This window comes from Maylandia zebra, linkage group LG8, assembly GCF_041146795.1.
Source record: "Maylandia zebra isolate NMK-2024a linkage group LG8, Mzebra_GT3a, whole genome shotgun sequence".
NCBI lineage: Eukaryota > Metazoa > Chordata > Actinopteri > Cichliformes > Cichlidae > Maylandia > Maylandia zebra.
Window position 1 is genome coordinate 9459189 of NC_135174.1, and position 286302 is coordinate 9745490.

The 286302-nt window shown below is 41.0% G+C and overlaps 15 protein-coding genes across 23 annotated transcripts; 6 read left to right on the plus strand and 9 right to left on the minus strand.

The window, feature by feature from the left end:
• Positions 1-17265: 17265 nt before the first annotated feature.
• On the minus strand, positions 17266-18540 carry LOC143419954 (insertion element IS630 uncharacterized 39 kDa protein-like). The gene is made up of 2 exons (XM_076887826.1): positions 18149-18540; positions 17266-17967 (listed from the first exon to the last, which is right to left on the minus strand). Exons 1-2 carry the CDS (start codon positions 18449-18451, stop codon positions 17323-17325), a joined length of 948 nt encoding a protein of 315 aa, XP_076743941.1. The 5' UTR covers positions 18452-18540; the 3' UTR covers positions 17266-17322.
• Positions 18541-23929: 5389 nt separating this feature from the next.
• shisa8b (shisa family member 8b) lies at positions 23930-62327 on the plus strand. The gene is made up of 5 exons (XM_004557597.2): positions 23930-24399; positions 25409-26073; positions 40580-40704; positions 52054-52167; positions 57624-62327. Exons 2-5 carry the CDS (start codon positions 25442-25444, stop codon positions 58169-58171), a joined length of 1419 nt encoding a protein of 472 aa, XP_004557654.2. The 5' UTR covers positions 23930-24399; positions 25409-25441; the 3' UTR covers positions 58172-62327.
• Positions 62328-64479: 2152 nt separating this feature from the next.
• On the minus strand, positions 64480-69480 carry LOC101470829 (desumoylating isopeptidase 1). 2 transcript variants are annotated; one of them, XR_001341880.4, is made up of 7 exons: positions 69098-69480; positions 68963-68984; positions 68779-68851; positions 68539-68648; positions 68037-68159; positions 67312-67444; positions 64480-65910 (listed from the first exon to the last, which is right to left on the minus strand). XR_001341880.4 is itself a non-coding variant. In XM_014409724.4 (6 exons), the coding sequence occupies exons 1-6, from the start codon at positions 69183-69185 to the stop codon at positions 67366-67368; spliced, it is 495 nt and encodes a 164-aa protein (XP_014265210.1). In that variant the 5' UTR covers positions 69186-69480; the 3' UTR covers positions 64480-67365. The 2 variants fall into 2 exon arrangements, 1 of the variants encoding a protein (XP_014265210.1); XM_014409724.4 differs by having other exon boundaries at positions 64480-67444.
• A 43-nt stretch (positions 69481-69523) lies between these two features.
• On the plus strand, positions 69524-75036 carry xrcc6 (X-ray repair complementing defective repair in Chinese hamster cells 6). The gene is made up of 13 exons (XM_004557599.3): positions 69524-69672; positions 70087-70191; positions 71082-71194; positions 71308-71449; positions 71698-71949; positions 72161-72347; positions 72441-72627; positions 72760-72928; positions 73292-73453; positions 73670-73799; positions 73977-74077; positions 74164-74280; positions 74464-75036. Exons 2-13 carry the CDS (start codon positions 70119-70121, stop codon positions 74661-74663), a joined length of 1833 nt encoding a protein of 610 aa, XP_004557656.1. The 5' UTR covers positions 69524-69672; positions 70087-70118; the 3' UTR covers positions 74664-75036.
• A 183-nt stretch (positions 75037-75219) lies between these two features.
• On the plus strand, positions 75220-79870 carry LOC101471396 (uncharacterized). Of its 2 annotated transcripts, none has more exons than XM_004557600.2 (8): positions 75220-75344; positions 75571-75681; positions 76047-76124; positions 77346-77396; positions 77506-77556; positions 77644-77694; positions 77937-77987; positions 78700-79870. In XM_004557600.2, exons 2-8 carry the CDS (start codon positions 75642-75644, stop codon positions 79476-79478), a joined length of 1101 nt encoding a protein of 366 aa, XP_004557657.1. In that variant the 5' UTR covers positions 75220-75344; positions 75571-75641; the 3' UTR covers positions 79479-79870. The 2 variants fall into 2 exon arrangements, with proteins under 2 accessions (XP_004557657.1, XP_004557658.1); XM_004557601.2 differs by having other exon boundaries at positions 75246-75344; positions 75581-75681.
• Positions 79871-81119: 1249 nt separating this feature from the next.
• get4 (guided entry of tail-anchored proteins factor 4) lies at positions 81120-90513 on the plus strand. Of its 4 annotated transcripts, none has more exons than XM_004557603.6 (9): positions 81120-81346; positions 82284-82362; positions 82540-82621; positions 82960-83109; positions 84668-84806; positions 85961-86101; positions 86216-86291; positions 86522-86594; positions 86696-87036. In XM_004557603.6, exons 1-9 carry the CDS (start codon positions 81207-81209, stop codon positions 86782-86784), a joined length of 969 nt encoding a protein of 322 aa, XP_004557660.1. In that variant the 5' UTR covers positions 81120-81206; the 3' UTR covers positions 86785-87036. The 4 variants fall into 4 exon arrangements, with proteins under 4 accessions (XP_004557660.1, XP_004557661.1, XP_023009141.1 ...); XM_004557604.2 differs by lacking the exon at positions 86696-87036 and adding an exon at positions 87063-88023 and having other exon boundaries at positions 81123-81346; XM_023153373.2 differs by lacking the exon at positions 86696-87036 and adding an exon at positions 87066-88023 and having other exon boundaries at positions 81123-81346.
• A 386-nt stretch (positions 90514-90899) lies between these two features.
• Positions 90900-101541, minus strand: vps35l (VPS35 endosomal protein sorting factor like). 3 transcript variants are annotated; one of them, XM_012920851.4, is made up of 30 exons: positions 101404-101541; positions 99267-99366; positions 98968-99150; positions 98771-98890; positions 98549-98573; positions 98194-98270; positions 97972-98100; positions 97806-97890; positions 97673-97729; positions 97439-97535; positions 97029-97076; positions 96756-96849; positions 96235-96435; positions 96082-96128; positions 95808-95919; positions 94953-95069; positions 94807-94860; positions 94636-94716; positions 94478-94540; positions 94296-94381; positions 94122-94202; positions 93939-94002; positions 93702-93800; positions 93544-93621; positions 93195-93309; positions 92907-93046; positions 92619-92784; positions 91554-91672; positions 91172-91321; positions 90900-91070 (listed from the first exon to the last, which is right to left on the minus strand). In XM_012920851.4, exons 2-30 carry the CDS (start codon positions 99267-99269, stop codon positions 90972-90974), a joined length of 2790 nt encoding a protein of 929 aa, XP_012776305.1. In that variant the 5' UTR covers positions 99270-99366; positions 101404-101541; the 3' UTR covers positions 90900-90971. The 3 variants fall into 3 exon arrangements, with proteins under 3 accessions (XP_012776305.1, XP_004557667.1, XP_004557666.1); XM_004557610.2 differs by lacking the exon at positions 101404-101541 and adding an exon at positions 101048-101203 and having other exon boundaries at positions 91172-91318; XM_004557609.2 differs by lacking the exon at positions 101404-101541 and adding an exon at positions 101048-101203.
• Positions 101542-101543: 2 nt separating this feature from the next.
• On the plus strand, positions 101544-109542 carry zdhhc16b (zDHHC palmitoyltransferase 16b). The gene is made up of 10 exons (XM_004557606.3): positions 101544-101680; positions 103609-103919; positions 104001-104195; positions 106594-106682; positions 106774-106802; positions 106917-107050; positions 107402-107487; positions 107576-107699; positions 107863-107933; positions 108305-109542. The coding sequence occupies exons 2-10, from the start codon at positions 103650-103652 to the stop codon at positions 108405-108407; spliced, it is 1101 nt and encodes a 366-aa protein (XP_004557663.1). The 5' UTR covers positions 101544-101680; positions 103609-103649; the 3' UTR covers positions 108408-109542.
• Positions 109543-109601: 59 nt separating this feature from the next.
• mms19 (MMS19 homolog, cytosolic iron-sulfur assembly component) lies at positions 109602-128063 on the minus strand. The gene is made up of 31 exons (XM_004557605.5): positions 127932-128063; positions 127399-127447; positions 127184-127284; positions 126925-127010; positions 126693-126767; positions 125986-126055; positions 124456-124584; positions 124263-124324; positions 122829-122915; positions 122629-122703; positions 122337-122414; positions 121881-122019; positions 120840-120994; positions 120555-120633; positions 119973-120098; positions 119798-119879; positions 119606-119703; positions 119362-119520; positions 118990-119145; positions 118666-118765; positions 118260-118362; positions 115822-115899; positions 115579-115705; positions 115385-115491; positions 115205-115261; positions 114918-115107; positions 112419-112501; positions 112166-112330; positions 111935-111994; positions 111074-111174; positions 109602-110867 (listed from the first exon to the last, which is right to left on the minus strand). The coding sequence occupies exons 1-31, from the start codon at positions 128017-128019 to the stop codon at positions 110837-110839; spliced, it is 3096 nt and encodes a 1031-aa protein (XP_004557662.2). The 5' UTR covers positions 128020-128063; the 3' UTR covers positions 109602-110836.
• Positions 128064-128471: 408 nt separating this feature from the next.
• Positions 128472-142875, plus strand: ubtd1b (ubiquitin domain containing 1b). Its single transcript, XM_004557612.6, has 4 exons — positions 128472-129263; positions 137079-137306; positions 137429-137586; positions 139569-142875. The coding sequence occupies exons 1-4, from the start codon at positions 129182-129184 to the stop codon at positions 139839-139841; spliced, it is 741 nt and encodes a 246-aa protein (XP_004557669.1). The 5' UTR covers positions 128472-129181; the 3' UTR covers positions 139842-142875.
• A 37061-nt stretch (positions 142876-179936) lies between these two features.
• Positions 179937-218625, minus strand: antxr1c (ANTXR cell adhesion molecule 1c). The gene is made up of 18 exons (XM_012920834.3): positions 217944-218625; positions 207155-207226; positions 205838-205909; positions 204132-204213; positions 203978-204008; positions 203817-203890; positions 203598-203666; positions 203086-203166; positions 200505-200565; positions 199142-199240; positions 198879-198948; positions 195445-195523; positions 193458-193553; positions 193327-193365; positions 193107-193208; positions 192833-193000; positions 191587-191667; positions 179937-182915 (listed from the first exon to the last, which is right to left on the minus strand). The coding sequence occupies exons 1-18, from the start codon at positions 218099-218101 to the stop codon at positions 182652-182654; spliced, it is 1698 nt and encodes a 565-aa protein (XP_012776288.1). The 5' UTR covers positions 218102-218625; the 3' UTR covers positions 179937-182651.
• Positions 218626-220976: 2351 nt separating this feature from the next.
• rbp3 (retinol binding protein 3) lies at positions 220977-224435 on the minus strand. Its single transcript, XM_012920836.4, has 4 exons — positions 223136-224435; positions 222791-222981; positions 222376-222518; positions 220977-221793 (listed from the first exon to the last, which is right to left on the minus strand). Exons 1-4 carry the CDS (start codon positions 224327-224329, stop codon positions 221459-221461), a joined length of 1863 nt encoding a protein of 620 aa, XP_012776290.3. The 5' UTR covers positions 224330-224435; the 3' UTR covers positions 220977-221458.
• Positions 224436-224827: 392 nt separating this feature from the next.
• On the minus strand, positions 224828-229517 carry irbpl (interphotoreceptor retinoid-binding protein like). Its single transcript, XM_076887281.1, has one exon. The coding sequence runs from the start codon at positions 229420-229422 to the stop codon at positions 226642-226644; it is 2781 nt and encodes a 926-aa protein (XP_076743396.1). The 5' UTR covers positions 229423-229517; the 3' UTR covers positions 224828-226641.
• A 2185-nt stretch (positions 229518-231702) lies between these two features.
• Positions 231703-235179, minus strand: gdf2 (growth differentiation factor 2). 2 transcript variants are annotated; one of them, XM_076887282.1, is made up of 3 exons: positions 235087-235179; positions 234709-235024; positions 231703-233960 (listed from the first exon to the last, which is right to left on the minus strand). In XM_076887282.1, the coding sequence occupies exons 1-3, from the start codon at positions 235177-235179 to the stop codon at positions 233041-233043; spliced, it is 1329 nt and encodes a 442-aa protein (XP_076743397.1). In that variant the 3' UTR covers positions 231703-233040. The 2 variants fall into 2 exon arrangements, with proteins under 2 accessions (XP_076743397.1, XP_004557671.3); XM_004557614.4 differs by lacking the exon at positions 235087-235179 and having other exon boundaries at positions 234709-235067.
• Positions 235180-237883: 2704 nt separating this feature from the next.
• gdf10b (growth differentiation factor 10b) lies at positions 237884-242172 on the minus strand. The gene is made up of 3 exons (XM_004557615.3): positions 241665-242172; positions 239446-240356; positions 237884-239237 (listed from the first exon to the last, which is right to left on the minus strand). Exons 1-3 carry the CDS (start codon positions 241918-241920, stop codon positions 239046-239048), a joined length of 1359 nt encoding a protein of 452 aa, XP_004557672.3. The 5' UTR covers positions 241921-242172; the 3' UTR covers positions 237884-239045.
• Positions 242173-286302: the final 44130 nt, after the last annotated feature.

Here is a 286302-nt window from a genome sequence, read left to right on the forward strand (position 1 = left end):
ACAGACCTGGAGCACATGGAGTCTCTTTTTTGGATCAAAGTAGTGACGATTGATTAAACAAATACTGTAAAACCAACTAACTAATTACCAGCTACGAATGTGTGTAAAATCTAATTCTAAATCCAGCTTTTCAAAAGAAACTGTTCTGTGTATTGGTGGCCTGGGAGTGATACATGCAGCGCAATGACATTCAACCTGAACATCCCAGAGAGGCTCCGGGTGATTAACTGAGAAAAGTGTGTGTGTGTGGGGAAACAGAGCGAAGTGTGAGATGTAAATGAGAAGGATGTGCAGATATAGATCTAAATAAAAACAAGGAGCTGCAGTGAGGAGAAAAAGAGAGCAGAGCCAGAAAAAATAATAAGGGAAGAGCCAGTGGTGACCCCAGAGAGGAGAGAGGAGCTACAGTGCTGTTGTTCAGTGTGATTAACTCCAGAGAAAGCAGCCTGCTGGAGGACTTACTGAAATAGCGAGTCCTTATTAGAGTCAACTACGGCAGCTGCCACTCACCTGCTGCAGTTTAGCATTGCAGATCCACATGACATGACAGTAGCTCACAGCGCCTATGGGAAGCCTGGTGCACTGATTGAACACAGGTAAATGGAAAGGTGACCATGTTTATGTTTAGAATATTGATCTGTCTAAATTCATCTTCTTTTACATCATTGCTGAGAAAAAAACAACAACACTTTTCTGACAAGCCTGTTTTGCCATTTAAGCTGCACTGCACATGGTGAACCACCAAACATGCAGAAAGATGGCCTTTTTTTTTTTTTAGCAGAGTCTACGGCTACGTTCACACTGAAGGTCTTAATGCTCAATTCCGATTTTTTGATCAAATCCGATTTTTTTGTCTGCTCGCTCACACTACAGAAAAAATGCGACAGCAAACGCGCTCTAGTGTGAACGCTCAAAGCGGCCCGCATGAGCAAAAGAAGCAAACAGTATTGTTTGACTGATGGCCCTTAATATAAAGACTTCGGACTTTACGTTTCCCAATTTTTGCTTTATTTTGTTATTTACACAATAATGTAGATAACCTAATAATTATCCTTATTGCTGTTTTAGAGAGGAGCGGTCAAACAGCAGTCGCTTTCAGAAACATCGGATATGTATCGGATTCAGTACCACATACGAAAGTGACCCAGATCGGATTTGAAAATATCGGATTTGTGCCGTTCACACTGTCACACCATGATCGGATATGGGTCGCATAGGGTCAAAAAAAATGGGATTTGATGCGCTTTCGCCTGCAGTGTGAACGTAGCCTAATTGCAGCAGGTAGTGTGTGAAGTGTGAATACAAAAAGTGTTCCCTGTTTTACTTTGATGGTCCCTCAGCTTGCGTGTGTTGTGTTCAGTTTTGCTTCCCTTGGTTCATTTGTTGGATTTTGTTCAGCTGTGTTCCTCAGATGTGTCTCCACTATTTAAGTCCTCAGCTTCCCTCTGTTCTTTTTCATGTTGTTGTCAATTCTTCTGTCAATGTTGTGTTTTCTTTTGCCCTGTGTGTTTAGTGTTTCCTGGTTCCATCTGTGACATTATACCATCTAATACAGTAAAAAGACATTTAATTTTTTTCCCCACGCATTTAGTGGTGGACAGTTCCATCAGTGTTACAAATTTGGTGACCGATAAGTTAAATTTGGGCAACACACGTGGAACGTAAGATGAAACAAACAGAGAGAATAACACAACATTCACAGGTGATGATGATTCTTTTGAAATATATAAATGTTAATACGTGTGATGATGGTCTTGCAAAGTTTTTAGTTTGGCACACCCATTAAAGAGAACATAGAGGTGATTGCTTATACCTTAATGGCAGAGAAAATACATAGTATTAGTTCCAAACCATGAACTATTTTGTGACCAGTAATTCATTTGCGAAGTTTAAAAAGGATATTATGGGTTTTTTTTTCTATCGATCCTGCAAACACAGTGTGTAAATTATTTATTTACTACAATATTGCATCCACAGTCTGGTGATAATCACATTTGTCTGACAAACAAAACGTCTTCGGTAAGCTCAACCTTAAGGATCACAAGCCAGTGGGAATAAAGTAGCATTTACTCACTACAGCGTGACATCACTGTGTCTGTGTATCATATTTATCAAATTTTAATAATATACACATCTGAATAATTATTTCCGATCAGCTTTTTATCTGCCATTTCCCACTTTATATTTCTTCATAGCTGCAAACTGATTAACTTGCATTAATTTCATGCTCATTCATGATGCAGTTACTCTGAAAAGTCAAATTAGAGTGCAGGATTAGTTTAGATCTGCTGTGTTCAAAAACTGTGTAAAAATAATGTTGTTATCAATGTATTAGTAATCCTTCTGCAAGAGGAAGCCACGTTATTTCACGTATTCTGATATTTTCTTTCACCGTATGTCTCTAAAAGTCCAAGTCTAAAAGTCAAAAAGCCTTCAATGTGCCAGTAACCTCAGTTATAATGATGTCACGTTCTCCTGGAGCATACATATGCATTAATACTTGCTATAAGAAAAAGGGATTTCAGGGCTTTTTAAGTTATTCTTGTGTTTAGGAGGTAGCACACCAAAATAACCACTGTGGTGTGTATATGCATGAATCTGACTGGATGCTTCCACTAAGCTAAAAAGTGGCCTCGTATAGTCTTTGACTAAAAAAATGTGTTTTTACCAACTATTGCTGAGTGGTGTTACGTGGACAGTTTTTAACAGTTTATCTGCAATGATTTAAAACTACTGATCACTCTCGTGGCACATTAAGTGTTCTCAGATTCAGACAAAATAAACTTGACGACTGTCACATGAAACAGTTTAAGGCAGAGGCAGCAAATCTCTGCTGAAGTGTGTGGCGTTTTTAAGGCTCCTGCCTCTTTTTCATCACAATGTACTCTGTCACACATATATAGGCTTTGCACTCATCCACTAAGCCATCCCTCATTCTTCTGCTGCATTTTCTCTCATACACAGATTACAGATTTTCTCACATCCCTGCCCCGAGTCTCAGTCGGTCGTGCATTTCTGTTCCATTTACGTGAGAACATGATTAGATAGTCAGTTTAAGATTGTCATTGGGTTAAGTGATTTAGATGAGTGATGGAGATTAACCCCTGATATTCCCCACACTAAAGAATTTGTACACGCTAGGCAGCAGTTTCATGTCAATTTTTTAAATATGTATTTATTAAACTCTCGAGATTAAAACTCTCTACTGCAACTTAGCTTCCACTTCAAATCAGTTCAGATGACAGAAACTGTGTCTTTTCGACAGACTGACACATGATGCCTGAAGCAAAAAAACAGTTCTAAGCTTGGCTGATGTAATGGGAAGTGCTGACACCTTGACCTTTTCCAGCTACAGCCCAGAAAAGTCCTTAGCTGAGTAGAAATCAATGACTTGACACAATTAATGGACTTTATGTCTCATGCGTTGAGTTGTTTATTGAATTGTAAAATTAAACTCCAGAAAATGTTTGAAAGAGAGTGGGCTCTCTTTTACTTCTAAGATTTTAGACATGATGAAAATTATTTGGCCCATCAATCTATGAAGGGTTAGGTCTTCATTATACTCTGCTGTGATAAAGGTGGTTTTACAAAGTCCTTAGTATTTCACACTGCCTCTGTATTTCGGATTAAGTTTGGGGAAAAAAGATAACACAATAAATAATTTTAGAATCTGGTAATGACGAGGTGATTTTATTTTAAAATTACATTTGACACATAAAACCTTAGATTTCAAAGATGTGCACTTTTTTCACATGTTGTTATATTGTGTCTAGTTTAGAAAACAACAGAAAATCAGCATATAGATCATTTTTAAATTATTACAGTCTATGATAAATGTAGTTAATAAATGTTGCACTGTAACAAATATTACTGCAAAAATTCAGTGGAACATTAATAGGTGCTACATATACTCATCCATGGTTTGAGAGTTGCCTCCTGAGCTGTTAACAGTTACTGAACTATAAATACAGCATTCTGTTATATAATGGGGTTTTACAGTAAAATGCAAGGGATTGTGTTGTCCTACATTTTATACTGTTTTTATATTATGATCTTTACAAGACAACACAGCTACAAGCTAGTTTAAAAAAAAGTTTCCTACAATAGAAATGACCCTGATAATAAACATTGCACGAAAAGTAAGGAAATTTGTATTTGGTTGATTATTTCTTTGTTCTTTGTAACAATGCTTCTTGGCAATAAATATCACACGGTTGGTAAGTTGGTTTATTTCCCCTTAAATGGTGCTACATTTGTAAGGAAAATGAATGTGGCAACCATGAAAAACTTTCCAAATCTTCCTTCCAAACCTTTTTTTGGTGTTGTTTTTTTGATTGGATGATCAAAGTCTGAAGAAGCAAGCTATCTATATTTAATAGGGGTGCAACGATATTCGTATCGATATTGAACCGTTCGATACAGTGCTTTCGGTTCGGTACGCATGTGTATCGAACAATACAACATTTGTAATTTATTTTATCAATTTTCCTTCTGACGATGCTGTCTGTGTTGAGCGCTCAGTGAATCTGCGTTCGACTACTCCGCCTAGGCTGCACTGTCCAGCGCAGATCCACTGAGCGCTCAACACAGACAGCATCGTCAGAAGGAAGAGCGCAGGGCAAGCTAGCGAGACAGAAGTTAAGCTCTGCTTGCAACAAGCAAATTGAACCTCATTCAGATCTGGCGTTTGGAATTATTTTGGTTTTCATGTGACGTATGACCCTGAAGGTAAGCGAGTCATGGACTAAAGTAAAACAGTATGTTGGATGTGCCATGCAATGCTCAATTACATGGGTGGGAGCTAGTGTGTTAGCGCAGTTAGCTCGTTAACGTGTTGGCCGTCTAGCCCCATGCACGGAGCGATCGGTGGTAGCTCGTTAACGGAGATTTGCCGTGTTGTGGCGTTAAGGTCATTTCAACGAGATTAACCTGAAAGCACTAGTGGGAACACAACGAATATGACTGCACATTTACGCCGACATCATCCTAGTGCAAAGACAAAAACAACAAGCATGCTACTAACTTTAGCCGAGTCATTTAGACAGCTGTTAGCACATGATTCTCCTTATGCTGCTGAGAATATAGCCCAGAAGAAGCGGATAGTATAGCTTTTATTTTGGAAAGAGACATTTCTCTGTAATAAACTCTCTTTTCCAAAGATGAGTGATTCCTCAATCAGATACAGGGCTTGCAATATCGCTAGCCCGACGTCCCGGAGCTAGCAATTTTTTCAGTCGGGCTACCAAAATCTTTCTCTTCCCTGCCCGTCGGGCTATTGTAAGAAGGAAAAATATATGTCAATGCTTTTGCATTCTTTCAGAAATGTAGCTGGGTAATTATGTCATTGGCATCGATGAGCCACTGTCAATATGTGACATATTGAAGTCGCGTTTGAATTTGCGCTTGTTTTTTTGCTTTCACTTTGCAATCGTGCGAACGGTGTATAGAGAGCGACAGCACTGATCTGTGAGTGATGATAATTTGTGCACCAATTCCTCTGACATCGTCTTATTAATCGTTAGCTTACTATGCAAACATGACAAGTGAAATCTCCCGCAGCAAGCTTAAACATGTGAGAGGTTGATCGCGCAGAGAATCGCTGAGCTTATGTGAGTGAGTGTGTAAAAGCATTTCAGTTCTGCTGAGCCAAATAAGACAGGTCAGGGTGAAGAAGTGACAGCCAAAGAAAAGCTTACCACAAAACGGAGAAGTTATGACAAATCAGACTATAAGGCAAAAAGAAAGTGCAGCTTTATGGTTTCATGGACAAAAGAATTTCTGTGGCTGCAATATGATGAGCTAAATAACCAGGGCTGCACATAAGTGGTCCGCAGGTGCGCATTCGCTGTCAAAATAAAAAACACGCACAAGGGTTAGGGTTAAATTTAAAAACTGTACTTTTGAGTTAAAATATATATTTATAATTTTAATAAATGACAAATTAAAAATGCATGAACATTTTTTTGTATCGAAAAAATATCGAACCGTGACACCAAAGTATCGAACCGAACCGAACCGTGAATTTTGTGTATCGTTGCACCCCTAATATTTAACAATTTGTTCATTTACCAAACAGGGTCCTTAGTAGCATGTGGAAGAAGAGCCATACACAGCCACAATAGCTTGGCACATCCTCCTCATGCTGTTCACCGGCATCGTCACACACTGCTAAGGGATGGTATCCCTCGTCCATCGTCTCCACTTCCAAATTCTGGAGGTAGTCTGAGATGGAATAGAACAGGATAGCCCTTTATTGTCATTGTACAAGTACAAAGAAATTAACAACAAAAAGGTGATTTTATTTACACAAACTTTCTTAAAATGTGATCTCTGGAAGGAATCATCGTCACCTTGTTTTTCCAGTGAGCAACATCAACACATTGCCTCCACGAAAAGCTATTCCAGCAATCAGCCTCTCTGAATCTTCTCCACACCGTGACCCTATTGTCATGGTCCTGGGTCGGTGACCCAGCGCTTTTAGTTTGTTATCATTTTCTAGATGATTGTTTAGGTTCTGTGTTATATTCGGTCTGCCTCTGAGTCTGCGTCTGTATCTGTCTGTCTATGGTGTCTCCCCATCTGTTTGTGAATCTGTCTGTTTAGTTCAATGTCTTGTCTGGTTCCATGTGTCTGAGTTTCCTGTTTTATTGTGAAGGTCCGTGTCGTATGTGAGTGTGATCAGTTTACGTTTCCCCTGTCCCGTCAGCCCAGATTCCTCCCAGCTGTGTTGCCCTCTTGTCTCTCATCCCCTGATTACTGGTGTGTGTATTTAAGCCCTGTGTGTTTTCCTGCCTGTTGCCGGTTCGTCTGTATTACTCAGTGTCAGTCTGTGTATCCACCATGTCTTCGCCCTGCTGTTCATCGTCATCCTCCTCTGCTCGTTTTCATTCAGGTTTGTGCTCTGTAGTTTAGTTGTTTCCCAGTTTAGTTTAGTTCGAGCCCCGTTTGCTGTTTGTCCACATTCTTTTTGTGTTCAATAAATCACCTTCACTTCTCTACGACTGCCTGCAATTGGATCCTCATTTATTCCACACGGCTCGCCTCGGCAGCCGTGACACCTATAATCCATCTGCTGTAAGGCAGAATCCGGACTCCTCATTGAACATGACTTTCCTCTGCATGTTCACGTTCTAGTGCACATGTTGCCAATACCGGCGCATATGGAGCTGAGGGTGAATGACAGTCATGCCAGGCTTCTTGGCAGCCCTATGACACTGTAAAGTGGCAAATATGTTAAAGAAACAGGAGTCACAAAGATTTCTAAGTGCTGACAGTATAAGACAACTTACTGTGGTGTCTTCTTTGGGTGTTCAGTTCGTGCCAGAAGCTCAGGGTTATGAAAAAATGTGTTTCATAAGTTTGAAAGGGCATTTGCATTATCTATGGTTCATTTTTACAAGTATCCTGTTTTATTGTGAAAAGTTTTGTAAGAGGAAGTGAGTGGTGTTTTGATCGGAACCCTGAGAGAAGTTGTGATGGAAAATACAAGAAGTTTGTGTTTGTATTGTATTAGTACAAGAAGCATGTATGAATTGGACTCTCTGCTTAACAGTCTTTGTCGATTAGCACATTTTGCAAACCATCTGTGAGAAGCTGGGGGCATTTCTGTTTGAAATCCATGGTGCAGCTGCTCACTTTTGTTTTAGCATCAAGAGCCCGTGCCATCCTGGAGATGGCAGAAACATACCCTCCACTCCCTAAAAACATGAGATTACAGAGCCTACATGTGTAGAAGCATTATAAAAACGATATCTAAAATGAGTCAAACTTTGACTTTGAAAGACATCCCCAACAACCACATTTGATAAATGGAATGATTCTTCTTTAGCACTTTTCTACTCTCCCAGAGCAATCTATACAACATGCCACACTCACTTTCTTCTATGCTTTAAGTGCTTTCTACATAAGCATTTACACACATTCATACTTGGGATTAGTATCTTGCCCAAGGATACTTGGCATGCAGATTGGGATAGCCAGGGCTCAAACCACCAACCTTCCAAATAGCAAGTAGTCTGCATTCCCTCCTGAGCCACAGCCAGCTATTTATTTGGACTATACACAGCCCATACACGGAGGTCCTACCAACGTCAATCCAAGACGTTTAGCAGACGTTGAAAAAAAGACATCCCCTGGCATTACAAACCAACACCTTCTTCCATCCATCATCTTCCTCTTATCCTTGTCAGGGTCTCAGGGGGACTGGAGCCTATCCCAGCTACCATACAGCGAGAGGCAGGGTGTACCCTGGACAGGTTGCCAGTCTTGCCAGTAGGACTAACACAGAGAGACAGACAGACATGCACTCAACTCACATCTAAAGGCAATTTAGAATGACCAATTAACCTAACCCCACAAACGGCATGTCTTTGGACTGTGGGAGGAAGCTGGAGTACCCGGAGAGAACCCACGCAAACACAGCAAGAACATGCAAATTCCACATAAAAAGCCCCTGGCCAGGTGGTGGAACTGAACTTGGGATCTTCTTGCTGTGAGGCAACAGTGGTAACTTGAGTTACAAAACAACCCCTTCAGTAAACCAAAACTGGGGGTCCAAAAATGACTTATAAAAGATGTCACTCCAGCATCACTTTTCACAGTGAAAAAATACAGTTTATAAGGTTCTCTATCTATATATCGAAAGCCTTGTTCTTGGTGTTTTGTGTAGTTATTTTGATTGTCAAGAATCCTGCTTGCCCTGACTAGAGGTTATGCTACACTTACATGTTATTGCGGCCTGTTGGTGGCCTCTGACAGCCCCATTAGTCTTTGAGCTCTGCATTGCAGAACTAGAAGAATCTGAAAAGCAAACCTTATTTTGTAACTACAGTATTTGAACCCTTATTGTAAAAATGCCTCAACATTTCTGTCTTTATGTGTACTGTGTGAAGTAGACGGACTGGTAAGTATGGCTTAAATATTGTGTTAGTAACATTGCAGAGCATTTACAGTATTTACCCTATTTAAGAAGAATGGCAGCAATTTACTAAACTTTATTTCATGCCCTTCCTTCCAGGAACCTGGGCATTTGCTGATCTATTGCATCCATTTTTTCACCCACCTATCTATTCAGTTTTATCAGCTTTTGTCCATTTGTCTGTGACATGACTGATATTCTGCATCAAAGGTGCATGCCACCCACAAATTAAATGCACTTTGTTGGATATACAAACTTAAACAGAATGAACACAGATGTTTATGAATGTGTAAAGTAAAAATGTAGCAAATAATCCAACACTGGTGTTAAAACTATATGAGAGGAAAGAGAAGCAGCGGAGAGAGACGTGAATGCTGTGGGGAAATGAGATTCATTACAATTCTCTCCAGAAATGATGCCAGTAATGGGCGCGGCAGCGTCAGGGCTGATTTGTGTCTGTTGAGGAGAGTCGAGGGCTGGGGGCCGAGGCCCTTCAAATTGCTAATCAAAGCAGGCCGTGAAGACTGACAGCTATTCTCACAGGGCGTCTGCACAGAGCTCATTCACTTCTATACGTTTCTGTATGTGCAGTTGTAATAGGCCCAAATGAAGCTGGATATTAGCATCTCCTTTGATTTAGTAAAGGTCACTGCTGACAGGGAGGTCCAGGGGGGTACTGAGGAGAGAGATGTACACAGTAGCCTGATTGGACCCAACACTCTCACTCTCTTTGCTGCCCCTGCTTTGTGTCTAAATCATCCAAAAGGAGCCACTGCATCGTTTTCTTTTTCTTTTGGACACCTTGTGCCTTTCCTTTTCAATTAGCATACAGTCTCTTTAAACTGCACGCACTTATCTTTTACATATTTAGTACTTATTTAGCCTCAAGTCTTCCTTTTTACCTTTTGTGAAATTGTGTTCATTCCAGACAGCTTTTTACATCTCATCCTTTCTGCATCCCAAAACACAAAAATCTCCATAACCATCATTTTTTATTATTTTAAAGTCAATAAATAGACAAATCTAATAATAATAATAATAATAATAATAATAATAATAATAATAATAATAATAAGCAATAAAATTCAGAAAAAATTAAAATTTAGAGTTGTTTTAAAATTTTTGTTAATATATCTTAGTGAGGGGAGGCCGCAAAGTCTGTTTACAATAACTAAAGTCATTTGTGTGCGTATTGGGGATGTTGTGGTCATGCGGGCCGATTCAGGCCCTGTGGGCTCTGCTGCCCTCTTTGTCTTTGCTTTTTCTAATTGGCCGACTGTGTGGAGCTGAACATTCAGAGAAATGTCACTAATCATTCACCTAGTTGACTCTAATAACTTGGCTCTCTTGCTCTCTCTCTCACTCACTGTCCCTCAATAAACACCCTTTTCTGTCTCTTCTGGGATGCTGTTATTTCCATGCTGGAAAACCAGACTTCTGTCTTATCAGAACATAAAATTTCTGAAGATGATGTGGCTGAAAAAGACCTTCTGAAATACTGTGACAATCAGAGAATGGTCCATGACCTTAAGGACTGCTGGCTAGATCTGATTAAGTACAAGTCTTTATTTAGATCACTTTGGTTTTCTGAATAATCCCTGCCAAAAATATACTTTATTAGCATGTGACTAACAAACCTCTAACTTTACTCTCAGCGAACATAAAAAAAACAACTTTGACATTCGGACCTTTTTAAATCCATTGAGAAGTGTTTCAGTCTAATTTCAAAAGAGTTTACTCTGCATTTAAACTACCAGTCAAAAGTTTGTACACACATAACTTTCTACACTGTAGTGTCTACATACTGAAGACATCAAATATATGAAGCAAGATATGTGGAATTATGTAATAAAGAAAAAAATTGATAAATATCAGAATCAGAAGACTTTATTTATCCCCAAGAGGCAATTAACAAACAACCAAGCAGCATACGTTGAAGATAAGGACAATAAGAACAGGCAATGGGAGTGAAATAATAAATACACAGAATATACAGTATATACAGTTTTAAAATTAAAGTGACTGAAAGTGAATAAATAACTGCAAATGTCTTAAAGTGAATAAAGTGTCAGTGGTGTAGGAAGAGTGTAGTTTATGTTTATGGGTGTGGGAAATGTTCTTATCGGCTGGAGTTAAAAAGCAGAGTGGCTTTGAGGACAAAGGTGGCGCTCCTCCTCTCAGTCCTGCAGGAAATGCAGCGGAGGCGTCGCCCAGAGGGGAGCCATTGAAATGCGGAGTGAAGAATGTGAGTGGGGTCGTTGATGATTTTGGCTGCCTGTCTAAGGGCCTGTTGGCTGAAAACCTGTGCAAGAGATCTGACAGGCAGGCCAATGACTTTAGAGCACACTGATGCAGTGTGCTGCAGTCTGTTCCTGTTCTGAAGGCTGAGGGAGTGGAGCCAGCAGGTGATGGAGAAGGTCATGATGCTTTCCAGGAAGGCATAGTAGAAAGTCATCATGATGGGTTTGCTGACTCCAAAGGAGTAGAGTTTCCTAAGGAGGTGTAGCCGTTGGTGGCACCTCCTGAGAATCTCCTCGGTGTTGACAGAGAATTTCAGGAGGTTGTCAAAGATGGTTCCCAGGTATCTGTACTCCTCAACTACCTCCACTGGCTTCCCGTGGATGGTGGTGGTGACTGAAGCAGCCAGATCTCTCTGCTTACTGGAGAAGGTCACCACCATCTCCTTGGTTTTGCTCACGTTCAGTTCAAGTTTGGAGCTGTCACACCACTCTACAAACTCCTGAAGAGCGGGTCCGTGGTGTTGTGAGGGGTCTGACAGCAGTGACAGGGGAACTGTGTCGTCAGCATATTGAACCAGGTGACAGTTGGGCTGTGTGGATCTGCAGTCATCAGTGTAGAGGATGAAGAGGAGGGGGGAGAGCACACAGCCCTGGGAGGAGCCAGTGGAGGTGGAATGGAGACTTGTTGACCCAAACTTTCTGAGTCCTGTTGGTCAAAAAGTCCAATATTCACAGGATTAGCTGATCATCCAGGTGAAATCAGGAGGAAAGTTTAGTGGCCAGGATATGAGGCTGCAGAGTGTTGAATGCTGATGAGAAATCAGCAAACAGAAGTCTGGTGGAGGAGTCAGGGAGCTCCAGATGTTTGTGGATGGAGTCTAAGATTAAGATTTTTGCATCATCAACACCTCTGCGTGCACGGTAAGCAAACTGGAGAGGGTCCATCAGGGGGTCAGTTACTCTTACGATGTGCTGTTTTATGATCTTCTCCATGGCCTTCATCACCAGGGAGGTGAGGGCCACAGGACGAAGATCATTCAGAGACTTTGGGTTGTTTCTTTTGGGGATGGCGATGACTGGAGTGTTTCCACAGCTGGGGGGGACGGTGTGACTGTCAATTGAGTGTTGAAATAGAGTCCAGAACACACGTCCTAGTTGCCCTGCACAGTGCCTCAGAACTCGACTGCTGATGTTGTCAGGGCTGGGTGAAATCCTCTCCCTGGCCCTCCTGAGGGCTCTCACCACGTCCTCAGTCCTGAAGGTGAGCGCAGAGCTGACAGGTTTGAGTGAGGATCTGGACTCCTCAAGCTGGGTGATATTGTCCGTCTCAAACCTGGTGTAGAAAGCGTTGAGGTCGTCGGGGAGGGAGGAGGGGTTGCTGCCCTCCACCTGGATGGTTCTGGGTTTGGTGACCACAGTATTCACAGAGGCCATGGTTTTGAGGCCCTGCCAGGCTGAGTGGAGGTCCCCTGTGGTAGATGGCGAAATACAACAATGAAAAGAGCATTAAAGTATTAAAAGAAGCATCAAAGAAGCCACCCTTTGCTTTGTTGACAGCGCTGCAAACCCTTGGCCTTCTTTTAATGAGCTTCATGATGTAGTCACCTGAAATGGTTTTCACTTCACAGGTGTGCCTTGTCAGGGTTCATTTGTGGAATTTCCTGCTCCTTTGTCAGCCTTTGTCTATGAGCCAGAGAGGTGCAGGTCCATGACACCATGTAAAACTAATTTGAATTTCTAATTTATTTTCCGATATATTTTGAAAATTTACAATTTGAGCATATTTGTTTTGTCTCTCATAAAATGAACCTGACACAGTCAGATTTAAATACCCCAGCGGCATTACCAGAAGAAGGCGATTTGTCCTATCTGAATCCATTCAGGCTACTACCGTATAAGGTGCACCGTAGAGCAGTATGATAAGTCAAACTTTACTCAACTCATTCTTCTTGCTTCCTCCACTTCCGTACCATTAATGTTGAATTCTCTCGCAGCTGCTCTGTTCCCATGTTGTTGCAGTATATTAATGACTAACCTCGTATTGTGGATGGATTATCTCAGTTGTTCTCCTGACTGACGTTTGGTCCGTTTACAGCATCCTGCCATGCGACTGCATTTGTCCCTAACCGGCCCTCCCATTAACATTTATTGAGTGGAAAAAAAGTTAGCATTCATCCAGGTTCCAAGTATTGCTTCAACATGCAACAAGAAGAAATGAGAGTTGCAAACATGAACTCAGTAATGAGTAGCTCCACCGTTATTGTTGATCACTTCAAAAATTTGTTGCGGCGTTCTTAATGCCATTGTTTCTATGAGGTGAACGATGTCAGGTGGGAGTTCCTGGCAGTGAACCCCATAAGGCTGCTGGTCAGACAGAGTACCTGGCAAGGTGCTAAGAGTGAGTGCACACCAGCTCACCCTCAACTTCACCAGAATCTTCAACCTCTCACTACATCAGGCAGCCATCCCATCCGGTCTACAATCAGCTACAATCATCCCAGTGCTGAAGAAGTCTCCCATCACTAGCATGAATGAATATCCCCCAGACCTCGACCCCTACCAGTTTGCATATCGTGCGAACAGATACACAGAAGACACCATCGCCATAGCTCTCCACTCTGTGCTGCGCCTCCTGGAGTAGTGGCCAAGTTACATCAGAATACTTTTTGTGGATTACAGCTCAGCTTTCAATATAATCATCCCGGATATCCTCATCACCAAACTGGCCACTCTTGTCCTCCCCCTCTCACATGTGCCTGGATAAAGGACTTTCTCAGTCACCGCCTCTTGCCTATTTGGTGCATAACGAATGAAACATGCAGCAATGTGTCATCTTAAGTTCTCCTATTAAAGTGCCAGACAAAGAATGACCTTATATGGTCTCTGCTGCGTTAATGTATCAGATGCATCAAAACAAACTGCAACAGATTGACACATTTAAATTATTCTCCAGGCAAACACTATAGAGCCAGAACACTTCCTCACATTACATCCCATGCAAACAAAGCCCAGCACCCTGAGGAGGACTGTGAGGTCTGCAGTGTTTACTCCAGTCAAAACATGCGGAGTGCTAAATGTCTGACAGAGTCTCTGCTGGGTCGTGCAGTTCTACGGCGAAACACGGGTTCAGTCCTGCAGCATCAGAAACATCATACTCACTTATTAGCTTTGTGCTATGAACTCACAGTGTAGGCTGTCAGGTTCACGCACACACAGACACAAATATGTATGCAAATGCAGACTGACTAAGGAGATAAGACAGGAAAGACAGACAGCTGATGCCTGAGTATTTGTGCAAAAGTGAGAGACGATATGAGAATAAATTGCACATGAGAAGTAAACATCACAATGAAGCAGCATCTTCTACAGAGTGGAAGTAATACTATTTCATTTTCTGTATGTTCAGTATGTTTGTCTAAGGATGTGTGCATTTAGGAGCGCACACACTCAGTGCAGTACCTACTGCCCTCACAAGGTGATGTTGATTTTTAATTCCCCTTTTCAGCTCCCTGGAGTTTAAAATCTTTCTAATATAATGTGGACAAATGAGACGTGAACAAATGACATACACACACACACAGTATCCTCAGCTCCAGCATGTGCTCATGACCATATGAATGTAGATAAAGCAATGCCTGAATTAACATATGTAATTCGTATTCATGTAAAGGCCCTCGCGTGAGAGTTTATCTAGCTGAGCTCATTAGAATTGTAAAGCTGTAGCTGTGCTGTTTTACCAAACAGTGATGCGAGCCTTCCGATGCTAAGTTGTTCTGGATTATTTTATAAATACTTTCAGATTTTTTTTATATCCCATGAATGAACAGTTTTTTACACTTTCATAATTTAAGAGCTTCAGGTCAATCATATTATTTTAATTGTGATTTATTTCATTTTTGTTTATGTTATTCTTATATGTGCAATACTATCATTCAGTGTATGTACTGTAAAAATATGTCAATGTATCATTCAGGACTTTCACACAAGCCCTGGTGTGGTTGCATGCACTCTATTAGCCAAGATCAATAAGCTTATGTTTGTGATCAATCACCTTCCTGTTTTAAGTTTTTAGTCAGTCTGTTCGCACTAAAGGAGGTGACCTTATAATTGCCTGACCCAAACCCCTTGGAAGTTGAGAATTAGATCTGACTTTTACAACCCAAATCCAAAAAAGTTTGAACTTTGTGTAAAATTAAATGTTTTAAAAATCCAGCAATTTGAAAGTCGCACACACCTATATTTAATTCATAATAGAACACATAAAACATAGCAAATTGTTAAACTGTTAATTGCTAATAATACACATCTCAAAAATGTTGGGACCGGTATAACAAAAGTGGTGCAAAATAGAAACAACTTGAGGAAAATTTTGCAACTAATTGCAACTTAGAGAGGCAGAGTTTCTCAGAAGTAAGGACGAGCAGAGCTTGACCACTCTCTCGAAGCTGAGGAACAATTTCAAAATGAATGTCCCTCAACATGAAGTTGAGAAGACTTTGAATATATCATCATTTACAGTACATAAATATCATCAAAATAATCTTAAAAACCGTGAGAAATCTCTGTGTGGAAGGGATATATCTGATAATAAATATTAGATATCTGTGATCTTCAAGGCCTTAGGCAGCACTGCATTATAAACAGGTATGATTCTGCCGTGGAAATCTGTGCATGGGTTCAGGAACGTTTTCAGAGGACGTGTCTCTGAACACAGTTCACTGTGCCACCCAATGCCGGTTAAAGCTAATAAAGAAAACCGATATGTGACCATGATCCAAAAACAATTGTATTTTTTTTGGAAAGATGGACTGAGACAGAGTGAGAAACTGTTCTTTTGTCAGACAAAGGAAATTTGAAATTGTTCTTCAAGGTAGGCCTTGCATATTTCAGCAACATATTGCTAAATTGCATACTAGATCTATTACAACAGCATGGCTCATAGTGGAAGCGTTTGGGTGCTCAAGTGGCCTGCCTGGAGTTCAGACCTTTCACTGTTGAAAACATTTGGCACATCAAAAAGCCAGGATATCTGAGCAGCTGGAATGCTATATCTCTATATAACTATATATATGTAATGCATATACATTTCTATGATAAAACATTAGCGAAACTAATGTTTGCTTTAGCTCCACAACAGCTAAACCCTGTAAAGGTTACCTAACCTTTAAAAACATCTTGAAAATGGACTCTCAGATATTATGTATGGAATACTGCTGTGCTGTTTATGGAGCCACACTGTAGAAAAAGCCAACTTGTCACAGACCTTTACAAAATCTTAATGTAACAGCGCATGAAATAAAATTTGATGGCTTGAAAAATCAATGATTGTGGCACAATTCTGGCTAACTCTCTGAATAACCTTTACTCTTAAGGCTGTGTTGATGCACACACATTTAGATTCAGTTGTTTTACTCAAACATCAAGATGCACAATCATTTCTCATGCAATTAAAGCTGGAAAGCTGGAAACAAGTACTGGTCACAGAGACACACACACACACACACACACGGACTGACCTATCGCCTGAAACAGAAGACAACAGAAGCACTCTGAGGCTTTGATATGTGCAGACAGACGAGATCGACACAATCAGGGTTGTGGCGACATTGGGGTAGCGGGCAACTCACAGTAGTACTGGCAGTAGTACTCTTTTCAAAGTGCATTCACTGCATATTACAGTTTTTGCCCACTGCTTGAACACATTTTGCAAAACTCCGCTCTCTGTGCCAAAACTGTACACACAAGTACACATGACACAACACTGGGAAATATACCATTCACATCTGTGCCAAATTGAAACTCCACTCCCAAAACCTAAACTCTGCTGTCAAAACCTAACATTTCTTTGTCAAAATGTAACTCTGTTGACAAAATGACACATACTTGCATCATATGCAAACACTTACAGATCAGGGGGAACACACTAGTCTTCTTTACATAAAACACTGCAGTCCTTGATTTCCATTGTTTATTCAGAAGGCACATTTACAGGAGACACATTTCCAAACAACCAAAAACGCAAATAGACCTACTCAATATTGTACATTGCAGTACCATGAATTCAGATAAAGCAAAAAAAAAAACAACAACAACACAATAGTACTGCAATAGAAAAAACACTATACTGTAAACACAAAAAACCATGACAATTGTGCATAAGTGGGCTCATGGATCCCGCCGTCTGTTGGGGTCTGGCCACAGGACCTCATCAACATCGCAAGCAATGTCCTCTCCCGCTAGGCACCGGGGAAAATATCCTCTTGCATGTCGAAACCATCCATGGATTGCTGTCACCTGAATGTCGCCGCAGGCCTGTTCCATTGCCTGCAGAAGAGGCATGCGGGCATGTGGTTGGCGGTCATATACACGCCATCTCCAAGCCGAAAAAAATTCCTCTATAGGGTTTAAAAATGGTGAGTAAGGGGGCAAGTATACCACTTCAAATTGATTGTGGTTGGAGAACCAGGCCTGGACCAGAGCAGCCCGATGGAAACTGACATTATCCCATATCACCACAAACCTGGGCTGATCTGGTCTGTTCTGTACAACTATATCATGGAGAGCATCTAGAAATGTGAGTATGTGTTGGCTATTGTATGGACCTAGTATTGCATGATGGTGCAGAAGCCCTCGAAGGCATATGGCGGCACATAATGTGATGTTTCCCCCGCGCTGCCCTGGGACGTGCACAATTGCCCTTTGGCCAATTACATTACGACCCCGTCGTCTTGTTTTGCTCAGGTCGAATCCAGCTTCATCAATGAAAATGTATTCATGAGGCTGTGCAGCTCCATCCATGGCCAAGATTCTCTGAAAAAAAGGGGAACATATCACTGTACTAAAGTGCTACACATACAGCACCCTCACCCCATCACACAGGTACCTGTGTAGCTCTCAGAATAGATCCATGTGGTACTGATATGGTACATATTCAGCTGCTACTGGACTTCACCAATACTCTATTGTAAATGTAAGGGACAGTTACACGTACCCGTACATATTCAGCTCGAAGTCCTTTGACCGTGTCACTGTTCCTCTCGAATGGGACTCTGTAGAGCTGCTTCATGGTGATGCTGAGTTTACCCAAGATGCGTCTGATGGTGGTGATGCTCACATGGTTTATGTTGCTGAACACTCGCCTGTCTGCAAGTATTTTCCGTCGTAGCTGGTGGAGACGGATGGCATTGTCTGCCCTCACTAGGTCCACAACGGCAAGTTCCTGCTGTTGTGTGAACAGGCGTTGCCGTCCTCCCCCAGAAGGTCTTCGGGTCATTCTGGAGGAATACAACCACATATTGTCATCGGTTTGCTTATTTTTCTTACAGTACTTTACTGTATGTACTGTGTCATCCACTGTACAACACTGTACTTCAATATAAGGAATCAGCCACGTTGGCTGCAAAAGGAGCATTAGCACCCCGTACACTTGATATGGTAATGTGATATACTGTAGAACAGTGCTATGAAACCATCTGAGTAGAGCAGAAGGTATGGAGGTGCAGACATACCTGTTTTCTAGTCGGAATGTTCGTATTACAGATGCCACTGTGAAGCGGCTTAGATGTGGGTGGACTCTCTGCCCAGCTTCCCTCATAGTCAGGCCATGGTTGATGATATGGTCCACCAAAGTTGCTCTTATTTCATCAGAAATATGGGTCTGTGCATGGCCTCTTCGGCCTCCTCCTCCTCTTCCTCCTCCTCCTCCTCTTCCTCTTCCTCTTGCTCTCCCTCCATCCATGCTTGCAAAGTTCTTGAAATGGCTACGCTGAGGGCTTTTTGTAGTTGGCTAATTGGTGTTCGGTTTTGCAAGTAAGTGCCTTCAGGTGTGTATTTGAGTGGTTGCAATTACCCAATGTGTTTTGTATTTTGGATACATGTGTTTTCCGAATGGCACCCTGAAATTTCATTTTGTGAGCGAAGTGTCTTATGTATGAAATAGAGTGTAGCATGCAGGACCATGTGTGTTGCATAAAGGAGTAGGTGTGTTGCATAATTGGAACTGGGGTGCAAAGCAGCGCTTTTGTTTAAGGTAGGGGTACATGTGTTTGAGGTATGGTAACAAAAGCTTCAAGTTGTGTTACTTTAGTCTAGGCATGGGTTCATGGTGTTCAAGCAACGGGCAAAAACTGTAACGGTGCCTAGAACACATATGCGGCACACACATACTACACATTTACAGCATCTAGCAAAGACAGGCACAATGATGACAATAATTGAAGTAAAAAACACACAATCAGAAATATCAGGGTGGCTAAATATACAGTATGTGTGTGTTTTACAGTGTTGGAAATGTAGAAAAGGGGAGAGGCCAAAGGGTTACCTAATATTTATAGGCTTGCACCAAAGAAGAAGAAGAAGAATGAGGAGGTGCTCTAACTGATAATGAACATAACTACAGGCCTGGAAGTCCTAAAAGTCAGGTATGAAAGGAACAGTTTGGGGTCTAGAACACATTTTGTGTAAGTATAACAATATGTGATTTGTGACTCTACACTTGCCGTGTTGTTGCTTCTTCTCATCTCTTCCCTACATGGAGCTTCAGCGCCAGTTCATTCATTTTTTTCTGTCCAAGTGATAAAAACTGACATCAAACAGTAAAGACAACACTAAAAAATGTGATCCAGAGAATGTTTGCCTTCAAAGTGGTGGATTTACAGTCAGTGTACAAACTACAGACAGCTATAGTAGTGATCAAAGCTATTGAAAGGAGGGTACTGGTGCAGCACTGTATACGTCTGTGTGACTGATTTCTCCTAGCGACTGCCTGAGATCTCAAACAAGCATTTTCCACACATTTTTCTATAGTGACTGGTGATTATCAATCGGTCTCTAGGTGTATGTCATTGGGGTATAGAATATTGTATAGTAGTATGGATGTGAATTAAGAGTAACACTTGTCAGTAGAGGCACATAGAGCTAAAATACAAATATTCATAGATTCTGGGAAGTCATCACATTAAATATTCAATACATCTGGGCAATGTTGCTGCATTAAATGAGAGACCTGCAGCCACTCTGCACATCTCTAAATGAACTTTAATTAAACAAGATTATTTAGTATTCAACAACAGCCCTTCTGTGTTTTAACTGTATGACACACACACACACACACACACGCACGAGCACACACACACACACACACACACACACACACACACACACACTTTTATATTTCCATTCACTGCTTAACAAAAGCTAAGAGAGTTCTCATTTTGACCTCAATTTTCCTAAAAGGTTTTACGATAGTAGAAACACCAACTGGGATGCGAGCTGCTTTTGCACTTTTGCACTCAGGATGAAAATGCAGTTGGCACGTATAAGCTATAAACATCTGCAAAGTAGTGATTTTCTGTAACTATATATACATCACTCAGAGAGACATCTGAGCTGTGTTATCGGTGCATGTGTGAGTTCAGGGTGGTTATGGCCTTTGGGAAACTGTTTTTGAGTCTGTGGGTTTTGTGCTGATGCACCTGTAGCGCTTCCCTGAGGGAAGCAGGCTGAACATGTTGAAACCAGGGTGGGAACTGTCCTTGATGATGTTTGCTGCTCTGCTGAGGCAGCGGGAGGAATAAATGTCTATCAGGGAGGGGAGAGGGCAGCCGATGATCTTTTGTGCTGTCTTGACTACACTCTGAAGCCTCGCTCTATCCGCCTTAGTGCAGCTGCCGTACCATACCGTGACGCAATAAGTTAGCAGGCTCTCAATGGACGAGCGGTAGAAGGTTAGGAGCAGGTTGGAGTTCCTGAGGACTCTCTGCCTCGTCTCCCTTTGAGATAAGTCCCACTACCGCAGTGTCATCAGCAAACTTGATGATGATATTGTTGTTGTGGGTCGAACTGCAGTCGTGGGTGTAGAGAGAATACAGGAGGGAGCTCAGCACACAGCCCTGTGGGGAGCCGGTGCTCAGTGTGCGAGTGGAGGAGAGATGAGGGCCGAGTCTTACAGTCAGGGGCCGGTTTGTGAGAAAGTCCTTTATCCAGGCACATTTGGTTTGGGAAAACCCGAATGGTTTTGTCCACAGTCACATTTCCAATATAGAACTTGATATAGTCCAGTACTGATCCTGTGAAAGTTTCTGGTCCTGGTGTTCAAATATGTCCCAGTCTGTCTGTGTGAAGCAGTTCTGTAGTTTGGAGAGAGCATTTTCAGGCCAGGTTATTGTTTTGATCACTCTTTAAGATCAAAACAATAATGAATAACAATCCAAAAACACAAAACACTGGGTCAAAGACCCAGAATCACGACACTACTGCCTTGTCAAAATTCACTATTTAGTGTAAAAGCGTGCCAGGATTATGCAGAAAGATTAAGGCGGCGCTAGTTCGTCACCTGGGTGTATAGTCTGGTATTTTAAGAGTCACCCAGCTTTAACATCACATAGTGATTGATAGTCATCCACAAAGTCTGATGTTATTTTTTGATTACTCGTGTTGGGAATGTCTGTCATGAAGCAGCTGTGTGCACGCAGGAAAAGGAACCAAAAGCAGACTTCACGGAGTCGGAAATGTAAACTCAAAAACATGTTTATTGTTGGCAGGGAAAACTACAACAAACTACACTGGGAAAATATGAACTAAACACACAGAGAGGCACACAAAGAAACACACAGCCATGGAAGAGGGACAACAAGTAGGGGACAATAGAGGACTAAAATACATGACGGAGTAATCAGGAAACTGGAGACAGAAGGGAAACACAGCTGGTACTAATGACACAAACGAGACGGGGAACAGGGGCTGAACATAGGGCAGAACTGTCAAAATAAAACAGGAAGCAAGAGACAATTAACAAAGATGCACACTAGACACAAAGACGTGGAAACATGACAGACCTAAGAAAGCTGGATCAAAGTAACCCAGAACCATGAAAATGATATTCTGAGGATGATGCAAATTTGCAAACAGAGAAATAAAGAAATAATGCCAAATACAACACTCTTTATCATCAGTGTGAACATGAACAAACTGAACAGTAAATATAGCAAAAAATGATTTAAATTAAAACTCATATATGCAAATTATTATTTAGTTCCTTTAAAAAAATTGTCACATGGTTCAATAAAGACTCCAGTTTAAAAAATGAAAAGGAAAATCTGATAATTATTTCATGGTTTGGGCTTTATGGGGTTAATTTATTGCATTTTTATGACATAATAAAGGGATGAGAGAGTTTAACACAGTTCCAGTGCAGAGCATGAAACTGATGATGTTGCAGAGAGTTTATAGCCACTGCCAGTTTCCAACACTTGTCCCTGGTTGGGCTTTTACATCCCCAGCACACAAATTAAACTTTACAGTATTCAAAGGTTTTCTTTTCCATCCTGGTTCTCTTTTAAAGCTTCTTGCTTTAAAAGTTTGCTGTTCCCAGCTCGATGACCTGCAAATCACTGTCCCATCGGCGCTATAGTCCTATTCTCACATAACAGGCATCTGAGTTTGTCAGCATCATGAGTCTGAAAATGATGAAGAAATGGACTTCATCCAGAAAAGAAAGTCCTTAATTTCATTTGCTTTCTAATCCTCCCCCCTCTCAGTCCTGCATCCTGTACCTGTCACCTCTCTACTCCCTTCATCCTGTTCTCAAAACTCTCACCTCTACACCCCCCACCCAACTCCTTACTCTAAAACCTTCTCTCGCTTCCTTTTCTCAGTGTTTCGCCTCTCATCTTCCCCGCTCCGCTACTCCACCTCTCCATCCCCTCTTTCTTTCCTTCCTTTCTCTCTCTTTTTTTTCTTTTCAATCAGCCTCCTCTCCACTGCCCTACATTGACTCTCTTCTTTTCATTCCCTCTGTTACACTTTCTCTCCCCTCTCTCTTTCTCTCTCTCGCACTCTCCCTCTGATATCCAGCACACAATACAGTGAGAATCGGAGGAAAATGAGGGAAGCAGTGAGTCTGGAATGACAGGACATAAAGAAGGGGATTTTTGGGACAGGCGATTAGCGGGAAGCAAAACAAAAAGCCCCTTGTCAATCTGGCTTATAATTCCATTAAAATTTGTAAATGTGGTAGTTTACTTTGAGAAAAGCTCCTATAATTGGCCTCAGTGGAGGCATATGAATATGTGTGTGAGTGCATGTGTGTGTGTGTGTGTGTGTGTGTGTGTGTGTGTGTGTGTGTGTGTGTGTGTGTGTGTGTGTGTGTGTTAGTCTTCAGCGGTGTGTGCCAGTCTCGGCTCCCAGTTTCGGTATTTCCTGCGCAGGTTGGTACTGAAACACAGGAGTAGGAAAAGCTAGAGTTGGACCCTCCTGACTCCTGAATCTGACACAAACAGATGCTTACAAGACACACACGCACACACCTACATGCACACACTCGACACAGAAATCCACAAACAAGTGTGTTACCTAAGCCTGCGGCAGGAGAGGAGGGCGGGGAAGAGACATGACAAGACGGATAAGGGATAAGGATGGGGAGGCAGGGTGGGTGGACGACGAGGTGGGGCTTCTGTGTGTGTGTGTGTGTGTGTGTGTGTGTGTGTGTGTGTGTGTGTGGTATGATAGGGGCCAAGATTTCAACATATAGTAAACACACACACACACACACACACACACACACAAACATTTGAGTTTTTTTCTTTTTTATATTTTCCCCATCTCTCTCCTTCCAGTCCTTTTCCCCTCTGGGAATGATGGGAAATGCAGCTGGATATAGCGCCCCTCTGCCCCCCCCCCCCCCCCCCCCCCCCCCACACACACACACACACGCTCTCTCCTATCTCTCCTCTCTCACTGTCTGGCACTGAGTGGAAGTAAACAGAGGCGGAGATCGCATTTGGTTCCTGAACTGTTTCAGGGCTTGGTGCAACCACCACACACACTCTTTTGATTTCTCTCTCACACATATGGACAAATACATACACACACACACACACACACACACAGCGCAAAGGGGATCTTGGCAGTAGAGGAGCCTAAAAGTCATTGACCGAACTCACATCAGCCGCCTTTGTCTGCACAGCGTTTGAAGAAGAGAAGAAGAGCAAGAGGTGATAGAGAGGACTGTAAAGACGAGTGTAAAGAGGGTCAAAGGAGTGCATCGCTTTGGGTTTGTTTAAGTCGTTCAATTAAATCAACGGCTGAAAATGGAGAACACGTGAGGGGAAAGAGGAGCGAGGGTAAACTTGGGGCAAAAATGCTGCTGGCTAAAGTTTGTGGATATTTCTAGAGGGATTTCATTTTATTGCCCTTGAACTTTGAGGAAGAAACGCACAGGGTCGACAGAGGACTGCGAAGAAGGTGAGAACCCAGTCAATGATTTTCAAGCATGAAATGACTTGCCTATTTAGCTCTTTCAAAACTAAACAAAATTGAACTGTCACTTGCTTTTCTGCATTTTTTTAATATCTTTGAAAAGTAAGTTGAGAAGTCTCCTTAGACTGATTCTCCCAGCTGATTATCGAATCGAATAGAAACGAATCGAATAGAATAGAATAGCCCTTTATTGTCATTGTACATGTACAACAAAATTGTGAGTGCTCTACACCAACTGTGCTGGAATAAAATATTAAATAGTAAGACAGCATGAGTAAATAACAAACATGAAAAATATTAATAATCACGAGGAACATAGGAGGAAGAAACACAAAAGAAGAACAGGTTGCAAAGTGTTTGGAAGTAGTGTAATGCACTTGGTCTGAGTGGAGTCGGTGTGTGATTAGGACAGGATATTGTATGTTAACGGTGGCAATGGCCCAGGGGAAGATGCTGTTTGTGAGTCTGCAGGTGTGGAACCTGATTGACCTGAGGCGACATCGGGAATGGCAGCGGGTCAAACAGGTGGTGAGCGGGGTGCAAGAGGTCACCTGTGATGGCCCTGGTTTTACTGAGACAGGATCTGGTGATGGGCTCAAGGGATAGCAGAGGGCAGCCAATGGTTTTTTGGGGGTAGTGTTAATTAGCCTTTGCGTAGCCTTCCTGTTGTTTCCCCTGCATACCAAACACCCAGGGAGTAGGAGAGAGCAGCGAGTGTGTATCACATCGCCTTTTATGACAAAAGTCTCCGATAGTGACCTATTTAAAAATGTACTCTGCCCTCTTTTCATTATTGATTTCATAAATGTGTCAGATCAATAGATAAGTCATGTGTTTTAACAGGAACATGCTTTGAGATACTTCTGGGAATTTTTTTTAGACTGTGGGGATTTTTTGGTTTGCTTTTCTCAGTAAAACTACTTTTACCTTGTTTGATGTCTGTGCTGTTTCTCTGTTGCTAACACTCTTCCACCTGCTTCCCTCCTATTCAAAGCCTGTAGGTGGAACATTGGGTTCTCCAGGAAACATGGCAGCCACCAACCCTTTCTCCTGCCCCTTTTTTCTCTCCTTCCTCTTTTTATTCTTGGTGATCCGGCCAGCCTTCGCCCAGGGTCCATCAGTTACAGCTGTGGGAGTAACTGAGGATTCACCTACCACACTGACTAACCAGACAACTACCAGCTATACAGAGACCACCCAAAACACTCCTCCAGAGACAGGGCTTTCCACTCCCAACAGTGGTGGAGATACAGATGATGAGGATCTCCCTCCTGCTGGTGGGACACGTTGCCAGGGTTACTATGATGTCATGGGTCAGTGGGACCCACCTTTCAACTGTAACGCCGGTGTCTTCCTGTACTGCTGCGGTACCTGCTTCTACCGTTTCTGCTGCCAGTTCCGTCAGCAGCGCTTGGACCAGAACATCTGCTCCAACTATGACACTCCCATCTGGGCAAACACTGGCAAACCAGTTTCCACCATTACTGAGGGACAGGGAGACCTGGACCGGGACCGCACGCAACTTATCGTGTACATCATCTGTGGGGTGGTGGCCATCATGGTACTGGTTGGCATCTTTACTAAACTGGGCCTGGAGAAGAGCCGTGGGGGAAGCGGAGGAGGAGTAGGAGGGGCAGCACAGGCCGACCTCAACTCCAGGTGAAGAAGCGTGTGTGTGTGTGTGTGTGTGTGTGTGTGTGTGTGTGTGTGTGTGTGTGTGTGCCCGCGCGCATGTGTGAGAGAGATGCATGGGTTTCCAAATTTCTAGAAAACGCTCATTTATCCCCTAATTAAAACATACGACAAAAGACATGTTTATTCTTTATCGATGGGTCTTTTTTTCTTGTTGTATATGAATGTAGATCGTTTGTTGTATTGGAGTAAGCCCAACCACAGACACAGGAGAGGTACTCCTCTCCTTTGGCACTCTGTGCACACCAGCAGGTTAATAACCAAGCAGTAGTCATGAGGGAAAAGGAGGAGGAAGGTTATTCGTGAGGATTCATTTTTCCAGCTTACAGAGGTTATTGTTAGATTGCTAATAAATGAAGACAATGTTCCCAGCCCTTATACTTTATACCTAAAAGTCACCTCAAAACACAGACATGTGCAAAAACCATTCTGAAATACAAAACAGTTACAGTCAAGGGTTAACAAATGCACATTTTGAATTTGAGACTGGTCTGTGACCCCCTTGTAATTACTGGTCTCCAGGCAAAAATATTGGACTCCCCAATTGCTTTGGTTGCTATCAAATTGTTATGGTCACCTGTACTTTGCATGGAACATGTCTGTCTGCAAACACTAGCCAGGTATTCTTCAAGCAGCATAAAACTGAAAAGTGCAACTAAAACCTGCCTTTAAAGGAAACATTGGGATATATATTAGTATAATACCCCTTTGCCACTGATTTCATCTACAGACAGCCAGAAACTTCTATGAACCCAACCATTGGTTGCATAATGTCCAATATGGTGGACGTGAGTCAAGCAATGTGTGTATCACATGATGCGCAAAATCGCTATACTAGGCTAGGCGCTGCTGAAGAAAGTCCATCAGACCATTTGAAACTGAGTCTGACTTATTTATTAGGAGAGTAATATTAGCTATTTGGCAATTTACTGGTATCAACATTTATCATGTTATGATGAAAAATGAAAATTTAAAAGTAAAGAAATGGAGAAATGCCCTCCAACTACAAACTTGGGTCATCTGTCCACCAGAGGGCACCCCACAACTTCCCCACAAGCATCACAACCAGCTGATCTGAGCAGACTCAGGCAGAGGGTAAGAGAGTCGAGAAATAGAACAAATGCACTTGATAAGTTTTAAGAAAATGTGTTTATCTTTTTTTTTTAAAGTAACTAAGTACTGTATTTTTAAATCACCAAATATTTTTTCCTCAAACATCCAATAGACAATGAAGCTTTAACCTGAAGTTGAGTTTTATGAGTGCAAATTTGAACAAATTCAGTAAAAACTTGATCTTCTCAGTCCAAACATCAGGCACATTATTGACATGTCTGAAAAGTTATAATGAGTATGGCATGTCCTGGGAAATATCTGCACATGAATGAAGATCACTTGCAAATATTACCAAAGCTCAATGACATAAGCGAACATCAACAAAAGTTCCCAAAGAACATTTTAACATTCGTTAACTCATCAGTTTTGAATCTGAATCTACTTAATGACGCATCTCATTATTTAAGTGATTACATTTTGTGCAGTAAAAGCACTTTTTATTTCTTGGTTTTTGGAGATGCTGATGTATGATCCTACAGAGGTTTACAGGGATGTGTTTAGATTAGAATTGGCACTGAATGGGGCCTTCGTGGATGGCACTACTGAAAATGACAGTTCTGCTGAAAGAGAATAGCACAGGAAGACGCTTGCAATTGCACAAATACAATGTCAGTATTATTTGAGAGGTGAAATAGCGTAAACAACATCACAACAACACACAGTGTTAAACTTATCTCGGCTTTGAGGCAACCACCAATGGGAGTGAAGCGAATTGTTGATTGACATAACTGGGGGTTGGTAAACAAACATGAGGGTGGAATGTCAAAAATAGTGACCAGCTGTCAGCTACAAAGTAATGTGCTGTGAGCAAATTGCTTTATATGTGGGTGAGGCTTAATTTTCAGTTTAAAGTCTAAAGTGTCAGCTATGGATGTGAACTAGTTTATCTTCACCTGTGTTAACTAAGCTTTGAGCTAGTGCTTCATCGGTGTACACACCTAAAACTTTACATATTTATTCTTGTTTATTCTCTTGTCTATTCTTAGGGTTCATTTATTTGTTTCTTTTTCAGTTTTTCTTTTATATTTCAGCTCTTTGCGTACTGTTTGCTTTTCTTGTAAGCATGAAACAGAGAAAACCAACTTTCTAGTTTTTGAGGGTTTGTTTTTTGCAGCTAGGCACTTTTAACTTGTGCGTCTGTGTTAGAATGTCTCATGTGTACAAATGTGTCAGGGTTTCAGAAAGAGCACATGAAGTCACATTTTACACTGTGAATCTGATGCTTTTAAACTGAGTTACTGAAACACAACCTTGAGAAGAAAAAAGATTTGTAGTTTGAGTTTTAGCCTTTCTCCTGATACAAATGCAATTGTGCATACACTCCAGCTGCAGTATAGAGTTAAATACATGGTTCAAAGTTCAGTCTATTCGCCTCAGGAAATCATTACAGCGCAGCATGGGCTCACATCTCTCTGCTTTCATCCTGAACCAACTCTCTAGCTGCCTCTTCTTTCTTTTCTCCATAGAGTTTGTTCTTCTTATCTCTCCAGGCTTATTGTTTTTGATCTCATTTTCTTGCTTGAAAATCTGTTTCATCACGCGCTATTTGTCCCTCTCATCCTGAATTTCTTCACCACAAATCACTTTGTTTTGGTTCGTAAGAGTCCTCTCCTTCAGCCTTCTTCCACGTCTCCTTTGTTCCTTCTTTACCAGGTCAAATGTCCTTCTATCAACCTCTCTTGCTTTTTATCCCCCCTTTCACTCGCAAGGATAAGAAGTGAAACCAGCAGCTACTTTCAGTCACTCTGATCTTCATGCATTCCTCCCTCCTTTTCCATTTCACTTTGCAAACATCCCATCTCTCCCACATCATTTTTCTCACTTGAATTTTAATTGAGAAGCTAAACATGAGGACAGCTGCACTGGTGCCACCAAAACCTCCATTGACCATCATTTGTCTTTGAGTGTCTCCCATTAACTCAAACTGCAAAACTCATTCTGCAGATACCAAACCACTAGGATTAACATTTTCTGCAGGGTAGCACCTAAGCTGAAATAGAAACACTGTGGCGGCATAAACATCCTCCCTCCGTGAGCCCATCTTGACAGATTACTGCTCCCCTTTGAGATTAAACAAATTTCACTGAGATTACAGCTTTACCATTTTTGGGTTGCTCTGCCTGCTTGCTTGTTTAGTTATTAGCCTGCTGACATAAATCCCTGCTATAAAAGTGTACGTGCAATCCAGGACTTCATATACAGCACACACACTTCATGAGGTGAGATGCACAAATTCTGCATGCGCTTTAGAGACGGATGTTAGAGCGGCCAAGCACAAAGCAAGACTTTTGCAATCTGCACGTGTGCTGTTGCAGCTCTCAAACTCGTGCTGTGCACCTGCTTCCCACCACAGGTTTCTCGTTCTCTTAACATCCTGCAAGCAGAGGGTGATTAGCGGGCTAAAATCCTAACAGTTTTCCCAAATCAGCTTTGAAAGTTAAAATCCAGAGTGATCCTCCTCGCAGACCTCCTTCCCCTCTCCTTCCATGCACACACACACTAAAACCACATTTTGAGTTTGAAAAATGCCTTCAAACTTGTGGGGACCGGGATTTTGTCCCCATAGCATCGTAAACTTCCAATTTTCGGTTCCCACAAAGATATATAAACAAGGACATACACACACACACCTTCTAATAGCCCTCGACTCGTTCCAGCCGCACAAGGTTCGGGGTATTTGCAAGCCGCACTAATCCCCAGCCAACAATGGAGAGCACCTTAGGTCACGCGTGTCGTGTTTAATGAAAGGCTTCAACTGGAGCGGGGCCGGTTGTACACCGTAAACAAACAAAAATGACCTTTAATGATTTTACGTGTACACGCACACATACACTCACACTCATCTTGATTTATAGTTCAATTAACAACAAGAATAATAGCGGTGGCATTTGGGTTACATGTGCATGGGTCAGATCACCACAGTGAGAGGTCAGAACAGCCATGAGGCGAGATGTGTTGCAACATAGCGTCCAGCTAGCAAAGCGGGAGAAACCTGGAAACAACATGGTGGAGGTCACATGGTTGGGATGGAGGGCTGTGTTTTTGCGCAAGTAAGTACATTAATGAGTGTGTGTGACACAGCGCTCCAGGTGCTCTCAGAAAAGAGAGGAAAAGATTGGGTGGATAGAAGAAGCCTCGCTTCCGAAATCTATTTATATTTTACTAATTTCTAGCAGCTAGCATGTTTCGAAGACAAGACAGCTGTGACAACTGTTAATTAATCTATGTGTCAAGGCACAACAATAATGACAGGAATTTTTAATTTAATGTATGAGTGACTTTTTGTTGCCAAAGTGATTATAAAATATTCATTTAGTCTTAAATAATAGCAGCGGCCAAAAATGCTAGTTTCGTGATGTCCCTCTGGCGTCACTGATCAGAGATAATGTGTCAAATACAGCACTGCACCTACTCTTGTCCTCAACACACTGCCAAGACTGAAACAATCAGGGGAACAGTCACAAGAGACAAGCATACACAGAGTTGTTCATTTAAAGATCCATTCATCAGAGACCCATTTATTCATTCATGTATTTTTGAACTGCTTGTCCAGTTCAGGGTCACAGGGACTGGAACCTTGCCCATCTGACTTCAGGCAAGCGGCTGTGTACACCCTGGACAGACTGCCGCTGCAGGGCTAATACAGAGTGACTGACAGCCATTCATGCTCTCATTCACAATTGTGACCAGTTTATAATCGCTGATTAATGCTAACAAGTGTGCGTGAACTCAGAGTGAACCCATGCGGGGACAATTGTGCCCCTAAAAGATTGAAAACTTTTTCTGGTGAAGAAACCTCAAACAAAAACCCTTCCTACATCAAAGGACGCTTCTGTTGGAATTCTTTTTCACAACATTATCCTTTCTGTTCTTGAGGTTTCCATCCAGCATCAAAGCTACATCTTTGACTGCTCTGGCATGTCATCTTCATCCGGTGTGTTTTTAAGCCAGCTGCTTTTTTAGTCCTTGCATTACATAACGAAGGACGCCATTGCTTAAATGGTTTGACTGCTCTGCCCTGTATTAAGGTCCGCAAATAAGTGATACTCAATATAGCATGGGCATATATATGGGTCCATCACCACTCACACAAAGCACATAGAATCACTTTGCTATTAACCCTTTCTTTCGCTTCCAAATAGAAAATATTGAGTCACATTTTGTAGCTCAAGGGCACTAGTGACACGTTGATGTAAACTTTTTAAAAATGAAATGTACAGTGGCCCTGAGAGGTCAAACACACGATCTGAGAAAACATAGGAAATGCAAAAAGCAGAGAGAAGAAAAACGGAATTTAAAAAAGAAGCAAACAACAAAAGAAAAAAACTACGCAACGGAAGTGATTTAGGGGATGACTCGCCTCCTCTTTCAATTCCCTTTTCATATAAATTAATATATTTTTATTAATATGTAAGTATACATATTTGTTACTAATTTCAGACTGAGTTTCTGTTATTATTGTGACCAACCTGCAGTACTTCAACAGGGGGCTCCAGCTCTCGCTACATGTTCACTATTCAATGCTTCTGTTAAATCATGTTATTGACTCACTAAATTACTTCTGCTGTGATTTGTGTGGTTTTGCAGTATTTTCATTCTATTTGCTAGTGTTTTTTTTAAGTTACAGTGTGTTTGACCTCTTAGGTCAAGCAGAGGAGCGAGAGAAGAGCTGTACCTCAAGCTATTTTAAAGCCTTGAGATAAGCATTTTGGACACTTCTTTGTTGTTGTTTTTAGTTTTTTAAGCCAGATGTCATAAGGGAGGTGAAGATGTTACTGATAAACTGCTAACAGGAGACTGTGATTGACAAGTTGCTACCTCAGGAACATGCAAAATACCCACACCTTAAAGCATGCCCTGCTTTATCATGGATTCAACTCTAAATGGGATAAAAGTGTACAAAATGAACATTAAGGCATATTAATGACGACTTGAAATTAGCAACTGAGAACATCTGTTCATCACAATGTTTTTAATGAGATCATACAATGAGGGAGAACTATGGTAAAACTTTTTAATAGATTTCTATACAATCTCTGCTCTTTTTACAACCAGAGTTATTGCTCTCTGCTGGCCATTACAAAGAACGCAGGTACCTCGTGATTTCACTTTTCAGACCCAGTTGCTCCTTATCTTTTATTTGAAATATTTTGGATTAGCAGAAGAAAAATGATGGAAGTACAAAAGAGGGGGATGAGATGTGTCTCATACTTTTTAACTGAATCCAGTCAATAGATATTGGCATTTGAAAGTTCCAAACCAAGGAGCATCAGACAGTCTGCATCCACAATGCTGTGCACACCTAAACCAGACCAAACTTGAGGAGATGCCCTTGATTATTAACAGCTCAGCATTAACTGCGAGGTCTCACCAGTGATAATTTCACATAACTGGACAGAGAAGGGCCAAAGAAAAAGATCAAGGATGAACAGAGACTTAAGGTCATCAGAGTACAACAACCACACCAAATGAAGTTAAATCCCCACTGTGTGCCGTTCTCTTTGCTCTGTGGCTCAGAGTAATGGGAGGTGACAGACAGCGACCTCAACAAACTTTCAACCTTTCACACCAAAAGCCTTTGGAGAATCCTGGCCATCGTTTGGCTGAAAGCGATCTCTAACAGAGCCCTGCTAACCCAGTGTTATAAATAACTCCATCACAAACACGGCTCTACGCTCAATGGTCAAAAGACACAAGAGAGTGACCCAACAGTACTTTAGCTCACATTTTTGGGCTCCAAATCAAGAAACTAGTAATAACGTTACAGCTATCTGCAGTTTTATAATGTAAATAACAATTTAAACAAGCTTGTCCTCTGAGGGGCTCAACGATATAAGGGATCTCTCTCTTAATTAGCTTTTAATAAAAGGATCTTGATTGGATTCTCTGGAACTGATACTGGAGGTGCTTAATCTGTGAAGGAAAAGCACCATGAAACCTGCATGAACAGCATCATGGTTCACAGCTTAACAGGTATACTAGAAAAGATAGATGTGAAGTTATCCCTGCAGCCTGCCCCGTACACGGACTGCAGACAGGAAGCAAGTGAAGCCACTACAAGCTGTAAATATCTACTACTACTGAGTTTCCTCCGCTCTCTCCTACACTTCCATAACCCCACCTTCCAAAATTTCTCCTACTTTTTCAGTACCTCCAGGGTTGAGCTGTCACTCTCTATCACCTCTCACCTGTCGCCACTGTTTGTGTGAGCATGTCTGCATGCATGCATACTTGCAAACAAATGTGATAAAGTGTGCATATGCATGTGCCTGCATCATCACTCGTCGCAGTTCCTCCCAAAGTGAAAGAACATATAAGCTGACAGATTCCTGGCTCCATCAGAAGTGACAATTTTCACCCTGCAGCTACTTTACCTTCCTCTCTCCTCCTCCTCCTCACCACTCCCGGGCTTCACTGGGCCCACACACACTTAAATGTGGGTCAACGCACACTGACTTAAGGGTTTGGCACTGTGTTGTTTCTGTGTTTGTGGTCGCCCCCCCCTTTTTGAGTAAAGGTGCTGGGAATTGAAAATATCAAAGATAGCCATCCTTACATCTCTCATGTCTCGAACAAGGCATTTCAAAAAAAATTGAGTCGTAACAATTAGAGTTTTGTCTGTTTGTCTGTTAAAGTTTTATTCTACTACATTTGGATCATTTTTTGAAAAATTTGAACTGAAAAGGGTTATGAAGCAGAAATGCTGTCTGTCCATTAGTAATACTTCCGCAGGTTTAATGTTGATAAAAGAACATGTTGAATTTCCTAAATTGAAAGGTGTTCTTGTCCTTATGCATAAGTTGACTGACAGGTAACAGGCCAAAAAGGAGAAGCAGTCAAAAACAATACTGCATGAAGTGTGCTTGTCTAGACACTGGCACAGCTTCTTGTAAGTTTTCCTTTGCTTGTTCAATTTCAATAAAAATTTGTTACGCTGTGTAAAATGCAACAAAAAATAGAAAGCAATGATATCCAAATCACATAATCTCCTATTTTATTCACAGTAGAACATAGAAAAAGTATCAATGTCATGAAAAATATTGCAACAGGTCAGTAACATGATTGGGTATAAAAGAATATCTTAGACAGGCAGCGTGTCAAAGAAAAAACTTACAAACACTCCCACAGTTTGCAGTGCCATCCACTAATGCAGGTTAAAGCTCTATCATGCAGAAAGGAAGCAAAATGTCCAAATGGACTGAGGCAAAGTGGAAAACTGCTCTGTGGTCAGACAAATCGGAATTTGAAATTCTTTGCAGAAAACACAGACATTGCATTCTCCAGACTAAAGCGATGATGATGACACTCCAGCTTGTTATCAGTGCTCAGTGCAAAAGCCTGCATGGAGGTGGGTAAGTCCTGTTGAATCGCTCAGTGTATTGGTCATTACACACAAAAGCTTAAAGCGCTCTCATGACTTTCTGATATTCACTTCTAAATGACTGATGTTGCTGTTGGAAAAATATGCTGCCAGAATGGCAACAGAAGGGAACATTCACTTGTAGGAAGCCTGAATGAAGAGTTTTTTTGCAGAAAGTCTTAAGTATTCAAGCGGTTCTGTGCCTTCTGTAAAAATCTGTGCTCCTGCATTGAAATATTGTAGAGATGTCTGCAGATACTGACCTGCTTATTGTGCCCTCAGCTTCTCTGATTTGCATATGCACCAGCCCAAGTGGCAGGGGTGCGACCAGATACACTGACAAAAGAAAAACTGACACATCTCCACAGAGCAGTGCTTAATTGTTTTAAAAGTAGTAGGTGGAAAAAAGCAACCAAAAAAAGAAGGTCCTCTTGCCTGAAAGGAAAAAAAAAATCATAGACAGCGTAAAGATGGATGTAGCGTTCAGCTTTGGATGTAGGTTTGAAAAGTGCAGAAAGCATGGTAGTGCTGTAAACTTGCATTCTTTTTAATGGGAATGTTGGGGTGACAGCTAAGGTTGCGAGAAGAGCTCTGGTCCGATGTTATAGGTATTTTGTTGCACTGCATGCAGAAGTCCAGACTTTAGAAAGTGGTTTTGAACAGAAGACGGGTGTTGAACATATGCAGAAAAATGAGAGGAAGAAAGACTCAGAGTGGAATGACATCTGTTACAATGTGGTTACCATTTGCATGAAGCTTAACCGCTTTCAGGAAAAGGTCAGAGACAAACACTACTCATCAACGGCTAACCTGGTTGGAAGGAATTTTTATCTGTCATTATGTTTATCACTCAGACTCCACAGTTTGATGTTTTAGGGAAAGCCGTAAAACCAAAATCACCAAGAGCTTATAAAAATGTTTACATAGTAGATATTTACTGCTTGTAGGCGCAGTGTACAGAAATGGTGTAATGTACTCACTGAGAACATCTTACATTCAATCAGTGCAGTCATACAGCAGAGAGGATTTCACATTTCGAGAGTTACTGTTAATATTTGTTGGAACGACTCACTGTGCACGCTCTAATCTGGGTGACCTGAGAGGACTAATTGATTGTTACAGGACATTAGTGAAGTCTCATTTCACTGTGGCTCTAATGTGATGAGATAGGATGGAAGAACTGATGAGCTCTCTGATCTCAGGCACAATACTTTTATATAATATGTCAAAGGATAATAAGCGCAGTGAGGGCAGAAGCTTACAGAATATATAAGTATAATACACATATAGGTTCCATAAGGTTTCTCCAAGAGTACAGAGCAGAAACAATAATTTTCACAGGGAACACTGTTGAGGGAACTTTAGGGCAATCCAGTGAAAGTAAAAGCTACTCTTCTGAGCTTTGGCCTGCCCTTTCATATCATAGAGGCATTTACATTGGGAGTCTGGATACTTTTGCATGTTTTTTTATTAGCTTTCTAGATGTGAGTTTGTTGGGTAAATACAAAAAGTAGTGTAACAAAGGTGGTTGCCAATCTTCCCAGGAGGGAACAGATCAGAAAGTTTAACCTAAGGTCAGATCCTGCAAAATACAAACTACAAAACCTCTGGAACAATGGCTAAAGTGGGGCGATCGTAGCTCAATCGGAAGGTTGCCGGTTCGAGCCCCGGCTCCGACAGTCTCGGTCGTTGTGTCCATGGGCAAGACACTTCACCCGTTGCCTACTGGTGGTAGTCAGAGGGCCAGATTCTATGAAAAGATGTAAACTCAAAACACTGTTCACCCGACAGCATGTACATGGACATGCAAGTGCTGAAAGATAGACATCTCATGGATTCCGAAACTGCAGGTTTCGTCACTCTCCGACCAAAATTCACTGAACCAAAAGCAAAAGGACAAAACTACGCATCATGTTTGAATAACATTGTAATGAATTCCATTCAAATCCCACTTCCTGCACAGTTCTCTCATCAGTGAGCTTTGAGACCAGTTTTCCATCAAAAATCTTTATTTTTGGGTTATTCGCTTGCCATTGTTTACAGTGTTGTCAGCCGCTGGTTCTCCCCGCCAAAAAAAATTACCTCTGACAAGAAAGCGTAGTTTCTGCTATTCAATACCGAAGAAATTTCAACTTTCACAAATTATGCCAAAATTCCAAAATGCTTAGCTACGTCCCTAATAGAACCTCTGTAACTGTTTTTGTAATTATAATTTTACACATTTATTTCTTAAGATTTAAGTCGAAAGAGTCGTGCTGACAGATTTATGTCTTTGTCACAGGAGCTTTTTCTTTATCGTGTAGAAAAACAGCTAAATATGTAACTTCTTTACACTGGTAGAAAGGGGAGTTTCACTGGTCTGGCCTGGTTTCAGTGGGCTGTATGTGGCCCGGGATGTAAAATGAATTTGACACTCCCGTTGTAAACCAATAAACAAACATGAAGTCCAAGAGTAGTCACTAGCTGGACTTCAACTGATTCTGGTTCATTAATGAATGTGTTCCTCTTAATGTTCACATCTGGGTTGTTTTTGCAGATACTACAGACTTTTCTTGTCAATCTAGCCCACACTCCAGTATTAACCTCTTAACCAGCGACAAAGACGTCTTCATTATTTAAAGGCACCCACAGAAACTCTCATGAAGCTCAGCCAACGCTCCATAAACACCACACAGCCTGAAGACAGGTGCAGTTTTTGTTGCAGATTAAAAGTCCAAATCAGCAAGTTGTTTGAGCAGCGAGCCAAGAGAAGCGTGCGCAGAGGCCCGAGGCACTGTGTGGTGGTGAGTCACAGAAGGGATGAGGAGCAGAGAGAGGGTGAGGGAGGAAGACAAACAGTATGGTTTGAAGTGGAGGGAAAAGACAAAGAGTCAGATTTAGAACTGAGTTTAGGAAAGGAGGGGGATGAGAGAGAAAGAACGAGACTCAAAGAAAAACAGACTAAAGAAATGAAAGAAAATGATTCAAGACGTTTGGGGTTTTTTCCTCGTGTGTCAAATGTTGAGAAATGTTGAATGAGTTCAGAGTGAGAAACCAAGAATGGAAGACTCATTAATGAGAAAGGGTCTTATTAATGTTGGAACTAGTGTGTTTAGTCTTAACCATTGGCTTACTTTTATATAAGTGAATTAGACTCAACATGAAGAACTGAAGATGAGTCGTGTCTGGATTCCAGTGCAAGCATTTACAGTACTGTGCAAAAGCCATGGATCATCCCTCATATCTTTATATTTCACTATGAAGAACTGAAGGAAATAGGTCGAGCGTTTTACAGCGTGGTATGATCACCTTTATTCTTCAACACAGCCAAAATATAATCTAAAATTGGTTCTTTGCTAAGTAGACACAACACTGGTATATTCCATATACTGTCTGGAATCATTATCATGCTAAAATGAAACCAATCATATGCTTTTGGGTAGTTGTGGAAGGTGGATCAACATCAGCTTTGACAGGATCCTCATCACCACTGGCTGAAATTCAGCCCCAAACCATGACACAGCCTCCACCATGTTTTACAGATGGCTGTAGATGCTCATTGTTGTAGCTCTCAGGTGACAGTTTTTTTAAGGCCTGCCATTTGTTTTGTCCTCATTGTCCAATGTTCTCAAACTATTTAAGACACACTGCACATCCCAAGTTTTCAGCTCTGAGAATCCACTTGCTGATACAAAATTCTTTTAAAAAAGGGATGAAAAATGCAAACAAAGAGAAAAAAGTCCATCTGAAAATGGTCGTGTACAGGTCTGGACTGAAAATGAAATTGGAAAAGCATTTCAGGAAGCCTGGAGAACTATTGCTTAAGACCTCTTTCAAAACAACAGGAAGGTCTGGCTTCTTGGAAGCCAATTATAAAGAAATAAGGGGTGACTCAAGACTTTTGCACAGTACTGTAGTTCCAGTCATTCAGTGAAATTATTGTTAAATCATTGTCCACGTGTTTCATCCATATATATTTTGTAGTGGCTTTATCATTCAGCACCATTTCGAGTGCTGGGAGTCAAATGTGGGTCACAAAGACAAGCAAACATGCACTATTTGGGCGATCGTGGCTCAAGAGTTGGGAGTTCGCCTTGTAATCAGAAGGTTGCCAGTTCAAGCCCCAGCTTGGACAGTCTTGGTCGTTGTGTCCTTGGGCAAGACGCTTCACCCGTTGCCTGGTGGTGGTCAGAGGGCCCGGTGGCGCCAGTGTCCGGCAGCCTCGCAGCACTGTGTCTGTCACGGTTCTGGGTCAGTTTGACCCAGTTTCATCCGTGTGTTCCCTGCCGCCATCATCATGTACCATCGTCTTCCTTCGTTCTTGTTCGTGCTCAGTAGTTTAGTTGTCCCAGTATAGTTTAGTTCTCCGTTTTGCCGTTTGCCTCTCTATTTTTTGTGTTCAATAAATCACCTTCACGCCTTCACGACTGCCTGCGTTTGGATCCTCCTTTTCCTTTTCCACACGGCTCTTCTCACTCGCCGTGACAGTGTCTTGTATACCTGTGCATTTGTGTGTATGTGTGTGTATGAGTGGTGCTGTGGACTTCCTTTTGTAAAGCTTAACTACAAGTGTTTTGAGTCAATAGTGTTTTTGGGGGGAAATACACAGGCAGCAGATATGTGTTGGATGAAGGGTAAGTCCCCCAAACTGTGCATAAACATACATCTGTGTGTAAAGTGTGTGTGTATGTGTAAAGTGTACATGTTTAGACATCTTTCTGAGGACAGAAAATTGGCACGACACTTTACTTTTGGAGACAAACAGTCACTCATAGGGACAAAATGCCTGTCCCCACGAGTTTGAAGGCCTTTATGTCAATTAGATGTCCTCACTAAGATATGAAAATGTGTGTGTGTGTGCGTGTGTGTGTGCACATGAACACTTGCACTCACACTTGTTTGGAAGCATTTCTTGCACTCAAACTCTTCTAGAGCCAAGTCTCAATGTGAACATATTGCAAACACGACAAGCAGCAAAAAGGCCGCCAGTCAATACAGCTGGCTGAGATTTAGCCTGAAAATAAAAATATGTTGCTCAGGCTCAATTATATAAGCATATTTCCTACAGTAAATGTAACAAGATGCAAACAGTTAACTTTGTCAGAATACAGGCAGCGGCATCTAATGTCTTCCAATCTGACACAAATCTTTTGCTTTATAATGTACATGCAGAGAGACCTGACACAAAGTGGTAAAAATGTTTTTTCCATGGTCATTTGTGCACACATGTACTTAACACTATGTTTGTGGCTTGGTTCAAATTGTTTGTTGGTCATAATACAGCCCACAACCAAGTGTGTAATTCCTCTGTAATTAAATGGAATTTCAGTGTATTTTAAATTAAATTACCATGAAATTATATTTACCTATAAATACTGCATATGTAATTTTAAGGTGGTGTACCATTGCATGGTCATTTAGCAGAAAAACATTATTATATTATATTTCAAAATATTTTTCCACTCACTTCGCACATTAAATATTACCATGAAATTACACAATGCTTACAATTACTCATAGTATAATTTGTGTCTCCTTTGCTGTATAATTTCCATAATTTAGGCACCACTTACAATATCATTATTCTTTTCGGTAAAATACATGAAGTTGTGCAATACACACATTTATTTATGCATGACCCACAATTACTTAAACTTTCCTTTAAATTACTTACCCAGTACTTAAATTTTCTTACAGTATTGCTTGTCTTTGTTTCCTGTCAATATATTTTATTGAGAATTCTGTTATGATTTCATCAGGGTAATTGACTGGATGAGGAGTCAAATTAAAAAAAAAAAAAAAAGCATTTCATTAATAAAATATAACAAAAAGAAGTCACATACATTTAATATCTATTGTACTCTAACTTGGTTTATCAAATAAAATAAGTTGAGCACCGTTTTTAACCTGTGTGTGTGTGTGTGTGTGTGTGTGTGTGTGTGTGTGTGTGTGTGTGTGTGTGTGTGTGTGTGTGTGTGTGTGTGTGTGTGTGTGTGTGTGTGTGTGTGTCTTGGTCTCCAGGACGCTGACAGACCTGCTGAAACAGCAGGGGAATGAGGTGAGCTCGGTGGAAAATGCCACGGCCAGTCCGCCCAGTGCAGGGAGAGTCAACGGCGTCTCAGCCAGGATGCTGCGCAGCAGGAGTGGTAAGTGCAAAGAAAGATTGTGCACATACAAAAACACATGTAAACACACGTGCACATGTAAAAGGTAATGCAGTAAAAGATTAGTTTACTGCTGTCAAAGACTGCAAGACTATAGGCTCACCAACTAACAGTACTGTCCCTGTACTATGAAGCAAGATTTCATCTTACCCTGGTAATTTCAGGGTTAAGCCTGAGTTTCCTGTACTATGAAGATAGTTCACTTGTTACGGACCATATTGCCATGGTAACTTATGAGTGAGTATTTTAATGCTAGACTCCTGTACAATGTTTTTCCTCTCACACACACTCATGCCACTGATTTGCTTGCAGCAGCTGTGTTGTTTTTCATCTCTATTTTGTGTTTAATCACTTCAGATTTTTCTAATAGCAAAGTCTCACGTGTCATGTGAACGTACAGGAAATATCCTGCGTTAACTTATTGAATTGATAACTAGTTTCATTCTCTCTGAAGTCTGTCTCTAGTGTCATAGGGTGAGAGGCAGCGTATACTCTGGACCGCTTGTCAATCTATTGCAGGCCTATCACAGAGAGACAGACAACAATTCACACTAAATCCCATGAATAATTTAGAATCACCAGTTAACCCAAAAAGCACGTTTGGACTGTGTGAGGAGATATCACAGGCATGTTCAAGGAAAACATGGAGACTACACAGAAAAGCCCCAACAAGCCAGCTGGTTTGAACCAATGACTGCAGAAAAGTAGTAGTTTTCTACAGTCATTGGTTTGAACCTGGAAACCTCTTGTTCAACAACCCAGTTGCTTTGAACTTCATGTTATATTCATAACATGAAGCAGGCCTGAACCCTGAAGGCAGCATGTGCCTTTTTCCTACATTTCCATCAGCAGATACAGCAACGTGGAATTTAAACACCTATTTTAACCATGTTTTACTCAGAGCAAACCACCTCTTGTGTGCTTGGATTGTTTCGGTTTGTGCATACCAGTAACTGATGGTGCACGTACATTGATTAGCGATGTGATGGTGTGTACTCTGCATCTGATGGTGTGGAAGGGTGGGAGAGGGCGTCTCGTATGAGAGACCCTGCAGCTTCTATCTCGCATTTCTCACTGTGTGGAATTTCACACCCCGCTAATGACATGATGCCACATGCAGTATGTGGCAGACACTTTAATCCAGTCATTGATCATATGCACTTGAAAAGGGCAACAAATATGCTGGCTGGAACTAAATCTAAGAGGACGATTGTTGCAGTGTGACTTTTCTCTCTCTCTTTCTGAACGTCTGCTATGAAGCCTTGAGTTGAGCATTTTTACCGTTGACATTTAGTATTTTGAAAGTGAAAGTAACCAGGGAGGTTTTTATAAACTTTGTTGGATTAGGGCGTAAGTGCAAAATGCAGGATTCTGAGACAGGTAGATGAACTAGAAGCGTTTTATTACAGCTGATAAAAAAATCCACAGAGTCCAAAGGTCCACAAGCAAAGAAAAAAAAAGAATCCAAAATAGGAAAACACCAAGAGGGAAATAGATGCTCTGACAAAGGACAAGGGCATTAGACACAGCTGAGGAATGAAGCACAGGTGAAGCCAGTTAGGATAACGATGCAGCCAAGTAAAACACAGGAGACGATGAAGATAAACTGACAGGAAAACAAGGAAGACAGCAGTAAGAAAACTATTAGTTTTATACAAACAGTAACTGCAAGTAAGATTACTAAAGAAAAGCACAGATGATGATAATATAATCATGTGAAGAGTCAAAGTCAAGCAGAGAACATTCATCATAAACAGAATTTACAGGTTAACCCCCCTATTGTTTGAGAATATACTTAAGAACAAAATATATTTGTCATTGAATGCTGTTACATTCTATATCTTTATTGTCATTATAAATACATGAAATATAGGGAGATTAGGTGCCTTCCTTACGGAGGCGGTAACACAATTGCATGGGAACACCATCACATGTGTGCCAATATTGCACGTCTTTTACACATGGTGCAAGGTGGTGTCTAATGCCCTGATGGCTACTTGCTTTAATGCTCCTGTTATGACTCCTGTTCAGCCAAGTACATTTTTTAATGTTCTTGGCTTTCCTACGGCAGTGGGACCTGTACAGTTCTTCAAGAGAGGGTAGAGGACAGTCAATGGTTTCCTGGGCAGTCTTAATGATTCACTGGAGTGTTTTTCTCTGTGCTGCTGTGGAGCTGAAAACCACACACAGAAGCAGTAGTAAAGGATGCTCTCAATAGAGTATTGGTAGAAGGACACCCACAGTTTTTGAGAGATGTTATTTTTCCTGATGACACTCAGGAAATAGAGTCTCTGCTGGGTCTTCTTTGCCTGCTCTGCCATGTTCCTGAAATCCACAGTGAGCGATCAGGTAGTCTGTGCACCATGCTGTCAGTCGCTCTACTTCATCCCTGTAGGAAGACTCACCCCCCCCCCCCCGAGATGAGCCCCAGCAGAGTTGTGTCATCTGCAAATTACATTGCTAAAAGTATGACTCAGTACAGCTTTTTTAAACAACTCCAAATCCAGCACACCCACATCTCACATTTTAGTTTTAACATGTAGGGAACAAAAAAGAATGGTTATGTTTTAACAAGTTCTAGGCCCACTCTTTACCCCCTCAGGAACTCGAAATGCCCATTAGCATGGCCCGACCATCAACCCAACACCCACTTCTATGATGCAGGACCGAAAACAAAGAGAATAGTCCACCTAAAATTATTTTACATAATGCTGTATCAATATATCAACTTTGTGTCCGGTTTGCTAGTCAAGTTTGTCTGAGTGCAGCTCAATGGATGTTGGGTTTTTATATTTTCAGTGAGTTAATGGAAGTATAAGAATTGGACAGTGTGGACAGAAACAGGGTAAAAGTGAAAATGCAAATTAATTTAGATTTAAAGAAAGGGGAAGATAGACAAAAAGTTGTTCATTATTCCGTTGATTTTGTACAAAAAACATCTGTATTGATAAAAGTAGTCACTCAACTATCCCAGTCATTGAATTCAGGTGCTCCAGTCACTTCCATGGTCAAAGGTGGATAAACTCAAGCACCATGCAGACTGCATGTGAAAATATTTGTGAAAGAATGGATCATGGTAAAGCGATAGGATGAAACTTGTGCCAGTCCACTGGTGAAATTTCATCACTACTAAATCACGCTTCTCTGTCTAGAAGTCCAATAGATGAGTCTGGGTTTGCTGGTTGCTGGGGGAACGGTTCCAACATGACTACCGGTCTACAAAGCACGGTCTATAAAGGCAGGTGAATAAGAGTGGAGACTGTAAACCAGGCCTTCTCATCCAACATCAGTGTCTCACTTTACAAATGTGCTTGTGGAAGAATGGCCCCAAACTCCCACACACACTCCTAAACATCACTAACCTTTGTGGAAAGCCACCTTGAAAGAGTTGAAGCTGTTAAAGCTGCAAAGGGTGAACCAACATAATATTAAATCCTATTGATTAATAATGGGATGTCAGTCGAGTTCATATAAGTGTGAAGGCAGATGAATGAATACTTTTAGAAATATAATGTGGATCTCCAAGGTGTTCAGACCTCTTGTGTTCAGATTTTGTTGCTCTTTATTTTACTTCAATTAGACAGTCAGAGGGCATTTCAGGGGCCCATACTGTCCAGGTGTGGGGTTCTTTGTTGTCTCATGTGCTTGAAAAGAAGGCAACTGGACTTCTTTACGTTCATGAAAACATTTCTAGTCTCCATTCAAGAGTCTTTGTCAGTTGTAAAACAACTGATGGAGAGTCTTAAGTAGGCATTTATCCTCAAGTGGCAACTGCCCCCTTGCAGGCGATCCTGAAAGTCATTGACCTACTATTAATCATTTGAGTCTTCACATTAGCCAAGTTGTGACAAAAAGTGCAGGTGGTTACTATCGCCTGGGCCAAGGTGTGAAACTTCTGTAAGACAGTGCCCCATTCCACCTCTGGCAAGGTGTGAGTGAGGAGTGTGTTTCATATTTATGTACATAGTAGTCATTTTTTCCCACAGGGAGAAAATGTCCAGTGGCTGTTACTGATCAATAACCAGAAAACAAACATCCAAACATAACTATCAACTTAGAAGGAAAAATAAGTGTTTGCCTTAAGACTGCCTTGTCTACCATCTACTATATATATATATGTGTGTGTGTGTGTGTGTGTATATATATGTGTGTGTGTGTGTGTGTGTGTGTGTGTGTGTGTGTATATATATATATGTATGTATATATATATTTGGTTATGAAATGGTTTTAAGCAACTCACAGCATGACATTTAAGGGTCAGTGCACCATGAATCACCTCCCTCTGTCCCAGATATTCATTTGCTCTTCGCTCGTTTCTGAGCTCTTCATCTGCATCTGTTTCAAGGATTTATTTTTTTATTTTTTTATTTTTTTTACTTTTCAGGCTATTTGTACTGAATCTAAACTGACAGACAATGTATGTACATGTATTCACCATCCAAACTGTTCCGTTTTTGAGCCACAGGACAAAGTGGAGCACTGCATAGATTGCTGGGGTAGGAAACAGATGAACATTATTGGTTTTTCCACTGTAGACAAGAAAGCAGAGGTGGCTTTGGAAAAAAGTAAAACTCATTACACACAGAGTAATTGAACACATTTGAACTAATTGCAGGGTTGTTGAGAGGACTGCTGCCATTTTCTCTTGTGCTGACATTCACTTAAAAAAGATTGTGGACTTTATCCTTTTATGCGAGAGTGCAGATAGATCCTAAACTATAGCTTATTAGGTAACATGAAAACTAATCTAAATATAGGTTACACAGCACTCTTTTGCTGTGTAACCTATACCAGGCAGAAAATACCTTTGGGATTGTTGCTGCTGTTGGACCTGGCCTATAGGACGCTGTTAAAAAAGTTTGAAGTATCCACTTGGTTCCACTGAGCACCATAACGAGATGTTCTGCAGATCTGTGGTTTTGTGCTCCTTCTTCTTTACAGCCTGTTGCTGTAGTACACAAGCCACAGATTCTATCTAAAACAGCGGTCCCCAGCCTTTTTCCCCCATAGACAGGTTTATGTCCGACAATATTTTCATGGACCGGCCTTTGAGGTGTTACGGATAAATAGAACAAAATAAAACCACCACCAGTACCAAAAAAAAAGATGATTTATTCATAACACACGGGAAAAGACCCAGGGTAACCGATTTAACGATAAAAACGATTAAAAAAAATAACGCTAAAAACCGATAAAAACCATGAATTTAACACCCGAGTCTCAAATCTCGTGGCCCGTTACCAAACGACTCATGGACCGGTACCGGTCTGTGGCCGGGTTGGGGACCACTGATGTAAGAGTCACATATTACCACCCTGATGTCAGTCATTGAATTTTGGATTCCCACATAAAAAGCCTTAAGTTTGTTATCCTGGCTGTTGCCATCTGTCCATTGTCTCTAAAATATCTTATCCATCGTTTACTGACTCCATCATTTATTCCAACTTCTTTGCACCATTGCAAAGATGTCCGGAGCCCAATTCCATACGTGTGTCCACATACTTTGCCAATCAAGCTGATTCTGATTGTGGTAAAAGTGCACTTGGCCATTAAGCTCTTGGGTAGCAAGCAAACCAATAACTTTCAGCAAGCATATTTTAATATATAAATATTTTTAAATGTGGTTCTGGCAGCGTAACCAGTATGTGTTAGCTTTTGTCGTCAGACCTGTGTTTAAATCCATGCGCCCACGTTACATTTCATCTGGAAATATGTCACACTACAGAAGCTCTGAATCCTGCTTCACTCTGACTTTATAGGTTAGAAACGTCAAGAAGTCACAAGCCTTTAAAGTCACATACTTTGAGATGTACATGAACCATCCGTGATGTTAACTGGAGACAGGAGGCAAATATTTGGTCTCTAACAAATATGAGTCATTGCAGATAGAAAGCTTGAAGCAAAAAGCGATGACCTATTTATCAAAGTCGACTGCAGAAGTAGGGTGACCCAGTAACAAATCACTCCAAACACAAATTTCACCTCTTCTCCTCCCACATCTCTTTTTTCCCTGTTACCCCAGCTGTCAGAAGAGTGACTCTGAGTGCTTGTGTCATCCAAAATGTTTTCCTGCCCTCTCAACTCTTCCCTGGGGTCAATTAGAGGCAAACTACTTAATGATCTTAGTACGAATCTGTACTCCCGTGTTTTTGTCATGTTTATTATTCTCACAAAAGGCACGTGTACGCCTGACTCAGCCAGTCGCACAGAGCGAGGGTTATAAAGTAAGTGGATGTGGGAGAAGGTTGTGTTTGTTCACACTGCCTCTACTACACTCAGTGATGATGCACACGGACTTTCACGTTGGATCGTACCGTTATTAGACATTGTACCCACCCTCCTTACTCGCTTTATTCCCAGCACTTATGTCTCCTTATTCTTGCCACTGCAGTTTTGTTGTTCACGGACACACAAAGATGCTCCTGTGTTATCTTGGAGATGAGAGACGCCATGCAGTGCACTCTCTCCTTTATCTCTTTCCCCACGGCACATAAGACTCCTTTTATGTATCATTTGTATCATGCCAACGCACACTCAGAGATGCACAAACACGCTCAATGCACACAAACAATGTTTCATGGTCTCGAGCACTCACAATTGCAGGCTGGTGCAAACAGCAGGAAGATGATTGGTGCGTGTGAATGTGTGTGTGGAAGTTATTGAGGGAGGGAGAGTGAGAGAAACTGAAGAAGTGTGAATCCCTTTGCATTAAAAAGCACTTAAACTTCTTGAAAACTCTAACTGCTTTTAAGTTTGTGACCTGAAAATGAATTTGAAGCTCCTGTTGCTGCATCATTAGCCTTCTAAAACTCTGCTAAATAGCTAGACACTCTGGAAAGTGAAGATATCTGGCAAACTATGAGCCCTTGCTTGTTAATTTATTGATAACCTAGTATTTTTCATGTTGCGAGAAAAACATATCGTCCTTTTCATCATAAAAAGCTGCAAATCAGAAAAAGTCTGTGTTATTAATAATCAATGTCTCGGTTATTTAAATCAGACGAGACGTCATCTGAACCTAAAATGATGGCCAATTACCAGCACCAGTTATTTTACCATTTAAATCAATGTGCTGTTCTCCTCAGCACAGTTTACTGAAGTTACTCTCAAATGCTCCAAAGGTTGTTTTTTTTTAAAAAAGATTAGCTGAAACCCCTCAAATCTAAATCTCCAATAGGTTGGGAAAAATCTAACAAACCACCAACGCTATGTTTTTTGCCCTCTAGGTTTTTTGGGTTCTAAAATGTTCCAAATTGCAAATCTCTGTAAGCAAAAATACAGACAACAGTTAACATAATGCCTCTAAAGTCATGTGTAAAAGACAATTTTCACAAGGTTCTATGTAGTCCTGTGTAGAAATAAGTAAACCCCTTAAACCAATAGGAATTAACAGGGTAAGTAGAACTGAGGTGCTGCTCTGTAGAAGCAGAGGTAGTAGTTCATGCTAAATAACAAAACAATAATCTTTATTTAAGACATCTTGGATGTGCTACCACACAGCAGGCTTATTATTTGACAGATCATTTCATTAAATGGCACCAATACTACAAATGTGGACTGTAGAGAAGTCCAGTACAGAGACACACTGCTGGCTACAGTTGCCTGTCTTGGCACTATTGTGTGTCAAAGTGACCCCGGCCCTAAAGTTAAACCTTCACAAAACCCAGCGGGTAAGTTAAAAAAAATCCACCAACTCGAGTTGTTGTGAAAGAGAGCATCAGTTCTTAGAGCAGTGTTGTTCTGTTATGGCAAGCAAGGCAAACAGCACTGCTTGCCCAGTGTAATCTAAATACAGACATCAATTAAAACAAACATGAAGTAATCTCTCTCCTTGCATCTCAAACAGCCATGTGTCTCATGAGCTTCTCTCACTGCCTGCGAGACAAGTTTCCCATCTTCTTGCCATCGTTGGCTATTGCCTCTGGAAGCAGGCTTGACTAAACTTATAATGTTTATCATTCAAGACAAGCTGCAGAGACAAGCTCTGTTTTCACTGAGATTATTTACGAGCTGTGTTGTGTGGAAATAAAGCTTTCATTAACAAGTAAACAAGCCCTCCGTCATCCTAACATACACATTTTCTTTTAATAACCACCTTGGCAATGTGTGATGTAGAGCTATTAGAGCGTAGTCTGAAAACGTTTTTTAATAACCTCTTAGGCATGTTAGTGAGGAAAGTCTGGATAATGGAGCGGTATACATCTCTACTTTCATAAAACAGGCAAGCTGAGAAGTTTCAAATGAGTTCCTGCTTGCCTTTCTATAAACTCACCCTATGCCACTGCTTTAAAGACAAAAAAAATTGTGCCAGGCTGTACACATGTTCATTTCTACTGTTAAGTTGGCATGGGGATGGACTTGGTTTCAGAGCCATGGCCACACCAGGAACTACAGTCTCACATCTGACTCTTTACACATTTACCATCGATTTGTAACACAATAATGTTACTTCCCTTCTCTAAACCGATTCATTAGGTTTAGATCGAAATGAATCAAACCTGTGGAAGCATATCTGGAAATCATGGCAAACAGAAGCCATTTCTACACAAGAACTATGCACAATGTTTGGAGAATCAGGTCGAGACATTGTCTAAAGTTGCCTGTTCTCACATGTAGCACACAACAGAAGGCAATTTTATCCGTGCCAGATGCATTCTTTTACTGGAAATACTTCTGCTTTTGGGATAAATGTTCACTGGATGATCATTGGCTAGTCTCACATCTGTACAACACATCACAGGTCCATCACAGTGACTTGGAATAAGGAAGCTAGCATTGCACACATTTAGTGGATCCTATAAATAGGCTCACCGTTGGAGGTTGGGTGGCTGTCTGATCAAAACCATTTTACAACCAAATGTTAATCAAGTGTTGAATTAATAGCCAGTGTGTTGTGATCGCTTGGTTATTTATTGGTCCAATAGCTTCATGACAGGAAGATGGAGGTATTGATAATGATGATAAGGACGATGATGGCATAAAAAGGACTTTTCCCCCCACTAATCTGGCAAATGCTGGAACATCAGTACCACTAGGTTATTTACTTGTGTGTGTGTGTGTAGTCTCAGAGTTGTGTTAATGTTGTTACCATAATGGCTAACTCTTGACATTTCTCCATCCCGCTGTTTCTGAAAAATGTTCTAATTTATTCGACTAGTACATCCTACCATTTTCTGTAATACTCTCTGTCTCTCTCACTAGTGAATAACATTTAAAAGGTATACAGTGTACACATCTGTACCTCTCTCACATGTTTTCTGCTTCCAACACTGTGACACTATACAAGCACTATATTCCACCAATTTTGTCTTTCTCTTTCAGATGACCTCATGAAGGATGTTTAGGTATGTGTGTGTCAGAGTGAACATTCGTGTGTATCCATCCATCCCTGGGGCTCACATCAAGTGCACTGGCTGCATCAGTGGACTTCATTATTGCTAATAGCCAGGGATTTACTCTTTTACTCCTAGTTTGTTCCATTGTTCATTAACCTCGGTTCATTTAGCTTTGGACCGACTGCCTGTCAGGGATGGAACTGTTTCACCCAAAGTTACCAGTCTCAAAGTAAAAGGGCATATTTTTTTGTTTGTTTTTTAAACTCATGTTAATCCTGCACTTACAGTTCTCCTCTGAAGTTTACATACACTCATCATGAGAATAAATCACTTATCATTTTGGTGATTTTTTTAAACTGTTCTTTTTCCAGGCTGGTACATCTTAAATATAAAGCTCAATAAGTTTTAAATTTATTTTGGATTCTGGGTCCAAAGTATGCACGCAGACTCAAATATATACATACCCTAACATTTGATTAAATGTCCCTTAAGAAGTTACACCTTGACCAGCTGCTTTTGGTAAAAAAAAAAAAAAAAGAAAGAAGCTTGTGGCATAAATATTAGACCACTCTTTTATGGTTTTCAGGGTTTTTAATCGCTTTTTATCGTTATTTTTTAATCGTTAACTCGGTTTCCTGTGCGTTATGAATAAATCTTTTTTTGGGAGGGTACTGGTACTGGTTTTATTTTGTTGTATTTATCTGCGACACCTTAAAGGCCGGTCCTTTAAAATATTGTCGGACATAAACCGGTCCGTGGCGCAAAAAAGGTTGGGGACCGCTGGCTTAGGAACACCATGGAAATGGAGATGCTGGTCTGGACATTGCTGCTTAGACTGTTGCCCCATAACATAGAACCAAAAAAATGGATGGATGGATGCGTGGATGGATGGATGCATGGATATCTAACATTAAATACAACAATGGATAAGGAAAAATGCTTTTTATAACAAGGAAAAAAGCAATTACTTGGAAATCTATTGCATGTGTTAAAAGTGAGAAAAGCTGGAGGCTAAAACAATAATAAACTCCTCTAAATGAGCGAAATCTCTCCATTATGAAGTTACATTCATCAGCGATTAATGACAGCCCAGCAGCATGCTGTGGCCTGTTGCTTTGGCTGGGTGTGTCATAACCCTTAGGCTGCAGTATCATCCAGCGAGGCCCTCCGTTGGTCAATCAAATGAGTTCATCCAAAGACAGATTCCTTTGCAGTGTACACAAAGAGCTATTTCTCCTTTCTACCCTGCAACTCTCATGATCAAAGATTTTAAAATACAGTAACTTTCCAGAGCTTGAAAATGCTGTTTTGGCATCTGATGAGGTTTTAAATTCACAAATCAACAAATTAAATTTTATGGATTTTATTTCATTTTTCACAATTATGTAGCTTTCTGTGTTCTGAATGTACATTTATGGTGTAACATCTTTAATGAAGTGCTTACTGGATGAACATGCAGTGGGTCTGTACAGTGTCTTTTATGGAATATTGCCTCTGGTGAGGCAAAGGTATATACTGCTGCAGACCACAGAGCGTCCCTATAGCCACAATTCATTATGTTGGTTTAGAAATATTAGTATAATCTGAACTGAAACTGTAAAAACCTTCAGGCAACACACGCAGACCTTTATTATTTCACTTTATATTACTATTAAACAAATCTGTGGGGAAATAATAAAGAAGTTGCCGCATGTACTGTGCTACAGTACAGGCACTTTGCACTGGCAGTGCTTCAAGTTGTAAGGATGCGTTGGCCATTCTTGCTCCCGGCAAATTTGTACTTCACAGTTAAAAAAAAGTCACATGGCCCAAAGCCATAACTCATAAATGTATTTAGTGCCTGCATTTGGTAACTGCACCACAGTTACAATCAATTTAAAACACTAAAAAGCTGAAGTTACAGTTGTCCGAACGAGACAGGAATATGTTGTGAGACTGTTTTTAAAGGTAAAGCATGCATGTACTTACAACTGACTCTTTGTCTATCTCTTACCAGAACAGTACCAGCTGAATAACTCTGCTTATGGACCATTTGGACAAGGGCTTCCACAGCCTCACAGCAACCACAGCGCAGTGGGACTGAACAAATACACCTCCCTCAAAGCTGTGGGTAAGTCTGACACAAATACATGCTAAATGATGCTTATTTCAACTGACATTTCAACCTTTACAGTACAAGTTAAGAGTACAGGAGCTGTCAGATGATGAAGGGTCCCTTTACTTCGTGGAAAGCAGATTTAATCTTAAAGAGAGGCCCCCCACCATGATCCCATTTAAGTAACATTAATCATCTAAATGTTACTAAGTGATTGACGTAAACTGGACTTCACAGGAGATTTACTTCCCCATGGTACCACGTCATGCAGACAAGCATGAGCTATTGCAGTAAGGCCTTTGTGTGATTTGATTCAAAGAAACCTCACTGTACAGGAATATTTTAGGAAGATCTGACCCCACAGACCTAGTCATTGCTAAGGACAGAGCTCTATGATATATGGCGTGCAGGTAATACAGATATGATTATTTTTATTTCAACATAAAATGTGTAGCTAGCTTACTTGCATGTACACTAAAAAGTTGCACAGTACTTTACATCTTTTTATTCCATGATTCACTTTATAATCATATAAAGTCTTCCATGCAAATCATTGAATTCAGGTCTTCCAATGACTTGAATGGGCACAGGTGTATAAAATCAATCACCTAGGCATGCTGACTGCTTCTACGAACAAGTAATCGATCGCTCCCAGGAGGTCAGTGAGTTCCAGCATGGTACCATGATAGGATTTCAGCTAATAATATTCAGTCATGACATTTCTTTGCTACTAAATATTCCACAGTAAATCGTTATTGGTATTATAATAAAGTGGAAGCAAATGGGAATGACAGCAATTCAGTCATAAAGTGACAGGCCATGTAAAATCACAGAGCAGTGTCAGCGAATGCTGAGGAGTATAGTGGGCAGAAGTCACCAACTTTCTTCATAGTCAGTCGCCAAGGTCCTCCAAACTTCATGTGGCCAAGCTCAAGAACAGTTTGTTGAGAGCTTCATGGAAGAGGTTTTTGTGGCCGAGCAACTTACGTCACCAAGTGCAATGCCAAGTATTGGATGCAGTGGTGTAAAGCACGCCATTACTGGACTCAGGAGCAGTGCAGACATGGTGGAGGAGGGATTACGGTGTGGGGTTTTCAGGAGGAAAGACATTTTGGACGAGTTAGGCTCGGGTCAGCATACCAAGACAGAACACCTTTGGGATGAATTAGAGCGGAGACTGCAAGCCAGACCTTCTCGTCTGACATCAGTTTCTCATCGTACAAATGTGTTTCTGGATGAATGATCAAAAATTCCCATAAACACACTGCTAAACCTTGCTGGAAACATTCCCAGAAGAGTTGCAGCTGTTGTAGCTGCAAAGAGTGTGCATACATCATATTAAACCCTATGGATTACGAATGGAATGTCACTCAAATTCATATGCGTGTTAAGGCAGACAAGTGAATACTTTGGCAATATAGCGCACATACAGTTTCTTAACTTACTGTATAATGTCTAAATTTTATATTGACCTCAAATACAAAATCAAAACAGGTAAAATCTGAAGCCTATATTTGTAAAAGATAGGTTGAAAGTAGTCTGAAGCTAAAGTGTACTACCTCCCTGTGAGTCAAAATAGTTTTCAGTATCACAAATGGGCACATTAATCAACTAAGACTGTTTGCAGAGCGTCTGGTGGCTGGGCCTCAGTCCATGGGGCCTTGCCGGGCACAGCCCGAAAAAGGGACATCGGCCCATCTTCCTGCAGGCCCACCACCCGCAGGAGGCACCGTAGGGGTCGGCTGCATTGTGAGCCGGGCGGCGGCCAGGAGCAGAGGTCCTGGCGGACTGATCCCTGGTTACCAAGACTTGCACAAAATGTTTTCAGTTAAAAAATGAGATATTCTCATCCAATAGATTCCTTCATATCAGACTAAGAACACAGTGCTTTAATGATAGACTCTTTTTTTTAGTTGCACCACCTTACCTCACTTTTTTCCACATCTGCAAATCTCTGATTACAAAACTGCAGCTGAATTCTAGCTGCCATCTGGTTATATTATTGTTCTATTCCTACATAAAAGCAAGGTTGCTGAGTTCCTATATCATCTGCAGTTAAATTGCCGTGCCGCAGCAACTACAACACTAGCTGTGTTGGAACCTCAGATCTGTGAAGTTATTGCTGGACTCTGAATGCAAGTAACTGAATGTGATTTTTCTCTGATCTAAGTTAATCACAGTTAATCGCACCATTTTCAGAAAAATAAATTGGACATAATCGCCCACTTGACCCCATTTAATCAGAAACTCATAGCAGACTGACTCTGACTTATTGCTTTTCTATCACCATTTTGACACCAAAGTCACTTTGAAGACCGCAAATGGTTGCAGACCTGCTCCTCATCTTCAAAGCAATTGCGTTCTGCAGCAACATTTGAATGGTACTGTCAGAATTTTTTAGAAACAACATCAAAGGATGGCTCCATCCTGCCTTATTTCAGCAGTTCAAACTTCTGCTGGCTGCAAATTGTGTGGGTGATACCATGGTGCTTAATCTTCGCATCATTAAAACAAGAAAGCCTATCCGAGTATTGTTGCTGACTACTCCATCCCTTAATGACCGCAGAGTGTCCATCTTCTCATGGCTGCTTCCAATAGGATAACACATGATGTCACAAAGCTCAAGTCATTTCAAATGGTCTCTTGAACATGACAGTAAGCTCACAAATGGCCTCCATAGCCACCAGATTAGGGATGCAGTGGAACATGAACTGTATGGTGGTACTATCACCAGACCAAAACCTCTGAACAATGTTTTCAGCACCTTGTTGAATTCAGGCTGTTCTGAAGGCAAAACAGAGACCACATTTATTCATAGTAGAAGACATCAAACATTACAATTTTTAAACTGAGAAAATATGTCATTTTAAGATAAATATTAGCACATTTTAGAATTTAATGACAGCAACAGTTCTCAAAGAAGTTGGGACAGGGCCGTATTTATTTTAGGGCCGTTATATGCTTGTTGTACATGCTTGTTCATTTGTTACTTATGCATGTAGCACAACCTTTATAGTGGCTGACTAAGTCTGTTAACGCATTTATCTAAATAACTTGCTCTCTCTTCTATGATAACTACTGATATATCACAAGCACAAAACATGTATTTGTCACCTGTCTCGTGTGCTCTTGGAGGCCCCTCCTGGTATAAGGCCCCCAAGCGGCACCTTAGTCTCCTTATGCCTCAGCTGGCTCTGAAGCTAGTTGCCAGGATATGCTAACATTCGCAGTTAAGATTAAAGGCAAATGTAGTTACATTTTTACTTGTGCTTGTTTTCCATTACAGAAGCAGGAAACTGTTACCATCTGCTCAACAAACTATCAGACTGAATCATGATAGGAGTTCACTTGTTCTCAAAGTTTTTTTATGCTTTTCTATGAAATAATACAATAAAATGACATTGCTGAGATTAAATACATTTGCTTTTGAAAAGAGCGGATGCAACCTTTGTCGGTGTACTCTGATTTTCCAGCAAAAACAATGAAAGCACACTCAGAGACAAGGTTACTGTTCATGTAACCAGGAAGCTAGCGGCGATAACCTCAGTGTTTAGTTTATGCAGTGTGTGCTGATGACACGCGCACACACATGCACAAGCAGAGTCAGACTCAGGGCGAGGGTGTTTATAAACCTCCATCGCTGTGTCCCCTCTTCCTGACACACATACCTTTACCTCCAACATCTCCATTGCACTCTTCAGTTTCTCCTGCTCCTCCTGCCCTCCAGTATCTCAAGAGAAGATTAACACCACTAATATTCACTCACCTCAAGGGCATGCCAGTTGGAAATACATAAACAACCAGCCTGCCCTTTGATCTTTTTCAGATCCTCTCTTCACCTTCCTCTGACTCCCTCCTTTCCGCTCCTTTAAATGTACTTTTTAAAAACTTTTACGCATATAAAAAAGGGCATTTTCATGCTAACACGGTCCATTTGTGAGAAGATCATTTTTTTCAATTCTGCCTACAGGAGTTGCATAAAAGCTTTCTGATATATTCAAACAATAGTGACATTGCTGACAGTTTGGAGCCAGGAGGCCAGAAATGCATCATGGATTAACCGTGATTCAGACTTGAGCCCTCCTCCTATGATGACAGATCATGTGTTTGTGAATTGACAGTTAATTTCTTAGCCTGCTTCTGCATGTGACTCAGAACTGCATCAGACTGTGATAAATTGAAAATGATTTCAAAGTGTAAACAAGTTTAAAGAGGCCAAATATAGCATGTTTGCGCTACCGACCCAACTTTTTAACTTCTACTGTAACACTGCACTGTGACAGAGCAAGAAGTGAGCAGAAAGCTATATTTATTAACACTATGAATGAGTGTACCCATATTTGGTACATAAATCCCACAGTCTACACACACGTTGCCATTGGTTAAAGGAATAAAATAGAATTAAAAAGAGTAGAGTAATAATAGCCATTTGTGCTTATTTTTTCCTCTTTGGCAACTTTAAATTTGGGACAAATTCTATAAAGACTAAGATTTGAGGAAAGGTCATTTACTACTTTTATTGTCACATTGCATGTGCAGGTACACTGGTGCAGCAGATGCAAAAAGGATATACAGAGGTCAGCAGTTGGATATTGCGCAAAACAAGTGGCATTTATGTACAGTATGGAGTGGATAATGTTGAAGTTCTGGTAAGTGACGGTGAGGTGTCTACGAAGTGTTCAGCAGTCTGATGGCCTGATGGAAAACGCTGTCTCTCAGTCTGCTGGTTCGGGACTGGATACTGCAGAACCTCCTGCCTGATGGAAGTAGTCTGAACAGTTTATGCTGAACAGTTTATAGAAAATAACAACACTAACAGTCATGTGAAAAGGACTGGAAGGAAAAAAATTAATACAACCTCACTGCTTCCATAGAAATTAAGAGGGTCAGAAGCAGCCAGGTGCTGGTCTTGAGCATTCAGGTGTGTGTTAATATAGTATCCCTCATGCCCTGCATCAATTTAGTAATCCAATTAGAAAAAGACTGAACAAGCATGGCTTGTTTGGTCAGAAACTAAGCCTCTTGTCTCTACACAGAACAAAGCAGCACGACTTAGGTTTGCCAAGTTGCGTCTAAACAAACCACAAGACGTCTGGAACAGTGTCCTTTGGACAGACAAGACTAAACTGGAAATACTTGGGCAAAATGCACAGCGCCATGATTAGTGACAACCTAGCACAGCATATCAGCCAAACATCAGCCAAACCTTGTCAAGCACGGTGGTGGAGAAATGTATTACTACAACAGAAAACCGTAAGTTTAAAAATAGAACTAGACCTTTGTTCATGGTCACATCTGTCTGAAAATAAAAAACAGATTCGACAAGATTAATGTTGGGCTAAAGCTCCAATCTTTCTCGATGCTCATCAAACTGAAAGCCTGGAGGGTGGGGAGACTTCTCGGGTATTTAAAGGTTTTACGGCGATGGTTGTCTTTGTCTCACAGACTGTCTCCACCCTGTCTCTCTGCAGCTGAAACTGCATCTCGGAGCTACTACAAGAGCTTCCCTCTCATGGATTTCTCCCACTACCAGCCTGTAGCCCCGCCTGCCTTCCAGCCTGTGCCCATTCCACCTAAAGAGAAATCATACATCCATCACCAACCCCTGCCAGCACACCACGATATCCACTCCCCTCTTTCAATCTCCATCCCCCCCAGCCACCTCGAGCAATCACGCCTCTCTAAGACAACCACACACCCGTTTCTCTCCAACTCGGCCTTCAAAGCATGGGAGCCAAACGCCCGCCATGTCCACAGGCAGACCTCCGCCCCAGCGCATGCTTCCACCTCTCTGCACAGCTCCACCCGGAGACACAACTACTCAACCCGGAGGCAGCAGAGCACAGAGAATGTCCCAGATCTCTATACTCAACCCTATGGAGGGATGTATGGAGGAACTGGAGGGGGAGCAGGACAGGGGCCACATGTCCAGGGGCAACATCCATCTCAACCCACTTATTACCACCACACCAGACAGAAGAGCTACTCCACCCACAGTGCAAATGAGGTGACTGTCTGAGCGGCAGCAACTCAGAGTGCGGCCTTCCACCATATTTAACACAAAAACGAAAACGCTTTAGCGTAAGACAAAAGGGCCAGAGTTTGGGACAGCATGTCCAACATGTGGTTAATTAAACAAGGAGTTTTTTTAAGACACGAAAAAATGAAAAGGGGTGTTTTCATAAGAGGAAACAGTCAGGTTCAGGAGGAAAACAGTGCAGAACCACCACTTTGTAGAAAATGGACTGTGCTGGTAAAGGTTATTACCGCACTTGACCAAATGTCTCGTATAATAAATGTTTAGATTTCACCCAAGGATATCTCAAATCCACTCTCAGGCTTCAATAGGCTGCAAAGCTATAAAAATGTCCAACTACTAAAGATTTTCCACTACAGTGTGCTTCAATTGCGGTTGTACAGGCCATATGGTACGGAGCCTCGCAAGGGACATGTTAGAAAAAAAAATAAAGATGAACATTTGCGAGATCTCGCAAATGTTTTAGTCGCATCCTTCAGAGGCCGCCAGCTCGTAGCCGACCGGGAGGTCGAGGCACGATGTGCCGGGAGTGCGGTGTTCCCCCCGGCTGTAGTGCACCTCAACCTCCCTTTAGCTTCAAGCTGGTGGGTAACAGACGTCTCCGAAAACGCCGGAGCACTTTTGCAAATATGTGATCTCTTGATAAACCGGGCAGATATTTGAAGTTTACACAGCTACATTCACGCCTAAAAATATCTTAAAAGTTTATTTTGTGACCCAGAAAGAGTAATATTAAAACTAACTAGCTGTCGCCATTGTTGGAAACGAATTGGCTGGGCCATGCTATGAATTCTGGGGGAGGTTGGGTCACAAAAGATACACTTTTGCGAGATCTTGCAAAAGTTCATCTTAATTTTTTCTCCCATGTCCCTTGCGGGGCTCCATAATATAGAAACATGGGCAGAACAAAAGAACAACAAAATACTACTGCCGGCCACTCTAGAGGGGAGGGCTTGATACTTCGAGTCAAATTAAGCAAAAAGAAACAGTCAGATTGTATTATTCAAAATAATTCTACCTGAGCACAGGTGAAGCAGGTGATCAGTACATGTGGCTACCAATTTAGCTAGAAAAAAAAAATCTAATTCCATTCCAAAGAAATAGTCACAGCTAGCATGCAGCTATTTTGACTCAAGTGTAGCTTTCTGTGTACTCTTTTTTTTTGTCAGTCACCTGCAAATGTTAGACCTCAGGAACATTGGAAGTGTTCATGTCATTTAATGGGAACTCTGTCTGTGTTCTCCTACTCACTACCTCCTCCACTTTAAAGGAACTCATTGTAAATGATAATAGTTTGAAAACTTTTTTGAAATTAATGTTATCAAAAGAAACCCAAGAGCTGTTTTACTTTGAGGTGACAGTGCTAGCTACTGCACCTTGCTCCTTCTCCTGAGAAGCACAGGTATGAAGCACACTAACGCAGACAGTTAGCCTAGTTTAGCAATAACAACAATTTCTTGCTGGGAAATTATCAAACTGATGTTTTTCATCTACACTAAAGTATTTATCTGGATTAAACAAATGTATAAAATCTCTGTGGCTAATGGTGTGTTCCATTTGAAGTCAAAAGTTGGAATTTAGGAGTTCATAATTGGAATTTTCACCCACCCAAGTTAAATTTCCACCTTAGAAAGATGGAATAGCATCACCAACCTCAACTTCATAATCCAAGATGGTTTCAGAGCATGTAAATGTATAAAATCTATATTATGATGCTAATGCTAATGCTAATGATACATGAATAGCTCTGCCTCTTGCTTGCTTTTGCTTTTATAGCTTTTCTTAATTTACTACAGGGACGTGCTCTACTCGGGAGATCTCTAATAACTCTGACATCTGAGGCAAATGGAACGCAGCATTAATAATGAAGCCCATGAGGAAGTTTTGGAAACTGCAGTTCCTCAAATGGCCACTTGAGGTTGGCTCTTAAAAGAGAGTTAATCATTGGCATTCATGTTTAAAAAAAAACCCCAACTTGGGCTGGTGTACAAATGAATTAAAAATAAGTTCTTTTGATGGTGAGCCAATTGGAGCTGGCTTAGTTTAAGAGTTTTCTCATTGTGATCTATATAGATATCATCAACCATTCAGTGCAATCGTCGAGGTAAAAGTTCAGGTAATTTTCAGGCCCCACAAGCTTTTGTGTGCATCAAGTTACCTCCTGTTTATCTTGTAAAAACACCTCTTCTATTTTGCAGCTCTCAGTCTACCTCCATGCACAGCTGTTTTCTCCTTGTCCCTTTTTCTCCCACCAATTTTCTGAGATGAAGCGCTTTGCATTCTTCGCCATCAGGCCAAGCATACGGGGACAGCATCCCCGTGGGTCACATTAACTGACGGTGAGGACAATGGCACCATCATGTCAGGTCCCATCAGCCTCCATCCTAGCTAGAGAAAAGAAGAGAAGGAAAGAGAGGAAGCGCGTAAGAGCCAGAGGCTCAAACTCTTTAGAAAGGAGAGAAAAGGAGGAAAGAGAACAGGAAAATAAAAAACAAACACACTGCTGCATGTTTTCCTTCCTTGGGGGAAGGAGTCAGTGTGGATCTGGTCTCCTACTATTGAACTGTCTGAGGCATAATTCAGAGTGTGCAGATGCCTGTATGTAATTTCTAACCTACAGGCGCCATTGCGGGAAAGTTTTCTGAGGCGTTTCCAGCCCTGGAGCGTTAGACATTTCTCATTTCATCTCTGAATCCCGGACAGCAAAGGACACTGTGCAGAGTTGCAGCTGTTGATTTAAACATTCAACAGTTTTTGCATTGCTTCCACTGCACTTGTTGGTGAAGATGTACAGCTGGAACACCCTCAGGAGATGTACAATGTACGACACATGTGTCCAGAAATGGTTCCATGAGGTTCGTGAATTGAATTTGTGCCGAAAGAGCTGAGGGGGGAACTTTCCTTCGATTATGTAGCAGCTGAATTAAGAGGCAGGAAAAAAGGTTGCTGTAGGTTAAATTGAGTCAAGACATTGGGCAACGCATGCAAAACAACACAGCTGCTAAATAAAGACCAAATATAGCTCTACAGCAACACATAGATGCACTGTTGGTCAAATGCAATTCTGCAGTACGGTATTTTAAACATGAAATCAAGATACTAAACAATAAGAATGTTATATGGTTAATATTTTCCTAAATGAAGGGTCCGTATATGAGTCCTTAACAATATGTCATAAGAAGACAGGTGAACAAAACAATCTGACCTATTCTGCCCTTTTGAGCAGACCAAAATTTTAACAACTCTTCCAAATGATCGAGAGGAACATTTTATTTTGGTCTCTACCCAAATTAAAGTTTAACACTTTCTCTCCTCTCACCTATATTTGTCTGTCTGCTAAGTTTTGGAGTTGTTTTCCACTGGAACAGCTGCCTGATGGAACAAGCTTGAATTTTTTTAAGACACCAAAATGTTCTGTTAAGCTGGACATTTGCATCATAATTCATTTTTGGTTCATCTCTCCATATGGACCTATTCATATTCCACCTGAACTTCTTAATAAAACAAAATACACGAGGTTTAAAATCTTGCCACCAGGCTTACAGTAGTTATCATTTATCCCTGGAGAAATGAGCAAGAAAAGCAGCAACTTTGAAAATTTTCAATTTTAAAGGGATTTGATAATCTGTGACTAGCACTGTTGTCAGCTGCTGTCATGGAGGCATTCGTAACAGGGGTTTTAAACTGTTCATTTGAACCATGTGGAGAAATGTCAGAAGTTTTGATAATAGGTAAAAGTACAGTAAATGTATATTTGGTGTCTTTTGTCAGCCAAAATCTGTCATTAATGGGGATCTAGTATCATATTTTAATTTTGGACTTAATCGCACAGCAACCCATAGCTTGAAGCAATCCTCACATGTTTTATAATGAGCCTTAGTGCAGCCCCTTGATCCACTGTTCTAACGCCTCTCCCTTTAACCCATCCTCCCAACTTTGTTCTGATTGGTTGCCCCTTGCAAACAGAAGGTTGAGCTTCTTTATCCATAGCTGGAGCTATGTGCCTGAAATGACCATAACAGAGACATGTTTAACATAAGTAGCCACCACTGTAACAGTACATGAGTGACAGAAAATAATAAAAAACACACCGCAGGTCTCATTTAACACTGTTTCTAATACTCAGTCTGGTACATAAGCTAAGTGCAAGTCTAACCTGGTATTTATGAAGGCTCGAGCCACATTCACCTACTCTAAGCACTTCAAATCGCTTAACCTGTCATATCCTCCTGAGATCCAGCCTGTTCATTTATGTCTCCTGTAATGGACATTTGTTTTTGGTCTATATCTTTTTACTTATTTGAGCTAACTTAATAAGTCATGATGTGCTCAATAGAAGATATCCTGGCCTTTCCGATGATATCTCATGTGTTTGGGTGAAAACGTTAAACTGGAAGATACTTTTTTCCTCTGTTTGCAGGAGGGTATAGTCACACCTACTGCCCGCACACTGACATCACCCGTTAACATGCATGTCTTCGGACTGCAGAAGGAAACTGAAGTAAACCCAAATCTAATAGGAGCAGCAGAGATCAGCGAGACAAACACCTGCATCATTCACAATGATGTCACATTAAGTGAATGGCATTTAGAGCTCTGTGGCTCCTGCTGTGTCAAGAAAACAAAAAAAACAGGCAACTCTTTCACCGCACCCTCTCTTGTCTTCATTCCCTTGTATGTAAACACAAGAAGGACACGTCTGTAATTATGCGATTCCCCTCTTCAACAGCGCAGTGTCCTGGGCAGGCATCCGTTTCCCCTCCAAACGGTCGGTGTTGTGGGTTTAAAATGTTGAGAGCTGCTGCTTTTTTCCCCTTAAACAATAGCAGTTTAGTTCTTTGCAGTGAACAAGTGCTTCCAATGCTTTTCCCCTGTGGTATGGAAAACTGCATTTTTCTCCACCTGATCTTCTAGTCTTGATGAAACAAACCGCTTTTTCACGTCTTTGTGATAAATTCTTGACACATTTTGTACATTATTACTCCGCCTTTTGTTGATTTTTGTTTTATGTAGTGCAACCACCATCTGGGAATCATTTTGATTTGATTTATGACTATTGTGTAAATATTTTTATTTATTGGATTTCCTATATATTTTATTTATATAAGGGCTGTATGAACAGAGAGTATTTATTATTAGTAGTAGTATTACTGCTGTCAGGTTTTAACAGAATATTTGACTTTTTGTTGGCAGAGTTGGGCAATAGACAGGCCTTTTCACATAAGTGGCAAAACACAGTGGCACAAACGAACTGCAGTACCTCTGTCTAAGCCACTGGTGAGGTCTATATGGCCAGAAGTGGTGAGAAGGAACTAGATGTGCTTTGGAACATTTGTCCGCATGTTTAAAACTGGAAGAATTATTTTTTGCTGGGTAAAGACTGCTGAGTTTACACCACTTTGGCTCCCTCAGTTACTGCAAGTAATAAAATATAATAGATACAGATGAAGTCAGAGTGTATTGGAGAGAAATACAGTATGTAGTGTTTATGCTGTATGTATCCATACTTCTTACTACAACAGAACAGCTACTTTATACCCAAAATATTCTAGAGATGTTGTTTCTAACAGACTGTTTAGAAGACACTTTTAATGATGAACTATTAAATATTGATATTAAAGAAAATTTTGAGTTTGGTTTGATTGGTTTTCATATGAAATTAATATTAGACTTCTGATCCTCATGGGCATACCACTTCAGACCACTGATAAATTGGCAGCTCTCATTTCATCAGACAAATATTGTCATTTAGTGAACTTTCTGGAAACTTTTTCTTGGAGCAGCTGGAGTAAAATGTGTTTACTTCAGAGGTAGCAGGTTCAGTACATGCTGAATATTTGAAGCAGCGTCACTCACACAAATATTTGGTCATTTAAAAACATTTAATAGTCGACCTGCCTGACTGACAAATACAGCTGATGCTGCAGGACTGATCCTGTAGTGCCACCTTGTGGCTGCTCTTTATATTACATGGAACGAGAGCAGTAGCAGTTTTGAGTCCTGGAAACTTGATTTCTGAAGCGAATCAGGGATTGCTACTAATGACATACAGTGCAAAAGTCTGGCGCTGCCTCTCTTTCCTTTATATTTTGCCAGGAAAATGGAAATAGGTGCAGAAAAACTGTGTTTGTACAATTTTACCGAGGTTTGAAAGTTAGTACTTGGTATAAACACCTTTATTCTTTAACACAAAAGAAGCAAAACATGAAGAATTTAGAAGTGGGTTAAGATGCTTGATGAATACTATAGAACTGAAGAGAAAACATTTTAATAAAGTCAACAGAAAAGTCTTCAGAGAATAACAATTTTAATGGAAGATAGTATTTGAAAATGTCACACATTTAATAAAGTGCAGAGTTAAACATTTGCCTTGTGAGGTCTAGATCATCATCAATGATCACCCCAGTTTAAACAGCCCAGGATACCACCTATGATGGTTTAGATGTCAGACGAACATATATATTAATCGTTTTAAGACAAACATTTGTCTAAACCACGTGTGACCCTCTGCTTGTAAGCAAACATCTTTTTTTTTTTTTTTTTAAAGTACATTTTCCCCCCTCAACAAATTCAGGTTCAATTCAGTGATTTTAGATTCACAATCTGAATAAACTAAAGACCTATTTATATTTGAATATAAGCAAAACGATGGCCTTTTTGAGACTTGTGCATTAATGATCTACGCAGGATCAGGATGGTGAAGGAGCAACAGGTTAAACAATATTTAGAGTAAACATGTCCCAAACACAACAATTAAACACAGTTTGCCAAAACAGTGATGGAGGTAAGTGGTTGATACGCATAGTTTTCCTATGCCTGGTTTAATCATGCAAATATAAACAGTCAAATATGCATAGTGTATATGAAACAGTGCGTCTTTATAAACTGAGAAAACTCTAAACCCGACAAAGCAAATGAAAGCTGTAAAGCTGAGTGGTCCTGAATTTAAAAAAAATATAATTCCCTGTGTTCATCAGATGTTCCTGGACGTGGCATTCTGAAGATAAAACTTTGGTCAAACGATACTTTTAAAGCCTGACGAGCCGGCAGAACGGGTTTAACTGAGCTGGCCTTGAAATGCATCCTGTTCTAATAACTACAGGAATACAAACAGTAAAAATAAACAAATAAAAAGAATTAAGGCACCAGATTACATTTTTTCTCCCTCTCCACCAAGTTCCATGAAATTCAAGTTAGTAGTTTTTACATTATTGGGATGACGGACAGAAAAAGTGGAAACGATTTCACACCCACACTGAAGAAAAGGCAGAACACAGCATGGCACGTTAAATAAACAAACTGACCGAAATGTGACAATAGACTAAGGAACAAATACCTCATTTTTGGCATTGGACTCAAATTCAGATTTGGATTTCTGCCAAAACAACTGAACTTAAAGTATCCTGTTACATCCTGGCACTTTGTGCATTTTGATAGCAATTTGTTACCAGCGTAACACAATCAGAGTCTTTACACCACCATTTTCAACATGAATATTTTTTGTAATAAAGTCTTAGAGCAAGAAGTATAAGCCTTGCCAGTGATCTTTAAATGCCACTAGGCACTTATTTGAGTAGTTCCTAAACTAATTTTATTTTAAAAAGTCACTATAAAAACTTCACATATAGATAAATATCAAAGAAAAGGTTTCCTTTAATTCCATAAATGTCAGATTTTAAATTGGGAGTCCTTACATGCCATCTCTCTGCCTCACAAGATCTCTGGAGAAAGACACAAAAAGATCTGCTGTCCATGAAAACTATTACAAATTCTCATTATCTGTGTGAATGATTAAAACAGAGACATCCTTTAGACACATTAAAACAGAAGGATTGGAAGACAAGGCCAGTGCTGGTTATGTGATGATAGTACGATTCATGGATTCTTCATCATTCGATTTTTTTGAGCAGTCATCTAACTATAATAAACTTTGTGACAGACTGCCACAATGACAGAGAGACATACTGGAGCACCTCGTGAGAGGATGACAATACCTGTTGAAAACGCCTCTCGTAAGTAGCAGTGCATGAGAGGATGAATCCTGCCTCTAAAATGACAACTTTGAATACTAATCCAGAGGATATGCATGTATAGTGATCCTGCTGACTAGTGGTGCAACGGATCACGGTTGATCCGTAATCCGAACCGATCCCACTCCACGGTTCAGCACGGACGTGATCCAAAGATTCGAAAAAAAAAAAAAAAAAGTATGTGTATGGTCCGCGTGGTGGGTCTGTCAAGCGATAGTTATGGCCAGCGCTAGCGGTCAAAGTGGAGAAGCAGAGGAGTTTGCGGTATTTGCTGCCCAGTCCGACCGGGCTAAAGCTATTACAAAAGCTACTGGGGTGTTTAGCTGCAGACGGGAGGGCGTATTCCGTTGTGCAAAACAAGGGGTTTAAACTATGATCAACGTGCTTGAGCCACGCTATGATATCCTGTTCGCGTCAACTTTAGTGGCAAGATCGTTCCAAGCATGTATGAGCAGGAAAAGTTTAAAGTTACGGCTGAACTGTCCCAGGCATCTTCTGTTGCCCTAACTACTACAAATGGGTGGAGCTCCAGGGCAACGGAAAGCCACGTGACCGTGACAGCTCATTATATCACAGCGGAGTGCGATATAATGTATTATTGTAGGGTCTACCTTACAATATAAAGCACCTTGAGGCGACTGTTGTTGTGATTTGGCGCTTTATAAATACAACTGAATTAAATGGTAGATACAAAGACTGTACTGCCCTATATTGTACCAGAATTTTTTTTAAATAATTGCGTGGAATGAGTCTTGAGTTGAATGTTTTTAACCGGCAAAAAATACTTCAATAAGTAAATGTTAAATTTTTGTCTTTTTTCGCCGATCCAAAAATTGATCCGATCCGTGACTTAAAACCATGATCCGATCCGAACCGTGAGATTTTTGATCCGTTGCACCACTACTGCTGACCCAAGAAAACGTAATCTTAAACACGTTAATGTACACAAACAAGTATAAGACCCATTTTTAGTCCCCTGTCCACAGAGTTTAGCACACCTTCACCCCTCGCATACACCTCAGAGTATGTTGAACAACACCATAAAAGTCAATAACAATAAGTGATGGCTGATTAAATATAGAAGTGACTTGCCAGCCACATGCAGGGATGTTATCAGTTATCTTCTAAAATCCACGACTCGGTCTATCATTGCCCAGCCAGGTTGTTGCCTCCAGGATTTATGACCATGGAATCCAGGAAGGGACGGAGAGCCTGGCCAAATGGTCTGTGAGGAAATACAGCAGAGAGTACAGTTACATTACAAACCAAAGTATTAGTCAGTTATATCATACAAGAACAGCAAACACTTAATACCACAAGAGTAATCGTTCAAAAGAGACGCAGGATGAAATGATTGTACAGCATACATCTTTAATGTCTTTAAATAACAAGAATTGGGCACTTAAGTTTCCATTTATTTCGGATTTTTCTACAAACGACACCGGGTCAAAATTAAATCACTCACTTAAATCTTTAATAAGTGGAGCTGAAAGTTCTACGTGTGAAAAAGGCCAATAAATGTCTGAAAGTGATCACAGCTGACCAAAATTAGTAGTTTATTTTGGGCAGTGTAAAAATAGTTTTCTCATTCTCAGTGTTTTGAGTGTTTCTCAACCCAGGTCTCTAATTTTTGACAACTGTACATTCATATTGTAATGGTGTATTTAATACAACATTCAGGGTGCATATAATTTCAAATGCATTTTTCCATTTATATTTATTATCTATAATATAATTGATATTATTATGCATTTTTAGTATTTTGCCATCAGTATCAGCAGAGACTCAATTTGACTGCACAGAATTAAGAAGCTTACGTGGCGAGGATGTCAGATGGAAGGTCTGTGATGTACGATGGGATCTTTCTGCCTGTCAGGAATTGAGCCACTTCACTGCTGAAAGTGTTGCAGTTGTTCTCAAACAAGTTGTAATTGGCACCTCTGCAACAAATGAAGGAGGAAGTCAGAGGAGGGAAGAAGAAGGAGTTCAAAGCGCAGAGAGAGGGAGAGAGAGGTGCACCACAGGGTGGAGAAAAGCAGGTGAGTAGCAGGAAGTGATGAGACAGAAACATTTTAAATGCAAAATAATGAGGGGGAAGAACACTATATGTACATTTTAGCTCATTCCTAAAAACTATTATTTAGACTCAAACAGGGCAGTAACGCATGAGGCTTGTTCTGTGCATTCAAGCTATGCACTTAATTCTACTGGTGCTACTTAAAAACAAATCATTTGTAACTGTTTGGTTCAGTTGTATTTTTCCAAAACAACAACAATAATAACAATTATAATAATAAAGATCTCATCATCTTCTTTTACCTGTACTTGGACTCTCCCAGTGAAGTTAAATACTCCTTAAAAAGGTCTTCAGGCACTTCAGTGGAGCCCATATCTACTACAGAATCAGGCGGCCCCAACAAGGTGCCTCCCTAGGAGACAAACAGATGCACACTTCAGTGACTTGTCACTGAGATTCTGACACAAGTTTCTTGATTTTGTGTCTAGATCAAACGGCTTTAAAGTGCACTGTTTATATGAGAGGATGGTGCTGATTCTTACAGGTGGACAATTGGTGATGCCTGTTGATCCACCAAAGTAGTGCTCTTTCCCGTGGACCACAACACCCGTGTGCCTGTTAGACGCCAATGCATTTGTTTTTTAAACAGTGGTATTAAAGTACTTAACTGCAGCTCAGGTGCTCAGTAAGAATACTTTTTATAGAACTTTCTTTATGTAAACTCACCATATCCCATCAATATGTCTCCCTGTAAAGATAAAATAATTTAAATTACGATCAACTTTTTCCGCCCTTAGAAATCAACAACTTTCACTTCCGAAGCATCCCACTGAGTCATGACAGAGTTTGTCAGAAACTCACCCAGCATGGAAGCACTCAGCTGACGGGCCATCCCTCTGGACAGGTCATAAACGTAAAGTTTTACTGGATAAGAATCAGTTTGGTCCATGATAACGCAAAACGATTTATTCGAAACGACAATGCAGCTAACCTTCTAGAAAGTTACTTAGTCACTACAGAGTTCCCAGCTAGCTAGCTTCCCGGTGGCAAAGAAAAGTTTAATAAACCTTCTGGTGGTGGAACTGTGAGAAATAATAAATTCAGGCTACAGGCTGTTTAAAATGCTAGTAATAACTGTAAAATAAAAAAGTAAATGTAAAACCTAGCTCGAAGTTGCCAGGAGTCAATTCCAGTGCTGTGTCACTGTCTATCAACGATAACGCTACTGTCCTATCACGTGAACAGCAGGCTTCCGGCTTTAGGGTAAATAAACCCCGCGTTTTTAAACGGGATTGGCCAATACCTTAGATTGGCAGATAAACTGCCAATAGACGATAAGACATCCAGTAGGCGTTTGAACTGTGCTTGTTCACGTATCTGAACGCGCCAGTGATTAAAACTAGCCTGGACTTGTGTGCAGAAAGGAGAAGCACACGGTAAGTGACGGAATTCTCTGACGAAAACTGTGTATGTATTTCATTTATGTTGTAAGTTTAGGCTATCAATTTTCGTGCCTCATTAGACCCATAACATTGTTACATAGTTGGCTCCTAAATGGAAATGGCACGAAAAGTGGCTAATTACAAGCTAAGCTAGCTAACATTTGCTAGCTAAAGTTAAAAACAGTTAATTAAACATTAGTAATGCGTTAACGAGACATTAAAACTGTTTTGAAATGCCTTGTCGTGTGCATAATAATTATTACCTGGTGAAAGTTGCACCATATGTTTATTTGTAGGAGTACATAGGATGCACTTTTTAAATACGCCACAGAAAAGCCTTCTGCCATTGATACTTTGTTTGAATCTAGTGTTGTAAATGCGGCAGTCTTTTATCCCTGGTTTTCACAGTAAATCCTGAGACGGGACTGAAGGCAGCACCAATGGCAGAGTGGAACGCCTACTACCAAAACGAGGATGAGGAGGGAGAGCAAGAAGAAGGGGAGCAGTCAGGGGGTAAAAGGAAAAACCGCTACTCAACGCTTATTTACACCGCTGTGCAAAAGTCTTGAGCCACCACTTATTTGTTTATATTTAGCTTCCTAAGAGCCCCACTTTGTTGTGTTTTGTGTAATAGCTTTCCAGGTTTTATGAAGGTCTTTCAAAGTTTTTCTTTAAACATTGGCTGCTTTCCCCCCTTTATTAACTCCAGTTCTTGAACCTGGCAATTTTCAGAGGAATGCTTTTAATTCTTAATTCACTTAACACTGACTTATAAATCATTCAGGTGTAGAAAGGCAACTAACAATAAAAGTTCAGCTGCAGAGTTAGGTGAGGCATCATCAATATGGAAGAACGGTCGTAAATCACAGCGGCATAGCTCCATATATTAAACGTCAGGGCTGATATAAGAGCATAAAATATAATACAACGTAGGCAGGTAGAAGTCAAGCCGAGCAATTGCGCCATCTTCCTGTCACAGTCAGGAAGTTTGAATGTTCTTCAAGAAGCCTGGAGAACTACTCCTAAAGACTACTTAATGAAATGACAAGAAACTTACCTTAGAGAGTTAGGGTTGTGTTGATGAATAAAAGTTGGCATACCAAATATTGACTTTCAAGTTTGTAAAATAGTATAAACTGACCTTTGTGAGAATACTTGCTTTATATACTGTATTTCCTTGTATCTTTGCACATGTTTCAATAAATGCTGCACCTGGCAAAAAGTCAAGAATTGAGGGGTGGCTCAGGATTTCTTAAATGATACTTTTGCTGTTATCACATTTTATTATCACATTTTAGTTATTAAAATCTACTTCAGCACAAGTAAAATGTTGGCATGTAGCATTGATACAAAAAGTGATACTGAAGTGACAACAGAATAAACCAGGTCTCCATCTTCAATAGGAGACTACAAAATTACAGGGAGAGACAGCTTGGTGTTCTTGGTTGATGCCTCCAAGGAGATGTTCATCAAAGGGGAAGACGGGGAACCCTCCAACTTTGATATGACCATGCAGGTGAGATGGCTGGTTATCTTTTTCTTTTGCTAGTTTTAATTTTATAGTAGTTATTTCGCTCTGCTTCGTATAGCAACCTTGTAACAATGATGGTTTGTGTGCTGCTCTTGTAGGTTGTGCGCACTGTGTACACCAGTAAGATCATCAGTAGCGACAGGGACCTGGTGGCTCTGGTTTTCTACGGCACAGAGCAGAGCAAGAACCCCAGAAACTCATTTAAGCATGTCTATGTGTACCATGATCTCAATGAGCCTGGTAAGATGCAGCTCTTTGAAACAAACACATAATTACACTTTATTTTGTTATTGTTTTGTTTCAAACACAAATGTAGGCAATCTTCTTATCTGCAGTTCTTTTTCCTCTTTTTTTTTTCTTTATTTCAGACCAAAACTTCAAAAGAGCAGAGCAAAGCTGCAGTCAATATTGGCTCATACTTCCTCAGTAGTTTGTAAACTGCTGAACATATCTTTCTTATACCCTTGTCTGTCTCTTGCTTTGGACAGGTGCAAAGCGAGTCCAGGAGGTGGATGCTCTGCGGGGGGAAAAAGGTGCCAAGCTGGCGGCAGAGACCATAGGCAGTGGAGAGACATCATTAGGAGATGCTCTGTGGTGCTGTGCCAACCTCTACAGTGACATCAAGCTCCGCCTCTCCCACAAGCGGCTTATGATTTTCACGTGCAGGGATGAACCACACGGAGGCGACAGCGTGAAAGATCGACAGGCTCGCACCAAGGCCAGTGATCTCAAGGAGACTGGTGGGTCTAAAAGAAGCTATTCACGCAAGCCCTTTTAACTGTAAATTTTATCACTGCCGCTCTGCTTTTATAATTGATTAACTTTACCAGCCTTTCGGGTTTCTATCTTCTGCTAATTCTGCAAGTTCACATTATTTTACTGAAGTGTGATGATTTGTTATCGTTGGTAATTGTGTATGTGGGCTGTCTTCCCTCGACCTTCTTCTTTTAGGCGTCGTTATTGATTTAATGCACCTGATGAAACCGGGGGGCTTCAACATCTCGCTCTTCTTTTGTGACATTGTAAGTCCACCAGAGGATGAGAGTGAGATGGGGCTGCAGCTGCAGCCTTCTGACAAGCTGGAGGACCTCCAGAAACGGGTGCGGGCCAAAGAGCTGAAGAAAAGAACCTTGGCAAGGCAAGCAATGGCTTTCTTTGTCTCCATAGCGTATTTATTTACCTTTTCCTCTTGGCTGTTCTTTACACTGTCTATTCTTTCTGCTGTCTTTAGGTTAAACCTGTGCCTCGGGGAGGGCATAAATGTAGCCGTGGGAATTTATGCAACTGCTGTGGCAGCTCGCAAACCAGGTTCCATCAAACTTTACAGGGAAACCAACGAGCCAGTCCGCAGCAAAACTCGAACCTTCCACACCCAAACTGGCAGTCTGCTGCTGCCCAGTGAGATAAAGAAAGCCCAGGTAATGAAAATCTCGTGATCCCAATCGAAAGCAGTGCTATGTTTATTCCATTATTTGAGTGCTTTTGATTTTTATTTTTTTAAGATTTAACTTACACATGAAAACTCCACTTTATCTGTGTGTGTTGTGTAGTATTATGGTGGTAAAGAGATTGTGATGGAGAGGGACGAGGTGGATGCCATTAAGAAGTTTGATGACCCTGGATTGTTTCTGATTGGATTCAAACCGATGGAAAAGCTCAAACTGCTTCACCATATCCGGCCTGCTGTCTTCCTCTATCCTGAGGAGGATGAGGTGAAAGGTAGAACTGTGTGTGCAGTCTGATTTAATTCTAGGAAGGAAGAATAAAACCACCACAGTGTTGACTCTGGATATTTCTAAATATTTTTTCAAATAAAGGTCATAGTCAACTTAACTTAACTTAAGTTTCACTCATCTACACCCTGCATGCAAAGACTCTTTGTTCCAAGAACGCTGAGTTAAAGCTGAGTTATTTGATAAAATAAAATAGAATTGATGATGGGTTTAAAGTAAAAGCTTTAATTAAATTGTAAGCAGCTATAAAAATTGTCTGTTCAGTCATAGTAAATGTGGATCTCATTGATACTGAATCAGATATCCTGTGATTTTTATTTATTTATTTATTTATTTATTTTTACTCAAGGCAGTTCATGTCTGTTCTCCGCCTTGCTGAAGAAGTGCAGCGAGAGGAACGTGTTCGCTCTGTGCCGTTTCATCTCCCGCAGAAACTATCCACCTCGGTTTGTTGCCCTATTGCCTCAGAATGAGGAGCTCGGCGAGGGGAAAGTACAGATTACACCACCAGGTAATGTGGTGCTGGGGTCAAGATGGCTAATTACATTTAATTATTTTAGCTTCTTTAAGTGCAACTTCAGAGTCTTTACAGCTTTTAGCAAAAATAACTAAATTTTACAGTAATACAGAGAACTCGCAAATACATAAATATTACTTAAACATTTGAACTTAGTTGTGTGTAATTAACTGCAGTGTGACGCGTCTTGTCTGCTCATGACTTTACCAGGTTTTAACGTCATCTACCTGCCGTTTGCCGATGATTTGCGGACTCTGGACCCTCCGCAGTTTCCCTCGGCCTCACAAACACAGGTGGACAAGATGAAAGAGATTGTCTCCAAACTCAGGTTCAAATACAGGTAACTCTAGAGCCCTTTTTTTTTTTTTTTTTTTAACAGGGAAAACTGAGGAGTTATATCAAATTTCATAAAACTAACAACAAGAAGTACTCTGGTTTATAGCAGAGTCATGCATTTCCTTTTTTTGTTTTTTGCGTAACCACTAATATTATTTTCACACTCTGTAATGTCATGCAGGAGTGAAGGTTTTGAGAACCCAGTCATCCAGCAGCATTTTAGGAACCTGGAGGCCTTGGCTCTGGATATGATGGCTCCAGAGGAAATTGAGGATCTCATCAGTAAGATGCAGACCTAAACACAGATCCCAGTTTCCTTTTGTGACTGCTAGAGTAATTCTGCTCATCGCGCTCTTTCTCTTCCTCAGTGCCAAAGGTTGACCAAATAGACCAGCGTCTGGGTCCTCTGGTCCAGGAGTTCAAAGATCTGGTCTACCCTGCCTACTACAATCCAGAGAGCAAGCCACCTGCCAAACGCAAAACAGGTCAGAGCATGAACCATCAGTGAAACTACGTAAAGTTATGTGCTAGTATGTGTTGTGAATTACATCCCAAGCAAAATGTTTCCAGGTAGTCAGATTGACTTATTAATAACTTGCATCATTCAGTAGTTTGGGAATTCTGTGATTTGATAAATCTGATTATTCTTTTACTCCATGAACTCGCAGCTGATACTGGAGGTGGAGCTGAGAAGAAGCCCAAAGTAGAGCTGACAGAAGATGAGTTGAAGGCCCACGTGCAGAACGGCACTCTGGCAAAGCTGACCGTGCCCGTTCTAAAGGACGCCTGTAAGCAATTTGGGGTTCGAACCACTGGGACCAAGAAGCAGGAGCTGATAGATGCTTTGATTGCCCGTTTAGGCTCATGAGGAGTCTACACCAGTCTTAATCCACAACAGCTTTGCACAAAGTTCTGGTTAATTTTTGAATCTGTTTGAGCAGTCATCATGTATGGTTCCTGTGCTTGTTTTAAACTCGCTACACGGCCCTCACATGGACCAGACGCTGTGTTTTCCCGTTGGGCTTGATTAGATAAGAATAGCGTGACAGCCCCATTATGTATAAATACTGTTTGAATGTTTTAAAAAAACTGTCATTCTGTTGTGATCAAGCACTCACTCCAGTGGTGTTTGAAATGATAAAGAAGTCTAGAAGCATTGGAATACACTGATCTTATAAATACTGTAACTAGTGGTGACACTTGATGGCGTTGCATTTGCATTAATAAACTGTTTTATACTACTCACCTGATTCCTTTTATTTACATAATCACACAGGTTAGTTCACCGTAAGCTGCATTTCTAGTTCATGTTGCACAAAAAAAGGTGTGTCCCAGGTCAAACTGCATGATCAGCATTCCTGGGCCTCGTCATTGATTTGTTTTGCTGCATAACAAAAAGGAAGTACTGTTCCTGAGGAGGGCAGGCCTGCGCAGGCTAATACTTGCGCAAAAGCAGGAAGAAGAAATTAGAGTTTAAACCCCATGTGAGTTGTACTGACAGTCTCAAAGCTGATGTCACTTGGAGGGCGATTATCTGGCTACACATCAGGTAAAAGCTGTTCATGAGCATTTTGCTGTCGATAAAGCTCAAAAAGGACTTACCGGTAACAACATTATGTTGTTTGGTTTTTCAGCTCTGTCTTGTAGTCTAGACACCTATTAATCAGAACCCTTTCCTTTTATATCAGATGAGTTTTTATTGTTATAACTGAACACTTAGGAAAATTACATAAACATTGCAGCGTTTTTCAAGCAGTTTGTTTAACCTGTGTTAGCTCTGAGCAGAAGTGGTGCTGCCTGTTCTTCTTACCTTCACACCAACTACAGCGTTCCCATCTGCTGAGACATGGAGTGTCAGTGTGAGAAAGACACCCCTGAGGATGCAGGTAGGCAAAATATACATAAAAAAATAAAAATTTACACACAAAAAATATGATATTGACTTTTTTTTTAAATTTATTGGTCTTTTTTTAGTATCATATTCTGATGCATCTTTATTTCTGCAAAATGTATGTTACATGTAAAGTGTTGAGTTCAGGCATTGTAGTTTGCGGTCTTTACAGCCAAGTTAAGTCTTAAAAATAAGTGTAAACAATCAAAAACCATGAGACACAGCTTTCTTGGGATCCTTCAGGGGATTTCATTTCTATTTTTTTTTTCTAAATGTGGGTGAAAGGCTAAACTGATGCTAAGTTGTGAACAGCTCTGCACCGCTAATGTCATGTTTGCCTCCCTGCCTTCTCCTTGATAGGCTGGTGGATGAACACCAACAGTGTCCAGATGGGACTTTTTACCGTGGTGGGGTATCTTCTCTACAGGTTCTCACAGAGTCAGTCACACAGCAACACCCACACGTGTTCTGTTTAATGACTTTTACTGATTCTAGAAAATAAATAATGAATCTGTAATAGGGAACTATTTTCAGGTAGTAAACAGATGTTTTTAAATCTTACTAGTCTTTTTTTCCATTTCTTTTTCTTTTAAACTTCTCCTGCCTCAACTCTCGCGGCCCGGTACCAAAGGACTCACGGACCGGTACCGGTCCGAGGCCCGGGGGTTGGGGACTGCTGCTGTAGACAGTCTATAGGCTCCTCTTGTTAGCTGTTTTCTTTTATTTATTTATTTTTTATATCTTTTATTTTAGATCTCACATTATTATCTGAGTGGTTGTCATGCCAGACCTGACAGGGTGTGAGGGCCAAGTTATCGAAAGACAGGAGATAAGGGGGGTGGAGGGGGTAATTGTGAGTAACATACCGCAAACATACGACACACTAGTCTAAATCTTTAAACCGAATCAATAACCTGTCATCTGAACACTTAAATGATTCAAAATGGGACAGAGACTAGAAAGAGAGAGCGTATTTCTCCTATACTGGCTTCTCTTTACTGGCTGCCAGTTAAATGCATAATCAAATTTAAAATCCTTCTCTTGGCATGAAGATCATAAATAATCAGGCCCTGTTCAATTTAATTCAATTCAGTTAAATTCAACTCAACTCAGTTTTATTTATATATCACCAAATCACAACAGTAATCTCAGGCATTTTCTGACAATAATAGAGAAAACCTCAACAATCAGAACAACCCCTTATGAGCGAGCATTTGGCAACATCGGGGAGGAAAAACTCCCTTTTAACAGGAAGCAACCTCCATCAGAACCAGGCTCAGAGAGGGAGACAGGACAAAAGATACACTGAATCATCTCTTAGTTATGCAGCAATATGCTTAGGATGCTGCAGACTTCCCATGATTCAATGAGTGTTTCGTCTTTAATCAGCTGTTTTCTCTCTGTGTGTTCATACACCACTCAGCATTTCATTATTAGTCACTATTCATCTCTTGCTCATGTCTACAGTGTCTTTTGTCCTGTATCAGCTGATTGAATGTGGAGTTTGATCATAGTAAATCCAAAAGAGACAAATAAAAGAGGGCAGTATGGATCCTACAGTTATGGCATATGAATAAATCCATGTTCATTATAGAAAATTATTATCACACTATTATTATCACACTCTGCGATACTCATTCTAGCCACACTTCCCTGCAGCTCTCCCAGCTCTGATTCGATGGCCGATTCGTCTCTTTTGTTCTTTAACTGGTGAGTTTATCTAAGCTAATACTTCACTTTGACTTCCAAGTTTCAGGACAAAACCAGCAAAATGAAACTGAGTTAATTCATGCACACTGATTATTTCTTTTCCCTTCAGGTCTGTCAGCTCTTTGGGGGTGGATAAGTCGGCTTGTGGGAACCCTCCGAGGTATAAAGCACATCCCCCATTTTACCATTTAAAACAAAATCTGTTAAACAGGAGCTGACTTTTTCCACTCCATGTCTCGTGTCTCAGTAATCCAGACCTTGTTTAAGTGGCTGTCTCGGATTTGGCGCTTTTTAGCCAGTAAGTATTTCTCGTATCTTTGTTGGATTTTGTTTTCTCTTCACTGCGTGTTGCAAATAGGCTTTTTCGGAGAGAGCGTAAAAGAAAACGTTTAGAATCTGAGTGGCTATCAGAGGACGTGACCCAGCAGTGCAAGGAGACATGTGACAGCAGTTTAAAATGTGAAGGCATCACAGCTGTTTCTGTGATACATGCGAGTAATTACAACACTAATGTAAATTTCTGTCTGCTTGCTTCCTCAGCATTTTCCTCAAGGTTCAAGTGGATCGCTGCTGTCATCAAAGCCATCAACAGTCAGTTTGTTGTCTTTTTTATTAGCTATATTTAGCTATATACTCTATATATCAATATGTATTTGTTCATTTTTTGTAGTTTGTTTTTGTGCTTTTATGGGATTTGTCTCACAAAACGATCAATGGTCTCAGAAGCTAGTGGTTTTACAGAATCAACCTTATGAGAGGTTTTCTGGTATGTTTAAGAACTCTCATTCAAAACTCCTTCAGTTTCAGGATATTTCAGGTTCTTGCGTCCTTATAATGCCCATTTTGCATTATAAGGATTATGGAGTGATTCATTTTTCTGAGATATATTTCTTGTTGTACTTGCAAATCTGTTCAGGATCATTATCCTGAGCACAAGATCCACTTTCAGCTCAGCCTCGGGTTTCAGACAAATGGTCTTACACTATCTCTCAAACTGGCCTAAAGCGTTCACTGATGTGACACAAAATTCATTCTTATGTCACTGACTGTATGTAAGTGAGGCAGCGATGTGCCCTCTTTTCCTGAATCACCATCTTTGGCATGTATTGTATTGTTTTCGGCAGCAAATATTGTTATTCCACACAAGTTCTTAAGGCTCTTCTTATAAATTTCCCAACTGAGAAAATGAAAAAAAAATGAAATTTTAGATCATCAGATTGAGCTCTTTTTGATTTAGAATCACAGCTTTACCCCATAAGGCTTTTTTTTTAAATTCTAAAATAATATTGTATTATCTCTGTAGATTCATCCAGAGACGGGTCTTTGAACTCACAGAATGATCAAGTCATTAGCAGCTTACTGAACCAAATGCTTGATCCCTCTGGTGGCAGCATTCCCAAGAAACCAGGTCTCAGGCTGGTCCTCCTGGGGCTTCCTGGTGGAGGACGGACTTCCTTAGCAGATACTTTAATGAACAACAGTGAGAGAAGCACCAAAAGGGTTCCTCTAAAGGAGAGTACTGTGCAAAGGGACTTTATAGATGGTAGAGAACTTATAGTAATTCAGACCCCAGATCTTTTGGGGACGTCACTAGGGAACAAAGAGAGAGCACTGGAAGTTCTGAGGAGTGTCCAGCTCGCCAGTCCCGGACCACATGCCTTTCTACTGGTGATGCGTGCTCCAGGCTTCACCAAGGGGGCTGAGCAGGATGCTGCCCAAGCAGTCCAAGCCACAATGGAACTGTTCGGTGTGGAAGTCAAGAGGTACATTATCCCAGTGCTCACTCGTGCAGACCGTCTGGGTCGAAGGAACACTTTAGATCAGCTGCTTGATGCAGATGCTGGAAATCTGAAAAGGGCTGTGGCACTGTGTGGCCAGAGGCCTGAGCTGGTGGATAACAGTCCCGACCGCCCTGCAGAGGAAAGAAGTGTTACACGCAGGCAGCTGGTGGAGCGTGTGATGGAGGTAATGGAGCTGAAGGGGCATTTTGTCCACGAGCTACAGAGAAGAGAAGACCACATGAGGGAGGTGCTGCTGGCTGATATGACCTCTGCACTGGCTAAAAGACTGGGATATATGTAGAGAGAGAAGAGAAGAAGAAAGGGCATTATGTGCAACAAGTTGGAAAGATGGTGGAGGTGGAGGTGTTTGCCACTGTTCAGTAGTGGACAGTGGTATGTATTATAGTTTCCAACATACCCTAGATTGTTTAAAAATATATTTCATATCAATTTTTATATTCTTAATTAGATTAATCCATCAATTTTTCATCACTTTGTGTTCTCCAGACGGCTGTTTACAGCTACTAAATGCTTAAATGTTTACTGTTTACTTTTCTCAGCAAAGTACTAATTGCTGATTATGTGGCCCAAATATTTAGCTGTAGCTGTAGATGATAATTTGTCTACCTGTGATGCATAAAAGTCACTGTTTGGAGAATTAGCATTTTAGAAATGAATATTTTATCAAATTTACTTCTGTTGTTCATTCTTCTTCCATAATTTAAGTGGGGGAAAAAACTACAAAACCTACAAAAATATATAAAAATTTTAAAGAACTAACTTGTCTGTCACTTATAGATAGATAACAAATAATTGTACGCCTAAATATGATAACATGATAATATGATAACAAATAAATGTACTCTTAAATATACTCATGAAACAACAATTACTTAAATTTTTCAAATGTATGGCTGTCAGTCAACTGTGGTTACCTAGCTTTGATAAGTAAAATTTTCCACAGACTTCTCTTGATAATGTAGCTAAAATGATGATAATGAATATAAGAATAGTGAAGCAGAGTTAGTTACATCAAATATTCAATACACTATGTGCTCTTATACTTTCACTCCCAAAAACTACAGTCAGAGTCACCAAGTATGCCAAATGTCATCTGGCTAAATAAATCCCATTAATACTAATATATTGCTATAGACTCAAAACCACAACAAGAAAAAGTTGTAATAGGATATAAGGACATAGGATTAAAGCCCATAAAATGTTTAAGTATTTTGTAGTTTACATGGTCTGAGAGGCACCTGGACCCCTACACCTCGTCTATTTTCAGGTTCCAGATTTATTCCAGATTCAAGTGTATTAAGACGCGTTTTTGACTGTTAAAAAAGTTGAGTGACAGATACAAGTAACTTAAGCTGTTCGGAAATATGAAATGATCCTCCTGTTGTTGTAATTACAGCAAATATCTATAGAAATGTTCTATCTGTTAAGTCTTTCTCTCTGATCTTTCCTGATTAGTAATGTTTCTCATATAACTTTCTACAGACACTAGAAGAACAGTAACAGTACAGTCTGTAAGCATAACACATATCAGAGAGCTGGCAGAGAGATGGGACACATATTGAGCATCTCTGCCACTCTACAAAACTATGATTTATTTATTCTTCACTATAAATCCCGTTTTCAAGTTTTTCTCCAAATCTAAATAACTCAATCTGTTATAGTAATTAACAGTAATTAATCAATTAAAGTCCGGCATCGGGATGCAAATATGTTACTTACTATCCAGGCATTTAATAATATATGCCAAAAAAAAAAAACGGTGAATCTCTTTTTTTAAAATAATGTTTTTATTTTTATTTTCCCTACAATTAACCTCGTTACCGTGTTGCCTCAAGCATCCTCTGCTGGTTACAAAAAGGTTTCAAAAGTTTTCATGCTTCCATAATATTTACACCTACTGCGATACACCAGCTACGGCAAGCGACGAGGGTCCATTAAGTTTAAAGCTTTCCGGGTTCACCCTGTCAACGGTCGCTGGGTGTGCTGCTGCTGCTACGGAGGAGCAACGATGTCGGAGCAGGAGTCTCTGAGGTGCTCCAGTGCCAGAAACCGTGGAGGCGTACAGAGGGTGGAAGGAAAACTGCGAGCCAGCGTAGAAAAGGGGGATTATTATGAAGCACATCAGATGTACAGGACTTTATTTTTTAGGTGAGACTTCGTTTTTACGCTTGTTCATTCGGTTATAATTGCCGTTTGGCTTCGAGGCCTGCCTGTTCCAGATCATTCTGCTGTCAACCTTGCTTCTACACCTGACTGTCTGTGATTGGTCTGCTTTCACAGCGGGCCCACCCACTCTTCGTGATCCTTGTGTTTGTTTGGACGGTCGCGTTTTCCATCTAGTCTCAAAACGGGACTGCTAACTAATGCTAGTTAGCCAGCTATGTGTTTGCTTTTGATGGCTGAAGTGTAGTTAGCTACCCGGACAATGCCTACCACAGATATTCTGCTTTTATGTGTAACTTGAAAGTCTCTTTATTCGTACATAACCGAATCTAGCGGCTAACTATTTTAGTAACTGCTGAGGTTGCAAAAACTTGTTAGTTGAAGATGTCCGGCTGAGTTAGCCAGTTAGCAACATTCTGCACTGTCGCGGTCTGGACCGAGATGGCTGGACGTGTTAACGCTAGCAAACGTGTCTTCATTCACAGCCTGTCCATTTAGAGACCTGAATAAGCCTAAGCGTTTGTTGAGTGTTCCAGTTTTTGTCATAAAAGCTCAGTCTTAACTCCCTGCTCCAACACTATGAAATCTGAGCTCTATTTAGTGCAATAACATTATTAGTCAAGGTGCAATACTGCTTAGCTCCGTATCACCAGCTTTTAATTAAAAAAAAAAAAAGGTTCTATAAACCTATTTGAATCCAATTTGAAAACGTTCTTTCTCTCACAGTGGGTGAGTGTTGGCCTGCTCATTCACTGGTTTTCATGATTGAAGTGTTAACACCTGGAAATAAAGGGAGTCTAAAATATTGTTTTCCTTCATTGATACCTGCTGTGAAAAAGAAGGGAAGCAGGACTGAGCTAGTGTGCCTTGGAAACGGATAGTGTCATCTCTTGTGTAATACTGATACTCTGTCTTGCATCAGGTACATGTCACAGGGGAAACATGCGGAGGCCAGGGAGCTGATGTATAACGGAGCATTGCTCTTCTTCAGCTACAACCAGGTACATGCAGCACTGAGTTTGTTAGAAAGCAAATAATTTTGGCTGTAATAATTGACTTGTTTTGTGTAATTATAATATTTTATAGTAGATCATTAACCCAAGTTCCAGACAGTTCCTGACGGTGTAGATTTAAAAAAAATAAATAAAAAATTACACTTGCTGTGTTTTGGTTTGCAGCAAAACAGCGCAGCAGATCTGTCCATGCTGGTGCTGGAGGTTTTGGAGAAATCTGAGACAAAAGTTGAAGATGAAATATTAGGTGGGTGCAAGACTTTGTGTTTTAAAGTTCATCTACAAGACTTCTTGTAAATAGTGGTAAATACATTTTTTCTATTGAAATAAATATTACCAAACTAAAATCACATATAGAATATGTGCAGCTTATCAAACATATCCTGATCATTAACTGCTGCAATAGCTGAACTGTGGATTTGTGCTTCATATAATAAATAATTGATCAGCTAAATCTCACTTCTCTATCTGTGTGTATAACTGATCGCAAATGATGTAGCAATAAATCCTCATGATAGTCAAAGAAGTCTGCACAACAGGGCATTTCATTTATATTTCTCTGATTTATTTATTTATTTTTTTAAGAATGTCTGGCTAACCTGTTCAGCCAGATGGACCAGAACTCTCCAGAGAGAGTAGCATTTGTTTCCAGAGCCTTGAAATGGTCCACAGGAGGGTCTGGCAAGTTGGGTCATCCAAAACTACACCAGCTGCTTGCTGTCACTTTGTGGAAAGGTAAAAGTTGATCATGTTGATTATGTAGCGCAGAGAGTAGAAGGTTTTTAAATGTACGTATTAAGATATCAGTAGACACCATCGGTTTACTGATAGTCTGTGAGATATATTGATTAGTAACAGTGAACCCATGACTGCAAAGTAATAATTAATGCCAGATTGCACACTTTGTCAATGGCTGATTGGCTTGATCAATAAAAAACATACAAAATGTTTCGATGCACATACACACTAGATTTAATTGTGGGTGTGTATGATGTCTAGACTACTCAGAGAAGACACACAACACCCTATTCCAAAAAAATTGGGGCTCTGTGTGAAATGTAAATAAAATCAGAATGCAATGATTCACAAATCACACAAGTACATATGTTATTTACAATAGAACATAGAAAACATATCAAGTGTTTAAACTGAGAAGAACTATTTTAAGAAAAATATTAGCTCATTTTGAATTTGACGGCAGCAACACATCTCCAACAAGTCTCCTCGAGCTGAGGAGAGCAGTTCTTTGACTCTTGGGAGAATGTTAGCAAAAGGGTCCCATTCTTGTCTTATAGAGATTCCAGCTGCTTTATAGTCCTGACTGTTGCTGAAGTTTTGCTTCATGAAGCACTAAATGTTTTCAGTTGGTGAGAGTGTAATGTACTGCAGGCAGGACAGTTCACCACCTACATCTTCTTCTAGTAAGGAGCCATGCTGTTGTAGTAGTAGTAGCTGCAGTTTGGCATTGTCTCACTGAGATATGCAAGGCCTTCGATGTAAAAGACATCCAGATGGGAGCATATGTTGCTCTAAAATCTGTACAGATAGATGAGATATTCAAAGTGTTCACAGCTTTACACTTAAGAACATTATTTTGACATTGTTACACAAGTTGTAGACTGTTTTTTGCAGATTGGTGAAACTCTGCCAATCTTTACATACTTTACTCTGCTTCTCTAAGATGCCCTTTTTAAAACCCAATCATGTTACTGACCGCTTTCCAGTTAGTTTAGAAAATATTCCTCTCACTGTTTCTTTTTGTGCCACTTGCATTTCCAGCCTTTTGTTGCACCCTTTCCAACATTTTTGTTGAAAAGGGTGCAACATCCAATGTCTTTAAAACACCTTTGAGACATTTTAACTGCCATCAAATTCAAAATGAACTAATCTTTTAAAACAATGGTGCATTTTTTTTTTCATTTCAAACAATGGATATTCTATTTTAAATAAAAGGAGTTTGTGGGTTTATGAAATCCCTGCATTTTGTTTTTATTTATATTATACACAACTTTTTTGAAACTGGGTTTAAAATTCAATAGCTTTGTATGTGTTAAAACATAGTGTCATATCACAAGGTCAGAGTGTGTCCTTATTCTAGAAACACGGGGCATTTGCTCCTTGTATCAGTCCGTCTTGACTAATTATGCTCGCATGACATCTTCTGTGTATAATGACATCCTGTTTGGTGTCTTTCCTGGTAACGTTGTTTTGTTTTGCTTGCTACATCATTACTGTCCTGATGTTGCCATCTTGGAAATTAAGATGTTGTTGTATTTTTCTTTTAAATCGTCAGAGCAAAACTACAGTGAGTCTCGTTATCACTTCCTGCATTCCTCTGACGGGGAGGGCTGTGCACACATGTTGGTGGAGTATTCAGCATCACGAGGCTTCCGCAGTGAGGTTGACATGTTTGTGGCGCAGGCCGTCCTACAGTAAGTGAACTGTCACCTTGTCACATTCTCAGATGCAAAATTAGGAAACGGGGAGGGAGCTAAATTTAAGTCTGTGAAGGTTCTCAGTCATCCAGGTCATCGAGCTAAATTTAACAGTGGGGTTTTTTTTGTTTTGTTTTGTTTTTTGGAAAGCTGAGTTTGATTTCATTAGCTAAACCCCAGATCTGTTTGATCAAGACATCAGAGAGAGCTCCAAGGAGGCCAAATACAACACAAAGTCTCACATTTTCAAAAAAAAACAAACATCTTGATGATCCCCAAGACTTTTGGGAAATATTCTGTGGTAAAACTAAGACAGCATTTCATAAAAAGTTCATACCAACAGTCACGCATGGTGGTGGTAGTGTGATGGTCTGGAGCTGCTTTGGCGCCTGCATGACTTGCTGTAACTGATGGCACCATGAATTCTGCTTTCTCCTGAAGGAGAATGTTCGACCATCAGTTCATGACTTGAAGCTCAAGTACACTTATGCATCCCATCTCTGAATGATTAAACATAAATGAATAAATAACTCAATAAGTCACGGTTTTGGAGTGTCCTAGTCAAAGTTCAGACTAAAATCTGATTGAGATGTTGGGCATGACACTAAACAGGCAGTTATGACAAATGCTTGATTGCAGGTCTTGCAGCCAAAGATAACACAACCAGTTATTAGGTTAGAGGGCAATTCATCTGTGGTTTTCTAATGTTTCTGATTGGAGTAGGTGGCACTCATAGGAATCCTTTTGTGCAGAAGAGTCACATGACATGCATTTTTATGTGAGTGACCAAGCGCAGAGTCTGAAACAGAAATTCCACCTTAACAGAGAAATTTGATGACAGTGCTAGTGATTCCTGTTATAAACGGGGGATTTAGGTTTTGTTGAACCAGCTAAATGCAAAAAAGCCTAGCTGTGTGGAGCTTGGTTTGCAGTTTACCCCTCAGGAGTATTGAGTATAGTGTCGGTGTTCAGAAGCGGTAGAAATGGAGAAAATGGTACTGACGCATCCATCTCCAACATGTCGACCAGCAGCTGCATCTATTTTTAGTCTGTCAGCCATTTCTTCAAAGAGGCTTTGAGCATCATTTACCTTTATTATCATGCCAGCTCCATAACTCTCCCTTTCTTCTCTCAACTCTCAAACCCTCCAGGTTCCTCTGCTTAAAGAACAAAAACAGCGCTTCCGTGGTGTTCAGCACGTACACAGAGAAACACCCGTCCATAGAGAGGGGCCCTCCTTTCGTGCAGCCTCTACTAAACTTTATCTGGTTTCTGCTGCTGGCAGTGGACGGGTGAGGACAGATGTTGGGATTGTTGAGTTTGCTTATCATGCCTGACAGAAGTAAGCTTAAAAATATCAGTGAATTGTTTTCATCATTTAGATGCTTTTTGTTTGTTTTCTTTAGGGGTAAATTAACAGTTTTCACAGTGTTATGTGAGCAATATCAGCCTTCCCTGAAGAGGGATCCCATGTATAATGAGGTGAGTGTTGAGCTGCAGCTTCTACTGTTTGTCTTTGCCCAGAATGTATGTAACAAATGACTACGCCATGTGCACTAGGCTAACTTAACCTTTGAATTCATTTGGTTAAAGATGTTGGAGAAAGTCTGTCATTGAAGTCGCATCATGGGGTTAAACTGCCTGTAAACACAGACTCTACTCAGGTGTAATCCTCTCTTCCTCTCTCTCTTGACATTTTTGTGACTCCTCAGTATCTCGACAGAATAGGACAGCTTTTCTTTGGCGTTCCACCCAAACAGTCCCCATCGTATGGCGGACTACTAGGTGAGTTGGCAAACACAACTGATGTGTATATACACACACACGTTAATAGACTTACCAGCAAGATGAAGAGAAAATCTGATAGCGATGTTTTTCATCACCAGCTACTTTTGAATGTGATGCTACCAAGAAACTACCTGAAGCGTCTGCATCATTTATGAAGGTGCTTCAAAAGCTATTAGACAAGATGTAAAATAACAGGCAGCTTAATTAAAGGAACTGTTTGTAGTCGTGACTCTTACCCATGTAGAATGTAGGCTGTCTGACCTGGTTTTAACCCCCAGGAACTTGTATGTTTAAAAAAAAAAAAAAATGAGGGGAATATCATCACTGTAGTTTCAGTGGCCACATGGACATAAACACTTTGTGTCACCAGACCACCAAAACAGTTTAAAAAGCTGGATATTAACCTTATCCGTTTCTATTTGAGATTTCTATTTCTCTTTTTTACGTCTCTGTTGGAATTTGAAGTAGGAGACTAATAAGGTGGCAGATGCTCTGACAGAAGGAGGCTTGTGGCCAAATACGAAAGAGCAGAAATGGAGACCGTGATGGATGGCTCAGCTTACCGCTGGAAATGTTTAATCCAAATCTTTTAAATTATTAAAGTTTAAATGTTTTCCTGCAGTTGTTTTTTGTGTTCCTTGTCAGTAAAATAAAGATATATTTCACCTTAGGGCTGTTCGATATAACGATATATATCGGATGATGTTATAAAAACACCTATCGTTTCATTTTACGCTATAGTTTGTTTCGTGGTGTCGCAAAATAAACTGTTTACGGCAATATTTTTTTCATCGTTTTGATGGTCACTGTAGCGGCTATATTAATTTCTTAAAGTTCTCTCTTTCTCTTATATTTAATATAACCACACTACGGAGGGACAAGCGCCTGTTTTTATGCGTTGTTGTTAGCAACAATGACAGTAAAACCATTGCGTGTCTGCTTGTTTCCACATAAACCTTTCACAATAAAGCTCAAGATTCTGTTGAGACTTTTCAAAATAAACTGAGTCACGTAAAAGTATGCAGAGTACTTACGGATGAGAAGCAAAAAGCCGTCAGGTGCTAAAAAATAAATGTTAGACTCAAACGTTAGAACAGGCTTTTTCCCGCAGCACGCCGTGTAATAAATACTCTCAAAGAAACGGCGGCTGTTACAACTTATGTCTAAAAATGTATAGTTTGATGCATCAGTTAAAACACTCGACTCCAGCTACACGACACCCAGCTGGAAACACTTTACACAAGTCGAGCTGCCTGCGATTCACAGAATTTACAGAAAATGTTACATTTCTGTGATTTATATCGTTATCGGGACGATAGATGTCTTATGACCAAAATCTCATATCCCGATATATCGCACAGCCCTATTTCACCTCAGTTGGCTTTGCAGCAGCCTTTGAAAGAATGATGATTGCTGTTTTGCACCTTGCAGGCAATCTGCTGAACAGCCTGATGGGTTCGGGTGAGGAGGATGACGGAACTGAAGAACCTCCAGAGGACAGCCCCATAGAATTAGACTGAGCACGCAGCCTGGGACGAGGGAATCAAGAACAAACACACGAAAAATAATGAATAAGACCACCCAGCCTCCTTCCTTCAGGTCCACCGCGGGGTCAGGGCACGGTGGTGGTCTGTGATTTCAGAGGTGTGCTGTTTAACAGAAACATCATCTCTCAAATCATCCAGTCAAAAAAAAGCAAGAAAGAAAAACTATTGGACCGGCAAAACAAACAAATACAAAAAAACACCCCCGTCAGCACTGCCTGGACTGACAACGCCAAACTGCAAACTGTTTTTGTGTTGAACTGTTATATACAATTATTTTAATCATCATTTTTGTTCTTTAAGGGTGTAAGATTTTTAAACAAGACATCACAACTGTCCTCTCTGCTTGTGAAAACCTGCTCCTAGGAGGTAGTTGGAGTCTCAGTGGAGAGGACAGCATCACAAGTCTGTCTCCATGACATAATGTCGCAGATAAGAGGGTTTAGTTGACTCACAGCAAGTCTCCAACTTGCCACGGTATAGCTGCTGTTGGCGTTTTTCAACTTATTCCGTTACAGGTTTCTTCTTCATCTTCTTCTCTCAGTAGGATATTAAATTATGCTTTTTAGTTGAGGTCAGGTTTCAGCATCTCATCTGCGGTTTAATGGACATTTAAAAAAAAAAAAACAAACCCCATCAGAGCTCTGAAGTTATTATCAGAGGTCACGTTGCACCTTAAACATCCACCAAACAAACCATTCTGCAGTGTCATTTCTGTTGTGTAACACTACTGCAAACACACAGCTGTCTGTATCAAACGGCTCCGTTGTTGTGTGGTTCAACTTTTTGCCCTATGCTGGCTGAACTGCTGCTGAGTTGCTTTAAATCTCCAAGATGAATTCTGCCCCCCCCCAAAAAAAAGAGAATAAAAAACCCTCGGATTTGACTTTTTGTTCCAACTGCAAGACATCAAATTTTAAAGCACTTACACAGCTGCAAAAGTGACCTTTTTTTATGAAAGGAGCGAAATCGGACACTGTGAAACGAACGTTTGTTAGACTTAAACTTGCATCGCATGTTGTAAATTGCTAATATTTAAACCAGCTGCTTCACTCTCGTTCTCGCGCCTCTGTTTTAGGTCCAAACCAGGTTTTTCTTGGAGGCGGTGAAACATCAGTTCAGCCGGTGCGAAATAAGAAGCATGATTCATTCAGTAGCTGCTGCTTATCAGTGTTAAAGTCATCGGCCCTCGGAGAGCACAGCGTTCTTGTCTTTTACTCACATTGAGAACTTCTCATTGTGACTTGTGATAACTTCAGGTCTTGTCAGTCTGTTTTTCGAAGTCCCAATTGTGCTCCATGTTATCTGAAAACACCTTTTTCAGCCCTGATTATTTGAAAAAGGTGTGCAACACTTTTCCTTCAATAAATGGCAGAAAAATTGGAATGTCTACAGGTCTTCCAGTGTAAAGTAATCTTTATTTGGTTAAACATTTTTCTTCCCATCAGCAAAGAAACAGATTTTAATCCACATCTCCGTCGCTTTTTTTAAAACTGCAAAAAAATAAAGCGTCTCTGCTCTCTGAGGGCTGTTCTAGTTTACTTTTATGTAGTTAGGTGTTGGGCTGTGGAAGTCCTAAAAGGCCAATATTAATAATAAAATAAAAAGAACAGCAAATAACCAATGAAATACATTAAAAAAAACAAACATTAAATGGTCTGATAATTCAATACATTAATTTCTGGGGAACTTCAGTTTTTGTGTTTTTTGCATTTAAGTATATTAAATAAAATGAAGACAGTAGGTATGCTAATAAATAGCAGTCAGAATAATTTATTGAAACACATAATTACTGACATTCCCCACAGAATCGGGCAGCTGCAGAGGGACAGACTGAATAGTGTAGACGCTCCGTGTCGTCAGTGTTTATCTCGTGTTGGAGAGAGACCATTTCTTTCTGCAGTTGTCGTCAGAAATCCTCCTATTTAAACGGCTGTTGTTAGTCATGAAACATTCAGAACTAGGTTCATCCTGCTGGCTTCTGTTACCCCACAGATCCGGGTCCACCTTCCAAAAGGGAAATTCAGGCCAAAATGACTTTCAGGCGAGTACATCCAAGCACGTGTTACCGTGTTGTCACATTTTTATTCAGTGTTAATTTTTCACAGCATCCTTTGAGTTTTGTAAGCAAAGGGAAAAAAATAATTTTGTTTTCTTAACCTGAAAGTCAGTTTAGTCAGATGTGTCCTGTTGTTACCAGGAAGAAGTGTGTGACCAAAGGCCTGCAGTGTGTGTCGGTGAGCGTCATCACGACTGTTTGCTGCTGTTTCTGATCATTTTGTCCTTTGAGAGCTAAAGCGAAGTGTTTGACTTTTCAGCTGTCACTAAATAAGAAAATAAACTACAACTGAGAAGAGTGTGAGAATGTGAAACGGCTTCCTTGTTGTTATTTATTTGCAAGCACTGGGAACTACAAAAATTATAAGCTGGTAAAACAGCTAGCACCAGCGAGACAGAGGAGTTTCTCTGTGAAACCATTTAAACTTGTGTCATTAACTTGGGCTGTGAGGCTGCAGCTTATCAGAGGTTTAAAGGTGGTGGTTCAGCTCCTGATAAAAGTATGTGGGGTCCTTTATCCCCTAGCAAGGCCTATTTTAGTTTGGTGGGAGGCTGTTTGTGTCATTTGCAGAATAAATCACTCAGCTGGAGGCCACCGTCTTGCAGTCTTGGACAGTCAACACACTAAAGGTGTCAAGGTGATCTGATTCAAGTACTCAGACTATATAAAAGTCTACACAAGACACAGAAAACAGGCATATAAAATTCCTTTGTTAGGTTTTATTTACACAAATTTAAATTGAGCAGTGTAACACGTCATTGAGTGTGGAGCTCAGGTGCGAGACTGCAGCGTGAGCCTCTGGACCATATCTGACAGATGAGTCATGTCCGGCTGCTGAGTCTGATGTTTGATGAACTCCAGAGTCCGAACCTGCAGCAGACAAAGATGAGAAGTCAGTGAGGCTGCATTCACAAATACAGCAGATTTAAAGTGTACAGAGTGGGCCTCGGAGCTCTGAAACATGAACTCACGGAGGTGCGGGTCTCGCAGCATCCATGTTTGTGGCTGAGGTTCCAAAGGTTGACTGCCAGCTGGCTCAGCTTGTTGTTCCTCAGATCACCGTGAGCCAGCAGGACACCAAACAGGGAGAAGGCCAGAGCGCCCTGGCGGCGTGTGCTCTGCTGCAAGAGAGTGGGAAATGCATGTCAGCGTGGTTTTCCAGTTTTTGGTTTTCATTCCCACATGTACATGAAGGCAGCATAACTTTGGTTACACAGCATCCAGATTTTGGCAAGCTTGAAATCTGGATTTTCACTAAAACCAGATTATTTTTCTTTAAAATAATTCCTTCAGCCATGGAAGCAGTTGCTTTTTGTTTTTGAATTTAGACACATCTAAGCACCGCATCCTCACCTCATCACGACCGAGTGTCTTCAGGTGGTCGAGGATCTGTCCAATCAGAGTCTCACACAGCTTGTTGATCTCTGATAGGAATTTGGGATCTCCGCCATAGAGCGTGTCATTAGAATCCACTGAGCCAGGAAACAGAATAATTAGATTAACGGGGAAAACTCCTCACTGTCTTACTACAGATGAAGACAGAATTATTACCCCCCTGTGGAATTTGCAGAACAAGGGACTTTAATTTTTTCATTTCCTTAGCATTTCTAAACATACTACTAGTATGTTTATACTATACTACTACTACATACTACTGCTTTTTATTTGTGGGGTATTTACATGTCTATCTAAAACATTGTAATATGTAATAGTAATACATTAGCTAATACATAATATTAAATAAATTATATATATCTCTATATATAAATAAAATAAATTATATATCTATCTATCTATCTATCTATCTATCTATCTATCTATCTATACACACACACACACACATGTATCTAATATCTAATAACCATGTTAATAAAAAATCTTAATAAGATTGAGGACGATCAGTTACGATACACAACAGTAAGTTGTAAGTTTGTGTGTTTGTGGAGATGTGCTTGGTTTCAGCCCCTGGCGTCTGATCCAAACCGAGATAAGTCAGAAGCATGTAGCAGATGTCATTAAATGAAGATATATTATTTCTGTGGTAATACATTATTCTCTCTAAAGTCACGTATTCTGTAATAAGACTGATCCAGTGGTTCGGGAGTAGTGATCTTTTGGATTTCCAATTTCAAAATATAGCTTTCTTGGCAATAGAGAGATAAAGAAGAGCTTGAGAGTTTCCTTAAAAAAAAAAAGAATGGACTGGAATCCCTCTGGAGACGTGTGAGAGACTTGTTGAAAACAGCACTGTCCTCAACTGTACATGTGACAAGAACAGGAAACGTCACAAGTAAAAGCTCAACGCGTGAAACTCTTAACTTTTAGGGCTTACAGAAATTAGCCTGGAGAAAATCTGTAAAAGTCTGTCTTTGTTAGAGCTCTCTGATGTAAATTCAGTGTTTACGTGTGTGCCGTTACCTTTGGGGATAGAGTACAGATAGGTTTCCTGGCTCATGGCTGCCAGCAGGGGCAGAGCACTGATGTAAACCCGCACCTTTGCATCGCTGTTGTCTTCCCAGGTATAATCCTGGACCATGTTGAGCAGACCCCGGACTAAGTAGAGCACCCCATGCTCTGGATGGTCCTGTTAAAAGACAACAACAACAAAAATCAAAACATTTGTCAAGCTGAACTGAGACAAAAATGGGCGATTACAGGTGTGGTCCGTCTCCTGTAAACCCACCTCTGAACCGTAATGAACCTTACCGGGATAACCAGCAGCGTTGCCAAGAAGCTGTTGATAAAGTCCACGAGGAAGCTTTCAGAAGAGCGAAGTTTTCCCTCCACGCTGATGGAGCGAGGAACCTCCGGAAGAATGCTTACGGCTGCCTTTAGGAAAGCATCGGCTGGAAGAAGGAAGGTGGAGAACGAGTCAGAAAAGGCGTGGGAAGGACAAGAGAAACAGAAATGATCGCAATACAGTAAAAACATTAGGGACACAAGTTTTGATCAACTAAATCTTAAACTTAAATCTCGAATGAGACAGCTACTTACCCTGGGACAGACACTGATTGGCCAAAGCAACCTGACCGGACAACAGGTAGAGGCTGAGTCGACTGAAGATGCTGCTGAGAGACGGGATGGTGATGAAACTGTAGGCGGCACATGCCTAGAAGAGAGAGGGAGAGGAAAATTTCATGCAATGTTATTTCTGTAAGACAGGCCTATAAAAAAAAGCTTGCTAGCATTAGGTGATAAATTAGCATTAGCCAAAATGCTAATGTTGACTGTCTTTTATATACAGTCTGTGGTTTTTTGACTTTTCCTTTGGCATTGCTAAAAAGTCATCCAAGAGGAACGTACGGTGATGTGAAATGATTAGAGACTGCATGTGTGGACTCACTCTGACGAAAGCAGCGGTCTTGCGGGAGTGATTCCCTCTCATCACCCTCCTGGTCTCCATGGCCAGCTGGTTCACCGTCTGTAAACGACAAGGTTACATGAAGGAGATGGCGTTGTGGCTTCTGTCACTTAATGCTGAAATGCCAAACACAGGCTTACATGAATGAGTTGCACCAGGACAGGCTCCAGGTTACAGAAGGTGGCTCTAGCCTCCACACAGAAACTCAACTGCTGCTCAAAGTCACGACCAAAGGAAACCTGAAGTGCAGAGAAAAAAATTTTAACCCCAAAATTGAAACAAAAACAACAGATGCAGATCAAAACAATGCAATACAAGAGGCCGAAACAGCAGTTGTGATTGTTGTTGACATAATATAATAGATGTGATAATCTCACCATGCGGATGAAGCCGATGATCAGCAGAGCCAAAGATCTTTTCTCGTCTTCGAGAGTAAGAGCACTTCAAGACAAAGAGAAAAATAAATGCGCTACCGCACGAACACAGCTGAAACGACGACTTTAAGTCACAGATATGAAAGTAGCATACGTCTGTATAACACACACAAACGAATACCCTACTTGACAGAGTCGTGCATGGTCTTGCAGATGTGCAGCATGGCGTTGAGGATCACCGGGTCTCTGGTGAGCTCCACCTGGTGTCTAAAGGCCAGAGAACAGAGTAGAACATCAATACGAAACATCAACGTTTCTGCCACAACTCTCAATAATCTCATGACTTTAACGAACTCTTACTTGATGAAGACCTCCATGATGGATTTGCAGACCTCCACCCTCACGCTGTCCTTCTGGAACATGTCCAGGAACGGCAGGAATCGCTCCTGAAGAACCAAAAAGAGCAAAAACTGAAAATGTAGCTCGACTTATGGCACTGGAATCACAGTTTCATCGTTGCAGCTCAAGCTGTAGAAGCTCACCATGGAGAAGAGGACAGAGAAGTCGTGGAAGTAGGTGAGGATCTTCCTGATCACCGACTGCAGCTACACGCAGAACAGACACGAGACAGTTAGTACAGAGCAGAAGGAAAGAGGAGGATGGAGAGTAGCAGAGATTCAGGGAAGCATCGTGCACCAACCTGAGGGTAGGCGTCCTCGAATGCTCGGTCAGGGGTCATGTGTTTGATGATGTCAGCCAAAATCGTGTTGACCTCCCGTTTCTGACAGTCACGCAGAGAGAGGATTAAGAAAGGTAGTGCATTTCCAAAACATAAATAAATAAAATTTGTGTTTGACTGCTTTCTACTCACTGTAAAGTGTCTGCAGGTAAACTCCACCCAGATTTCAGCACAGTTGATGTAGTCCTGCAAACCAAAATGAGATTTTCAGTAACAATCTGGAACATTCTGGCAGGAATAACGGGACCTTTTGAAAACTACTGTCAGCGGTTCAGAACCTGAGGACTGCGGACTTTGGTGATGACTTTCCAGGCTTCATTCAGGATCGTCAGCCTCTCGGATTCTGGAGGATCGGCAGACGCCAGGCTGCGACCCAGAGAGCCAAACAACAGATGCTGAAAAGGAGACAAAATTCATTCCAAAAAGATTTAGACAATGACCTGAACATCTGCCTCTATCCTTTATATATTTTAATGACTTTATTACCCAATGAGATTGATTTTTCATACTCGTTGTGAATTATGTGAAGGTGTAATGACTACTTTTTCTTCAGCTTTTATAAACCTTCCCATTAAATTATTGGCAGTAAGGAATTTTCACCAGTTGATTGTGTTGACTATAATCCTGGAGGAGCTGTAGAGGAAACAGAGAGGTTTCAGATCTGGCCATCATCATGGGAAAGGAGTGGAGAGAATTTGTCATCAGTGTTGCTGTTTGAATCCAGCTGGAATCAACACACTGTCTGGATTCCTCCATTAGCTGATGCAGAGGCCATGTAACTGTGGCTGTAGACCTTCTGCATCACTTCCTGCACATACAGCTGAGCACATCAGTTTCATTTCCACTGACCTCATACCAACAATACCTGCATTCATTTTAGCTTTGAGCTCCTTATTGTGTCCATATTTAGACTTTAATTCACTGAGCTCTGACATGATTTTTGTGGTGTAATTGTTTTCCCTTTCCAAGCTGTTTTGCTCTGGGATATTTTAAATTGTGTTACTGCCAAGTTGTTTTTCATAAGTATTTTTTATCTTGTACTTATTTCCCCACATCCAATAAACAGAAGATGACTTCTTTGTTTTTAACCAAGGTAAGAAAAAAGATGCAGTGAACATGAAACGTTCTCTGACCTTTGGGAAGCCGGCCTCGTCGCAGTCTTTGATCATACCGATGAAGTCTGTGGCTCTGGCTGCAACAAACTCTGGCCTGAACGCCCTCATTACTGAATTCAAAAGCAAAGCACTGTGGGAAAGCAAAGATGAATTAGTGCTGTGCCATACATTCTGTGACAACTTTAGCTAAACCCATGCTAATAACGGTCATTTCTATGAAATAAAAGGATCGTGACACTTCCAGGTAAATCACATGACAAGAAACAGCTACTAATAATTTTAAAGCACTCACTTGTTTCCCAGTTTTTTGCATCTCTCCATCATCTCTGTTAGCAGAGACTGAAACAGAAACACAAGCAGCATTAAAAGCAGAAACATCACTGAGGTTGTGCCCCTGCGACGCTCTCACCGAGCTCCACTTTTTCAATAAAGTCTAAGTAAATACCTCTGGAGCTCTGTACGCGATACACTGCAGGATCCAGCTGATGGCAGGTGAGTAGAGTGTCAGGTACTCGGGCATCTCCACCCTCTGCAGCACCAGCTGGGCCCGGACGTTCTCGCTGCTGATCTGTCGAAAAGTGCCGAGCAGGTCGAAGAAGTTGCGGTTCAGGCTGTCTTTCAGGTGGGGGGCCACCTCCATGCCCACCTGGAAAGAAGGATATAGGTGTCAAACAAACAAAACCTACAAAGCTGGTAAACAGCGCAAGTCAAAAATAGCAATGTTCATGCATTTGCAGCATTTTTTTATGGCAACTGATCTGGACAGGAGGAGTTGCAATATGCTCACTCAGAAAAAAGAGGCATCAACGACAAACGACAGGAGACAGAAATAAGTCATAACATGAAGGAGAGAAGCTGGGGTCACAGTGGGTTGCAGATGTAGCAACAACAGCCTAAATAGGACACCCCAGAAACACAATCAGCAAGGTAGGGAAATTAAGGAAAGACGAGCAGAGTCCATCTCACCCTGCAGAGGTAAGCTCTGGCATATGCAGCCACCAGAGGGTCTCCAATCCCTCTGACCATGGCACTCAACCGAGGAAGGGTCTCCTGAATGCCGCTGCGGACAGTGGCAGGACAGATGGTGTTTTCTTTATGTCAAACGATTTTATTCCAGTTTACAAACATGGTTGATGCATCACAGCTATTAAAATGACATTTTCCAAATATTATTGCTAAATCTTTACGTTTTCTAAAGAAAAATCCTTGTGGAAACCAGCTGATAAACTGAGGACTCACGATTTGTTGAGGAACCGGTTGCACTTGAGAATGGCAGCTTCAACATAGCTGTATCACGAGGTTAAAGAACCAAATTTACATACAAATTACTTACAAACATACATAGCTGAGCCACTTTGCATTTAATCGTTATTATTAATATCTGGTTCTCTTTCAAAGTTTGTGTTTTTGGCCTGTCTCCCTCCCCACACCTCTAACCGGTCACAGCAGATGGGTGCTCCTCCCTGAGTCTGGTTCTGCTGGAGGTTACTTCCTGCTAAAAGAGAGGTGAGGTGACTGTTGTTGAGATTTGGTGCTATGTAAATAAAACTGAATTGAACTTGATTTTAAAACCAGGTCTGCGAGTGAATGAAACTCCAGCCAAAAGCAGACTATGAACAGAAATCCTGAGTGAGGGTGTTGAAGGATACAGTCTGGGAAGGAGCTCTCTGATGGAGGCGATCTTGTAGAACCAGTTGAGGCACGTCTCCTTTGCGGTGTCATTCACATCTTCAACTGTGAAATTATCTGAGGTGGCAAACAAAAGTCAAATGTGAATTAACAAAAACTAAATCAATCCAACATGACTTCAGAAGGTGCAAGGATCGTCTAAATGCTCTGAAGAATTTAAAGCTTTAAGTTGATTGTCAGCATTTCCACTTTACCTGGTAAAGGCCGTGGGTCTGAACACATGGTCCAGATCCTGTCGTACACCAGCCGGCCTGCAAACAACAAGGACCCGAGTCACAAAACTTGCACATTGTTCAGGTTCAACTGTGGAAAAAAATCTTTACTGACCAAATGTGTCAAGGATATCAGTGATGAGAACAAATTTGCTGGGGTAGAACTGGATCACCGAATTGTCGGACAGAAGCTTGGAGCACTGCAGCACAGATCACAGATCAGGGGTGATATTTATTAAGGCGACACCAGTTAAAATGAGCACCAATTAAATAAACATTACCTGGATGACAATCTTCAGGGCTTTGACCTTCTGGTCAGAGGACCAGGCCTCCTTTAGGGACTGGTTCAGCTCCTCGATGCGGTTGGCGTAATCCTGTTGCGAGAGGTTCAGCAGCTCTCTCTGGGAGCCCTGCACACACACACAGGCAAGAAGATCCAATGACATCCCCCATCGTATTTCTTGAAAGAATAATGCAAGGCCAGCCAACAGTGGGACGCCTACCTCCTCTAGATCATCCAGCTCCTCCAGACGAGTGCGAACCTTCTCTGAAACAGCCGATCCTTGACTGGTGGCTTTTCCTAGTGAAAACAGGAAGTGATGTATAAGTTGTGAAGTTAAAGACCAAATAACAACTTAATAAGTGATGCTGACATTCTTTTTGTTTGCCCATTTTGTTTTTGCTGCCATTTATGGTTATGATAGACAGAAAAAAGCAATTTGAAAGGATTTAGGTAGTAAAATGAATATATTCTGATGCTGTCACAGGATTTATCGATACGACAGATAACTATAGACATTGAAAGCATTCAGAAATTTTCTGAAATCATTATATGTGATAGAAACAGGTTGCTCTTACCTCTGTCAGAGCCTATGAACAGATTCTATGGAGAAAAAACAAATTATAATTAAATTTTAGAACATCAAAAAAGTGCTAAACTCTCTTGAATATTTTGTTAATTGGTGAAGCCATCAGGTTCATTTCCACTATGTTTTCAAGCAGCATTAAATTATGAGACAGCAGGCCCTTGGGTAAGAGGTAAGCATAACAACAGCCTTGCTGCTACGATAGAGGACTCACTATGGAGAGTTTTTCGGTGGTGGTGAACCTGGCCAGGATTTCCCCTCGCTTCAGTGACCAAGGTTCAAAATCTGGTCCCACTGCCTCTTCTTCCTTCTCTCTCTTCCTCCTCCCCAGGTCCTGAAAGCACATCTTTATTTAGTGTCACTTTCAAATGAGCACATGCTTCAGGATTTACATTTGTCCAAGTCACTGACTCCTGTGGAGCTGCTGTGGGACATGGGTGGCGTCTCGCTGGCCGAGGCCGCGGCAAACATGGACAGGGGGTCGGTCCCGTCCAGCATGGAGCTCAGAGGGTCTGGTGGTGCTGAGGAAGAGGAGGATGAAGAGGAAGAGGTGCTGCCTTTGCGGGTCCCACGGCGGGTCTTTGTATCGGTCACCTGGATGGATTGAGAGAGGGTCAAACCTGTCACAGGCCCATTAAAAAAACCACAACAAGGTTTCTGCATGTTTTCAGTGAATTAAAGCGAATAGAGATGCAGCTCAACACTGATACCATGATGGGTTTGAGTGGGTGGTAGTCTCCAAAATCGACAAGAGCGGCCTCAAGACGACACCTCTGCAGCTCTGTGTCATAGTTGCGGCCATGCGAACGCCTGGTTGCAAAAGAGATAAGACAGCTTTTTGGTCCTGCTATCGTTGATAAAGCACTGACGAACATGACCCAGTCACACAAACAAAGCTAAACTAATTATGGCACAACTCTGTGAAAGAAAGGCATAGAATGTGTGAAATTACAAAGAAATGTCTGATTTCATCGTCTGTGGTTCATAATTAAAAGTCTAAAAGAATCTGGAGAAATAAACGTACAGGAAAGTGAATGGCTGCTACATTTCTGAGAAATATGTTGGATATCTACACTGATAAGGACTGTGTAATGGGTAAGGAGTGAAAGGATGGTACGTTATCAACCTACAGATGGCTAAAAGCTTCAAAACACACAAAATTTGATTGCACTAACTCAAAACTGTACTCAGTAGTTTGTATAGCCCCCACATGCTTGTAGGTATGTCGAACAATGTTGGGGAATGCTCCTGATGAGATGATGGATAGTGTCCAGGGGGATCTCCTCCGAGATCTGGACCAGGGCATCACTGAGCTCCTGGACAGTCTGAGGTGCAACCTGACAGAGGCAGTTGGACCAAAACAAAGTCCAAGAGGTGTTCTACTAAATTTAAGTCAGGCAAGTGTGGAAGCCAGACATCGGTATCATCCTCAAGGAACTGCCTGCATACTCTCAACACATGAGGCTGGGCATTGTTGTGCACCAGGAGAAATCTGGGACCCACTGCACCAATGTAGGGCTCAAAGGTTTCATCTTGATACCTGATGGCAGTCAGGGTGTCACTGCCTGTAGAGTTAGAGTGCACGTCCATCCATGTATATGTCTCCCAAAAGCATTACTGAGCCACCACCCACCATACCACTCACAGTGAACAACATTACAGGCAGCATCATGTTCTCGATAACTTCTACAGACTCTTTCATGCCTGTCACATGTGCTCAGGGTGAACCTGCTCTCATCTGTGAAAAGCACAGGGTGCCAGTGGACCTGCCAGGTCTGGTACTCAATGGGAAATGCCAGTGTAAATGTCACAGTGCTGTGCAGTGCAGTGAGTACAGGGCCCACTAGACCATGCTGGACAATCAAGCCAGCTTCATGCAGTTTGTTTCTGATTGTTTGATCAGAGACATTGACACCAGGGTCCTGCTGGAGCTCTGACAGTTCTCATCCTGCTCCTCACAAAAGAGCAGATAGTGAGCCTGCTGATTGGTTAAGGACCTTCTCCGATCCTGTGTCCTGAAATCCCCTCCATGCTCTTGAGACTGTGCTAGAAGACATACAAAAACTTGTGGCAGTGGCACGTATTAATATGCCATCTTGGAGGAGTTTGACTACCTGTACAATCTCTGTAGGGTCCAGGTATCTGCGGCCAGCAGTGACAATGACCCAAGGCAAATGCAGAACTAGTGAAAAATCGTCAGAAAAGACGAGGAGGGAAAAATGTCGTTATAAGCCAAATCTACACCGTAACCGAAGAAGGCGTCTGATTCAAAGTCACAGTCATAATAATACCATAAAAAGCTTCTTCGTCTTTAATGTTATGTTGCAAGCCTGAAAAAAGTTGACATTTAGTTTACGACGCTAACTGAACATTAAACGCACGACAATCGTATCTACGCTACACGCGTGTGCTCAGGCGTGGCTCAGTGTTTAAATACTAAAGATTTAAGTTGTTAATAAACCGTTTGTAAAATAAGAAGACAACATCTTACCACTGCACTGCAGCCATTTTTCTGCATCATATGACACCTCAGGCCTCAGCTCGGAAGTTAATTTAATTTGGGTGGTTTTTTTCCACAGTCGAGGGGTTAGTTAAATATCTATCGCCGCCACACTTAATGGATACCGCTGTGAATATGTATTTAAGTTTCATTTATAATTTTTTACGAAGACAGCGTGATTTAAGAGGCATTTTAATGAACTATCGCAAAATACAACTTCATTTCCCAGGATATATTGCGAGCTTTCGACGCACTTTCGCCACAGAAGAGAACAAATAGACAGGAGGCGCCACTTTGGAACAATATACCGGGTAGCGACTTTTTATGTTTAACGCTACTGATTTTACCATAATTCTGACTGTTGCTGTCAACTCCTGGCACACTTTTCCTTACAAATATTTTCCAGATATTTCGCTAGCACTCCAGTCTAGAAGCCAGAACAGAACAAGCTGCCAGCTTTGCTGCTGTCAAGCAACTCATCTCGTCAATACACGATCTTCTTCGTGAGTCTCGCCGCTTACAGTCTGATTGCTGCAGTTAGGGGAGTAGCTGTAGGTTCCAGTTCAGCCGAACCATGACCTGACCGTGGTGCTGCAGGTCTGTCTGCCCAGTTCTCCTGACCAGGTACAGTCTAGCGATGTTAAGTTTGGCTCGGGGCGGCAAATAGTTTCTATTAAAACAAACACGTAAAGGCTGGCGTTTGGAAGCGGCTACAGTTAGCTAGCAGCTAGCCAGCTAGCGTTAAAGTGTGACATGTCTGACTGTTTGGATATAATGGACACGAGTCAAACTGGTTGTAGTCCTGTGGCCATTAGTAATACTGTTTTGTCTTTTATATGTAGACTTCATCAGTCATAACCAGTCACTGTGAGAAACATGTTTTGTTGTTGTTGTTGTTGTTGTTTTTTTAAAAAAAATATAATAACATTAAAACCAATAGCAGAACTGTGATTTGATAAACTTTGAACTGTGGTGGGGTCTGAGCACAATGTATGGCTTACATGTCAAAGTGATGACCAAGTGGAGACCTCTTGTGTTCATTTGACTCAGCCGGACCTTCCTGTGAAACATCCATCAGTTTCCATTCATCCAGCAGCGCAGTGTAGACGCCGGTTTGATGATTTTTATAATATGATAGCACGAAAGTGTTCTTGTGATCTCACTTCATGTCAAGCTGAAGGTGGCAAAGAGTCAGACTCTGATTCACAGTCTCCATTAGTTTTATAACTTGAAGCTGAAGAAGTGAAATAAAAACCTTTCATCCAGCAGCATGATCAATAATGCGCAAAGCACATCACAGTCACTAAAGCTGCTATCAAAGGGACTGAAGACAGGGCTATACTTAAGATTATCTCCGTGTCTGTGTTTAATTAATCAGTTTCAGAAATAGTGAATGATATTCTTTGAACATTTCCAATATCCAGAATCCAAAAACATGAAAAAGCAAGCTGCTGACTACAAGTGAAAAATATCAGACAATCCCCCCTCCTCCTCTCTGACTCACAGAAGACAGTGCAGAGGAAGAGGACAAAGTAAAGCTTATTATAGTGAGACTGTGAGGTAGTGACCTTATTCTATCTAAGTCCAGATTTAGGGCAGCAGGTTGCCATAGAGACTGCTTCTTCTCCCATGAATCCCCCATCTGTGTGGCACGATCTCCTTCTGTCTGTCAGATACAACCATGCACGTTAATATTATGCCCTTCAAACACCCTTCAGACGCCCACCAGCCTTCCTGTGCAGTGGTGAGACTCGTTCAACTTGTCACACAACCAGAAATCGTGTTCGCTCTCTTTATTGCTGAAGTAAAGGAAGTAAAGGCCCTCTCAACAAGAATTTGTCTAATGTTTCTGTATGTTACATGTAGTCCCTGACTTATGCGATTATGTTAAACTTGACAGATCTGTACATGTCACCTGTTGCTGGATGTCCCGTCTTATTTTCATCTTCTTTTAAATGTAAATAATGAGAGATGCGCTCTCATTATTAATGCCATCCTGTTTTGGAGAACCTGAACAAGTCTTATCTGTGTAACCAATACTCACTTTCATGACCCGATGCTCCAGGATCAGGTGGCCACTTTATTTTCCTTAAGACGTCCGTTTGCGTTTCCCTCTTATAAGGTTACCAATCTGCATCTCCCCTGAGAGTCCCCAATAGGTTTTTGGCCTGCAGATGAAGATTTGTCTTCAATTATTAAGAGGAGAAGTTTATTTGTAGGGGCTGATGGGCGTAACTCCTTACCTGATAGCCCTTGTCCTTGTGTGCTTTGATGGGCATATGTCACACAGGAGATGCTGTTACTGTACTTGAGTAACTTCAGTGTTTTCTAGGGAAAGGGAACACTTTCTGGGAAAGGGATCCCTTGTCCTCTATAAAGCTCACTAGTCTTCCTGTTGCCTGCCTTCTCAGATACACTGGGAGCTCTCAACAAGCACTCGGTGACGATGGAAAGCTCCGCATCTGTCAGGCTGCGTTACGAGGAGCTGCTGTTTTATGCGGCCTGTGTTTCTAACTGCTGGTCTGTGTGTCTGTGTGTCTGCGTGTGTTTAGAAGGCAGAGTGTGTAGGAGAGGAGGCAGTGGCGGTGGTGGCATGCGTGTGAGCAGCAGCTGGAGGTGGCAGCTCTCCCGAGCCATGCGACTGGCGCTGCGCTGGTGCTGGCTGTGCCGCACGCAGAGGGGGGGCCAAGGCGGGGGTACCAAAGCGGGGATCGGCGGCAGGTTGTCAGAGGTGTGGCGTTACAGCAAGCTCCTGCTCAAGTCGCTGTACTTCAACAGCCTCACCAACTCAGACACTCTGCTGGACTGTGCTTTTGAACCCGTTTATTGGATTGTGGACAACGTGACCCACTGGTTTGGAGTGGTAAGCTCACTTCCCTCCTCTCTTGATTCCCACGCCTGCTGCTGCTTTCCTTAATCATTTTTCCTTCTCTTACCCTCCCAGGTGTTTGTCTGTCTTGTCGTCTTGCTGACATCCTCAGTTGTGGTCATTGTCTACCTGTTTGTCCTTCCCATGATCGTCAGCACTTACCCTGCACACTGGATTGTGTGGCACCTCTGTTGTGGCCACTGGCTTCTCATTATGGTGGTGTTCCATTATTACAAAGCGACCACCACCTCTCCAGGACACCCACCAAAGGTAGGAGTCACACTCCTCAGAGGCTGACATAGTGACTTATTCTGCTGCCATCATTGATTTTTACATTTTTTTAAGTACAAATGTGAATACTTTTTAACATTTAAAACATTTCTTTTTTGGTTTATGCGTTGGTTTGTAGGTATTTTTTGAGATAGGGTGATTATATTTCAAAGACTGTAATTGAATTACTTTTTGAATATTAACAAATCATAAAATCATAAAGTAAAAATCTACATACAAAAGTATTTCTGATTTCTTAGGGGTTTTTTTTTTTTTGCATATTTGTCACACTTACATGTTTATATGTTACATAACCCAAGAAAATGAATTTTTTTTTAATGATTTTATTTAATTAGGCAGAAGTTATCCAAACTTACCTGCCCCTGTGTGGAAAGGTAGTTGCCTCGTAAACCTAATAACTGGTTGTGCCACCCTTTGTAGCAAGAATTGCAGTCAAGCATTTGTGATAATTGGCTATGTGGCTTTCTAATGGCTGTGGAGGAATTCTTTTGATTCAGTCACACTGGACAGGTTTTGAGCACGAACGGTCGGTTTAAGGTCATGCTAAGGTCATGCTAAAGCGTCTCGATTGGATTGAAGTCCAAACTTTAACTTGGCCGCTCCAAAACCTTCAGTTTGTCTTTTTGAGCCTTTCGAAGGTTGACTTGCTGGTGTGTTTACCATTGTTCTGCTGCATACCCATGTGTTCTTGAGCTTCAGGCCATTAACTGATGGTTAGAAATTCTGTGTTAGTTTTACGTCAGATGTAACCTTTTGTCTCATCAGAGTATTTGCCCAAAAGACTTGGGGATCATTAAGATGTTTTTTGGCAAATATGAGACTGGCCTTTGTGTTCTTTTTGATCAGCAGTGGTTTTCTCCTTGGATCTCTCCCGTGGAGGCCATTTTTGCCCAATCTCTTTCTTATTGTTGTATCATGAAGTCTGACTTTAACCCTTTAAAGCTGGTCAGAGCGGGCACGCTCTGTTTTGCGTAGCTATTTTTAAATCCCGGTAGAACTGCAACCAGGTAAGCTCGCGCAATAATTTTTTTTGCACATGAAACCAGAGGAGTTGTACTTACATCTTATGCCATCAGCTTGTCCTAGGTCACAGTTTCCTTCCACATATAGCTTTGCAAAAATGGCATAAAAACCACTTGCAGCAATAAAAACACAATATTCCAGAAACACGCTTTACCGATCCGATCAGCTGTTCGTAACACTTCCTATGTTAGAATAGATCATCAGCGCAAACTATCGCACGTCCGCCATTACCTGCCCGAAACCGGAAGTGACGTCATTTTCTCGGAAATGTAGTTTTTCACCTTCAGGGCCCCATCAGCCTATACTGGTGTTTTAAAAGTTATGTTTGACTTTATGACTTTCTGTGTCGTTTCTGGGATGCTTAGAAGTCATATTGCACTGCTGGAAATAGTTTATTTTGATGCATATGCTGTTTTTTTGCAAATTTGCATTATAATATTTATTTTCGTTTTTCCTGTAGTAAATAAAAATTGGTGTATTTCAAAAATAAAACTATGAAGACATCCAAAATAAATTTCCTGTGGTGGGAAACTATTTTGTGCAACTTTTTTGTATTTACAGTTTTGAGGGATAAACCTCTTAAGTTTCTCTAACTAGAAATATATGTTAAAAAAACCAAAACGATTTTCAATTTTTTTTGTAGTTTATTGCACTTTTTTGTAATTTATGTAATTACTATGCACTTAATGCAGACATATTATTAAAATTTGGGCTATAATGGTTGTATTGATGTATAGCAACTTGAAACGCTCCCAAAAATGGCTCCACAGCATGTAAAAATATAATATAAGCTCTGGCGGACTTGGTTCTATGGTAGGTCTTAAAGGGTTAACCGAGACAAGTTGAAGTCTGCTTTAGATGTTGTTCTGATTCTTTTGTGACCTCCTGGATGAGCCGTTGCTGCACTCTTGGAGTGACCTTTTTTTTTTTTCCTTAATGAATGAAATCTTGACTTTAAATACAGCGTTTTGTATTTACTCAGGTTACCTTTGTCTAATATTAAAATTTGTTTCATCTGAAATATTCAAATAGTCAAAAAATGTAGAAATCAGAAAAGGCAAAAACCTTTTCACAAAACATAACATTGTAACAAAAGACATCAAACCTGTGAAATAATTTACTAAGGTCATAAATCAAGTGAGAAGTAGGTAAAGTGTTTTTTTATAAACACTTATACAATTGGACTTTTTAAAAGCAGAGGAACTGCCCCTGATGGTCGTTAGAAAGAATGCAGGTTTATGTGTCACTTCTCAGACCCAGCGGTCCATCATTCCATCTTTTATGTACAGGCTGTGGTATTTTCTGAAGATGACAGAAGAGCTTTTGTCAAGCTGCATTTTTTTTTCTATTTTAGGACAAAAGTCCCTTCCCTTCTGTGTCCATCTGTAAGAAATGCATCACTCCCAAACCACCGAGGACACACCACTGCAGCATCTGCAACGTGTAAGTTCTTCACGTAGTTCCAATGTGGAGAGTTGGCGTGTTTTATATGTTTGTTTTCTTTTATCATATTAAAATGTTTGCTATATTGCAGGTGTGTTTTGAAGATGGACCACCACTGTCGTATCCTTTGAGCGAGGAAAAACTCATGAAAATGACTTTTATTCTGTTCACTTTTTGTTTTGGTGTCTCCTGGTGTTCCCGCTTGTTACACGTATTGAACTGAGCTCTTTCCAGCCTGGTTGAATAACTGCGTGGGACATTTCAACCATCGCTACTTCTTCTCCTTCTGCGTCTACATGACCATGGGCTGTATCTACTGCAGCATCAGCAGCAGGAACTTGTTTCTGGATGCCTACGACGCTGTAGAGGTAAGGCTCGATAAGGAAAGATTCAACCATCTATATGTTTGGGTGGCGTTTTCGTCATAGCAGCTGCATCTCATTGTTCCAGTTCAACTGAGATCCATTCTGACACGACATATTCCTTTAAGCAGGTTTTTCTAGGTATTATTAACACTACCCCTCTGCACAGTTTGGGTGAGGAGCTATGAGGAAATAATTTGCATCTGTCAGTAAAGCATGATTTGCAAAATTACTCTGATTAAAGACTGTGCCAGCTGGTAAACAAAACTGTAGGCTTTGGATAGTAACGTTAAAGGAGCAGTTCAGCACAAAATACAAACTTTGGACACTACTAACTGTCCTTCCTGTCCACCTCAGACCTACTATCAGACCCCTCCTCCGGACTACAGTTTTAGAGAAACCACTGCTCATAAGAGCATCATCTTCCTCTGGGTGCTGACCAGGTGTGAGACACTTTACCTTTTCAAAAAGTCCATAATGCCACTTGTATAGTGCAAATTGTAATATGCCCCTTCTCCCTCTTCCCTGCAGCTCTGTGGCAGTCGCTCTGGGTGGACTCACCCTGTGGCACGCCATGCTTATCAGCAGAGGAGAAACCAGCATAGAGCGGCACATCAACCGCAAAGAAGCCAGAAGATTAAAGGAGAAAGGAAAGGTACGTGCACTCCTGTGCAGAGTCAGTTGCTATATATGAGCAAAAGTTTAGTCTTTTATTGGACAAACCAGTTAAAGTTCACCAGACATGAATCCTGCATAGGAACAAAATTCAAACTCATCGAGGGTCTCTGAAAATCCTGTTTTCTTCTTTTCCTAATCAGGTGTTCCGAAATCCATATCATCGCGGTAAAATGAACAACTTGAAGCTACTGTTTGGTGTGCAGAAGAGGAGGTGAGCTCCGTCACTGCTTCAGCTTTTGATGAATATGTGCAAGTATTCCATCTAGAGAGAGGTTCTTATTAGTCATAGCTGGGATCATGTGCTCAATACAAACTATTATTCCACCTGTTTTTCTAACTGCATAAAGGAAAAGAATAGGAAAATATTTTTATATTAAATTGACACATTTGATGGTTTTCATGCAAAGCCAGCTGGCAGGTTTCTTTCAGTGTTGTGCTTACTGAAAAGCAGGGACACAAATTACCACTGTTGTATGTATGATTTTTGAAATGATCAGTTGTGTCCCCTTTAAAAGATCACAGCTTTGTCATCCTTCATTGTTTTCAGTCACATTTCATCCCATCTGTTCTTCTGTTCCTCAGTCACTGGCTCACACGGGTTCTCTTACCCTCCAGCCATCTTCCCTGCGGAGACGGCATCGTGTGGGACTGCACCTTCGCCAGGAGAGACCCCATGGCCATCTGACTTTCAGCTTTTTAATGTCGTACCATATTTAAAAAAACTTCAAACCTGCATTTATAACCAGCAAAGAAGAAAAGACTGGTTACACAGATCAGCAGCCTTTTGCTGTGTCTGTATCAGCACTGATAAAAGTGGAGAAACACAGGAGTGTCTCAACTTCTTAGATCCAACTGTCACTTTTCCAGCATTGTACAGTGAGACTAAGCTGTGACTGCAGAGCTGTCGACTGATCTGATTCATGGATGCTGCTGGTCAGCATCTCAGTAACGCCTCGTTCACACAACTTTTATTGAAGAGGTGATGAAATGTTGTGGGATTCTGTTACATGGTGTGGTTTGGCACCATCACAGGAGCCGAAGTTAAAGCTTGTTAATGGTGCTATGTGTTGCATACAGTACAGCACGTTAAAAAACCTATTTTATCGTTATTAAGTGAAGACCTGAAAGTCATGTCGGCAGACCGTTTACAGCAGACTCTTCTTCTCAGTTCATGCTGTAAAACAGACTTGCACATTTCCCCTCAATCTGACTTTAGCTTGTAAAAGAGAGCGTTCCACCTTTATGTGCTTTTTATAAATTAGTGATAAAAGTGCAAAACACGGCACCATTAGCAGCTGAGACTGTATCAATCTCCAGCTCTGTTTAAGGATCGGCGTCTTCAAAATAACAGAAGATAGCTGTGGGAGGCAAATCGTGAAAACATTATTTAAGAAGTGTTGTGTTAGTATGTAAATAATTGTTATTTGTAAGTTGTTTTTAATACCAACTACTCTACATGTGTTTCAAAAACCATCCCCTGGCTTTACTGGGAGCCACTGACCTGAACTCATTTCTTGGTGCCAAAGACGAGTGAAAAACCAACTACACAGCTCTTGATTTCAGAGAACTTTAAACACAGATCTGGTTGTGTGCCTTGTTTGGTTATTCAGCCTTGAAATATGTGACTCAGACACTGAAATATTATTCTGTCATTTAATTTTTTTTTCCTCCCCTAAAGCCACATTTTCATATCGGCAACCTCATGATGGTTTTGGAGGCTCTGCAGTTGCCATAGAAACAGACATCCAGCTGTGATAGTGTTGGAGCTGTGCTCTGATTTCATTTATCTCGCCGCCTTAAAATAAAACAAGGTTTTGATATTTCTGGGTTGACGTGTTTCCGTTTTGAGGTGACGATATTCAGACAGACACGAGTGAAATTTCAGTGTAAACAAAGGTTTAATGACATCTTAAATATTGTCTTGTTTTCTTGGCATAAGTTGATGTGAGGTCCAAAGTCAGCCAACATTTATGATTTAATATTAACAGAATACAAGGCAGATGTTGAACATGACGTTCACATAACTTAAAAGCCAAACAAAAGTACATTAACCTAAACGGATATTTCATTCTGTAAAAAGTATCCTAACATTTCAGTCAGCGGAAGCTTTCACGCTCGATCCATGAACAGTTGGCACATTCATATTCTAGCAAGTCTCAACATCGGTTAGAGACGTCACTGCTCAGGTATACATTCACATGAGAGTGTAAAAAGGTCACTGATGTGTCTTCCACTGCTGTGGGGGTTGGAAGAAAAGTGGTTCCAAGACTGGAGTAGGTGCCTGCTTTGTCTGCAGTGTGAAATTGCTGGGACACAGTGTGTTAACCACTGTTAAGTATCCAAGTTTCTGCTACGTTACAGTTCTCAAATCTGCTGAAATAATGGCTGCTACTTAAAAGGCATCGAGGCAGATCTAGCGTCACACCGACGCCTTGTCAGCGTCACGCTCTCTGCTTTTATATGCAGTGGGAAAAAAATTGCTTCTTTTTATACAGGAGCTGAAAAATCCAATTCCCTGGCACTACCTCATTATGGTGCCTACTGACAGATGTTCATGATCTCAGGACAGTAACACTAGATTTGAGACATTCTGAAGAAACACAAATGATTACATGATCTTTGTAAGTGGTTTTTTGTTATTTTGTTAGCTGACCAAACCAGTGTCCCTTCATTATGATTATGACCTTAATGCATATATGATTTTACCAGCTGTAAAACCTAAAATATAAATACGCCTAAAATCTCATTTTGAAATTTTTGCACCTTCAGCAGTGAAATATTTCCCAATCAAAATGGCGTCATCTCATTTCATGTGACTGTTTGGTCCAACAGGACAACAATATTCATGAGGCGTAATAACAAAACACTCATTTCATTCTTTTGACTAAGCTCTGCCATCAGATTTATGTGCGTTAGTCTATACAGTCTTGTGCGTTTGTGAAAATACAGACAGTTAAAACATTTCAGTATAAAGGGGAAGAGTAGGAGGGGCAGAAGGAAGCTGGGAGATCCTCGAGGGTGGAGGCTGCTGGAGAGCTGACCCGCAGAGGGTGAGCCGTTGAGTGAGTTGAGTGCTACTTGGTATCTGTAATTTGGTGGCGATTAGGGGGGAAATCATCTTCCACCAGGACTTCCTAAGAGGAACCTACAGGGACAGTTAGAGAAATAGCCATAAACACATGCTTTACTAAATGCTATGGCACCTGTTTACATGCTAGTAAGATTCACAGGACTAGGAAAAGAGTTAGAGTAACATCAGTATAATCACAAGCTGACATGTCTTCTAGATAAATCACTTGTTTTTGGATTTTTTAGAGGAGTCCATCTTTAATAGGAAAAGGTAGTTCTTACCACTGTGCTCTGGCCTGAACCGCCTCCCTCCTCACCAGCCTCTTCTTGTCATCCAGAGGTTTGGCGAGCGCTCGAAGTACTCGGGCCCGAAATGGCAACACCTTAAATCACACACAGATAGGAGGAAAAAAAATCGGTAAAGCAATTAATATGTTAACATTACACTTTTTATACAAGTTTCCTGTTGAAAAAAAATGTTGGGAAAAGTGACGATTAGAATCACGGACTCTTCTTCTAAGGCCTTAAAGGGGCAGTTCACCACGAAATCCTGTTATGCTCATGAGTGGGTGACATCTCGGCTGAGCTGTAATGTTTCTCATTGGTTTAAGTACACAGTAGACAGAAAACAGGTCCCACATGGAGCTGCTCACAAAAAAACTCATGATTTCTAGAGAGAAACATCACTTCTGAGCTTCTCAAATACATTTAACGGTACTTTTGGCAACCAAGCACAAATGCCATTGATAAACAGCACTATGTCCAGGAGGGAAAATACAGAAATTTGACTTATGAGGATCAATAGTGTCACACGATGACAAATTTGTAGCTTGTAATTCTCTGACTCAAACATTGTGGTGAAATCCAACAATCATAAAGACTCCTTTAGTAATTAGCTTCAATATAACTGACTGCATTTAGTCAGATTGGTCAATTCAGTCTGATCGCTAAATGTTTCCATGTTCAGGAACCGTAGTTTATGTTTGTGAGTCCTTATTCAGCTTTTGTAAAACAAAAACACATTTCAATAAACTGGTTGAATTTAAAGTTTTTCAAACAGTTAAAGATAAAACACACAAATTAGGAATTAAAAAAAATCTTATGGCGGTTGAAACCAAAGTATTCAAAGATGGTACGTTTTACCTCATGTACAGGGAAGTAGGAAAGAGCGCTGATGCAGGACAGCGAAGCAATCCGTACACTCTGCAGTGTAAAGGAAAAAACACTGTCATCATTTAATGAACTTATACAGTCCAATAATGAAGGTAGGCTTTTTGTAGAGCACTTACAGCATTAAATACTAAAACAAAACAACAGTTTATAATCTTGAGGAGACTGAATAGTTAGTGAACAGACTGTGGTGATCTAACTAACCATAGCTGGACTGCAGAGGAGGGCCAGCAGCCTGTTGACCAAAGCTTCCAGCTGCTGTATGAGAACTTGTGGTGGGTTGACGAGGACGGGCTCCAGACAGGACAGAGTTGTCAGATGAATGTCCTGATCAGGACCCGACAAGGCTTCCAGCAGCAGAGAAAGAAGCTGCACAGGAACAGGACTTTGATGATTACAGGCACCTACCAGCTCGAGTCATTTCTTACGAGCATCAGAGCTGCTCTGTGTTACTCACCGCTGGAAGTTCAGTGACTTGAACCTGCTTGGGCAGCTTATTGACGATGTTAGATAAAGCTTTCAGGTAGTTGGGCTTCTTCTCTGGTGGAAACAAACAATACACAAATAAACCAAAAACATTACATTCTGAATCTTGTATATACACTGATCAAACAGGGTTTAAAGCATGGAAATCTTTGTCTTCATCAGTTTTTGGTGACAAATTCCTTTTTTTTTTTTTCTTGATGTTTGTGACACTTAAATGTTTCAGATAATCAAATATAACACAAGTAAACACAAAATGCAGTTTTTAAGTGAAGGAAGTGAAGAAAAATATCAAAACCTTATTGGCCCTGTTAGAAAAAGTGATTGAGCCCCTAACCTAATAACTGGTTGGGCAAACCTTAGTGGCAACAACTGTAATTAAGCATTTGCGATAACTGCCACTGTGGAGGATTTTTGACTCACTCATCTTTGCAGAATAGTTGTAATTGCTGTGAATTGCCCTTTGTTTTTCATGAGGCATTCGGAGGTGGACTTTCTGGTGTGTTTTGGATCATTTACCTGCTGCAGAACAGACAGACACCTTCCCAAAAAGTTCCACTTTTGTTTCATCAGTCCAAAGAACGTTTTTTTTCCAGAAGTCCTGGGAATCATCAAGATTTTTAATGGCGAATGTGTGACTGGCCTTTATCCTCCTTTTGGTCAGCAGTGCTTTTCTCCTTGATATCCCCCCCCCCCCGAGGCCATTTTTTCTCAGTCTCTTTCTTAATGTTGAATCATGAACTCTTGACTTTAACTGAGACAAGTGAGGCCTGCAGTTCTTCAGTGTTGTTTTTGCCTCTTGGATGTGTCGTCGCTGCGCTCTTGGGGTAATTTTGGTCAGCCGCTTACTCCTGGGAAGGTTCACCACTGTTCCAAGTTTTCTTTATTTGTGTATGATGGCTCTTACTGTGGTTCAATCGCGTCCCCAAGCCTTAGAACCCCTGCCAGACTGATAGATGTCAGGGATTTTGTATCTCAGGTGTTTCTTCAGATGGTGGCACGATGTGTTGCTTTTTGAGATCTTTCAGCCTGCTTCACTTTGTCAAACAGCTTCTAATAAAGTGATTTCTTGATTCAACAGGTCTGCCAGTAATCAGGCCTCAGTGTGTTTAGTAAAACTGAACTCATCTTTCCACAAAATGTGGTTAACCGCAGTTAATTCATAGTTTAGCAGGAGGGGCAATTACTTTTTCGGAGAGGACCAGGAGAGTTTGGACGTTTCTCTCTCAATCAATGAAATCATCATCTAAAAACTGCACTTTGTATTTACTCTGGGTATCTTTGTCTGATATTAACATTTGTCTGATGATCTGAAAAATGTAAGCGTGACAAATATGCAAAACACTAGAAAATCAGGAACATTTTTTTTTTTTTACACCACTGTAATATAAATGTCTGGACTAAACAGCTCACACGTGTAGTTTTATATGTTTCTGCTAATGGTGAAACATTTTTTACACATTTATTTTCAGTAATCTTGTACATCTGAGCACTGCTACTGCACTCTAATTAGTAGGTCTAGTGAATAACACTTCTAAACCTGAACATCATGTGTTGGCTAAGACTTTTGCTATTTTCCCTTTAAGTCTCCTCCATCCAAAGAAACTATTGGTGCAATATTTGCAGTACTCAAGAATAAAAAGCTTTTTTGCTTCTAAACATTAACGGCAGTGATGGGAATAATGGCGTTACAAGTAACGGCGTTACTAACTAATCTAACTAATTACTATTTCTATCGTTACAACGCCGTTACCGTTACTAACAAGAAAATGCGGTCGCGTTACTATTTTTCAACAAACAGACGGCTGAAGCTGTGTTCAGCTTACCGCACTTTATATCAGTTGCACGGAAGTAGCTGTAAGTAATCTGGGCGCTACAGCTTTAAGCAGCTGCGCGCGCTCCCGCGGACGGCAATCACTTTCTGGCAGACGATCACTTTTTGGCAAAACACCTGTAGCTAGGGGGGTAATTAATCGTATGAGTGCTGCTGTTTGACTGCGATTGGCTTACCATGACTACTTTAAGAAAGCAACAATGTGATCTATACCAGTTTTTAAATTGTGTTGATAGGCCACGTAAAACCAGAGTCATGATAAACAATATATACGCGGCGTTTTTTCCTGAGTAGTTTCGTCACCTTTACTCTCTAAGGACAGCGCTAGCAAGCACTCTCTGCTTAAGACAAAACTTGTGCATATGATTTTAAAATTGACAATTTATATTTGCATTTAAAGTTATGAAATATATATTAAATAAACATGTTTGTGGTTGCTACAGTAAAAAAATAGAACTTTTTCTACTCTGATTTTATGTTTTTGCCTGATTTTAGATCAATTGTGTTAATACAGTATGTCAAAATGAAAACATAACTGTAAATTCAGACACGTGAGGTTGTGCTGAAAAGGATGATACCAAACAAGGCAAAGTAAATTGTAAATTGTTTGTGTAGGTTCGACTGTCCTGGTGCCTTTACCTTGGGGTGCAGCGTTGAACCCTTGCACCAGCTTGGCTTTGTTCTCGCTGAAGAAGCGCTGGCGGTACATGATGCGTACATCAGCGTGGCAAGCTCTGTTCAGGACGTCGGTGGAGTCACTCATGAGTAGAGAGAAGCCGTCTGCCGCCGCCATCGGACCTAAACCGGCATCGTCGAGCAGAGAGAAGAGCTGCGAGGTACACAGAAAAGAGAGTAACACCAAATGTGTTTTCCACTAAAAACACAGTAAGCATGAAAGCTCCACTGTGTGCTGCTCAGTTTTGTACCTTGTCGGTCAGTGTTGTGAACAGAGGGTGGTATCGCAGAAGCAGAGCCTTGGAAACCTGCGGACAAGCACAACCTTACTATCATTCTGAAAAAGATTTGTAAGGTGAGTGGTGAAACAAGTAAAAGCTCTTAATGCGCTGATGATTAGGAGTGAGCAGTACAGACACAGTCACTCTTACCCAGATCATAAGTGTAAATGCCTGAGTGTGAACAGAGGATGAAGGTGAGTCCAGCTCGCTGCACACTCTCTTCACTGTCCTCTGAATTAGGCTGTCGAGGGAATCTCCTGAAGAAGAAACAGAAAATGTTTTAATAAATGATCTAAAGCTTTTAGGTTTAATAAAAGCCAAGCTGTGACAGGACACAAACTGACCCTGTGGTTTCTTGTTGACCAGGCCAGCAAAGCACTTTGCAGCTGACGTGTATGACAGCGGGTGGCTGCAAGTGCAGCTCATCTCCTCCAGTGCCGACAGCAGTTTGTCAATCTGGGGCACCTCCACCTGCAGACGATACTTAACACTGTCAAAACAAACTTCAACATACATTTCCTAAAAGTTTTTATTTATTTCTTTAAATTTAACGGAAATCTGAATTAGTTGTTTAACATGAGACTCACGCCGCGAGGTAGAGAACACACACTGCCCATAAGCAGACAAACCAGCCGAGACAGGCTCCAGGAATCCCCCTCCTGCTTCTGAGAAAAGTAATCACACTTGTTACCCGAGACGTGACCTGATGGAGTGGTTCCAGTTTAAAGCTTGCTTCTACTCATAATGGAATGTGAATGTTGGCATTAATGTGCTTTCAATACTTTTGTCAACTGCTCTTTTTCTCAAGTCAAATAATGGCAAAACACACATTTAAGAGATAAACAAATAAAAATAAATAAATAAAAACTAAACAAATGACTTTTCACTTGAGCTTTTCTGAAATAAAAACATTGTAAAAATATGCATATACCCAGTTGGGTGTTTAGGTTAATTGCCCATAGGTGTGAACGTGAGTGTGAATGGTTGTTTGTCTCTACGTGTTAACCCTGCGACCTGTCCAGGGTCCCTGCCTCTAATGCTGGGCATACACTGTGCGGTTTTTGGCCCATTTTGAGCAGTTTTCAGTCGTGCGACCGTTTTGGGGGTTGGCCGAGTTTCGCCTTAATCGTGTGTCGTGCATCGTGTTGTAAACATGGGGTAACGAGAAGCGATTAACACCTCACAACCAGCTCCCGATCATCAATCACTTGGTCGTAAGTAGGGCTGCCACGATTTGTCGACTAGTCACGATTACGTCGACTATCAAAATCGTCGACGACTGATTTAATAGTCGACGCGTCGTTTGAAGCTTTGTAAGATCCCAAAAGACGCAGGAATAAGTAGCAGGATTTAAGAGTGTAATAACGGACTGAAACAGAAGATGGCAGCACTGCATGTACAAGGATGCCAGCTGCCGTTAAACCCCGAAGAAGAAGAAGAAGAAGCAGCTGTGTCCCAGAAATCATAACGCGGCCCAGCTTAGTTTCCAACAATGGCGGCAGCTAGTTAGTTTTAATATTACTCTTATTATTCTTTCTGGGTCAGAAAATAAACGTTTAACGTATTTTCAGCCGAGAATGTAGCTGTGTAAACCTCAAATATCGGCTCAGTTTATCAGGACACCACATATTTTCAAAAGCGCTCCGACGTTTTCGGAGACGTCTGTTACCCACCAGCTCGATAGCTAGCCGGGGGCTAGGTCACTAGCGCGGTGAGAACACCGGACTCCCGGCAAATTGTTTTCTAACCCACCGCCGTCTTTCGCTACTCAGGTTAAATATATATGAGTCACTTAGATAAATTAAAAATGTTGTTGTTTGGCTTTTTTTTTTTTTGTATTTTATTTGTTCCTGAGTAAATCGGTTTGTCTGAGATTAAAGTTATAGTTTTTACACAGCTGAATAAACGTCAAGCAGACAGCTGATTATCAAAAGTGTGAGATGCTGGAGAATATACTCCGTTGTCCTGTTATATTTTAGATAGCAAGGAGTTTATTAAACTTCACCGAAACAATCTGCAAATTTCATTAAAATTGAATAAACTATCATCTTGTCTTTATTTTTAGTTAGCACCTTAAACACTTAAAGCTGTAAGCTAATGATAGTTATATAAGAGCAGATGCTGCTGGTGCAATAAGCTGTAGTTTTACGTCCAGTGGATGATGATCTGATTAGTCGACTAATCGCATAAATAATCGGTGACTAGTCGACTAGTCGTAAGAAAATCAAACGTGTTTGAAATCCTGTCGGCCTTCGTGAGGGTGTCACCGCAGCCTCTCACACTGCACACGCACAAACACAGAAATGAAAGTGAAAAGGTGGAGCAGCACGGCAGTGCGGCATGTGATCTGGACACAAGCGATGAAAGCACACCTTGTAGAACTTTGGCAAGCTCATCTGAGCCTTTTCGATGTGGCCTCACGAAGTTATCACGACCGCTCTGACCATGAAAATAGTTGGATCTACGCTGCTGCTCAATCACAGCTGCCTGATCAATGTTTTTCATGAGCAATTTAGCAAAGTTGATGGTGGTGGTGTGTCTGTGTGAGTGAAAGACAGAGAGGGAGAGCGAGAGACAGATTTTATGTTATAACCTTCATGTTATGGACGCACAGTGTGAGCACTCAGGTCGCATCAGAGCATCGGGCCGTATAGTGTGAGACCTGCATCGTGACCTACGAACTTCTAACCTCTGCGAGTCAATCGTACAGTTTGAGCAGGAGCTGAATAACGCAACTGAAAAAAAAATTGCACAGTGTATGCCCAGCTTAAGACAGCTGAGATAGGCTCCGCCCCCCACTGAAGAGAATAGATGAATGGTTATGTACATTTATGACCCTATATGTAGTTCTGGCATTGTTTATTTTAGAAAGCTTAAAATCAGAAAAAGCCATCCAGAACACAACACTGCCTTGACATTTGTGTTGACTGCATCAGTTTGTATACCGTCTGATTCTTTATAAACTCTAATTATACAGTCACTAATATTTAATACATAAAATAAATGAGCACAGACAAAAACAGACCTTGAGAAGCTGCAAGTGTGAAGGGAACGAGTTGTCAGGCAAAAAAGAGACATCGCCATCCAGGAAGAGAGACACAGCTCTCGACGCCGTCTGCCCCGCCAGGCTGAAAGGAAGCCACACACACCTCATCAAAAAGTACGCTCTGCATTGTGCAAACAAATCAAAGAATTTCGCAAAGAAGAAAAAAAGAGAGACTGTGAAACAGACAGGAAATAGTATATTTAGATCAGCAGGTGTGACACAAAGGAGGAAATACAGCAAGTACAAGCTACTTTTAGTGCAACTTTGTTTTGTTTATCTCTGCATTTAGAGACACTAGGTGTGATAAGAATAACAACATTTACTATGTGTAAATGTGTCAAAAGACAAAATAAAATCAGGCCAAGAGGTGAACAAGATTACTGACGTGGGCTGCAGTCTGGAGCAGGAAGTGCTGATGACAGGAACCATGGCAGACAAGACCACCTCCTCTACCAGAGGACTAGGAGTTCCAGATGATCCCTCACCTGAAGAGCAATTGTTTTTTAAAGTTGGGGGACTAAATGTTTTTGACATGAACACGTTTTACAAATGAAAGCTCAATTCAGTTGTTAGAAAAATATAACTGTAGCTTCAGGACTCAATGGATGGAAGTCTGTTAATTCATAAGTTATACTGAGAAGATTCAAATTAAAACTATTTTGATGACGTAAGATGAAGCTGGTCAATCCTTTCACTGATCCTTTCTCACCCTGCAGTGCTGCCTGGAGCGCCAGAGACAACAGGTGTGGGATGATGATGTTGTGGAAGCAGCGTCCCGCTTCCTCGGTGTCCTGGACCTGCTCTGCTATTCTCTGAAGGCTGCGGCACGTCAGCACCACCTCATCCACTGAAAAACTAACATCACCTGAAATGAACAAGATGTCACAGAGGTGTTAACCTTAGAGCATTTCATAGGACAACAACACGCTTTGGTAAAGCTTTTTGAATTTGGAGACTAACTCCAGTGAAGTGATGTGTGATTGTAAATTTGCACCATGACCCACTGATCAGTTATAAACATACTATATATAAATATAAGTACTTGAAGCTAAAAAAAAAAGCATCTTTTTTGCCAGATTACCTGTGTGTGCTGAACGAAGGACCTCCAGGAGGACAGGTGTGCTCTCCTGGACAACACTGGGTTGGATGGACACTGCAGCCAGAGCTGACAAACACCGCTGACGCACTGCATGATGGGAATGTAGTTCAGAAGCCTCCCCTTGGTCTTGATTCATGGGCTCTGAACAGACAGGAGGGCCAGGTCACATAAACACTACTTGTATGTGTTCCTGTGCCTAAAATACATGATATTTTCAGCAGCTTACCAGTATACATCTCGTTCTTTAGTCTTGGAATCAGTTTGGAGATGACGAGTGCCGGGTGCAGCTGCGCTAAGGCTCCAGCACACTCCGCCACAGCAAGACTGGAGGCAGAAACAAGACAAACACAAGAGAGGTGTCAGGATGAACGGGATTCAAATAGATAACAGGGAGCATCAAAGAGAAACGAAAGCTCACCTGACTCTGTCATCCTCTTCAATCAGCAGCAGTCTGGTCAGATGATCAAGAGCTAGCTCAATATCAGATTCTAACAGCAGACCTGAACAAGGGGAAAATATTTACAACATTCGTGAAAAACGTCTGACTCTGTTATAACGCTTTTAAGCAATTATATATTTTTAAATTTAAGTACCTGCTTGTTGTGCCAGTGATGTGAGCACAGAGGTGGCAGTGATCTGCAGGCTGGAGTTGTTCTCAGAGAGAGCAGAAAACACGACGCCGCACAGAGATTCTCGGAAGGCTAAAAACACACTCTCATCTGAAGTAAAGAGACGAAACGCAGTTACGAGAAACAGAGGAGGTCAAAGCTGTAGTTCCCTTGGTCACAGTCAAGCAGCAAGTAAACAGTTATCTTTTTTTTTTTTAACCACACTATAACTGTTTGAAGTTTGTGACAATTACAGTGTAAACACACAGAAACTGACAATGATTAAAGGTCAACAGCCGTAACCAAGTAAAGTTTTTCTTTGGTCACTGGACTGAATGTTTTAGCTTGACTCAGTTCAAACAAAAGACAAACAAAACTCTTTGATATATATCAGCAAAGTCACAGTCAAGAAGATTCAAATATTTACAGGATCGAGGACGTGCATATCTGAAATGTAGAGTAACAAATGAAGAGCTATAATTTCAAGATTTTATGGCCGATGTTGAAGTTTAATGAGATGCAGCGGTGACTAGAAGAGGGAAAAACAGCAGTGAACACAGCACTCACCATTGTCTGAAGACTGGCAGTTTTTTACTGAATGGATAAATCGCTGCACCACCTCCAGTAATGTCCTTCTATGGGAACACTGCACAGAGAGAGAAACAGATGTGATCATGGACTTAGTTGTGTTAAAAACAAAACAAAAACATAAAAATCCAGATGTTAATCAAAGAAAACAGGCTCTAGAGTTCTCATACAACACATTCTCTCTACTCTACCCATACTTAAATAGCCCAAACCTTAGCTCATATTAAACCAGTTAAACATGTGGACATCAGCTGTCTCTATTACCTGTGCTCTGTTGTTATATTGCTCAAGTAGCGATGGCATGACAGCAGCTGTAATGATGTGACTCGCACTAGTGGAGGCGCTGCAGGCGGCTTGGAGGAGCTTTGCGCTCGGCCATACAAGCTTTAAGTCTGGTTCACACAGGTGAGGTTTGCAGTCTGAAAAAAAGCACAACACAGTACAACACAAGACCCATTTGAATGTCTCAGAGACTCATTGTTTAAAACTACGTTTAACAATAAATACTGATTTCTTCCAAAGAACCACTGACAATTACAGTGTGTTTACGTTGACTGTATAGACTGTAAATAAAAGATGGACCCAGTAACTGTGACATCACCCTCAGTTTTTTGGGCTCCTCATTATAAAGCCTCAACATTAGCAATTTTGGTCACTGCACTGTTGTTTTTTCTGGAGCTAAAAGTGTTTAGTATTTAGGCAAGAGGGGGTTGCTAAGTTATTAGCTAATGCTAAGTCTAAAAAGCTCACAAAGGCCTGGCAGAGAACCCCTGGCTACAGCTATCTGTGTAGACATCTGTCAGTCAGAGAGGCCACGACCCTAACTTTACAACAGTATCCAAATATATCTGCTGTATTTAAAAAGCAGCGGGTAGAACACTTTTTCTAACAGGTTGTAAAAATGCATTTCATGGTGTCATGTTGGGAATTTTAACACTGAAGTCAGCCTCAGGGGGCCTTGAGAAGTACCAATTTTTCCATAGCAAGTGATTGTTGCCATAGGAGTTGGGATCTAGGCCTTTTGGACCCGGCCCTAAGACTCAAATATTGTGTTTTCAACCCACCTGTACAATCAATCTGTTAGACAGCAAACATGATATATTAGGTTATGAAAAAGTTGTGGTGGTATACACAGTATATATATTTAAAAAAAAAGTTTCCTGCCAACTTCCTCCCCAGTGTACTGTACTACATAGTGCCATATTCCTCCTCATCAGTATACAGAATTTCATTTCTATGTTTCTTTCTGGAACAAATGTACCTTTTTTCACATTTTCATGCATGCATAACAAAGCTGCATTTTACCTGTGAGAATGAAATCCAGGAATGTGCTGAGGGAGTCCTCAGAGTCAGAGCTGAGGACTGAGCGAGACAGACAGGAAGTGAGTGCGGTAAGAGCAGCGAGGCCTGCAGACTCGATCCTCTCGCTGGAGGTTTGAAACACCTGCAACGACACAACAAGCACAACTTAACTTGACTCTGCTGTTGTTAGTTAAACAGCAGTGAGGTCTTCATTCGCTTAATGCTACAAAAGAAACCTAGTATTTCGTGTTTCAGAAAGCACTACTGGCCTTAAATGTGCCTATGTTTTTTATGAGGGTGGAGTGGGTCAAAACAAGCTAAAAACAGAAATTAAAATCACACCACACCGAATAAAGACCAGCTACAAGATATTAAAATATGTCTTAACAGAGCCAAGGCACAAAATAAGTACTACAAGTACTACTGCTATTTACATTTAAAAACTGATCTCAAACAGACCTCTCTGCGTACTGCTGTCCACAGTCCCTGCAGGAATTCAGCCACATGCTTGTGTTCATACTGTGACACACAAGCAGCCTGAAAATGTAAAAATAATCACAATTTATCTACATGACTCTGCGCTGGACCACTTGTGACAAACGACTCTGCTGCTTAAGGGAATCGTGAGCTGTGCATCATTCACCTTTACTCATGCATACTCTGTGCAGCTGACAGTCAAATGTTTATATCTGAACTGTAAGCTCCTGTTTTAGCTGGAGGCACACAACATTTTTAGAGACGAGTTTCTCACCAGAGTCTGCAGCGAGTCCAGCTTTGCGCTCTGAACGTCTGAGTCCAGCTTCTCGATGAGGAGAGGTAACAGAAACTGTAAGATAGCAACAAATATTAGCGCAGAGGCCCTTCGTTTAGTTTGCTTAGGAGGAAAAGCTCCAAAACAGAAAAAGTAAACGACGTTTGAAAAAAACATAAATAAATAATACTTTCACTCACCTCTGCAAAATTTGGAGTCCCAGTAAGGACGGCCCTCAGAGCCTGAACCAGTTCCTCCCTGGTGATGCCATGTGGGTCATTAGGAGGCTGAAGTGAGAAGAGATTTAAGAAGTCTATTAAAACATGCAGAACCCTACAAACATTCACAGATAATGGAAAGTACATCACACCCCCTCCCAGTTTCCTGTCCCTCTTCACTGCGCTATCAAATAATGAATATAAAGACTCCAATGCATATATGAAAGATGTCTCTTTTGTTATACAAGCACCAAGGTGAGTGTCGATATTTCTGACAAACACAAATATATAAATGCAGAAAGACTCGTGCTATTGCAGACTTGCATTTGCATTTCATTTAATACCTGAAATAATACAATAAAAATGTAATCTCAAAGACCACTGATCAGTCATTATCAACTGGCAACCAATCGTGAAGCAAAAATGCTGCCCAAAATTCACAGGGTTAAACTTTAGATCTCTGTCTTATATTGCTTTACAACACATGAACAATATTTATTACACGTTGTTGTCACATGTATCCCAGTTTGGCCTACAAGGAGTTCTAACATCAGTGTTAATTTCCTCAACCAATAATTCTAATGAGGTTGTTGATGCATTCGCTTTCATCAACACCCCCCCCACACACACACACAAAAAATGCACAAGGACAAAAACTACAGTTTAACGTATCAACATGTTCATTAACGAATAAAAATGAAATGAGTTGTAAATAACTCAGTGGCAGAAGCAAACTTTTACACTTTTTGTCACCTTTAGATTTAGTCTATGATAACATTACAACATTTAGCTGATAAAAACTTAAACGCCTAAATTATGAATGAAACTAAATGATGTTTTAGTCAGAAGATTAAGATTAAAGCTAAATCAAAATTTGCTGTGAAAACGAAAACTTTGTAACATGTTATGGTTTAAAATGGTCACTAATTAGTGAATCAGTAAATATAATCATTATTAAATATAAACTATGACTATCATAGCATGCTCATATAGATCAATGCAAATGTATAATAATAGATTTTCTAAATGATCCAATCTGTCGACTGATGTGTTGGGATATATTGTCTAAAGTGTTCAGAAACTAATGCTGATCCTGCACTGTTTCCTGTTTCCTCTTCAGTTTAGACTGATGAGGGATGCTGGCCTTGAATGCTTAATAATACACATGGTTAAATATGCCCGTTCTTATACTTTACATGATGTTTTACGTCACATACACAACAAGCTTTGCACCCATGTGCTGCTTTGCTCCAGAGAGACCTGTGATGCTCTGTGACATTGAGCTGCTTTTCGCGAGCAGTCGCTGCGTTATAACTTCCTACAGAGTCTGTCTGAGGTCACAGGAAGTCAGTGATGAGATTTATGTCTGCTACACTCAGTTCTCGGTCCAAACCAGCTGAGTAAACAGGGACTTACTGGGGAGAAGTCGATTGGGAAATAGCAGGACGTCACTTCAAACAGTTCCTCTGTGAATTTACCTGAGACAGCAGATAGGAAAGGAATGGGAGTTACAGTTTGATCACTGTGGCAGAAAAAAGGTGAGCTGCAGGTCAGGGACGCACAGAAATACAGAAGAGGTGACGGTGAGAAGAAATTATGGTGTTCTCACCGAGCTCATAGCCTCTGTGAATAAGGTTTTTGGCAATCTGAAAGGCCAACAAGAGGTTGCGAGGATCTCGCTCCCCGTCCATGGACTGCACAAAACCGAAGACAAAGTCGGCACCCAAACCCTTAAGTTCTGTGGGGAAACGAAGCAGGGACACATCATGTGGGGAAAAAAAAGTTTTGCAACACAACAGACAAACACTGGTTCACACAATGACTAACAATGGCTTGCGTGAGAGTGCCACGATAAAGGAACTATACAACCAACCGTCTCTTCCTCAAAACTAGGAAAGCTGGTGAGGGTGTATCGGTGAAGCTTACTACCATCTCCAGGTGGGGATGATTATTATTTTGGCATGAAGAGCAAAAAAACCCACAAGATTAATTTTCTTATGTGAAGTTAAAATATTAAAATGGAAGAAACAAGTAACAGCAGCTAAAAAAAAACATTGGTACTAAGGGGATTTGTCAGTTTTCTAATGATTGCATCTTCTTCTCAATCATTCACTTCCTCTTATTTAACCTACACACACACACACACACACACACACACACACACACACACACACACTCTGACTGCTCCTGAAGCAGCTGTATGACGTTTCATTCCCTAAGTCAGAGGGCAGATATCAAAGCTCATATCAGAGCCAGAGATCCCAGCAAGATTCATTCATGTTTACTTTGATAAATCAGTCTTTGATGACTCGGTCTGAATCGTGATTAGAATGTTGTGATTAGTCATGTTGATTATCATCATATTGGAGATGAAGAAGAGTGTAATGATTTTTAAGACTCTGACAGTGTTCTTAATATAGTTTAAAACAGAGTCATTAAACCCCACAAATCACCTACAATCAGCCTTACTGGATCGGATTAATATCACCAGTTTGTAATTAAACTGTTTTATCTACAGTTGCTGTAACCTGCATGCTGTACCTGTCAGGTCACAGCTGAATAACGAAGATTTACAACTCATTTAAAATCTATTTAGATCACAGCTGTTTTTTATATATAATAATGAAATGATTCTGTGTAAATGAGTAAACATCTCTGCTACTTATATATATAAAAATCATATTTTTCCCCTCTTCTGTTGTTAATACAAACAACGCAATCAAACATGATCCACAGAATTAAACAGGAGGGTCTTGCCCGTTGCCACGGTGAACATGGTCTGGAACCAAACAATCAGAGCTTACATTTAAAGTTTGTTAAATCTGCTTTCTGGAACAAAGCCCAGGTCACAGTACCATCCCTCCTGTAAGCGTTTCCATTTTAACAGCTGGTAGCTAAACACAACTATTCCACTGTCAGCCCTCCATTTTCATTTTTTACATATGGCTGTTATCCTAAAATATTAGCCAAACAGAGGACAGCGTGTCAGCGCCTTCCATTACTGCTGTGAGATTGTCCGACTTTTAAAACTCATGCTCAATTCTTAAATCACCGGTTATTTCAACATGACCTGCTTCCTTCCACAGAGCTTTCTGTCTCTGTTAACTGAGGTTTTGTGAATCAAACCATAATCTCTTACCCGCCTCTCTGGTCTCCATGATGTTGATAAGCATGCTGTAAACACATGCTCTCTCTGACAGCATCAGAGACTGCAGGGGAAATAAATACATTTGTTATTAGTAGGAACGGTTTTAGATGAGTCAGTTTTACCAGCAAAAACAATAACAGAGAGGAAACAAGAACATCTAACAAGTGTGGCACGATGTTTCCGACAGTGTGCTACATTAGGTTTTAAATGCATTACTTTCGGAAAAATCAAACACCGCAAAACTAGGAAAAGTCACAAAATGTCCACTAACGTCAGAAAAAACAACTCAGACAGTGGAACTGTTGACATCATATGTGGAATATAAAACGTGAATTGTTTGGTTAATCATAATAAATTCTTTGATTAATGGTGCAAACTCGTGTACTGCAAATTGCTTAAATGTAATTTTTAACATTAGCATAACCCTCCAAGTACAGTGACCTAGATTAGTTATAGATGTTAGGTGAGTTATTTCTAAGCAACAACTTGATCTTGGCAATAATTTTGGTTAAGTAAAATACACCATGCGGTCTTTGTAAAATCCATGTTCTCTTCAATTCCCATTTTAAAGAACACAAAGACAACAAAGCTCACAACTAAGTATTAAAACTATGACATTATGTAGGTAAAAATCAACCCAGCACTGTCATTATTCCTCAGAATAACACTTTAAATGTACAACAATATGACAGTCTCACCTGTACGTGGATGTCCTGGAACACTGACCTCAACATGGACACAGCTGAGCCAGGAGGCAGGTTTGTACACTTTGTCTGAATTGGGGGGGGGGGGGGGTGTACATTAACAAAACAGTAAGAGGAAATCCACAACCACAACCTTCACATCTGGAACTTCTCAAAAAAAGTCCCTCAGCCTGAAATGAACTTGCAGATTTGAGCAGAAACTAAATGTTATCAAAGAACGACTAACCAGCTCCTTTAGCCCCTTTAAGACGGGAGGTGTGACGACATAATGATCCTTCAGACGGTTTTCATAGAAGGCAATAAGCACTTCCACTGTGGAGAAGAACAGGAAGAAATGCTGAGTGCTGATCGCCCCTTGACATGAATAAGCGTCATCGTAAGACATATATGAATATAAAATGTAGTTATTTGAGTGCATTTTTGATTTGTCACTTTGCAAGAAGCTGTGCAATGCTGGCACAGTATATGGAAGGAGAAAGGTGTACCTTCTCTCTCTGTAAGCTCTCTATAGCACTCCTGCAAAACCTCAGAGAGCAGAAGGACTCCTCGGGCTCGAGTGTGAGGCTGAGAACTGGTCAGACTGGACCTTTAACAGGAAAGGTAATAAAGATGGAAGTTGATATTAGATAGGAATATAATTGCAAACTCTGGCTGGTTCGGGCTGATATTTTCCCCTGACATGACGATGAACACAGCTTACCCCAGTGCTTCCACCAGCTGCAGAACTGTAAACTTCCCATCTTTGACACCTGAACAAAACAAACAAACAAACAAACAAACAAATAAGTTTAGTGAAGTGAAGTGATGAGCTACAGCAATGCAAGAACACGCATGCTCTTAACTCTAGTAGTTGTACCAGGTTATAATTCAAAGGTAAGGCCACAGGGTTCATTGACAGGCTACCTTACACAAACTCAGCAGCTAGCAACCAGCATGTGCTTTAACCACTACGGACTAGCATCAAATTAAGAGTCCTTGTGAAGTGGCAATGTGTTCAAACTCGATGTATACATTCAGAGTGTGCATTTACATCGACAAAATGAGCAAATATATTTTCACGGCGAATGCTTACTCTTTATCTTGCGGTTATAACACTACACAGGATGTTGTGGCGCTAAGTTAGCTAGTTAACCATCACGTCTCGCTGCGCATCCTCGGAGAGCAGCTCTACAGCCTCTCCGGTGTTACTCTTATGAAAAATGTCACCGGCAAACCGCGACGAAAGCCTTTTACCTTTTGCTGCATCTTTGGCCTTGCTGTCCTGCAGTCCAGACACAAATTCCTCCACCAGAGACAGCGCCATGGTACTGTCCGCAGCCATCGTGTCCCTGTAACTACTTCACTGGCACTACGCATGCGCGAAAACTTTAGGTGAATCGCGAAAAGCGATGGGTTTTAGATTATATCTGATAAAAATAAAACCGTTAAAACCAGTATAATATTATTTCCACACGTTTTTCATATTTATAGAAATGGTGGAAGAAAATCTTCAATATTATTTTTCCTTTAATGCTGCATTCAAGTACTGTCCGAACAATGCATTACAAATACTAGAACTAGTACGTCCTCTCCCTTCCACTAGTTTTGCTTTTCAAGAGGTTCCAATTAATTACTACCAGTATGATTTCAAGTAAGAGTATTGACATTAGAAGAACGTGTATCTGTTATATGATAACTCCGCTGTACAAATTAATTTGCGGACTCCTCCGTTCATAATTGCGTCAAGTCCCGACGCAATAGAAACCAACACCTGGCTGGATGCTTTTGCGCAAGCGTAAAGAAAAAAAGTTCGGCGGCGCTAGCAGACTGCCGCTGGTCACCTTTCACCAGCGAAGTAGGGAGAATTTTTTAGGGGGGCTATTTAAAGAAAACACTGTACCGAGCTCGTCAAAGAACTGAAGTACTCCTTCGTACGGCGGACAGAGGGAGACTGTAATGACCCGCTGCGTTTGTCAGAGACGGAAGATGCGGGGAAATGATATCGTGCGCGCGGAAGTTTGTGTTTACTTACGCCGTGGTAGCTAGCGTGTTGGCCCTGTTAGCCTGTTAGCGAGAAAGGTGCGCTGTGTCTGGACGGGTTAATAGCAACACTTACAAGTCAGCCCAGCTACGTTAAACAGTAGAAACATACTGTATATATCCTGAAGCTAACAACGAGCTGGTGGCAGATGCTGGGGATTGCTCAAACTCTTGAAACATTGGTGCGGGCCACGAGCCGTGAACTCTGCGTGCGCGTGTCAACACGCAGGCAGAAGTTATTTACAAAGAGGGCACTTTAAGCCCTAATCTCAAACGTATAGACCTGCAAAACGTGATTTAAATATTAACTGCCGCCCTCAGTGCGGTTACGAATGACATATCAGGCTTGCGTCCCTGTGCGTGAAAACCATCCTCCTCATCGGACCTAGTACATCGTCCTCGTCCGCAATGGGGCCCCTGTTTAGCCAGTGAGACCCGTAAAAGCGATCTGGAGCCCGTTAGCCATGGGGGGATGTATGGGCAGATACTTGGAAGGCTGGGAAGACTCGCAGAGTCGGGGCTCCTCCAGGAACGGTGGACGAGGAGGTAAGGCAACATTGTGTGGATGTTGTATTAATATGCGGAGAGGTTTCTTTGAAATATAAGAGCTGGAAACTTAAAGTCAACAGTGTCTCTGTCCGTTGATGATCAGTGATGCCAAAAAAGAGAAATATTTCGGCGTTGATAGTTTTGTGTTGCTATAACAATAGCAGGTTCAGATTTATCTGAGAGTGCATTTCTGGCCACCACTTGTGATTCGCATCCCTTTTTTGTGTCGTGGCTGCTGTTAAACAGAGGTCGATACCTCTGTTTAACAGCAGCCACGAGAGGGCAGGTGCACGAAATCTCCATTCACGATTCCTCACACACATCAGGAAACTGGATTCTGCTGTAGCTGTCTGACTTTGATGCCTCTTCTGTATCAGTAAAAAAGGGCTTGATTCTTTAGCTTTGACGAGGTAGTTTTTCATCTTATCAGTTCAGACTGGTGAAGCTGTATATTCAGATAACATCTGTACCAAAGTTGATGACAGTAAGCTCGTTGGGTGATTTTCGTATATTAAAATCTAGGGCGTAAGCTCTGTGTTGTGGTTACTGTAACAGCCAGCTACGTTACATTAATTCCAGAAGTTGCTCTCTTTTCACATCAGTTTATGTCTGTTGGTTACGGACTTTCCTGGAAGTTAACATAATAATAAACTGCTACTTTGTTAATCAAACTAAAGTTAACCATCAACACACAGGCGCAGTGCAGCTGAATTATTAGACACTGGGAACTTCTACTTTTGCAGAAAACAATGGTGATTATATTTTGTGTGACCTTGTTATGATACAGTCATTATTGGGAGATTAGGGCTTTACAGCCTGGCAGGTTCATGAATGGGGGTCACGTAAACATTTTGGGATGGGAAAAGACTTTCCAGCTTTTTCATATTTCTGTCATATTGCTTTAAAAGCATGCACGGTTGTGTGACTACAGTGCAAGCACACTTGAGCTCAGTGTTTGCCTTAGAGTGGCTGCTCAGGAAACTAAATGTCTGTTATTCATTTGGATGCAGGTTCTGTCCCCTTGATTTGTTACTGCTGGAAAGTTTTTCAGTCCGCCTTTTTCCAGTGGGAATTGTCTCCAGTTTGCATCAGAAAGATGGGAGGTTTTGAAGATGGAGTCCAACTTTCGCCATATAAAAAAGGGCGTTGTTTGAATAGACTTTCTGACCCCTGCTTATGGAGTTGCATCCTAAAATTAGACTCTAACATAGATTTTTGATGCCAATATGACCTTCAAGGTAAGTTTCTTTGTCGTGTGCCAGAGTAGCTATTTAAAGTTAAAGCTGTCAGAGCCAAGATACCCAGGCTTTCTGGCAGTGGCTCATGTTGATTTCCCAACTTGATTAGACTCAACACGCTCCCTTTGCTAGACAAGGCTTCGATCAAGAACAAGTCACATCATGCCCCGCTGTATCAGTGACTGAGACTGATACTGACTGTAACTCTGTTACATACATGCTCATAAAGAAACCCCATTTGATAAGAGGAAGAATTGGATAGCTCATATGGGATCTCAATTTTTTCGTTTGTTCCAATTTTGTTTGGATAAGAGCTCACTAATTTGTGTTACTATGTTCGTGTTAGGTCTGCCTACCACACGCTTAAAGGAACAAAAAGGAGTCTCGTTTGCATTGTGATGCTGAGAAAAATAATGGAAGAACATGTTTGGACTTTAAATAAACATCTGCAGAAACCCGTTATAAGATAGTAACGCATTTAGAAGCAGCATGGATGTAACTGAAAGGTGATTAGAAATGCACAATTTCCAGTTTATTTTAAATATTGATTTTTAAAAAGTCAAATATCAATCAGGCTATAAGAGTATACAAAACCTGCTGAATATATATGCACAAGGTTCGCTTGCTAGTTTTGTAAATCACCTAATAATAACGGTAGACTGATTAACCATGATAATGTCAAAGCTCTCAATGATTAGGATCTCAAGAATCAACAAAACAATTCACTGGAAAGTAAGCTGAACTGTAAATGAAAGTGAAACCTGCCCGTTCCAAGGTGGTCTATCTATTTTGAATGTAATTGCTTTAGAAAACAGCTTGATTAAGGAGAAACGCATTGTTTTAGTTGACAATGTCTATAATTTACAAGTGTTGTTGTGTTTTTGTTTTTTTTAAGCATCTCTGTAACAGTGGTTTACAATTTCAGTAAAAAGCAAATATAGATCAAACCTCAAACCAGCCTTCCCATGAGTGGCTCTCAGCACTGTCTGTATCCAGCTGTCTCAGACTAACCAGAAATCAGCTGGGCTGTTGTATTGTCACGTCTAGGCTGGATTCTGACCTGGAGGCGTTCAAGATTTTTATTGCATTTATGATTATCTTGTTTTTATGTTTGCTGAATGCCCGAATTATAATTGGAAAAACAAAAATAATTACCCAGTCTTAATATTAAGATTAATTACTTTTGCTCAGAGTTTGCTGAAAATATTCTGTAAAATATTATAGTTGCTTCAGGGATCATTTTCAGATTACAGAGACTCATTGTATCTTTAGTGTAGTGTAAACATTGGTTTGACAAGGAAAAGATCCCCCAGATCCATCCTGGGAGGAGACCTGAATCCCTTTGGAGTTGTGTCATGAAGGGCATCCAGCATAAAAACCTGTCAAATCCAACACGCAGAGCAACCCGCTGTGACGACCCCCTGTGGCTGTGGGAGCAGCCGAAAGTAGCTTTTAGAGGCTGACTGTATCTTTAGCTGCAGAAAGGTGAAGGAAACAAAAGTGGTGATAAGATAAGCAGTTACAGCACGTGAGTGAGTGTGCGCCAGTACGTCCTCATATTGATTTGGTCAGTGGCAATTCGGTCAGTGTCATCTGGCAGCGGCGTTATCTTTGTTGCTCTTTAAAGGAAGAACGTGGACAACCACACCTTCCCCCCTGATAGTTTGCCTTATTTCAAGGGAATGTGTGCAGCTGTTAAATGTCTTTGCAGGTTCAAAGCAACATCTTGGTAAAGTAAAGCATTTGTTCCTAGCGTTAGGTAATCTTCATCAGCCACCTGTAGTTGTCGGGTGTGCTGTTTTTGCAGCACAAGGAAGCCTTGTTGCTGTTTTCTGTTTTATGAGGCATTTCACCGAGTTTTTTTTAAGACACACACACTTATCCCCATAAATTTTATTTCTGTCACTCGCGCTCTCTCACCGTACTGCAGTTTCAGCAGTATTCTCCTATAATGTGAACATTTTTGCACGCGGTCACACTCCCTATTCTTTTTCTATACAGTTTAGCTCACTGCTTATAAGTACAGACACAGTGACACTGATTCATAGGAGTGTACTGCAGCACTGCTGTTTGCCTGCGTGTATCAACCCATCCCCTCTTCTGATGAATTTTGTTAATATTCAAACTTTAAACTCCTGAGCATCTCAGTGGAAGATGAAGAGGATTAACCAGTATGAGGCCAAAGTCTCTGTTACCTTATTTGACCAAAATAAAAAAGCTTAATGACTAAGACATTATATGTGCACTACACTGCTCACATAACGTTGAGGTCCGGGCTTTGTGAAGGATAGTCTGTGACCGATAGTGTTACACGTACATATTTCCTACCCAGGTATGCTTTTACTGCATTTATAGTGTTTTTGAGGTCATTGTCATGCTGAAAAATGCCAACTGTGAATCAATACCATGCAGTACCATTTGGAAAGAGATGGCACTGCTTGGCAGATTATACCCTAATGGTACTTTCCTGTGTTCATAATTCCGTTAGTTTTGAGAAGATCTCCAACATCACTGACTAAGGGGCAGTAGACTGCTTTAGACCAGGGGTAGGCATCTCCAGGCCTCGAGGGCCGGTGTCCTGCAGGTTTTAGATCTCACCCTGGGTCAACACACCTGAATCAAATGATTAGTTCATTACAAGGCTTCTGGAAAACTTCAAGACATGTTGAGGAGGTAATTTAGCCATTTAAATCAGCTGTGTTGGATCAAGGACACATCTAAAACCTGCAGGACACCGGCCCTTGAAGCCTGGAGTTGCCTACCCCTGCTGTAGACATTGCCCTTTGCACCACTCCTGACCTCATCTGTACTTACTGATAACACTTTGAACCAAAAATCTCATATCTGGATTCATCCAGCAAAGACCTTTGCCAAGTCTTTGCTGGATTGTCTGCTATTATTCTTAAGAACATGACTTTTAGACACTTAATTTGTTGTAGATGATATTCAAGGCCACTCCATTTATCTTTGGTCTTCCACCTGTCGGCTTTCCTCTTTAGGAATTAACTTTTAGGACAACATTACAATGCTGTGCCTGTCAAAATGTGTAAGCTTTGGCATTGTTCATAGATTCAGCAAAAGAAATGGGTATTTCGTGCTTTGGTGACAGGCTGCTAGTAACAAAGTGCCTAAAGAAGCCATTCACAATTGGCTCTTTTCTAAGTTGCCTGTTAGGCACAAAACTGGTTCATTCCTTGAGTTAGAAGCCTTTTTGATGCTTGAATGATTTATAGGTCGTTGTTAAATGGCTTAACAAGCAAACAGAAAAGGAGTAGGGTCCAAAGAAAACCTTTGCAAGACCTTCAGAAAGCCGGGAGAACTATTGCTCAAGATCCCATTAAAAATTACAAGTCTGGTTTCTTGGAAGCAAAATATAAAGAAATAAGGGCTGGCTCAAGACTTTAGAGCAGCCCTGTACTAACCAATAGATATAAATGCAGAATAAAGTGACACAGACTGTGGGGAGGAAAAAAACAGTTTGCAATAGCTGTAGGCAAAACTTGAAAAGAAGACATTTAAGTAGTTGTTGTTGTTGTTGTTGTAACACAAGCCTCTTTTGTATGACGCGTTTTGCAAGTGTTACGTCACGTTGCCTCGGCAGAATGGAAACAGATAGTTGAGGATTTACAGCATGTGTTTCATCTTAGAAATGAGGAGGTCTTTATGGTGTACCCAAGTTTTATAGAGCCATGTTGCACAATGGAGTTTTCAATGAGCTCATGAGAGTTTGGAATCTCATAGTGCCTTTAATGTATGCAGTGTTTATTACTGATGATACTGATGCAATAAGCTTCTAAGAGCCAGCATGTTCCATGTTAAGGGCTATGTGCTACAAAATAGGAGCAGGTGGACCTGTCGGTAGCTTTTCTGAGCTGAGTGATCTGTAAACAGAGCATATAAAGACAGTGGCGGCACTATTGTAGTAATAATGCATGTGGTGGTTTTTTTGGGTTTTTTTTAAGTACCATTACAGATGCTTTAAAAACACTTTTAAACTACAGAGGCGGGCCGTGTCTTTAACTGCAGAAAGCTGAATGATGTAGCGTGGTGATAAGATAACTGACTACAAGGTTGAGCCCACTTGGGTGTCCTGTACACTGTGTACGTCCACGTTGACATAACTGCAATATGTCTATAGCTCACGAATGTCAAACACATCTTCACATCATGGGCCACATACAGCCTAATCAGACCAGTGATAGTCCTTTCTGTCAGTATACAGAAGTTTAACCATACATCGAATTCCTCAGATATCTTCATATTAAGGAAAGAAGTACTACAACCTTTCTTCATCATGTAGAAAAACTTACTTTTGAAATTGTAAGTTAAAGAAATCTGTCACCATGACTCTGTGGAACCAGGTTGTACATATTAGGTGTGTAAAATTACAGAAAAAAATGGTTGTTACTCTGTAATAATATAACATTTTTTAACCAGGACCCATAAATACATTTTTAAAAAAAGCAAAAACAAAAACATGTGTTGTAGGTAGTGAAAAAAATCGACTTTTCTGCCATTTCATTCTGTATGAATTACTTATTTACCTGGTGTAGTATATATTGCCATGTAGGTTTTCATCAGTAATGCTATAAAAGTTATGAAAATAAAGCTAAAACTAGGGATGTTCCTAGTGAATAATTTCTTAGCGTACTTTTCCCCTTCATTTAGTCAACTAACTATTCTAAAATGAAGAAACAAGTTAAATTTGTCAAAAACTCTCTACACAAAGGCATTTTAAGCATTTAACACATTCCTTAATCAATCATGTTGCTTAACTGTGCAGCACCTTGGTTATGAGCATTATGAGCATTTCATGTTCTCCAGAAAAACACTTCTTCACCTGTTGAAAATGTGACAAATTATCATCAGAAAAACAAATAAACTGTGACTGAAAAGTGTGGCACATTGTGCTGTGTGTTATGAATAATGCACGCTGTTCCATATTCATGCCAACCACTTCAATAAAAGTTTAAATCTAAAATGACAAAACGATAGAACGATAGCAATTTTTTTTTCTGTTTATCTGGAGTCGGGGCGCAGGGGCAGCAGCCTATGCAGAGAAGCCCAGACCTTGCTCTCGCCTGCAACCTGATCCGCTTAATCTGGGGAACGTTGTACCATTCCTAGGCCATCCGATAGATATAATCTCTCCAGCATATCTGGTGCCTCTTCTCAGCAAGACATGCCCGGTCACCCAGAAACCTCACCCAGAAACTGCCCGCCTTTACTTTCGATGTGGAGTAGCAGCGGCTCTGAGCCCATCCTGAATGGCTGTACTTCTCAGGGAAAAACCATGCACCCCTGGGTGAAAGTCCATTTTCGCCGCTTGTATCCACGATTTCGTGCTTATACCTTTTAAAAGGACTAACAATATTTGTGTTAATAATAAGATCAGTCCCAAGATTGGTGCATTCATGCTGTTTCTCAACAATGATCCTCCATCTGATGGCAGATGGCTGCATAACATTTGGGACACAGCAATTAATCTGCATTGGATATCAATTCAAATGTTTTTGGCTCTCATGGACACCACAGGCCTTTTTTTTTTAATTTTTGCTCAGTGGTAGTGAGGAACCTGCTTTTCTTTACTTGGGATTCACTCGCCTTTAAATGCTAATCCTACACCAGGATTACTTGTCCTGAGCCTCCTGCACTATAGATAATTAGTCTGGAAGAAAGGCAACTCTGCATGCGAGGTGTCCCTTTTGTATGCTGTATTTTCCATCAGTCCACTCTTCAATGTGTGGCAGCTGTGACGCAGGCATTAGCAACTATAGGCAAGTTTAGTACTCAGTTTTATTGTCAAGCTTTTACGTTGATTTATAGCTTCATGTATTTTATTTCTGGACATCCGTAGCTTCAGTCAGAGGAATTTTATGCCGGCTATGATACAAACAGGTGTGGAAAATCACTGGAAGTTTCAATGATGGGTGGCTGATCCTAGCCTGTTGTCCTTATGCTTTCCCTCCAGATCAGTCAGTGTTCTCCTGGCCTAGGTGTGCTCTGTATTAATAGTGAATAGTGGGAAACATGAAGGTAAGGTTACATAGACAGATATAGAGTAAGCATACGCTTCATGGATACAGCAAACTCTGAATGACCTCCTAATTTTAGATTGAGAAGACATGTTAGGGTGGGGTAGGACGATCTTTCTCTGATGACAGCTCGAGTTTCTGTCTGGCAGTTCTGTTTATTACAGTGAGGAGATGAAAGAACAGAGTTAAGGCTGGGCTTTCCTCATTAGCCAAGCTGCCTGCTCTCTGCATTCGGCATTCACACATGATAATGAGGATTGTGAAAACGACTTCCACTGACTGTCGTGTTTGGATTCCTGTTGTTTCTTCCTCCATTTTTACAATAGTAAGAAGGGAAATAAATTGTACATGTGGGTGAATTAATCAACACTTGTTTTGTAATGAGAGGACCTCATGCTGTGTTCAAATGTTACCTTAAATTAGATGTTTTCAGAATTCTGCCTCTGACCTTAGAATTTAGTGGGGTGTTTGTTTTATTTGTTGCGCATTATGAGTGTGAAACTTCAGCATTAAATTAATACACTCCTCTACCTTTACAGGGCGTAACGAGCCTCTGAAAAAAGATCGTCCCAAATGGAAGAGTGACTACCCGATGACGGAGGGCCAGCTACGGAGCAAGCGGGATGAGTTTTGGGACACGGCGCCGGCCTTCGAGGGCCGCAAGGAAATCTGGGATGCTCTGAAAGCAGCCGCTGTGGCCTTGGAGTGTAACGACCATGAATTAGCTCAGGCTATAGTGGATGGAGCCAGCATCACACTGCCACACGGTGAGGACAGAACACACACAGTATACTTATACAGTACAGTTCTCACCTCACTCTCACATAGGCTGCTTAAACCAGACTTAACTTACAATGTGACCTGTTTTTCTGTGGCATCCTCTTCTCAGGTACCCTGACAGAGTGTTACGATGAACTTGGGAACCGCTACCAGCTGCCCGTCTACTGCCTGGCACCACCCATCAACCTCATCTCAGAGCGTAGTGACGAAGACCCCAGTGACAGCCCTGAACCCCCAGCAGCATCCAAGAAGGAATTCCAGCTCAAGGTACCACGACTAGTACATCTCCTGTAAGACACGGGTCACGTTACCAACTGATTAGGACTAAATGGTGTCATCTGCATATTAATCCACACTGTAAACACTGTACTCAATGTAATCAAATAGATGTACTGGTCTAATATTAATTCAGAGTAACTGATTAAGTTTAGACGAATATTCAGTTGGGTGTATTAGTAACTCAAGAGGCAATGGTTGCCTCAGTCTTTGTTTTGGGGTTTTCCTTAAAGTTTGCATAAAAAACTAAATATGTAAATCTCCATACAGTCATGCCAAAACTACAGTTCCAAGGTTTTGCATATCAGAACATGCTAAAAAGTGGTGTAGTCCTCGAGCAAGTCATAAAAACTGATAGAATTGACTTTTTATACTGCCATTAATCATGCAATAAAAAAAAATGCAGAAACAGTGTGTGAAATGCTGAGTACACCCTTACTGCTTCCACAACAATTAAGGGGGTAGATAGCAGCCAGGTGCTAGTAATTTGAATAGATTTGTTTGCTGGTCAGCAAGTGTGAGCACTTCTATAAAAGCAGAAGTTTTAGTAGTTTGCTATTCTGGAGCATTCAGGTGTGTGTCGACACAGTTCCAGACAGAAATGACAGCATTATTCGTACCTACAGTTCATTTAGTCTGCTCCAAATCAGTTGATGACTTTGTAAACTTGTAGCTTTTGCTTGTATTTTGGTTTCTTTTTGCACACAGAAAAATCTATATTAATTCCAAGTGAACCAAAATGTTTCACTGCAAGTCAAGTGAGAGTGTTCAGTTTGCTGATTGGCCAGATGTGTCTGAGGTGAGAACAACTAAAGTAAATACAAGAAGAAGATGCTGTGCTCCCGACTATTGAACATGAACATGAAGAATTTGCAATCACGTCACAACTAGTTGTCTGTACAGACCTTTGTACATCTATAGTACCTTGCCTCATCCCAGAATACAAAGCATACAAGGGTCCAGGAAGATTTTAGCTCAAGCCTACAGCATTTGCACCGTAAAGAAAGTTTTCTGGAGTTCATTTGGAACCACACCAAGACCAGCTCCTCCGCAGTGGTGTGGTTGTTTTTGTCCGCACCCAAGTGCGATTACCGTGGTCACACCTGCACAAACGAACCGCAAGGGGGAAAACGAACCAGTTCAATTTAAATGGACCAAGCACTGCAGATATGAAAACACCCTAAGAGAAACAACGATTGCTTCCACCTATGTGGGAAGGGTTATGAGGCCATTTCCAGTGACAAAGATGACTCTCATGTGGAAAACAATTATGTCAGCCACCATTCTTCCCAGCAGTGGAAGTAACAGAAAATTCCCCCACTTCTCAGACTCTACAGCCCTACTTTAACATTTAACATGCTGAAGTGAACTGTTAAAGTTCTTGACAGAACAACTAGACAAAGACTGAACAAAGTCTCTTCTCTCTAAAAAGAACAAGGCAGCATGTCTTAGGTTTCAAGAACTGCTAAAGTCTAGGAAATTTTTTATTATGTTCTGATATGGAAAACCTTAATATTAGTAGAGTGTGACTACATCTGGGTCAAATCATCATTAATGTTGTGGCTGTGCTTCTCCTGATTAATTGTTAAACTGCTGCAGATTGACAGGCTCTGGGAAAGTTGATGTAGTTACACATTACTCTGTTTTTGTGTTAGCTAGCTGTTTGAGCCGGTTTATCAGCAGCTGGTTTCACCTTTGGACAGAAAAACAGATTTCATCCAACATTTACTTCCTGTGGTTATGAGTCATATCCTCATATGTGCCTAATAAGTGCAAACAGATGCTAGAGAAGCTTATGTACTAACATTCATGCAGCTTTTGACATTTATTAAGACTTCTTACGGGGTTAAAACTGTAAAATGCCAACACAAAACAAGCCACGGACCAGTTTTTGAGTTCTTTGCATTTGGAACTTGGCTAACCTCTCCATGCAGCATTGTTAGCTCACTCTTCTGCTCTCTGCTCCCCTGTAGGTGCGGCTGTCCACAGGAAAGGACTTGCGTCTCAGCGTCAGCATGGTTGACACCATAGGCCAGCTGAAGAAGCAACTGCAAGTCCAGGAAGACATCGACGCCGTTCACCAGCGCTGGTTCTTCTCCGGGAAGCTGCTCACGGACAAGACACGGCTGCAAGACACTAAGATCCAGAAGGACTTTGTGATCCAGGTCATCGTCAACCCACAGGCACTCCAAGCCCCCAAACCATCACCGCCGACAACCACCGGCTCCTCACCTGTGCCCGAGTAACCGAGGACCATCAGAGGAGCGATGCAGTCTGTGATGGACCAGAGGTGCCTCCCAATGCTGGATAACTTATTCTTCTTGACAAAAGCTACTGTTACTGAAAGAGAAATAAACTGTGAGGGTGAAACAAACAAAAACAGACAAAGAAGAAACTGAAAAGTGCTGCTTTTTTTCCCCCTTTTTTCTAAATGTCCCTGTGTGTGCACGTGTGTGTTTTTTTTGGGGGGATCTGCTGAGTCGTTCCAGTCATCACACTAACCAGAGATGCCTGTCATCGTTGCATATTAAAGCAGAGCTCCTCGCGCTGGTGTGCAAGCCTTTTCTCAGTGCACAGAACGTGCACATCAGAGCTGCACATGCAGACTCTGCCTTTGCCCTTTAGCCTGCTAACACAGTGCCAACAGAGGAACTGCAGAGGCGTTGGTTCTAGAGCATATTTCTGCTATGACACCTATAAACTCAGCACTGTTGCTCTCTTTCTCCTCCACAGAAACAGGAAAGGAAAGCAGTAAAAAAGAAACGTGCTGAATATTCTTCTTCTTTTTCCTTTCCCTTACTGAGGAAATAAAGTCAACTGGGCTTTTTTTTGCACATTTAAAGATTAGTACTATACTTTTGTGGTAGTTTGTGTGCCTTCTACAAGACAAAAGGGGGGGGGGGGGGGTAATCACCTGCAATTTTATTGTTGGGCTAATATATCTTCTTTTTTTTGTTTGTTTTTTTTTAGATTCAGGAACTTTTAGATGGACCTAAGCTATAAGTGTTGCCTTTATTTCTTTTAAAAGATTTCGTAAGTCTTGCGGACAGAAGAGAATGGTTGTGTGTGGGTGTGTGTGTGTGGAGGGGGTGTGCGACAAGATTACGAAGCTGACCCATACGATGCATTGAGAGTCGAGACTGGACTAAAAGTCATAGCTTAAGTGAATCACGTCATTGATTTAAGGGAAAGCGGAATTCCCTTGAAAAAAGTGTCGTCTTAACCGCTGCATTGCTGACTGCGCAGTGACGCCCTGACCAGCAGGAGGGAGCAGCACAGGCCTTATTAAATTTGATCAGATCAGTTGTTTATGGTCACTTGTTTTGTTTTGTTTTTCCCCTTCCACCACCGGATGAATGTAAATCCAGCTTTTTTTGCTCTCGATGTGGTCTGGTAATGTTGAACAATAAAAGAAAGAAAGGAGGGGAAAAGGGCATTTTCTCTTCACCAGCAGGTATGATACGGAGCGGCGAGTGAAAACAAAAAGCTCAAGCTGATTTCTTCTTTTCTTTTTTTTTTCTCCCTTCAGTAAAACTGGCCATACTGGTGATCCCCTACATATCATGACTGTTGCTTACAAGCACACCCCAGGGATTTCCACACGATGTCCAGTTTGCTTCTCATGTAAAAGCAGTTGTTTAAGGCCTTCTGTGTGGCAGGAAGGCCCCACAGAGTGATTTAAAAAAAGGTGGATTTGGGAATTAAGCATTCATTTTGCATATAGCAAACTCAGCGTATGGCAGTAGGCGAGGTATGGTCTTAAGCAGGCAGGGAAAGGGAAATGCAGCATGCTGCTTTATGGGATTTTTTTTTTAGGGGGGTACTAATACTGCTGGAGTTTTCTTTTAACAAATTTTAATTTAATCATATTTTCACAGATCTGACTGGAAAGCTAAAAATAAAACCAACCAAAATCTGTGCTTCAAGGCGAGAATGTTTTTTTTCTGTGGTGGCTTTCCTGTAAGCTGGTGTCGATTCAGAGAACAAGGAGAGGTTTTTTCGAGCTTGTTTGTCTGTCTTAGTTTCACACTGAGCGGTGAGCACGCACTGCCTGTTTGCTTTACATCATAGCACATCTGTTAGTGTTCATGCCCCGACTCTAACCGGCTCTTGAAGAGCAACAATAATTGTTTGGAGGGAAGAGAGCCATCAGGTTTGTCGCCAGCCGCAGCGGTCACCAGAGGAAACAAACGAGTGAGATCTGATATCTGTATGTAAATCTGCAGACGAGCTGCAAGATCTTTGGCAGTGGAACATTTTCACTTTTTATTTATAGCTGCTAGCAGTCCAGAGTTCACTCGACTTCGCTCACTTTAAGCAGCCTTTGTTTGTATGTACCCGTGGAGAGCATTAGCTATCATCTGGGAACTTTTTAAATTTAACAGTATTCATAAGTGATGACCAGTGCACAAAATAAGCTTGGCTGATGCTGGAATCCCTGAAAAATTAGATGTTGTCCCCAGAGGCTGGACTCCCAGATTGATGAGCTACAAACAAAACAGCCCCACATTCATCCCCCTCATGCTGGACCATCTGAATCCACTTTAAATCTCTGTGGCTGTGTTCACACTGGAGCTCAGTGAAGATGATTTTGCCTGAATAATATCCATGGATCACTCGGTGTGAAAAACACCGTGCTTTATTATCACAATCACCCTTTCTTGTATTTGCAATCAGAGATATGAGACTGCTTTCCTGAGCAGTGTGTTTGCACAAGAGTCTGTTTGTATGGGAGGAAAAATAAAAGCCATAATCCTGATCATGACATTTATGTCACTGCGTAGCACACCCCAGCTGATTTTTTTTTCTTTTCTTCAGTGACTCATTTCAAACTCAAAGTGCATTTAAGCTACTTTTTTTTTTCTGTTGTCCTGTTTCTGCACACAAAGGAGGAAAGCCAAAGATACAAGAGCACTCTGTGCATCAGTTCCAGGTCACGTTGCAGAATAACGCATCAGCTGGTTCACTGTCACAAACGTCCACAGCTGGACGAGCTTTGTTTTCATTCTCCGCTCCTGTCGCACAAATATCCTGCATCATCAGCATCGTGGAGGTAATGAAACTGACCTGAGCCACAGCAGAGAGATGATGATCCTTCTCTCTTTGTCTAGCCACTTTTCAGCCTTGTGGTTCATTAACTTGTGTGTGTTTTAAGGATGTTTTTCTTTCTTCCTTCACCTTTTACCTGTGGTTCCTAAAGGGATATGTTTTGTAACTATCGTATGCAAACTTGAACAAGCGTTTGTCTCTGTATGTGCAATACAATAGACATAGACCTCATCAGTTTCGTGTCTGATTTCTGCTTTTTGCTGATATCCAACAGCACCAGCCATGAGTATTGTCAAAAGGTACAATCTGCAGTGCTGCAATCACCTGTGTTTGTGTTGTCTCTTTAAAATGTGTTGCTAGCTGTCGCCTTGACCGCCCCGTCCCCACGGGCTCTTAATATTTCTAGAGTAAATATCAAAAGATTAAAATTTGCCTACACAGTTTCATTTTAGTGTCCATTTAGCATTCTGCGGCGCTCATCTCGGCCGTTAAGGTTGGTGTCGTCGGACTTGAGGGTGCTCTGCTGACAGTTTTAATTATGGCATCTCCTGTTATGCCATTCTTGCTGAAGTAAGCTTGTTTGCTTGCTCCGTGTCTTCAATTTGTCCTCTTTATTAATGTCTTTGAGACTTTGAGCACTGACCATTGTCCGACATTAAAGGGACCACATGTTATTACACTGTAAAGTGCTTTAAGGTGCCCTCAGAGAACTGCAAACAGGACCCCTGATCGACAGTATACAAACTACTAAAGCCCATCCCCTCCCATTAACGGTTCAATATGCCAATTAAAGGCAAAGTATAAATATCTGTATGGTTGCATCATAGGAGTGTGCTTCAAAGCACAGCCAGACATTTAGTTATTGCATTATTTAGTCCCCTAAACCTAGAACCCTAGTCACAACCTTGGTTATTTTTATTAAATGTCTTTGTTAAACCAGGCTCTGTGCACACTCACCATATCATATAAAATATGGACATGGCTTGTAGGACTAACAACTGAAGCCTACACTTAAGTGCCTTAAACTGGGATTGTTTTTAACGGCCACCAGGGGGCCACGACTGTGGTTGCATAAAAAGATTTCTCATCCTATAGTCGTCAATGGGAAACCGTTCCTTGTCCAGGTTAAAGGGGAGCCTAAAAACACTGGCTTACCTCGCTAACACATTAATCTTGCGCCGTAGCACACCCCTCTTGGGTTACTCTGGAAATTCTCTTGTTATCAGTCTTTCTGATATGCTGTTGCACATATAGTTCAGACAGAATTTAGGACAGGTTTGTGTTTTGCGTTGTTGCTCTAATCACTGCTCTGCAGCTTTGTGAACTAACCCAGAGAAAAATGTTACCACTCGCAATAGTCTTTTCTTTGTCTCATTAGATACAAGTTACTGAAATCTGTTCCCATAAGGAGATAACTTATCCTCTCAACCTTAGAATAAGAGGAAAGATGAGATAAAATTCCAATTCTGAGGCGTGAGATTAAGCACTAATACATGTTTGTCAGTCGAGTTGTGTTTTGGAGCTCACTCTTAGAGTAACAGCGGGTAATTCAAGATAAAGATGATTTAAGATAATCTGTGAAGATGCATCAGCACAGGCAGCATGTGTGTTTATTTAGCCCCCGCCTTTCTGTCCTGAACCACTTCACCTCCTTTAGTTTGAGTTGAGTCCAGTGACTCATCTTTTTCAGTGAAATGTAATCACAGTTTACGTGACGTCAAGCACTCAAAAATGTGATAAAGTAGAGCTTAAATCAACTTTATGATATTTTTGAGCATCTGGAGATGTTTTTAAATGGGCGGGGACTTGAGAGCAAATCCTTTAACCACACTTTGAGGTGATTCTCAACTGCAGACTGTATAAAAAACATGGACATAGTTTTCAGGTCTTAACAGTGACAATGTGAACGTGCCTTAAACCTGCATTCTCTTATATATCCAGCAGGGGGCAGCTACTGTCAGTGTAGCAGAAATCCAGTTGCATAGAATCTTTGCATGAAAATCCCCCTACTTCTCCCATGATCTACAATCTCACTAAACATGTTCCTGGTGAACTTTATGGGCTCAGTCACTAGTTTCAAGTCTACATTCATACAGTCTGATGTTCATTTTGTAAGTTGTGTTTATTAAGAGTCAAATTCATGTTTATGTTTATTACGCACCACCTCTCGTTTTAAACACGAAAATCCTTGATGGTCATAACTTAGGGGTGAGGTCACTGCGGCTACGTCCAGCTTTTATATACAGTCTGTGTTCTCATCAGATGCCGTTTAGCCTCTTTCGTCTGAGCACTCTCAATGTGTCGAACTTCAATCGAGCAATGCAAATGGACACTGATCACACACACTCAGTACTGGTCTCAAACTCCTTGGAATAGTGCTGCGTATCTGCAAACATGTAAGACTTGACTGAAATAAATATGTGACATCAGGGACATATGTTCATGATACCCAGGAATTAAATTCCATGTAAAGCTGGTTATAAAAGCCATAACAAGCTAGTGATATTTATTAAAATTCTTTTTTTTTGTGGCTATTAACACTCCACACATTACTATTAAAAAACTTTAATTATTCTGGCACAAGAGCAGCCATATGTAAAGCACTCAAAAAAGGAAATGGAAAAAAAGAAAAATAGAGAGATCCTAATACACATTTTTGAAATTGTCCACACCATCCAAGTGCATAGAAAAAAACAAGCATCTTTTAATGAATATGTCTTGAATAACATCTGCAAAATAATTATACCTTTGTTGGGTTCATTTTTGTGCTGACTTCTTTTTAAAACATGATTTTAAAAGGTTGAATAAAATCAAACTATTATACAAATGAAGCATGTGTTTTATTCCAGAAATAAGGATATATATTTGTTTGGTTTTCTTTAATTCTTTACCACAGGATGGCGCTGTGCTCCGAAGCAAACACTTGAGTGAGCTGGTCCCAGCAGAGGTGGATGAAACACTGCGTGATTTACAGGATGTGTGTTTCTCAAAAACAGTACTGCTGAAATAAAGAGGTTCAGGGAAAGAGTTGTGGAGTACAAAAATTCCTTTTTAGTGGAAAAACGTTGCATTTTAGCATTTTCACATGCTTGCCTCATAGCTTTTGTAGGAATTATAGTTCATAAGCTGATAAAAGTACTGACTTTCATAAACATACTTTAAAGCCCTTTCAAAATAAGGGAATGCAGGGGTGTTATAGACCTGTTAAAGTACTTGGGATTCTATTGTATCCCACTTTTTAGATGCTTGACATTAATATTTCTGCACTGCAGAAGTGTGGATGGCAAAACAATCAGACAGTCTTTCCAGAAGGTTCCCCTGTTGAAGTTCTGGTTTCTGTAGGTGGCGCTCTTCTCTTATGCAGCTGACCTGTGGTGAGCAGACTGTACAACTGTAAAATGCATCACTTCCTGTCTAGGAGGTAGGAAACCGCAGGGAGTGCAGTGTTAACCCCCCCCCCCACAAACCTTCAGTTTTTGGTGCCGTAAATAATAAACGTAGGCATTTATCATTTTTCTACTGCACTTTTGTTTTAAGGGCTTACATTTTTAATAGAGAACTTGTAGCGCAGCTATGGGCTGCCTCTTTCTCAGTCTCTGCAAATACAGTAAACAGAGGGTCTCCGGAGGGTTGTGGTGCACCAGGCCTGGAAAAAGCCCCTTTTGACAGTGGAATTTCACCGGGAGCGCTGTGTTTGCGGTCACTCGTCCAAGTCTTATTCTACACTCTGTTCCCCCACAGACAGTCCCAGGATGACCCTGACTCCACAGCAGAGAGGATTTGAAAACTTGGACAGACACAGATGCCCAAGGGGTCCTAACATTGTCATGGAGACTGGATGTCAGTCATATTGTTTTATGTAACCTTCCAAATTGAATGTACGACATTCAATTTTTTTTCTCTGTGTCGCAAAACCACTGTAGTGGACATCATACATTTTTACACTAATCCTCCCCAATGAACGGCAAACTCTGAACTTTTACAGGATCAATTTAATACGCAGTACTCACAGGCCTGACAGGAAGAGGTGAACCAAAAATGCAAGTGAAAATCCACATTTGCTGACCCCCAGTAGACATAGACATGCTGTTCTGCTCAAAGCTGGAAATTCCCAAGTTATACACTGTAATTCTAAGGCTTCTGCTCCTATTGACTGTTACCTTATTGTGCAAACCTAAAGCTTGCTGGTCAGTAAGGGCGTTTGCAAATGAGTCACTTTGATAATTTCCAGCTGCACAACTGAGATTAATTTTCTAGTCAGTTTATGGATTTACTGTCATGATTGATGAAATATTTGTTCTTCACTTTAGGTGAATTCCATTTTATTCATACAGCGGTAATTCAAAACATTGATCTTGACCATAGAGTGTTGCAGTTATCCTCTATAAACAAGTACTTGGCGATGTGGGGGAAGAAGAAGTCTCTTTCAAACAGAGTCTATTCAGTCTTGATGCATTCTCAATCATCCAGGATTCTGTTCATCTGGACGTAGCGTTTTCAGTGGGAGAAACTTTTCATCACTCATCCAAGTGACTTCTTCAACATCCTTGTTAAAGGGTTGAATTTTGCTGTCACACCGAGACAAATCCCGCTAGTGGAGCTGATCACAGCCACAGAAAAAGCAATTCGTAACAACAATATTGCAGAAGTGGAAGCAGAGCAACTACAGACGAAAGTTTCGGCCTGTCTCAGCAATGCAAAGCCCCCAATATCCAACATCACCATGAAGGAGAGGAAGGCACTCACATCACTTAGTGATGACAACAACATTATCATCCTTCCGGCAGACAAGGGTAGGTGCACAGTATTGCTAAACCAGAAAGACTATTATAAAAATTTTTTGTCACTACTCAGTGATGAAAATACAAATGAGCTCCTGAAACGAGACCCAGGAAGTGGCTACAGGAAGAGGGCGATAGACTGTCTGAAGCAGTTAGAACAAGACAAGGCTATTGACCTCATACCACAGGCTGTACCCAGGGGAGTCTACACCAAGTCTGTATGGTTTACCGAAAATACATAAACAGGGTGCTCCTTTAAGACCGATTGTCTGCATGATCGACTTTGTCACCTATAACATCTCCAAGTTTTTGGCTTCAATCCTCAACCCGCTGGTGGGCAGCTCTGAACACCACATCCAGAACATCCTGGATTTTGTTGAGAAGATGAGAGATGTCATTATGGAGGCAGATGAAACCATGGTCTCGTACGACGTTACATCTCTCTTCACTTGCATCCCAGTCATGTAAGCGTTGGAGGTAGTTCGTAAGAGATTACAGGATGACACCAACCTCAGCAACAGGACCACTCTCAGCATCGACCAAGTGTGTTTGCTGTTGGAACTGTGTCTTCATTCCACCTACTTCACATACAAGGGTCAGATCTACAGGCAGAAACATGGGTGTGCCATGGGCTCCCCAGTTTCACCCATCGTGGCCAATCTGTACATGGAAGAAGTGGAAAAGAGGGCGTTTCTATCCTACCCTGGAACACCACCAAGCTATTGGCTCAGATATGTGGATGACACCTGGGTGAAAATCAAATCTCAGGACGTACCACATTTCACGGATCACATTAACTCGGTGGACCGACACATCAAATTCACCAGGGAGGATATGAAAAGTGGCAGGTTAGCCTTCTTAGACTGAGATTTCCATCAGTAATGGGGGACATCTAAAAGCTGACGTGTAACGTAAACCTACACATACGGATCAGTATCTAAGGTTTGACTCATCATCCACTGGAGCACAAACTGGGTGTCATCAGGACGCTACAACACAGAGCGAACACCATCCCCACTGACACAGCGGCCAGGGAGGCAGAAGAACAGCACAACAAGAAGGCCCTGAGTAAATGTGGTTTCCCAGCTGGACTTTTGTCAAAGCTGGAAAGGCACCTAAAGAAAGCTCCAGCCGATCCATGAGAGAAGGACAACCGCTGCCCAAGCGAAAACCTGTAGTGATCCCATATGTGTCAGGAGTATCGGAGCAGTTGAGACACATTTTTTCTAAACACCGGGTCTCTGTGGCTTTTAGGTCCCCCGACACAAACAGAGTAACATAGTGTACGCTGTTAAGTGCCAGGAGGATTGCCAGGATTTATACATCGGGGAAACCAAACAACCTTTGGCGAAGCAGATGGCACAACACAGAAGAGCTACCTCGTCAGGCCAGGACTCTGCAGTCTATTTACAGCTACAGGCCAGTGGACACTCTTTCAAGGATGGGGATGTACACATCCTGGACAGGGAGGAACGCTGGTTTGAGCGCGGAGTCAAGGAGGCCATTTACGTGAAAAGGGAAAGACCATCTCTGAATCGAGGAGGGGGCCTAAGGGTACATCTTTCGCCATCTTACAATGCTGTGATTGCAGCCATTCCCCAACTCTCTGTGAATGGTACTCATGGCCATTGATCAGTGGTCTTTGATCAGTGGTCTTTGATCAGTGGTCTTTGATCAGTGGTCTTTGATCAATGGGTTTTGGTCAGTGGTTGTTGATCAATGGTCATGAGAATTTGCATAATTATGATTAAGGAACTGACCTCCCAGCCCATTGTTCCTTCAGTGGGCTGGTTTCAGTCATTATGCAAATGTACTGTTTATAAGATTGGGGAAACCTGCAGTCAGCTGAGACTGAAGAAGTCACTTGGATGAGTGACAAAACGTTTCTCCCACAAAACGCTACGTCCAGATGAACAGAATCAACTTTTGGAGAGAGTCTATTCAGTCTTTTAAATCACGTCTTAAAATTCACTTTTTTACTTTGGCTTTTAATTCGAGTTCAGCATGAGTACCATCAGGCCTGCTTTATGTTTTTATTGTTAATTCACTGCCTTCTTATCTACCTGTATTTGTTTCTAATTTATCTACATTTGTTTCTCTGTCATTTGCTCTTGTGTTTAACCGATTGTGAAGCACTTTGGTCAAATCTGTTGTTTTTAAATGTGCTATACAAATACATTTTGAATTGAAACACAAACTACATGAGAAAAATAAATAACATAGAATAGAAGCATATAAATGCAGTGAGAGTGGTGGCAGTCAGTCTAGGCTTCACCTTAACTTTGACTACAATGGATTTATTTTGTCACGTTTGTGAATTTTAGAACATTTTTAAAGCAACCATATAGAGGGATAATGTAGTTTTGTTGTTAATTGTACAAATATTTTTTTCTTTTTAATCTAACCAAGCTAGCTAGCATTAGCTGATAGGCTAGCACCCAAACACCAAACACACACACACACACACACACACACACACACACACACACACACACACACACACACACACACACACTACTTTAAAAAAACACAATACCCATCGTAAAAGAAGCAAAGATCTTAAACTCAAGGTTTAAAAGTGCTCTCCACACAGCTACTTTCATCTTTTATATACAGTCAATGGCTCTGATGCCCTGTTAAAAATTTGTATTCCTCAATCATCTGATACAAACTAGCCACGGCGGTCTACATCCCACCCCAAGCGGACACAGGTATGGCTTTGTCCGAATTACATGATGTGCTGAGCTCGCTTCAAAACAAGGACCCGGGCGCAGCCCTCATTGTAGCAGGAGACTTTAACAAAGCGAACCTCAGACAAGTCATGCCAAACTTTTACCAGCATGTCTCGTGTCCAACGAGAGGGGATCGGATTTTGGATCACTGCTACACGCCATACAAGCAGGGCTACAAAGCTGTCTCACACCCGGCTTTTGGGAAGTCTGACCACAACGCCATCTTCCTCATTCCCCAGTATAAACAAAGCATACGGAGGGAAGATGTGACCAAGAGGGAAGTAAAACGGTGGACTGCCCAATCAGAAGCTACGCTACAGGACGCACTCAACGACGTAGACTGGGACATGTTCAGAGCATGCGCAGTCGACATCAGCGAGTTTACGGAAGTAGCAGTATGCTTCGTCAATATGCTAACGGAGGAGATTATCCCCACTGCGACAGTCACCACATTCCCAAACCAGAAACCGTGGATGGACAGATCGATCCGCACTGCAGTAAACGCCAGGACCGCCTCCTACAACGCGGGTCTCGCCACTGGCGATATGAGCGCCTACAAAGCGGCCTCATACGGCGTGCGGCGCGCGGTGAGAGATGCCAAACGCCGGTACCGGGAACGTGTGGAGTCCCGCTTCCACCAGGGCGACACACGGAGTATGTGGCACGGACTACGCACCATTACGGACTACAAAGCCAGGGACACTGCGCCGATCAACGCCGACTCTGCATTCACCAACGAGCTGAATCGGTTCTACGCCCGTTTCGAGGTTAGCCAGGCGGCTAATGCTATCTACCGCCTGACTACCGAGGACAGTGACGTCATCAGCGAGAGACCGGTGACCAGCATCGCGGAGCATGACGTCCGAGCGGCACTGAGGAGAGTGAACACAAAGAAAGCGGCGGGGCCAGACGGCATCACCGGCCGTCTGCTGCGCTGCTGTGCTGACCAGCTAGCAGGTGTGTTCACTTACATCTTCAACGAGTCCCTGGCGAAGTCTGTGGTCCCCACATGCTTCAAAAGATCCACCATCGTCCCTGTGCCCAAGAACAGCAAACCCTCATCCCTGAACGATGTACATTTCAATTCCTTTAATTTTAAATATGTTTATATTGTCTATCCTGTAAAATAGTCAGATGTCTATTCATATTAATGTACAGAATTCACCTGCTTGCTGCTACTACTGCACATTCACCCAGTGTATATACTATATATATATATATATATATATATATATATATATATATATATATATATATATATATATATATATATATTTATTAGGGGTGCAACGATATTTGTATCGATATTGAACCGTTCGATACAGTGCTTTCGGTTTGGTACGCGTATGTATCGAACAATACAACATTTGTAATTTATTTTATCAACTTTCCTTCTGACGATGCTGTCTGTGTGGAGCGCTCAGTGAATCTGCGTTCGACTACTCCGCCTAGGCTGCACTGTCGAGCGCAGATCCACTGAGCGCTCCACACAGACAGCATAGTCAGAAGGAAGAGCGCAGGGCACCTCCCCCACCCTCATTCAGATCTGGCGTTGCGAATTATTTTGGTTTTCATGGGACGTATGACCCTGAAGGTAAGCGAGTCATGGACTAAAGTAAAACAGTATGTTGGATGTGCCATGCAATGCTCAATTACATGGGTGGGAACTAGTGTGTTAGCGCAGTTAGCTCGTTAACGTGTTGGCCGTCTAGCCCCATGCACGGGGCGATCGGCGGTAGCTCGTTAACGGAGATTTGCCATGTTGTGGCGTTAAGGTCATTTCAACGAGATTAACCTGAAAGCACTAGTGGGAACACAACGAATATGACTGCACATTTACGCCGACATCATCCTAGTGCAAAGACAAAAACAACAAGCATGCTACTAACTTTAGCAGAGTCATTTAGACAGCTGTTAGCACATGATTCTCCTTATGCTGCTGAGAATATAACCCAGAAGAAGCGGATAGTATAGCTTTTATTTTGGAAAGAGCCATTTCTCTGTAATAAACTCTCTTTTCCAAAGATGCATGATTCCTCAATCAGATACAGGGCTTGCAATATCGCTAGCCTGACGTCCTGGGGCTAGCGATTTTTTCAGTCGGGCTACCAAAATCTATCTCTTCCCTGCCCGTCGGGCTATTGTAGGAAAAATATATGTCAATGCTTTTGCATTCTTTCAGAAATGTAGCTGGGTAATTATGTCATTGGCATCGGTGAGCCACTGTCAATATGTGACATATTGAAATCGCGTTTGAATTTGCGCTTGTTTTTTTGCTTTCACTTTGCAATCGTGCGAACTGTGTATAGAGAGCGACAGCACTGATCTGTGAGTGATGATAATTTGTGCACCAATTCCTCTGACATCGTCTTATTAATCGTTAGCTTACTATGCAAACATGACAAGTGAAATCTCCCGCAGCTTAAACATGTGAGAGGTTGATCGCGCAGAGAATCGCTGAGCTTATGTGAGTGAGTGTGTAAAAGCATTTCAGTTCTGCTGAGCCAAATAAGACAGGTCAGGGTGAAGAAGTGACAGCCAAAGAAAAGCTTACCACAAAACGGAGAAGTTATGACAAATCAGACTATAAGGCAAAAAGAAAGTGCAGCTTTATGGTTTCATGGACAAAATAATTTCTGTGGCTGCAATATGATGAGCTAAATAACCAGGGCTGCACATAAGTGGTCCGCAGGTGCGCATTCGCTGTCAAAATAAAAAACACGCACAAGGGTTAGGGTTAAATTTAAAAACTGTACTTTTGAGTTAAAATATATATTTATAATTTTAATAAATGACAAATTAAAAAGGCATGAACATTTTTTTTGTATCGAAAAAATATCGAACCGTGAATTTTGTGTATCGTTGCACCCCTAATATATATATATATATATATATATATATAATGTTCTTCCTCTACACCCCCCCCCCCAATTTCTGCACATGTCGAGGAGCGTGTCAGGCTACATTTCACTGTGTGTTATACTTGTATAACTATGCATGTGACAAATAAAGAACCTTGAACCTTGAACCTAGCTCATAAATAAATAAGGTCTTTAAAAAAACCTGTTGTTTCCATCTTGAAGCTCTGACTGCCATTTTTCCTTGGTTAAGTGGAATTTCCTACAATCCACAATCCCAGAAAACACCAAAAGAACCATAAAGTTACATAAAGGCATTGAATGATTTCTGTTTCATGGCTGTTGCTCCTGCTGAGTTTAAAGCATTTAATTTCAGATCCCATTCACCCCTTTTCTACTGTTTCCATCTTCATCTTATCTCAATTCATGAGATTTTTTCTATTTTACTGCTGCTTTTTTAAATACTTTGATAGTTTGATTATTTTTGTCAGACAGCAGAAGAAGTTTGCAAATAAAATGTGTTTCATAGCAAAAGTAAACCATTCAAAAGTGGTTATTTTCCTTAAATATGGTGGGTTTTTTTGTTTTACTGGCAACACTAATCTGCTTTCTTGTTAATTCTCCTCTCAGCTGCTCTGTCATCAGTGTCATGCTGGTTTGCTTTACAACAGAACCTGCCATTGTGGCCAAACACTGATTCCTTTCAGTGTAAAGCAGAATTACAGTGAACCTATCAGCCGCACTGACTTACAGGAACTATAGAGGTCATTCTTGAGTCATCAGGATGTTTATCAGAGGAGTGTCTGCACTCCCTGTGGGATAAATACAGGGAATTGTTATGCAAAGCAGACTTTCATCCAGAATAGATGAAGCTCAATCCTCTCAGCGCAGAGCTTGGTGGCTTGTGTGTGTTTGGCTCTAGGTATTGGAGGTTTTAAATCAAATCCCTCTTTAACTGGACCCTCATCCACTTACCTAACGCTCACCTTGCACACACAGCTCACGCCTAAACCTCCTCTAATTCTATGTTATGTGTGTGACTCACCTAATATTTTCTACCATAAACTACTATTGCGAACCTGGTCACCCCATGGCCTGACAGACACGTCACAGCACCCACTTGGAGCAGAGTCAGCGAGAGGTGTTACAAGATGAGGAAGGTTTCCAAAGCTTAGCGCTGTACGAAGCATTGAAGGATTACTGAATGGGTCGTCATAGGCGCCATGGGTCTGGGGATCTGGTCCACAGCCTTTGTTGGAAAGTCAGTAAAAACTGCAGGCAAGCATGTAGAGAGAGGGACATAAATACAAATAAAAAATCATCACAAATGACCACAAGCAGATGATATAAGCGACCCTCGAAGACCACAAGCAACCACCATCAGAGAACAAATGGCCGCAGAGATATAAGAACAGAGAATGTCCACACATGCACAAAACTATCCAAAGAAAACAAAAAGGAAACATCCGTAAATATCCGTGAAATGGCCACAAACATACAAAGTATATTTAAAAAGTCTGCAAAAAAATGCAAAATGTCTACAACCAAATTCAAACAATCACAAACATACACTTGCTTTATAAAGTACACCTGTCAAGCTGCTCATACCTAATGCACTAGATATCTAATCGGCCAATCACATGGTAGTCAATGCTTTTAGACATGTAGCAGTTGTGGTCAAGATAGCCTGCTGAAGTTGGTCTGAGTATTTCAGAAACTGCTGATCTGCTGGGATTTTCCCACATCTCTAGAGTTAAAAGAAAGAATGAAAACATCCAGTGAGCTGCATTTGTCTGAGTGAAACAGCCAGATTGCTTCAAACGGAAAGAAATTTGCCATCAGCAGCATGAAAGCACGGATCCATCCTGCCTTGTGTCAACATTTACGTCTGGTTGTGGTGGGGCGAGTATTGTTGCTGATCATGTCCATCCCTTTTTGATCACAGTGTACCCATCTTCTGATGGCTACTTCCAGCAGGATAACACAACATGCCACAAACCTAAAACCATCTCACACCTGTGCTTTAAACGTAACATTAAGTTCCCTGTATTCAAATGTATCTCCACAGTCACCAGATCTCGATCCAATCAAGCGCCTTTCGGATGTGATGAAAAAAGAGGGTTCACGTAGAGCCAATAAATCTGACCTGCAGCAACTACGTGATGCTATCAAATCGACAAGGATTAAAAGAACTGTTGCATCCACGTCACAACAAATTTGCTCTGAAGGCATGATGTGTACTCAAAATGACCTCAAAAGAGAATATCCACCAAAAAGATGCAAGGAAGTCACAAAGACACAAAAAAGCCACATCAAAAGGAGCATCACGTGTGGTTATCTGCATTGCCAGGTCATTGAAAATTGAGATTGTCCATCCATCCATCCATCTTCATCTGCTTTATCCGGGACCGGGTCGCGGGGGCAGCAGCCTAAGCAAAGAGGCCCAGACCTCCCTCTCCGCAGCCACCTCCTCCAGCTTATCCGGGGGAATACCAAGGCGTTCCCAGGCCAGCCGAGAGATATAAGACTGAAAATTGAGATTGTTCACAAGGAAATCATTTCTGACAGCTTATGTCACCTGCACATGTAGACTTCTCACCCCATAAGTAGAGCTGGGCGATAGAACGATAACGATATGTATCGCGATATAACTTTTACTCGATAGAGAAATTAAGCTATCGCGATAGACCTCACCGCTCTTGTCCTCTTAAAAAAAAAAAAAAGGTCAGCCAATCCAAATTAAGTAGCGCAGAGCCGAACCAATCACAGCCGCAGCATCACGTCGCGTGGCTTGTTACGTACAGCACAAGTGCCAAGCCGCACGTGTGTTTGTTTGGGAAGCAGCCAGCGGGTAATGGAGCCAGCGCGTAATGGAGGAAATGAGTGTGCCGACTAGAAAAATCAACCGAGCGTGACCGAAGAGAAAACAGATGATGGTTCCAATGCCGGAGAGATTGTCGAACGGAAGAGCCATAGAAGTTCCGTAGTGTGAAGGTATTTCGGCTATTTCAAGTCTGACAAAAAACAGAGTAGCGTGCACTGTAAATTGTGCCGAAAGCAAGTCTGGAAATACAATAAACTGGTGCATGCGTCACACTGTGCGCCGCGTTATTGTTTCGGTGAAATGAATTTCTACAATACTGTTACTGTTAATTCTACTCTCTGCAGTGTTTAAATGCTTACATATACACACAGTTACTGTCCCTCCACACATACGACTCTGTTCTGCTTCTATGCCCCAGCTTTGTTTACTTTTCCCACCGAGGCTTCTAGACTTCTGATTGGCCAACATTTCTGCACGGTTAGGAATCTAGCGCCACCTGCTGCTTTGGCATGTTCATAGCAGCATTTTTCTTCATTTCTGCCTTTATGTGTGGACGGGATTATTTTTTAAAACGAAAACGGAAAATCTCCGTTTTCAAAAACACCCGTGTACGTGTGGACGTAGCCTCAGTCTCTGACTGGAAGCGCTAATTCGTCATTCGGCTTTTGTCAGACTAAAGTAACTGTTAAAACTGTTTGAAAAGCTCAGCTATACAACAAGGAGAGATTGAGAATTTCCTTTTAGTTCTCAGTTTATTTGATATTGACAAAAGTTAGTCAGTTTTGTCTGTTCTTCTGTAAAACAAACTAAGATTTATTTTTAGAATTAATATTTTGTTTCTAAGTGGAATTGACAATTTAGTCTGTTTCGTTTGTTCTATTTTGAAACTTAAACGCTTTAGCGGCTGCCTTTTGTGTAGTTTGCAATATTTGCCTTTTATTTATCTGAAAAAGTCTCATGTTCCTTAAGTACATCTACCCTGTTGAACTTATTATGGGAAATAAATATTTAAATAAAAACAAGCTGCTGATTATTTCACATTTTACTTGTGAGCAACGGCACATTTAAATCTTACAAATATAGTTATTTGGCTTATATCGTGATAGATATCGTTATCGCCTGAAATGAAAAAAACATATCGTGATATGAAAAAATCTCATATCGCCCAGCTCTACCCATAAGCAGTGATGTTTGTGGGATTCATGGAGCTAAGTTAATGTTTCCATAATGTGTTGTTAGTGTGCTCATTTTAAAAGTGAAAATGTGTTTCTTGAAAACCCTGCAATACCAAAATCAGAGGCCTGGGTGAAGTGAGACGGCGGCAGATGGAGTGCTGGATGTACATTCCCACATATACAGAGCACATAAGGACATGGACAGCTGCACATGAGCAGGCATGTTTGTAAAGCCAATTAGGCGTACTCTGTTCGCAGAATCAACACACTGACTAGACCAGCCAATAAACCAGATCCGCTGTAATCAGCAGACTGTCAGAGCTCTGACTGTACCCGACTGCAGCTTAGGTGAATCTCCCGTGGAGCCACAGGGTATTAGATGCTGATATGAGTTCTGTCAGAGGAAGATTTTCCCAGACCTTTGACTGGAAGTCTGGGGAGTTTGATTTATTTTCTGAAAAATGAAAAACAGAAATGTTTCTCTCTAATATTTAAGAACCTCAACCTGTGTAATTGTGTGTTTTTGAAGTTAGTCTGTCTTTGCACTGATGTTCTTTAAGTGAACTAGGGTGCCATGATAGCCTGGTACTCAATGATAACTGGGATATTGTGATAGAAAAAAGGAAGGAGAAAAAGATACATGTGTTTATGAAACTCAAGTTTCAAGTCTTTCAAGTTTTCTGTAATAATTTTTACAATATTATACCTATATTATCAAGTTAGATTTGCTGTTAGCCAAATTTTACTTACTCATGTTGGTTGGAAAATAATCTGAAGTTTATTTTTCCCCTCATAACAACTGTGCACAGGATGATTTCTTCAGATGACTCTTCATTTAAAAGGCTTCGATGCTTACAGTTATGCAGAGTCAGGCTTGGAAAGGCTGCTCTTTGTGACAGGTGGGTGCTCTCATACATGGGTGTAGCTGCCAGATGTCATCTAGGCTTCACCTCTGCTAAACCCGTGTCTCTGAGCTGGACCTCGTCAGTGTTTGTGGCCTCATAAGCTCTCCTGTGATATTCAGTTTGCATACTTGGATTATTCAAATGAATGATTAATATAATATGCTACATCTATACAATTTTTCCCACATTGGATATGACAGTAAGAGTTTGTATACCTCTATTAAAGTCTCCCTCTACAGCCTGTTGTTTCTTAGATTGTGCAATGAAACTGAATTTAAAACAAAACATAGATCGTCTGTCGTCTAGGCAACCACCAAGATCCCATTGCCTACAGACATTCAGTAAAATGTGCTGGTCATTGGAGAGTGTTAATAAATATCTTTAACTAAATATAAAAGTTTACATTATGGAAGAAGTTATGAATGAGAAGGTCAAATACTTTTCCACTAAAAAGTCATCGTCTACTTTGACTAGGGTTGTTTTTAACAACCATTTATTAAAACCTATGTTTTGCTTTTATTTTATTTTTTACTGCAATTCTGTTCGAATAGCTTTTATAGTTTTAATTCAACATATACTAAAAATAAAAGTCTTTCCTTACAGTGGGTTTGTGGGCATATTATTTTGAAATGTATCCAATCACAGCACTACAAAAGGCACAAAACCTGTGATGTCATCACATGGACACAAAGCATTTCACTACATGTTGTACCCCGTATGATTTTGTATGTGCCAAATAAAGTTTGTTTATATGTTTTTTGTTGTTTAAATGCATAAAGTGGGGAGAAATTCGGCCAACTTAAACAACTTGGTTGTTAAAACAAAGATAAGGCAGACGCAGAGAAATGCGGACGCAAACGCTGAAGCATCTAAAATGGCAGAAGCAAAAATGGAAACGGCCGTCAGACCAAAAATAAGGATTTTGCAAAGACCGAAAAATTAGCATGAAAACCCCAAAACCCCAAATCCTGAAACATGTCCTGTGGCACAAGCTCAAACAGAAGAAACCCAAGAAAAAAAAAGTGTCTGAAGAACCCAGAAGACCGATTACTCGGGCATATGCTCGGGCTCTTCTAGAAGCTCAAAACAACACGGCTGATGGAACAAACCAGAGGAATGAAGAAATGCAAGAAAACACCGAAGCAACTTCCGATAGGGAAGACCCTGAATCCCTCACAATTTCAGAAGCAAAGGAGGATATGAATATGGAGACAAAGGGAAATGCGAATAACCCCAGCCGGCAAAACCCTGGGCATAATGGATGGACTTGGCAACATCAGCCCAATCCCAGATTTAGACCCCATCAGGACAGACTCCAGTTTAATCCATGGAGTGAGATTGCTGCTCTCAGACATCAACTTCAAGCCTCCCAAAACCATCAGAACGAGCTTTATTGGAAACTGGTAGCTGCTAATAAGAGGGCTTCTTATTACCAGTCTAAGGTGAACAAACGTCATGCACAGACAAACTACGACAAAAAGAATGCATGAAGAAACAATTAAAGAGCTCATAGAGCAGCTGGAGGAGGCTTCTAATAATAAGCCTGATAACAGGGAAAAATAGGTTCGCACAAAAGACAACCAAGCAGTTGTCATACTGGATGACATTATCCGTGTCCTGCACGAAGATGTCAGCAACCCTACCACAGAGCAGTGCATGGATTCTTCAAAGCAAAGCACAAAGGCTTCACACATGGACTCCGTAGGCCTGAAGGAGGCTGAATTTGAGGTCCAATGCAGGACTCAACAAGAGCAGATAGAAATGCTCCAACAACAGCTCCTAGAAGCTCAAAACCAACTCAAAGAACAGGCGGTTAAACATAGGCAAGACCAGGAGACACTGAACATGGAAATTAGTGAGCTTAAATCCCAGGTCTGCTGCAACAAGGCCCTTCATGACATGAAGGTAGAGACTGATCAAGAGCTGAAAGCAGCCAAAGCGTCCTACCTTAAAATCACACAAGAGCAACATGAACAAAATTCCACCATTGCAAATGAAAAATCTGAGCCTCTGGTGGAAAAAGACGCTGGAGAACAGGACAAAGAAGAAGAGGACTCCCTGCTAAAGACTGCAGTGTCTGTACATAACTCTTTACAACAAACAGAAGACAGACAGAAAATGACTACTAGCAAGCCAGCTGAAGTCAAAACTGAAGCTAAGACTGTGCAAGAGAAAAAAACAAAGAAGAAGAGGAAGTGGGGCTGCTTGGGCTTTTTAGCTGTGCCAGTCCCAGATAGACAGATTAGACAATTGTGGGGGGAACAAATAAAAAAAAAAAAGGGAAAAAATAGATTTCATATAGATTTCTAATAACATACCATTTGATGTCAACATATTTTTGTTACATTTGCAGTGCTAGTGGTGTTATATTCTTATAATTCTGTTCATCTTATATCATCTTATATTCTTCTGCCTTGCTTCACATATTTACTGCTGCTTGGCTAGCTTTACTCATGCTTGCATCAGCAAAGGTAGAAACAGCCATGCATCGGCCAGTCTAAATACAAAACATTAGCTAAGTTATTGGCTAATGAGTGAGATGCTAAACTGAGGTGTAAAAGTAGAACATGTAATTTAAAAAAGAATGGTTGTAGCCACCAGACGCTAACAGTCCTCCTAGTAAAGACCAAACCAAACAAAAAAGCCTTTGACTGTTTTTGAGAGGAACATCGCTTTTTAGTAATGGGATGCAGAGTCATGATGCACTTCACTCAGCTTTATCACTCTCTGTGTTTATGCACCACTGTGCATTAGTTAATAATAACTTATGATTAAATTAGTTAATATTAATCTCTGTCTCTCCTTTATCCCATGTTCCTCCCCTTGTGCTCAACCGGTCGTGGCAGATAGGTGCCCCTGTCTGAGCCCAGTTTTTCCTGTTAAAACTGAGTTTTTCCTTCCCACTGTCGCAAAAGCACTTTCTCATAAGAAGTCATCTGATTGTGTGATTTTCTCTGTATTATTGTAGTTTCTATACCTTACAATTTAAAAGTGCCTTGAGGCAACTGTTGTTTTTATTTGCTGCTATATAAATAAAATCAAATTGAACTTAATCTTTCCATAATTTATAGAAAGCCTCTCATTTCAGTGTGGTTTGAAAAGAAATACCCCACTGAGAAACAGAAACGGAAACATAGTCAACAAATCAGGCTGTTACATTGAAGTCATGTCTTTCTTTCTTTTAAAAATGTTCTGCTGTTACAGAAAAGTGAAATTTCAGAAGCTATTTGCAAAATTCAAATTCAAAATTCAGGTTTTTGTCTCCTGGGTTTGAGTCGCTGAGAGAGCAGCTTTAGGGATATTGATGCAAAAAAAAAAAAGAGGCAGCTCACCAGCAAAGCAGCAAACAATAAATAAATCAATCAATTGAACTATGTGTTTACGCTTCTCTTAAACTTGTATGTCTTGTGCTGTACCATAGTCTCTCATTATCCGTTTAGGGCACTTTGTAATTATATTTTAAGAGCCATTTAAATAACATTTTATATTTTGGCATAATGACACGGATAAGTCAGAAATCACCGCAGATATTTTCTTCGGGACAAACCAAATAAATGTTTGGCTGTCACAGTAGAGGGGCAGTAACATTCCTAATGGAATCACACACACGCACACATAACTCTAATCATGCACAATTACTGCTGGCCTATATTGCTACATCCAAACCGCGTGACATGGCAGGATAATAGGAACATGACAATTTATGAGGAAAGATGAGGTCCTATTGCTTTGCCCCTGCTGTGTGTTTTTGTCATTCTGTGGTTTGTGATGACATCTGACTGTCACTGTGGATTTGAAGCAGAAACGGTATACTGGTGTTTCTCCATTTGTGCATTATTAACATGAATCTTTCTACATCTTCACATCTGACTAAAAATTTGTCAATCTTCTTTCACAGGAAATGATGTAGGTACAGTTTGAAGTTCCAGTGAAGTGTTAAATTAGATGCAGGAAAAAAACCACAAACTTCCTTCCTTCCTTCCTTCCTTCCTTCCTTCCTTCCCTGGTTTTATTTTATCAAGAATTTTGGTGGGTTTGCAGGCATCTTTGTTTTGTGTTGCTCATTACTTCATTGCTCACGCTTCCCCACTGCTGATAATACCGACACTACAGCTCATGGTTTCTTGTGAAATACATTAGTGGTTATGTCACGGCCAGAATGGCCAGTGTTTTTGTGGAGCAGACCTAAAGGCAGACAAGCGAGAGACGGAACTGAATCATTAACAAAAAGTGAGCCGTTTATTTTGGGCTGATGTCAAAAACAGAGAACAAGGCTAAACGTACTGGGAGCAGCTAAATTACTATGATAACTGGAACATGAAAGCAAAACTGAACAGGTATATGCGAAACATGAACCTGAGCAGTAGAAATAAAACTCTGTGACCAGTCGTGACTTGACGTGGAGACAACAAACAACCTGACAAAGAACAGAGAAGGAAAGAGGACTCAAATACACAGAAGGGTAATAAGGGAAGTGGAAACACCTGGGGAAACACAGCTGACACAAATGAACCTGAACACCACAGGGGAAACAAAACTAAACACACTGAACATGGAATACGACACACCTTCTCATTTAATGTTTTTTCTTTACTTTCATTCTACATTATAGATTCTCACTGAAGGCATCAAAACTATGAATGAGCACATATGAAATGATGTATTAAACAAAAAAGTCTGAAATAACTCAAAGCACCCCATCACTCTCCTTCCTGGTCAAACAGCCTGGAGGTGTGTTTGGGGTCATTGCAAACCGGATTGGATGGTATGTCGCTGCAGGATGCTGTGGTAGTCATGCTGGTTCAGTGGGCCTTCAATTTTGAATAAACCGTCAAGGTGTCACCAGCAAAGCACCCCAACACCGTCACACCTGAATTTGCAGTCTTTCTGCTTTTGCTTCAAATACAGGGACCAGGTCTGCAACCACTTGCAGTCTTCAAAGCAACTTTGGTGACAGTACTAAAAGTCCTTTGTGATTATAGGGGGATTAACCATAGAAGAAAAAATCCACTGATGAAACAACCCAGACATTCAGTATGTTCAGATAGCTTCATTTTTTTGGACTCATAATGTTGGACCAACTGAAGGAGCCCTGGATCTTAACGATGACATCATCGGTTTATATAAGGTAGGCACTGGGCATCACTTCACATGCCTTTTTTCCTACCCAGGAACAGAGTAAATCTGGACTCGTCAGATCACATGACCCTTTTTCCATTGCTCCAGACACTAGTCTTTATGCTCCCTAGCAACCTGAGGCCTGTTTCTTTTTTTCCAGATTAGCCTCACTGAGAAGTGGTTTTCTTGAGGCTTTTACTTTCACACTGAAGACGTTGGTTCACCACTTTTCTTTCTGCTATTCATAGTGTGTTGGGCTGTTCTTAATCTGGTTTTAGTAGTTTCAACAACCTCATTAGTTGTCTTCTTTGCTTGATGCATGCCAGTAGTTTGACCCTTCTGAAAAAACAAATATGTTTTCCACAACCACACAATATGTCTTCCAATGAGAAATGAGAAGCTTCTCTCTGCATCACTGGGTTAAATAGCCTGTTGGTAGCTGTAGTAATTATCCAGTGGAAAGTGCTTACCTATTTGCTTTGTTAAATCCAGGTGTTTACCTGATGATTTCATACATGTCAGAAAAAAGACAAAGAAAAGATGCTGAGATGGTTGCAACCGAAACACTGTTGTTTAAACATGATCTGAAACCTGAGACTCTTTATTATATCAGCACTGATTACTTCAGTTAAATGTCTGGCAATGACTTCTCCATTTGCTTTCTAGGGGCATGATGATAGGATGTGGGGATTTGTGCAAGCAAGGCTTCCAGAAAATATGGAAAAGTGAGGGACATGAGTGCATTTGAAGCATGAGAACGGAGCAAGCCTGTGTGTGTCCTGGCTGTGCAGCTAGCTGAAGTAAATGCTGTGTAACTGTGAGAAATGTATCTGATCCCAGAGTTTGGTCACATCATGTCTCCTGTGTCTTTATACGTGAACTCACCCGCTCTTCCTTCCAGTGATGTGAAGCTTTTATTAGGAAGTGGAGGTCACAGTGGACGTAGATTTATTTAGTTACTTATTTTCTGAATGGAGAGTATCAATGATTTCCTCAGAAGCAACATTTTATTTTCCCCACGATCTTTAATCAAAAGAATATTTTTAATACAAAAACTATTGTAGTTGAATTGAATGTAAATAATTTTCATATTTCAAAAAAATGAAAAAATATATTAAGATACAAAATGACAGCTACTTACTTGCATTCCTTAAAAGAAAAAAAAATAGTTTTAGTGGTTGAATATTAAATTTGAAATACATATTGCTTGTCAAGGAAATACACAGACTTTAAAAACTTTTTAAAACTTGCTTCACCCAATTAATGTCTTTTCTATGAACATAATTTTTCAGACATGTAACTGGTCAGTGAGCAGTAATTTCATATCTACTGATCTTTTATCATGAACCTGATCCAGTCCAGGTTAGGTCTGCAGTGTAAGTTATCATTACACTGGTTTTAAAATGCTAAAGACGCAGGCTTAAAGTGACCTCAGTACGCTCAAATCTGCTGTAGTACAGGCCTCTGATGAGGTCATGCAGTGATAACACACATAAATATCACATTCAACAGCTGAAAATAACATGTAACCCATGAGCAGTACAATAACTGCTATTTTTCAACCCTTTCTAATTGCACCTCTGCAGCACAATTCTGTTGCTCTATGGCAGCTTTTAATGAAACCGTCTTAAAAAATAATCTAAATGCACACAAATGATTTACTCCAACCACAAATGATGTCAAACCAGAATCAGCTCTTTGCACATTCACTGGTGAAAATAAATTTACAACGTTACTGTACTTAAATCCAGTTTTTAAAGTATTTTATTCAAGTGCTTCTATTTTACTCTTCTTTCTTCTAGTATATCATTATGGTGTATTTTACACTATTGATACATAACATATAATATTAAAGTAATCCTGCAGATTGCAGACTTCATTCTGCTTTATATGTGCTAACAAAATGTCTGGACATTTGTTTGTAGTAGCTTTGATACCATGTATTTGTGCTTCTTCCATCACTGGTCAGAGACCTTTAAGAAAACAACTTTAGAGAATAGATGATAGTTTTTGAATTGCTTCACCCCCATCCTCCACCCCCCCCCCCTCCCACCATCTCATTTTAAAACCAGGCCACCCTCATTTCTCTTGATCCCTGAAAACAAGCTCCATGTGTGTGCCTGAGCGTGTGGAAGGAACACGCTGTGAGCTCTGTTTATGCTTCTTGTCGGGGGGGTTGCAGTGTAATAAAGGGTCTAAGGTACAATCAAAGCCTAATGGAGACAGTCTGGGTCAGACCAACCTGAACACAATGTAACAATGTTACAGTAGCAATCGTTTTATAACTACACTGTGACTGGTGCTACATGAAAATATTATTCTATAAGTTTGCTGGTTTGGTGCTTTTTAGAATCATTACAGAGAACTTCCATAGCTCATACAGAGCTGTTATAGTAGTATAGATAGTGGTGAAAGGTAATGGCAGAGTTAGACAGACACTACAAGATCGCGAGCACATGTAATGTGTATAACTGAGGTGGTGGAGGTAAAGGAGAAGAGGTGGAAATGGAAGGGGAGGGTAGTCTGTGCCACACAAGTTGCCCCTGGGGCCTGAGCGGTCATGTTGGCTTGGCAGAAGGAGAGAGGAAGCACAGAGGGGGGAGTGGGGCATGTGGGTGTGTGGAGGGAGGGCAGCTCCGGGTGCCACGTTTGCATCACAGGACTGTATTTCCTTTCACCTCAGAGCAGAGCCGGCACAGTGGCTGCTTCACTTTTCTTCTTTTTTTTTTTTTTTGACTTACTTCGACCAGTCGTTGCTCAGCTGACACCCACAGAGGGACATTTTAACATCAGAAAATAGCTTTAGCATTTTTAGACTATGACCGACAAAAGCGGGCTTTTCTTTTTTACCCAGTGACCGTGAAGTTTGCCATTTAAAATGACTTGTTCTAAAAGTTTGCACGTGGGGTTTGGACAACCAGGTGAATGATGGGAAACTGAGGTGCGTGAATGTGATTGTTCTGAAACATGTACAAATGTGCAGATGCTATCAGGCTAATCTTTGTTTGGCGGCTGATAGAAATAGTGAGTTGTGGGGGTCAGAATTTGCTTCTAAATTGGGGCAAGCCAGAAGGCGTTTGAGAACCACGTTGTTCACAGGAGCTGAAAACATATTTGTTGCTTTCAGCTGTGCGTAGGAGTCTTCCCTTCCTTTGGGGAGCAGGATCCAAAGCAAGAGACTTGCACATGGCACAAAAGTGGGAAGTTTGATTGTTATTCATAACTATTAATTATTAGTATTAGTTTAGTAATAGCTGACGGTTTTTATGTTACAGTTGTAGATTCTTTGTAGAGCTGAGGACTGACCCATTGTGAGTTATGATAACAAACACAGCTTAATGCGACAAAAGTACATGTATTTGTGGTTGGTGGAAAGCGAGTGGACCCACACAAACACATCTGACAGGATGTTCCTAACTGTCATTTCTGTTGCTACAAAGACGGGATATTGTACGAGCTTGCAGCCATCATATCTTGATTAATATAAAGAGTGTGGAAGATTAAATTTAAATGCATTCAGGACGTTTTAGTAAACTGAAGGTAATATACACTAATATATTACTTAATACTGGGTTGGAGCCTCTGTTGCCTTTGGAACCGCCTTTAATTCTTCCCGACATCCATTCAACAAGGTGCTGGAAACGTTCTTCAGAGATTTTGGTTCACATTGACATCACAGCATCACACAGCTGCTGCAGATTTGTCAGCTGCACATTCATGACATGAATCTCTTGTTGCACCAAATCCCAAAGGTGGAGAACTGGACTGAGATATGGTGACTGTGGAGGCCATTTGAATGCAGTTAAAAGAGTGAATTGGCGTGTTCAAGAAACCCGTTTGAGATCATTTAATGAGAACACTGTGGTCATAAAGGGCTGGACAGCAACAATAACTCAGGCAGGCTGATGCATTAAAACCATGCTCAGTTGCTACCATAGTGTGCAAAGTATATCCCCCACACCATTACACCTTCACCACCATTGTTACAAGGCAGGATGGATCCATGTTTTATGTTTAAGTATGCCACATTCTCACCTTAACTTCTGAATGCTACACAAGAGATCGAGACTTATCCACTCTTACAATCATCCAGTTGTGTGTGATTTGTAATCTCATTTTCCTGTTCATAGCTGACAAGAGTGGCACTGAGATGCTCTTCTGCATCTCTGAAAAAAGTTTGATGTAATTAATGGTTACTTGAGTTACTGTTGCCTTCTGACCATTCTCCTCTGATCTTTAATATCAGTGAAGCTTTGTCACCCAGAGAACTGACACTCACTGTTATTTTCTTCTCTTTTTCTGATTGTTCTCTGTAAACCCTAAATATGACTGTTTGGGAAAATCCCAGCAGATCAGCACTTTCTGAAATACTAACACCCGCCTGTCTGGTCCTAGCAACAATGGCACTTTCAAATAGTGATGGGATTTCCGGCTCTTTTTAGAGAACCGGCTCTTTCGGCTCGGCTCACTAAAAAGAGCCGGCTCTTTAGGTTGTTTTGTTGCTTTAATTAATTTATTATTAACAACAATATAAAATTATGCACAAAAGGAATTACTAATGTAAAAAAAGTGGTTTTATTTATATATGTTTGTATATAAATATATGCATTTAACTATTTAAATTTTCAGCTTTTTCCTTTTAAACAAATTTAAAGTGAAACAACACAAAACACTGCAAACCACAACACAATTAAATATAAATTAAAATATGAAAACAAACAGAAGATGCATATTCTCTGTCATATGGACCTGCATGAATAAACTTTCTGAATCGTTTATCATCCGCAACTGAAAACAGTTGTGGATGATTACTATACCTTTCTAATGTGACGTTGTTGTCCCTGGCTCTCTTTCTCTCTCTCTCCCTCCTGCTCTGTTCCTGTGCTACTGCGAGTGTAACTACGGCCCCTCCCCTTCCCAGTGCAAGCACAAGGCTCGTGTGCGGAGTGAAGCGGGACAAAGTGCGAGAGAGAGGGTGAGAGAAAGAAGAAAAAAAACCACACAGCTCGCGATAAGGAGCCGGCTCGCGTCGTTCATGTCAAAGATCTGGCTCTAAGAGCCATTTCGTTCGCGACCGACACATCACTACTTTCAAAGTAACTTAAATCACTTTTTTTCCTCATTCTGATGCTCGGTTTGGACTTCAGCTTCCATTAATGCATTGAGTAGCTGCCATAGGATTAGTTTATTAAATACATGTGTTATTGCTGAACTTGCTAAGTGCTAAGTGGCCAGTGAGTATACTGTATATGATTTGGCAGACATAGATCCAGACACTGGCAGTTGTTACTGTGGGGCATGATTAGGGATTAGTGTTAATACAGTAAGTGTAAATGAAAAGAGTTGAATGAAAGCCTGAAATCAAATTGAAAGCCGAACACACACACACACACACACACACACACACACACACACACACACACACACACACACACACACACACACACACACACACACACACACAGTCTTGCAGCAGTATGAGTCAGCAGTAGCTTCCAGTGGAAGGTTGGAGCAGCCTTCTGTGACACTTGGGGTTTTCCAAAGTCCACAACATCACCAGTGCTGGAAAACTCCTTCAGAGTTGACGGCCAGGTGGTCTTTATTGAACCGATCGCGGGATGGCTGTCGCGACCTTCAATCTCAGGCTGAAAGCACAGATATTATGACCCCAGCAACGTGCACTTTTGATATATGATTCATATTTCCAAAATCGTGCTGGAGGTCTAAAATTGAGCTTTTTTTCCTCTTTACGATGCAACTCAAGTTGTCAATGCTGAGTAAAAAAGCGACATTAGAAATACGCTATGGCTAGATCTTTGTAACAAATGTATCCCCACATGCCCGCAGCAAGAATTGTGATTTAATGGGAAAAAAGAGATTCTCGTGTTGCATTAACATTTTCAAGTGACTGTGCAGAAATATTAATAAAGTTAAAATTAACATTCATGCGTTGTAGTCATGTGTGGAGGTTCAGAAATAGCAAATACGGTCATAATGAACCACCGCAGTGCTAACGGGACAGCTTTCTATCTTTCCAGCCTGCTGTTTGCACTAACACCAGTTACCATGGATACTAAGGGCATCAAAATACAGGCACAATGACAAATACCAGTGTGTGTGTGTGTGTGTGTGTGCGTGCGTGCATGCTGGGTCAGTGAGGTTCAGTCTTGGTGGTAATGTGAGACCAAGATGAAACCCTCAGCCATCAGCACATTCCTATGGGCCTCGGTTTTCTTCAGCCTCGAGAGAGAAAGAGGGAGGGAGGGAAAGAAACAGCTGTAAACATGTCTTGGACTATAAATGATGCAGCTGCCATTTAGTCACAATCATAATCATATGGCAATAACTCATCCACCTCTCATTACTCTGTATGTTGACTTAAATTTTACATAAAGAAATGTTTCGCGGGAGCTTTACGCAGATACATTGTGGTGTTTTGGGGGTGGATGGGTGGGTTGCCGAATTTACTTGCCACAAATATCGTCTGAATATCTGTGAGCCAGACTATAAACAGAGAGCTATCTTGAAAATTATTGTTGTGGTGTGGCTGCAGAGCCGCTTAATTCCCACTTGTAACCCTGTGCAGCTTTGTTAAGAGTAAATTAGGATGCAGAGAACTTTTTAGCTGTCAGCTGTAGGTTTGAGAAGTGGAAAAATATGTTTCTTTTAATCAAGGCCACAAAGTTTAGTTAGAGCACTGCTATAAACCTGAGATATACTCAAACTGTGCTTTGATAGAGCATTCTGGCTGAGCTAATCTCTCAGTGTGTGTCCAATTATCCAGGCGGGATTTATGGTTTATTATTTTGAACAAAAACAAAAAAGCAAAGACATAAACATTTAAGCAAAAGTGAAGGATGACAAGGACGGAGGATCGGGAAGGTGATGCGACAGGAAGGGAGAGTCCCACCTGCTGTTATTCTTACTTTTCTGCTTTCTTCAGCTCTCCCTCAAGTCTGTTTGAGGACCGACTGCCTCATTTTCTCCATTCTTTTCTCCATTTTTTCTCATTCAGCCCTCCCCTTTCAACATCCCACATCCTTCTCTCCTCTGCATGCAGAGGGGAAAAACGCAGACTCCACAGTAATTATCCAGCTGGATCTGCTCATGGGGACTGTTCAGGCTGTATTAAACTCATTACCAACCAAAGACAAAGAGATTCTGAGTATGCTCTAAGCGCAGATTGTGTCTTCATATATACTAATTTATCAGTGTTACATGCAGGGTTGTTGGCAATTTACTGAGCAGGAAGGTGATGCTCTGATACACTTGAATTCAGGTCTTCCTGTGACATCATTTCCTGACAATTAGGGAGGCAGAGGTTGACAGGTTACCAATAAGCTTATTATAAGATAAGATAAGATAACCTTTATTAGTCCCACACGTGGGAAATTTGTTTTGTCACAGCAGGAAGTGGACAGTGCAAAAGTTATGAGGCAAAAATTAGAATACAATAAGAATAAATACAGTACACAACTGTACAGAATAGAATAAAATAAAATACTATATACAGTAGAATAAAATAAAATAAATATACAATAAGATAAAAATAGAATACAAATACAAATACTATATACTATATATCAGGAAGGAGCCAATGGTGTATTCCTGAAGTATTCAGGAAAATTAAAGGGAAATCACTCCATCTGAAATAAAGAAGCCACGGGAGAATGAAGGCATGTGGAAAATCCTCTCTGTTCCTCTCCCTCTCTCCCTCTCTGTTCCTCTCCCTCTCTCCCTCTCTGTTCCTCTCCCTCTCCCTCTCTGTTCCTCTCCCTCTCTCCCTCTCTGTTCCTCTCCCTCTCTCCCTCTGTTCCTCTCCCTCTCCCTCTCTGTTCCTCTCCCTCTCTGTTCCTCTCCCTCTCTCCCTCTGTTCCTCTCCCTCTCCCTCTCTGTTCCTCTCTCTCTCCCTCTCTGTTCCTCTCCCTCTCTCCCTCTCTGTTCCTCTCCCTCTCTCCCTCTCTGTTCCTCTCCCTCTCTCCCTCTGTTCCTCTCCCTCTCCCTCTCTGTTCCTCTCCCTCTCCCTCTCTGTTCCTCTCCCTCTCTGTTCCTCTCCCTCTCTCCCTCTGTTCCTCTCCCTCTCCCTCTCTGTTCCTCTCCCTCTCTCCCTCTGTTCCTCTCTCTCTCCCTCTCTGTTCCTCTCCCTCTCTCCCTCTCTGTTCCTCTCCCTCTCTCCCTCTCTGTTCCTCTCCCTCTCTCCCTCTGTTCCTCTCCCTCTCCCTCTCTGTTCCTCTCCCTCTCTCCCTCTCTGTTCCTCTCCCTCTCCCTCTCCCTCTCTGTTCCTCTCCGTCTCTCCCTCTCTGTTCCTCTCTCTCTCTCCCTCTCTGTTCCTCTCTCTCTCTCTCTGTTCCTCTCTCTCTCCCTCTCTGTTCCTCCCTCTCTGTTCTGCTCTCTCCCTCTCTCTCTCCCTCTCTGTTCCTCTCTCTCTGTTCCTCTCTCTCCCTCTCTGTTCCTCTCTCTCCCTCTCTGTTCCTCTCTCTCTCCCTCTCTGTTCCTCTCTCTCTGTTCCTCTCTCTCCCTCTCTCTCTCTCTCTGTTCCTCTCTCTCCCTCTCTCTCTGTTCCTCTCTCTCCCTCTCTGTTCCTCTCTCCCTCTCTCTCTCCCTCTCTGTTCCTCTCTCTCTCCCTCTCTGTTCCTCTCTCTCTGTTCCTCTCTCTCCCTCTCCGTTCCTCCCTCTCTCCCTCTCTGTTCCTCTCTCTCCCTCTCTCTTTCCCTCTCTGTTCCTCTCTCTCCCTCTCTCTCTGTTCCTCTCTCTCTGTTCCTCTCTCCCTCTCTCTCTCCCTCTCTGTTCCTCTCTCTCTGTTCCTCTCTCTCCCTCTCTCTCCCTCTCCGTTCCTCCCTCTCTGTTCCTCTCTCTCCCTCTCCGTTCCTCCCTCTCTGTTCCTCTCTCTCCCTCTCTCTCTCCCTCTCTGTTCCTCCCTCTCTGTTCCTCTCTCTCTCCCTCTCCGTTCCTCTCTCTCCCTCTCTGTTCCTCTCTTTTCCTCTCTGTTCCTCTCTCTCCCTCTCTGTTCCTCTCTCTCCCTCTCTGTTCCTCTCTCTCTGTTCCTCTCTCTCTCCCTCTCCGTTCCTCTCTCTCCCTCTCTGTTCCTCTCTCTCTGTTCCTCTCTCTCTGTTCCTCTCTCTCCCTCTCTTTTCCCCTCGCCCTCTCTCTCTCCCTCTCTGTTCCTCTCTCTCCCTCTCTGTTCCTCTCTCTCCCTCTCTGTTCCTCTCTCTCCCTCTCTTTTCCCCTCGCCCTCTCTCTCTCCCTCTCCGTTCCTCTCTCTCCCTCTCTGTTCCTCTCTCTCCCTCTCTGTTCCTCTCTCCCTCTCTCTCTCCCTCTCCGTTCCTCTCTCTCCCTCTCTGTTCCTCTCTCTCCCTCTCTCTCTCCCTCTCCGTTCCTCTCTCTCCCTCTCTGTTCCTCTCTCTCCCTCTCTCTCTCCCTCTCTGTTCCTCTCTCTCTGTTCCTCTCTCTCCCTCTCTGTTCCTCTCTCTCTCCCTCTCTGTTCCTCTCTCTCCCTCTCTGTTCCTCTCTCTCCCTCTCTGTTCCTCTCTCTCTGTTCCTCTCTCTCCCTCTCTGTTCCTCTCTCTCTGTTCCTCTCTTTCCCTCTCTGTTCCTCCCTCTCTGTTCCTCTCTCTCCCTCTCTCTTTCCCTCTCTGTTCCTCTCTCTCCCTCTCTCTCTGTTCCTCTCTCTCCCTCCCTGTTCCTCTCTCCCTCTCTCTCTCCCTCTCCGTTCCTCTCTCTCCCTCTCTGTTCCTCTCTCTCTCCCTCTCTGTTCCTCTCTCTCCCTCTCTCTCCCTCTTCGTTCCTCCCTCTCTGTTCCTCTCTCTCCCTCTCTCTCTCCCTCTCTGTTCCTCTCTCTCCCTCTCTCTCCCTCTTCGTTCCTCCCTCTCTGTTCCTCTCTCTCCCTCTCTCTCTCCCTCTCTGTTCCTCTCTCTCCCTCTCTCTCTCCCTCTCCGTTCCTCTCTCTCTCTCTCTGTTCCTCTCTCTCCCTCTCTCTCCCTCTCTGTTCCTCTCTCTCTGTTCCTCTCTCTCCCTCTCCGTTCCTCTCTCTCCCTCTCTGTTCCTCTCTCTCTGTTCCTCTCTCTCTGTTCCTCTCTCTCCCTCTCTCTCCCTCTCTGTTCCTCTCTCTCTGTTCCTCTCTCTCCCTCTCTCTCCCTCTTCGTTCCTCCCTCTCTGTTCCTCTCTCTCCCTCTCTCTCTCCCTCTCTGTTCCTCTCTCTCCCTCTCTCTCTCCCTCTCCGTTCCTCTCTCTCCCTCTCTGTTCCTCTCTCTCCCTCTCTCTCCCTCTCTGTTCCTCTCTCTCTGTTCCTCTCTCTCCCTCTCTGTTCCTCTCTCTCTGTTCCTCTCTCTCCCTCTCTCTCCCTCTCTGTTCCTCTCTCTCTGTTCCTCTCTCTCTGTTCCTCTCTCTCCCTCTCTGTTCCTCTCTCTCTGTTCCTCTCTCTCCCTCTCTGTTCCTCTCTCTCTGTTCCTCTCTCTCCCTCTCTCTCTCCCTCTCTGTTCCTCTCTCTCTTTTCCTCTCTCTCCCTCTCTCTCCCTCTCTTTTTCCCTCTCTGTTCCTCTCTCTCCCTCTCTGTTCCTCTCTCTCTGTTCCTCTCTCTCCCTCTCTCTCCCTCTCTTTTCCCCTCGCCCTCTCTCTCTCCCTCTCTGTTCCTCTCTCTCCCTCTCTGTTCCTCTCTCCCTCTCTCTCTCCCTCTCCGTTCCTCTCTCTCCCTCTCTGTTCCTCTCTCTCCCTCTCTGTTCCTCTCTCTCCCTCTCTGTTCCTCTCTCCCTCTCTCTCTCCCTCTCCGTTCCTCTCTCTCCCTCTCTGTTCCTCTCTCTCCCTCTCTGTTCCTCTCTCTCCCTCTCCGTTCCTCTCTCTCCCTCTCTGTTCCTCTCTCTCCCTCTCTCTCTCCCTCTCTGTTCCTCTCTCTCTGTTCCTCTCTCTCCCTCTCTCTCTCCCTCTCTGTTCCTCTCTCTCCCTCTCTGTTCCTCTCTCTCCCTCTCTCTCCCTCTCCGTTCCTCTCTCTCCCTCTCTGTTCCTCTCTCTCCCTCTCTCTCTCCCTCTCTGTTCCTCTCTCTCTGTTCCTCTCTCTCCCTCTCTCTCCCTCTCCGTTCCTCTCTCTCCCTCTCTGTTCCTCTCTCTCCCTCTCTCTCTCCCTCTCTCTGTTCCTCTCTCTCCCTCTCTGTTCCTCTCTCTCCCTCTCTGTTCCTCTCTCTCCCTCTCTCTCTCCCTCTCTGTTCCTCTCTCTCCCTTTCTGTTCCTCTCTCTCTCCCTCTCTGTTCCTCTCTCTCCCTCTCCGTTCCTCTCTCTCCCTCTCTGTTCCTCTCTCTCCCTCTCTGTTCCTCTCTCTCCCTCTCTCTCTCCCTCTCTGTTCCTCTCTCTCCCTCTCTGTTCCTCTCTCTCCCTCTCTGTTCCTCTCTCTCCCTCTCTCTCCCTCTCCGTTCCTCTCTCTCCCTCTCTGTTCCTCTCTCTCCCTCTCTGTTCCTCTCTCTCCCTCTCTCTCTCCCTCTCTGTTCCTCTCTCTCCCTCTCTGTTCCTCTCTCTCCCTCTCCGTTCCTCTCTCTCCCTCTCTCTCCCTCTCCGTTCCTCTCTCTCCCTCTCTGTTCCTCTCTCTCCCTCTCCGTTCCTCTCTCTCCCTCTCTGTTCCTCTCTCTCCCTCTCTCTCTCCCTCTCTGTTCCTCTCTCTCCCTCTCTGTTCCTCTCTCTCCCTCTCCGTTCCTCTCTCTCCCTCTCTGTTCCTCTCTCTCCCTCTCTGTTCCTCTCTCTCCCTCTCCGTTCCTCTCTCTCCCTCTCTCTCCCTCTCCGTTCCTCTCTCTCCCTCTCTCTCTCCCTCTCTGTTCCTCTCTCTCCCTCTCTCTCCCTCTCTGTTCCTCTCTCTCCCTCTCTGTTCCTCTCTCTCTGTTCCTCTCTCTCTGTTCCTCTCTCTCCCTCTCTCTCCCTCTCCGTTCCTCCCTCTCTGTTCCTCTCTCTCCCTCTCCGTTCCTCCCTCTCTGTTCCTCTCTCTCCCTCTCTCTCTCCCTCTCTGTTCCTCCCTCTCTGTTCCTCTCTCTCTCCCTCTCCGTTCCTCTCTCTCCCTCTCTGTTCCTCTCTTTTCCTCTCTGTTCCTCTCTCTCCCTCTCTGTTCCTCTCTCTCTGTTCCTCTCTCTCTCCCTCTCCGTTCCTCTCTCTCCCTCTCTGTTCCTCTCTCTCTGTTCCTCTCTCTCCCTCTCTTTTCCCCTCGCCCTCTCTCTCTGTTCCTCTCTCTCTGTTCCTCTCTCTCCCTCTCTTTTCCCCTCGCCCTCTCTCTCTCCCTCTCCGTTCCTCTCTCTCCCTCTCTGTTCCTCTCTCTCTCTCTCTGTTCCTCTCTCTCTCCCTCTCTCTCTCCCTCTCTGTTCCTCTCTCTCTGTTCCTCTCTCTCCCTCTCTGTTCCTCTCTCTCCCTCTCTGTTCCTCTCTCTCTCCCTCTCTGTTCCTCTCTCTCTGTTCCTCTCTCTCCCTCTCTGTTCCTCTCTCTCTCTCTCTGTTCCTCTCTCTCTCCCTCTCTCTCTCCCTCTCTGTTCCTCTCTCTCTGTTCCTCTCTCTCCCTCTCTGTTCCTCTCTCTCTCCCTCTCTGTTCCTCTCTCTCTGTTCCTCTCTCTCCCTCTCTGTTCCTCTCTCTCTCCCTCTCTGTTCCTCTCTCTCTGTTCCTCTCTCTCCCTCTCTGTTCCTCTCTCTCCCTCTCTGTTCCTCTCTCTCTGTTCCTCTCTCTCCCTCTCTGTTCCTCTCTCTCTGTTCCTCTCTCTCCCTCTCTCTCCCTCTCCGTTCCTCTCTCTCTGTTCCTCTCTCTCCCTCTCTCTCTGTTCCTCTCTCCCTCTCTCTCTCCCTCTCTGTTCCTCTCTCTCTCCCTCTCTGTTCCTCTCTCTCTGTTCCTCTCTCTCCCTCTCCGTTCCTCCCTCTCTCCCTCTCTGTTCCTCTCTCTCCCTCTCTCTTTCCCTCTCTGTTCCTCTCTCTCCCTCTCTCTCTGTTCCTCTCTCTCTGTTCCTCTCTCCCTCTCTCTCTCCCTCTCTGTTCCTCTCTCTCTGTTCCTCTCTCTCTGTTCCTCTCTCTCTGTTCCTCCCTCTCTGTTCCTCTCTCTCTGTTCCTCTCTCTCTGTTCCTCTCTCTCCCTCTCTGTTCCTCTCTCTCCCTCTCCGTTCCTCTCTCTCCCTCTCTGTTCCTCTCTCTCCCTCTCTCTCTCCCTCTCTGTTCCTCTCTCTCCGTTCCTCTCTCTCCCTCTCTCTCTCCCTCTCTGTTCCTCTCTCTCCCTCTCTGTTCCTCTCTCTCCCTCTCTGTTCCTCTCTCTCCCTCTCTCTCCCTCTCCGTTCCTCTCTCTCCCTCTCTGTTCCTCTCTCTCCCTCTCTCTCTCCCTCTCTGTTCCTCTCTCTCTGTTCCTCTCTCTCCCTCTCTCTCTCCCTCTCTGTTCCTCTCTCTCCCTCTCTGTTCCTCTCTCTCCCTCTCTGTTCCTCTCTCTCCCTCTCTCTCTCCCTCTCTGTTCCTCTCTCTCCCTTTCTGTTCCTCTCTCTCTCCCTCTCTGTTCCTCTCTCTCCCTCTCCGTTCCTCTCTCTCCCTCTCTGTTCCTCTCTCTCCCTCTCTGTTCCTCTCTCTCCCTCTCTCTCTCCCTCTCTGTTCCTCTCTCTCCCTCTCTGTTCCTCTCTCTCCCTCTCTGTTCCTCTCTCTCCCTCTCCGTTCCTCTCTCTCCCTCTCTCTCCCTCTCCGTTCCTCTCTCTCCCTCTCTGTTCCTCTCTCTCCCTCTCTCTTCCTCTCTCTCCCTCTCTCTCTCCCTCTCTGTTCCTCTCTCTCCCTCTCTGTTCCTCTCTCTCCCTCTCTGTTCCTCTCTCTCCCTCTCCGTTCCTCTCTCTCCCTCTCTCTCCCTCTCCGTTCCTCTCTCTCCCTCTCTGTTCCTCTCTCTCCCTCTCCGTTCCTCTCTCTCCCTCTCTGTTCCTCTCTCTCCCTCTCTCTCTCCCTCTCTGTTCCTCTCTCTCCCTCTCTGTTCCTCTCTCTCCCTCTCCGTTCCTCTCTCTCCCTCTCTCTCCCTCTCTGTTCCTCTCTCTCCCTCTCTGTTCCTCTCTCTCCCTCTCTGTTCCTCTCTCTCCCTCTCCGTTCCTCTCTCTCCCTCTCTCTCCCTCTCCGTTCCTCTCTCTCCCTCTCTCTCTCCCTCTCTGTTCCTCTCTCTCCCTCTCTCTCCCTCTCTGTTCCTCTCTCTCCCTCTCTGTTCCTCTCTCTGTCCCTCTCCGTTCCTCTCTCTCCCTCTCTCTTTCCCTCTCTGTTCCTCCCTCTCTGTTCCTCTCTCTCCCTCTCTCTTTCCCTCTCTGTTCCTCTCTCTCTCTCTCCCTCTCTCTCCCTCTCTCTCTCCCTCTCTGTTCCTCTCTCCCTCTCTCTCTCCCTCTCCGTTCCTCTCTCTCCCTCTCTGTTCCTCTCTGTTCCTCTCTCTCTCCCTCTCTGTTCCTCTCTCTCTCTCTCCCTCTCTCTCCCTCTCTCTCTCCCTCTCTGTTCCTCTCTCTCTCCCTCTCTGTTCCTCTCTCCCTCTCTCTCTCCCTCTCCGTTCCTCTCTCTCCCTCTCTGTTCCTCTCTCTCTCCCTCTCTGTTCCTCTCTCTCTCCCTCTCTGTTCCTCTCTCTCTCCCTCTCTGTTCCTCTCTCCCTCTCTCTCTCCCTCTCCGTTCCTCTCTCTCCCTCTCTGTCCCTCTCTCTCTCCCTCTCTGTTCCTCTCTCTCTCCCTCTCTGTTCCTCTCTCTCTACCTCTCTGTTCCTCTCTCTCATTCTCTCTCTCCCTCTCTGTTCCTCTCCCTCTCTCTCTGTTCCTCTCTCTCCCTCTCTGTTCCTCTCTCTCTCCCTCTCTGTTCCTCTCTCTCATTCTCTCTCTCCCTCTCCGTTCCTCTCTCTCCCTCTCTGTTCCTCTCTCTCATTCTCTCTCTCCCTCTCCGTTCCTCTCTCTCCCTCTCTGTTCCTCTCTCTCCCTCTTTGTGCTGACAATCAAGCCAAACACCAACATCATCAAATATACAGTGGAAACCAGATATTTACTCTTCAGGTAAAAACACTTTTTAAATTGTAACATCAAATCAGACTAAATGTTTATTTTTTTAGATAAGTAAATATAAAAACATATTTGTTAACTTTAAGAGTAAAGAGAGAAACTGTCTGTGTTTCTTAATTGTAAATGGCACCAAATTGTATTCATAATTGAGCCACACTTATGGAGCTCCACGATTCTTTTCCTGGTGTTTTGGTTGACATCTCTTGATTTTCCCATGTCACAGAAACAGGCTCTGTGTTTTGCCTTATATGCATCCACAGGTGTGCCACCAATTTACTCACATGGACTCTACTAACCTATCAGAAGCTTCTTCAGCTCAGAACAGAAACGTCTGGAGTTTCTTATTAATTAACAATAAACTTAGTGTACATGTACTCCTAAATTTGATGAAAGTGATAAAAAATAGACAGCTCTGTCTCTCTTTATTCTGACATTTAACTAATTCAAAAGATATTTCAATATTTATCCAAAACAAAACAAGTTTGCTCTAAATTGATGTTGTACAGTAAAAAAAATGTTCTTGTGTTTTCCATAAAGTGTATGTAAATATCTGGTTTCAACTGTGAATATACTGTTGTGTATTGAAATTCCTCTTGTTTTGCATAGAAAAATACTGAACAACATACAAAACATAATATATAAAATAACATTTACCTGAGTTTTTTCTTTGAAAGAAGCCTCTAATGTCCATTCTTATATTTCAGTACATAACTGAAACCGATTTATTTAGCCGTGGAGGGAAACAACTGAAAATATGAAATAAACACATGTAAGCTAAGACTCTCTAAAGAAACAGCATTGTTGTTGTTGTTGTTCGGCTTTTCATTTCGCAATTTGTTGATTCACTTGAAGCGCAAGTAACGTAATATGGGTCAAGTGATCAGTTTGACATAAATCTTTCGTGATGCACCGTCATATTTACATTATTTGTACAGTACGAATGATTTGCTTTGGTACCTGCTCAAACTTCAGTTCTCCTCTGTCTGCCTGGCTGCGCTTCTCCAACAGCGCACTCACAGGCAGCAGCTCCACCCGCTCAGTCGCTTAGTGTCTGAGCTCGGATCGTACCAATATTAGGGGGGATTTACGCACAGTCGTAAATTCCCACAGTGTGCGCTATGTGCTTCGAATATTGTGTGAAGTTTTTGTTTTATACAGTTGTCAGCCAGGCATCTAACTATGAAAAAATTACACTCCAAAAGACCCCGGGCTTCTGACAAAACAACCCGGGCTTAAGCCCAGTAAGCCACCCCCCCCCCCCCCCACTGCTTTGGATGACAGTTTGCCAGTAGTTCTCATGATAGATGCTGATCTGTCTGCAAACACTTTCCAACTGCTGACCAAATGATAAAGAAACTGTTCGAAAAGTGCAAGAAAGAATAAACAGTTAATGTTTGCCTTCTAACGAACTTGTGCCTTTTACATGTTGGTTTCAGTGGTAATGCATTAGTTTTTATTTTGGTGGCATTCTGTTTACAGAGAGGCGCAAATTACAGGTGAACTCGTCCATCTGCAAATGACCAAAGCAATCAAAAGGAATAGCCAGCGACCACATGCCAACTGATCAGCAAATAAACATTTTTCACTAGTGACTGGAAATAGTACATACATCTTGGGCCTATGAGTGAAGTCAAAATGTATATGGGGAGTCAGCTGGGAGAGTATGAAACTGTCCAAATCAGTAACGCAGGCATTTATATGAATCTAACAAAGATCACAAAGATGAAACTTTCTTTAGAAGCTTAGGAGTCAACCTTTATTGATACTGTTCAAAAAGTCACATCAAACAACAGAAAATTATATACGTCTTTCATATTTGCTTCAGTACTGCTGTTTATACTCGTATGCTGCATTTCTTATTTCTTATTACAGTTGAACTCAATTAGCAGAATATAAAAAAATATACTAAGGCAGAATCGTATTTTTTGCAGTGGCACATAAAAACAAAAAGGTAACAGTAATCCATAGCAGGATATCAAACGGAGCCATAGAAAACAGGGTGGCTGGTGGTATAATCTCCATTTTCATCCTCTTCCCTGATGTATATACTGACACCTTGTAGGGCCATACAACACCTCCAAGCAACAGGCAATGCAGCCAAATACGATGCTAGAAACTGCTAGCAAAGCATGTGTTTGTCTTGCTAATGTTACATTTTGTTTATGGACATTACAACAAACCAACTGGTTTGATTTAGCACGTTGACATCAAAGGTATGAACTACAATGAGCTAATTGGAGTTTTTCAGCTGTTACCAATGCATGTAGCAACACAACGGTACAGGACACAAGTGAATGACGTACATTGAAATTGTAATTATAAAAAAAAAAGATGATGAAGAAGAAAACTTGAAAGGGCATCGGATATAGGAGGAATACCAGCAGTTTCAACCTCTTTCCTAAACCAAGAAATCTAAATGTTTTTGCTAATTTCTGGCAGGTTTGATCTCAATTACGATGAGTTAATGCTAGGCTAAAAAATTGTCTTTTTATCTGCTAGCTAGAACGATTTTCTAATGTAGACAAAATCTTTTTCAGATTTACCAAAATGCTCATTTTTAGTGTAGCTAAGGGGCTGATAAATGCTGGTAAGCCTAAAATGACCTTTAAATGGTTATCTGTTGTGTTTCCTAACTGTTCACACAGTGTTCATCTCGGTGATTGGACACCTTGTCAATATTCAAGTACTCTCCTATATTTCTGTCGGGGAGTAAAATAAATTAGATGCGCTTTGAACTGCCCTGCAGTTGCAACGTGACCGGTGATGATATAACTGAAGACATACAATACACATAATAATGGTATTAAAGTACAGTATCAGCATTGTGTATAAAAATGTGAGGAGAGACATGAACCTGATTTTTGAAGATTGATTTCATCAGCTTCACTGCTAAAAAAAAGCAAATACACATTGTAATTTCCCAGCAGTCTATGTGCGCAGTTACAAAAAAAACCAAAATCAAAACAAACCAAAAAACATAAATTGCTGTAACCTAAAATCAACTACATGAAAATGCGGTTAAGGACAAATTCCAAAGCCTCAAGATATCAACCAACAAAGTATTTAAAACACATCTCAAACATATACTGTAAAAACACACCTTCCACATAACCTCCGTACACTTCCCTGTCACAAAAGGTACAAAAACCTGACCACAAATTATATAACTGGATCATCTCTGGACTATATAGTCGGGATTTGTTACTTTGGCACGTTGTTGTTGGGTAACAAAACAGCACCAAATTGCAAATCTTTTTGAAGAAATTTAGAAAAACATATGTTTCTTATCAGTTACGTAACACCATTAAAAATATGATCAGCTAAGATTACTTGGAAATCCAGTTCTGAAAAACCCTTCATTGGTCACACAGCAATGGAGAAATAAGCCAATTGATTCTACCTAGCACTTAATACAGTTACTGTGATTTTAACTTAACAAAGGCCTAACTCAGTAGTTGATAGAGACAACAAAGAACTTTCATCCATTGCAGTAATCTTTCTTTTTGGACTTTTCCGTTCCCACATGCTTTGCTGTCCAGCAACAATCCTCCCTGATTTCACAAATGCAAAGTAAAATACTTTCCCAAATAGCCCCATTCACTTTATATGAGACAGAATATTAAGTTGAACTGCTATGCAAAATAATTTTTTTGCTTATCAGCAAATAGTCACATAGTCTTTTTCACAGCCATATGAAAAAGAAAGGTTTACCAGGACTCTAATCAGCTCTGTTAAAAACTCCTTACATCCTTACTGGAGTTCATAAAGTAAGTAGAAGCAAGTCGCATCATCACAGCAAAGTCACACTAATGCCAGACCATGCAATGCTCAGAGAAACAGCAAAAATCTCAAGAGCTACATCTCAGACTCAACAGGCCTCGGTTAATATGTTAAGTACTAAAATTCACGACAGTAAAGTAACAAAAAGACTGAACCAGTATGGCTTGACATGACAGCACGAAAGCAGGGCTTAGGTTTGTAACGTTGCATCTGAACAAATCACAAGTATTCTGGAAGAACAATGTCCTTTGGACAGATAAAACCAAAGTGGAGTATATAAAGCATATAAACATAAACTTCCTAATACCAACTGTCAAGCACTGTGGTGGAGGGGTGATGATTTCAACTTGTTTTGTAGTTAAAGGACCTGGACAGCTTGTAGTCACTGAGTCAAGTGAACTTAAGCAATGCCATAAATATCCATCCATCCATCTTTTCACGTTATTGCTGCTAATGGTGGTTCTACAATCCTGGGTTGCACTTTGTTTTTCACAGAACTGCACAGAGGCCTGTGAAAACTTTTTCATGTGACTATATTTTATTTTTTTGGAGGTTCAATCTTAAATTGCCACATAAAAAACTACATACAGAGCACAGTTAGATATCCTGTATTAAAAAGGCTTAATTGTCAGCTAACAGTTTCACTTGATATGCTATCCCATACCAGATGTGGCACACAGAACAACTGGGATTCAATATACTGCTGATCTTTGGCTTATAGTAGGAGTACCTTTGGCAGTGAGGCCCACAACCTTCAAAGTGAAAGAACTAGTCAACAGGACGGTAATATCAATGTGATATCAAAGCAGGTGCATTGGTAAGGTGGGAGGAGTTTGTCTGTGTGATTTAGGGTCGAAGGCTTGGGGGAGGACGCGATGGCGGTGCACAGGGAAGCCCTGGGGGAGTGCGTGATGGCGGTGGTCCTGGGGGCACCTGGCCTGATGGTGGAGATCTGGCAGGGGGGCTGGTGGCAGTGGTAGATGGTGGAGTGGTGCGAGTTATGGGGCGGTAGTCTGGTGGTGGTGGCGAAGGGGTGTGGATAGGGGTACGAGGTGGGGCCTTGGCTGCCGCTGACTCCTCTTTCACTCTTGTGAAGTTTATGCATCGACCCTAAAGGAAAAGAAAGAAAAGTGGGATTAAAAAAGCTTTAAAATAATTTTTAAAATAAACATAAAATAATTATATAATCCTGTTTTCAGGTCTTTCATGTTGGTTGGACCCCAAACTTAGTCCAGACTGAAGTATTAGCAGATAGTCACGGTGATGAATGATATCTAATGGCGCCTAGCATTAGCAACCACGATGCTAATGTTTACAATGAAATATCTAACCAGCTGTAATAAGGCTCATCTTGAAATGATCTCTTTGTCTGATACAAAGAAATCTTGTAAATAGAGTCATGCAGAGAATACATGTAATTTTTTTCCTACCGGCTAGCATGCTAACAGGGCTTTGAATGTAAACCACACAGCCACAAATCTGCACAGTCAGCATATTACCATGCTAACTAAAACCACCATATGACCATCCTCACAGAGCCTTTTGCTGCAGACTCCGACCCCTTCCTAAAATAACACAAATTTTATAATTTACCCTTCTATGCGTTCACACTAAAAAGCACAGCTGCATGAAATAAAGAGTAAAAATAGGACAGCAACCTATAAAACAAAATTTCACCCTGCTCTCCAGCGCATTTTTAACTCCCGAATGTTCAGGTTGTTGTGGTGACCAACAGATCGCACAGAGGTTAGGGATGGAACGCCCTAAACTTCTGAGTCATTTTGATTACAAGGCAACTGATCAGGTTACCTTGAGTAGATAATCCTTCTCCAAACAATCACAGTTAAACTCAGATTCACTGCAATCATTCTCAGACATACTACCAACATGGTTACAATCAATCTCTGTCAGTCTGTCTGTACCAATGAGCTCAACTCATCTGCATCTCTTTGCAACTGGTCACAAAGGACCTGTGTCATTTTGCTGTTAATTTAGGGTAAATATGATCTTGGAGCAGTTTCCATCCATAGGATCACTGTAGCATAGCAACAACAGTAGTTTTCAGTCAGTGATGGTACGTGAGGTGGTTTTTTTTTTGTGTGTTTATGCATGTTACGTTCTCATCTTCAGGATAGATAAATATAATATTACTTATGTTCAGCAAATGCAGCAGCTGCATGGCATTTGTGATCCAATGCTGCTGTACCCATTTCCAGTCATCACACTACCTTGCCAAAATTCAAGCATTGCACAAATAAATTAATAGAGTATTACATGGAAAAGTACTGAATGAAACATCTGAATTGAGACACAGAGTATGTGTTGTTAAACGTGGTATTTTTTTAAGATAACATGGAAAATACTACAGATAAAAAGCATCTGATGCAATATATAATACATAATCTATACATGAGAGTTGTTTTAGATTAAAAAGAATCTGGAGGAAAAAAGTGTCTAATCTAAAGTAGGCTACATCTGGGCTAAGAAGGCATCCGAGCTCAGGTCATGGTACAGTCACTGCTCTTTGTATGCTTGTGTGTGCCAGTCTGTGTGTGTGGCCAGCTGGTGTTCCAGATTATGCTTAAATCCCCGCTTTTACGCCCCCACTCCAAATTATCCCTGCTAGTCCAATGTTCTGTACCGAGAACTGTAGGTCCGAATGCCGACGGTCCATATGGAGAGAGAAGATTAGGGTTAGAGGCTGGGGCTGAACTGTGCCAGAGGTGGTAAAAGTTAGCAGTGAAGCTGGAATACTTTAACAGGTTGACTTATCAGGGCGTAAAAGCAACAAATTTATTTAGACAGAAATCACATTTTAGTTACTCATAAAATGTTACACCAACCACTGGTTTCAGCGAGTTCACAGAGGTCACTGTTACCAATGAAACTCTACCCGCTGCATAGCTGCATGCGGTTGGCAGTCAGGGTGGAATGAAGTAATGTTAATCTGCTAATAAGCAGTATCAGCGACTTGAGCCGCAGGTCCCTGGTTTTACATAGTGGAAAACGAAGGAATGGGAAATGATGTCACTTGTAAAACTCTAATGAAAAAGACCTTAGGCACAAGGGAAGATAGATTTTGATCTTTAATGTTAATATAATGTGACAGTGTTGCAGATAAAGCACGACAGTGAGTAAAAGTGAGACACAGAGAAAAATAGCCAGAGAAGAAATGAAAGACAGAATAATCCAAACTGAACTGAGAGAATTTCCCATTCTTAAGTTTTTCCCTTTATTCAAGCCAACCAACCTCTCCTGTCTTCTTCCATTTAGCAAGAACATCTCTGGATCTACAACAGACTCCACTCTGGCACTGATGTTGACGTTCATCAGAGTAACTTAAAGCTAAGAGATACTTTAGATGTTAAAAATAAGGTAAATATATAAAAAATGCATGATGCAGATTAAGCAGTGTCTTTTTCAGCAACACATACATACACTCATCAGCCACTTTGTTAGGTGCACCTGCTCAGCTCGCAAATATCTAATCAGCCACTCTCATTGCAACAACTCAGTGCAGACATGGTCAAGACTACAAGTAGGGTTTGATCCACCATGCAATACCAAGAAAGTGTTTGATTTGCAATGGATTTATTTTTCAGCATGACAATGATCTCAAATACTCCACCAATAATGAAAGCACACCTGGACGGACAAAAGAAAACGCAATGAAGAACTATCAGTCGTGGATTGGCCTCCCCAGAGCCCACACCTCAATGAATCAATCTGGCATCATTTTAACAGAGAACAGAAAAACGCAGCCAACATCCAAAGAAGAGCGTCTTTCAAGAAGCCTCGAAAACCTTTTCAAAAAAGGTGTTTGAAGAATAACAAAAATCATTAAACTAATTACACTGTGGGGGGCTGAGATAAGTATTTAACTAAGAAATGTTGACATTAATTGTATGTGAATTTTGTTTCAATTTCTTCATCCTTAATCCATCTTTGCTTCTTGAACGTCACTCTGTTAGCACCCAGCTGTGGTTTGAACCTCTCGACATTTTCCTGGATTAAAGAAAGCCACACTCGCTTGGTCTTTTTCACTGACCTCCACCACTGTCTACAGTCTTACCAAGGTCATTAAATTGTCTAGGACAACGCAAAATGTATGTGTGTGTATGTGTGAGAGAGTTTTGTTCAGTTGGCTTCTGAAGACGGGCCTGGCAGACATCTGCCAAAGGCATTACCTCGTGTCCTTCAGCCAGCTAAATGGCTCCCTGTAGAGCTCCGTGTTTATGTCAGTGAAAGACAAAGAGGGGAGGCACTAGCTCTGCTTCATACTGTACACTCTGACGTCAGTGTAATGGATGTGGTTTGGTGACACACATTCGCATAATGGCTAACTCCGTTCTCCAGTTTAGAAACTTTTACTGTAACTCTTCAAGTACACACACACATTCTCACACACTGCTGCTGCAGTATTTTTCCACGGTTAAAAACAGGCTTTTAGGGATGAAAACTCACATATGGCAAAGAGTCAATGCTACTGCATTCGACAGCAAGTCAAATTTGTGTTATTTCTGATTATTCGACAAACATAAATGTCTGTTATAGTTGAAACAAAAAAATCAAATACCAGCTGAATAAAATGCTTAAAAACAGAGTGATTTATTGTCACGCTGGAGATTTAGCTATGCTGCTGTCTCTGGCTGAAACCTCTTTGGGAGCACCAAAAATTCCTCAAACATCCCTTTGATGAACAATTTAAAGAAGCAGAGATGTTAGTAGGTTCATTGCTGAGCGAGAAACAGTGTAGTCATTGCTCTATAGAACACTACATATTTTTAAGCACTACAGGATCCTATAGTAAATTTACCTGACGCTCAGGAGCACAAACACACTTCCTCTCTTTAACCCTGGACAGCTCATCTGAATCACAAATGTGGCTCTGGTATCGCCCACTTGCTAATTTAAATGGCATCTTCTTTCAGGACCAGCTGTCCCACTAACAGAACAGATGCTGGTTTGGGTATTTTTTTGGCAGAAGGTCGTTCCTCACCAAATGACCTAATTTTAGTCAAGTCAGTCAATCCAAGTCTTTTGCATTCATTACCATGAATCCATCATCCTATATTAAAAAAGCACAATCATGTTTGGTGCTGTTATCTCATTCAGTCGTGGCCGATAGCCGCCCCTCCCTCAGCCTGGTTCTGCTGGAGGTTTTTCCTTTCCACTGTCACCAAAGTGCTTGCTCATAGGGGGTCATATGATTGTTGATTTTTTTTCTATGGATGTATTATTGAAGGGTTTAATTTACAATATAAAGCGCTTTAAGGCGACTCTTGTTCTGATTTTGTGCTGTATAAATAAAATTGAATTGAACCGAATCGTCATACTTGATCATCACTGAATGTCCTCTGACTTTTGTTTTAGCAAGGGAAAGTTTTAGTTCTATCTTTTTTATACACTGAACAAAAATATAAACGCAACACTTTTGTTACTGCTCCCATTCCCCATGGGATGGACGTAGAGACCTAAAATTCATTCCAGATACACAATATAACCATCCCTCCCAAACAGTGGTCACAAATCAGTCCAAATGTGTGGTAGTGGGCACATCTGCTATATTGAGATAATCCATCCCACCTCACAGGTGTGCCACATCAGGATGCTGATCTGACATCATGAGTAGTGCACAGGTGTACCTCAGACTGCCCACAACAAAAGACCACCCTGGAATGTGCAGTTTTTTGCACTATTGGGGGTCTGGGGACCCAGAACCGGTCAGTATCTGGTGTGACCACCATTTGCCTCATGCAGTGCAACACATGGTCGCATGGAGTCTATCAGATTGTCAATTGTGGCCTGTGGAATGTTGGTCCACTCCACTTCAATGGCTGTGCGAGGTTGTTGGATATTCGTGGGAACTGGTACACGCTGTCGTATACGCCGGTCAAGCACATCCCAAACATGCTCAATGAGTGACATATCCGGTGAGTATGCTGGCCATGCAAGAACTGGGACATTCTCAGCTGCCATCTGCCCTGAACAATGTGAACCATGATTCATCCGTGAAGCGCACACCTCTCCAACGTGCCAGACGCCATCGAATGTGAGCATTTGCCCACACAAGTCTGTTACGGCGACGAGCTGGAGTCAGGTCAAGACCCCGATGAGGACGACGGGCATGCAGTTGAGCATCCCTGAGACGGTTTCTGACAGTTTGTGCAGAAATTGTTTGGTTGTGCACACCAATTGTTCCAGCAGCTGTCTGGGTGGCTGGTCTCAGACGATCTTGGAGGTGAACCTGCTGGATGTGGAGGTCCTGGGCTGGTGTGGTTACACGAGGTCTGCGGTTGTGAGGCCGGTTGGATGTGCTGTCATATTCTCTGAAACGCCTGTGGAGACGGCTTATGGTTGAGAAATGAACATTCAATGCACGGGCGACAGATCTGGTTGACATTCCTGCTGTCAGCATGCCAATTGCACGCTCCCTCATTGCTTGTGGCATCTGTGGCATTTTGCTGTGAGTCAAAACTGCACATTCCAGGGTGGCCTTTTGTTGTGGGCAGTCTGAGGTACACCTGTGCACTACTCATGATGTCAGATCAGCATCTTGATGTGGCACACCTGTGAGGTGGGATGGATTATCTCAATATAGCAGATGTGCCCACTACCAGTGCAGTGTGTAGGGACGGTACCTTGCTTAACGGCTACCCTGAGGTACCCCTGAGCAAGGTACCGTCCCTACACACTGCTCCCCGGGCGCCTGCTTAGTGGGCTGCCCACTGCTTCACTGAGTGAATGGGTCAAATGCAGAGAAAAACAAGTAATTTCCCCATGGGGATCAATAAAGTATCCATTATTATTATTATTATTATTATTATTACCACACATTTGGACTGATTTGTGACCACTGTTTGGGAGGGATGGTTATATTGTGTATCTGGAATGAATTTTAGGTCTCTACGTCCATCCCATGGGGAATGGGAGCAGTAACAAAGGTGTTGCGTTTATATTTTTGTTCAGTGTATAATCATGTTATCAGTGAAAAGAAAATGGAACAGCCAAAAAAGATTGAGACTGTATCTGATCCTACTGAGCAACTGCGTGGGTGTCTGATAATAGCAGTGTTTCTAGTAGAGTGATCACAATCATTTCGTTACCAAATTAACCGTCAATCAGATACTTTTGGATAAAAAAAAACCCAGACATACACATTTGCTTTCTTATTTGTTTTGATATAATAAATAGTTCTTTCTTGGTCAGAGTTTTTGATTGGTCCACTGCTGTGTGAGGACTGTAAACATCTGTCTGTGCAGTCTACAGCGTACAGGTTTAGACTTTGTGTCTTAATGACAGAAAATAAACCAATGAGCAACCAAGCAAACTGTGAGTTTTCTGACAACAATAGGAAACAGCTTGTGTACTGCTTGATTATTAAAATATTTTGGGGTTTTTACCATCATTAAAAAAAACAGGAAGTTGCATTACCACAAAATGAGTTCACTGTTACAGGACTGCAGCCGAAGTCAGTCCCCAGGGTGACAGTCATGCTGTTGCAATTAGCATAAAGAAACATGCATGCGGGAATGCAGATGGAACTAATTTAGAGAGTTTTCTTATGGATTTGAATGTGTGCCAGCTTTGCAGTGTGAGACTGTAGATCTGAAAACCTCAGGATGAAATTGAAAACCACCAGCTTTTCAGGTAACATAAAAGGGAATGAGGTGTCTGACTCTTGTTTCTGCTGTTTCCTCTTTAATAAAAACATATTATTCTGCCTGGAAACGAGCCGGCACGCTGGCCTGTAGGCCTGCTTCTTTTGTTACAAACCACAAATGACTGGTGGAGGCGACATCGTTGGAAAGAGAGGATTTCTTCAACAAAATAGGCATTGCGTCATGTTGAGCGTGCCGAGCAATCATCATTAAAAAAAGCTTTTCTGAGTAAGAGAAATTTGTCATTAAGGAAATCTCTTTTTATCTGTGTGCCAGGTTGTCTTTGGTGAAGATGGAATTGGAAGCTGAGGGTGACTTTTTTAGGTCTTGGGGAATCTGAATGTTTATTATGTGGCTGCAAATTCTATCGCTGTACATGTTCGTTGTGCCCAGAAAACAGTCTTAAATGTGGAATTCCTGCTAAAGAAGATCACTGGAAATTTTCTGCTAATAAGGCCGGATTTTAACTAGTGCTTTGGATGGGTCCCGATCAGCAGGAGAGTGAGCTATGGAGAGGAAAGAAAAGAAACAGGGAGGAAACAACTGGCAAAAGGAAAAAGGTGGAGAAGAATCAAGGGAGGGGAAAAAGGAAATGCTAACAACTGTATATGTCACCAAAATGGCTTTTAGTCAAACCATAGAGAATTTGAGGGTAGTGCAACACAGTTATGATCTATCATTGAATTACAAAGTTGCCTTTAAGACCAACAGAGATGAAAATAATATGCAACACATTTAAACATTAAAACAGTCTTTGCTAAGATTGTCGGCGGGATTTAAAGCATCCCTAGAGAGCTTCCTCTCCCAACATTCAGCCCAAACTCTTATCTAAGGCTTTTTGATAGAAAGGCCTCAGGCGTTAAAACTAAACCATGTGGCTTATCTGCTCTGAAGAAGAGAGACTTTTTACCAGCTTACGCGCACGAACACATCACAAAACTCTCCCGTTGAGCTACAAGGATGTGAGCTGCGGTTTGGCTTAACATCCGATTTATGGCGTATAATGTGAAGCAGGTGTGAGATCGAGGCTAGCTCAACAGCATGGAATGGGCTAGCTGAGGTGTCAGCCAGCACAGCCACACCAGGAGTGAATGAAGTGCGCTCCCAGACGGTGGAAGGGAGGGCAGGGTGAGCAAACAGCACAGATGAGCTGGACACTTTTAAAACTGCACCACTTCTCAGCCTATAGTGGATCACCGCTCATCTTAGACACTCAATACGCACTTGGTCAAAACTGTGCAAGTAAATGGATACATCCATTATTAGTGAGTTAGATTTGTTCCTACTAATTGATGCACTTTTATTGCAGCTGACCAGTCACAATGTTGTGATGTCATAATTTTGCAACAATCAATTCCAGTTTCTTTATATAGTACCAAATAACAAGACAACAACAATTGCTTCAAGGTGCTTCACATTGTAAGATAAAGACCCTACAATAACAGAGAGAAAATACTTGGCAACAGTGGGAAGGAAAAACTCATTTTTAACAGGAAGAAACTTCCAGCAGAATGACGCTCAGGGAGGGGCAGCCATCTGCCATGACCGGGTGGGGGTGATGGAATACAAATTTAACAGGCAAACTTCACATGAGAGTGGCTAAATTAGGCTACTTCTGACTGCCCACTGATCTGCAAGCAACTTTGCAACCCAACTTGACCATAGCTCCTCCTTTTATGCTGAATGTGACTTAATGAACAGTGTAGCTGTTGTCATTGACGCCTGCTCTCTGTGTTAGGGTGTTGCTTTTCCACCTCTGGCTTTGCATGTGTGTTTAGTTGCCTTGGTAACTAGTGATGATTAAATCTATCAGCAAGTGTTTCAGTTGATTTATAGTTTTGAATTGAGACGCTTGAAAACCAAGGCTTTGAAATCAGGGGTTCATTATTCCTGAAAAACTCCCTTGATTTACGTGCCACTCGTATTACTATTGGATGAAAAATAAATCTTTCTTACTTTTGAATTCTCGCTGTCCAGTGAAAAAAAAAAATCAACAAGATGGCACATATGAAACGAACATATAAAAACATGACATATAATTTAAGATGGAGAGAATGCAGTGAAGGAGGGATGACCTTGCAGATGAATTCTTAGACATCTGATGAAACAGAGATACTTACATGATCACCGGGCTGGGGTCTCATTAGAGAGACCTGGTCATACCCACGGCGGAACAGAGCCCAGATGGCGTCCAGTTTCCCCTGAAAAAGAAGCAGAGGAGCAAGAAGATAAACAGCTGGCCAGATGTGAATTGCACACTTCTCCACACTGCAATCTATCACCTAATAAAAGACTGCTCATACTGACTTTTCTATATCAGCAAACATTTGGTCTGTGGTTCTTTTTCAAGGCTGAGACCAGGTTTTAATCCCAAACAAACACCACGGCAGCTGATTTGACTGATTAGTTCCTTCCCCTCTGGATAAAGCTGCTGAATCACTGATTAGTCACAAAGACTGCTGGATATATTTTAGTTAACTCCGGTCATGAACGCTTTAACCTTTAGCAACATAAAGCAATTAATAAAGCATGATAAAACACACGATCTGCCAAGAATCAGAGCGTGGGCTTACTTCTCAGAGACAGGAAAGAGCTGATCCCAGCTAAAACAACTGTAGGAATCCAGCGTGTATTTTACTGTAGACAGTATTTAACATTTGACAGAGCTGAAGGGCAAATGTTTTGAGATAAAATCTTCTGGATTAACCGAATAAAAAAATGCTAAAAGATGTTGCATTTGCTTGGACAAATAAGCAGTGGTGGCATGGATCCTAAACAGAAGTGCACTCACACATCAAAAAGTTTTAGAAAGATGGGGCCAGCCACAGCCCAATTTCCACATTCAGTGATCAATTTACAGTATTTACCCCACATTTCAGTGTTCACATTCACCTTCTGTACATGCTGTTAGGCTGCTGTGAATGAATTATGAATGCAGCAGTGTGTACAGATAACAGTACGCTTACTGTATGAAAAGCGTCACACAGAGTGGTTTTATTTTAGGAGTAATATTTATGCTGTGCTGGCAGTCTCACTATGGGCATGTGTTGGTGCTATGGCACTATCAACTAATTACATGTATATAGCATGTATATACATGTGTGCTGTGTGCTGGGAAACTTCTGCTGCCCTCATGCCTTTAAAAAAAGTCGGTGGGTGAAAATTCAAAAATGCAAAGTGGTCTGAGTGTAAACAAAGCACATTTTTGACTTTCTAAAAAAGGAGGGTTTTTATGTAAGAGTGGTGAGCGTGAATTCCTGAACTAAATGCAAACAGTACGAGCGTCTATACGGGATAACAGAGTGTGTGGGTATATTTTACATTACAGTGTCCCATTGTGTGCTGATTCTGTGAGGCTGTGTTTACCCGGATGGGCGTGTACCACTTCCGGCTCTGAGGTGGCTTCTTGTTCTGAGGTTTCTTAGGTTTTGGCTCATAGGGTTCGTACTCCTGCTCTGGCATTTTCACCACAGCGTTCTTTGGCTTTTCCAGCTTAGCCCCCTCCTCAGTTGAACCCTTCCCTCCCCAGCGCACCTACAAGACGGTAGACCATACAAAAACAGAAAAGGTCACTGTAATCTGTTGTCTACAGATTTAATCGTGACTTTATTTCAGCAGCGTAAATGCATCGTTTTGACACCTCCATCCTCTTGATTCCCCCAATTCCTCTTCCTCCATAATATGAGGCATCCACAGTGGGCCACTTCTTTTTGGGAAGACCGTCGTCGTCGTCATCTGACTCCTAAACACCGGTACACAAAAGAGTTTGTCTTTCACAGATGAAATAAAGGTGCAGGAAAGTCTTGGGGTATTACTTAGTTAGGCTGTATTTATGTGCGTGTGTGTGTGTTTTGACTCACAGGCTCAGGAGGAGGTGGAGGAGGAGGCTCTTTGATCACCTTTAGACAAATAACAGACATGCCATGATTTTAAAATAACATAACATCAATGCAAGTGTTTATTATTTGTGAAACTAGTCGGTGTTTCTTACCACAGTGCAGCAGAGCGGCCAGAACCACCACAGGAAGAGCAGAGCAAGGAGGAGGAACAACGCCAGCAAGGTGATCAGGAGAATGGTGCCATCGAACTGGAGGGCAGACACAAACACACGATGCTAGAACATTACGACAAGTGCACCGTGCACATCATGTTTCACAGGCTGGACATAGATGCTAGCTAAAAAAACATGCAGGCGCCGTATCTTCAGGAGATAGAAGGAAGATGGCAACTGGCACAACACCTGATAAAAGTAGTAGTACAAGTAAAAAGGGAAAGTAACGCTGACAATTTTAAGATACTTGTAAATTATTTTAAAAGTACCTCAACTACCAAATTTGTGGCATGTATACATCCATAGCTCTGATCTGGGACCTCGCTGCCCTTCTTCACTCATGCATAAGGTGCTAGCCTTCCATGTATGCGCATAGAAATCTTGACTTACTTGTTGTGTAGTGAGATAGACAACACATATATAATAAAAACGGTGATGTAGTGACTGAATGCTCGTATTATCCACAGTGGTAGTGCTGACAAGAAGAAGTAGGACAGTATTTTCAGCACTAATAGCAGTAGCGACAACAGATTAATCATAGCTGTGGTATGACTGATTTGAAGGAAAATAGTAAAAGCATATAGGCTCTAATATTCATGTTTTCCTTTCTCGAGGACAGTGGTTAATGTGAGCTTTTGCCATCCCTGACTGAATCCTTATGTTGACATTTCTCGCTTTAAGCTAGGCAGACGTCCGCTGGCCAAACATGGTTCTCATTAGAGACCACAGATGAGGATCACATGTGGTTAGACTTTCCCCTATCTATCTATCTTGTGGCAAAGCTGTGGAGGATTTATCTGAACTCAGCAGTGGGGCCCGCTGCAGAAAGCACGTCAGCGGTGCCAAATGATTATTTATTAAAAATCACCCGGATTATGATTTCCTGTGACAACAACTTAATTTGCAGAAAAGTTAAAACAATAGATGGTGGGGTGGGGGTGATGGGGCAGGGTTACTGCTAGCAAACAATGCTGAAAATTTTAATAGTGGCCACATCTGCATTTTGCTGCTTTTTCACATGTGAAGTTTGCATTTTCTCCCATGCAATATGGATGTTTTTTGTGGGCTAAGTACAAAGGCTGAAACCCCTCAGTGTGACACTTTGACAGATTCTGGGGAAAGGATGCAGGGGGTCAGTGGGTTTGTGGCTTTTGCTTTCAGCTTTGATTCAGAGACTCCAACTTGCACGTTGTTTATTGCACCAGGCCCTCCAATCTCCAGCTGACAACTTTCCGTGCCTTCTCGAGCCTGGTGTGACTTCAGTCTATATGTTTTAGTTTAGTGCCATGAGGCAGCTAATTGCAATGGTATGTCTAATTGAGGTCTCTTTATCGTGAACCACAACACAGTTGTTTAAATTTGCAGCGTCTTCGTGGATATGATGCTGCGTGGATGGAGGCGGTGCAGCTTCAAAGACTGCATATCTTTTTGTTTTTTGGGCCTATTTAATATGTTCCAACATACCAACTTCATTTAGTTAAACTGCTTTAAATTGCATTTGTTAACTTGTTTTCATGGACTGAAAAGCTGCTCCGTTTCACACATGCACCACCTCTAAATAGCAGTACCAAGAGTGCATCTGTCACAGATGTTTCACCCACAAAACTAAAATATTAAACCGGGAACTCCAAGGTCACCAAGCAGCTTCTTTAACCTTTTTTTGTGCCCAACACACGGAGGTTCATAAGGTCTTTGTTGGGTGGCTCACTGCTACCAACCTCTGTGGTTTGGCTACCAAAAAAAAAAGGAGAAAAACAAAACTGAGAGTGGAGAAAGTGAGACAACTAAGAAAAGAGAGAAATGTTGGAGAAAGCAGAAGAAGAAGCAGAAGAAGAGTACAAACTACACAAACGTTTTTTCTTTCTATTTTTTGCACAATTAAAATCTTTGCAGTGTCCCTGCGTGGATACATGAAGCTTCCACTTACACACTCTGTGGTGGTGATGTGAACGTTGCTGCTGATGAAGGACAGACCGTCGTTCATGCTCACTTGGAGATAAATCACCCTGAAACAACACACACACGCACACGGATGAAGGAAAGGAGAGTAGATCAGTGTTTGGGTATAACATTACAATCCACGCTAAGCGAATTTAGATCGGTTTATTTAGTCTGTCTGAAGTTTTTCCAGCTCAAGCTCGACTTTGTTTGATGGGAATGATGTCATTTAAACTTGGGTTCATGCCAAATAACGTCACCGAACTGTCTGCGAAAGGCGAGGTGGTTCGCTACATGTGAGAACGAAATCTGAACTAACAGGGAACGACCACAAGAGCGGAGGATTATGAGCTGAAAGTGACAGATTTTTAGCTTAGGAGAAAACTGAAATCTGAGCAATTTCTTTTCTGCAGTAACTCGAAAGAGGTTGCTTTTGACTGTTTCCAGCTGCGAAAATCTCAACCCAGCAGGAGGAAATGTTATTAAAAACTCTTCCTAATAGATGAGGTATGCGCTGAGTCGTGTGACTCTTGTTTACGAGCCCCGTATCACTTGCAAATTGTGTAATCTGACTCCAAATAAACCAAACCTTTTTTAAAAAAAAAGAAAATAATCGGCAACAGTTAATAAACAAAGACAGAAAGTTTAGAGTGTTTTCATGTGACTGATTGTGCAACACAGCAGGCACGGCAGCCAATCCAGGGAAGAACTGAAAACACAACCTGCTAGTTCAGGCTATTTTTTTATGGTTCTGGACAGGTTGTGTGTGTTTTTTTGTTTTTTTCCAAGAAATGACAACATGCTAAAAGCATCACGAGGAATAACAACAACAACCACTTCTCCTCTTTAAAGGCAGTTCATCATATCTACTTGGAACTACAAAATAATTTGTTCAACAGATCTCAAGTAAATATTTTTCTCACTTCAAAAATGTATAAACTTGCCAAAAAGAGTACAGAGTACAGATTTGTGTCTGTATTCCAGTGGAAACCATGTAGATTTTCCTGAAGGCCTGAATCCCTTCTCCCTTTGAGAGGTGAAAAACAATTCAAGTGACCCCCAGAGACCTCTCCGAAGCCTGTTGTTATTCACTTCATAAAAACATGGATGAAAGGCATGCCTGGATGTGAAAGAGGTATGACAGATGGAAAGAAGGTGGGTGCAGACAGAGAGGTGAGCTGGGTTAGTGGGTGAAGTTCATGATCAACATCATACGGATCGTGCCGACGACAGACATCTGGACACGAGTGGATCGAAACCTAAAGATAGCCTAGACCCGAGCATGCGTTTGATCACTTCAGCATGGATGCCGACTCCGTCTCCTTAAGTTCAGGTCTGGACATCTGTAGACAGAGTGTGGTATTAATAGCATCAGTCCACGTATGCATCCTAGCTGATCTCAGTGGCTGACTGACGGCATTTTAGTTTCCATATTACCAATAAAACCAATAAAAATGTCATTTATATAGCACCAAATCCTAATGCTAACTAGCGCATCTGTTAAGGGCTAAATAGAGATTAAGTCCTTTTGATATGTAGCCATGTCATCAAGTTTACTGCAGCAAAAAATGCCAATGGGAGTAAAAGGCCAATGACCATCACTGATCATAGTGGTCTGTAGTATAATGTAGTGTCTCATAAAAGGAAACTATTACAAGAAAACCTGGGGAGGAAATGTAGGCTGGTGTAATAGACAGCTATTAAGTAAGGAAGTGAAACAGACAGGAGAGATAAACACCCACTCACACTTTTAGATGTGCAGTATAGAAACGATACACTGATTAATTGGTCAAGAACCTACTTTATTAGTCTGAGTTTCAGAAGAGTTTCAAAACCTCACTAAGAAGTTTTTACACTCTGCTGAGAATCATACATAAACACACATGGCAAGGCCAGGGTAGGCGCTACATAGCTTTGATCAGCCGAAGCTGCAGAAGCAGACAGCGCAGAGGAGTGATGATGGGATCAAATAAGGAGGTAATGATAAAAGACAGAAAAGAGAGAGAAAAATAAACAGATGGGCAGGCAGGAGCTGTGGTGAGGTTCCACAGAAACTAGCAAATAGGTCAAAAAGAGCCAGCCTGGCACTAAAAGCTGCAGAAGTGGAGTAAAAGAGAGAGTCTGGAGGTGGTGTTTAGATTTGAAAGAACTTGAAAGTTTACAAGTGCTAAGGTAAGATCAGAACAACAAACAAAGATCCAAATGAATCTAATCAGCGGGAAGTTGTGGGGTTGTAATGCCACCACATCTGCTTTACAGTCCTTCCACCTTTGACTGAAGTTTCAGCATCGGAGCCATCACTCCAGGTTTCCTAAATCTTTCTCCAAGGACGCAAATCAACTTCTCTCTGCTACCGTACCACAGCCAGCACAAATATTACCTCTAGTGTTAAATAAAGGAATTTGTAAACAATTATAGAAATACAAGAAGTACCCTAAAAAAGTCAAGAAAGAAAGCGTGAGAAGAGAACCTCTGGTATTAGCTGACAAGGTCTCGCCTGCCTACTTTGTGTGTTTAAAGTCTTTACCACCATCCACTCAACCTTGTATTCTGTGGCCCAGTATACTTTTCTTCCCATAAAGACTTAGGTTAGAGAGGTTTGTGGATTGTTGATGTTGGAGCATAGTTGGGCTCTAAAAGGAGAACACAGCTAGCTGATGAGAAGCAATTCTGGCCCCTTCTTAGGTTACACCGAGAACTTGTGTGACAGTCATGTGGTCAAAGTTCGAGTAGGCCAACCTCAGTTGTCTTAGTTTTCAGAGCCCTTCATTGCCCCTTTGAACACTGACAGAAACACTTCTTTTTAATGCCCTGTGATCCTGAACTTTAAAATGCAGCTCATTTTTTCTATTGCTTCATGAACCTCAACAAGCACAGATCCCTGATTTGAATCTCATCTAAACTTGGACTACAATAATTTGAAAGTCATTATACCAGAACTGATTCATTTTTGGACACTTCAGAGCAAATTTTAAACAAACTATTGATGTGGTATCAATTTACATGCAGATGTGGAACAGTGTTAGCTTTTATTACGTTTTTCTTCTTGAGGCAGTACTTTCTATCTATGTCTACCAAGAATTTGCTTTAGTTTTCACTGCTCTGTTCTAATTTACGATAGAACTAAGACGTATTTATGAAGGGTTTACCACTGAATATGCTGCCACAGTGAGAGAGCCTCTTTTATTTTGGTAAGCTCTACTGGGATCGAGAACGGAGGAATCTGGCCTCGGATGGGGATCATAAACAGCTAATGTACAGCAGGCGTCTTATGGTCTGTGCACATATACATGCGAATATATTTATGTGGTCTAAGATGCACATGGACGGCACTGAAGTATGAGCACTTTTGCTTGAAAGGGTGATGAAAGTGGATCTGCATAACTAAATGAAATCATGAAGTTATAAAGAAGAGGGACTTACTTTCCAACTTCATCGATAACAGGAGCTGGACACAATAAGAATGTGTCTTCTACATCAGCTGGCTTTTCATCTACAAGAAAAAAGAACTGAGCTATGTGGCATATATGTAGCATGTACAGACAACATACACGAGTGAAAAGTGAATTTTGTTTCTTTGTGAGGGTTTCTACTTTTTCCTCATAGAAACTGTATACTAATAACACATGCATCTGTCACAATTCAGCTTGATTTATATTAAGGAAACAAAGCATAGGTGTACTCACTGATGGTGATGGTGTCATTGATTTTGAAGCTGCAGAGCACCTGGTCGATGTTTCTTGCATGGAGAAACCCATTCCCTTTCACCACCACTTGAAAAGACTCTGGTTACACAAGGTAATTTTACATTTTAGACACTTGGCAGACAGTCTTTGCTAAGAAAAATCTGACACTTTATTACTTTATCCTAAACAAAGCTCACTTTCCTGTTTAATGTGGCACAGTTGCACACCAGCATGGTGTGATGTCTCTCTAATGATGTAGTATTATTTCAGAAAAGCCAAGAAGCCTCCAGCTCAGCTCAGCTTAGCTTATCAGTCTCACACAGGTCGTTCTATTTAAGCCTCTCCACAGTTGCTGCGCGTCTGCAAGCTGCCTTGCAACCCACCCTTATTGCAGCTCCTGCTTTTCTTGCTGTTTCTGACTAAATCAGTGCCACAACTCCTGTTATTAATGTCCTCCCTGGCTTGCACTTATGCACCTTTGCAAATACAAGGGTTTTCTCCATCTTATCCATGTCATAAGGTGGATGAGAAAATAACAATATCTTGACTGTAGTGGACCTGAGTGAAACTGAGCTTATTTTTCCACCATTGTCATGTAGAGAAAATAGCATGGGCCTTAGTCTCCTTACATTGCTTTAAAATACAATAAAAATGAATAATATAAAATAAATAGAACTAATGTCTCTGCTGGACCTTAAATAGTTACAATGTTGCCTGTCAAAAATTGAAACTACTGTTATATATCAGCCGTATACGTATATAATAAGGTTAAATCTGTGAGGCAGCTTGCTCTAGCAGCAGGCCATGGTATAATATTCAGTGTGAAGTTAAATAATTTCCCTCTTTATGGGTGAAAGTAATTCATTGCTTCATAAAAGGCAGATGTGAAAAACAGTCAAAGTCCTTCTGCTATTGCCAGAAACTTTTAATCCAACCCTGCTTTTATCTGTTCATTTGTGGCTTTTAATGTCCATTTATTGTTGCTTTAACTGTCATAATCTTTCTCTTGGCAGGAGAGTAAAGAATGGTGTCTACTTTACATCATATCTGCAGGAAATCTCACCCCTGCCCCCCGTCTCACGGTCCCTCCTTTTAATGAGACTCTAATATTTAATGAGACTGTAATATTATTCCCTCCGTGTTACCCCATCCCAGCAGATTTCCTGTAAGTAACCTGGATGGCCATAAATGGTCATTTCTTTCAGTCTGGGATTGTCATAATTCAAAGAAGCCGAGACCAGGCACCCACTAATGAAAATGACACAGTGGAAGGAGCAATGGTTTGCTGGCATATGTGTCGATGACTCAGGAGGGACCGAGTTCAGGCTGTAATTGTGAATGTGTGAGTTTTATAGCTCCTCACCTCCTGCACAAACACTGGAAGGCTCAGCTGCCAAAATTTCAATGCAGGATTTCTTGATGATCTGGGGGAGAAAAGACAGCAGTGATTTTTCCACATTTATTTTGATACTAGCCTTGTTCATGAGCCAAGAGCTCAATTAATATGTTTTGAGTATATTTGGGAGTCATCTGATGTAAAATAATCCTTAATAATACTTATCAGTGTGTGTCTAAAAAACAAGTTTGGGTTAAACCTCTTCCCAGAATACTCAAAACTCTCCCTGCTTTGCAAATACAGCTGAATACTTTCATGTTTTGATTTCCTTATTATTTTAGTACAATGATGAGTTTTTCTCCCTGGTGATATTATTATTGAGTCTCTAATTTCTGTCTTTTCTTGACGACTGATTTGTTCTGAGTTTCAGTTTTGCGATCATGTGTCGTGGTTAATGTCTTGATTTTTATCTATGACAGTTGCAGTTCGCACCCTTTGTCTCATTTCTCTGTTTTTGTGTTGGTTCCTCTTTGTTCCCCTGTCTGAGATCTTGCTAAGTGTAAGTATTTATGTAAGCACTAGTGCTCTTTTAGTTATTTCCTGTTATTTCCTGCTTTGAAAGATCTTATGTCTTGATTACCTCCATCAGCCTCTAGTTCCCCATTCTGTTTCCAATCCCCAGTTAGTCATGTGCATATAAATAATCCTGTTTGATTTTTGTCACATAATTTGTAATGCTTGCGATTCATTCCCCTCTTTTCAACCCTTTGAGATCTTCAGTTCTCTTTATGGATTTATTTTACATTGATATACCTTTTATCCTACCTTTTAGCAATTAAAGCTTTTAGCTGTTGGATCCTCCGAGTTCTGAATCCTGCCTTTTATGACTCTGACTCTACACTCTGCACATCTCATTGTGACAACTTTATCTTAAATTATCAAAGTGAAGGGACTAGTGTAACTTACTTTCCGATGGTTATGTTCTCCAATCTTAATACTTTTACATTAGAGATGTTTAAAGCATTAATAAAAGCAAGACTTAAAAATGACCGATCCTTTAAATAGGAAGTGAAAATCTTTTAAAAGAAATTCCAGCCTTAGATATTTTTCAGGGTTTTTTTCTTTTTTATATACTCTGCGTAATAAAACAGTGAGACACACAATGCATTCCATTAAGGTCAAGGAAAAATGATTTGGTAATTACATAAGATAATGTTTTTAGCTATTTGACCATTATCAAACTCTTGGAGCTACAACGGATTAAATGTTCAAATGACAATCATTTCAGCTGGAAATGATCTGGTCACTGGCTAACGACTATGAGCCTACCTTTGTTTATTATTCGCCGAAAGGACGACTGCAGCTGAGAATATTAGGCTTTAGAAAATTGTGATTTAGCTGAGTATATTGAGATTTCTCATGTGATGTCATTGCCTAAAATTTGGATGTGATACAGCCACAGATTTCAAGGGAAAATTACATTTTCCCAGACTGATTGGCAGCCGTTCCTGGAGGTTGCTGGCTGTTGGTGGGTGAGAAAGAAGAGGGTAATAAACCAAAAATCTCCTTGTGACAGCTTTGCCTGTAGATTCACGTCTGTCTGCAAACACTTCCAACTACTAGCTGAGTGGTATTAAACAGAAATGGAGGTTTGCCTCAGAGCTTCAGCCAACATGTTTCAAAAGAAACAACTTTCACAATGAAGGTCTCCAATTCTGGTTTGTATTGCAGTTCTTACATTTTCACTTCAGCTCAGAGAGCAGCTGGCCAGTGTTTGTAGACAAGTCCATCACTTCCATGCAAACCATGGGAGACCGCAACAATATCCTAGCGACCAAAGCAATCACAAAGAATGTTTCTGCCGACCAGCTGAGGAACACACATTTTTCCCAACTGACAGGTAGGTTGCTAGGGGAAAATGGGGGTCACTGATCAGTCAACAAGACCATGTGACTCGAGATTTATCAGTCATTTTCCCAATGACTGCCATAAACCTCAAACAACCACTCTCTACCAGTTGATGAATACTAATTTGACCCCCATGACCGGTGGTTGCCAGATGTTCGTGAACAAGTCTCAAACCTGCGCGACTGGTCCTTGATTCACTTGATCCTACACTGTCACTGTGATTGTCACAGATCCAAAACTGAAAAAGCAAAATATTGCTCAGTGAGCTGATAAAAAGCTTTTTTTTCACCATGCTAGCTGTAGGAGAGAACGCAAGTTGAAGTAGCTTACCCTGCTTGAACTGAACTCTGACTGTGTGTGTTTCAGCCAGTATACACAAAGAGTTACAGTTCTGCGTGTTGCATGACAGAATACTGAGCAGAGAGTTGAAACCTAGACAAGTCAGTGCTCCTTTTAAAAGCTTAAAAGGAGCACTGTATTAACTGGTCTGAGAGAAAATAAAATCTAAAATCTTAAAGAGATATTCAGTCATTATGAAATTGTACAATAGTGTTTTCAAAAGTCAGGTTTTGCTTTCAAATAAACAACTGTTTAAAATGACATTGCAGTGAAAAGGGATCTTGTGTTGAATATGTAAATACAGATGTCTGAACGGAGCCTGTATGGGCTAGTTTCTCTGCAAGGAAAAGTGTTTATTTACCGAATCAATGACACCCCGCAGGGCGTGGAAGCCTCCCAACACAGGAAACACATGTTCAATGGTGTCTGCAATGGTGGCCAGCTACAGTGGGAAAGAAGTTCAGACAGAGGTACACAAACAGAAGAGAACAGAGGAAGGATTAACAAACTAAATAATCAAAGGAGGCTAAATAAACTTCAACAATGAAAGATGAGGCCATGACAGGGGGAAAGCTGCCTCAAATGCACTCATACTCATTTGAAGCAATTTCAGATGTTTTAGAGGTAAAGAACTGTACAGTAAGAGAACATTTGAAGAGATCAGAGTTAAAAATCACTGGAGTTGGTTCACAGGGAAAATGATGGGTTACCCAATTTGTAAGATTTCTTCTTTTCCAGAATAATGAGCACATGTGGTAGAGTACATGTCCTGTGGTGAATTTTTGCTTTTTTCTCTAATCAAATGTCTTATATTTGGGGGATTAAAGGGAATAAACTTCCATATACTGCACAAATTTGTTACATCTGAATTACCTGTGTCTCGTTGAAGTCTTTGACACCAACACAGTACACAATAGCTCCCAGAGATCTGGCTTCATTCGCCTGTTTGAACAACAAAGGCAAAAAGTTGAGCAAACTCCAGAAAACTGTCAGTCATGAAGCTAATGAGAGCAATTCTGCTTCCAGTTTAGCCCTGTTACTGAGCTCTAACCAGAGTCCCCTGGAAAATCAGTGTTAGTGTGAATTTGTTACCTGATGTTGTGCATCTCTAAGCTGATGCTCATGTAGCTCTCCATCAGTCAGAGCAATAATCACGCTGGCAGTACCTGCAAATCATATACGCTGTGTTGTAACTTCACCATGTGCTCCATTGTTGCCCAAAAAATGAGATAATTATGTTTATTAATGCTTACCAAAGTTCTCTTTCCTTATCTGCTGATTTGCCTTTAAATAAAGTCATAGCACATTTCAGATTTAAACAGGTAATAGAAGGAGCCTTGAGTAGCTCTGTTCTTAACAGACTGATTTTGCAGTGTAAAAATGTTACACATTACAGCACACACTCACAAGCTGTAATCCGAGGTGCATGAAGGTATCTCCACCGGGAACCTCTCTGTTCAGTGCGTTCAAACCCTTCGTGATGTCGACTCTGCAGAAAGTAACAAAGCACAATTGGATTCCTGTCCTGCCTGTGCATTTCTGGAAGCTAACCTACGGTACTGATTAAACTTTTTTGGTTATTATATATAAAGCAAATACAGAGTTTGTACAATTCTAATGAGCTTGAAAGTCAATATTTGGTATGACCACCATTATTCTTCAACACAAACTCAACTCTTATATTCAAGCTTTCTTATAATTTTTTTAAGTATTCAGGAATAGTTCTCCAGTGTCATTCAATAATGCTGAAGTTTGGGCTCTGGGGAGGCCAATCCATGACTGACAGTGTTTCATTGTGTATTTTTCTATCCAGTTATGCTTTTACTCCATTGGCAGTGCATTTGGGATCATTGTCAAGCCGAAGAATGAAGCTGCTGCCAGTCAGATGCTTTCCTGATACTGCATGGTGGACTGAACTCTGAAACTACTTTTCTGCATTCATAATTCCATCAATTTTTACAAGATTCCTACCACTGACTGAAATACAGCCCCAAACCATGACAGATCATTCACCATATTTTATGGATGGCTCTAGATGCTCATTGTTATACTTCTCAGCTGACCTCCTTCATATATATGTAGGGTGATTATTTGCACCAAAAATTTGAAATTTCATCATTCCACAAAGACCTGTTGCCACGAATTTTCAGTCCAGTTCTTGTATAATTTGGCATCAGCTGAATCACCTTGGCATATCTCTGCAGAGTATGCCAAGGTGATTCAGCTGATTAGTGGGTATCCCACTCTTGGTGCAAAAATACTATTTTATATTCTATTTATCCACTAAACTATGTTATCTTTGCCAATTTCTTGTAGATTCAACTAAGGAAATGAGAACAAATAATAAGATGCTAATAACAAAGTGCCTATAGATACAGCTTAAAAGTTACGTGTAGACACAAAACTGGTTCAGAACTTTTTCTCAAAAATACTTTTAAAACACAACAAGACACTTGCACACCAAGCCAAAGGAAATAGTGCTCTGGGGATTCTCAGAGCACCAGTATTTTGCATCAGTTGCTGTTTACATTTTTGCTTATTAATTACTGACTCACTTGGGACTTCCTAGCACTCCTGTTTTCAGTTTTGTCTTTATTAGTTTAATTTACTACTATTAGCTTCTGGGGGATCCCATCTTGCTTACATGTATTCAATATTTGCATTTAAGATTTTTTTTAACTGCATTAAAATCGTTGCTTCTTATGTGTTGTGTTCCTTTGAGCTGTGAATTTATTGACAATGACATATTTGGGGGCTTGACCAGCAAAATATCTGAATACTTTCACTACTTAAGGATTATTCTATTCTAAGCTATAGCCACTTCTGTTAGAAATGAAACTGGTTTACACAATAGCAATTATCAGTGCTCTCATTCTCATTCTTGTCTCTTATTCAACAAATGTTATTCTGTGACAGTTCCACAGTGACATGGGCCAATTTTCAGTTTTATCTGCATTGATTCTGATGCAGTGGATTAAGTTTACTGTCGCGTGAGATCACTTCATGCTACAAAAATTTGCACACGAAAACACTCAGCTAATGTTAGCTGTGTCTAAATACTGACATTAAAAGGTTGTATTCATTGTAAGGTTATATAAGAGAAATTAATTCACCTGTTTTCCGTCAGTTTCAAAATGATGGACGCTCTTGAGGAAAATGTTATGAAAGACATCCTCAGCATAGGACTATAAAAGGTAAAAAGAAAGAGCAAATAAAGCATCACACGTATTATTAACGGTTCACCCAAAAGAATGACCAGGAAGTAAAGATATTAGTATTCGTCCACTAAGGACAACACCATGTGTGAGCAATACAAACATTTCTATGTCATCTGAGATTGATCAGAAACAGTTATTCTAAGTAATAACAATAAAACACAAACAATATAACAATTTTCCTAGAAAACATAAAATAACTCTTCGTATTCATGACTTTTCTTTCTTCTCTTTTCTTCAACAGATATCTTGCTGGAGACAAACGACTTAACTGATTCACTCCAGCAATCTGTGTTTCTAGCTTGAGATCGATTATTTGTTTAGAGCACACAAAGAAGCCATGTGACATGAAGTTGTTCCAGTGTGCAGGATTTGAACCCTTTGTTGCGTGACAGTGACATAAATGTTGATATTGAGGCTGCATTGCTGAATCTTCAGATGTGGAAAAGTTCTGTTTACTGGTGAAAGGAATTACTCACACTTCAATTATTTGAAGCAAGAATGTGTGTTTCTTGTTTGAGACAGTAAGTTAGCACAGATTTGGATTGTTTAAAACTTTTTGCATAGTTGTTAAAAAACTACAGCTTTGAGGAGGAGCTGTTCTTTGCTATGACTAGGCCACAAAGCTCCAGGTGTTGTGGCCTTCAAACCGTGTGGGGAAAAAGCCTTTCAGTCTGGCTGACAGCTGGCTATTTATTGAAACTTCTTGCTTTTAAATATATGCCATATTTTAAGAATGACATTTCAATTTTGAAATTATAGATGCAATATCTGCATCTTAGAGAGATGAGAGAGATCTTAGAGACATTTGGAGGAAAAGAACTTTAAACTAAAGACAGTCCATCAAACCAAGCCAGCTCACATACATAAAGACATTTTTGCCTGTAGTCACTGACACAACTACTGGAGACTGAGTGAATCATCAGCCCGGATACTGAGTGACTTAGCATATGGCAAGCTGTAGCTGTAAGGACAGATTTTTTCACTTTACCAGAGTGACTACTCTGTAAAATGTGCTTTTCTCTTCAGTAATTTATATCTCTGGGCTCCAGGAAGTCGAATACGAGGCAACATGCTGTTTGGAGACTGACAATGTTGGTTCCAAATGTTGATCTTGCACTATACGGTGTATATCACCTATATTACCACATTTATCTATGCAAATCTGTTGGCTTAATTGTGTCTGTTCACACACGCTCATTAAGTGTCTCTTACCTTTTAAATTTTTCTGCTAAGTTCTTCACAAACTCATAGATTTCATTCCAGTGATCCTTCACGCTGCCAGATCTAGAAAACGGATGGCACATTTTAAAAAAAGGTTATATCAAGAAAAATGTGAGAAATATGACTCTGCTTGATATCATAGTAAGTGATTGTAGCAGTTCAAATAAAAATAAGAAAATGAAAACATAAAAAACAACTTCATAAGTTATCTACTGTATCAGTTAGACTCTAACCTTCATATGCTAGAGTACTCATACAAGAGGATAAGAGCTTCGTTAGCCAAAAATGACAGGGGGTCTAGTCATTAGCTCCACAACATGAAGAACAAGCTGTATATATGCCAGGCAAAACACAACTGCTCAACCTGTTAGCAGTGCCTTTACTGCGTGTCATTTACTTGCAATAAAAGTACTGTTTTAATTTATTTAATTAAAGTAATTTGACTTTCATTCCTGAGCTGCCAAACATAACAAACATGCTATCATACTCATTAGCAAGAAATAGTTAATCTAATACGCCATTTGTTAGTGATCCTCAGAGGGATAAATGTAAAACTTAATTTTGTTATGAATATGGATTATTTTGTAACGAAAATATGTGTGTAATAGTCATTTGTGGCAGGAACGGGAGTATGATTTAGCAAACTCCTGTATCATTAACGTGGCCCTTGAGGATGAGGAAACAGACCGTGGTCTCCCTAGATGATCCTCCATAAAAGTGAACTATCATAAAATGATACCCTGTGGAGCTGCCTTCATTTCCTCTAGCCAGACACCATGTGTGCTGTGGGGCGATTTTATTAAGAGCGATCATTAGGGGAGAGAGTTTTGGGCATAAAGTAACCAGCTAGGGAAGAAGCCAGAGAGATAACAACGTGTAAATGAGCCAACTGATGGTGGTAAAATTGGAAGAGGATGAAGCAGGAATTATTTAGTGTTATTTTCAGTACTGATATGAGTACGTTTTGTTTGTTTGTTTGTTTCAATCTTAATTCAACTTATTCACCTGCATTCATCTATGCAGTTCTCTAAGAAAGAGACGAAACACAAAGGCATGTCATATGCTTAAAGTGGAAGTTCATATCCTTGTGATGGGAGAAAATGGGAAACAGACTAAACATCCACTCTGTTATCCTACTTTCTAGCTGAATGAGTTCCTTGCACACTAATGGTCCATATAGCTGTCTGAGACCTCTAGACACAACAAGGTGAATCAACCATTCCTTGCAAGCAGGTTTCTCATGCTTTAAGCTGATAATAGTCATGTGTATTTGTATTTGTATTACATGGATAGCTAAACTTGCAGGAACCAACTTAGCCTTTCTTATAGGAGTTGGGTGTTTTGGAAAACAGCGCCAGTTGCATGGCCTGGCTTGAAATGGAAATGAATTGTGACTAATGTTATTTTCCTGCAATAGCATGTCAAAGAGGTTTTAACCCCTGGTGTTTTTGTGTTATTGCTTGGAAGCAGAGGGGTAATTATTGAATTTGGCCAGGATTTGGGGAGGATAGAGCCAGGGAATACCAGGGAGTTTCCCATCATGCCTCAGTCATTCAAGACTTTTTATCGTGCCAAACCAGACTCTAAGCCTTCATTAAATGCTTTGTTAGATGTATTTGTTTCATATAATTTTTGTTTAAAGTAGGAAATAATACTTCCACTGCTCATTTAATATATCCAAGAGGTCAGTACAGCTGCCCACGAGCAACGCTGACATGTCTGACTTACAAAGCTCAAGACTTATTTTACAGCTACTGCACAGAAATTTCAAGCGTGGTTTATCAGAACTTCTTTGACTCATACAAAAACCTTATCAAGAGCAAATGCTAAAAAAACAAACCAATTGATTGCTCAAATGAAGCCAAAACGCCTCTGCACTATTATATCTATGTATTATGTAACTCTTAGTGGTTTTATCCTTTAATTCAGAATGGTTACAAACGCCGGTCAACTGGGGAAAAAAGCCTCTTCTAAGCGTTTTCTCTGTGTTTTTGCAGTTCTGATGACATGACTTGCTCCCCCCACATCAAGGCTTACATTCCTGGGAGGCTGACTGAGCAGAGAAAGAGGACAAGACCTACAAGCTAAACAAAATTCTCCCAAAATAAGAAGAAAAAAAGGTCTGAGGTAGACTGTAGCATTTAGTTCAATAAAAAGTGCAGCGCAAACAGAAAGAGTCCCACATACACATGCAGACGGGTTCAAACCTGAAGGAAAGGCAGCAGCCAGGTTCTTGTGCAAATTGTTCCATTATAGCAACAGAGGAGGGGAGAAAGAATAAAAAGTCTGGTGAAATTTGCAGCTAATACTTGTGATGAAGTGTGGGGATCATTCTTGAGTATTTACTTAACACGAGGGTGAATCTGAGGACATCCACGTTTGGTTTTTAGCTGCTTATCTGTGCTTCTGGACCACTGTGGCTCATGTTTGCCTTGGAGCAGTTGTGATTGTCTGAGGTGGCTACAGTCGTGGGATTGAGGCCTAGCTTGCAGTTTCACTCACCTGTCCAAACAGTGCTGGGAGAGGAAGTGGTCCTTTTCATTCTCTGATTCTTGATGACACCATTTTATACGGTGTCTTATTCCCACCACAATCCCTTGATCTAATTTTAATGACCTGAGTTGAACACCGAAGTTTAGCAGTGTGCGGTCTGGACTCAGAAAGCAAAAGTTCAGAAAGGTGAGGGCCGGCCACAGATTGCCGACTAAGTGATGACGCCCAACGGCGGTGTGAAGTTGTGTCATAGCAACTTGTCATAGCCGAGTGACAGCGTTTTCTCTGTACTAATGAGATGAAAACCATGTGTCTTGTTGTAAGCCATCTGAGAGCCGAGAAACAAAGAAGCAAAAGAAAAGGAAGGACAGAGCAAGGGAAAGATGAAGAGCTTTATCAGTCAATTCCACTGTGGGAGTGAGATAATGGGAAAAACCTGTTGGCTCATATCAAAGTGCAAGAAAACATGCCAGTGGTTCAGTGATTTAGTTCAACTCCAAGGCCAAGTTTCTGACCTGCTTTGGTCTGTCTGAGCCAGCATGGCCACTAGAAGACCGAAGCAGCAAGTAAACAGTCTGTTTAGTCACTGTGCAGTTCTCTGTTTTACAGAGACTGGAGATCTGTGTTGCTAAATAGCTAGTTTTCAGTTGTTTTGCCAGATTTAAGACCACTCCTGGAAAAACACTGTAATCCATTAAAAAAAAGAGTAAGCACGCTTAGCTTAACATGAAAAATACTGTGGCAGCCAATTACATAACACTGTATAATTTGACATTAAAAGAACATTGAATGTACTAATCTGATGAACATATTGCAGATAAATCAGATGGAGGAAAAGGTGTTTAATGTAGGTTTTGTGTAGGTTTATAATGAAAATACAGCTACAGGGCCTCTGCCGTTTCACAGTGGCTTTTGCAGTTTTGCTCTCAAGTGCAGCAATGGTTGCTTTTACGTTGTCCTGTAGGGAACCTGTAGGGGTTTTCTTGAATTGTTTGTCTAATAATTTTAGATGCAAGGACAGGAAATGAAGAAGAAGAATGTCGGGTAAGAGACACATTTAAGCTCTTTGTCCAAACTAAAGTGAGATCTCAGGGAGCAGCGCTTCAGACACGCTAGAATGAAGCATTTGAACATCCAAATTACTTGTGGTGCAATTCCATCTGATTTTCAGTAGAAGTAAACTCAATTTCCTTGTTAATACAGAAGATCAAATGTGACAATATGTATTTAGATAATATCTATTTTTCTAAAGTTTTAAGACGCATAGTTTCAGGTTAGATTGCTGAATTTACAATCGGGTGGTCTTGCTTTCTTTTGTCTCTGCAGCTGAGTCACATCATACGTGCTACATTCAGGTTTACATTCAGCCCTTAGACCAAGCTATTGTGCATTATACAGTATTGGGAACATCGTATCTTCTGCAACATTATGCATATGTATGATTATTTGTAGCAACCTTGAGTTTCCAAAATTGCTAAAAGCACAAAGGGAGGTACTATGCATCATTACTAGTCACTGATGCTAAACACACTGTGACTTGTGGGTTGAAGTCCCCCATGGGTTTGAGTAGCCCTGAAGAATAAAAAATCTTTAATCATTCTCAGTAATGTCTTTTTCTGCTGACTGGATAGATTTCGCAGTGAGTGGACCTGCAGAAAATTACTCAGAGACTGTGTGTATATCTCGAAAGCACAGGAGGGGAAGGGCAGAAGAAAGACAAGAAGAAAAACATTGTAGAGGAGACAGAACAAGCAGGGTACGGCATCAACAGCACAAAGAACTTGAAGCGTTTATGACCTTCTATGTTCATTGGCTTTCTTTTTATTTCCATCCACTGAACAGTCTTGACACACGTATGATTTTTTACTTTTCAGTCATCTCTTTGTAAGAGATACTTGCCATTTCAGTTTAGAGTGATAGACTGCTAATATTTGCTAATTAGTATAATGAGCTGAAAAGCTCAGAGCTTTCAATGGTTAAGTGGGATAAATGACACACTGCAACACGATTAGCATTATGTAAGAAAATACCAGTCTAAAGCTGCTTTGGAGAATATTTCAGGTTTTCACCAAACCCAGATAATTAACACACAGCTCTGCACTTTATTAAGTTTATTAAGTGTTGTAGCATCTCTCAGCTCACCTCTCTGGGTGTATGGCTATTTTGCTTCACTGCTCTCATCAGCCATGCGAAGAAAGCAATAAGCCTGATGTAAAGTACCTATATAGCACCAGTTGACACACAAATTTAGTGACGGGTTTGACGATTAGCTTTGGAGCTGGTGGAAACCGAAACAGACCTTAACAGCTATTTGACCATTAACATACATGATCTAGAAAAGGCTTTCATTTCCTAACAACAAATTAAATTAAGGGAAAAAAAGTAAAAATTATTTTATTGTTGCATCCATTGGTTGCTCTATTACCTCCAGTTGGCTAGGTAATAATAAAATTGCTCAACGTTGCAGTCACAGTGGAGAAAACAGTGGTTGCCGACCACAGTATCACCAAAATTGTTAAGACCATGTGCAATAAACTTGCAATCTCGTCTTCTATCAGTTTGCTAATGAATGGGGTCGAGTACGGAATTGTTTGTGATAATAATGTGAAATTGGAAAAAACCACAAATCTGTTCCTGTCTGTTGCAAATATGTTGCCATCTGCTTCGACAGAAATTCAAATTAAACAGAACATTCACATTAACTATTTACACTCAAATTCCAAGAAGTAACTCTAAAACACAAATTCCATTGCAAACATTGACGCAGCTACTGAAGTATTCTGGATACAACCAGCTGGAATGGGAAGTACAGCTGTGTGGTGGTTAGCATCGTTGCCTCATGGCAAGAAGGTCCTGAATTTAAAACCAGAATGGGACTTTTCTGTGTGGAGTTTGCATATTTTCACTGTCTAGTGTGGGTTCTCTGGCTTACTCCCACAGTTTTTGGCAATCTCTCCATGTTTAGTAATTAATTGGCAATTATATAAACCTCCAATCTGCTTGAGTGTGGTTGCAGTCAGTCTGATATGAACTGTGATTAATTTGTAAATAGGTTGGCTCCAATCAGCTGGTCTGTGCCTAGTGATGGAAAGTGGTCGCCCAGAGGTTGAAAGTGTTGCACACATGCATCTCTGGGCAACCAGCTGGCTGCTGCAACAACTTGCAATCAGTTGCCAAATGCAAAAAATAGACAAATAAAAATTAAATGCAATCACCAGGGGGCAGCATGCATGTGGGAAAAAGCTCCCTACACCTTAAATCTTAGTGGTGCGACATTCTTCTCGTGGTTCAAAGTGTTGAAGATGAAAAAACAATCCCCCCAAAAAACAAACAACAAAAAAACTCCACTAAGGAGTCCATCTACCATTCCAACTGGGCCTACCCACACCACCCCAGCCTGCAGCCAATGATGCCGCACCAACTTAACTGAGTGGGAACAAGGATTTGTTTGTTTAAAATCACTAACCTACTTTTACAGCCACTGCAGAAGTCAGAGTCTTTACTGCGTGATTGCTGAGCTAACGCTGCGTGTCTATTCCAAAACCGAGAGGAATCGTTAGGTTTGATACTAAGTAACAAGCTGATGAACATTATGTATTCTTCAAAGCATGCTCTTCTTTCTGCATCAAATATTAGAGCTAGAATGAGATACAGTATATCTACTTTTTATTCCCCCAGTCTTGTTTTTGCAACCCAAATTCTTGAATGACAGATAACACAATATCATGTCAACAGGCATTTGTCCTTGCTGTAAACGTCACAGCAACATTTTGTAAAAAGCCCCAGACAGCAAAACACAGAGTGGGTGTCATTCCACAGCGAGAACGTATTCAGACATTTGAAATGTATTCACAGACTGCAGCTGCACTTAAGGTTTTCCACTGACTCGTCTGGATTCCGGAAGCATGACCCAACGCCCAGCCGGAGCGCTAACTTGTGACTACATTAAAAGACAAGAGAAACATTTTGCAAAAACAACGACAAGACTTGATGAGAAAATAACAGATAAACTGTTATTTTTTTAACACAATTAATAAACTGAATAATGTGTTTCCCCATCTGTAGTCAATAAAAGTAATACTGTAAAATGTAAAGAGGATGTGGAAAAAAGGACTAGTACTGCATAACACTGTTGTAATGCATTTTTGCATAAATTCAATCACCGGATACTGTTGATTTACCATATTTGAATCTGCACCCACCCATCAAAAGAAATGCAAACTTCATTTTGAGGTTGAACATTAACATGTACCCTATATGTGAATTCCTTTATCTGCTATGAACACACCCAAAACCATTCCTCAGGCAATGTGTTCCATATAAAACAGCAAGCTGCGACCCACCCGGTCTGAATCAGCAAATGCAAAAAGTATGCAAACCCGCAGCTATATAGGACTTAAAGATATGCAACATATTATCACAGAGGTTAAAAGGCTTCATGATTTTAGGAACATCATGCACAGTGCACCAAGCTAACTTAAATGATAAATTCATAACGTCCTGTTTGGAAAGTCGGGACATCATCTGTTGGCTGGTTTAGTTTAGTTTGCACGCTGTTTGTAAGCCTAAGTCTGTAGGTCAGGGCATGTTAGTATTGGTCTTGGGACCCTATCATCCTATGAGATTTATTGCTATTCAAAAGCCTAAATCTAAATCCTTTATTATTATCCAAGGCAGTTTAAGGGCTATTTGACCAAGAAGGAGAGTCCTGGAGTGCTGTGCCAGGTGGCCTGGCCTCCAGAGTCACCTGACCTAAACCCAATCGAGATGGTTTGGGATGAGATGGACCACAGAGTGAAGGCAAAAGCACCAACAAGTGCTCAGCATCTCTGGGAACTCTTGAAGACTGTTGGAAAACCATTTAAGGTGACGACCTCATGAAGTTCATCAAGGGAATGCCAAGAGTTTGCAAAGAGGGTAGCTACTTTGAAGAATCTAATATTGGGGTGGCTGTAGCTCAGGTGGCAGAGCAGGTCAGCCACTAATCAGAAGGTCGGTGGTTTGATCCCAGGCTGCATCCTGGCTGCATGCCAAATATCCTTGGGCAAGATACTAACCCCATGTTTGCCTACTGGTGGTGGTCAGAGGGCCCGGTGGCGCCTGTGTCCGGCAGCCTCGCCTCTGTCAGTGCGCCCCAGGGCAGCTGTGGCTACAATGTAGCTTGCTATCACCAGTGTGTGAATGGGTGAATGACTGAATGTAGTGTAAAGCGCTTTGGGGTCCTATGGACTAGAAAAGCGCTATACAAATGCAGGCCATTTACCATATATAAAACATATTTTGGGTTATTTCACTTTTCTGTTTACTACATAATTCCATATGTATTAATTCATAGTTTTGATGCCTTGAGTGAGAATCTGCAATGTAAATAGTCTTGAAAATAAAGAAAAACCATAAAATGAGAAGGTGTGCCCAAACTTTTGACTGGTAGTGTACATGCGCAGTTTACTTAGAAAATGACTGTGCCACGAACAGCCCAGGGTTGGCTGTCCACAGCCAGGGGCCCAGTATAGAGACGAACGAAGATTAATACACTGACTTCTGTGGAATTAGCACGAGTTTGATGATGCCATATCGCTGACCTTTATTTCATTAAACTTCTTCTTTTTTTTTGCTAATAGCTGATAAAAACATGTTGCGTTTTGGCAGCATGTCAGCATGCTTACAGCACAGCCTCGCAGAGCTGCTCGTACACTTCTTAGTCTTGTTACTGTGTTAACTTGAGGACCATAAACAATACACCACAACAAAGGCATATGATGTCACATTATTAACTATGGATGGTTACTGTGCCTAAAACCCTTTTTTTATTAACTTTTATTTACTAACACAATTTTTAGTTTTTGTCAGCGAGTACTCTTCTTTCATAACATTTTATCTGGACACCCTTTGTTTTCTACATATGTATACTGTAAATCTTACCACCATATGTGTTGGAAGGCATCCATTTACACAACCATCTGTATTATATTAGATGTAATGGCCTGTGTATTAAAGTAGAACTTAGATGTGTGTGGTTTGGGGGCTTAAAATGAGACCCAACATCTATATTTACTGGATTTCAGGCTGTGACTGGACGCTCCTAGAGAATTTCACATACAGATCTTCATGGCACATACCATTTTAAAATAACGTATATTGCTACAGCAACCACTTTTTCCAAACACTGTCCCAGATGTTTCAAATTCAGCAGACTGCCATGCAGCCATTAGCCACCTTGTCATCAGAGTGCAGCTACCCAGATGTCTAAACAAGTAGCGTCTCACAACTTTGAGCCATCACATGACATCATATGCTCAAGGCTGCAATAAACTCCACTTACAACATGCACCCCTTTTTCTACATTTAAACTGATCCATCGAATTTTCTACAAACTACCAATTTGATCTGCAGTCGATCGATCAGGTGGTTAGTCTGTCCATCACGATGGTGAGGACTGAAACAGAAGAACCTAAACTGTACTGTGTGTTTAGGGTATAAACACTAACATTTACTTGCTAAACACCAACATGTGTGTGAGGATTTAACTCAAAGTATGGCTCTGCTTAACTAGAGCCTCAGAGCTCCACTAGCACAGCTTTAAGCTTTAAAACTGATCTTTAAAAAGTGAAAAACAACAGAGTTGAAATCTGTGAATCTGGCTTGATCTTACCGGTACTATAAAGCAACTTAACACTTCAAAAAGAATGAAACACACAACTTTGCACCCAGTGTTGCCTCACATATTTAAAAAAACGAGAATGACTACAGCGCTTATGTATTAATAAGCTAAATGATTTCACCTTTCATTAAGATAAACCAGGGCACAGGGTTGAGACTGTGTCTCATAAAGCCAGCTGAGGCCTCAGGGATCGGTGGTGAGCGACGGCTGTAGGAGGCCGACACCGGTCTCTAATGAGCTTCCTCTCGTTTGAAGTCCGCAAATGATGACTTGTTAGTCAACCTTGGAGTGGGCACCGCAGCACGCAAGAGTGCTAACAATAGCATCAGACACACAGAAAAAATGAGCAGATTCTTTATTTGCAGCATGTGTCAGTGTTTACCTCACAGCACAAGACGAACACAGCCGTCCACATCTGGGAAGCAGTCCTGTGTTTTGCGTGTGTGTGTATGTGTGTGTCTTTGCATGTGTTTTCTTGGGACTGAGTTCCAGGAAAAAACTAAGCCTTACTAAGATTCTGTAAACTTCAATGGACATAGGAAGACCCTTTTACCGTCTTTACATATGGAGTCTTTTTTTCCCCTCTGGAAAAAGCCAATGGCAACGGAGATGCTTTAAATACCCCATGAAGCCCCCCCTCCCCACCAAAAAAAAAAAAGGTGCTGTGTGCAACATTTCCTTCACCAAATTAATACCACATTATCCATAAATGTTGTTGTTTCCTGTCTCCTCTTCTTTCCCCTCCCATTTCTGGCACTGGTTCATGTTCGCAAATTAGATTGTAGGTGCTGCTGGTTAAATGTTTTTTAATCATAGTAAGATTATCTCAAGATAACTGCTGGCAGTCAAAACATGAGAGCAGCATCACTGCTTTAAACAGATTCTCCACAACATTTGTACCATTTGTGCTCTAAAATAAACTGAATATAACTGAATCACAGTCATGTTCATGTCTTCAAAGTAAATGCAGAAAAAATGACATGTTAGAAAATAGCGAGCAGGAGAGAGGGCAGGCACTCCAGAAGTTTCTCTGACATTTTATTTTCTCTCCAGCTGTTGAAGTCCAGTTCAAAGATGTCACTTAACCACAACATTTTTCCTATGTGGGCGTACAGAGTGGAAATGAAAGAGCGAACGGTGAGCAGTCACATTAAAAAAAATCCCTTCGGAATGGATGGGAATAAAGGAAACTGCTTAAAAAGTTGTATTTCTTTATAAAAACGAATTGCCAGATATAGAAGACGAGGGTTAAACAATTTAAGCCAACATATATCGCGGGATTTGCTTCCAAAACCCCACTCGGTGTTTTCGCTTATTCAGCAGCCTGAACTCTGACAGTCAGCCTCCTCTCCAACGTCATCACGCGCGCGCACACACGCGCAGATGCTAATCGGCTGCAAGCTCTCGAGCCCGACTTTTTTTTTCTTTTTTCAGTCTTTTTTTTATGTCAAAAGTTAAACTTTTCTATCATTCCCCTTTCCTTAAAACAGCGGCGGCTAGTTTGTTCACACTTTGAGAATGACATGCTTCAAAAGAATATTAAAATATAATAATAATAATAAAAAACCTCTGACAACAACAAAAAGTTAGCTTATTTGTGGTGTATTGCTAACAACCTCCACTTACTTATCAAGCACGAAGTACAGGTCAAAAGCACCCTGGCAGGAGCTCTCCTCCTCCTCTTCATCCAGCAACCCCGGCTCGGCTCTTGCAGATGGAAAAGAGAGCAAAAATAATCCGAACAAAACCAAAACGAGACTTATGTTCAACAAAAATCTTGCCATAATCTCTCCTCCCGGCGAAACAGCGTAATTCCTTTATGGAGAGGGGGAAAAAATGCCAAAACAAGCCAAAGTACTTCAGCGGGTCTTTACATCCCACAAACAATATAAGTGGAGAGACAGGGATGCTACCGAGACAAAAGAAAGGATGCCGGTGATGATTCAACTATTTTGAGATCAGTGTACAATCAGGACCACCCGCATCCCGGCCTGATTGCAGCAGGAGAAGTGTTTTGACTCAGAGAGGTTTATTTTTTTTTTTTTAATGCTGGTGGTCTTCAGGCTCTTTTTCGGATAGTTTTGAATCCACATGCAACTGACAGGCAAAAAAAAGAAAGAGAAAAGAAAAAAAACCCTGCAAAAAATAAAAAGTTAATTGAATGGGTGGTTCGTAAAAACGGATAATATTTTCCTGTCAGTGTGTCAAAAGTGATTTAGTTCTAAAGAAGCCAAATGGAGCTGGGTGATGCAGAGCTGTGTTTGAAGCCGGAGGAACTGAGAGCCCGGGGGACAGACTTGGCTGAAATGGCCCAGGTTTCAAATTTCATCTTGAGGAGGAGAGAGGAAGGGAGGCAAAAAGAAAAAAAAAGAAGAAAAAAATGGCTCAAGATCCCATTTTGCGCCTCCCTCACGTGGCAGACCGGCGCATGGGTGACAACAATTTATATCATTACAATTATACAAGGTATATGAACTTCACTGTGGCACTGCGTCCTCAAGCCACACCAGCGCGTTTATTTATCGAGCCTAGCATTTTAGCACTTTGTCCTCATTTGTTCGTTTACTTTCAGCATGCTGCTGATGGTTAACTATAAGCAGCAATATCCACTGTAATTACAACTCAGTGAAGCAAAGACTGTAATGAGTGTGGCAGATATGGTGAAGGGCACATTTAAAGAGTAAAGCAAACCCTCACATGAAGTGTGAGTGCTGCCATACATCAATCACATGAGGTAATCTCTTTCTTCTAAAATATGTTTTTAGAAATAGGTGTACGATTATTTTGAACAGCCATGAATACACTTAAATGATGACTTAATTAGAAATTGTGGCGTCCTATTTTTAAATGTGTGTTTTGCTTTGGTTTGGTTTGTTTTGAATAAATAACCTGTTTAGCTTTTCTTTGAGTTTTGGAGCTTGAATGCATCTTGTCATCTGAGCTTTCATTAGCTAATAGGTAATCATTCACTCTATGATCAAATATGGTCATTTGTTGCTCCAAAATACCAATATGACCAAAGGGTTTTTGACACACAAAAGTGTATGCCAGGAAAGACTGACAAAATCAGCTGCTACCCTGATAACATCTTGAACAAATAACATCTGAAAGAAATGAGAAATGACAGTTAATAGAAACAGGACAGAAAACAGGAAGAGAGATGTAACTGTGAAGCTGAAAGGAGTAGAGTTAGTGAAGGTAGATGAGTGGAAATACCTGGGATCAACTATCCAAATCAACTGACAGTGCATGAGAGAAGTGAAGAAGAGCATGCAGGCAGGGTGGAGTGGGTCAAAACAAGTGTCACGAGTGATTTGCGACAGGAGGATAGCAGTAAGAGTGGACGGCAAGATTTACAAGATGGATGGTACACCTGCTATGATGTCTGGTTTGATGATGGTGGTGCTGTCCAAAATACACGAGGCCAAGCTGGAGATGCTAAGAATGACCAGAATGGACAGAGTTCGAAATGAGTACATCAGAAGGACAGCTCAGGCTGAGTGCAGCTAACAAAATCCGACAAAATCTAATCTAGTTGTTTTGTTCTTTCAGCTTACTTTCTACACTGATTTTTGTAGTAATTGCCAGGAAAAAGTCCTAGTTTTCTGGCTCTTTTCATATTTCCTCTTCCAAAGCCATATTTGCTGTGATCTATTATGCTGTCACTTGTACAAAAACCAGGCAGAAAAATAGATTCCTGAAAAGTAAACAGCAGCCTTGTTGCATCACTTGGACACTCTCCCTTTTTTCCATTAATCCCGTGGCCCCAGGCTCAAAACATGTGCTCACTTATCTATCCAAGGCAAACATAGTTCTTCAGTTTCTCACATAACATGGTGTAATCTTCCCAACTGAAATATCACTGAAGAAAAAAAAACACACCATCTGAAAAACTGCACATCATCCCTTGAACTAAATGTGCATTGCTCTGCAGAGCTAAACATCATGTAATGTATACTTTATTGATCCCCGTGGGGAAATTCCTCTCTGCAGTTAACCCATTCACTCAGTGAAGCAGTGGGCAGCCACCAATCAAGCGCCCGGGAGCAGTGTGTAGGGACGGTACCTTGCTCAGGGGTACCTCGGGGTAGCCGTTCACTGGATTCGAACCCCCGACCTTCCGATCATGGAGCCACCACTCTACCTACTGAACACCATCTGCACATCAAGAAAAGTCTTCTTTCTCCCTTAATCTGTAAATCTTGCATTTTATACAAAAATAAACCAAATATACTGTTAAAATAATGAAATAACTTTTGTAGTGATGAAAAACATTTTATCTTATGTCATGCTATCCAAGGGGCGATCGTGGCTCAAGAGTTGGGAGTTCGCCTTGTAATCGGAAGGTTGCCGGTTCGAGCCCCAGCTTGGACAGTCTCGGTCGTTGTGTCCTTGGGCAAGACACTTCACCCCATGTTTGCCTACTGGTGGTGGTCAGAGGGCCTGGTGGCGCCAGTGTCCGGCAGCCTCGCCTCTGTCAGTGCGCCCCAGGGTGGCTGTGGCTACAATGTAGCTTGCTATCACCAGTGTGTGTGAATGGGTGGATGACTGGATATGTAAAGCGCTTTGGGGTCCTTAGGGACTAGAAAAGCGCTATATAAATACAGGCCATTTACCATTTTACCATGCTTTAAAAAATGAGCACAACACTCTCCGTCATATATTTCAGTTTGTTTTTTATTGTGTCTGATAAAACCCAGAAATGTTCACATGGCACGAAGTTCACTACATAGTGGAAAAACGATGCATGTTGTATCCACAGTAAGAACATCACATGTGATAGTTTCTTCATCAGAGTAACAAATTGATTATTATACAGAGCTCCTAATTATAATTTTGCAAAGTTTTGTTGATGTTTTTTCCAGACGTCTTTGACAAACACTAACTTCACAAAGAACTGCATAGGCTTTTGAGAGCCATTCATTCTCAACCACCTCAGCACAGTAATATTTGACAGAAATGAAAACTACAGAAAACTTTCCTCTACTTTAAGAACAGACTAAAAAGGCTTAGTTATGAGCAACAGATTATACTTTATTTTTTACATAAAACCTACGTTGTTCACTTCTTAAACAAGTCTAGACTCTTGAGATTATTTGGCTGCCAAAACAAAGAGGTGATTGTGTCCCCCATGACTTTGTTCAGGACTTGGTTTCTTTAACTGCGAGGTGCTTGTTGAATATGCCTTTGGCGGTGTCGAGGGCAGCATCAGCTGGGACGGGAATGTGAGGTGCAATGCCGGCTCCCTCCCAGGCTGGCCCTGCAGAATTGTCGGAGTGAACAGTGGGGATGCTGAGGAAGATATCGGTCTCGCCGACCTGGAAGGTCTTGGGTGGGTGGGACGCCCCAGCTGTAGTTTCGCCAATGATCATGGCGCGGCCCAGCTTCTTCATGATGTAAACAAACTCTTCTGCAGCACCAGCAGTAGCTCCACTGGTCAGGATGATTACGCTTTTCTTGGAGCCATACCGTACACCTGAATAGGAGAAAGGTAGATAGAGATATGGCTGAAAGTCAAGTAAACAAGGGAAGTAAGTTATTTCTGAATAATGGAAAGGATTAAGTTTGAGCATGATAACAAGCTGGTAGAAAAGGGATATGGATAACTGTATGCCAGAGAGGCTGGATTATATCGTGGGGTTCCAGGTGAGGGTACAGATGAGAAAATAGTTTGATATATTCTAACCACAGCTGCCCTGCAGATAACTTTGAAAGACTGGTATTAAATTCAGAAAGCATTACAACCTCCAGCACAGGGCCAGCTGGTCTGTTCGTATTAAAAAGCAAAGGTGCCTTTTTGTCTGTTCATAAATCTGCGTATCACTGTTTCATCAGACTTGCAAATATAAATATATATATAAATAAATGAATATATAAATAATATATATATATGAAGCAATGGGAACAATTTGGAGACAAGTTTCTGGATACCAGATGAACGTCTCGTTTCAGCTCTGGTTTTGAATCTTTACCAGATTCTTATTGAAACATCTGTCTTCTACTGAAATCTATTGCACATATTCAAAAAAATACACAGACTGGATTTTTTTTTAACTACCGGTGAGTTCCTGCAGAGTTTGGAGCTCTGTGATGGTTCCAGATGATCTGTCGTAAAGCTTGTCCAACACAATCTGCTTGTCCGCGTCAAAAAAGTAGGAACAGAAGCCTGCGATAGCTGTTGTTGGCCCCCCAAGATTGTTCCTGCAAATTCATTCATGGAAAGGTTTGATTCTTAGTTAAATTTAATGGTCATTTGTGATTTCTTTTTATTGATGGATGTCAACCCACATTAGGCTATCTCTGGACATCAACCTGACGATTTGAGGAAAAAGCATTCTACATTCTTCAATAATGATCAAATGCACTTTATTAAGAGCTAGACTGTTGAGCTATAGCAGCTTTAATGACTGATGTAGACACAAGGAACGTTTTTAATAGAAACTTGGACTGTCATGTCGAGTAATATTACTCACCTGAGGTCAACGATCAAAGCATTAGTGTTGAGAACTTTGTTCCAGACATGTTCAACAATAACCTGGGCAATAGGCTTCACCTCCTCAAAGTCTCCAAACATGTCAAAACGCAGATAGCCGATGTTGTTTTCAAATACGTCAGTATGGAAGGAGACTTTGATCAGTTCAATGTACATTTCTGGGGTATAATCCTGTGGAAATCAACAGGCACCAACTTAACATGTATCATAATTGTGACCAATATTTTGCATTATATTTTAAATAGCTCACCAGTTCATTTGCTTAACAGGAACTTTTGTCCATCAAACTGAAACAAAATAACAACCTCAAGTCTGAGTGTCTTACCATAGGTGGTAGGGCTGGAGTGTTGCTGGTGGTCTTCAGGCTCTTGTCCCCAGAAAGGGTCTGCAGATCAGCAGACAACTTCGATTCCAAACTCTGCTTGGAGACAACCATATTGTACGTGCCACTTTCCAGCTGCTCTTTGAGCTTTGCTGCAACATCTGACCCAATATTTTCAAAGGCATAGTTGTCAGCGATCAGGGTTGCTGATCCCTCAATGATTGCTGGAACTTGGGCACGGAGGTTGATGATCTTGATAGCGGTAGCAAGGGCATCCTCAGCATTTACCTCCACATCTGGGGTGACACCTGTGACCTCCCAAGTGGAGCCAGTAACGGGGTTGATAGACTTAGCAGTTGGTACAGTGACATAGAAGTCAGAATCACCAGCTTTAAATTTATCAGTTTTCACCGAGCCTCCCGCTGTCTTCTCACCAACAATGGTGGCCCTTTTCAGATTCTGAAGACAGTAGGCAACATCTTCGGCAATGCCCTTGGTGTTTTTGCTGGTTAGGACAATGATGGATTTAGTTGCACCATATCTCTGCCCAAGCAGATCCGGCATAGTAAAAAATGGAGTGGTGGTGTTCGAGGGACGGTCATAAATGCTGTCGATGTGAATCAGAGGCTCAGCTTCGGTGAAGTAAGACACAATGTAGGGGATCCCAGTGACTTCCCCACTGCCAGTGTAGCGCAAGTCAAAGATCAGGGCAGATGTAGGCAAGATTTTACTCCAGACAAGGTCTAGAAGCAAAGGACCAACCTTTTCAGCTGCCTCTTCTCCAAGGATGTGATCAATCCTCAGATAGCCAATGTTGCCCTCCAGGATATCAAGCTTCATGGAGTTCTGGATGACTGCGATGAGCTGCTCAGGGGGCAGGGGAGGCAACTTTGGGGGAACTGCAGGAGCGTAGTTTGGCTCATAGGAGACCTTCAGGCGTGGGTCACTGACTGTGTGCTGAACCCCACTGCTGAGGACATTCGCCAGAGTTTCGGCATCTGGCATGTTGAGAATACCCGTGTTGCTGCTGGCTGCTTCGATTGCCTCCTTCATCCCCACCAGCTTCTCTGGTGAGCAGTAATTGTTCAAGATGATTGTTGCTATGTCTACGATGACACTGGGGGAAAAGGAGGCATGGCTAAAGAAAACATTTCCCAAAATTAGCAGAGATGCAACCAGAACGAGAGTCTTTGCCATTTTTTGCCAGTTCAGCCTGACAAAAAAGCGAGCAGACACAAAACGCACGTTGTTGAACCAAACCTCTTTCCCCAAAGAGGTCTTCTGTCAAATGGCACTGTTTTGGCTGCAAGGTTTCTGGTTAGTACACTCATAAGAGGATTTATCCCACATTAAACCTCTAATCGCATTATCCTGAGTGCTTCTGCAAGGTAATAACAACCTAGCTAAGTAGATGTAGTAATACAAGGTGCTGCTAAAGATACTGGTGCTAGAGTTACGCAATGTATCCTGGAGTGAAAGGTTCCTGTGTCAAATAAGGTCAGTTTTATAATTGATAAAGGCATTAAGGGTAGTGAAGATATGACCTGGGGAAGTCACTACCTGCAAATACAATATACAAATGGGGGTCAACATTATATCTTAAATCTTACATAATATTTGAAGAAGGAAAACAATGGAAATGGAGAATAACTGTAAAAACATTAAAAACCCAGCAAATGCCGAATACACCATCAATAATGTTCCATCAATAACTGAGAAACACCTAAGTCTTTATTATTTTTAGAAATTATACACATTTAACAGCAAAGCATCACAAATGAAAACTAAAGAGGGAGATCTGGTTTAGGTTTGTTTGCTTGGTACTTGCTCCCTCTGCTGGACTGTTCTTTTGTTAAAGACCAAACCAAAAAAAATAAAAATAAAAAATAGAGCATTATTACAGTAAACTAAGCAAAAGTACACTAAAACAAGTAGGCAAACTCAAACAAAAAACAAAAAGGGATTTCACGTGACAGGGTCGAAAGAATATCCACATTATTTTACATATAATTTAAAATGTGATAATTTTAAAGAGTAACACAGAGAAAACAAGTAAAGAAGAAAGAAAAAATACGAAAACCTTTCCTATATTATGAATAACTGGAAGTTGTTTTACTTACACAATATTCACACTTAAATGGGGCAAATGTATTGTAAAGGAATCATCAACTATCACATGCTTTTCACAGTTAAAATGTCCACAGCTTATACATTCCCTTCTGTAATAAGATCAAATACTAATTCATGCTACTTAGTTACTCAAAGTCTCTCTAAATGGAATAACAAGCAAGTGCTCTTGGAGCTTAAAATTTCATATTGAAGTGAAGTTGAGTTCCTGTAGAAAGGCCTTCGAAAAAAGTAAAAAGACTAGATTACGTGAAGCCTAATGCCAAAAAAATATAAAACAAACCAACAACTGATGACAGTTTGGTATAATAGAAGACCTTCTTTGTTAAACTACTAAAAAACACTGCCTTTAAATCAGGGTGTCAAACATACCATTTGGTCAACTCTGTCCCACTGAATATCTTTGCAATATCAATTGTGAAAACAGCAGAGAATTAATTAAAGTTTCTAATTTTTAAATAAAATCTTCTTGTGATTAAGCAAGCTTAACTGAACAGGAGTGAAAATGTATGGAAAAAGTTTAATTTTATTATAGTTTTATTGTAGTGTACTGTAATATTATTTGAGGGCTGGATCTTTAAAAATCCAGTGATTTTCAATGCATGTAATAAAAGTGAGCTGAAGAAATGTTGAGAAACTGAGACAAATCTGTTCATCAGTTTTGTAAATGAACAGTGTGGTAAATGTGAAGCTTTCCAGCATATACTTGTTTCTTTACCCCTTTTTGATCTTTAGACTGTTCTGTTATATTGCAGTTGCTTGTTCTTGCAAGATCTGACCTCTGAATGATCTCTGATCCTTTTGTGCTGCATATAAGATCACTCCTATGCTATTTTACTTATTGACTGTTTTAAAGACCAACAGGTGCCTGCATCTGTGGGAACATAGGGAAAAGTGCTGGAAACACAGACAGTTCTTTTGAAAGTATCAAGGTCCCCATGAGTTTCAAGATTCTCTAAAACCACTGTCTTCATTGAGTTGACCCACAATTTTGGATCTAAAATCAATCTGAGGAAAGTACCCATTGACTAAAATGAGTTTGACACCCATGACTTAAAATAAAATTACTTTAGGTGCCAGTTTAGCTCAGTGAGCGAGCATGCCCATTCATTCAGTAGGTAGCTACCAATCTAGCAACCGAGGAGGAGTGTGTGGAGACCATTTGGTGGATTTGAACCTGTAACCTTGCGTGCATGGGGCAAACACTCTACCTATTGAGCCATCCCTGCACTTTGCTGTCAGAGCCAAAGAAATTAAATAAAAAACAAAACATCTAATTACAAGGCCACACATGCTACACATGGAACACAACAACACACACATTTACATTGAAGTGGTGCCTAAGCAGAAAAACTAATTAACTAGTCATTTTAGTCGCATTTTTATTGTTTACCTTGCACTCTCTTCAGCAACCTTGACTCTAGGATTTTCTGAGCTACAGATAGAGCCTCATTTGCCTGGACAGCAATATGGGGCTCAACCCCCGAAAAGCTCCACATTTTTCCAGTGATGGCACTAAAAACAGCTTGGTTAGGAATGGAGGCATACAGGACAGTGTCTCTGATCTGATAGGTTCTACTTGATAAAGACCCACCAGTTGTTGGCTCACCAACAATTGTGGCCCGATTTAGGTCCTTCATTGTGCAAGTGAATACTTCGGCTGCTGACCCAGTCATATGACTGGTCAAGATGAATAGTTCCTTGGAGGATCCGTATCTTTGACCTCTCACCTGTGGAATTGTCATGACTTCTGTCATTGTGGTTGTTGTTCGGTCAAAAACAGAGTAAAGATGGTGTAGAGGTTCTGCATCAAAGAAATAACTACACAAAAGTGGAATCGCGGTTGAATAACCACCACTGTTGTACCTCATATCAATTATGAGGGCATCTGTATTTATTATCTTGCTCCAAACAGATTTTATGAGATGCGGCCCGATGGCTTTTACCACTTCTATGTCTGCCATCATATCAAACCTTAAATAGCCAATGTTACCTGGTAGAAGCTCAATTTTAAAAAGAGCATCAATTATATAGCCCACTTCCTCTGCTGTAGGAATCTTTGAGAGTTCATGAAGTGACTCAGGCTCAACCTCACAGTGGAAAACATGCAGTCGGTGATCACCTGAAGTCTCTTGGAGATCTGCTGTCAGCTGTGATGCCAAAGACTCAAAGTCAACCACCGAGCGGTATAATCCGTCAGCCCATTTACTTACCAGCACCTTGCTAACCTTTAGCGCGACTTCATGGATTGCGTAGTGATCTTCTAACAAATCTCCAGCTCCTTGTATGAGGGAATTTAGTCCTTTGTGAAATTCAGCAATCTCATGAACATGGTCCACTGCTTCTTCAGCAAGCACAATGGCATCAGGTACCACCCCACCTCCCAGCCAGAATTCTCCGTTGTTGTCGATAAAGTTTATGAAAGGAACAGTGATGGCAATATTGGTCCCCTCTATTTTAAAGGTCTTTGAGTGCATCAGGGTACCAGATGTTATTTCCCCAATGACTGTGCCACGATGTAATGACTGTATCAGATAAGCAAACTCTTCGCCAACACTTGCTGTGTAATAACTGGTTAACACGTAAATCTCCCGCTTTGAGCCATACGCTGGTCCTGTAATTTTAGGCAAAGTGTTGTGTTCTGTTGTACTATTCTGAGTTCGGTCATATATTGTAAAAAAGTGTTGCTTCTGTGATGTGTCCTGTAGATAAGACAAAATAATGGCTAGAGAGGTAGAGGATCCACCGGTGTTATAGCGCAAATCAATAATCAAGTTAGCAGTATCTTTGAGGGGTACCCATACCTTTTTAGCCATGACCTCTTCTAATTCAGCAGATGACTTGACAAACCTGTCAAAGCGGACATAACCAGTGTTTCCTGGGAGAATTTCCACTTTGAGCAATGTATCAATGTATTCCGTTAATAGTCCAGGTTCGTCTGGAACTTTCTCATGTTCATGGCCTTCCTCTACATTGGCTGCATATTCTGGCATGTATTTGATTGTCAGTCTGGGATCTTCAGACACAGTCTGGAGCACTTGGTTGAGTCTGATTGCTAGACCCTCTTCAGATATGACAGACACGAAGTCTGTAGATTCCAAGAATTGAAGAAGAGCTGGAACTCTTTCAGTAAACGTGTAGAACCGGTCGATTTTGTCAGAGATTCTTTGGACAACTTTTGGAATAGAATTCCTTATAGCCAGAAGTGATTTGGCTTTTGCAACAGCGTCCTTGGCAATGATGTGGACATTTGGAGAAACACCAGTGACCTCCCAGCTCTGACCTGTAATTGGACTGACAGATCTTGCCACAGGAACTGTTATGTAGAACTTCGACTGAGCAATCCTTATTTTTTGGACTTTCACCGACCCACCAGCAGACTTTTCTCCAACTGTGGTGGCCCTCCTTAGGTTTTTTAGAGCATACGCCACTGCCTCAGCAGCCCCCGTTGTGGATCTACTGGTCAAAATAATGACATCTTTTTTCTTTCCATACCTTTCCCCCACTATAGATGGGATGGTCCATAGTTCCCTGGTTGAATTTGAAGGCCTGTCATATACAGTGTCAATATGAATAACGGATTCAGGGTCTGAGAAATAGGAGATAATAAAAGGAACTCCAGAGAGCTCTCCAGCTGTGCTGTACCTTAGGTCAAAGATTAGTGAGGATGTGTGAGCAATATTATCCCAGATATTTCCCATGAGCTGCGAGCCAAACTTTACTGCTGTTTCCTCCCCAATGATCCGATCTATCCGTAGATAGCCAACATTGTTTTCCAAGATATCCGCCTTGACAGAGCTTTTCACCAGCCGGATCAGCTGTTCTTTTGGAAGAGATGACAGAGTTGGTGGCATCACTGGGACAAAATTAGGCTCATAGGAAATGGTCAACCGAGGATCATTCAATGCTCCTTGTACTCCAGCTGTGAGCACAGTTGCCAGGGTCTTCCTATCTGAAATCTGCAGGATTTCTCCACTGTTGATAGCTTGTTGGATGGCCTCTTGCATCCCAACCAGGTTCTCAGGGAAGCAGTAGTTTTCCAAAAGAATCTTGGCCATTTCTAATACTAGAGCAGGCTGGAATGACGAGTTGCTGGATAGAGTAGATAGAAAAAACATCAACAGAAGTGGCACTGTCGTATGCGCCATCTCTAATATCTTCATCAACGCTGATAGAAAGAGAACCACCTCCGTCTTTGCTTTTTCTGGGTTGTGTTAGTTGATTTGTGTTCAGAGACTGTGGATTTCACTGGAAGGAATATGTCATTGTCAAAGGTTTTTCGGGCAGCAACATCAACATAAGAGGCTTTTGTCTACAATAAACCTTTAATCGCATTATATGTAGTGCTTCAGCCTGCAGACGATAGCAGACAGAATGAAAAATGATAAATGGGAGGTACAGTTTCTCACTGTTTTTGACACAAATGTAATAGAGGTTTGGGTTCTGGTACCTCTAGTTTTAACACTTGTAACTGAAAGACAGTTTACTGTTTATTATTTTTCTACTTATTTTTCTATTACAGTCTGCATCATTTACCAAATTCTCCCCGTGGAAAAAAGGTGATAAATGAGGCTGCACTGATTTGTGCCAAAGCCCCAACTGAAACACTCCCACTCCTTTTTATCTCTTTCTTCCTTGCCTGTTACGAAAGCTGATGGTGGTGTATTTTGGTGCTGTTGGTAGCTTTAGTGGGTCATGTCTGGGTCATTTCACTGGTGACATGATTACACAGTTTACAGACAAAGCCTTCTTAAAACACATCCAGGATAAGAACTGGGTAACAAGTTCCTTAATTCAAAGTGTGTGTAACACACACACTTTGAATTAAGGAACAAACAGTTGAGTGGAAAGTTTTTATGTCTATTGAATGCCTTATTTTCACAACAAGGACAAGTTTGGATATAATAGAAAATTGATAGCTGGTAAGTTTCCATCGTTTACTCAGATTTAAACAGCAAGACATCATAAGACCAGCTCACAACTAATAGTGCCAGACATGAGCTTATTCCAAATACTAGACTTGCTAATCTTAACGTCTTAGCCTTTATTATGGCCTCATACCTTACATAACAAATTCCAGTCTCATCCAATTCCCAGGGTGCTTATCGAGAACTTCGAAACACTGAATACTTCCTGATGTTGTCACTTTGTGTCAAATAAAAGAACAGATTATATCATTTTCGCTGATAATAAAATACCTAAGGGTTAACATTGATTCAGAACTGATTCAGAAAGTAGACTGTAGAAATGAAGTGGTGTAAGAGTTAAGATGTTAGCTGTGATAGTCACGCAACAAAACGTATTAATGTCAGCAAGATTTAGAGCTGAGTTCCCAACACACATTCAGGAATGAACAAACACAAGAATCATCAGTGTCCATTTCATGTTGCCTTTCGTGGCTGTTCTAATCGCTGTTTTTAAATGATAATATTAAACAGTAGAAGCAGAGACTTAAAGGCTCTGTTGTCCCATGCTGTTGGTGATTGAAGGAACACACTGTTATGAAGCAAAAAACTAATGGAGCTTTTTCCTTGGTTCTCAGGAAACAGGAATTCTGACCCCGACACTGATGTTATTTTAAAACAAGATCAGTTTAGTGCTACAGGACATGGAAGTGTTTGCACAAACTTGTCCCCTCATTGATTTCAACATGGTGGGTCAAACTCAGATAAGACTATGTCACTGACATTTAATATTTACACAGCTGACAGTATAGATTACTGTATGATGAGTGTGTGTAAGGGGGATAACTAATTGTTTTTTCCACATAGTCATTAGTTTATACAGTCATTTTTCCACGATTTTCTCACTTTCTCTTTCTCTTTGTTGTTTTCTATAATTTGTGGACTTTTGGAAAATAGCATTCATGGAGACGTTATACAGGCTTTTTTGTAACGCTATTACTCTGTGCAATAAAAAGTCAGCATTGCACAATGTGAATAACTGTGATATTTCTTATTTCATCACCTGCCTCTAATCATCTTATTAGTCTTCCACTGTATAGCAGCTGTTTCAGTACCTAATGAATAATCGTCTTTGTGGATCAGCCAGTCTCCCCAACTGTATCTTGTGTTTTGAGTCCAATTGATATCGGATTTTTAGGAGCAACGGTGATATTTAATGATTAAAAATCTGATATTTTGGCTGTTTTTTCCTTTCATATGCATGTAAAAGACAGATTTCCCTGATTTGTTATATGTATTTGTTTACAGTTGTTTTAGGAACATATTAATTAATTCATGCTCTGGACAGCTATGGTCAGGTCAGCTGGTTAATGTGCTTGTGGTTTTCCAGACTCACGGATGTTGCCAAAAGGGAAGTGGCAGAGTGCCCTCTAGTGGACAAACTGTGCCCTGTTGACACTCACAGCATTTCATTTATTGGCCATAAATATCAATAACAGGTGAGGAGGTGAGTAAGTCAAAAAGGAGACTTCTGGCTGAGAAGAGCCCAAGAATTTTTTATTAATTTCAGGGTTGGAATGCCTTAGAAACAAAATGATGACATCATGCTACATATAGGAGAGTAAAAATCTGCACACTGAGAGCAAATATTCTAATAATTATTATTTCTTTTAAATATACATTTTTCTGTAATTTCTTTCTCTCAGGGATCATAAGTACAGATACACACCTATCAATTTTTGACTTCTGCCCCTCTGTAGTAGCCCATGGTGGGCATGTTTATGCTGTCAATGAATGTAATGTTAATAATTTACAGACTAATACCAGATATATATCAATATAAATAATTTATACTTACAATATCAATATACAGATGTGTTATATCAGCAAATGAGCAGTGATTATATGTGAATTTATGTTTCACCAGCTTATTACAAACAATAATTATACCTATTTTACCTGTAATAGTAAACTCGTTTAACTTTGCTTTTTACATGCTTTTTATTATGTACTCCACACATACAGGGAAAACCTTTACTGTACACATAATGAGAATTAAATACAATAAATGCAAAATGTGTCCCTTTCCTTTGCTCTTCCACTATTCTGTTGGTCTGACAAACCGTCACGCATATCTTACAATGAACTCTCAAAAGCAGCAAGTCTGTCATGCTGTTAGCATTGGGGTATTAATTTAAGTGATTGCCAGTTTTTTTTTCATCAATTATGCATAGTACCTTACTTCTGACAAAAAATAGGTGCATAGTTTAGAGCAATTCTTTATTCCTTAGTATTCATTTATTTAGAATATTTGCTAGAAAAGTTCTTATCTTGAAGTTTAGCTTCTTCCTAGCTTCACCTAAAATTGAACCTAGGGATGGGAGATATTTTTAGCACAATCAACATCTTGTATGACATCTCTTTTCACGCTGTAGAGAATTCTAGTCCACAATGATAGATTAGAAATACCCCTTCTAGTCTAGAAGAGCTAATCACAGCTTTTTTCACAGTAAAAATAAAATAATATGGAGAACTTAAAGCTAAATACAGGTGGTGCGCGTTTATTATGAACTTTCACGAGGGAGGGTGGCGTTTAACTCCCACATGAAGCCATAGTTTGCTACTGAACTTTTTTCTACATATAAGTCATGTGCATATATCAGTTGAATCAACAGATCAATAAAAAAAAATCAGTAGAATTAATAGAAAAGACTTTAAAAAACAAAACAAAACAAAAAACTCTGGAATATTTTACAACCTTTTGGACCAATACAGGGCATGAAAGTTGCCATATGACCTGTTATCCTTGAACATTGAACTAAATGGAATAAAATTTAAATTTAGGATGATCATTACCTTTGCTAGGGTAAGGGCAAACTACCTGCAGCCACACTCTGCTACCTTCATCTCTTCATACAGATATCTTATAGTGATGCGCCCATTCTCCTGATACATGACTGTGATGGGGTCAAGTTGGATTGGGACGCAGCATGCCATGTTGGCCTTCTTGGGGTCCCTGATGTTCATCAGCGTCTGGATAAGGGCATGTTTTGATGGAGATGACTCATCCGTCAGTGGATGGTAACACTGGCCGCGACATTCAAAGGCATCATATTCCCGAGGCGCCACGATCCAGCTGTCCCAGCCAATGTCTTTAAAGTTGACCTTGAGCGAGGTCCGCCGGCAGTATTCCCTCGGTGCTCGTCTTTTTGTTCTCTGTGGGTGCTGAGAATCAGGGATCTCGTTTGGTAGCTGATATCCTCTGTTCCAGTCAGCCCCTGAATGTAGGATGGTTTCTTCTTCATGAAGGATCATCTCTCTTAGTTCCTTCTTCATCTCCCTCCTCCTGTTACTGAGGTCATTTGAGAAGACAATCAAAGCCGCAGAGGTATTATCGCCGACGGACACGCTCATGTTTAAACAGCTGGCCCCTGCCGCCCCGCTTCTAGAATCCCCACAATCTTTCATATCCACCGCTACGTCAAAAACAGTTGGTGCAGGGCCTGACTTGATCCAGCTCTGAATAGCCGTGGTCACATCAAACGTTGTCCATGTGCTCTGAGAGCCTGCCACCTCTTTGCCCACCAGCAGTTGGGCCGAGGATGTGAAATTGTTCGTATCGACTTCGTAGACTTTAACCATGATCTTGAAACTGTGGGAGGTGACTCTTGGCCTGAAGTTTGGGAAGAAGAAAAGCTGCAGCTCAGCAGTTGTGATCTTTTCATGGCTGGGGATGCTGATGTTGAACTGCAGCCTGTACTTTGACTTTGTCCCATTCGTCATAGAGAGAGTAAAATCTGTCAAAGAGAAAAAACACCCTGATCACTGATACATCTGAAACAGCAGCAGGGATTGTCATGGTCGGCCACGGACTGTGTACCTATTACAGTCAGAAGTGAAATCCGAGTCTTATTTCATTTTCTGCCGAAATAGTACCCTAACATTGACAATATTATGTTATTTGATAGATTCGATATCTGTCTGTCGAGACCAAAAACAGTTCACAACCACTAGAGATCCAAAGACCACACAGGCAGTAACCATAATACAGAAACTGATGTGTAGTTCTCATTGGCTAATCAATCAAAGGAAATCATCTGGGGATACTTTCGTTGGTACTTTACATCCTGCATCTTCACCAGAATATATAAAATCATGTAATAGCAAAGGAAAAGCCACTGATGAGGGCTTAGAAGTAAATATTTCTCTATTTCTAAGAAGTTTCAGCTCATATATGCTAGGAAATGTTAATATTACCCCAGCTGAACATTTCAAGAAACAACAAAAAAAATAGCAATGTGGGTTTATCAGCTAGTTGTAGCTCTGAAGAGGGAAACCTGTATTACCTGTGTTAGCTGCAAAGATCTAAACCAGATATAACACAAATGTGCATTTCTCAAGGTGGCTTTTCCAGATATGGTTCTTGATTTGGAATACTGGAATAAACAAGACTCATTTTCATGATCCATGAATGTCCCTCTGCCATCAGCTACATGTAACTCAGAGTGTACTTTTGCTGTGTCCAGTTAAATCCAATTCAGATACCTTGCACAGTGAAGCTTCGTATGACATCAGACTGAGGGGCTGCCGAGGTGTCCGAGGCATACTTGTTGTACAGTTCCATCATGAACTGAGGGGGGATGATCTTGCTGTGCTCCTGAGGAACATCTGACAAGTTGAGCTGTCTCAGAAAACCCTCCTTCATGGTTCCCAGGAGGTTCTCCATCCTCGAATCTGTCTCTTCCTCTTCCAGAAGGTCCTCTGAGAGCTGAGAGTAGAGTTCCTCCATGTTCCTTCTGATGTCATTGTTGATAGGTTTACAGTGGCAGGAACCAATGGTAGCCACCAGACTTAAACACACCTGGAACAGGGAGCTTCTGGAGAGCTGCATTTTGAATGTGACTAAACTGGTGAGAACTTCACCGTCTCCCCTGCTCGAAAACAGACTTTGCTGTGGCAAATTTTGAAAATGGCAATTCTCAGTACACATATCAGACTCCTGGTGTCCGCTCCCATGCTCCCAGAGTAAACAGGGGGACTTGTGTCAACTAAAATAGTAGCTTGGCCATGCTTATCACTGCAGCCGATGCCTTCTTTAAAGCTTTGTTATCATTAGAGGGGTGTCTGCTAATGAAGACACTGTAAACAGTTGACAGGGATAATGAAGGGGGTGCTGGAAATTGCGAGGTTACTGAAAAACAGACATTTATAAAATTACTTTCCCCAACTCGGATGTGGCTTCATAACGAAACCAGCCAAAAGAAAAAGAAAAGAAAGAAAAAGTGATAAAATGTCAGCTTGAAGGCGTAACAGCCTTGCTTGTTAAAATCTGTAGCTAGATTAGCATTGTAGCTCTCGTGGTTTCAGTGCTGTGGTCAAAATGTCAAGAAATTTCTAATTAGACAGCAGGATCCAACCAATCCTATCAGTGTGCATATTTCACATTTCACATCTCTGGCATCAGTTTTCTAGCCCATTGCTCAAACACTACTTGTTTTTGCAAATGCAAAAGTTCTTTACAATGACCTAATAATCCCATTATTTACAACCATTATACTCATGTTAAACTTTTGCTAGTCCCACAGAGTCCACTGAGGATACACATTTTGGTGATTAAGTTATGTACAGGCAACACAATGGAGAGCATAACATCCTATTCACAGGGGGATGATGAAATTAACATAATATACACGAAAAGCCAAAGAATTTGGATTGATGTTTCTTTTTAAACATATAGATATTAATAATCACTGTATGTGTGATTGTGCTTGTTTCATTCAGATTGTCCCAACATTAAGGAGGTGATAGAGTATGTAGACATATATGCTACAATCATATTTATACTGATAAAATATTAATAATATAATCTGTGTTTGATTTCAAAATGTATTTATGTTGAGTTTCTTGTCTCAATGGAAACTCTTCCATAAAATGAAAGAAACTAACAATGAGATGTGACCCTATGTGAAGTTTTGGAGCAATTTAATAGCAGTAATGCATTACTGTAAAAGTACAGATAATACAAAAATAAAATAAGAGATTGCATATCAGGCAAGTTCTATATGTTGTGGACTAATCTTAAAAAAGTGTGTGACTGTATCTCTTGTTGTGCACTTCTTCTGTGCGAAGAAGAACCAGACGCAAAGCAGCATATGGAAGAATGTTGACGAACTGGTTGAGCCCAAACCACAAGCCAGTGAGTCTGGGGACGTTGGCTTACATCCGACCTATAGTGGAATTTCTTTCTTCTTCTTCTTCTCAATTATTCAGTCTCTTATTACTTGGTTCACACTGGGTTTCATAAAATGGTTTCGCTGTGGCCCTTTCATGGTCTAAAGAGGTCTGCTCTATGGAGTCCATCAGTGATGAAAGACGAGGAGCAAATGTACTGGCATGGGTACAGCAAACAGTGTAGGCACGCAGAAGGAAAACAAACACGATGAGAAAACTTTAATATGATCTAAACCTGATCAGTTGGATGAACTTGTGAAAAGAAAAGAGAAATAATAAAAATGTTTTAGGGTAGTGAGGACTTGATCATGTGTCATACCAGCAATATGTTTTGGCCCAAGCTTTGTTTTCAAGGCATTTGTCAGTATGCTGCATGTTTGTTCCAGATTCTTTTCTCATCAGGTAGCAAATCAGTCTCCAACCTGAATAAAAACATTTTTAGGCAATAAAAACAGTTAGATTAAAGACCTTAATAGTCTCCATGAGGTCTACGTTTGTTTCTGTTATGTGGTGATATTCTCTGTAGCTTCATACAAGCGACTCCTGCCCTGTGACAGCTACTCTGAATCTTCAAAACATACATTACATTAACAATTTGAAGTTTAAGTCGTCACTGGTGATGAGCCTAATCGTAACACTATGCTATCAAAAAGTGCTTTTTAAAAAAAATTATTCTCCCAATTATTGGCAATTAGGGGATAAAATAAAATAAAATGTATTTTTAAATACTTTTTTCTTGTCTCCAGACAGCAGGGTTGGGATTTGGAGCTGGGATTGTGGTTATCATCAATAGTGACTCACATATCACATCGATTTATATAAAGTACCAAACAAAAACAAAACTTTTTTTAATCAAATGTATTTACAGGTCATGTAGACTAGCATTCATAACTAAAAAGCACTAACCTGCCACTATTTAAAAAAACGCAAAAACCTGTAACCTGCCAGAGGGTCTGCAGATGGACATTAGCCAAGGCTATAATCTGGCATATTTACATTTGTTAAAATGTTCATTGTCCCTCTTTCTAAATAAATTAAATAAAATCAGTAAACCTACAGATCAGACCTAATGTCCCAATTTGCTGAATAAAACATCAGCAAAGTTGGAAATTAAAGGAAAAGTTCACAAAAGTGTCTGAGGTCAGCACAAATACCCTTTGGCACTGGTTCTTTAAGTGTCTGGAAATCTACTGGAGACATGGAAACCATGACCTCAAAATATATTTCCTCATTTGATGATGTTAGTAGTGTTGAGAGCATATTCATCCAAAGTCTGTAGTAGGTTTTAAACTGGACTGACATCTGCTGATTATTAAGGTATATGATTCAAGCATTATCATCCTCAGGAAATAAGTATTTATAAAACGAAGGTGAACAATTTTGCACTTCCTCTAAAGTGGAATTTAAATGTTTTCCCTCCATCTTTATATATGAAATTTAATGTTACATGACAAGAGGTACAGTGTGTATAAAGTACTGCATGTTATGGTTAGGTATACATACTTTAATACATAAAAACCTACGTTAACAAGTGTTTTTGACAGTATGTACAATTCAGTTTATTTTTACACCAAGCATACACCAAGTCTGTGGTCTATTAAAGCACACATCAGCACATCCCATTAATATTTGATTACAGTTTAGCAATATCTCCTTTAGTTACTGTGGAAATCTACTTTCATTACTGTACACATTAAAAACTGTACATGTCTTTATGGATAAATAATGTTTTAGTGTTTAAAGGAAGTGGTGAATAAACACAGGAAGTACAGAAAGTCATCCAAGTTTGACATCCTTTCAACTGAACAAAATGCACAGCAGGTGGCAGCAGTGCATTGGTTATGTGTGATTGGTGAACGGGCTTAACCCTGCTTTCAATGCATTAACAGTCACCATATGGCAAAATACACTCATTATATACAAGATATAAACAAATAGTTGCTGAGATATAGTTTGAAGAAGATATGACCTCTCATGCATGATAAAGGGCTAAACTCACTAAGTACCACTTAATGTTCGTGTGTAATGATTTCCATGACAAATGCTGAGTAACAGAGAATATGAATATGCTGCCATGTAGCATCTGTGTCCAAAGTTCTTCTTATCAGTTTGACCACAGTTCAGAACATTTGATTAGCCTTTTTTGAGCTCTTTTGAGGAGTCTGAGCAGATTCCCAAACCAAGTCCAGTTAAGTCTGAGTCCAAGGTGATGGTAAAACAACATCCTTCTAAAAACTGAAACAGAGAAAAAACTTGATAAACTGCTCCAAATAAATAAATAAAAAAGCTTTTTAAGGATCAGTGGGAACTTGATCTACTTGCAGGAACTTGTAGATTAAAAGTAATACAAACACGTGTTTCTTTAAGGGCACCCAAGCATTTTCAGAAAATAAACTTGGATGAAAGGCATCTATGAACACTGTTAGACAAGCAGAAAAATACTTAAGGCAATGTCCAATCCTGGCAGACACGAAACAAGGCCAAGATCTCGGAAGAAAATTCTGTATGTATCAGTTATTCTCACTGTTTCTCTCTACAACTGTTCTTCCATCTGACACGAGCTTCCTGTTAGGCGCTGAAGCTACACTTTCTTTGTATTCATTGTCTCCTATCTTCATTGATCACAGTTTCCAGCGGCTCATGCAGTGGCCCTACCGGCAGGCGCATGTATCCACAGACATGTTTGGGTAAACCTTTAGCACCATGTTCCTGCTTGGATCCAGGTAAAGGACGCTGAGGGGGCTCATTTTGTCTGGAACACAACATGGCTCAGGCACACCAGGGACAATTCCCACAGCTCTGACAATGCTCTGGATAGTGGCGTGATTGGAAGGACGTGCCACCTGAGGAAGTAAGGAGTTGTAAAGGACTGATTATTAGTAAAATAACAAGAGAACTTTCCTAACCCTTAAAATAAAGTCATGTTTTTATAATAGTTTTAATAGTTTTTCTACTTGTGGATTTGGTAAAATAATGAAGTATTCTACTGACTGAATTAAAAAAAAATCAGCTAATGGTTGGAGTGACAATAAGAAGGTTTTCATGTCTTACTTTAGGTATGGGGAATCCACAGGTCCCGGCGCAGTAGTAGGCATCAAAAGCCTTTGGTGCCAACACCCACTCGCTCCAGCCGATGTCTGCAAAGTCTACCCTGAGGTAGCGCCTGGAGCAAACCCTGGGCTCACTCCACTGTCTCCTCCTGGCCTTCTTCATCGTCCTCTCATCAAAGCTCAGCACTTGTGGCTTGCTCAGGCCCTCGCTGCTTACCAGGCCATGCTTTCTTCCCGTTTTGACCACAGTTTTTGCTTTTGCTGGGAAATATGTGCTCTGCCACAGTTCGTGGTTCTTCAGGTTATTGAAGTGCGCCTCCGGTATGTCGTTGGTTTGGATCTGTAGATGAAGCTCCCTCCGAATCCTCGAGGCTGACGTTGTGGCGGATGAGTCATCCCCTGCTGGAAAAGGCCCATACCTCTGTAGTGACATGGCCACGCTGTTTGGTTCATCTATAGCTCGATCGTCGGCATACACCAAGATATACGGCAGGTTGGCTGGTGAGAGGCGTTCTTGGCCATGAGGGCTCCTCTGCTGTACCCGAGCCCCCCCAAATCCCATATCAAACTCCACCATGACCACAAGCTCTTTGACATCTCTGGCATGTTTCAGCACTGCAGTTACGTCCTGCGTTTGCCAAGAGCTTTTCTTGAAAGGAGACAGACTTACGTTTCCCAGAGGCGTCAGAAAAGCCGAGTTTAGGGACGACCCATAGAAGAGGAGCCGCGAATGAGCAGGATCGGGATGCTGGATGCCTCCAGACGGGTGGCGAGGCGTTCGGAAACGCCACGCCGGTCTCTGGTGGTGGCGGGGCCTCTTGTAGAGGAAGTGAAAAGAGGCGGAGAGGATGAGCTCGGCGTTTTGGATTGAGGACAGGTTGAACTGGAACATGTCTCTGCCCTGTGAGACTCCTGGGGAATATGAAAAGGAATCAGGAGACAAATGAAAAGCTTGGCAAGAAAAAGTTCTTCAGGTTACAAAATGTCTGAGAGAAAAACATTTTCATCCCACGCACAGTGCTTTTTATGATCCGAATACAGGAAATACACACATAAACAGTGATGTGATGAGCTCAGCTATACAGATCTTTTGCTGAACAGATGCTACAGCCCTGAGGGAGCACCTCTCTCTGAAATGAACAATAAAGACGAGTGAAGTGATCGCACTGCTGCCTTGACCCTTTCCCCTTCTCTTTATCATGTCACGCTGGCACGTTTGATTCAACTCAGTAACAATGTCAATATATCACTCGCAAAATGTTGCTCAACACATCTGATGGACATAAGCAGCAGCACCAGCAGCATGGAAAACATTAAGCACGGCACGGTTAAATGCCTGCCTCGTGCATGACCAAAAAACCTCACCCTCGAAAGCTACACTATTGAAGTTCAAATCTTGTCTCCTGCACTTCCACCGCAGCCTGAAAGATAAACATTGGGTCGGACCAGCAGGTCTATCATTGACATATGGAAATGCTTATAGCAGAAAGAGCTCCTCTGAGGCTTTATGCGGTGTCTGAGTGTGATAATGGGCTCTTGTCTGACACCTAGGCTGTTACAGCTACTGGGGAAACAACAGTGTTTGAGACATAAAGTTTTCTCAGTTCAGTAAATCACAGCATAGACAGAGGTGAAGACGTTTGGCACAAAGGGAATCGAGGTCTGCTGGGCGATTGACAAAACACCTGTGCTGAGGATGCTAAGGATAAAGAAATGAAAAGTTAAAATTTGAAAGATTAAAAGTAATTCAGATTTTTTAGTCTCTTATCTTATCTACTAAAGTTTAATTTGGACATTTTTTTCCTCCTGTATTTTTTTTAAGTTAATATTTGGTGAAACAAAAATGAAATTAACCGTACAGTGAGAGAACTGCACTTTTATAAAGATAAATACATACATGTTGGTATCCAGATCCACACATTATTAGTTTTGTTGCTTCTGTAATTTCCCCCCTTTTTTGCAAATCGACCAATTGCATTAATACGCTGACTTAGTGTTCGACTACAGTAATTATGATATCAGCAACAACAAACCTGCTTCAATTTGTGCTAAAACATTTTAACATGTTTACCAAATAATTAACGTCATCCAATAAAAATGTATAACTGAATATTTACTTTGTAGTTTTACACATGCAAATCTTGTTAAACAAAACCACGCGCGGCTCTGCTCTGACATATTTATCGGTGAATTTAAACAAATATAGGTGTTGTCACTCACTCGGAAGAGCTTTAAAACTTCTCACGGTGTTTCCTTCCTTCTGGCTCTGCGGCTCTTTACTGTATTTCTCGTACACTTTGAACATGTTGATGGTGACCATGTCCCGGTTCGCGCTTTCTTGCGCAAAGACGCGCTGCTCTGCAGAGACTTCGGCACCTTGACGCACGGCTCTTTCCAGACCTTCAGATTGAAAGTAACTCCAGCTGGACTCCAGGACCGCCAGTAAACACAGGGTGTAAAAAATCCGGTTCTCCATCGTAGCTGATGTGGAAGCAGATTCTATTAAAATTATCTTCAATCAATAAAAATTTTATTTGTCTATTTTTAATAATTAATTAATTTTTAGTTGGTTTTTTTTTGTTGTAAAAATCTCTTTCTGGTCCTGCCAGTTTGCTGCCCACCCAGACTTCAAATCAATGCCCAGGTTATCCGTGTCAGATCCGAACTCCACGGTTCATGGTCTACAGCTGTTTCTACAATGGGAGGAAATCCGCGCAGACGCTGCTGCTGCAGGATGACAGATGGTGACGCCTCAGAGCGCGCAGCCAACGAGAGCCATGCAGCCCATTATGTGAAGTGCTCATGAGCACTGACAGGCTTCACAATCCAAAACTTCTTAAGACAGTGACCTCTGACAGAAAATGCATCAACACTAAGGACTACATGCTGAACACCATTCTGCGCTATCACTGAGAGTTTTATGAGGGCGTTTAAAAAATAATTATGATGGAGTATAATAATAATTTTGTTTTATCATGCTGCACTGGAAGACTACTTTGAAAATCCAACTAAAACTCATCCATCCATCAATTTTCTTTACCACTTAACCAAATCAGGAACCTATCCCACCTGTGACAGGGCAAAAGGTGATGCACACCCTGGACGAATTACCAGTATACTGCAGGTCTACACCTTTTGTGGTGTCACCATTAGGACTGGTTAAGCCTTTAAAATGTAAATAAAACATATACATGTTGTTACTGTGACATCAGACAGATTTCTCAAGTTCTGATGCTTTAACTTGAAAAAAACAACTGACATCATCAGCCTCAATCTGACTGACAAACCGAAGAAAGCAAAATACCCCCATCAAACAATAGTTTACAAAAATGATCATCATGCTGTATTAAGTGGGACTTAGAACTAGTGATCAAAACTATAAACTCATCAGGAAAATGTTTACTGTGGTCATAAATAAACCGAGAAGCAGGGATGTTTTGTCAGAGATTTAAATAAACCTGAACTTTTTCTGCAATTAGAGGTCTGGTGGTCATTAGCGAGAATGCAGCTTTAAGGCACTTCCTTCAGCTGTATTGCGCAGACCGTGAATACATGTCCATGTTTTCATCTGCACTCTACAGTCAAGCCAAACGCACACTGATCCTGGCTTACAAGTCATCCCAACATATTCATATATCGTCCATGTCACTCTTTAAACATTGCCCATTATTACAATTCAATAATGACCATGTAATTAACTTCTGTACTCTAACTATCTGCAAGCCATCACCCATTTTGCAAGCAGTTTATACTCAAACAAAGGAGAGGCAATAAAAGATGCTGCAACAACACCTTCTTCATTTCTCCTTCCCTTTGAAGTTTGCCTGAAGGAATTTCTTGGATGACTCCACCATTACAGCACAGAAAAGGTAAAAAGTCTTGAAAAGGGTCAAAACCCCAAGACCTCTTGGGATTTTTGCTTGCTTCAAACAACAACTGCTTGAGGCAGATGATCACCCCTCAAGACTGTGGATCTGCTGCAGATTTCTATCTGTCGAAAGGGAGAAGGTGCCAAGTGCTTTCACAAAGAGAGGTATTGGAGTTTTCCTGTTTAATACTGTAGGGACTCGACCTTACTATATAAAGTGCCCTAGAAGACTTGTGTTGGAGCTATCCTAGCAAAACTGCATTTTAAAACAACACTTGCACTGTTGCTAATATACTGCAGGTTGCTTGTTCAACCATGAAAAACACATATTTGAAACAACAATCTTGTAACACAGAATTAGATATTACTACTGTCTTAGTGTTTACCCACATAGCAAACAGGTCTGGCCCAGATCTGGTTTCAAGCCGGATCTGCTGGCTGACTTCTGGCATGATAAGACGTATGTCATCCAGATATGGGTCAGGCCTGGCATAAATGGCACTGTCTATGCAATGGCATGCCATATCTGGCCCGATTGTGGTTTGGTGTATGTGGCCCAGGCCCATAGAAAACAGGTCTTCCCTGCTGGCACTTTCTGACGGACTGGTGTCATGGCAGGGTGTATGTCAACCAGATGTGGGCCAGGTCTGGCAATGATGGCGCTATTTATGTTCCTATTTTTCTATTTTAGTTAGAAGACCCAAATGCCATTTGCAATACTATACTGCTGTGGTAGCCAACGTTTCAAATGCAGGTTTGACAGGTTTGTGAGTGTACACTTCCAAAACCTAGTAACGGTTTGCTCATCTTTGCCAGTGGGTGGCTGTAGCTCAGGAGGTAGAGCAGGTCACCTATTGATCAGAAGGTTAGTGGTTCGATCCCTGGATCCTCCAGTCACATTTGTCAAGAGTGTGTATGTAGTTAGGAAGCACTCAGTTAAGAGAAAGTTTTTGGTTGGGAGAATGTGGCATGTTGTATAGAGCACTTTGAGTAATCCGGGAGAGTAGAAAAGTGCTATATAAGAATTAGTCCATTCACTGTCTGAACAGAGTTTTGTCATGTAACTTTTGCACTGTTTTGCATGTTTTGGCACATGTTGTTATTGCATGGCTTGATTAAGGTACACATTAGGCTGACATCTGGGGCCAGCACAGGGCCAGCAGTGTGTCTACAACTGGGCCGTGGCTGCACACCACTTACACATGGCCCACATACTGCAAAGAATGACGGCCCTTCTGTGGCCCAGATCAGGTTTGCCAGAGGTAATCCACACATGGGCCAGCACAGGACCACTAGCGTGTCTGCAACTGGCCTTGTGTCTGGCCCATGTGTGGGCCACCTCTGGCAAACCAGGTCTGGGCCACCAAAGGGCCTTCATTCTTTGCGGTATGTGGCCATGTGTAAGCACATTGTGTGGGCCAGATCCAGGCCATACCAATTTTGCTATGTGGGTATATGTTCGCTTCAGCTGCAGTCAGTTAGCCCTGGGTGATCAGAAAAATGTTATTTTTATACCTCTGGAAGCTTTATTACTAAAGCTAGATCTTCCAAGCTTAGAAAAGCTGAACCATGATGAGTGTTCAGACAGGAGCTTCACTGACTGATGGCCGAGTCTCAAGGTGAAACACGTGTCATTTTGTTGCCTGACAGTTTCTTTTAGGCAGCGAGTAGCAGAAAAAAAGGAGAGCTGCTTTGTGTGTTTCTGCTGTAGCACAATGGTTTCCCTGTAAGAGACGTGCTCTCACCACCACGGGTCAGACATCCATTAAAATACCTCCTGCTGGTCCTTGAGAGGGATCACAAGGCACTCTTTGACACCACTGTGTCCTACATCAGAGATAAAGGACTCTGCTGGGACTGGGATCCCCTTCAGTAAAACAGTGGCGTGTTAAAAGGTCGTGCTGCTTCAAGGAAAGAGCCAGATAGTATCAGCCTCCTCCCAGAGAGTAATCAAAAGATGTTATCACTCAGCGTGGGGCAGTCTAATTGGTTATAATAGGGTTTGGAAAAGTAACATTGCTCTTGTGAGTCTTCTTTTTGTGGTGTTGTGGTTTTTGTGCCCCATTTCAAAGTAGGCATATGTGACTGTGAAAACGATCAGCACAGTTGTGTTTGTCCTCATCAGAAAAAAAAGGTAAAAACATTAATAATTTGACCAAACACTTATCAAAACCCTTAAGCTGAAATTTTTTTTTTTTGCCTTGGCTGGATTACTATCTGCCCCCTCTGGGATTTGTAGCCCTGGTATTATCTGGAAGTTGTTACAGTGCCACAAAACTGATGAAGAAGCAGATCAGTTAAGATGAATGGGGGCACAAAGTGCATGCTGCTGATATTCGAGACCACCATTCACATTTAATCTGTTAGAAAGAAACAGCGGACCTGTGGTTTCTTTGAAAAATGACTACAGTTGTTTCCGACTTTTGGCCTCATAGTCTTGGTCTTTCAAGGGCTGTTTTCCATCAGGTGGTTTTTGGGTGGCCCCAACCTTTACGTGTTTTCTCACCGTGAGGTTGCCTGTTGAACTTCTTACAAGGCCATCTAAAGGTTTGCCTGAGGTTTGCTTTTTGGGGGATGTGATTGGTGGGAATAAATCCCTTTTTGCTAAAACTTGTCAGATGCTCCTGGCTGCTGCTTTTAACTTAGATTAATGAATAATATAAAATATAACCCATTTCCAAAAATGGAAAAGAGTTGGTTGGTTTTTGTTTTTTTAAGTTAATGGAACTTCATAATAACACTTTATTCTACAGCGGAAACTTTCCCTATTCTGATAACAATATATCTAGAAAATTCTTGCTTTAGGATAATGGTGTTTATTTATTTCATGCGTCATGATCATTGGCTCAGGGATCTGGTCGATAGTCATTTATCGTCCAATATTTTTTCACAAACTCCAGCAGTGTCATCAGTTTTCTTTCACCTGGCCAAAGAACCGACGAGTTTGCACCATGGACAGGCACCATCATTCACCTGCCCAAAATTCACTACTCCAGTCACTTGTCACTACCCCTCCTTCAGTGCTGATCAGATTTCAGTGAAACTTGCACACAATGATAACCTAATAATGGGTTTTCATATAAACCCTGCTCAGGGTCAGTGTCAGATGATTTCTTTTTGGTATAAATAATGTCTTAAACTCGGTTAAGGCTGCCCAAAAACAGGGCTGTGATATGATTTACATAAGATTGTCAATGTTGATACATAAAATACAAAATCATATAATACTTGAAATATCAATTGCCACATACTACAGAACATGCCTACAGCCTACAGAACAATTGATGACTATACACTAGAGAAGCACTAGGGGAAAAGTCTACAACCAGATGCAAGTGGTTTCTCGGGGTTTCTAGCAATTGCTGTAAAATTGATCGATAAAGCCCTGATCCCAGGCCAAGAGATCAGCAATTGACACTTTGATAACCGGTTGCTTGGGAAAAGTGTTCTGCATCTGCCAGGTTGTAAAGAGGTGTACAATGCTGCACCAGTAAACCTCCTTGCAATAGAGCAGATTTTATACAAGCACCAGTCCTTTTAGTTTATATGTGGAAACTCTTGTTTACCTTCAAAGTAAAAATTGTGCCTCACTGCTGGAACCAACACTTTTTAAAAGGCATAACTTTTACTTTGACGCAAATGTTCTCTGTTTCCTGTTTGCGTTGCACTTTTATCAAGTTTTACTACAGCTTGGAGATTAAAAGGCAACTGTTTGCAGAGTAGTTTGCATCTTCCATGCAAAATACGTGACTCTGGCAATTTAGTAGTGACCACATCAATCACTAGAAGCATTATCTTTGTGACCAATAGTGACAGCCATATGACATATTTTCCTTCCTTTCCTTTTATGGCCATGGTTTCTACGGGCGATGTACCCTGTGCATGACAAAAAAGCCTTCTTTCTTTCTGTACTACACATTTTATGTATTGTGAGCTGGATGAGCTACTACATAACTGATATTCTATTTAACTTTATGCTTTTGTCAACTCATGGTCCTTTCAGGTACAATAATACAAAGAGAGAAAACTCCACACTGTCATAGAAGCTCAGTAAATTGTGTTTAATACTCACCTGTGTTATTACAGAATCTTTCTCTATCTGCTGTCTTTCACGTCATGATTTGTGCCTTCTTACACTGAATACAAGGTGCTCATTGTGCTCCTCTTTTTATTTCTGGTGAACGCTGAACACAGAAAGTGAGTCATTTCTTCTGAGGAGAATTTACAGTTGATGTTTTGACAGTTTTTGACTATGAAACTTTAAGCTCTATATTGATGCCTGTGCACTGAGCCAGGACTGCTTCAGCACAGTCATTAGCCACATGTTTAAAGGTAATTTAAACCCCCGCCAGTATTTGAGACACCTCCAGCAAAGTCTGTAAGAACCCTCATTCAACACTTTACTGCCATAGGAGAATTAAGAAAATCTTAGAGAAGACATACCTCGTCATTTTCTGTATTTCAAACTGTTCTATCCAATGAGCATAAATTCTCAGTGATTATAAAGTCGCCTCGTTATTGTGGATTTGCTGCCAGACGTCAAAGGCCCAGTGTCCCACACACGCCATCCATATTAGCAGTAAGGCCGCTAATAATTAGGTGTTGAAGCAGAAATATTAAATGGGTTGACACTCTATATTCCACAAGGACTTATTTGTACTTGATATATGAATAAAGCAGTGGAATAAATGTCCAAAATGTAATTTCCATTCTTTGTAGTTGTGGTTTTGGCTAAACAGAGGAATAGCTTGAGTTTTTTAGGAAAAAGGCTAATTGGCTTTCTCACTAACAGTTATTTTAGAACACAGATCCTAGTTTAACATCGATAGAGTGGTTCCTTGAACATGCTTGTGTTTTTCAGGAACATGAATGAAAACCTTTTTGCAACAAAAGTGCGTGAAAGGGAACTAACATGCATGGTGAAGGTAGCTAGTTCAGAGTCATAGGGGCTAAAGCCTATCACAGGGTGAGCAGTAGGGTTCACTCTGGAGAGTTCTTCAGTCTGTAAGGATAGCTTCCGTTTAAATAAAAAAATCATGTTGTGCTAAACTGAAACATGTTGAACATCTATGCACTCAATATCAAGCCTAAAGCCTAGATTAGCCTAAAGCCTAGACTGGCCTAGCTAAGCATAAAGGTTATGTGTGAGGTAACAGCTCATCTTGTCAAACCTGACAAACTGTGCCTGTCAGCCTATATGAAGTCCAATAAGTATGAATTTATATGTCTTTTAATTTATTTGTGTAAAAACAGAGATGCAGAAATGTCCAACTTCATTTGTTAAGGGTACCCAAGACATGTCACTCAACATGTCTGACAAAAATCCAGTTCTACATGTGCAGGTGGTTCAGCTAAACTTTTATACACTATAGTATAGCATATTCTGTTTCTTTTTTACAAGCATGTGGGTTATTTTTCTTTCTGTCCTGACCATTTACCTTCTTAATCCATAAATGTGGATTGCACTAACTTAGTATACCCTTCTACATATACCCTGTAGTATAAATGTAATCATGTTCAAAGTCTGCATTTTATCCATGCGTTAAATAGCCTTAGAATAGTGCTAGGCTAGCTTGTCCTCTTTTCAATCTTCTTGCTAAATTATGCTAACAGCTTTAGCTTGCAGACAGAGAGCAGTATCAGTCCTTTTATCTAGCACTCTGAAAGACCTCGAATAATCGCCACCTTAATGTTTTGCATGTACCTGTGCATTGTAAGGGCCTTTGGAGGTTTTTCAGCAATATTGTAAGTAATAATTGTACAGCAATATAACTACCAGATGAATAAGCAAGCCAAAATTCACATCCTCTATTGCACACCGAGACTCATTTAACATTTTTCATTTGTATGACATCATCGATGAATCACCTCTCCGCCACCTCCTCCTCTTTCTTCTGTGCAGGGTGAAATTGAAGTGTAGCTCGCACAAATATGCTCTCATTCACAGAATATTTGCCTGGGGTGCTCATCAGGACATGGGGAGGAGGACAGACGAGCCCACCATGTTTTTTTTGGCGTGAGACCCCATCCTTCATCCTCCCCCTTTTCCTCCCCTTGACTTGTTTTCATACTGCTGGCTGGTGCTGAATGACCATTCATGCTCACCGATGCTGGATGTGGCTGTTTGTGTTCGAGTGTGTGAGCGCCCGAGGGGCATGGCATCCCTTCATCTCATGTCTGCCAAGCCACACACAAACACACGCATTCACACACACAAACAGCATAACCCAATCCAGTGTCATACCTCCCTCATAGCCAGCCAGAGTCATGCCACTTCAGCTCACATCAGCATCACTCAGACAAGAATGACAGGTCCACACACACACACACACACACACACACACACACACACACACACACACACACACACACACACACACACACACACACACACACACACACACAGAGAGAAACCTCTTGCTCTCTGGGAGATATCCGGTTGTCTCATGCACAGTGGTGCAAGTAGGTGCAGCAGTGCCAGCTGGAGTCAGAGGGGAAATTTGACCATGACAAATTTACGACTGCAGATCGTGGTACTTTGCCAAACTTTATGGTAAAAAAATAAAATAACTGCGGACATGTGAAGAGGTTTAAATGTCATTTGCGCATTCCTGCACCACCTTGTATCTTGACAGAAAACCAAATCCACAAAACCTGCGTGCGAGTCTGATGTTCACTGTGCATCCACAACATTCAGTTTAACTGTGTTTCTTTGACTGCTGTATTTTACAGTGTAGTCAGAGAGAACATAAAGGAAATCTTAGAGTAGGCGCAGTTGGAGGGGAAACAAATGGGATGGGGCAAAGTTACATGATCTTCAAAAGTTCAAAGGCTTTCAGTTTAACCAAAAGATCTCCCTTTTGAATGTCAAGAGAAAACAGAAAACATCAAGCGACGGTGTTTATGCCATGTTCTCTACTCAGGGATAAACTATAAGCTGAATAAAACCCAGAAGAACAGGGCACTGTTTTCCAGTTTAAGGTCTAATAATCAAAAGGCGATACGGTGAAAAATTTAATTATATTCAGTTTTATTTATATAGCACCAAATCACAGCAGCACTTACCTAAAGGCACTTTATATGGTAATGTAAGGACCCTGAAATAATAGAGAAAAAACCCCAATGATCAGACAACCCCCCTGTGAGCAAGCACTTGGCAACATTAGGAAAGAAAAACTCCCTTTTAACAGGAAAAAACCTTCAGCAGAACCAGGCTCGAGGAGGGGCGGCCATCTGCAGTGAGAGTGAGGGGAGGAAGCCAGGACAAAAGCCACACTGTGGAAGAGAACAAAGAGTTATGTATAGCTCCAAACTGATCGATCGATCGATCGATCGATCTATCTATCTATCTATCTATCTATCTATCTATCTATCTATCTATCTATCTATCTATCTATCTATCTATCTATCTATCTATCTATCTATCTATCTATCTGAAATTGAGTTATACTGAATTAGTGATGCGGGTGCTATGCATAACAAATGTGTGTCATTACATATTTTCTTTTTTAGCTCAGCTGTATTAAAAATACTATAAGACGTCACTAGTGAACCAAAATTGCCATCCAGTTTAATTTGAGTTGCTAAACCAAAATAGCTACCTAGTGCAAGTGGCCTAGTTTTGCCAGTTTAAACCACTTCTGCTGGTATATATTTACAAAACAGCTGTATTTAGCTTACCAGGTTTATTAGATAAGCTAGCAAATAGTTCTTACCACTAATTTAGGCCATTTTTCATTCAAACTTCGCCTACCTTAAAGGAAAATGATGGCTTTGTACAATGTGGACTGTGATTATACAAGTAATCTGGCAATTTTGCCAGATGAGCTAACACTTACAGAATATTACACAAATCATATTACATAATCTAGACCTGTTTTGGCAGTTTTTTTAGTAGTAATGTGATAAAGTAAATATAAAGTAAAGGGTAATGGGTTTTTTCAACATTTATCAAAATACCAAACTGCTCATTCACAGATAACCAATGAGCAGTTCGATGTTAAGCAGTCAAACAACCTCTGCTGCCAGAAAAGAGTCCATTATACTGACTAAAAGTTATGCTTGAATTCCCAGAAAGTCCTCCCATCACAGGTTCTCTGAACTGTGGTAGCTTCTTGTTCAACCTGCGCCCCACGATCAGTGTCAGCTTAACCCTGTGCCACGGGTCTGTCAGAACTACACATGCAGACAGGCTCATTCATCATCTCACTGGAGACAATGGGCCTGATGACTAACCAAAGTAATGAGCAGCTCTCGGCTGCGCAAGGGCTTCCCTCCTGAGATCCAACTAGCATGTGCAGAATCCAAAACCACAAGAACCCCAACACACCCCATGCAGCACCACCGCCATGTGGCTCCACGCAGACAAGGCCAGCAATCAGTGTGATGGATTTAAGCTCTGACACGCTTTCCCTCAAGCGACCCAATTAGAAAAAAAAATACTTTTGCGGGTTGTTTTTCTCTTTTTTAACAAAGCTCAAAGTTCTCATTGTGTCTTCCTGTTTGATCCGGTGATAAATGTCCTGTGCTGGAGGAAGATGGATTGATTTTAAAGAGGAAATTAAGTTTCATTATGGTTCAGAATAAGGAGTTGGGGAAATCCCTTTGCACAAAAGGAAAGTGAGAAAGCAGATCTTAAGCTAGGTGCTGAGCTCCAAACCAAAGAAAGACAGGCACAAAAAGGCTTGAAAACTCGCAGACAGACCAACATGCAGTTTTGAAAAATGAGTCCAATGTGCCGTCCAACAGCAGATTCCCAGTGAGGAGTCTCTGGGATTCACTCGCTCTCACTAAGAAGACATGTCATAAGGAGTCCCAGACCTTACAAACTTTATCTAAATCTAATCTCAGTCTGTGACTGCGTGACAGACGAAACTCAATGTCTCCCCTGAGAAGACCGCTCATTAGAAAATGATGTTCACTCTTCTTGAGTGTTGTCAGGACTGCAATTTTCTAGAAGGGAGTTGTTTTGGCAATTCCTCCTCAGAGGCCCCTGTCTGAGAACAATCATCCAAGATGTGTTTGTCAGTTATTTGAAAAATTCACAACAATCTCAAATTGGACCTATTATTCACATCTTAGACTTCTGCACCAGCTGTATAAAAAAACAAAACAAAACAGCCATGATTGCATCTCTCTCTGTGTCAGTAGGGATGTTTGGTACCATCAAGCTGATCTCAATCTGGCTCCACCTTCATATTAAACTGTTCTTTTGTCAGTAACAAAGATAGGGATGGTTAATCCTGATGGAGCTTACACACTGTGAAAGCCAGTAATGCCTTATCACAAAATTTGGTTTGTGATATATATTTTTTTACATCCTTTGCATAGACAGAGAGGAAAAAAATAAATAAAGATGCATAATCATTGAAGTAAAAGTGGAAATAAAATATACACACAGGTGAATAAAGCATGCTTTTTGAGTATTTTAAATTTTGTTTAATTAATAATTAGTCCAAAAACGCTTTAAGTTAAATTTAGATTATTGAGTGTTTCCCAAATGGTGGTACAATCAACCATAAGCATACTTATTTAGTGAATGGGGTATGTACAATTTGTAATGTTAAGTTAAAATCTGAAAAACACCTATAACGAGTTCAATAATAAAAGTGTAAGTCAGATAAAGTTTACTTTCTATCAAATATTCCTGTTTTCAGTTTAGTAATTAAGTGATGCAAATGATTTGTGGTTGAAACGTAAAACATGAAACAAGTGAAAATCTGAACAAAGAAGTTAAAAAGCAAAAATATAGAACAAAATATAGTTTTTTTGCATTCATGTGATCATGTTGATTCAATGGATTTTAAAGACAACCCAAAATTGTTTGACATGCAAAATCCAAACTACATATATATCAATTTCCTGTTAAAACAATTACATTAAATCAAGTCCACGCAGCTTTAGCTGTTTATTTGACATCACATTAATGGTAAGACTCAATCTCAAGTTACTGTGGCAGTAGAAACTCAAGTTGCAGGTTGTTTTGTCTACCCTAGTTAGGCACCAGTTTTCATTTGAGATATTTGGCTGTACTTTATATGTTTCCCCTCTGAATGCACTGGAAGTGAGGACAACCACATACATTTCCTTTGTGATGCACTGTGATTATTTTGGATTCACCCCGTGCTGTTTAACTTCTAAACTGGCTCTGGATGTTAAATAAGTGTTCGTTTAGAGGCAGTGTGCTCTTTCTTTGCAGTAAGATGATGAACAACCCAGGATATTGGAAGTGTGCTACTGCTTGTTCAGCAATCATCAGTTAAGAGGTCTTTACACAGCATCCCAGAGGAAGAAAATATAGGAATTAGTTAATGGCTGAAATTTATCTTTGGAGACACTGGTGTCCAGTGCTTAAGGCCACAGTAGATAAAAACCCTTTTACTTTTTTCACATACTTAGACATAATCATACCATGATGAAACATTCTACTCAGGTCTTAAATGTGTAACACCATACTCAAGTTTAGAGACTATGGTGGAGGACAAAATGGCAAGCACCTGGCAACCACTGGTTGCTAGGGGAAAATGAGTATTCCCTCACAGATCACGAGCAGCTGCTGTGCAATTGATTGCTAAGCCCCAATTGAGACCAGCCTGTGACCTCCTTGTAAGCACCAGTTGTTAAGGAAAAATGTGCACCCCCGACTGGTTGTTGAGTAGTTGCTGAAGGTTGCTGTAAGAGAGTCGGGAGAGTTGCAAAGAGATATATAGTCCTAAACCAAAAAACAAACAAACAAAAACCCATGCAATTGCCCTGGTTGCTAGCCGATTGCTGTTCAAATTTTGCATGGAAGATAGCAACTACTCACTAAGCGACAGTGAAACAGTAAAGAGTGCAATGAAGATTGGGCAATTGGCCTTTTGAGTATAAATTCCACCTTTTGAAATATGTTAGTCTTTTACTTTAAAGGTGAATGTTTTCAGTTTCCGGTTTGTGCCACACCTTTCCAAGTTTTTTCTAGTCTCATTTCACTAGCAAGTTTATGAAAAGCAGTTCAGAAAAGCAGAAAAGCAGAAAACCTCCTCAACTGGCTTCTTGTAGAGAACCAGTGGCTCTAGAGTGAGTCCTGAACAGCCACGCTCCTTGCCCTATCACAAAAGCTGAGCCCAGACAACATTTGGTGGAAGCCAGTTTCCACCACTTGTCTCCATGATGTCACGACCCACAGGTTGTGACCACAAATGATGGATGCTAGCTCTATATTATTTAGTTCTACTACTTTCTTATTTTGGAGACAGCAAGTCATGCATGTACACACGTACTGTGTTCAGCCACTTAAGAAGTAAATGGAGGTTTTGTTTAGTTTTTCCTGTTTGATCAATAGCTAGGGTAAGGCTGCTGTTTAGTATAGCTTTCTCACTCATATGGTGCAGCGGTTAGAGAGCTGACTAACATGTTTGAGGTCACTTGTCATGTTCTAACAAAAGTGTGCATTAGTTTTATCCACAAGGGCAGAAACAACAGCCTATATTAACTTTACATTGGTGCAGTGACATTTTCATCCTGGGCAAACGGACTGAAGCAGCAGCAGTTTTAACAGACAAATGTAAAGTTATCGGGCTAAAACAGTTCATCCACTTTGTTGTGTTTGCTTTGGCTCGGTATTGCGAAATTGTGCTGTCTTTACCCAAAGACCCCGCGATGTTTATGCAACTGATGAGCTGAGAAAGAGGGAATGCTGCACTCTATCCACGCTTCTATACATCACTTCGAGGGCTACCCTACCGAAAGGGGCCATTTTCCCATCATCTCTCAGTCAGTGAGGCAGTTACTCTCCACATTAATGGACCAAACGGACCTGACGACTGGCACCAAGAGCTCTCAATCTTCCTCTCTCCCCCACTCACTGTAATACTCTATCTTTGTATACTTTTTCTTTCTTTCCCAGTCTGTTTATGGCTCTCTGCCCCCCCCCTCTCGCATTTTCTCTTTGTCCTGTTTTCAGCATTTTGGGCCTGCTGTCCATAAATCACTTGTCATATCACTGTGACATACTCTGGCCCCACTGAGGCAGCCTGTGGTGTGATTTAGCCTCAAGTTGATTTTCGTGCCGAGTGATACTTTGTATGTCAGTGCCTCTGTCAGTCGCACACAATTCGGACGCAGCGAGTTTTCCAGCCAGCGCTCAACTTTTTATTCTCTTTTCATGCGAGAGAATGGAATTAAGTCGGTGCATTACAGACTTCAGTTTTTCTGGCCAGGCATATTGTTTTCCTTGGCCGCTGCACTTAAAGTCTGTTGAAACAGGCCTTTTTTTCATGTCTATAAATGGGCTCCTTTCATGAATCCATGAGGGAATGCTTGCTTTTTGAAGCAGTTTAAGAGGATACTGCACCGTACTCAGTCAGGGGGCTTAGATTTGCGCTCGGTATTCACACACTCCATCATATTGAGGTTAATATAGTATGGCAGGCCCACTGTATATGAATTGTCATGGTATTTATCAAAATGGCTTGCCAAAGTGCTGGAGACAGGAACAACTGGAGTGGTGATGAGAGGAGTTAGTGAATTGCTTCCTGTCTTAGAGAGCTGATGAGTGAAAGATAGGAGGAGGCACAGAACACAGATAGCAGGGACACAATAGCTTTACATGTCCTATCGTTAAAACAAATACCTCGGCTTGAAACAATATGAGCCACAGTCTATTGTTTCTCCGACTACAACTGTATTCATTGTTGAGGCGTTTACACCAAAAAAGAGCTGTGGTGCATTACTTACTCTGAAGAAAGTAACTTGTTACACTACTAGTTAAAATATTTTGGTAATGCTGTGTTGTGTTGGTCACCCTCTAGTGGACCCGTAGACCCATAGACCCCAGAAGGTGTGCTGTGGTATCTGGTACTAAGATTTTTCCAATAGATCCTTCGAATCCTGTAAGTTACGAGGGGTGGCCTCCATGGATCGGGCTTGTTTGCTCGATTAGATTGCGATATGGAGACGTTGGAGGCCATGTCAACACCTCAAACTTGTTGCTGTGCTCCTCAAAGCGTTCCTGAACACTTTCTGCTGAAGGAGGATACAGCCATCAGGGCATACTAGTTCGAAGATAGAGTGCACACAATCTGCAACAATGCTTGGGTAGGCAATACATGTCAAAGTAACATCCACTGAGTGATCTGTGGCTATGCAGCCCTGTACTCAAAAACTGCATTTTGACAACTTTCTATCAGAACCAGCGTTGGTCAGACTCACTAAAATCCTTACATTTGTCCATTTTTCTGCTTCTATCAAATCAACTTTGAGGACGAAATGTTCACTTGCCCTCTAACACAGCGGTCCCCAACCTTTTTTGCGCCACAGACCGGTTTATGCCCAACAATATTTTCACGGACCGGCCTTTAAGGTGTCGCGGATAAATACAACAAAATAAAACTAGACATTTTTGATACTTGTTTCCAAACAGGAATAGCAACACACCTTAGGAGGAAATCAATATATAAAACACCGTAGCTGCTTACAATAGTTACTGATTGTTTCATGCTAAATTAAAATGGCCATAAAATGGCTTTTAGTGCTGCAAATACCGTACAGAAAGAATCCCCTGTCCAGGCCTGCATCAAAGCTGAGAATTTGAAAGAATAAGTAAAAACGATGCAATAACAAGACATCTTTTAAAGAAAAGACAGAACAGCAATGACCCAATCCTGTATGGGGGACTTCTCATATCATTGGCAGCTATTGTTGTTGATTTTTACATATCATTGATCTACCTGTAGATTAATTGACACATTAGTATCAATTATAGGGGCTTTTAATTCTAAACATGGAAATAAAGAGGGAATTGAATGAAAAGGTAAGGAAATACTTTACCTCACAGGAATAAACGGCCACGGTTCTTTGGGTGTAGCATACAAATGTCTCTCTGGTATCTTCTGTGACTTTCACCCTTAGCTAATTGTGTAGAATAGTATAGGTTTACCAGACAGGAAATAAAAACTTAGCTACTTGCTTAAAACTTAAACCCTCTAGTCACTGTTAAGATGTGCTCGTCAAGTCCATGCAACGTCCACGTTCACGTGGGTAAAAACTGTGTAGCTTCACGACCTGCCTTGATCTTTTTATCTTAAGTAAATATTTTAATCAATTATCACATACATGTTTCGAGTTTCATTTAGCACATTGTCTAAGGCAGGGGTGGGGAACTCCAGTCCTCAAGAGCTGTAGTCCTGCAGGTTTTAGATATTACCCTGGGTCAACACACCTGAATCAAATGATTAGTTCATTCCCAGGCCTCTGGAGAACTTCAAGACATGTTGAGGAGGTAATTTAGCCATTTAAATCAGCTGTGTTGGATCAAGGACACATCTAAAACCTGCAGGACACCGGCCCAAAGGGGAGTTTGGGAATGAACATAGAGCCATGCATGGCATTATAGTATGACGATTGAAGCACTATAAATAAATCGAAACTGGAATCTATTCTCATGACCCTTTCCATTGAAAACATACTCAAATATATACAGTACATATTGCTGGATTTACTCTTTAACCCCACAGGCCCTCATTCATTCTGAACTATCTCACCAGAAAGGAAGAGGGGCAAACAGCCAGCTCGGCTTTCTTCTCTAACGACTGAGCAACAACCTGGCACATATTCTGGGGCTTTATGAATTTCCCCCATAAACATACATAGAGCTGTGATAGACTGGCAACCTGTCCAGAGTGTACCCCACCTTCTGCCCTGTGTTAGGTGAGACAGGCTTCTACCACCTTGTAAAACCCAGAATTAGATAAGAGGTTGTGAAAACGGATCGATTGGATGGAAATACACACAAAAATAAGTGTTGCAAAATGTGTTTCTGATAAGCTCTCAGTTTTTCTGGGAGCTATGTTTTAGTAGAAGCACTCCACATTTAATGTTGTGGTAGAATAATTAGAAAAATTATTTCCAAAAGGGGCAAATGAATGTAAACGCCACCACAAATCTGAACAACTTGGAAAGTCAGCAACACCTTTGGGACCAACTTTGCCAAGTTGATTAAATGTAAAATTCACATATATTGTTTGCTAACATTTCATTTGCAATATGGTGTCAGGACCGCACCATTCACTGGATCTGAATCAGAAGAGCTATCGACGACACAAACACGCTGGTCAAAAAGAATTACTGCTCGTTGCACAGCTTTTAAATCTGGACAAGTGAGCTAATAAGTGTATTTTTTACCAAACAACAAGCTGTTCCTTTAGGGAGAGCATGCCACAGTGCATGAAAATGTCTAACATTACATCTGTCATCTTTATTGTTGAGCTCCACTGTTGGCTGGGAAAAAAGTAACTTAATACTTTTAATAGCCACATTCCTGCTGGGACTACTCCAATTGAACCTCTCCACAGAGACATCATTTAAGTTGCTGTTATATTAAGATGGGATGAACAACTGTAAGTCTGGCAGCGTTTTGAGCTTTTGGGGGAGTTTGTTCATCTCCACGTGCACAAAGTCTGATGTGATTTTCCAGACTTCCTGTTCCTGTTGTCTGTCTGTCTCTCTTTAGACACTGCCTTTAACTGCTATGTATGTTCATTTTTATAAACTATTTGAATTATATTACTTACAATTCACAGCTAATGGGTAATATTAAAGGTTTCCATATTTTCTGTAGTTAAAGCTCAAGGATTGACCCTTTGTTATTGTGGCATAATAGAGCATTAGTTCTTGCTTTATTTGAATTTGGAAGATTGGGGTTGGGGACCGCTGGTCTACTTGATTTTGTACTCTACCTGAGCACTCAAAGTGCCAAAATATACTTGTCATGCAGACTGGAGCAGCCACGGTTCAAAACCACCAACAATACACATCTGAGATGGTACCATTTGAAGTAGGTACTTGCTTATCACATAAAGACTTGCTACTCAACTCTTTAGCATCTTTCAAAAACTTTTTCTGCGACTCTGCTGCTTTGTTTGACTGCTACACCAACTGCAACTCTTCTTTCATTCAGAAAATACTTTCTGAATCTGCAGCAGAGTGACAGTATTTAAGGTGATATCACTGTAGGGCTGTTTGTTGCCTTCTGCATCTGTAACTTTCTTTTTGTAGTTACTGTTCTGCACTTTCACTGACACTAATTAGCCAGTGTTGCTGTTGTCGTAGATGTAATAGTATGTAAAGGAGCCTGAACACATAATCTAATCCTTAAGCCAGAACTGACTTCAGCTGAGAGACATTCTCGTTCCAACCAAACTCGTAATCAGACTTCAACTTCACAATGCTGCTCCCTCTGTTTCTCTCTCCGTCTCTCTCAGGTTGCCATTAATGATCACATGACCCCGTCCTGAACCTTTGATACTAAATACTCCAAATGCAGTGTGATGGGGCAGTAAAACCACAGCAGACTTTCCCTCCCTCCATTCTCCCCCCGTCCTCTTTCTTTTCTTTCACACTTCCTGTCAGTCACTCAGTTTTCCTGTGCGTCAAGTGTGTGTTTACAAGTGAGGTCAACCTGCCGCTTTCTGCCAAACACCTTTAATTAAGACATTTGATATTGCTACCTCATATTACTGTGGGAGAGTGAAGAGGGACTTAGCTTAATGTGTCATTTCATAATTTACCCCACTGTCTGTCCCGTCACGAGACGAAGGCTTGAAGGAATGGAAAATTCCATCCGAAGCATTAAAGACTAACATGTGTAACGAGTGTGGTTCAGTCTAAAATGGTCAAATATGATAAAAACACTAAACATAAGATTAATTAAAAAAATAAACACAAGTGTTACCAGGTAACATAGTATACTCTGCCAGCTCTTCGATGTGGTAAAAAGGACACAACTGCTAGAATGCAAATAAAATCACGAGTGTCCGTTTGATGTTTAGCTGTCATCAATTAAAAAACTTAACAATAGCTACAAATATAACAGATTTTATCTCTAACACCAAAACAATTTTCATTACCTTTTAAAGTTAGGATAAAATGTGATTTGACACAAAACAGAATCTTCCAAGTGTTGAAAACAGAAATTTGTGCACAAAAACTACAGCAGAGTGTGTTCTGATTTAAACTAAACAGGAAAATCACAGGTTTTCCACTTAACACATTAAAATGAGCAAACCAAGGCAACAGCTTACTATGATACATGAAATCTCAACCCCTATATCCTGTATGCACACAGTGGTTTTAGATATTCCAGCTTTGCCACACAAAAAAAGACTTCATACAGTAGCAGAAATTAAAGACTTTTTTTGCAGTCGTGATCGGCACCTTCATAAAAAGATAGAACAAAGACAGGGGGAGGCTTTGAGAACCAGTAAGTAAAATTATAGGACCTCCTGGTAAGTTCTTAAAATATGCTGCTGTAACTTGATCCCAAAGATCAGTTGTACTCCTTCTTCTCTCATTGGCTTTTATGGGCAAATATTTGAGGTTTTCCAAAAATGCACCAGCAGCTGTATTCAGGAGTCTGAACACAGTGTGAAGGTTGATAAAGCATACCTAGGAGATTTTATAAAAGGTTAATAAATCCTTAGTGAATGCTTTATTAAACTGTTATAACCCCATTGCCAGATTATTAAAAAAATCTGAATATAGTTACATTTCTGTTAATCAAGAAATTATTTAAAGCCAATTTTAATGGATATCAGAGCATGAAGTAAATATTTCTGTTGGGAGTTATCACTCGCATTTTCCCCCAAAACCTGAAAGCTGACAGGCCTACAGAGAATTACCCCACTCTTCACACCACTTTAGCATCTTTCAGCTCAATGTTTTGGTTTTATTATCCTTGTTTTCCAGGCAGCAGGTAAAGAAAAGCCTTACCAATGTGGTGAACAGCTTATTTATCAGCTAAGGAGCCAGGGAAGACAAAACTGAATCATGCAAAGGGCAGAAAAGGTTTGCTATCATGCACCGTTTGCACCAATTCAATTTCAATTCAATTCAATTTTATTTATATAGCGCCAAATCACAACAAAAGTCGCCTCAAGGCGCTTCATAGATACAGAGAAAAACCCAACAATCATATGACCCCCTATGAGCAAGCACTTTGGCGACAGTGGGAAGGAAAAACTCCCTTTTAACAGGAAGAAACCTCCAGCAGAACCAGGCTCAGGGAGGGGCGGCCATCTGCTGCGACCGGTTGGGGTGAGAAAAGGAAGACAGGATAAAAGACATGCTGTGGAAGAGAGACAGAGGTTAATAACAGATATGATTCAATGCAGAGAGGTCTGTTAATACATAGTGAGTGAGAAAGGTGACTGGAAAGGAAAAACTCAATGCATCATGGGAATCCCCCGGCAGCCTACGTCTATTGCAGCATAACTAAGGGAGGATTCAGGGTCACCTGGTCCAGCCCTAACTATATGCTTTAGCAAAAAGGAAAGTTTTAAGCCTAATCTTAAAAGTAGAGATAGTGTCTGTCTCCCGAATCCAAACTGGAAGCTGGTTCCACAGAAGAGGGGCCTGAAAACTGAAGGCTCTGCCTCCCATTCTACTTTTAAATACTCTAGGAACAACAAGTAGGCCTGCAGAGCGAGAGCGAAGCGCTCTAATAGGGTGATATGGTACTACAAGGTCATTAAGATATGATGGGGCCTGATTATTTAAGACCTTGTATGTGAGGAGCAGGGTTTTGAATTCAATTCTGGATTTAACAGGTAGCCAAGCACCACTTTTCCCCCTCATAATTTTAAGTTTTCCACTGGAGCTCCAATTTCAAAAAAGTATTAAGACGTTAGGGGAGATTTTTTTTGCTCAGTATATCAGATTCAACCACGGTGTTGCTCTCTAAATCAGTTTTTCTCTTGAAAATGGGATCATTTTTTGTATCCTGTGGACACAGGTTAAAACCCCCCCACATCATAAAATATGAAACCGAGTCGCTCAAGATATGCAATGTAAATGTGGTGTGAGGAACCCCTAGAAGCCATCGCCGTCTGCCTCCCCCTGTTAAATCTGTAGCTTATCCTTATTTATGAGCACAGGTAGAGGTGGGTTTAGGAGATGACAGAATATGGATATCATATATGGACGCCGAAGCTACACTCGGCAGACAAAACCGACATCCACGTGGAAATGTCCCAGACGCACCCTCTTCATCAGATGTCCAGGATGAATCCCACAAGCAAACATCTGTAGGAAACTGAGCATCTGTGCGTGTGTGCGTGCGTGTGTGTGTGTGTGTGTGTGTGTGTGTGTGTGTGTGTGTGTGTGTGTGGTGAGGATGAGAAAGAGAGTGATAGCGATTACAGGAATGTTTCTGATTCATCAGCAAGGCTTATTTTCAGGTTTCAGATGCCAAATAAAATATTTGGTTATTGTGTTTCAGTGAAGGAGACTGACAGAGTCAAACACAGTTATGGTAAAGAACGAGAGAACATAAAAAGAGAGGAAAGAAGGAAGAGAGATGGAGAAACAGAAAGAAAAAAGATGCAAGCAGAGGCAGAGAAAGGAAGTCTTCCGCTCTTGCTTCATCTCATCAGTCAGACAGGTTCATGACTGATAGCAGCCAAAAGACCAAGCAAGGAGCCTGTCCCCGCCGTCGTCCACCCTCTGCTTTATTTCATTGTGAAAGTTTTATACGTGGAAAAATAACAGGACGTGGAGCCAAGCGGCTCAATGGTTGAAAGAAAAGAGGAAAAAAAAAAGTCTGAGCCCTGTGAAACAAAAGGCTTCTGTTGTTTCTAAATCAACGTTAATTTTTAACTTGGCGATCCCCCGCCTGGAGGAAGCTTGCGGTAAAGAAAAGAAAATGAGGGGGGTTATTTTCCTCACATTTGCCATCTGAGGTCCGGGGTTGTTTTTTATGCAAACCTTGTGGCTTAGCCTTAAAGTTTTGAATTTCACCTCTGTGCCCTCTAACGCCCGCGCCCCTCCAAGCCCAAAACGGCTTTTTTGACCATGTGGGAACGAATGTAGTGATGGCAATGAATCAGAGCGAACGCTCATCCTGGGATTTGTCCACATCACGACAGAAGCCTTGGTGGAAACCTTTGTCCTGCATTTGTCCTCCAGATGATTTGTTCTTAAAGGCCCAGAAAACAGACTGAAGTCAGTGTATTTTAAATTCAAACTCTCGGGCGCAAATGTACGGTAAAAGGCAGGATTTGAGCAGTCACAGAACATTTAACTTTATGGATCTTGGTAGGTTTCACAGAAGCAACAATAACAAAGAAAAAAAAGATACGCAGAAGGAAAACTCGAGTGGTGAAAGCGAGACGTGAAATGTGCATATTCCATATCTACATCTGTCCCTGGCAATGAGTTGGCTGCTTTGACTTTCAAGCAGGAAGCATTGCTGTTTTAGTTGGAGAGTCGGTTTAAGTTAAATTAACTGGATTAATACGAGCTGTAGTACGGGCTGGTATGTTAATCTAACACTTCAGATGGGTTTGTCCAAGTCTTGCTGCTTGCTGTACCAAAACAAGGCAATGAAGATCATAAACTGGGAAAACTGACTGAAAGAAGCCAAAATGAATATCTGAACTCAACATTGTCTGAATTTTCAGTTAACATTATTCAACTTTCTGTGATGAAGAAGTTAATAATTTTACATATTTCCGTCTTTCATGAAGTATAAAGATAATATACCAAGATACAGTTATCATTACAAAAGAGGAAGGAACCTCACTTTTAATATTCTTTAAGCCCCCTAAGTTGATAACCGCTGTCACTAACCTCTGCTTAATTTCTGCAAACGGTCAGAGAAAAGAATCAGATGATAATTGCCTAAAGATCTGCATTCTGCCTCCAGGTCACTAGATGGCGATAGGTGTGGCTTTTTGTCTTGACATTGGGGAAACACAATCACATGATAATACTGGAAAAAAAAAAAGTATGACTTAAATCTTGATTGCATCGTTTTCCAGAAGGAGACTCATCGGTGGCATGAAGCTGCACAATCAGTGGTTAATTAAATGTCAGTCACAAGTCATCAGCCAACAAGTTTGAGGTTTCAGAGTCAGTCTTCATTCATTGTTTTTTTTTTCTGCAAACAAGATGGCGACGTACGTTGAGGCTTCCAAAGAGGACTTTAAAATAATTAAAATGAGCATTCCTCCTAACTTACTGTATCTCTTTCTTGCTTTACCTATACCGATTCCTGTGAAGCAATTCAGGCAATGGAATAAACAGCTCTCAAGATTCATTTGGCTCAACGAAAGACCAAGGATGAAGTTCTCTACTTTGCAGTCGCTGAGGGAAAAAGGGGGCTTGGCTCTACCTTCTTTAAGGGATTTCTACTTGTCTGCTCAGTTGAGATCTTTGGTGTGTTGGTGTAACCCATCTTATTGTGCAAGGTGGATGGCGATTGAGATGTCTCTCTCGGAGACGCCGATCCAGTCTAGGCTTGGTCACACAGCTTCTGAGTTGGGCAATATTTTGACAACCAGCCAATGGGTCAATTTGACATTAAAAACATGGAGGGGAGTGGTCAAGCAGGCACAACTTCAAGAGGAGATAAAACTTCTGAGGTGGCCAGCATACAACCCTGAATTTTTACCTGCCTCCCATGACAGCAGATTTAGACAATGGGCATGGCATGGTATTACTGCTGTGTGCACAGTTATCGCAAAATCTAAAATTATGGCTTTTGATACTTTATGTAAGACTTACGACCTTCCAATACTTGCAATTTCGTCATTGTATTGGTAAAAAAATAAACAGCTGTGTCCTTGGAGACTTCTCGATTGTTAACATCTTCATTGACGCTTATGACTCTGGGAGTAACAAAGCCCTGATAAGTAAACTGTACAAATGTATGATTAAGTTTAAAAAGGACTCAACAAGTTACATAAAACAGAAATGGGGAAAGAGAAATGGAGATTGAGATTACAGAAGATGGGTGGACAAGGATTTGGGAAACGTAGTTCACCACAACTAATTCCAACACGTGGCGGGACTTTTGTTGGAAAAACATTATACGTTTTTTCATAACACCTAAACAAAAGTCTAAATTCAGTGCTACAACTGCACTGTGCGGAAACTGTGGGGAAGTCATGGCAGATCATGGACACATATTCTGGTCCTGTCCGGCCGTACGAACCTTCTGGTTGGAAGGAATGTATGACTTTCACCCTGCGACTTCAGGGGGACTTGGGAAGGAGAAAATGGCTGGGCTTTACAAACTGTGGCAGCACTCTTTAATGCATAGAACTTACAATATATAGTTTTTATGTATGCATGTATGTGCAGATGTATATACGTGCATATATTTGTCTTCCCATGACCTCATTTTTTTCCCTTTTTGCTGTATAAAAATTTTTCTAAATAAAAACTATTAAACCAATAGCTGCCTCCACTTTTTTAAACTGACTAAAATTTCATGATATCGCCTATTGATGTATGTATATCTTAATTTAGCTGTTAATCATTTTCGATCGTGGCTCAAGAGTTGGGAGTTCGCCTTGTAATCGGAAGGTTGCTGGTTCGAGCCCCGGCTTGGACAATCTCAGTCGTTGTGTCCTTGGGCAAGACACTTCACCCGTTGCCTACTGGTGGTGGTCAGAGGGCCCGGTGGCGCCAGTGTTCGGCAGCCTCGCCTCTGTCAGTGCGCCCCAGGGTGGCTGTGGCTACAATGTAGCTGCCATCACCAGTGTGTGAATGGGTGGATGACTGGATATGTAAAGCGCTTTGGGGTCCTTAGGGACTAGAAAAGCGCTATATAAATACAGGCCATTTACCATTTTCAATTCAGATTTATATTATTACTGTTACACAAACTTAAATTACAGAACTAAATGTGGCCATGCGAAGTCATGCACGACACATTTTTAACATCAAACCCTAAAACTCACTGGATTTAAAATTGGGCAATTTAGTTTAACTCAACCCAGCTTACAGTTTACCAGTTTGATTCTAACCAGTTTTGGTTATTTGACCTTACAAAAGGACACTGGGGTAAAATGAGTGTTGGGCTGATGGATTCCTGGAGGATCGAGGTAAAAGCAGGGGAGGCACACAGTCCTGCAGGCTTTGGCAACTCTAGTACTCTGGGAAGAAACCATAAAGAATTTACATTTTTTTTTTTTTAACAACCAGAAATAAAAAGTCACATGTAATAACAGTTGTAAAGAGTCAAAATTATCTTGGCCCTCTATACAAGGATATCCTTTAAACTTCGTACAGTCACCCTGGGTATAGCTCTTAATATAATCTCCAGGTCAATGACTTTTCAGTATTTGGAAGATGGAAAGTGGTATTGGCCATTTTAAAACTTTAATTTCCTAATGACTTCTCAACATCATCATCAACTCTGTTATAAACTGACCTAATTACATTATCACTGTCGTCATACTGTTGGGTAATGTCGATGTGTTACCCAACAATTTTAATAGAATACAATGACTTGGTATTAAGATTAAACCTCAACCATCAGTTTGATCAATCAGATGGAAAATCTGGTTATAAGTCAGCTGACCTATATAGTGTTAGCGCTATAATGACCTAAACTTAATATGTGTGTATGTAGGTTCTTCTTATATAGATTAGCAGGGTGCAAACATGCTTTAAAAGCTGGACGTTTTAACATGGGATTCTATGGGGACTTGAGCTTCAGGTGGCACCTAGCAGAACTTCAGTTTTTGTCACTTCATCACTGGCTTCATTCTTCAGCTACAAAGGTTGCCCCTAGGTTCAACCCTCACAGCTCCCTTACTTAAACCATAAAGTGTTTCCAGTCATGCAGTATTTGAAGCTGATTGTTTCCTCCTGTGTGAGAAAGGAAAAAATCCCAAACCGATTCTCCCAGAATTTATGGCTGTTCAACAATTTTGAACGTAGACGCTAACAACAAGCCAGTAGATTGGCACGCCAGCTCGGTGAATAAGTAGCCTAATTTAATCCATAAGTGACTGAAGGAAGGACAACAAGATCAAACTTGCTTCTCAGTTATTTCTGCTTATCATATGCCAGCCTCTTTAGACATGATGTAGATGAATATGTATGGTTTGAGAATGAAAGCTAAATGGTAACAGCTCCATGAGAGGTCGCTATCCAAACATACTCTGTGTGAAAGATGCAAAGCATGACAGAGAGACAACAATGGTTCAGAAACGTGAGACAGAGTAGCATGAAAGAAAGCAAATATCTTGCTCTGAGTTCCGCTCTACTTTCTTTAAGCTTCGAGGCATAAAATGAGAAAATTCGACCCATTGCCGACGATAAAGACAATGTTATTGCAAGACTCGCGGTGTTGCATTACATGATGTTTGTCTCCCTGGAAACGAGCCCGTTGGAGAGGCGGATGGGTTAGCAGTAGAGCTGAGATCAAAAACAGGTGAAGACTCTCTGCTGGTCATACTATCTCTGCACCTTCTGCCATATAAATTGGGAGCAATTGCGTTCAATATGGTCAATATGACAATTTTCCTGTCAAAAGCAGATGTGTTCAGTCTGCGTTCTGGGTGAAAAAGCATAAGGAGCAGCATTTACGTCATCACCAAACACTACACTGAAAATCCGATAAAGTTCATATCTGGAGGCTAAGCAGATGTACGGTGACAGAATTCTGACTTTGTGTGACTGAGCTCGGCGACTGAGAGCTTTACCTGACTGCCATTGATCTCCATTTAAAAGCCAGGTCTGGACTTGATTGGGAGGTGAGCGGAGAGGCGGCCAATTTGTCATCATTTGGGTGACAACTTGTCTGACTGACACACTCCCTCGTTGACCTCTCTGTGCTTTGAACTGATAACAAAACTGCACGTGTGCGAGGAAAGAGCGGAAAATGAGGAAAAATGACAACAAGAAGGGAACAGGAGACGTTAAAGAGAAAAGCAGGGCTCCTGGGTTAAATTGTACAATTTCAAACTTTTCCAGACCTTCGTATCATGATTTCCTTTGAAGGTATTGATATTCACCGAGGTCTGTGTCGACTTCCATCGCATGCTTTTCCCCCACAAAGACAGATATGAAAATATGAGATCATTTGCATTTGACACCACATTCAATCACATTTTGGTAAAAATGTTTCACTTTCTAGTTTAATTTTATTTTTGGTCTATTAATTTCCAGACTTGATGCTGTTCCAATTTTTATTTTTAAATTTTGCTCTAATTGAGGAAACACTTAATATGCTAATGGCTTTAGCATTATGCCACATTGGGGCTATGTTTAGACTGTATACAAAAGATGGAAAGAAATCATGACATCACCCTCTGGTTTATGGATATTTCGAGCCAGAAGTGACAATATTTGAATGAGGTGAAGTGCTAAGTTATCAGCTAAGGCCAGCAAGCTCTCTCCAAATTTCACACACTGAAACTGAGGCAGTTTTTCAGCCCAGGAAGCTGCTGCTCAGTGCTACACACAGCTGCGCAGACACACATCGACATGCTGTAACTGGGTGCTGCCACTTGAGGGCAGTATCAGAAATATGTGGGACAATGTGTAGCCTGCTATGTCTGTGCAGTCAGGGAAGACAGATGTTACAAGATATACAAAGGAGTTCTTTACAGTGGATTAAAGCCAAGTGCTAAACACAATTAAAACTGTCCACTGCAGTCACTGCCTGTCCTTTAACACCAGGAATGTTTCATATCTGTTGTTTATGCTCTTTATGGTGATCTCCACTGTTTTCATTCCTTATCCTGTCCAAGCCAACTTCGCAACCAGTCCACAGTGATCCTAAGCATAGCATACAAACAGGCTGATGTTGGCTCACATGTGGAATACACACACTCAAGTCTCTCTGATCTTTGTGTTGGTTGTATTCCATAATGGGGGGGAGGGGGTTTCTGTGTAGGTGGAAAAGTCTACAAATTGATGCCAACTCAGACCATAAATCACCCTTAAGGCAGATAGAGGAGGACTGCGAAAACAGTATTGCAAACGCTGGAGTCCCAAGTTAACCAAAGAAAACAACTTAAACAGAGTTCAGCAATGAAAACTTCAAGTTTGTATGAGTTTGTGCTAATAACACTGTACATTTTAGTATATGAATATTATGAACAACTGATATCTTAAAGGCTGGACACTCATAAATATCCACCAGTTAGTTTTTTAATCACATTTTCCAACAAACACTGATGCGTTCTCATAAAATTGAGTCATACATTCCAAAAATCTCATCATCTTGGAAACAGTGGCTGAGGTGAACATCACCGTTCTGCACAATCACATTTCTTTACCAAACAATTGAAAACATGATGGAAAGAGAGAACACAATGGATAAAATGCCATCTTCTTCATCTTTAGCCTCATCTCCTGAAATGACGTCAGGGCTCTAGCACATGGAAATGTTCACAAATGCGTATTTATTCCAGATATCGTGGCACGTGCTAACTGCCAGCAGATTAGACATGTCCATCTCCGAACAGCTGACAACAAATCGGCTAAACAACAACAACAGCTGGTTATAAGATAACCAACAGTCAGCTGTGGCTGTTAGGAGATACAGGCTAAATTTCACGTTTTTCATCTCTCTGCAGTGGCGACAACAGCACTGTGGACTTGGGAGGATGATAATAAATGATAAAAACAATGTGAAATCAGTTGCCCAGTCAGTCTAAGAACAAAGCCCGTCTGCTTTGTTGGCTTACCATCCTCATCCTCGACCTGTGCCCGTGCTGACAAAGCAGCCCGTCAGTTGCCGTTGGTTCTCCATCAATTTTTGTGTTAAAGGTGGGAGGAAAAAACTTTACGCTCTTCAGCTACTGGTCTCTCACCTTTCAAAGTATCTCTAGGTTTGCCTTGCCTAGATCCAGTCACCCAGCTTGTTTCATTTGCTAGTTTCAAAACTTCTTTCAATACAGCACTCTTTTAATACACCATGAAGTTGATTTTACAAATTAAGAGTCCAATTCAGAGTAAAATTTGGTGTCCTTTGTGTAACAAATCATATGGACAGTGTCCTGTTTCTCAGTTAGATCAAAATATTCAAGATTCAAAGTGTTTATTGTCATGTGTCACAAGTGAAAAAAGTTGTTCAGTGTTCAGTTGTATTTGGAGTTACCGTAAGGATCTGAATGTTCAGTTTTTTCCCCCTATTAATATTACCACAGTTAATAATAGCTTGCTACCCAAGCTAGCTGGCTAATTTGCTGATCATTTTCAAGCTCTCATCCAAATATTTAACTCAGTTCAATTCAATTTTATTTATACAGCGCCAAATCACAACAGCAGTCACCTTGACGCGCTTTATATTGTAAGGCAGACCCCACAATAATACATACAGAGGAAAAACCCAACATTGAGCAAGCACTTTGGCAACAGTGGGAAGGAAAAACTCCCTTTTAAGAGGAAGAACCAGGCTCAGGGAGGGGCGGCCATCTGTCGCCACCGGCTGGAGTGAGAGAAGGAAGAAAGAACCAAAGGCTGGGTCTCATCTCATCAAGACATGCAATGGGTAAAACTTAGCGATAGCAGCCCTGAAACTGAGGGGTGAAGTCCCGTTTGTGTAAAACCTATTGACACAATCTGTCTTTTAGGCAACTTAACGATGGGGATGCCAGCGACAATAGAAATTAATGTAAATCAGAGATCTTATGATTGCCTAATTCTTCACAGGAACTCTGTGTAAAAGCTTTTTAAATACAGCGATGAAACAATTATTAACATAGCACAAGCCACAAGAGCACTGCTGAGAAAGTCCGTGTGAATGTTTATGTTTCGTGTGCCTTTGTTCATATTGGTAATTAAACTGTTTATGCATTAACATTTGCAGTTTGTGCTTTTGTTTGCTTTTTATTTTTGCCCATTTACTTCTTATATCAAACACTGTGCTCAGTCACTGTTTAGTTTATTGCCTGTGATTAAATAAACACATGCCCGTGCCCTATTACTCACACAAACAGTTCAGGACCATCAACGTCTAAATTAGAAGAAGATGACGACCTGGTTTTCGTAACGCCACGAAAAAACAACAGTTAATAAATAAACCAAAATCTGAAGTTGATTACGAAAGTAATGAGTTTTCTGTTTCAGAAGGAGCTTTTGTATTTTTGAATTTTTTTTTTTACAAGCAGTTGGTAGCTGTGCAAATAACCCGACACGGGGAGCCAGCCAGGTACTTAGATGAGGTTGCAGGCATTGTGAAAGCAGAATAATTACATGGGATAAATGTCTTTTTGGCTAACAGCATGGAATGGAAGATTAGCTCCCCAGGGAGAGAATTAAAAAGATCCAACCTCTAATACTGCTGGCTTGAGGACGATCGCTGAGGCAGACAAGATGCAAGAAAAGAGCCTTTTTCTGCATTTCAACATTTTGTCTTTCTTAGATTTGGATGGATATATAATTTAAAGAGAACGGTAAACAAGAATCATGTGTGCACCAGCAGCTTTAAGAGTTTCCCACCTCTTTAAATTGCTCCACGGGTCTTTAGCGGTTGTTGCAGGCCAGCAAGAACAACTGATGAAAAGAAGGCAAAGTTCAGCTACAGCCAGTTGTGAGTGACTAAAGCAGCAGTCAACAACTGTTACTATCAAAAGAGCTGTTTTTGAGCAATTTCGTATAAAAAGAAACAAATCTGAGTCTTACAATTAAAGTCAAATGACCTATTTAATGCAAATTTGCCTTTTGAACATTTCTAATGGTGTGTAAAGAATTAAAATCTGGGACTTCAGAATAGCCATTTATGTGTATACGCCCGTGTTTGCCTCTGCCACTGATATCAGCAAAATTAAGAGGATAAGGGACCAAGCGGTAGGCGTAGGCTATGAAATTTGTATAATTTTTTAAATTCTCAATGGCGTAGATTCAGCAGGGCGCTGGAACCATTCCTCACGGAGTTCGGTCCATGTTGATATGATAGCATCACACAATCGATGCAGATTTGGTCCATTTCATATCCTCGATGCAAATCTCTCGTTCCACCACATCACAAACGCTCTATTGGAGATCTGGTGACTGTGGAGGTCATTTGAGTACAGTGAACTCACTGTGATGTTCAAGAAACCAGTTTGAGGTGTTATGAGCTTTGTGACATGGCACACTATCCTGCTCTGCGCAGTCATCATTAAAAGGGTACGCTTTGGTCACAAAGAGAGATTCAAGAATGTGCTGCTACACCACCAGCAGCCTGAACCTTTGATACACGACAGGATGGATCCATGCTTTCATGCTCTTTATGCAAAACTCTTCGAATGCTGCAGCAGAAATTGAGAGTCATCAGTACAGGGGCAGTTTTTCTAAGCTTTTGTTGTCCAGTTTTGGTCCCAGTTTCCCACTCGATGGCATCTTCTTCTGCTGTAGCCCAGCTACTTCAAGGTTGTACACTTTCAAGTGATTATTGCTGTCTTCCCTTCAGTCTGAAGCAGTCTAGCCATTCTCCTCTGAGCTCTGGCCTAGAGAACTCACCAAATATTCTCTCTTTATCTGGATCTTTGTTTTCAATTGTTTGTTTGCTTTTTTGGACCATTCTCTGTACACTTTTGAGATGGTTGTGTAAGAATATTCCAGCAGAAGTTTCTGTAGGTATGTAAGTGAAAACAGTTAGTGGCTGCAAATACATTCAATACAGATATTTATTTTTGATATTTAGTGTTGATATCATATTATGCTTCTATGTTGTTGTTATCAGCTTGCTTGATTTACTTGGTATTATTCTGTAATAATTTTATTGGTATCAGCTACGTTAAAAACAAAGTGTGGTAAAGGAGCAGGAACATTCTGGAGACTATGGTAAATGTCCTTTTTTAACCCTTTAAAGCCGGTTTTGCGTAACTATTTTTAAATCCCCGTAGAACCGGAACCACGTAAGCCAGCGCAATAATTTTTTTTGAATATGAAACCGGAGGAGTTCTACTTACATCTTATGCCATCAGCTTGTCCTATGTCACAGTTTCCTTTCACATATAGCTTTGCAAAAACTGCACAAAAAGCGGAAAAAAATACAGGAAAAAAACACAATATTCCAGAAACACATTTTGCCGATCCGATCAGCTGTTCAAAACACTTCCTACATTGAAATAGACTTTAGTGCGTGTCCGAAACCGGAAGTGACGTCGTTTTCGCGGAAAATGTAGTTTTTTACTTGTAGGCCTATACTGCCTACTGGTGTTTTTAAAAGTCAGGTTTGACTTTATGCTTTTCTGAATAGTTTCTGGGATGCTTAGAACTCAAATTGCACTGCTTTAAATAGTTTATTTTGATGCACATGCTGTTTTCTTTGAAAATTTGCATCATAGGATTGTTTTTCATTTTTTCTGCAGTATGTAAAAAATTGGTGTATCTGAAAAATAAAACTATGAAGACACTCAAAATAAATTTCCTGTGGTTGGAAACTATTTTTTCAACTTTTTTGTATTTAAAGTTTTGAGGGATAAGCCTCTTAAATTTCTCTAAGTAGAAATGTATGTAAAAAAAACAAAAAACAAAAAAGGATTTTCAATTTTTTTTGTAGTTTATTGCAATGTTTTGCAATTTATGTAGTTACTATGGACTTAATGCATACATATTACTAAAATTTGGGCTATAACAGTTGTATTGATGTATAGCAACTTGAAATGCTCCCAGAAATGGCTCCACAGCATGTAAAAATATAAAGTAAACTCTGGCGGACTTGGTTCTATGGTAGGTCTTAAAAGGTTAAAAGGTGGGGTTTTTTTTTTTAGAATTTTAGTGCCACAAATCATTTTTAAAAAGTATTAAACATATATATAAAAAATATTGGCCAAAGAGAAAGAGGTCTGTGTTTTCAGCTTTGAAATGTGTGAAGACTGGCATGTACAGCAGTGTTGGGGAGTAACAGAATACATGTACCGGCGTTACGTATTTAAAATACAATTTTGTCCAAATACGTTACGTATTTAAAATACGTAACGTTAAAATACAAAATATGAGTAACAGTTACCGTTTAAAAAGGTGGTATTCAGAATACAGTTACTTTGCTGAAATAAAGGGATTACACGGCGGTGTTTTCCTGTTTCATATGTTAGATTGTGCCCTCTCTATTTGTTACAGGCATAGCCCTAGCAAATGTAGCCTCATGGGCAGTGTAGTCCAGTTGTAAGTAAGCTATTAAGACTCGACTGTACACTGTGTTCGTGTTTTCCTCCGAAACAATACGTTCTGTTGGAGCAGCCTTTCAACGCCTCTCTCTGTCTCTCGCTAGCAAAGTTGACCCAGGCAAGAAAGTAAAGCTAGTTTTCGGCTACGAGCCCGACACGAACCCGACGTATTAGCCAGAGGTCTCTTTACTACGCGGACCTGTTTTATATACGCACGGAATAGTTTTCTATACGAGATCGCTGCAAAAAGTGCAGCCTTACCTAATGTCCACCCTACTCTTACTCATTTTATATTAAGATTTAAAAATCTAGTTGGTATTGTTATGACGAGTAAGCTTCAGTAATAGTAATAAATCACACAGCAATATAACACTGAGCAGTTCCACTGGGTTTTAATAAAAACTCACACAATGTGATCTAATCTTTATCAAAGTGAAAATAATACTGACAAGCTGTCACAGTTCATCCTACTTGACTCGATTTGGCAATGAGATTCCTGTCAGGTTACGTGTCTGACTGGATCTAAGAAGTTCCTTGAAAAACATGTGCAAACACGCCTGTCACAGGTCTCTCCAGCATCCCTCTTAATGACCAAAAGGTGCCCTGACCTTCTGTGGATACGTGTATGCGTGACACTTCACTGCCAGCCTCCTGCTTGGCACCTTTAGGGGTTCTTCTTTCCTCACTGGTTACGTCCAGCCTCCTTCACCTCCACCTATTCTGTCTTCTTCTCTTCTTCTGCCTCTGCTGCTAGTCCAGCCTCTGCACTTCTCACTGTGCTCTTCTACATTCTCTACTTGACAAAGCTAAACAATTTCATAGTTAATATTGATGTCAGCTTTGATTTTACATAAAAAGCTGAACATTAGTTCCACATACTACCAAAAAAGTGGTATTATAGGATACACGAGTAAACGCATGTTCAGCAGCATGAAGCAGAAACCACCGCTTTTCTGCACAGTTCAGTGTGCTAGCATGTTGAACAGTGGTTCTTTGTTAGAAGACAGAAACATTCTCCCTGTGTGATCACCACAGGCCTCACACACACACACACACACACACACACATACAAACTAATGGAGCTTATGCCTCAGAATAGTTGCCCTCCTATGAAAGTTTAATAAGTAGGGAGAGGGGCCAGTCACAATTCACACACACACACGCACACACAAACTTAATGAGGAGTGTCTCACACGTAGTGGTTCAACTGACGCCAGCAATGGTGGGAGAAAGGAAGGTGTCTGAGTGTGTGTAAGTGTGTGTGTGTGAGTGTGTGTGAGTGTATATACATTGCGGTGGGGGTATTTGAAGGTGTGAATCAAACACTTAACTAAGCTTCTCCACTCGTGCTCTCCCAGGACTTACACAAACACCTTAGGCTGCCTGTCATATTTCTGTACACTGACTATATGAAGCCATTCCTGACTACATCACACCCCAACCACAGTTTTTAGTAGTATGCTCAGCTTGTGCTCGACTAAGCATACGCTTAGAATAACCTGCAGTAGATGCACTACTGCACATTTCATTCACTCTTTTCATTTCATGATGGGGCAGCGTAGAATAAGACTACTGGAGCATTTATTTTTATTCCAGCCCATTCATTCTCTTTCCTTCTTAGCAGACTATGCCTTCCTAACTTTGACAATTACTGAAGCTGGTCTCAAGTATTGCAACTGTATGATAAGAAGATTTTGATATGCGACGATAGGACTCGTCCTTACAACGCTGTGCTGCTCCAGTTTTGCGTATTACGACACAAGCTGAACTGAAAGTTTGATATGATGAAGTGTAAAATGAAAATACAGAATTCACTGTCTGGGAACCAGAGACAGCTGACTGAAATTTAATGGCATTTTTGAGTCTAGATCAAAGCAGCGGTCTGACCAAAGCGCAGGCCAATACTGCTATATGAATCCAAGCTACAGTTATGTGAAAGAGAAGGTTTTCACAGGAGTCTATACTGAAACTAAGCTCATGCTCACGTCTAGAAATTTGGAGTAAGTAGGAGCCAGGTGCTGCTCATCAGATGCACTTCATTAACTGAGCATCAGCAAGTGTGAGCACCTATATAAAAGCAGAGGTTTTGGTAGCCTGCAGGTCTGGAGCTCTCAACTGTGTGTTAGCACAAAGCCACAATCAGTACTTGACAACACAGCAAACTGTGCAATGCTCGGAGAAACCGCACAAAACCTCAAAGCGAGACTGCACTGGTGGAAGGGTAACGATATGGGTTTGTTTCACAGCTACAGGGCCTTGGCACCTTTCAGTCACTGAGATGGGCAGACTTAAGAGCGACAGGACTATGCGTCGCTTAATCTTTGATTTTATCTATTTTTTGCTGTGTTTTACTTGCATCTATTTGTAAGAGTGAGTGTAAACACAAGTTTTTTTTCATTTCATAAGCTCGAATATGCAGAAAATGGGTTTAAATGTTAAACAAATTTCTTCAAGTCAGAGACTGTTGCATATAATTACATTTTTGCTTAATGCAATGTGCATAAAATTAAAAGATTAAAAGTAATAAAACAAGTTTTTAAAAGAGACTTTTTCATTTGATTCAATTTTACATGATGGATTATGCAGAAAAAATAGAATTTGGCTAAAAGGGCTGAAATTACTTTTGAAAAAAGGTAATCAGTAAAGTAACGGGATTACTTTCTTGGAGAAGTAATAAGTAATTAGTACCTAATTACTTTTTTCAAGTAACTTGACCAACGCTGACTGGGACAAAGATCTCAAGCAAAGAGAAACGAATGAAGGTCGAAGTTTAGACCTCAACACGACTGAAACGGTGTGGTTGGACATTAAGAGAGTTGCATCTAATCATTGGCTGAACTTTTTCACATGGCACTATCAGTATTGTTAGATCTCACAGAACAGTAACAGATTTTGAAAATGTTCAATAATCAAAAATATTTCAGATGCTATATAATGTCTTGGGACTACCACAATGGTTTTTGGGACATGAAAAAAAATTCTTTATAAAAGTGTTGATTTTTCTCATTTCTTTATTGTTTACCTCTTTCAGTCGCCCTCTGATGAGTGTTTGCCTGTTTGATATACAATGCGGTGACTCGTGACGTTATAATTTCAAATGCATAACATCAGCGCACAATTATGTATTCACTGGTTTTCAAGCAAGCAAACAAATTTGGAGTGAAACCTGTCGACATCTAGGAGCTTGTAGCCTGGAGCTTCTGGCGCGGTTGCATTTTATGGGAACTGAAATGATAATAATTAGTCGGCAGAAGAGTTTCTGATCTTCCAGAGAAAATGAGATAAAAGCTTTTGGAGCTTCTGTAGGAAAGCAAATACAAAAAGAAAGCGCTACCAAGTTCAGGTTTGTATATTTTGAAACCCTAAATGCATTTCACTGCTCCCGGTTCTTCTCCTGTCAGAGTTACTTGTTGAGTATTTGCCTCTCCCTCAGGCCTGAGCTGTTGCTGCAGCTTTCAGGATGTGTTTGTTGTTTCTTGAACTTGCAATTAAGGTTAATGTGACAGACATGATTTAAGTACATGAAAGCATCTGTGGCTTCCTGGTAAAATACCTCACTGGAGAGGTACTCCAAAGACGCGTGTGTGTGTGTGTATGTGTGTGTATGTGTGTTAGGTAAGACACACAGGAGCTAAAACAAGCCCCGAGGTTGTAAATTATCAACAATCTCGGGAGAAAACCCTCTCTTTGATATAAAGACATGGCACCTAGGATTTGTGGAATGCACTGTCAAAAACTGCCTGATACATCCAGACATGTTTACTCGGTTCATGTCTTTCCACAAACCAATCAGCGGGCAATAATGTTTAGGCCCTGGGTAAACTCGGTATAGTGTTTCTGTTCATTTAGCTGTTGATCAAATGCAGATCTTGAATTTTATCATTAAAAAAAAGACCGTTTTCCATTTTCAGCATTTGTTTTAAATTTATGGTAAACACAGTCGTGGCATATTGAGTAAATCGTAAAACATGACAAAATAATATTAAAAAGATGGAAGAATACAAAGAGCTAACAAATCTGTCCAAGTTACAGTGGCTAGCTGCAACGGGCCATACTGGGGCCTAAATGAGCTTTGCAGGGAATGTCCAGTGGCCCGTTTTCTCATAATGAGCATGGTTAAAAAAAGAAGAAGAAGAAGAATTTTTTTAAAGCTACATAAACTGATTTATAGCTGTAAAGTTGCAGGTTTGTGAGCAAGGTTTGCATCCTGTATGGACCTTTTCAGTTTCCAGTTATTTTGCACTACATAGGTTTGGACACTTTCGCTAACTGATTGGGAAAAGGTTGTTTGGGTTAAAATACATCCCTTTAACTCTAGATGACATAGCACCAGGTTATATCACTACCAAAGGACACTGAGACACACCAGTGGGTTTGGCATAACAGTTCCATTTAGATGTCAGGAATGAGCATGGCTTTGGTTCTTCATCATCAGACTCTGGTCCATTCATTTACAAGATAGTCTGTGTAACTTCTTGGTGTCTGTGCTGCCATGCTCCTAGTGTGATCTCATCTCTGGCATTCATTAAAATCACACATGCAGACGCACCACATGTCCAGAGCAATGGTGGTCCACCGTCTGATGATCTGCAGCACCCGGTGGGAAAGTGAATCCTACACGGTGAGCAGGAGATTCGGGACTAGTCCAAGTTCTCACCTATTAAAACGAAACAAATCACCCCCTCAAAGAGAGGGCAAAATCCCCCCTAATAGCTGCAAAGGCCTGTCGTGGGCCTGCACATTCAGTCACTCACACATACACACACAGAAAATAGAGACAGTGATGAATTGTACTGGGAAAATCCCTGCTGTACGGATCCTTCAAAGGCTAAAACCTGCAAAGCTCTTCAAGCAATAGCCTCACAGCACTTAAAGTGAGCTTGCTTTCCCCCAGTAAAGGGAATTAGGCTGAATGAAAAGCACTGGAAAGTCATTCAGACACTTTATTAAGATCTCAAGTCATAAAGCCACTGGAAAGCCATCGGATCCATGGCCATTTGGACTCCGTCTCCTATGGACAGCAATCAAAACGCTTGATGCATAGCGTACATCTGGGATAGTGCTTGAGTACCGTGTCTCCTATATTGGGGTCCAGTTAAGAAAACAATTGCAGAGGTGAGTTGCAACCAGTGTTCTCTGTAAGGCAGTGGAGTTCAGTTCACCTAAACAATCCAGCAGCTGAAACCTGGAAACTTCACCACAACACTCAATTGGAAATGTTGGGCACATAAAAATTTCAGTTAAAATCAGGCCAAAGAACTCTTGGACACTCAAGGAGTCTCTAGATACAGTCACAAAGCATCAACATGTTATATCATGCTGATTGAGCCAGCATGGAAAGGCTGAGTTTAAAAAAATACTATAGATAATTTTAGTGGACTCAATGTTTTGTTTTTCTTTTCTGTCAATCTGAACATTACACATATATATAACATCATGGCGTTCATATACTACATGCTAGGTGAAGTGAATAACACGGATTATCTCTTCATCGTGGTACCTGTTAGTTGGTGGGATATATTAGGGTAAAGGCGATATTTTGTCCTCCAAGTTGACGTGTTAGAAGCAGGAAAAATGAGCATAAGGATTTGAGAGTTTGAAATTGTGTTGATTGGGTCACAGCACCAGAATTGCAGCTCTTGTGAGATGTTCCTAGTCTGCAGTGGTCAGTGTCTATCAAAAGCCATACAAGGAAGGAACAGTGGTGAACCAGCACCAGGGTCATGAGCGACCAAGGTTCATCGATGTACGTGGCGGGCGATGGCCGGTCCGTGCGGTACTCCCATGCCTCGACGGGTCAGGGCTGTTTTGGCAGGAAAAGGTAACCAACACAATATCAGACAGGTGGTTATAATGTTATTTCTTATCAGTATATAGTTCTTGTTTATTACACTTTTTAATCCACTTCCCATACATTTGCAATACAATAATCATTCTATCTCATAATTGACATTGGAAAAAATGTATCTGGAGTATGACTAGTGGTACAGTTAACAGCATGCACAGACATCAAAGAGTTAAAACTGAGCAAACTGTGTTAAAACTGTGGAAATTGGTGATGACTATTGATAGCAACTCAGCTAATCAAGTGTTTCTGGTAGCACAGGGTGGCCCAACACCTTACTAAGACAAATCCAAACCCCCAATAATCCACAATTTTTGTGAACAAACACACATCTATGCTGCTCAATTAACTTTAAAATAAGAAAAAATTCTGAATTGCTTAAATTTAAAGCCCGATTCTATACTTCCTGTACAAAGCTACACATCCTGATGATGTAAGCCATCACATCCTTCTATCCAAAGTCTTCTGACGTTCAGGTTGGTTACTGTAAAACAATATCTAATGCAGCCTGCATTTACAAAACCACTCATCTTCAAAGACTCATGCGCAGCTGTGATGGGAAAAGTCATTTCAGATCCAAACAAAGATTACAATAAAATGCAATTGTGATGTGAGCCTTCACATATGTTCAGACCTTCAATATCATGATGTTTCTTTCCATTAATTTCAATTTCAACTTTGTGCATCTGGCACTGAGTCATAGGAAACATTCAAATCAACAGACAGCACAGCAATAAGTGGAGATACAGTTACAGCGTCTTGTGCTTACACAGGAAGTCTGTGCTGCTTCGGCTCCACTGGCTGACTGAAAACCTTTCATATCCTTGAGTGACGCATTTTATCTATCAGAGGAGACAGGATGCCTTTGCAGTTATGTAGTGGCAATCTGAGAGGGTGGGTAAAGAAATAAAAATATCCTGGTGAACATCAGGCGTCAGACCAAGTCTCTCTCTTTGTTTACTTAAATAAGATGAAGAGGAAGGAAGATAAGAGGAAATAAAAGAAGAGACCAGAGCAGATAGTATTGACGTTATGCTAGAAGTATAAAAACACAAGGCAGATGATGATATAATACAAATGATGGAGGTGGAAAGATCGATCCAAATATCGATAAATATCAATTAAAAAGTTGGTATTGGTATCGGCTCGATACTAGAATGATAGGATTGATATTTTAAGTACTCTACTCTAAATTTAGTCTGCAGTCCACTAAATTATGTTGATTACTTGTTTTGTCTTCCTCCCCTCACCCCTAACTAGTCACAGCAGATGGCTGCCCCTCCCTGAGTCTGGTTCTGCTGGACATTTCTTCCTGTTAAAAAAGGGGTTTTTCCTTCCCGCTGTCGCCATGTACTTGCTAAAAAGGGGGCCGTCTGATTGTTGGGTTTCTCTTTATCATTGTAGTCTTTAACTTACAATATAAAGCACCTTGAGGCGCTGTTGTGGTTTAGTGCTGTATAAAAAAATAAAATTGAACTGAATTAAATAATTTTTCATGGAAATAACAAGCCGTATGAAAAATGTCTGAACCTCTTTGTGTTGACTGTCACATCTATTTTATTTATAGGCTATGGCACATTTAAGCAAAAGACGTTGACCCATAGTATTGCCTTTATAGGATCAATGCATCAGTATCAGCTGACCCTGTATATTCTAGGTATCGGATCAATACCAAAATTTGCAGTATCGCATTCCACTTACAAAAGACGTGCCTTTTAAATTTCCTGAGAACTACATTCATTAGAATTAAAATAGAACATGTTAAATATGAAATATTATGAATATTGAAATATAAAAAAATGTAAAAATAATAACATTCAGTATAATAATCAAACTATTTTGTCTCAGTAACCCCGCATGTCTGCCATATGGACAAGCCAGAAGTCCAAGAAATATCAGTGGTGAATCGACGACTGCATAGAATTTTTTAAGAATTTGATGACCAAAAGCAGATTGTTGCAGTGACCAAATGGTTGACTAGACATTGAGCATACAACACTTTTAACCTCTGTGTGACCACTTTCGTTCAAATGTCTTGATGCACGCTCAATCATCCAGGTAAGTAAATCTCCAAAAGCTGACTTGTTCATCTGGACGTAGCGTTTTCAGTGGGAGAAACATTTCGCCACTCATCCAAGTGACTTCATCAGTCAGCTGACCTGCAGGTTTCTGAAGAAGTCACTTGGATGAGTGACGAAACATTTCTCCCACTGAAAACGCTAAGTCCAGATGAACAAGTCAACTTTTGGACACTTTTCAATTTTAAGGAAGTTGCAGGAGTGGCATGGTGGGAGGCAACTTGTCTCCAAACAATTGCAGTCTGACTCAGACTGGCTGGTGATCATTTAAAGACAAGTTGCAGTTGAACTTTGTGCAACTGATGTGCAACGTGTCACTTCACAATATGCAACCAGTTCAGGCCTGCATAATTTTGCAGTGAAATTGCCATTCTGCGGCAACTACATCAATATTTGTCGTAGAATATCTGTTACAAATCTACACGTTTTTAACTAGACTCTAAATGCAAGTTTATGTGAATTGTTGGTATGTTGATACCAACAGTTTCCACAACACAGGTGTAGTTTTCATCGTACCACAGTTTATCCATGTATTATCACAAACTGATTGCTATTTTGACTTTGATGGCAGCTGACCACGAGTCGTCACACAGGCTTGCAGTCGTTTTGGCAGTAATCTTGAACTGCGGTTTCTTTAGTGAGGCTGTAGCACTAGCGAAGATTTACGAAACAAATGAAAAGCCTTATTTATCTTAAGAAAAATAGTGCAGTTTCAAGAATACATTTCAAAAGTACAAAAATCTTTTACAAAGCTATTTGACTTCTTTGAGAATTAAAACAATTGGACAAGATGTAGAAATCATTTCAATTTTTCATACATTCCCACTCTTGTGGAGTAATGCTGGCACACACATAAAAGGAATCGAGGAAAGGAATTTCTCTGGGTATTTTTGCAATTTTAAAGTCCTCCAGTGGAGCTCATTACACTCCTTTGTCACAATTGCCAAAACAATCCGTTGCCATTTACATCATCAGTGAAAAGAAATGCATTACAAATTCACAATTTTTAGCCAATACAACAAAATAAGATTTGGAGATTTGGAGTTCTAAGAAATATAAAATATAAAAGTTCACACACGTGAGTGTGCAGGAGGGGGGTTGGTTCTGGTTATTTGTGCTTTACTAATACATTTGGCTGTAATGTTAAGTAATCGGTCATATCACAGCAATTAAAAACTTGGCAATTTCACACAGAAGAAAACATGATTGCAGGAACTGTGGTGGGTAAAATTCTCCAGGACTTACCACACATACCTGCGGTTAGCTTCCTAAATTGTTGACTCCATGTTCGACAATGCAAATCTCATTAAACATGCTGAGCTGCACAAAGACAAATGGGCTGAAGTTAACAAGGCAGAGAGCATCTGGTAAAAGGAAATCTTGGATCTTAACAAGGCCAAGCCACACAGACAGAGCAACGTGGTGTAAAAAGACGTTATATGGAGATAGGAAGAGGATAGCTTTATGGGACAGCTGTTTAACCCAAGAGCAGAAGGAAGTGTTAAAGGATGCTACCGAAGCGTGCTGACATCAACAGTCCTTCATGACTTTATCCTGCATCCTAAAGAGTTTGTGGAATAATTTGCCAGGATAATTTCATCAAGACATTCCAGGATTTTTGGATAAAGACGGCACATGTTTCTACCTGCCTGCGTGACTTTGTTGAAGAGGGAAGACTCTAATTTTAAGTGAAATTACTGTAATTGAGAGTATTGTTGTTTAAAACATTTGAATGAAAATGATACTGATCTTCATGACAGCGTCAACATGGCTTGAAATGAACGATTCACGTCTACCTACGAATTCAGATGGCTGGTTTCTCTCGGTAAATCTAACTTGAGGGAACCTCAAATATTTTCAGCAATTTTACTGTTGCTGATTAGCATAACCCAGCATGCAATTTAGCACGCAGGAGCCAATCATTCCAGCTTAACAATTTCCAGACACATTCGACATCTTATCGCACTTGTACACGCATAAAAGTGACTCTTCGGGATCTTTGAATCCCATAGCATTCCTCATTTCTTCGTGGGCACTGTAGCTGTTGTCTCCGTCTTTCCTGACTCATGGGGGCCGGCTGGCTGCCATGAAAGGAGGGAGGGTGCTGTCCTTCTCGTTAGCATTGGGACCATTTAAAGCTGATTATATGGAGCTGGCTGTGCCATAAAGCTTCCCTTCATGAGAGATCACCCAGGCAAACCGCACGTCCGACTGTCAATATGATGGCCGTTGCCGGGTCGGCCAAACGCAGATTGCTGGAATGCGGGGGTGTTTAATCAGAAGACAAATGCCATATTTTGTGCAGTTTGTTTTTAGGGCCCAGCAGGCGGGTGGTTATGTCTCCTTAAATTTGTGCTGTTATATAAACCTGCATTAAGCACATTTTTCTCTCATGCTTCTGTACTTACTTCATATTAATATACCTGTGTGTTTGTGTGTGTGTGTGTGTGTGTGTGTGCGTGCGTGCGTGCATGCGTGCGTGCGCATGTTTGTGAGAGATAATTTGTGGCTGATTTTCTAGAAGTGAGAGAAAGTTAATGCACACGTGCATAAGTATACATGCAGAGAAGCATAGTAGGTCTAAGTTTGTGCAAGAGAGATATAAAAAAAGAAAGTACTTTGGGCACGTTAACATTTAATTATATGTGCATGTGTGTGCATGTGTGTGCGTGCATGCTGTGCCAATGGCCCAGTGTGGCCACCCATGATGACTGTGGGGCCTCAGAGTAACACAGCTTGAAGCAACAGTGAAACAAAACACACTTGAACCCCGATGACTTTCTCTGTAAGTAGCCATTTAATGGTGCTGCCCTGAAAATACAAACAGCACAGTAGCAACCATTGTGTGAGACTGCCTTCATGCATCTAGCCTGTTTTGACACTTCTGTCCTCCATTCAGCAGAATGCATAAAGAAGGGCCATAGAAGAAATGTTCTCTGTGGGAAAACTGACCACAATTTAACTGCTGATCTGGAGTCAGATGTGCTCCTTGGAATTCTGTTTGTTATGCTAGCTAGCCAGCAGGGTTAAGTGTTTATGGCACTTGGATAAGTGCAGCATAGAAATGTACATTTAAAACAGTATTTTTTAATGGTTCAGAGCACGTCACTTCAGGGCTTTGATGGAAATGATAATGCCGATCCACACTTAATTTTCAATTTTAGTGATTTACACTGCTATTCAAATATAGATTGAATTCCTAAATACTGGGCACGCGTTTCATTTTCAACACTTGCTATGGTTTTATGGACCCTAATATTCCAGTTATAACCAACATAAAGGGATCTTAATGGTTTGTGGACTACCATTCTTAAGCCAAGAGTTTAGCATGTTGGCCATTGCCTTGGATATTTGAAACCAAAGTAACTAGTAGGATGAGAGGACGCAAACTCGTGCAAGATAGATTGGTAGCAAGGTTCAACCATCGCTCATTGATAAAAATCTACCGAAAACTAGGAAGGATTTTTTTTAGCTGAGCTGAACAACAGGAGGGACCTGACTGAGAACTTGTGAGAGCATTCGTTATTTTTCACACGGTCGCCACAGCCTAAAGCATTGCCAGCTTTACTGTCTGTTCAGCACTAAATGGGACCAGAAATTAAATCAGCATCATACTTGATCATAGATGACACATCAGAGTTGAAATTTGCAATCAAGACTGTAAACTGTTCAGTGTGGAGTACATTTTATTTAGTCTTTAAAACAATCCGGCTTCTTATCATAAGCAGAGAAGTCATTCCCCGACATGCACTTTGCAGCTTGGAAAAATTGGCGGGCTTTTGATCACAAGGTGATTGCACAGGTTGCTTTGTGGGAGGCAACCTGTCTCCAAACAATCAGGGTCAGACTGAGTGCAGTCACTCCCGGACAGATCGGTTTGAAAATAGTCTGATTTCTAAACACAAACAGATTGCTAAACATGTTGCAATCGATGGCTGGTTGTGTCATTGCAATGCAGCAACTATGCCTAAATTTCTGTTTCAGGTCTATGAGGTACTAGCTGAACTCTGAATGTGTGTAGTTATTTTTGTGAATTTCTGTTTAATGTGAATTCAATTTTATGATTTGTATGTACACAGCAACAAATTTGCTGCAACAGTTTTGTGATTTTAACCAATTTTTCTCAGTGAATTGCAGGATTATCACAAACAGATTGGATGTAATTGACAGCTTGACCCCATTCAGTTGCACA

Excerpts from the sequence above, each read along its gene's own strand:
- LOC143419954 (XM_076887826.1), bottom strand. The coding sequence starts at position 18,451 with ATGTGGTTGTATTCCTCCAGAATGACCCGAAGACCTTCTGGGGGAGGA. Across the intron at positions 17,968-18,148 it reads TTCGAGCTGAATATGTACGG|AGAATCTTGGCCATGGATGG; the intron begins GTACGTGTAACT and ends CCTTTTTTTCAG.
- shisa8b (XM_004557597.2), top strand. The coding sequence starts at position 25,442 with ATGGCAGCCACCAACCCTTTCTCCTGCCCCTTTTTTCTCTCCTTCCTC. Across the intron at positions 40,705-52,053 it reads GATGCTGCGCAGCAGGAGTG|AACAGTACCAGCTGAATAAC; the intron begins GTAAGTGCAAAG and ends ATCTCTTACCAG. Across the intron at positions 52,168-57,623 it reads CACCTCCCTCAAAGCTGTGG|CTGAAACTGCATCTCGGAGC; the intron begins GTAAGTCTGACA and ends GTCTCTCTGCAG.
- zdhhc16b (XM_004557606.3), top strand. The coding sequence starts at position 103,650 with ATGCGTGTGAGCAGCAGCTGGAGGTGGCAGCTCTCCCGAGCCATGCGA. Across the intron at positions 106,803-106,916 it reads GAAGATGGACCACCACTGTC|CCTGGTTGAATAACTGCGTG; the intron begins GTATCCTTTGAG and ends AGCTCTTTCCAG. Across the intron at positions 107,934-108,304 it reads TTTGGTGTGCAGAAGAGGAG|TCACTGGCTCACACGGGTTC; the intron begins GTGAGCTCCGTC and ends TCTGTTCCTCAG.
- irbpl (XM_076887281.1), bottom strand. The coding sequence starts at position 229,422 with ATGAAGATATTAGAGATGGCGCATACGACAGTGCCACTTCTGTTGATG.
- gdf2 (XM_076887282.1), bottom strand. The coding sequence starts at position 235,179 with ATGGGAGCGGACACCAGGAGTCTGATATGTGTACTGAGAATTGCCATT. Across the intron at positions 235,025-235,086 it reads GTTTTCGAGCAGGGGAGACG|GTGTGTTTAAGTCTGGTGGC; the intron begins GTGAAGTTCTCA and ends TCCCTGTTCCAG. Across the intron at positions 233,961-234,708 it reads ACGAAGCTTCACTGTGCAAG|ATTTTACTCTCTCTATGACG; the intron begins GTATCTGAATTG and ends TCTCTTTGACAG.
- LOC101471396 (XM_004557600.2), top strand. The coding sequence starts at position 75,642 with ATGGAGTGTCAGTGTGAGAAAGACACCCCTGAGGATGCAG. Across the intron at positions 77,397-77,505 it reads TCTCTTTTGTTCTTTAACTG|GTCTGTCAGCTCTTTGGGGG; the intron begins GTGAGTTTATCT and ends TTTTCCCTTCAG. Across the intron at positions 77,557-77,643 it reads GCTTGTGGGAACCCTCCGAG|TAATCCAGACCTTGTTTAAG; the intron begins GTATAAAGCACA and ends CTCGTGTCTCAG.
- vps35l (XM_004557609.2), bottom strand. Across the intron at positions 94,861-94,952 it reads CCAAAGTCCGCAGTCCTCAG|GACTACATCAACTGTGCTGA; the intron begins GTTCTGAACCGC and ends TTTGGTTTGCAG. Across the intron at positions 93,801-93,938 it reads TCATCGGCTTCATCCGCATG|GTTTCCTTTGGTCGTGACTT; the intron begins GTGAGATTATCA and ends TCTGCACTTCAG.
- mms19 (XM_004557605.5), bottom strand. The coding sequence starts at position 128,019 with ATGGCTGCGGACAGTACCATGGCGCTGTCTCTGGTGGAGGAATTTGTG. Across the intron at positions 127,285-127,398 it reads CAGCTGGTGGAAGCACTGGG|GTCCAGTCTGACCAGTTCTC; the intron begins GTAAGCTGTGTT and ends TTCCTGTTAAAG. Across the intron at positions 115,706-115,821 it reads TGTGTTCTCTACCTCGCGGC|GTGGAGGTGCCCCAGATTGA; the intron begins GTGAGTCTCATG and ends TATCGTCTGCAG.
- get4 (XM_004557603.6), top strand. The coding sequence starts at position 81,207 with ATGTCGGAGCAGGAGTCTCTGAGGTGCTCCAGTGCCAGAAACCGTGGA. Across the intron at positions 82,363-82,539 it reads TCTTCTTCAGCTACAACCAG|CAAAACAGCGCAGCAGATCT; the intron begins GTACATGCAGCA and ends TTTGGTTTGCAG. Across the intron at positions 82,622-82,959 it reads AGTTGAAGATGAAATATTAG|AATGTCTGGCTAACCTGTTC; the intron begins GTGGGTGCAAGA and ends TATTTTTTTAAG.
- ubtd1b (XM_004557612.6), top strand. The coding sequence starts at position 129,182 with ATGGGGGGATGTATGGGCAGATACTTGGAAGGCTGGGAAGACTCGCAG. Across the intron at positions 129,264-137,078 it reads CAGGAACGGTGGACGAGGAG|GGCGTAACGAGCCTCTGAAA; the intron begins GTAAGGCAACAT and ends CTACCTTTACAG. Across the intron at positions 137,587-139,568 it reads AGAAGGAATTCCAGCTCAAG|GTGCGGCTGTCCACAGGAAA; the intron begins GTACCACGACTA and ends GCTCCCCTGTAG.
- xrcc6 (XM_004557599.3), top strand. The coding sequence starts at position 70,119 with ATGGCAGAGTGGAACGCCTACTACCAAAACGAGGATGAGGAGGGAGAG. Across the intron at positions 73,454-73,669 it reads AGTACAGATTACACCACCAG|GTTTTAACGTCATCTACCTG; the intron begins GTAATGTGGTGC and ends TGACTTTACCAG. Across the intron at positions 74,078-74,163 it reads GGAAATTGAGGATCTCATCA|TGCCAAAGGTTGACCAAATA; the intron begins GTAAGATGCAGA and ends TCTCTTCCTCAG.
- antxr1c (XM_012920834.3), bottom strand. The coding sequence starts at position 218,101 with ATGGCAAGATTTTTGTTGAACATAAGTCTCGTTTTGGTTTTGTTCGGA. Across the intron at positions 199,241-200,504 it reads TTCCAGTGTTTGTGCAGGAG|AGTCTTTTCAAGTGGTGGTG; the intron begins GTGAGGAGCTAT and ends TTGTGTAACCAG. Across the intron at positions 193,209-193,326 it reads CTCCACCTCCTCCTGAGCCT|GAGTCAGATGACGACGACGA; the intron begins GTGAGTCAAAAC and ends ACCGGTGTTTAG.
- LOC101470829 (XM_014409724.4), bottom strand. The coding sequence starts at position 69,185 with ATGGACCAAACTGATTCTTATCCAGTAAAACTTTACGTTTATGACCTG. Across the intron at positions 68,852-68,962 it reads AGACATATTGATGGGATATG|GCACACGGGTGTTGTGGTCC; the intron begins GTGAGTTTACAT and ends GGCGTCTAACAG. Across the intron at positions 68,160-68,538 it reads CTGGGAGAGTCCAAGTACAG|AGGTGCCAATTACAACTTGT; the intron begins GTAAAAGAAGAT and ends CATTTGTTGCAG.
- rbp3 (XM_012920836.4), bottom strand. The coding sequence starts at position 224,329 with ATGGCAAAGACTCTCGTTCTGGTTGCATCTCTGCTAATTTTGGGAAAT. Across the intron at positions 222,982-223,135 it reads CTCCAGCCCTACCACCTATG|GATTATACCCCAGAAATGTA; the intron begins GTAAGACACTCA and ends TGATTTCCACAG. Across the intron at positions 221,794-222,375 it reads AACTCTGCAGGAACTCACCG|GTGTACGGTATGGCTCCAAG; the intron begins GTAGTTAAAAAA and ends TCTCCTATTCAG.
- gdf10b (XM_004557615.3), bottom strand. The coding sequence starts at position 241,920 with ATGGAGAACCGGATTTTTTACACCCTGTGTTTACTGGCGGTCCTGGAG. Across the intron at positions 240,357-241,664 it reads AAGTTTTAAAGCTCTTCCGA|GAGTCTCACAGGGCAGAGAC; the intron begins GTGAGTGACAAC and ends CATATTCCCCAG. Across the intron at positions 239,238-239,445 it reads GTGGATTCCCCATACCTAAA|GTGGCACGTCCTTCCAATCA; the intron begins GTAAGACATGAA and ends TTACTTCCTCAG.